General features: G+C 48.0%; 1 protein-coding gene across 1 annotated transcript; it reads left to right on the top strand.

Moving 5' to 3' along the window:
* Positions 1-80,937: 80,937 nt before the first annotated feature.
* On the top strand, positions 80,938-272,907 carry LOC138247091 (hyaluronan synthase 1-like). The gene is made up of 8 exons (XM_069201836.1): positions 80,938-81,070; positions 94,499-94,561; positions 106,697-106,841; positions 181,618-181,814; positions 237,580-238,298; positions 263,105-263,330; positions 264,136-264,268; positions 272,145-272,907. Exons 1-8 carry the CDS (start codon positions 80,938-80,940, stop codon positions 272,905-272,907), a joined length of 2,379 nt encoding a protein of 792 aa, XP_069057937.1.
* The last annotated feature ends 15,451 nt before the right edge of the window (positions 272,908-288,358 follow it).

Raw genomic sequence — 288,358 nt, 5'->3', positions numbered from 1 at the left:
GTCATGCACCTGGTTGCCACAAATCTTCCCTGCTCTTGGGCAGAGATGAGGCGCTGCTAGCTGGCTGGAAATGGATTAGGCCGACACATGGTGCGGGATTGGACTCAGTTCCCCACAATTCAGGTGATGCTGCCGCCAAAATCTAGCAGCCTGCTTGGTACAATAAGAGCCAACGCGACATAGCGCCACCAACGTTTGGCCAGGCACTAATTTTCAGAACCTCCTGAGTATCTTTGTCTCACTCCGTGCTAAAGGTGCCTCAATACTACATACGGAGATGTCCGTGGTATTGATGATTTCTTCCTCAGCTAGGTAGATAGTACCTATTTGATGTTGTAGGTTGTTCAAGCTTGAACCTTAAAAGGATCAATCCCCATTTGGTGTCCTTATCTCTGAACAGGTATATCTACCATGGCAAACCCACAACGGGTGGTAATTGCAGTACACATGTGACCTCCCCTCACTGCTCATTTGTTAGCTAATGGCCTTTCAGCCCAGGGGGGGTCCCATAACATATGTAGTTGAGGCTCACCCAGCCCATAGAACAGAAATATTTTATTCTTGGATCAATTTTTCAGCAGTCGATGGGAACACTAATACATTTCATCATTATACACCTGCTAACATACCTGCAAAATACAGAGCATGCGCATATTTAGAGATACTTCTATCTCTTCAAGATCACATCAGCTGGCTTGATGGTGCCCTATCTCACACAATACTTCAGGTTAGGTTAGGTCTTCTGAGTAATGATGGTCCTACCTGGCCTTTATTGGCCACAGATACACTGCATCCTGATGTAGGCACCTTGGCTTAGCTGAGGTTCGCCTCTTATATGTTGAACTTACAGCAATATGTAGACTGTAGTGTTTGTAATGTAAACATTCATTACTAACCAAGTTATGGCTGACCCAGCGTAACCACATTCAGTCACACCAGGCATTAACCCTGCAAATGTACATTAGATCATAGGTAAGGTAAACTCCAAATGGGAAGAAATTCCATTTTGGTTCGTTCAAAAAAATAAATGTGTTGAAAGCAGTATTTCCCCATATGGACCTCAAGATAAACACAGAATTCTCACTATGTGCTTGCCATTCGGGATAGTTCCCACAGTAGACAACTGCACTACCTGGGGCATGGTATTTGCCATGCTCTATATTACTCCACACGGTACAACAACACTTGACAATCTTCCGGACGTGTTAAAACAAATTCAAGATCAATATGGGGTTGCCCCGGCCCTAGATTTGGGGGTGGAATTAACAGGAAACTTTGTCACTGTATCCTCAACAATATTAAGTAATCTTAAAGGAGAAGCAGTAGTGCTAGCAGTGTGTATGCAGCTCTGGGACGTTCCAGTACAGGATCAAGAATGCGAGCTGCCAAAGATTATTCCAGAGACCTACTCTAGTATGGGTCAGGATAGTCTGGGAGCCAGACCTAGTAAACCACAATTACAGGGTAAATCTAATAAGGATTCTACCAAGGAAGCACCTGAGGGTTCTAAAAAATGCTGGGATAAAAAAAAAAAAAAGAAAAAAAAAGAAAGGGGAGAATCGCCACATTCGGAGACCCTACAAAACCGCTATAATCTTAGAAATAGAGATAATAGAAAACCACTGATAAATATCAATATACTGATACACACCAATCTTGTTCCTTTCAGAACTCACTAGATAAACACAGTGAGAGGTGGGTGGTCAGAGCAGCGAATTAAGTATGTGAAACCAAGAAAGGAATCACAATGCTTGTCAGAAGCTTCTGTTAAGAAAGAAGAGAAACTTCCCCAACAAAACCTCAATTCAGAAAGAAGAAGGTGGCAGCGATTTCTATACGAAATGTAACTCAGGATGAGAGCTTTCCTGAAGAACAGGAAGTGAGCCTGGCCCAGCTAGACAGAGCGGCAGAGGTCACAATAGTTTGCCGAAATCTTCAAGAGCATCTTGAGGTGAAAGCAACTAACAACTTTTCACAAGTCGAGACTGCGGGATTAGCGTCTGCACACCCAATAGGGTGTCGAAACTAAAAATACAACTAGAAGAAGACATAGAGCACACAATTGATGCTATCTTTTGGGATTGCATAAATAGTATTTATAATATATTATTGACTGGGAAAGATTGGCCACCAGGATTTTTCCGCAATCTCCTATTTGGGGAAGAGGCAATTGAACTCTCTTTCTCGCTCCTTATTCCAAGAGAGCTCAGGGAGGCTTATGTTATCAATTGGGCATTGAAACAGTCACCCACATTATATTGCAACCATGTAGGATGGGATAAAGATTCTCCCTACCATATAATACCAATTAGATCCCAACCACAACCATAACCACAACCCCAATACCCAAAAAAACATGAAGCTAGAGCCCCCATGGGGGAGATCTCACACAATTAGAGTACCAGGGCATAATTGAACCCTGTGTCTCACCAATGAACAACCCGTTGATCCCCCTAGCTAAACCAGACAATTCATATAGAATTGTCTTAGACTACATATATTTTTAATTAGTCATACACGCACATTTGCCATTCAAAATACGCACAGTACAGCACTTATTAATAATATAGTGCACACAAAAATACAAATCAATCTTGGATATTTCCAGTGTTTTTTTCCTGCCAAAATATAGCACCTGAAAGTAGGGATTTAACAAGTGTTAGCGCTTTAGGTTCACAGGAAATTTTTTGTGGACTCCCACAAGGGTATAAGAACAGTCCAGGATTGTTTTCAGCTTAAGTTACTTCAATATTACACAACATTGACCCTGAGACATTGTCCTATGTAGATGATATTTACCTTCACCGTAGAAGACTACAAGATTCAAGCAGCTTCAAACTGTTCAGCAGAAACCAGAGTCAAAAGGAAGGCCTTCTTGTTATGGCCCAAGCTCTAGAAATGGGACATTAAGTATGGCCTTCTAATGTAGAACCAGCAATAAAGGGGATAACAATGGATGGGAACTCCAGGGGCTATACAGACGCAGAAGATGTTGCCAAAGCTTAGAAGAACAACAAATAGTCATTGCCCCAACACAACCAAAAGACACTACACATCTACACTAGACTGGACAACATCCTCAAAGCCACGGCAGATTGCACGACCGTATCCTCAAGAAATTAGTCAAAGAGAGAAGGTGATCAAGACTATGGAGAAAATACACAGGACCCATCCAGAGACAAATCCAGGCCTTCTTCATACCAACCCCTCTGCTAGGACCAGAGACTGTCACTAAGCGAATTGGTGCTGACCCAGATGAGTATAACTGCTACCTACTTTGCTGTTTGCTGTATCCTCATTGTTGATCAGCATCTTTCTCAACTGTTTACTGTTTTCTGTTTTTCAAATGTTGATCGCCATCCAGCTGTAGATATTCACCCTCAAACTCTCCCCCCCTTTAAGCCGCTCACTTTGCTATACATGACATGCTTCCTGCCTTGACGTTCTGTGCCCCTGCAAGCTATAGTACTGTGCACCACAGGTACAGATCGGACCACTTGAGACTTCCTTCTGCACCCCACAGGGATGCCGGTCCTCCCTTACTATACATTCCTCCCTCCTGCCTGCAAGCCTTTGTCTATCACCTATATTAGCACCTTTGAGCTAGACTATCACCTGCAACACCTAGCTCAATATAGAGCACTATAAGATATGAAGCATATGATACAGATTACATATATTGCACACTGAAAGGCCATCCCACCCTTGGAGGACATGATGATGGGGTCAAAGGTAAAAACCTGCTGTGAAAAGACACTGTTGTTTGGTTCCTCAGTGTACCTTCCACACCTCTCAGTGCAGATAACTGGAAAAAGAGAGAACTTATCCCTCTTTTTCCTTCTTTTTTCCCACCCCCTCGTTTCACACCATAGCCCCCTTCCATATACCATGGCAGTTTATTTACACTACTAACAGATTAGCTCAGAGCCCTATCCCTCTTTCCCCCTACCGAATCTTGGGCAAGGAGACACCACCTTTTGACTTGACCCCTCATAAACAATACTCACACACACCGCACTACACACTTTTGCACTGCTCCCACCAACATGACCTCCAAACCAATGCAGTTTATTGCTTATAATGTGAATATTTGGACAAATCACACAAAACACAAAAATATACTCCCATAGCTGGTGACCAAACAGGCAGACATTTTGTCATACAAGAAACACACTTATTGCATTCTGAAACTGCAAAACTGAAAAGAGACTGGGTGGGAAAAGACCTCTATAACCATAAAAACCCCAAACACGACCCAGCTGAGATGCCCTAGGGAATGCAGGGTCACTATCGTAGTAGAAAAACCAGTGCCTACTTTGAAGTATACACAAGGTGATGGATGGAATGCTTGAATTAATCTCAGCCACTGGCAATGACTCGGGCCGCATCCCAGTCCATTGTTATTTTGTACACCATGCCACCTCAGTTCGGACCCAGCCATATGCAAGTCAGTCTCGACCCTGCAGCAATGGAAACCGTCCAGCCTGAAATACCAGGCCTGAACAGGATGCATGCAACTTAGGACCAGTCTCACCCTGATTAGGGCTTGTCAGCCAGGTTTGGTTTGTTTCCCATGACATAGTGTGCATGGAACCCACGTCTGGGCATAGCAGTCCCACTTAGGGCACCACACTGGCGTATACAAAAAGTGATGAGCTGTGCTTCAATGGGAACAGTCCAGCCCGAACTGCCAGGTTGGATCCTCCTTGAACCGGAACACAAGCAACCCAGGACCAGTTTGGCCCTTGTTATGGGCTCATGAGGTGGATACAGCTTGGTTCCAGCGTCACAGTGTTCATCGACCCACATCTGGGGATATCCTTCCCATTTAGGGTGACACACTGAAGTATACAAAAAGTGATGGATGGAATGCTTGAATTACTCTCACTCACTAGTAACTACTTGAGGCCACATCCCAGTCCAATGGTTGCACACCATTTGAATTCTTACGGTAGGCGGTTTGTTGTTGTTGCTGTTGTTTATGCTAACATATGTTTATGCACTTGCCTCAGTTCAGAAGCCAGGACTTCCTCTCCATTCCTGCAGCTTTTCTTTCTCACTTCCCTATATGATTGCAGCATTGGTCACTAACCTGCCCATGTTATTTTATAACTCACCAGCATGCATCGTGGACCATGTACCATGACCATTCTCCTTTTCACCCCATCTTCCTTTTTTCACTCTCCATATATTTCCTCCGTATATTTTTATATAACAATTAAAAATTATAGTTTACAGTAATTATAATGTAATTTAAATGACAAAAAAGGACAGAGAAGTAGGCTCTCTTCTTCACCTAATGGCGATCCCTTCATAGAGTCTCCATAATCTAAATGTGGGCTGAGCTTTATTTTTGTCCTTTTACAAGGTCACATCAGACAAAGGCCAAGAGCTCAGAAAGAGACTTCCTCGCTCCCTTCTGGGCTGACACTGAGAAGTCTCACTCTGGTGATGCTGTTTAACAGAGATATAAAGCTGCCAGCCCTCTACACCGCGCCATGATGCAGAACAGAATTATTTATAGAAGGGGATGGCACGAGCTGGTGAAAACTTTTCATTTCTTAGGATCAGAATGCTTTTGATGTGAAGCCATGGATACTGAGTGAGTAAAATGGGCATTTATGAGTCATGTTTTTCATTCGAGTGATGGGAGGATGTCCTGCCTTGCTCCCTCCACTGCCCTGTGGCCAGATGTTTTGGAGGCAGATTCAATTCAGCCTTGCTGGTGGAGTTGCACATCTGACTTCCTGCTCCTCCTGAGAGGCCAAAGGCAACAGGTAAATGTAGCCCAAATCCGAGGTATTCAGATCCTGCCTCCCCTGACCTCACAGGGACCTTGCACGTCCATGCAAGGACTGATGGATGGGGTGAAAATCCTGCAGTTCCCTGAGGGCCAAGGACAGAGAGTCACTAACCCAACAAACTGTCATACTTTATTTAGTTGACCTTATTTCAGTTATTTATGTAGTGTGACTCCACCCCGATAGGTGTCAGTGCGCTTTACAGTAAAGCAACAATGAAGCTCAAGAAATCTCACTCAGAACAAAAAAAAGTTGGAAACTAAAAATATATTAAGCTAAATAACCTTATTGTAGTGTAACACAGGTCCACAAGTTAATGATCCTGATTCACAAAGGTAAACTTAGACCAAAAGTTTAAGTTTAGACCTAAAGTCTAACTTTACTCGTAGTAAATTTAGACTTTTGGTCTAAGTTTAGCCCTTAAGTCTAAACTTAGAACAAAAGTCTAAACTTAGACCAAAAATCTAACTTTACTCTGAGCAAAGTTAGACTTCAGACATAAATTGAGACTTTTTGCCGTGGTCCCTATGGCGGTTGCTGACGTTAAGGATAGGGACCCTTTTGAGGACCAAAGCAGAAGAAGGGGAAGATATGTGGAAGGAAGGAAAGAAGGAAGGTCTTTATCAGTCCATAGGGCCACATTCCCAAGATTCTTAGCCAAACAATATCCTCTGTAAGTATTTGCCGATGAATTGCCAGCATCTATCAAGGTAGACTTCCTTATGGCTGGACTCGCTTCAAGTGGAACAATTATATCTGAAGATGCCTTCCCCCCTGATCAGGTGTACAATAAGATGGAGTCTGCAGTCAGGAAACCCTATTCAGCTGCTAATTTTGCCATCAGAGTGAGGGTTTATGAGATTTATACAGTGCAATCACTCGATCAGGGGAAGGACATTAACGCTAGTTTGGCAATTATGAAACAGCAAGTCAGATTCCTTTCCAATATTATGTTTGACTCCCTCAGAGGTTTTTGAGATTCTATGCTCTGGGCCAGCATTACGAATTTTGAGTATAGGCACTCGCTAACATGGAGGCCTGCTGACGTCAGCAGACCTCCATGTTCGTGACCTGCTTTTCAATAAAGCAGTTTTTTTTTTTTTTAAGTGTAGCCCGTTTTCCTTACAGGAAAACGAGCTGCACTTAAAAAAAACCGAAACCTTTTGTTTCGGTATTTTTTCAGGGCAGGGAGTGGTCCCTTGGACCACTCCCTGCCCTGAAAAAATATTTTTGGGTCCAGTCACAAACTGGAAGGGGTTCCATGGGGACCCCTTCCAATTTGCGAGTGGGTTACCATCCACTTGAAGTGGATGGTAACTGCGATGCCATTTGCGACCGCGTATGCGGTCGCAAATGGTATTGCATCCCACTGCGACTCGCAAATAGGAAGGGAACACCCCTTCCTATTTGCGAGTCGGAAATGCATATTGCGAGTCGGTAACGACTCGCAATATGCATTTCTGCGTGGCAAACCCACGTTTGCGACTCGCAAACGGCGATTTTCGCCGTTTGCGAGTCGCAAATGGTTTGCTACATCTGGCCCAGGTGTGGTATCTTTTTGTGTGGTGTTTTCCCTGTTTTACTGTTTAAATTGTCACAAAAATACTTAATAAATTGCCTTTTAAGTTAAGCCTGTCTGCTCTGTGCCAAGCTACCACATGGTGAGCAAAGGTTAATTTCTAACAGAGACCTCTTGTTCATGCTTCTGTCCCTTCTTGGGATGTTCCTGTAGTTCTAACTAAGTTACAGGAATCTCTCATTGAGTCTCTTTCTTTCATATCTTTAAGGCTGTTGTCCCTGAAAGTGTTTTTCTTTGTGGCTTTGACTTCATGGAGCAAGTTGGTAAGGTTGGGAAACTTCTTTGTTTCATTTGTTTTTTTTCCATATGAAGTGATCTTACATCCTCGTCTGTTTTTTGTTCCGAAGATCCCTTTTTCCTTTCTTTTTTGTCTCCAGACATTGTTCTCCCAACCTTCTTTCCTTCCTCATCCTTGGATCTCCACAGAACCCTAAACATTTGTGTGGAAAGAACATTATCCTTTATTAATGTTGACTTTCTATTTGTGACTTTTGGCCTTGCAAACAAGGGCCATTGACCCACAAGTCTTTGGGTTCAAACTCTAATTTCTTTTAGTCCAGAGATTTGCTTTGAGAACCCCCAAACAAAATGTTTTGACGTCACAACCCCTCTCCAAACGTTTATGGCCAGGATTGGGGGAGCGGGAGGGGCAGGGCTGAGAAAAGGGGGCTGGGTTTATGAGATCATTTCAAGGAGACTTTTTCTAGAGCTTATAATCCACAATAAATGTGAGACTTATAAAAGAGCAAATTCATCAAACAAAAATATACATTGACCAAAAAATCTCTGCTCCCCATAATTAAATTATCGCTCTCCTGGGCACCAATGCAACTGCTACTCTAATGATAGCTGCGACCCTGAGTAGAAGGCAATCTACTCTGCCTCTTTCACCCTCTCCCCCACCATGTCTGATCATCATTCCAATCTTGAAACAGGCTTGCTGTACCTCTTTTTGTAGGGAATTTTATAACACAAACTTGGCCTAAGAGCATTAGAGGACTTTATAGGAACACCAGTTAGATTACACACGGTCAGATTTTTTTTTATTTAAGGCACAGGGAGATTAAGTGATTTGTCAAGAATCACAGGAGGTTAGGCCAATGCTGGGCCATAAACATGGTTCTCCAGTTCCAACGTCACAGCACTTACTTTGGCCACATCTCCTCCCAGACTGGACCTCAGTGTCGCTGCACCTGCTTCACTGATGCTAGCTACTGCCTTAGCAAGTGGGCTGTATCCTGTTCCCTTTGTTAAAAAATTGGCTTCCATCTTTCCAATCCCACTCACTGCCATCTGTCTGATACCCAGTAAGTGTGCAGTTGGCCCTAATGCAAGCAAGGAAGAATATTAAAACAGACATGGGGTTTAGTTGGCCCTTCATACTACTGGGTCTGGTGCCACTGCACCTGCAACACCAATCGTGCCTATAGCTCTGCGAAGCAGGCTGTTTGCTCTGCCCACTCCTAGGCCTGAGACAGAAAGCAGGCTTTCTGCCCCAATGTTTAAAAATAATGAAAGAAACCCACATCTCGCCCCCTACCCCATTCATTGAACCCTGCTCCATGCACAGCAAGAATGACCTATGCCCTAATATCAGCAAATGGGCCCCCACTCCGCTTTTTCAAAGTATGACAATCAAAATTTGAGGGTGAAGTGGCCTCTCACCCCCAGCTTTAGTCCCACAGCATCTGCTGCACTAATGATAGTGATGACCCTAAAACAAACACCAAAACAAATTACCTCCATATAGCTCCCCCTTTACTCAGCGGCTATTTTTAAAGGAAGCTGCCTCTGTCCATTTGTTTACAAAAAATGATCCCCCATATCTCTTTAACACTATCGATGGATCTGGCTCCTTTCCTCTTTCTCCTCAGCCATTACTATCAGGTCTCAGGGGCTGGGAGCTCAGGGCTCTGCATCTGAATGCAACTCTGCTGACCTCCTCCCAGCCACCCCCGGGTTCATCCTTTTACAAAAACAAAAACTGCCATATCTTAAAGGTTTAGGCTGAACTTGAGATCCCTCTGCCTGGAAGTGAAAAGATAGGTGTGGAGAGGCTCCTGTGCTATGAAGCTCAGGAGGGACAGAAAAGTAAAGAAGAAATAAGCCTTCTCACCAGAGTACCTGCTACCTGAAAAGCAAATGGATGCAATTTGTTCATCACCAAATATAAAGACTGCTTGGGTGCCAGTATAGACTTACCAGTGGTGTCACTTGGGGCTCCACAGTGACAAAGATTTATTCTTCTGAAGAGGTAATGAGAGCATGTACCAGCTGAGCTCTGCAGTGTATCCTTTTAATGAGCACTTATAAAAAGGGATTGAGGTAAGTCTGTTTTAAAAATGGGGTCTCTGGTTGGCAGTCAGTTATGCACTCTGTCCAAGCAGGGACCCTCATTCTAGTCAGGGCAAGGGAGATACTCACTTAAGATAACCCCTGCTCATCCTCCTTGGTAGCTTGGCACAAGCAGTCAGGCTTATCTCAAAGGTAATGTGTAAAGTATTTGTACCAACACACACAGTATCACAGTGAAAACACTACAAAATGGACACCACACCAGTTTAGAAAAATAGCCAATATTTATCTAAATCAATCAAGACCAAAACAACAAAAATCCAACATACACAAGTCAAGATTTGAATTTTCAAAATAATAGAATCATACTCCATAGAAATAATGGAAACGTTTTTACACAAAGCACCTGGTTTGCGTAAAAAAATAAAGCTGCACGGGCGAGCGTGCATCAAAAAAGTCAGCGATGTGTTGATTCCTTACTCGCAAGTGAGGACGTGTGACGTTTCTTCTCCGGTCAAGTAGGTGATGTGTCATTTTTCTCTCCTGCAAGAGAGCGCTGCGTCGATTTCCAGACAGGGCACCTAGGATCCGCACAGGTTCACAATGATTTTGACGCCCAGCCATGATGCATGTGAAATCCGGCCACACGGTGATGGAAAACCACGCTGTGTGGGATTTGCGTCGATTTTAGCAGCCGCAAGACTGTGTTGCGTTGTTTCTCCAGCCATGATGCAGGTGATGCGCCAATTTCCCATCCAAGATGCAGGTGGTGCGTCGATTTCAGCCGCGAGGTGAGTGGCACATCATTTTTATGCCGTGTTGCAGGAGGTGCATCAAAATTTTCCCCGCACGGCTTCCTGTGCATGGATTTCAGTCCTTTTTGTACCAGCTTCACCTTTCAAGGGCCCAGGGACTGGATTGGACACCAATTGGCAGGGCAGGAGTCTCAGCATAGAGTCCAGGTGCTGGCAGAGGAAGTCTTTGATGACCCTGAGACTTCAAAACAGGAGGCAAGCTCAGTCCAAGCCCTTGGAGAAACTTCTCAAGCAGGAATATACCACAAAGTGTAGTCTTTGTCCACTATCTCAGGCAGAAGCAGCAACTGCAGGACAGCCGTGTGCCTTGACCAAACCGTGTCTCAAGCGCAGTCTTTGAGGTTGTCACAAGAGCGGACACAGGGACCCACGCTCCTGGTGCAAATTTTATTTATATATTTTCACAAACAGAATTCATGAGTGCCCCGTGAAACCTGCGATTCTTGTACAAGGCCAATGGTTCTTAACCTGTTGTTCGGGGACCCATGGGAGTCCACGAAGCCTACTCAGGGGGTCCATGACTGGTTAGAAAATGAAATAATATTAATAGATTAATAAGGAGAATAGAAATGAAAAAACTAAATATACAACTGAAAATTAGAAAACATTCTGTAAATGTGAAGGAATTTGAAATTGGAACCTAAAAATAAAGTTAGTATCCTCAAATTGATTTGTGGGAGCAGCGCAAGTGCATCAAACAGAATATAGCACGGACCGTGAGTGACCTCAATTGAATTTAGAAAAGCTCCAACCTTCCTATTAACCTTAAAATATTTGTTTCTAAAGCACTCATTTGTCTAAGCTCAATTCAGTCTGATCAGGGCCAGAGAAGGGGGGACAGACATTGCTACAGTAAGTCGTCTCTCTGCTTGTGGGCCTCTTGTTGGGACTGGTTGGAAGTTTTTACTGCTGATTTTCCTGATGTTAGCCCATAAACCGTAATTTATTGTGCCAAAAATCTCTGTCTACAGGCCCATTACATGTACCCATTGGGATGTTTCAGCATCCCTTCCATGCTTTAGTGCTTTAGTGATTGTGTGCAACTCCAATTGGAAGACAAATGTGTGATCAGATGGACACCCCCTCGGGCATGGCTTTTTTTTCGCAACTCTGAAGCCTTTAAAGGGGCTCATTTCCATCCCCTGCCACCGTGCTAGTCTAAGAGTAGCTTGTCGAGCAGACTTTCTGAAGATGGTTGAATCAAAAAGGTGGGAAGACCAGGGATTGTGCTGCTGCCTCTGGCAGGACGTTTCCTCATGGGCGACACTTCTGTGGAGCCAGTCTTTGCTGGTTAAGTGTTAGTAATAATGCTGGTCATTAAGTTTAAGTTGAGCTCACACTCTCTTAACTGATGGGAGAGGACGTGGTGTTACATCCAGAGTTACTGACTTTGGAAGCTGAAGCAGCCTGAGCTAAGACGATATGGTGGGGGGAGCTGAAGCTTTTTTCTCCCAATGGCCCAGTGGTATAACAAAACTTGAGGGGATCCCCCTGCAGTCTACATCGAGGGCTGCCAACCCAGTCAGGAGCTCTCAGGCAGGGGCCCACCACCCATACACAGTTTACTGTGCTGAGGGGCCCCAGGAACTTGGGGGCCCCACTGTACCATGGGGACTGCGGTGTCTATTGTTACGCCAGTGCAATGGCCATTGCCACCTTGTAGGAAAGTACCATCTTGCCTGGCATGTTACCCCCATATTTCACTGTATATATGTTGTTTTAGTTGTATGTGTCACTGGGACCCTGCCAGCCAGGGCCCCAGTGCTCATAAGTGTGCCCTGTATGTGTTACCTGTGTGATGACTAACTGTCTCACTGAGGCTCTGCTTACCAGAACCTCAGTGGTTATGCTCTCTCATTTCTTTCCAAATTGTCACTAACAGGCTAGTGACCAATTTCACCAATTTACATTGGCATACTGGAACACCCTTATAATTCCCTAGTATATGGTACTGAGGTACCCAGGGTATTGGGGTTCCAGGAGATCCCTATGGGCTGCAGCATTTCTTGTGCCACCCATAGGGAGCTCTGACAATTCTTACACAGGCCTGCCACTGCAGCCTGATTGAAATAACGTCCACGTTATTTCACAGCCATTTACCACTGCACTTAAGTAACTTATAAGTCACCTATATGTCTAACCTTTACCTGGTAAAGGTTGGGTGCTAAACTAGCCAAGGTGCCCCCACATTGTTCAGGGCAAATTCCCTGGACTTTGTGAGTGCGGGACACCATTACACGCGTGCACTATACATATGTCACAACATATGTATAGCGTCACAATGGTAACTCCGAACATGGCCATGTAACATGTCTAAGATCATGGAATTGTCATGGCATTGGGGAGACAATTCCATGATCCCCTGAGTCTCTAGCACAGACCCAGGTACTGCCAAACTACCTTTCCCGGGGTTTCACTGCAGTTGCTGCTGCTGCCAACCCCTCAGACAGGTTTCTGCCCTCCTGGGGTCCAGCCAGGCTTGGCCCAGGAAGGCAGAACAAAGGACTTCCTCAGAGAGAGGGTGTTACACCCTCTCCCTTTGGAATAAGGTGTCAGGGCTGGGGAGGAGTAGCCTCCCCCAGCCTCTGGAAATGCTTTGATGGGCACAGATGGTGCCCATCTCTGCATAAGCCAGTCTACACCGGTTCAGGGATCCCCCAGCACTGCTCTGGCGCCAAACTGGGCAAAGGAAAGGGGAGTGAACACTCCCCTGACCTGCACCTCCCCTGGGAGGTGCCCAGAGCTCCTCCAGTATGCTCCAGACCTCTGCCATCTTGGAAACAGAGGTGCTGCTGGCACACTGGACTGCTCTGAGTGGCCAGGGCCAGCAGGTGACGTCAGAGACTCCTTCTGATAGGCTCTTACCTGTATTGCTAGCCTATCCTCCTTCCTAAGTAGCCAAACCTCCTTTTCTGGCTATTTAGGGTCTCTGCTTTGGGGAATTCTTTAGATAACGAATGCAAGAGCTCATCAGAGTTCCTCTGCATCTCTCTCTTCACCTTCTGCCAAGGAATCGACCGCTGACTGCTCTGGACGCCTGCAAAACCGCAACAAAGTAGCAAAGACGACTACTGCAACCTTGTATCGCTGATCCTGCGGCCTTCTCAACTGTTTTCCTGGTGGTGCATGCTGTGGGGGTAGTCTGCCTCCTCTCTGCACTAGAAGCTCCGAAGAAATCTCCCGTGGGTCGTCGGAATCTTCCCCTGCAACCGCAGGCACCAAAAGACTGCATCACCGGTCCTCTGGGTCCCCTCTCAGCACGACAAGCGTCCCTGGAACTCAGCAACTCTGTCCAAGTGACTCCCACAGTCCAGTGACTCTTCAGTCCAAGTTTGGTGGAGGTAAGTCCTTGCCTCCCCACGCTCGACTGCATTGCTGGGAACCGCGTGATTTGCAGCTGCTCCGGCTCCTGTGCACTCTTCCAAGATTTCCTTTGTGCACAGCCAAGCCTGGGTCCCCGACACTCTAACCTGCAGTGCGTGACCTCCTGAGTTGTCCTCCGGCGTGACCTTCTTTTGTGACTTCGGGTGAGCTCCGGTTCACTCTTCTTCGTAGTGCCTGTTCCGGCAATTCTGCAGGTGCTGCTTGCTTCTGAGTGGGCTCTTTGTCTTGCTGGACACCCCCTCTGTCTCCTCACGCAATTGGCGACATCCTGGTCCCTCCTGGGCCACAACAGCATCCAAAAACTGTAACCGCGACCCTTGCAGCTAGCAAGGCTTGTTTGCGGTCTTTCGGGACGGAAATACCTCTGCAAGCTTCTTCACGACATGGGACATCCATCCTCCAAAGGGGAAGTTCATAGTCCTCTTCGTTCTTGCAGAATCCACAGCTTCTACTATCCGGTGGCAGCTTCTTTGCACCCTCAGCTGGCATTTCTTGGGCATCTGCCCACTCACGACTTGAGTGTGACTCTTGGACTTGGTCCCCTTGTTCCACAGGTACTCTCGTCTGGAAATCCATAGTTGTTGCATTGCTGGTGTTGGTCTTCCTTGCAGAATTTCCCTATCACGACTTCTGTGCTCTCTGGGGAACTTAGGTGCACTTTACACCTACTTTTCAGGGTCTTGGGGTGGGCTATTTTTCTAACCCTCACTGTTTTCTTACAGTCCCAGCGACCCTCTACAAGCTCACATAGGTTTGGGGTCCATACGTTATTCGCATTCCACTTTTGGACTATATGGTTTGTGTTGCCCCTATACCTATGTGCTCTCATTGCAATCTATTGTGACTGTGCATTGCTTGCATTGCTTTCTATTGCTATTACTGCATATTTTTGGTATTGTGTACATATATCTTGTGTATATTTGCTATCCTCATACTGAGGGTACTCACTGAGATACTTTTGGCATATTGTCATAAAAATAAAGTACCTTTATTTTTAGTATATCTGTGTATTGTGTTTTCTTATGATATTGTGCATATGACACCAGTGGTATAGTAGGAGCTTCACACGTCTCCTAGTTCAGCCTAAGCTGCTCTGCTAAGCTACCTTTTCTATCAGCCTAAGCTGCTAGACACCTCTTCTACACTAATAAGGGATAACTGGACCTGGTGCAGAGTGTAAGTACCCCTTGGTACCACTACAAACCAGGCCAGCCTCCTACAATGCTTGATCACAGATCTTGTCTGCAGTAAGCACAAATGTATGCAGTCTCCCATACCTTGAAAAACACCCACACAATGGGTCTTTGCAAGTTCAAAACTACCCCAGTTTGTAATTATGGTACACTTTTTTTGCTTTGTTATTCGGTATTGTGGCTACTTTTATTTTGGTACGTCAGCTTATTTTCTCTCTCAGGCTGACCCTGCTTTACTTAATCTTGGGTTTGACCTGAGCTTGCATTCCCTAAGAGTACATCCTTTTTCCAAATGTTGTGTTTCTGTAGTTTTTTAGGTTGAGCCTAGGCAGCACAAATGTGTTATCTGCAAGACCTGCTGTATTCTGTGAAAGGACTTTGATCTCGCCTGCTGCTTAACCATAGGTTGACTGCAAAGTTGCTCTTCTTTGCTGCCTTCTCCTAACTGGCTTGCGCAGCTGATACATCACTTCCATTATTGGATAGGGGGGGACAGACCAAGTACAGTTTCCTTGCTTTGATTGTTTATCTGTTGTTTGGGGGAACTCTTTTTTAAGTGTTTACTGCCTCCGCGCTTGTTCTTTTGGCATTTAGAGTTGTAGCGTTTGATTACAAAGTTTAACTATTTGTTATTTGAGCCCACACTGCTTTTTTTTAGCGGCGAGGCGTCCATGTGTCGCTTAAGGTTGCATATGCATACAAAGTTTAATGTAAACCCATTGTTTAGTTTTATTTGTTAGGATCGGCATGTTTTTTGTTCTGCTGGCACTGAGATTCGAACTGGTTCCCTAGTCCTAACTCAGCAGCTCTGTATGTTACGCCACATCCTAACTTGAATAGCAAACTTGTTTTGTTTTAGATGACCATGTCCATTATGGATGCCTTTCTTGTAATCACAGCACTTCTTAACAGGTGGTACGTCAGTGTCTCTCTCCTGGCACGAGGGCTCTCAAGCTGCTCATAAGGTCTCTCCAAGGGCTAAGGCCAGCGTACAGTGCCTCTCTCTGGGCTGGCCAATGTGGGTGCCAGTCTTCCTGAATTGCTCACAGCATTTATCATCCAGGTATGGTGCTTTCGAGCTGGTTCAGGCCCCCCCCAGTTTCTCTCCAGTCAGCCCAGGGTGCCTCCCCCCTGCCACTACCCAGACATATTATGAATGCGGCAGGGGAAAACAGCAGCTTTTTTAAGTTTTGGAAAAGGTCTTGAAAAAGGCTGGATCCCAGCCTCTGAGAGGGCAGACCTTCCTTTTCCCCTAGAGAAGGACAGGCCCATCCCATGGCTGGAATGTCACAGCAGCGGGCTGGGGAGATTCTCCCAGAGCAGAGCGGGTCCCGCCCCCAGGGGGCACTAGCATCACCCAGGTGTCCCTCCCGCACCTCCAAGGACATGACAGCAATCAACATGTGGGCTCCACCAGCAGCGTCACACCTCAGGCGAGACTGGCAGTGCCCGGATCCCTCAAATCTATGTCAGGTCCGCTTCCCGGCATCCGTCTCTATATGTTCACCACACACCCGCTCTGCCTGTTATCCAGGGTTTGTGATGCGTGAATATGCCACCTGCATGGCCGTTGTCACGGTATGCAATGCATGCACATGTACAAACACACACAGACACAATTGCACACACACACAAATACATGCATATAAACCTCAAATAACTTACGTGCACCCAAGAGCATGCACACAAACACACAGTGGATCTAAACGTTTATCTGGAACAATAAAGAGGTAAATAAATTATAACAGAATGCAAGATGTACTTTTACAACTTTAAAACTCCTATTTACAACTTAGAATTAAGGGGTAGCTAGTTCTTCGAGGGGGGGGGGGGCAGGGGGCTGGCCAGGCCACCACCCGAGGAGGCCAGTCACTGGACAGCAGCACAGCGCCTGCACCCCGGTGTCTACTAGTGCATGATTCATGAGGGAAATACTGGAAGAATTCTGTGCAATTAATATCAAGAGAATTTTGAGAATGTTTTTCAAAAGATGCTCAACAACAAGCTGCAGTCCTAGGACACTAACGCTTGCGTTCTGCAGGGAGTGAATGTGGCGTTAGGGCAGGAGCAGCCAACTTTGGAACTGGGGAACGAGGTTCAAGTCTCGGCATCGGCTCAACATCCTGTGATTCTGGGCAAATTGCTCAATCTAATTGTGCCTAAAACAATGAGTGTGACCTTGTGTAATGTGACTGGTGCTCATGTACAGTGCTCCAATACCTTTGGGTATTGCTCTGGGTCTGTTGTTACTGGGAGAGGGCAATGTTAGTCATTATGCAGTTTCCGGATTCTCTAAAACAATGTTTGTTCTGATTATTCGGGGTTATGGCCAAACAGATCTTTTAGAGTTTTTTGTCTCGAGATAATCATTTAAGTACTGGAGGCTCTGAGAATCGTTAAAGTAATGCAGTGAGTGCCCTTTTTGCTTGTATTGACTTTGACAGTGCTTTATTTGGGGTATCACAGGGAGAGCACGCCCAAACCTGAATCTGGTTCCCCAGTTCCAACACCCACCTCTGCCCGTCTGTCTGCGAAATTCATTGTCCTTTCAGCAAACACCTCTGTTTGTACATCCACACTCTCAGTGTCCTAACGCCAAACTCCCTCCATTGGTCCACCCACGCACTGTCCTTCCAACAACCATCTACATCCGTCCGTCCACCCACGCACTGTCCTTCCAACAACCACCTACATCCGTCCATTTACACACTCACTGTCCTTCCAACAACCATCCACATCCGTCCATTTACACACCCACTGTCCTTCCAACAACCATCTACATCCGTCCGTCCACCCACGCACTGTCCTTCCAACAACCATCTACATCCGTCCGTCCACCCACGCACTTTCCTTCCAACAACCACCTTCATCCGTCCGTCCACCCACGCACTGTCCTTCCAACAACCATCTACATCCGTCCGTCCACCCACGCACTGTCCTTCCAACAACCATCTACATCCGTCCGTCCACTTACCCACCCACTGTCCTTCCAACAACCATCTACATCCGTCCGTCCATTTACCCACCCACTGTCCTTCCAACAACCATCTACATCCGTCCGTCCACTAACCCACCCACTGTCCTTCCAACAACCATCTACATCCGTCCACCCACGCACTGTCCTTCCAACAACCATCTACATCCGTCCGTCCACCCACGCACTGTCCTTCCAACAACCATCTACATCCGTCCGTCCATTTACCCACCCACTGTCCTTCCAACAACCATCTACATCCGTCCGTCCATTTACCCACGCACTGTCCTTCCAACAACCATCTACATCCGTCCGTCCATTTACCCCCTCACTGTCCTTCCAACAACCATCTACATCCGTCCGTCCATTTACCCTCGCACTGTCCTTCCAACAACAATCTACATCCGTCCGTCCACCCACGCACTGTCCTTCCAACAACCATCTACATCCGTCCGTCCACCCACGCACTGTCCTTCCAACAACCATCTACATCCGTCCGTCCACCCACGCACTGTTCTTCCAACAACCATCTACATCCATCCATCCATTTACCCACCCACTGTCCTTCCAACAACCATCTACATGGGTCCGTCCACCCACACACTGTCCTTCCAACAACCATCTACATCCGTCCGTCCATTTACCCTCGCACAGTCCTTCCAACAACCATCTACATCCGTCCGTCCACTTACCCACCCACTGTCCTTATAACAACCATCTACATCCGTCCGTCCATTTACCCCCTCACTGTCCTTTCAACAAGCATCCACATCCGTCTGTCCATTTACCCTCGCACTGTCCTTCCAACAACCATCTACATCCGTCAGTCCATTTACCCACCCACTGTCCTTCCAACCACCATCTACATCCGTCCGTCCATTTACCCACCCACTGTCCTTCCCACAACCATCTACATCCGTCCGTCCATTTACCCACGCACTGTCCTTCCAACAACCACCTACATCCGTCCATTTACACACCCACTGTCCTTCCAACAACCATCCACATCCGTCCATTTACACACCCACTGTCCTTCCAACAAACATCTACATCCGTCCGTCCACCCACGCACTGTCCTTCCAACAACCACCTACATCCGTCCGTCCACCCACGCACTGTCCTTCCAACAACCATCTACATCCATCCGTCCACCCACGCACTGTCCTTCCAACAACCATCTACATCCGTCCGTCCACCCACGCACTTTCCTTCCAACAACCACCTTCATCCGTCCGTCCACCCACGCACTGTCCTTCCAACAACCATCTACATCCATCCGTCCACCCACGCACTGTCCTTCCAACAACCATCTACATCCGTCCGTCCACTTACCCACCCACGGTCCTTCCAACAACAATCTACATCCGTCCGTCCATTTACCCACCCACTGTCCTTCCAACAACCATCTACATCCGTCCGTCCACTAACCCACCCACTGTCCTTCCAACAACCATCTACATCCGTCCGTCCACCCACGCACTGTCCTTCCAACAACCATCTACATCCGTCCGTCCACCCACGCACTGTCCTTCCAACAACCATCTACATCCGTCCGTCCACCCACGCACTGTCCTTCCAACAACCATCTACATCCGTCCGTCCACACACGCACTTTCCTTCCAACAACCACCTTCATCCGTCCGTCCACCCACGCACTGTCCTTCCAACAACCATCTACATCCGTACGTCCACCCACGCACTGTCCTTCCAACAACCATCTACATCCGTCCGCCCACTAACCCACCCACTGTCCTTCCAACAACCATCTACATCCGTCCGTCCACCCACGCACTGTCCTTCCAACAACCATCTACATCCGTCCGTCCACCCACGCACAGTCCTTCCAACAGCCATCTACATCCGTCCGTCCACCCACGCACTGTCCTTCCAACAACCATCTACATCCGTCAGTCCACCCACGCACTTTCCTTCCAACAACCACCTTCATCCGTCCGTCCACCCACGCACTGTCCTTCCAACAACCATCTACATCCGTCCGTCCACCCACGCACTGTCCTTCCAACAACCATCTACATCCGTCCGTCCACTTACCCACCCACTGTCCTTCCAACAACCATCTACATCCGTCCGTCCATTTACCCACCCGATGTCCTTCCAACAACCATCTACATCCGTCCGTCCACTAACCCACCCACTGTCCTTCCAACAACCACCTACATCCGTCCGTCCACCCACGCACTGTCCATCCAACAACCATCTACATCCGTCCGTCCACCCACGCACTGTCCTTCCAACAACCATCTACATCCGTCCGTCCACCCACGCACTTTCCTTCCAACAACCACCTTCATCCGTCCGTCCACCCACGCACTGTCCTTCCAACAACCATCTACATCCGTCCGTCAACCCACAAACTGTCCTTCCAACAACCATCTACATCCGTCCGTCCACTTACCCACCCACTGTCCTTCCAACAACCATCTACATCCGTCCGTCCATTTACCCACCCACTGTCCTTCCAACAACCATCTCCATCCGTCCGTCCACTAACCCACCCACTGTCCTTCCAACAACCATCTACATCCGTCCGTCCACCCACGCACTGTCCTTCCAACAACCATCTACATCCGTCCGTCCATTTACCCACCCACTGTCCTTCCAACAACCATCTACATCCGTCCGTCCATTTACCCACGCACTGTCCTTCCAACAACCATCTACATCCGTCCGTCCATTTACCCCCTCACTGTCCTTCCAACAACCATCTACATCCGTCCGTCCACCCACGCACTTTCCTTCCAACAACCACCTTCATCCGTCCGTCCACCCACGCACTGTCCTTCCAACAACCATCTACATCCGTCCGTCCACCCACGCACTGTCCTTCCAACAACCATCTACATCCGTCCGTCCACTTACCCACCCACTGTCCTTCCAACAACCATCTACATCCGTCCGTCCATTTACCCACCCACTGTCCTTCCAACAACCATCTACATCCGTCCGTCCACTAACCCACCCACTGTCCTTCCAACAACCACCTACATCCATCCGTCCACCCACGCACTGTCCATCCAACAACCATCTCCATCCGTCCGTCCACCCACGCACTGTCCTTCCAACAACCATCTACATCCGTCCGTCCACCCACGCACTTTCCTTCCAACAACCACCTTCAACCGTCCGTCCACCCACGCACTGTCCTTCCAACAACCATCTACATCCGTCCGTCCACCCACCCACTGTCCTTCCAACAACCATCTACATCCGTCCGTCCATTTACCCACCCACTGTCCTTCCAACAACCATCTCCATCCGTCTGTCCACTAACCCACCCACTGTCCTTCCAACAACCATCTACATCCGTCCGTCCACCCACGCACTGTCCTTCCAACAACCATCTACATCCGTCCGTCCACCCACGCACTGTCTTTCCAACAACCATCTACATCCGTCCGTCCATTTATCCACCCACTGTCCTTCCAACAACCATCTACATCCGTCCGTCCATTTACCCACGCACTGTCCTTCCAACAACCATCTACATCCGTCCGTCCATTTACCCACGCACTGTCCTTCCAACAATCACCTACATCCGTCCATTTACACACCCACTGTCCTTCCAACAACCATCTACATCCGTCCGTCCACCCACGCACTGTCCTTCCAACAACCATCTACATCCGTCCGTCCACCCACGCACTGTCCTTCCAACAACCATCTACATCCGTCCGTCCACCCACGCACTGTCCTTCCAACAACCATCTACATCCATCCATCCATTTACCCACCCACTGTCCTTCCAACAACCATCTACATGGGTCCGTCCACCCACGCACTGTCCTTCCAACAACCATCTACATCCGTCCGTCCATTTACCCTCGCACTGTCCTTCCAACAACCATCTACATCCGTCCGTCCACTTACCCACCCACTGTCCTTATAACAACCATCTACATCCGTCCGTCCATTTACCCCCTCACTGTCCTTCCAACAAGCATCCACATCCGTCTGTCCATTTACCCTTGCACTGTCCTTCCAACAACCATCTACATCCGTCAGTCCATTTACCCACCCACTGTCCTTCCAACCACCATCTACATCCGTCCGTCCATTTACCCACCCACTGTCCTTCCCACAACCATCTACATCCGTCCGTCCATTTACCCACGCACTGTCCTTCCAACAACCACCTACATCCGTCCATTTACACACCCACTGTCCTTCCAACAACCATCCACTTCCGTCCATTTACACACCCACTGTCCTTCCAACAACCATCTACATCCGTCCGTCCACCCACGCACTGTCCTTCCAACAACCATCTACATCCGTCCGTCCACCCAGGCACTGTCCTTCCAACAACCACCTACATCCGTCCGTCCACCCACGCACTGTCCTTCCAACAACCATCTACATCCGTCCGTCCACCCACGCACTGTCCTTCCAACAACCATCTACATCCGTCCGTCCACCCACGCACTGTCCTTCCAACAACCATCTACATCCGTCCGTCCACCCACACACTGTCCTTCCAACAACCATCTACATCCGTCCGTCCACTTACCCACCCACTGTCCTTCCAACAACCATCTACATCCGTCCGTCCACCCACGCACTGTCCTTCCAACAACCATCTACATCCGTCCGTCCACCCACGCACTGTCCTTCCAACAACCATCTACATCCGTCCGTCTATCCACGCACTGTCCTTCCAACAAACATCTACATCCGTCCGTCCACTTACCCACCCACTGTCCTTCCAACAACCATCTACATCCGTCCGTCCTTTTACCCACCCACTGTCCTTCCAACAACCATCTACATCCGTCCGTCCATTTACCCACCCACTGTCCTTCCAACAACCATCTACATCCGTCCGTCCATTTACCCCCTCACTGTCCTTCCAACAAGCATCCACATCCGTCTGTCCATTTACCCTCGCACTGTCCTTCCAACAACCATCTACATCCGTCAGTCCATTTACCCACCCACTGTCCTTCCAACAACTATCTACACCCGTCCGTCCATTTACCCCCTCACTGTCCTTCCAACAACCATCTACATCCGTCCGTCCATTTGCCCACCCACTGTCTTTCCAACAACCATCCACATCCGTCTGTCCATTTACCCACCCACTGTCCTTCCAGCAACCATCTACATCCGTCCGTCCACTTACCCACCCACTGTCCTTCTAACAACCATCCTCATCCGTCCATTCATTTACCCACCCACTGTCCTTCCAACAACCATCTACTTCTGTCCGTCCATTTACCCCCTCACTGTCCTTCCAACAACCATCTACATCCGTCCGTCCATTTACCCACCCACTGTCCTTCCAACAACCATCTACATCCGTCCGTCCATTTACCCACGCACTGTCCTTCCAACAATCACCTACATCCGTCCATTTACACACCCACTGTCCTTCCAACAACCATTCACATCCGTCCATTTACACACCCACTGTCCTTCCAACAACCATCTACATCACTCCGTCCACCCACGCACTGTCCTTCCACCAACCATCTACATCCGTCCGTCCACCCACGCACTGTCCTTCCAACAACCACCTACATCCGTCCGTCCACCCACGCACTGTCCTTCCAACAACCATCCACATCCACCGTCCACCCACGCACTGTCCTTCCAACAACCATCTACATCCGTCCGTCCACTTACCCACCCACTGTCCTTCCAAAAACCATCTACATCCGTCCGTCCATTTACCCACCCACTGTCCTTCCAACAACCATCTACATCCGTCCGTCCATTTACCCACCCACTGTCTTTCCAACAACCATCTACATCTGTCCGTCCACCCACGCACTGTCCTTCGAACAACCATCTACATCCGTCCGTCCACCCACGCACTGTCCTTCCAACAACCATCTACATCCGTCCGTCCATTTACCCACCCAGTGTCCTTCCAACAACCATCTACATCCGTCCGTCCACCCACGCACTGTCCTTCCAACAACCATCTACATCCGTCCGTCCATTTACCCTCGCACTGTCCTTCCAACAACCATCTACATCCATCTGTCCACTTGCCCACCCACTGTCCTTCTAACAACCATCTACATCCGTCCGTCCATTTAACCCCTCACTGTCCTTCCAACAAGCATCCACATCCGTCTGTCCATTTACCCTTGCACTGTCCTTCCAACAACCATCTACATCCGTCAGTCCATTTACCCACTACTGTCCTTCAAACAACTATCTACATCCGTCCGTCCATTTGCCCACCCACTGTCCTTCCAACAACCATCTACATCCGTCCGTCCACTTACCCACCCACTGTCCTTCTAACAACCATCTACATCCGTCCGTCTATTTACCCACGCACTGTCCTTCCAACAACCATCTATATCCGTCCGTCCACCCATGCACTGTCCTTCCAACAACCATCTACATCCGTCCGTCCACCCACGCACTGTCCTTCCAACAACCATCTACATCCGTCCGTCCATTTACCCACCCACTGCCCTTCCAACAACCATCTACATCCGTCCGTCCATTTACCCACCCACTGTCCTTCCAACAACCATCTACATCCGTCCGTCCATTTACCCCCTCACTGTCCTTCCAACAAGCATCCACATCCGTCTGTCCATTTACCCTCGCACTGTCCTTCCAACAACCATCTACATCCGTCAGTCCATTTACCCACCCACTGTCCTTCCAACAACTATCTACATCCGTCCGTCCATTTGCCCACCCACTGTCCTCCCAACAACCATCTACATCTGTGCGTCCACTTACCCACCCACTGTCCTTCTAACAACCATCTACATCCGTCCGTCCATTTACCCAACCACTGTCCTTCCAACAACCATCTACATTCGTCCGTCCACCACGCACTGTCCTTCCAACAACCATCTACATCCGTCCGTACACCCACGCACTGTCCTTCCAACAACCATCTACATCCGTCCGTCCACCCACGCACTGTCCTTCCAACAACCAACTACATCCGTCCGTCCACTTACCCACCCACTGTCCTTCCAACAACCATCTACATCCGTCCGTCCATTTACCCACCCACTGTCTTTCCAACAACCATCTACATCTGTCCGTCCACCCACGCACCGTCCTTCCAACAACCATCTATATCCATCCGTCCACCCACGCACTGTCCTTCCAACAACCATCTACATCCGTCCGTCCATTTACCCACCCACTGTCCTTTCAACAACCATCTACATCCGTCCGTCCACCCACGCACTGTCCTTCCAACAACCATCTACATCCGTCCGTCCATTTACCCTCGCACTGTCCTTCCAACAACCATCTACATCCGTCCGTCCACTTACCCACCCACTGTCCTTCCAACAACCATCTACATCCGTCCGTCCATTTACCCACCCACTGTCCTTTCAACAACCATCTACATCCGTCCGTCCACCCACGCACTGTCCTTCCAACAACCATCTACATCCGTCCGTCCATTTACCCTCGCACTGTCCTTCCAACAACCATCTACATCCGTCCGTCCACTTACCCACCCACTGTCCTTCTAACAACCATCTACATCCGTCCGTACATTTACCCCCTCACTTTCCTTCCAACAAGCATCCACATCCGTCTGTCCATTTACCCTCGCACTGTCCTTCCAACAACCATCTACATCCGTCAGTCCATTTACCCACCCACTGTCCTTCAAACAACTATCTACATCCGTCCGTCCATTTGCCCACCCACTGTCCTTCCAACAACCATCTACATCCGTCCGTCCACTTACCCACCCACTGTCCTTCTAACAACCATCTACATCCGTCCGTCCATTTACCCACGCACTGTCCTTCCAACAACCATCTACATCCGTCCGTCCACTCACGCACTGTCCTTCCAACAACCATTCTACATCCGTCCGTCCACCCACGCACTGTCCTTCCAACAACCATCTACATCCGTCCGTCCATTTACCCACCCACTGCCCTTCCAACAACCATCTACATCTGTCCGTCCATTTACCCACCCACTGTCCTTCCAACAACCATCTACATCCGTCCGTCCATTTACCCCCTCACTGTCCTTCCAACAAGCATCCACATCCGTCTGTCCATTTACCCTCGCACTGTCCTTCCAACAACCATCTACATCCGTCAGTCCATTTACCCACCCACTGTCCTTCCAACAACTATCTACATCCGTCCGTCCATTTGCCCACCCACTGTCCTTCGAACAACCATCTACATCTGTGCGTCCACTTACCTACCCACTGTCCTTCTAACAACCATCTACATCCGTCCGTCCATTTACCCACCCACTGTCCTTCCAAAAACCATCTACATTCGTCCGTCCACCCACGCACTGTCCTTCCAACAACCATCTACATCCGTCCGTCCACTCATGCACTGTCCTTCCAACAACCATCTACATCCGTCCGTCCACCCACGCACTGTTCTTCCAACAACCAACTACATCCGTCCGTCCACTTACCCACCCACTGTCCTTTCAACAACCATCTACATCCGTCCGTCCATTTACCCACCCACTGTCCTCCCAACAACCATCTACATCCGTCCGTCCATTTACCCCCTCACTGTCCTTCCAACAAGCATCCACATCCGTCTGTCCATTTACCCTCGCACTGTCCTTCCAACAACCATCTACATCCGTCAGTCCATTTACCCACCCACTGTCCTTCCAACAACTATCTACATCCGTCTGTCTATTTACCCCCTCACTGTCCTTCCAACAACCATCTACATCCGTCCGTCCATTTGCCCACCCACTGTCCTTCCAACAACCATCCACATCCGTCTGTCCATTTACCCACCCACTGTCCTTCCAACAACCATCTACATCCGTCCGTCCACTTACCCACCCACTGTCCTTCTAACAACCATCTACATCCGTCCGTCCATTTACCCACCCACTGTCCTTCCAACAACCATCTACATCTGTCCGTCCATTTGCCCACCCACTGTCCTTCCAACAACCATCCACATCCGTCTGTCCATTTACCCTCGCACTGTCCTTCCAACAGCCATCTACATCCGTCCGTCCATTTACCCCCTCACTGTCCTTGCAACAACCATCTACATGCGTCCGTCCATTTACCCACCCACTGTCCTTCCAACAACCATCTACATCCGTCCGTCCATTTACCCACCCACTGTCCTTCCAACAACCATCTACATCCGTCCGTCCATTTACCCACGCACTGTCCTTCCAACAACCATCTACATCCGTCCGTCCATTTACCCCCTCACTGTCCTTCCAACAACCATCTACATCCGTCCGTCCACCCACGCACTGTCCTTCCAACAACCATCTACATCCGTCCGTCCACCCACGCACTGTCCTTCCAACAACCATCTACATCCGTCCGTCCACCCACGCACTGTCCTTCCAACAACCATCTACATCCATCCATCCATTTACCCACCCACTGTCCTTCCAACAACCATCTACATCGGTCCGTCCACCCACGCACTGTCCTTCCAACAACCACCTACATCCGTCCGTCCATTTACCCTCGCACTGTCCTTCCAACAACCATCTACATCCGTCCGTCCACTTACCCACCCACTGTCCTTATAACAACCATCTACATCCGTCCGTCCATTTACCCCCTCACTGTCCTTCCAACAAGCATCCACATCCGTCTGTCCATTTACCCTCGCACTGTCCTTCCAACAACCATCTACATCCGTCAGTCCATTTACCCACCCACTGTCCTTCCAACCACCATCTACATCCGTCCGTCCATTTACCCACCCACTGTCCTTCCCACAACCATCTACATCCGTCCGTCCATTTACCCACGCACTGTCCTTCCAACAACCACCTACATCCGTCCATTTACACACCCACTGTCCTTCCAACAACCATCCACATCCGTCCATTTACACACCCACTGTCCTTCCAACAACCATCTACATCCGTCCGTCCACCCACGCACTGTCCTTCCAACAACCATCTACATCCGTCCGTCCACCCACGCACTGTCCTTCCAACAACCACCTACATCCATCCGTCCACCCACGCACTGTCCTTCCAACAACCATCTACATCCGTCCGTCCACCCACGCACTGTCCATCCAACAACCATCTACATCCGTCCGTCCACTTACCCACCCACTGTCCGTCCAACAACCATCTACATCCGTCCGTCCATTTACCCACCCACTGTCCTTCCAACAACCGTCTACATCCGTCCGTCCACTTACCCACCCACTGTCCTTCCAACAACCATCTACATCCGTCCGTCGACCCACGCACTGTCCTTCCAACAACCATCTACATCCGTCCGTCCACCCACACACTGTCCTTCCAACAACCATCTACATCCGTCCGTCCATTTACCCACCCACTGTCCTTCCAACAACCATCTACATCCGTCCGTCCATTTACCCACGCACTGTCCTTCCAACAACCATCTACATCCGTCTGTCCATTTACCCCCTCACTGTCCTTCCAACAACCATCTACATCCGTCCGTCCACCCACGCACTGTCCTTCCAACAACCATCTACATCCGTCCGTCCACCCACGCACTGTCCTTCCAACAACCATCTACATCCGTCCGTCCACTCACGCACTGTCCTTCCAACAACCATCTACATCTGTCCGTCCATTTACCCACCCACTGTCCTTCCAACAACCATCTACATCCGTCCGTCCACCCACGCACTGTCCTTCCAACATCCATCTACATCCGTCCGTCCATTTACCCTCGCACTGTCCTTCCAACAACCATCTACATCCGTCCGTCCACTTACCCACCCACTGTCCTTCTAACAACCATCTACATCCGTCCGTCCATTTACCCCCTCACTGTCCTTCGAATAAGCATGCACATTCGTCTGTCAATTTACCCTCGCACTGTCCTTCCAACAACCATCTACATCCGTCAGTCCATTTACCCACCCACTGTCCTTCCAACAACTATCTACATCCGTCCGTCCATTTGCCCACCCACTGTCCTTCCAACAACCATCTACATCCGTCCGTCCACTTACCCACCCACTGTTCTTCTAACAACCATCTACATCCGTCGGTCCATTTACCCACCCACTGTTCTTCTAACAACGATCTACATCCGTCCGTCCACCCATGCACTGTCCTTCTAAAAAACAACCATCTACATCCGTCCGTCCACCCACGCACTGTCCTTCCAACAACCATCTACATCCGTCCGTCCACCCAAGCACTGTCCTTCCAACAACCATCTACATCCGTCCGTCCATCTACATCCGTCCGGCCATTTACCCACCCACTGTCCTTCCAACAACCATCTACATCCGTCCGTCCATTTACCCCCTCACTGTCCTTCCAACAAGCATCTACATCCGTCTGTCCATTTACCCTCGCACTGTCCTTCCAACAACCATCTACATCCGTCAGTCCATTTACCCACCCACTGTCCTTCCAAAAACTATCTACATCCGTCCGTCCATTTGCCCACCCACTGTCCTTCCAACAACCATCTACATCCGTCCGTCCACTTACCCACCCACTGTCCTTCCAACAACCATCTACATCCGTCCGTCCACCCACGCACTGTCCTTCCAACAACCATCTACATCCGTCCGTCCACCCACGCACTGTCCTTCCAACAACCATCTACATCCGTCCGTCTACCCACGCACTGTCCTTCCAACAACCATCTACATCCGTCCGTCCACTTACCCACCCACTGTCCTTCCAACAACCATCTACATCCGTCCGTCCTTTTACCCACCCACTGTCCTTCCAACAACTATCTACATCCGTCCGTCCATTTACCCACCCACTGTCCTTCCAACAACCATCTACATCCGTCCGTCCACTTACCCACCCACTGTCCTTCCAACAACCATCTACATCCGTCCGTCCACCCACGCACTGTCCTTCCAACAACCATCTACATCCGTCCGTCTACCCACGCACTGTCCTTCCAACAACCATCTACATCCGTCCGTCCACTTACCCACCCACTGTCCTTCCAACAACCATCTACATCCGTCCGTCCTTTTACCCACCCACTGTCCTTCCAACAACCATCCACATCCGTCTGTCCATTTACCCTTGCACTGTCCTTCCAACAACCATCTACATCCGTCAGTCCATTTACCCACCCACTGTCCTTCCAACAACTATCTACACCCGTCCGTCCATTTACCCCCTCACTGTCCTTCCAACAACCATCTACATCCGTCCGTCCATTTGCCCACCCACTGTCTTTCCAACAACCATCCACATCCGTCTGTCCACTTACCCACCCACTGTCCTTCCAACAACCATCTACATCCGTCCGTCCATTTGCCCACCCACTGTCCTTCCAACAACCATCTACATCCGTCCGTCCACTTACCCACCCACTGTCCTTCTAACAACCATCTACATCCGTCGGTCCATTTACCCACCCACTGTCCTTCTAACAACGATCTACATCCGTCCGTCCACCCACGCACTGTCCTTCTAAAAAACAACCATGTACATCCGTCCGTCCACCCACGCACTGTCCTTCCAACAACCATCTACATCCGTCCGTCCACCCAAGCACTGTCCTTCCAACAAGCATCTACATCCGTCTGTCCATTTACCCTCGCACTGTCCTTCCAACAACCATCTACATCCGTCAGTCCATTTACCCACCCACTGTCCTTCCAACAACTATCTACATCCGTCCGTCCATTTGCCCACCCACTGTCCTTCCAACAACCATCTACATCCGTCCGTCCACTTACCCACCCACTGTCCTTCCAACAACCATCTACATCCGTCCGTCCACCCACGCACTGTCCTTCCAACAACCATCTACATCCGTCCGTCCACCCACGCACTGTCCTTCCAACAACCATCTATATCCGTCCGTCTACCCACGCACTGTCCTTCCAACAACCATCTACATCCGTCCGTCCACTTACCCACCCACTGCCCTTCCAACAACCATCTACATCCGTCCGTCCTTTTACCCACCCACTGTCCTTCCAACAACCATCTACATCCGTCCGTCCATTTACCCACCCACTGTCCTTCCAACAACCATCTACATCCGTCCGTCCATTTACCCCCTCACTGTCCTTCCAACAAGCATCCACATCCGTCTGTCCATTTACCCTCGCACTGTCCTTCCAACAACCATCTACATCCGTCAGTCCATTTACCCACCCACTGTCCTTCCAACAACTATCTACACCCGTCCGTCCATTTACCCCCTCACTGTCCTTCCAACAACCATCTACATCCGTCCGTCCATTTGCCCACCCACTGTCTTTCCAACAACCATCCACATCCGTCTGTCCATTTACCCACCTACTGTCCTTCCAGCAACCATCTACATCCGTCCATCAACTTACCCACCCACTGTCCTTCTAACAACCATCTACATCCGTCCATCCGTTTACCCACCCAATGTCCTTCCAACAACCATCTACATCTGTCCGTCCATTTACCCCCTCACTGTCCTTCCAACAACCATCTACATCCGTCCGTCCATTTACCCACCCACTGTCCTTCCAACAACCATCTACATCCGTCCGTCCATTTACCCACGCACTGTCCTTCCAACAACCACCTACATCCGTCCATTTACACACCCACTGTCCTTCCAACAACCATTCACATCCGTCCATTTACACACCCACTGTCCTTCCAACAACCATCTACATCCCTCCGTCCACCCACGCACTGTCCTTCCAACAACCATCTACATCCGTCCGTCCACCCACGCACTGTCCTTCCAACAACCACCTACATCCGTCCGTCCACCCACGCACTGTCCTTCCAACAACCATCCACATCCACCGTCCACCCACGCACTGTCCTTCCAACAACCATCTACATCCGTCCGTCCACTTACCCACCCACTGTCCTTCCAAAAACCATCTACATCCGTCCGTCCATTTACCCACCCACTGTCCTTCCAACAACCATCTACATCCGTCCGTCCATTTACCCACGCACTGTCTTTCCAACAACTATCTACATCCGTCCGTCCATTTACCCCCTCACTGTCTTTCCAACAACCATCTACATCTGTCCGTCCACCCACGCACCATCCTTCCAACAACCATCTACATCCGTCCGTCCACCCACGCACTGTCCTTCCAACAACCATCTACATCCGTCCGTCCATTTACCCACCCACTGTCCTTCCAACAACCATCTACATCCGTCCGTCCACCCACGCACTGTCCTTCCAACAACCATCTACATCCGTCCGTCCATTTACCCTCGCACTGTCCTTCCAACAACCATCTACATCCGTCCGTCCACTTACCCACCCACTGTCCTTCTAACAACCATCTACATCCGTCCGTCCATTTACCCCCTCACTGTCCTTCCAACAAGCATCCACATCCGTCTGTCCATTTACCCTCGCACTGTCCTTCCAACAACCATCTACATCCGTCAGTCCATTTACCCACCCACTGTCCTTCAAACAACTATCTACATCCGTCCGTCCACTTACCCACCCACTGTCCTTCTAACAACCATCTACATCCGTCCGTCCATTTACCCACGCACTGTCCTTCCAACAACCATATACATCCGTCCGTCCACCCACGCACTGTCCTTCCAACAACCATCTACATCCGTCCGTCCACCCACGCACTGTCCTTCCAACAACCATCTACATCCGTCCGTCCATTTACCCACCCACTGTCCTTCCAACAACCATCTACATCCGTCCGTCCATTTACCCACCCACTGTCCTTCCAACAACCATCTACATCCGTCCGTCCATTTACCCCCTCACTGTCCTTCCAACAAGCATCCACATCCGTCTGTCCATTTACCCTCGCACTGTCCTTCCAACAACCATCTACATCCGTCAGTCCATTTACCCACCCACTGTCCTTCCAACAACTAACTACATCCGTCCGTCCATTTGCCCACCCACTGTCCTTCCAACAACCATCTACATCTGTGCGTCCACTTACCTACCCACTGTCCTTCTAACAACCATCTACATCCGTCCGTCCATTTACCCACCCACTGTCCTTCCAACAACCATCTACATCCGTCCGTCCACCCACGCACTGTCCTTCCAACAACCATCTACATCCGTCCGTCCACCCACGCACTGTCCTTCCAACAACCATCTACATCCGTCCGTCCATTTACCCACCCACTGTCCTTCCAACAACCATCTACATCCGTCCGTCCATTTACCCACCCACTGTCCTTCCAACAACCATCTACATCTGTCCGTCCATTTACCCCCTCACTGTCCTTCCAACAACCATCTACATCCGTCCGTCCATTTACACACCCACTGTCCTTCCAACAACCATCTACATCCGTCCGTCCATTTACCCACGCACTGTCCTTCCAACAACCACCTACATCCGTCCATTTACACACCCACTGTCCTTCCAACAACCATTCACATCCGTCCATTTACACACCCACTGTCCTTCCAACAACCATCTACATCCCTCCGTCCACCCACGCACTGTCCTTCCAACAACCATCTACATCAGTCCGTCCACCCACGCACTGTCCTTCCAACAACCACCTACATCCGTCCGTCCACCCACGCACTGTCCTTCCAACAACCATCCACATCCACCGTCCACCCACGCACTGTCCTTCCAACAACCATCTACATCCGTCCGTCCACTTACCCACCCACTGTCCTTCCAAAAACCATCTACATCCGTCCGTCCATTTACCCACCCACTGTCCTTCCAACAACCATCTACATCCGTCCGTCCATTTACCCACGCACTGTCTTTCCAACAACTATCTACATCCGTCCGTCCATTTACCCCCTCACTGTCTTTCCAACAACCATCTACATCTGTCCGTCCACCCACGCACCATCCTTCCAACAACCATCTACATCCGTCCGTCCACCCACGCACTGTCCTTCCAACAACCATCTACATCCGTCCGTCCATTTACCCACCCACTGTCCTTCCAACAACCATCTACATCCGTCCGTCCACCCACGCACTGTCCTTCCAACAACCATCTACATCCGTCCGTCCATTTACCCTCGCACTGTCCTTCCAACAACCATCTACATCCGTCCGTCCACTTACCCACCCACTGTCCTTCTAACAACCATCTACATCCGTCCGTCCATTTACCCCCTCACTGTCCTTCCAACAAGCATCCACATCCGTCTGTCCATTTACCCTCGCACTGTCCTTCCAACAACCATCTACATCCGTCAGTCCATTTACCCACCCACTATCCTTCAAACAACTATCTACATCCGTCCGTCCACTTACCCACCCACTGTCCTTCTAACAACCATCTACATCCGTCCGTCCATTTACCCACGCACTGTCCTTCCAACAACCATATACATCCGTCCGTCCACCCACGCACTGTCCTTCCAACAACCATCTACATCCGTCCGTCCACCCACGCACTGTCCTTCCAACAACCATCTACATCCGTCCGTCCATTTACCCACCCACTGTCCTTCCAACAACCATCTACATCCGTCCGTCCATTTACCCACCCACTGTCCTTCCAACAACCATCTACATCCGTCCGTCCATTTACCCCCTCACTGTCCTTCCAACAAGCATCCACATCCGTCTGTCCATTTACCCTCGCACTGTCCTTCCAACAACCATCTACATCCGTCAGTCCATTTACCCACCCACTGTCCTTCCAACAACTATCTACATCCGTCCGTCCATTTGCCCACCCACTGTCCTTCCAACAACCATCTACATCTGTGCGTCCACTTACCTACCCACTGTCCTTCTAACAACCATCTACATCCGTCCGTCCATTTACCCACCCACTGTCCTTCCAACAACCATCTACATCCGTCCGTCCACCCACGCACTGTCCTTCCAACAACCATCTACATCCGTCCGTCCACCCACGCACTGTCCTTCCAACAACCAACTACATCCGTCCGTCCACTTACCCACCCACTGTCCTTCCAACAACTATCTACATCCGTCCGTCCATTTACCCACCCACTGTCCTTCCAACAACCATCTACATCCGTCTGTCCATTTACCCACCCACTGTCCTTCCAACAACCATCTACATCCGTCCGTCCATTTACCCCCTCACTGTCCTTCCAACAAGCATCCACATCCGTCTGTCCATTTACCCTCGCACTGTCCTTCCAACAACCATCTACATCCGTCCATCCATTTAGCCCCTCACTGTCCTTCCAACAACCATCTACATCCGTCCGTCCATTTGCCCACCCACTATCCTTCCAACAACCATCCACATCCGTCTGTCCATTTACCCACCCACTGTCCTTCCAACAACCATCTACATCCGTCCGTCCACTTACCCACCCACTGTCCTTCTAACAACCATCTACATTCGTCCGTCCATTTACCCACCCACTGTCCTTCCAACAACCATCTACATCTGTCCGTCCATTTGCCCACCCACTGTCCTTCCAACAACCATCCACATCCGTCTGTCCATTTACCCTCGCACTGTCCTTCCAACAACCATCTACATCCGTCCGTCCATTTACCCCCTCACTGTCCTTCCAACAACCATCTACATGCGTCCGTCCATTTACCCACCCACTGTCCTTCCAACAACCATCTACATCCGTCCGTCCATTTACCCACCCACTGTCCTTCCAACAACCATCTACATCCGTCCGTCCATTTACCCCCTCACTGTCCTTCCAACAAGCATCCACATCCGTCTGTCCATTTACCCTCGCACTGTCCTTCCAACAACCATCTACATCCGTCAGTCCATTTACCCACCCACTGTCCTTCCAACAACCATCTACATCCGTCCGTCCTTTTACCCACCCACTGTCCTTCCAACAACCATCTACATCCGTCCGTCCTTTTACCCACCCACTGTCCTTCCAACAACCATCTACATCCGTCCGTCCATTTACCCCCTCACTGTCCTTCCAACAAGCATCCACATCCGTCTGTCCATTTACCCTCGCACTGTCCTTCCAACAACCATCTACATCCGTCAGTCCATTTACCCACCCACTGTCCTTCCAACAACTATCTACACCCGTCCGTCCATTTACCCCCTCACTGTCCTTCCAACAACCATCTACATCCGTCCGTCCATTTGCCCACCCACTGTCTTTCCAACAACCATCCACATCCGTCTGTCCATTTACCCACCTACTGTCCTTCCAGCAACCATCTACATCCGTCCGTCAACTTACCCACCCACTGTCCTTCTAACAACCATCTACATCCGTCCATCCGTTTACCCACCCACTGTCCTTCCAACAACCATCTACATCTGTCCGTCCATTTACCCCCTCACTGTCCTTCCAACAACCATCTACATCCGTCCGTCCATTTACCCACCCACTGTCCTTCCAACAACCATCTACATCCGTCCGTCCATTTACCCACGCACTGTCCTTCCAACAACCACCTACATCCGTCCATTTACACACCCACTGTCCTTCCAACAACCATTCACATCCGTCCATTTACACACCCACTGTCCTTCCAACAACCATCTACATCCCTCCGTCCACCCACGCACTGTCCTTCCAACAACCATCTACATCTGTCCGTCCACCCACGCACTGTCCTTCCAACAACCACCTACATCCGTCCGTCCACCCACGCACTGTCCTTCCAACAACCATCCACATCCACCGTCCACCCACGCACTGTCCTTCCAACAACCATCTACATCCGTCCGTCCACTTACCCACCCACTGTCCTTCCAAAAACCATCTACATCTGTCCGTCCATTTACCCACCCACTGTCCTTCCAACAACTATCTACATCCGTCCGTCCATTTACCCCCTCACTGTCTTTCCAACAACCATCTACATCTGTCCGTCCACCCACGCACTGTCCTTCCAACAACCATCTACATCCGTCCGTCCACCCACGCACTGTCCTTCCAACAACATCTACATCCGTCCGTCCATTTACACACCCACTGTCCTTCCAACAACCATCTACATCCCTCCGTCCACTTACGCACTGTCCTTCCAACAACCATCTACATCTGTCCGTCCACCCACGCACTGTCCTTCCAACAACCACCTACATCCGTCCGTCCACCCACGCACTGTCCTTCCAACAACCATCCACATCCACCGTCCACCCACGCACTGTCCTTCCAACAACCATCTACATCCGTCCGTCCACTTACCCACCCACTGTCCTTCCAAAAACCATCTACATCCGTCCGTCCATTTACCCACCCACTGTCCTTCCAACAACTATCTACATCCGTCCGTCCATTTACCCCCTCACTGTCTTTCCAACAACCATCTACATCTGTCCGTCAACCCACGCACTGTCCTTCCAACAACCATCTACATCCGTCCGTCCATTTACCCACCCACTGTCCTTCCAACAACCATCTACATCCGTCCGTCCACCCACGCACTGTCCTTCCAACAACCATCTACATCCGTCCGTCCATTTACCCTCGCACTGTCCTTCCAACAACCATCTACATCCGTCCGTCCACTTACCCACCCACTGTCCTTCTAACAACCATCTACATCCGTCCGTCCATTTACCCGCTCACTGTCCTTCCAACAAGCATCCACATCCGTCTGTCCATTTACCCTCACACTGTCCTTCCAACAACCATCTACATCCGTCAGTCCATTTACCCACCCACTGTCCTTCAAACAACTATCTACATCCGTCCGTCCATTTGCCCACCCACTGTCCTTCCAACAACCATCTACATCCGTCCGTCCACTTACCCACCCACTGTCCTTCTAACAACCATCTACATCCGTCCGTCCATTTACCCATGCACTGTCCTTCCAACAACCATATACATCCGTCCATCCACCCACGCACTGTCCTTCCAACAACCATCTACATCCGTCCGTCCACCCACGCACTGTCCTTCCAACAACCATCTACATCCGTCCGTCCATTTACCCACCCACTGTCCTTCCAACAACCATCTACATCCGTCCGTCCATTTACCCACCCACTGTCCTTCCAACAACCATCTACATCCGTCCGTCCATTTACCCCCTCACTGTCCTTCCAACAAGCATCCACATCCGTCTGTCCATTTACCCTCGCACTGTCCTTCCAACAACCATCTACATCCGTCAGTCCATTTACGCACCCACTGTCCTTCCAACAACTATCTACATCCGTCCGTCCATTTGCCCACCCACTGTCCTTCCAACAACCATCTACATCTGTGCGTCCACTTACCCACCCACTGTCCTTCTAACAACCATCTACATCCGTCCGTCCATTTACGCACCCACTGTCCTTCCAACAACCATCTACATTCGTCCGTCCACTCACGCACTGTCCTTCCAACAACCATCTACATCCGTCCGTCCACCCACGCACTGTCCTTCCAACAACCATCTACATCCGTCCGTCCACCCACGCACTGTCCTTCCAACAACCAACTACATCCGTCCGTCCACTTACCCTCCCACTGTCCTTCCAACAACTATCTACATCCGTCCGTCCATTTACCCACCCACTGTCCTTCCAACAACCATCTACATCCGTCCGTCCATTTACCCACCCACTGTCCTTCCAACAACCATCTACATCCGTCCGTCCATTTACCCCCTCACTGTCCTTCCAACAAGCATCCACATCCATCTGTCCATTTACCCTCGCACTGTCCTTCCAACAACCATCTACATCCGTCAGTCCATTTACCCACCCACTGTCCTTCCAACAACTATCTACATCCGTCCGTCCATTTATCCCCTCACTGTCCTTCCAACAACCATCTACATCCGTCCGTCCATTTGCCCACCCACTGTCCTTCCAACAACCATCCACATCCGTCTGTCCATTTACCCACCCACTGTCCTTCCAACAACCATCTACATCCGTCCGTCCACTTACCCACCCACTGTCCTTCTAACAACCATCTACATCCATCCGTCCATTTACCCACCCACTGTCCTTCCAACAACCATCTACATCTGTCCGTCCATTTGCCCACCCACTGTCCTTCCAACAACCATCCACATCCGTCTGTCCATTTACCCCCTCACTGTCCTTCCAACAACCATCTACATCCGTCCGTCCACCCACGCACTGTCCTTCCAACAACCATCTACATCCGTCCGTCCACCCATGCACTGTCCTTCCAACAACCATCTACATCCGTCCGTCCACCCACGCACTGTCCTTCCAACAACCATCTACATCTGTCCGTCCATTTACCCACCCACTGTCCTTCCAACAACCATCTACATCCGTCCGTCCACCCACGCACTGTCCTTCCAACAACCATCTACATCCGTCCGTCCATTTACCCTCGCACTGTCCTTCCAACAACCATCTACATCCGTCCGTCCACTTACCCACCCACTGTCCTTCTAACAACCATCTACATCCGTCCGTCCATTTACCCCCTCACTGTCCTTCGAATAAGCATCCACATTCGTCTGTCAATTTACCCTCGCACTGTCCTTCCAACAACCATCTACATCCGTCAGTCCATTTACCCACCCACTGTCCTTCCAACAACTATCTACATCCGTCCATCCATTTGCCCACCCACTGTCCTTCCAACAACCATCTACATCCGTCCGTCCACTTACCCACCCACTGTCCTTCTAACAACCATCTACATCCGTCGGTCCATTTACCCACCCACTGTCCTTCCAACAACGATCTACATCCGTCCGTCCACCCACGCACTGTCCTTCTAAAAAACAACCATCTACATCCGTCCGTCCACCCACGCACTGTCCTTCCAACAACCATCTACATCCGTCCGTCCACCCAAGCACTGTCCTCCCAACAACCATCTACATCCGTCCGTCCATCTACATCCGTCCGACCATTTACCCACCCACTGTCCTTCCAACAACCATCTACATCCGTCCGTCCATTTACCCCCTCACTGTCCTTCCAACAACCATCTACATCCGTCTGTCCATTTACCCTCGCACTGTCCTTCCAACAACCATCTACATCCGTCAGTCCATTTACCCACCCACTGTCCTTCCAACAACTATCTACATCCGTCCGTCCATTTGCCCACCTACTGTCCTTCCAACAACCATCTACATCCGTCCGTCCACTTACCCACCCACTGTCCTTCCAACAACCATCTACATCCGTCCGTCCACCCACGCACTGTCCTTCGAACAACCATCTACATCCGTCCGTCCACCCACGCACTGTCCTTCCAACAACCATCTACATCCGTCCGTCCACTTACTCACCCACTGTCCTTCCAACAACCATCTACATCCGTCCGTCCTTTTACCCACCCACTGTCCTTCCAACAACCATCTACATCCGTCCATCCATTTACCCACCCACTGTCCTTCCAACAACCATTTACATCCGTCCGTCCATTTACCCCCTCACTGTCCTTCCAACAAGCATCCACATCCGTCTGTCCATTTACCCTCGCACTGTCCTTCCAACAACCATCTACATCCGTCAGTCCATTTACCCACCCACTGTCCTTCCAACAACTATCTACACCCGTCCGTCCATTTACCCCCTCACTGTCCTTCCAACAACCATCTACATCCGTCCGTCCATTTGCCCACCCACTGTCTTTCCAACAACCATCCACATCCGTCTGTCCATTTACCCACCTACTGTCCTTCCAGCAACCATCTACATCCGTCCGTCAACTTACCCACCCACTGTCCTTCTAACAACCATCTACATCCGTCCATCCGTTTACCCACCCACTGTCCTTCCAACAACCATCTACATCTGTCCGTCCATTTACCCCTCACTGTCCTTCCAACAACCATCTACATCCGTCCGTCCATTTACCCACCCACTGTCCTTCCAACAACCATCTACATCCGTCCGTCCATTTACCCACGCACTGTCCTTCCAACAACCACCTACATCCGTCCATTTACACACCCACTGTCCTTCCAACAATCATCTACATCCCTCCGTCCACCCACGCACTGTCCTTCCAACAACCATCTACATCCGTCCGTCCACCCACGCACTGTTCTTCCAACAACCACCTACATCCGTCCGTCCACCCACACACTGTCCTTCCAACAACCATCCACATCCACCGTCCACCCACGCACTGTCCTTCCAACAACCATCTACATCCGTCCGTCCACTTACCCACCCACTGTCCTTCCAAAAACCATCTACATCCCTCCGTCCATTTACCCACCCACTGTCCTTCCAACAACCATCTACATCCGTCCGTCCATTTACCCACGCACTGTCTTTCCAACAACTATCTACATCCGTCCGTCCATTTACCCCCTCACTGTCTTTCCAACAACCATCTACATCTGTCCTTCCACCCACGCACCATCCTTCCAACAACCATCTACATCCGTCCGTCCACCCACGCACTGTCCTTCCAACAACCATCTACATCCGTCCGTCCATTTACCCACCCACTGTCCTTCCAACAACCATCTACATCCGTCCGTCCACCCACGCACTGTCCTTCCAACAACCATCTACATCCGTCCGTCCATTTACCCTCGCACTGTCCTTCCAACAACCATCTACATCCGTCCGTCCACTTACCCACCCACTGTCCTTCTAACAACCATCTACATCCGTCCGTCCATTTACCCCCTCACTGTCCTTCCAACAAGCATCCACATCCGTCTGTCCATTTTCCTCTTGCACTGTCCTTCCAACAAACATCTACATCCGTCAGTCCATTTACCCACCCACTGTCCTTCAAACAACTATCTACATCCGTCCGTCCATTTGCCCACCCACTGTCCTTCCAACAACCATCTACATCCGTCAGTCCATTTACCCACCCACTGTCCTTCCAACAACTATCTACACCAGTCCGTCCATTTACCCCCTCACTGTCCTTCCAACAACCATCTACATCCGTCCGTCCATTTGCCCACCCACTGTCTTTCCAACAACCATCCACATCCGTCTGTCCATTTACCCACCTACTGTCCTTCCAGCAACCATCTACATCCGTCCGTCAACTTACCCACCCACTGTCCTTCTAACAACCATCTACATCCGTCCATCCGTTTACCCACCCACTGTCCTTCCAACAACCATCTACATCTGTCCGTCCATTTACCCCCTCACTGTCCTTCCAACAACCATCTACATCCGTCCGTCCATTTACCCACCCACTGTCCTTCCAACAACCATCTACATCCGTCCGTCCATTTACCCACGCACTGTCCTTCCAACAACCACCTACATCCGTCCATTTACACACCCACTGTCCTTCCAACAACCATTCACATCCGTCCATTTACACACCCACTGTCCTTCCAACAATCATCTACATCCCTCCGTCCACCCACGCACTGTCCTTCCAACAACCATCTACATCCGTCCGTCCACCCACGCACTGTTCTTCCAACAACCACCTACATCCGTCCGTCCACCCACACACTGTCCTTCCAACAACCATCCACATCCACCGTCCACCCACGCACTGTCCTTCCAACAACCATCTACATCCGTCCGTCCACTTACCCACCCACTGTCCTTCCAAAAACCATCTACATCCCTCCGTCCATTTACCCACCCACTGTCCTTCCAACAACCATCTACATCCGTCCGTCCATTTACCCACGCACTGTCTTTCCAACAACTATCTACATCCGTCCGTCCATTTACCCCCTCACTGTCTTTCCAACAACCATCTACATCTGTCCGTCCACCCACGCACCATCCTTCCAACAACCATCTACATCCGTCCGTCCACCCACGCACTGTCCTTCCAACAACCATCTACATCCGTCCGTCCATTTACCCACCCACTGTCCTTCCAACAACCATCTACATCCGTCCGTCCACCCACGCACTGTCCTTCCAACAACCATCTACATCCGTCCGTCCATTTACCCTCGCACTGTCCTTCCAACAACCATCTACATCCGTCCGTCCACTTACCCACCCACTGTCCTTCTAACAACCATCTACATCCGTCCGTCCATTTACCCCCTCACTGTCCTTCCAACAAGCATCCACATCCGTCTGTCCATTTACCCTCGCACTGTCCTTCCAACAACCATCTACATCCGTCAGTCCATTTACCCACCCACTGTCCTTCAAACAACTATCTACATCCGTCCGTCCATTTGCCCACCCACTGTCCTTCCAACAACCATCTACATCCGTCCGTCCACTTACCCACCCACTGTCCTTCTAACAACCATCTACATCCGTCCGTCCATTTACCCACGCACTGTCCTTCCAACAACAATATACATCCGTCCGTCCACCCACGCACTGTCCTTCCAACAACCATCTACATCCGTCCGTCCACCCACGCACTGTCCTTCCAACAACCATCTACATCCGTCCGTCCATTTACCCACCCACTGTCCTTCCAACAACCATCTACATCCGTCCGTCCATTTACCCACCCACTGTCCTTCCAACAACCATCTACATCCGTCCGTCCATTTACCCCCTCACTGTCCTTCCAACAAGCATCCACATCCGTCCGTCCATTTACCCTCGCACTGTCCTTCCAACAACCATCTACATCCGTCAGTCCATTTACCCACCCACTGTCCTTCCAACAACTATCTACATCCGTCCGTCCATTTGCCCACCCACTGTCCTTCCAACAACCATCTACATCTGTGCGTCCACTTACCCACCCACTATCCTTCTAACAACCATCTACATCCGTCCGTCCATTTACCCACCCACTGTCCTTCCAACAACCATCTACATTCGTCCGTCCACCCACGCACTGTCCTTCCAACAACCATCTACATCCGTCCGTCCACCCACGCACTGTCCTTCCAACAACCATCTACATCCATCCGTCCACCCACGCACTGTCCTTCCAACAACCAACTACATCCGTCCGTCCACTTACCCCCCCACTGTCCTTCCAACAACTATCTACATCCGTCCGTCCATTTACCCACCCACTGTCCTTCCAACAACCATCTACATCCGTCCGTCCATTTACCCACCCACTGTCCTTCCAACAACCATCTACATCTGTCCGTCCATTTACCCCCTCACTGTCCTTCCAACAAGCATCCACATCCGTCTGTCCATTTACCCTCGCACTGTCCTTCCAACAACCATCTACATCCGTCCGTCCATTTACCCCCTCACTGTCCTTCCAACAACCATCTACATCCGTCCGTCCATTTGCCCACCCACTGTCCTTCCAACAACCATCCACATCCGTCTGTCCATTTACCCACCCACTGTCCTTCCAACAACCATCTACATCCGTCCGTCCACTTACCCACCCACCGTCCTTCTAACAACCATCTACATTCGTCCGTCCATTTACCCACCCACTGTCCTTCCAACAACCATCTACATCTGTCCGTCCATTTGCCCACCCACTGTCCTTCCAACAACCATCCACATCCGTCTGTCCATTTACCCTCGCACTGTCCTTCCAACAACCATCTACATCCGTCCGTCCATTTACCCCCTCACTGTCCTTCCAACAACCATCTACTTGCGTCCGTCCATTTACCCACCCACTGTCCTTCCAACAACCATCTACATCCGTCCGTCCATTTACCCACCCACTGTCCTTCCAACAACCATCTACATCCGTCCGTCCATTTACCCCCTCACTGTCCTTCCAACAAGCATCCACATCCGTCTGTCCATTTACCCAACCACTGTCCTTCCAACAACCATCTACATCCGTCAGTCCATTTACCCACCCACTGTCCTTCCAACAACCATCTACATCCGTCCGTCCTTTTACCCACCCACTGTCCTTCCAACCATCTACATCCGTCCGTCCATTTACCCACCCACTGTCCTTCCAACAACCATCTACATCCGTCCGTCCATTTACCCCCTCACTGTCCTTCCAACAAGCATCCACATCCGTCTGTCCATTTACCCTCGCACTGTCCTTCCAACAACCATCTACATCCGTCAGTCCATTTACCCACCTACTGTCCTTCCAGCAACCATCTACATCCGTCCGTCAACTTACCCACCCACTGTCCTTCTAACAACCATCTACATCCGTCCATCCGTTTACCCACCCACTGTCCTTCCAACAACCATCTACATCTGTCCGTCCATTTACCCCCTCACTGTCCTTCCAACAACCATCTACATCCGTACGTCCATTTACCCACCCACTGTCCTTCCAACAACCATCTACATCCGTCCGTCCATTTACCCACGCACTGTCCTTCCAACAACCACCTACATCCGTCCATTTACACACCCACTGTCCTTCCAAAAACCATTCACATCCGTCCATTTACACACCCACTGTCCTTCCAACAACCATCTACATCCCTCCGTCCACCCACGCACTGTCCTTCCAACAACCATCTACATCTGTCCGTCCACTTACCCACCCACTGTCCTTCTAACAACCATCTACATCCGTCCGTCCATTTACCCTCGCACTGTCCTTCCAACAACCATATACATCCGTCCGTCCACCCACGCACTGTCCTTCCAACAACCATCTACATCCGTCCGTCCACCCACGCACTGTCCTTCCAACAACCATCTACATCCGTCCGTCCATTTACCCACCCACTGTCCTTCCAACAACCATCTACATCCGCCCGTCCATTTACCCACCCACTGTCCTTCCAACAACCATCTACATCCGTCCGTCCATTTACCCCATCACTGTCCTTCCAACAAGCATCCACATCCGTCTGTCCATTTACCCTCGCACTGTCCTTCCAACAACCATCTACATCCGTCAGTCCATTTACCCACCCACTGTCCTTCCAACAACTATCTACATCCGTCCGTCCATTTGCCCACCCACTGTCCTTCCAACAACCATCTACATCTGTGCGTCCACTTACCCACCCACTGTCCTTCTAACAACCATCTACATCCGTCCGTCCATTTACCCACCCACTGTCCTTCGAACAACCATCTACATTCGTCCGTCCACCCACGCACTGTCCTTCCAACAACCATCTACATCCGTCCGTCCACCCACGCACTGTCCTTCCAACAACCATCTACATCCGTCTGTCCACCCACGCACTGTCCTTCCAACAACCAACTACATCCGTCCGTCCACTTACCCACCCACTGTCCTTCCAACAACTATCTACATCCGTCCGTCCATTTACCCACCCACTGTCCTTCCAACAACCATCTACATCCGTCCGTCCATTTACCCACCCACTGTCCTTCCAACAACCATTTACATCCGTCCGTCCATTTACCCCCTCACTGTCCTTCCAACAAGCATCCACATCCGTCTGTCCATTTACCCTCGCACTGTCCTTCCAACAACCATCTACATCCGTCAGTCCATTTACCCACCCACTGTCCTTCCAACAACTATCTACATCCGTCCGTCCATTTACCCCCTCACTGTCCTTCCAACAACCATCTACATCCGTCCGTCCATTTGCCCACCCACTGTCCTTCCAACAACCATCCACATCCGTCTGTCCATTTACCCACCCACTGTCCTTCCAACAACCATCTACATCCGTCCGTCCACTTACCCACCCACTGTCCTTCTAACAACCATCTACATCCGTCCGTCCATTTACCCACCCACTGTCCTTCCAACAACCATCTACATCTGTCGGTCCATTTGCCCACCCACTGTCCTTCCAACAACCATCCACATCCGTCTGTCCATTTACCCTCGCACTGTCCTTCCAACAACCATCTACATCCGTCCGTCCATTTACCCACCCACTGTCCTTCCAACAACCATCTACATCCGTCCGTCCATTTACCCCCTCACTGTCCTTACAACAAGCATCCACATCCGTCTGTCCATTTACCCTCGCACTGTCCTTCCAACAACCATCTACATCCGTCAGTCCATTTACCCACCCACTGTCCTTCCAACAACTATCTACATCCGTCCGTCCATTTACCCGCTCACTGTCCTTCCAACAACTATCTACATCCGTCCGTCCATTTGCCCACCCACTGTCCTTCCAACAACCATCCACATCCGTCTGTCCATTTACCCTCGCACTGTCCTTCCAACAAGCATCTACATCTGTCCGTCCATTTACCCACCCACTGTCCTTCCAACAACCATCTACATCCGTCCGTCCATTTACCCCCTCACTGTCCTTCCAACAAGCATCCACATCCGTCTGTCCATTTACCCAACCACTGTCCTTCCAACAACCATCTACATCCGTCCGTCAACTTACCCACCCACTGTCCTTCCAACAACCATCTACATCCGTCCGTCCATTTACCCACCCACTGTCCTTCCAACAACCATCTACATCCGTCCGTCCATTTACCCCCTCACTGTCCTTACAACAAGCATCCACATCCGTCTGTCCATTTACCCTCGCACTGTCCTTCCAACAACCATCTACATCCGTCAGTCCATTTACCCACCCACTGTCCTTCCAACAACTATCTACATCCGTCCGTCCATTTACCCGCTCACTGTCCTTCCAACAACTATCTACATCCGTCCGTCCATTTGCCCACCCACTGTCCTTCCAACAACCATCCACATCCGTCTGTCCATTTACCCTCGCACTGTCCTTCCAACAAGCATCTACATCTGTCCTTCCATTTACCCACCCACTGTCCTTCCAACAACCATCTACATCCGTCCGTCCATTTACCCCCTCACTGTCCTTCCAACAAGCATCCACATCCGTCTGTCCATTTACCCAACCACTGTCCTTCCAACAACCATCTACATCCGTCCGTCAACTTACCCACCCACTGTCCTTCCAACAACCATCTACATCCGTCCGTCCATTTACCCACCCACTGTCCTTCCAACAACCATCTACATCCGTCCGTCCATTTACCCCCTCACTGTCCTTACAACAAGCATCCACATCCGTCTGTCCATTTACCCTCGCACTGTCCTTCCAACAACCATCTACATCCGTCAGTCCATTTACCCACCCACTGTCCTTCCAACAACTATCTACATCCGTCCGTCCATTTACCCGCTCACTGTCCTTCCAACAACTATCTACATCCGTCCGTCCATTTGCCCACCCACTGTCCTTCCAACAACCATCCACATCCGTCTGTCCATTTACCCTCGCACTGTCCTTCCAACAAGCATCTACATCTGTCCTTCCATTTACCCACCCACTGTCCTTCCAACAACCATCTACATCCGTCCGTCCATTTACCCCCTCACTGTCCTTCCAACAAGCATCCACATCCGTCTGTCCATTTACCCAACCACTGTCCTTCCAACAACCATCTACATCCGTCCGTCAACTTACCCACCCACTGTCCTTCCAACAACCACCTACATCCGTCCGTCCATTTACCCACGCACTGTCCTTCCAACAACCATCTACATCCGTCCGTCCATTTACCCACGCTCTGTCCTTCCAACAACCATCTACATCCGTCCGTCCATTTACCCACCCACTGCCTTTCTAACACCCATCTCTGTCCATCCATCTATTTCCCAGGCAGGTGTATAATATACAAACATATACATGTACCTAATGGGTATTAAAGACAGGTGACATGAATGCACCCACTATATTTGCTAGATAGTATATTTTTAAATACACGTATCAACAATGTAACTAAACACACTCACACTCAAGCAGGTCCACACACATTCGCAGATGACCAGTTGTGTTTGGTGCATTCTGGAGCCAGCACTACAACCTTTTCAGGCTTTGACAGCAGCATATTCTCCACTCCAAACCAAAACACATAGGTAAAAGCCATTGTCATTTACAGCAGCTCTAACTCTCACAAATGTGAGACCTATTGCATTGCAAATGCTTGATTTTCATGCAACCTCTCACTCGTGTTTAGTGCATACAGTGAAGAGTTGCCTCAATGTATATGGGCAGATTCATTTTATGGGTAGGTGTGCAGGGGAGTGTATGATAGATTTACTCTGGAGTTCAAGCTGAAGTTTGTGAAAGTTTCTCAGAGTACCTGCTGGTAGGATGTAAAGCTGTTTCAACTACATTCTAATCCAATTCGTAGCCTCCATGAAGAGCGCACAGACTCTTGACAAATTACCGTTACTACTCATTGCTCCTTTAGTGGTAACAAGCATTAGCAAAGCCAATAGGTATGGACAGTTTTAGGCATATGTTCATTGGTGTGTGAAGTGTCTAGTTCAGCAACAGAAAACTCACATTTATTCAAATACTGCGTTTCCGTTTGATTTACTCACAAGAAGGCGTCACTCCAAGTGTCACACATTTGACTTTGGAATGTCATATGTACACTGAAACCACAGGAATTTCACACAGAAGCTCTTTGAAAACATGGCAGCTATGATCTTGTCTGGTGGAGAAAAGCATCACGCTACGTGGAAAAGGTTTGCTTACTCAAAGGTAAACCTGGACTCTTCACAACCTTGAGGAGAATGGAAATCGTAAACTTTGCAACACTTTGCAGGAAAATAAATCTGCACAAGCCTGCTTTAACCAAATACACAGTTGTGAGTACAATAAATTGCATAATAGTTACATCTGTTATTTATAACACGTATAAATGGCAGGGGTTCGGCAAGAAGCATTGCTCACTGACAGGTTTTTATCAAACGGAGTTTCTGAAGTGGAAGCAGTGCTTAATTTGTGCCTGCTGTTTCCGCACCGGAGCACCGGCATTTATTTTTGAGGGCCGGCGTTTATTTTTCTGCCTCCAGCATTTTCTGCGAGCAAAAGACACATATGGGAAAGAGGAGGAGAAAAACGAAAATGCGTCACAATGGAGAAAGCAGGAAGCTGCAAGAGTGAGCTGAAGGGGCGAGAAGTGGCTCAAATGGATTAAAGAGGCCCGAGATGGCTTCAGGATTAAGCAGTCTCAGTGTTCCCTGTTCGCTCAATTAATTGCAGCAGCCGCGTGTTTCAGAGGAGAGCTTTGGGCAGCTGCACGTTTTTGCTTACAAATTCAGCACTGAGTGGAAGAGGCTAGATTTTGTAGATATGGTTGTAATTCACAACAGGGCACGGTAAGGTCAGATGGGAGAGAAAGAAGATGGAGAGGGGCTCCACCAGAGTGACGTACACGGTGCAGGAAGAGGCTGAAGGTAACGGGAACCCGTTCTACAGAAATTCCCCTCCCCTTGCGCAATTCCAATATTTCTTCCATGCCCATGATGACAGATAAAGGGAAGGTAAATTCCAATTGATTCGTCATCCACCATTCTTGAGAGGTGTTTCTGCGAACCACCGCTCGGGCAGAGAGGAGTATTCACAGGTTTATGCCTCCTTTGATAATCTGGATGAAATAACTTGAGGGCGTGAGAATGGTGTTTGCTTCTCTAACCGCAGCATTACTTCGCCTGAAGTCTTTCCAATTAACGGAGCCTCTTTTAGCCTGAGCTGCCACTCCCAGAAGAGGTGCCACATAACGGTGGTGCCAGCTGGCAAGAGACAAATGTGAGGTTCCGACAGCGGCCTAATACGTCAGAGGCAGGGCACACTGAGTCATGAGTCCAGGTGGCAGGATTTGAATGTGTGCAACCATCAGCTGCCTGAGACACCTAGCATCGGACAGGGCACACCGAATCATGAGTCCACGTGGTAAGAGACACGTGTGAGGATCTATCAGCTGCCTAATGCACCTAGGATGGGACAGGGCACAGGGAATCATGAGTCCAGGTGGCAGTATTTGAATGTGTGCAACCATCAGCTGCCTAAGACACCTAGCATCGGAGAGGGCACACAGACTCATGAGTCCACGGGGTAAGAGACACGTGTGAGGATCTATCAGCTGCCTAATGCACCTAGGATGAGACAGGGCGCAGGGAATCATGAGTCCACGGGGTAAGAGACACGTGTGAGGATCTATCAGCTGCCTAATGCACCTAGGATGGGACAGGGCACAGGGAATCACGAGTCCAGGTGGCAGTATTTGAATGTGTGCAACCATCAGCTGCCTAAGACATCTAGCATCGGACAGGGCACACAGAATCATGAGTCCACGTGATAAGAGACAGGTGTGAGGATCTATCAGCTGCCTAATGCACCTAGGATGGGACAGGGCACAGGGAATCATGAGTCCACGGGGTAAGAGACACGTGTGAGGATCTATCAGCTGCCTAATACACCTAGAATGGGAGAGGGCACACAGAAGTAAGAGTCCAGGTGGTAAGAGACACATGTGAGGATCTATCAGCTGCCTAATACACCAAGGATGGGGCAGGGCGCAGGGAATCATGAGTCCAGGTGGCAGGATTTCAATGTGTGTATCCATCAGCTGCCTAAGACAACTAGCATCGGGCAGGGCACGCAGAATCATGAGTCCACGTGGTAAGAGACAAGTGTGAGGATCTATCAGCTGCCTAATACACCTAGGATGGGACAGGGCACAGGGAATCATGAGTCCAGGTGGCAGGATACGAATGTGTGGTCCATCAGCTGCCTAAGACACATAGGATGGGACAAGGCACACTGAATCATCAGTCCAGGTGGCAGTATTTGACTGTGAGGATCCATCAGCTGCCTAAGACATCAAGAACAGGGCACACAGAATCATGAGTCCAGGTAGCAGGATATGCATGTAAGCATCCATCAGCTCCCTAAGACATCAAGGACAGGGCAAACAAAATCATGAGCCCAGGTGGTAGGATATGAATGTGGAGATCTAGCAGCAGTTTAAAACACCTACCATCGGACAGGGCCACCTGGAATCATGAGTCCCGGTGGTAAGAGACAAGTGTGAGGACCTATCAGCTGCCGAGACTCCTAGGTTGGTAGAGGGCACAATGAACCATGAGTCCAGGTAGCAGGATATGAATGTGTGGATTCGTCAGCTGCCTAAGACACCTAGGATGGGGCAAGGCACACGGAATCATGAGTCCCGGTGGTAGGATATGAATGTGTGGATCCATCAGCTGCCTAAGACACCTAAGATGGGAGAGGGCACATTGAATCATGAGTCCAGGTGTCTGGATATAAATGTGAGGATGTATCAGTTGCCTAAGACATAAGGGACAGGGCACACAGAATCAAGAGTTCAGGTGGCAGGATTTGAATGTGTGGATCCATCTGCTGCCTATGACACCTAGGAAGGGACAACGCACACAGGATCATCCGTCCAGGTGGCAGGATATGAATGTGAGGATCCATCAGCTGCCTAAGACATCAAGATCAGGGCACACACAATCATGAGTCTAGGTAGTAGGGTAGGCATTTGATGAGCTGTCAGTTGCCTAATACAGCTAGAATAGAACAGAGCACACAGAATCATGAGTCCAGGTGGCAGGATTAGAATGTGTGGATCCATCAGCTGCCTAATACACCTAGGATGGGACATGGCGCATGGAATCATGAGTCCAGGTGGCAGGATATGAATGCGTGGCTCCATCAGCTGCCTAAGACACATAGGATGGGACAAGGCACACAGGATTGTGAGTCAAGGTGGCAGGATATGAATGTGTGGATCCATCAGCTGCCTAAGATACCTCGGCCCATATTTATACTTTTTTTGCTCTGCTTTTGCATCATTTTTAGATGTGAAAGCGGCGCAAAGTTATAAAACATAATTGTAATTTGTAAGTTTGTGCCGCTTTTACGTAAAAAAAATGACGCAAATCTGGTGCAAAGAAAAGTATAAATATGGGCCCTAGAATGGGACAGGGCACACAGAATCATGAGTTCAGGTGGCAAGATTTGAATGTGTGGATCCATCTGCTGGCTATGACACCTAGGATGGGACAAGGCACACAGAATCATGAGTCAAGGTGGTAGGATATGAATGTGATAATATATCAGATGTTTGATACACCTAGGATGGGACAAGGCACACAAAATCAGGAGTACAGTTGGCAGGATATGAATGTGTGGATCCATCAGTTGCCTAAGACATCAGGGACAGGGCACACGGAATCATGATTGGAGGTGGCAGGATATGAATGTGAGGATTCATCAGCTGCCTAATACACCTAGAAAGGGACAGGGCACCTAGAATAATGAGTCCAGATGGCAGGATATGAATGTGTGGATCAATCAGCTGCTAAATGCACCTAGGATGGGACAGGGCACATAGAATCATAAGTCCAGGTGGCAGGATATGAATGTGTGGATCCATCAGCTGCCTAAGACACCTAGGATGGAACAAGGCACACAGAATCATGAGTCCAGGTGGCAGGATATGAATGTGTGGATCGGATCCATCAGCTGCCTAAGACACCTAGAAAGGGACAAGGCACCTAGAATCATGAGTCCAGATGGCAGGATATGAATGTGTGTATCCATCAGCTGCCAAATGCACCTAGGATGGGACAGGGCACATAGAATCATAAGTCCAGGTGGCAGGATATGAATGTGTGGATCTATCAGCTGCCTAAGACACATAGGATGGGACAAGGCACACAGGATTGTGAGTCAAGGTGGCAGGATATGAATGTGTGGATCCATCAGCTGCCTAATTCACCTAGGATGAGACAAGGCACACAGAATCATGAGTCAAGGTGGCAGGATATGAATGTGAGGATCCATCAGCTGCCTAAGATATCAAAGACAGGGCACACAGAATCATACGTCCAGGTGGTGGGGCACGCATTGGATGAGCTATCAGCTGCCTAATACAGCTAGGATGGGAGAGAGCACACATAATCATTAGCCCAGGTGGCAGGATATGAATGTGTGGATCGGATCTATCAGCTGCCTAAGACACCTAGGATGGAAGAGAGCACACAGAATCATGAGTCCAGGTGGCAGGATATGAATGTGTGGATCCATGAGCTGCCTTATACACCTAGGATGGGACAGAGCACACAGAATCATGAGTCCAGGTGGCAGGATATGAATGTGAGGATGTATCAGCTACCTAAGATATAAGGGATGGAACACACAGAATCATGAGTCCTGGTGGAAGGATACAAATGTGTGGATCCATCAGCTGCCTAATACACCTAGGACGGGGCAGGGCGCATGGAATCATTAGTCCATGTGGCAGGATCTGAATGTGTGGCTCCATCAGATGCCTAAGACACCTAACGCTCTCGCTATAGTCCAGGTGCAGAACACTATAGTGGGAGCATTCAGGACAGCAGGTAGGTGCGTCTTGAGTAAGTTGAACAGTTTCTTATCGGGGAACTTGGATTTGACACTATGGGGATACCTCTGGGTTATATATTCTCAGGAGGGCTTGATGGAGCCACGGTGGGTGCTAAGGACAAGCAACACTTCAGCAAGACAATGAAACGGCTCATGAAGGGCTAAAGGGCACAGTCAACCCTTCACTCAATGCAAGCAAGTCTGTAAACTTCAGGAAATAGATGCTTTCACTGCTTCCAACTGCGACATTGGGTCCTTCACCCTGAAAACAGAGCTGCTGCCCTCAGACCACTGACTGCTTGAGAAAAACTCTTTGCTAAATACACTGGGCCTAAGGCCCTGATTTATGCTTTTTGGTGCAAAACTGTACCAACACAGTTTTGCACCAAAAAGTTTAGCACCTGCTTGCACCATTTCTGAGCACCACCCGGGCACCATATTTATGGAATGGTGCAAGCCAGTGCAAAGGGTAGGCTAGCGTAAAAAAAAAATGACATTAGCCGGGTGGGACTGGCGGTATGGAAGAAGGAGGTTTTGCACCAAAAATGACTTCAGGCAGGTTAGAGTAAAAAAAAAGAACTCTAACCAGCCTAGCGTCATTTTCTGATGCAAAACCATCCATACCACATGGCTCCTGTCTGAGAAAAGACAGGAGTCATGCCTACCACCCCAATGGACAGCACAGGGGACCAGGTTCCCCTGGGCATGGCCATTGCACTCAGTGCCATGTAGGGGGGGCCTAATTCAGGGCCCCCAATGGCACTTTAAAAAAAAATTACTTACCTATACTTACCTGGGATGGGGTCCCCCATCCTCCACTGTTCCTCTGGTGTAGGTGGAGGTGTTCCTAGAGCCTGGGGAGGGCACCTGTGGGCTTATTTCATGGTGCTCCACCATGGGAATAGGCCCATAGGTCCCATAACGCCTGCCCTGACCCAGCCGTTAAATAATGGTGCAAAGCAAGCTTTGTTCCATTATTTGACCCCTCCTCCCCCGTGCATGATTTTCTTATGGGGGATAAATATGGCACTAAGGTCATAGAGTCATTTTTTGCACGGGAATGCCTACTTTGCATCTCATTGACTCAAAGTAGGTTTCCATGTCCAAAAAATGACTTTAACTCCATAAATTTGGCGCTAGACGGGTTATGTAAATTAGACGGTAAATTATGCAAATCCGGCGCAAACATAGTATAAATATGCCCCTAAGTGTCTCATATCTCACATTTACACCATTTTGATAGATGTGGGGAAGATGTTGGAATGGTATCGTATGAAACTATGACAGAAAGCCCTGGGACAGTGGATTTAAATATCTCAATGGGACAAATTGTTGGCGGACATCCCTTCGCCATTCAAGCATGTACAGAACAGAGACATATTGTAGATTATAGCTGGACAGTATGTTACACCTGTAAAACTGAAACATATGTATGCTACCGCTGATGGGTTATGCTGGTGAGGATTTGGGCAGGTGGGGGATATGTTGTATGTAAGGTGGGCAGGATCCACAGGCTCATGGTTTTCTGGAAGGTAATCCTTTGCCACATTAAATCGGCGCTTGGCTTTCCATTGCAACACAACCCAGCAACTTTGGTGCTCAGTATATGGCCACCAGAGTTCAAATGTGTAACAAAACAGGTTTGAGGCAGATCACAAACATGACCTTGGCTGTGAAGTAATTATAGAGCTTAAATGGAAATCATACATTGCTCCAACAATGCAAGACTGGGCAGGGAGACTTTGGATGATGTTCGCAATAGAGAAACTGACTTGAGAATTATTTGAGATGGGGAACAAATATGAAGAAACGTGGGCCCCCTTGGTACATTATATGCAAGACAAATGGTCTGTTTTAGAACCTGGCAGACGGGTTCCTCTATCAAAACGGTGACGGATGTCCTGTCCACCGAAATCAAAATCCCATTATTTTCAATGGGATTTAGATTTTGGTGGATGGGATATCTGTTCCTGTGGTGATGGACTAACCCGTCCTCCAAGTTTTAAATCAGGCCCAACGACTTTGGGTATGTCTGTTCTTAAAAATAGAGAACCTATCCCTACCTTTGAGGGGAACACATAGCATGTAACTTGTGGCTGAAGGTCTGTTTACCCTCTTAGGGCCTCATTACGAGTTTGGCAGTTGGACCACGAGACCACCATGGTGGCAACCGCCAAAAGACTGCCATGTCTGGGGTCTCGCAGACCGCCGCATTACAAGTCACACAGCCAGGCCTGCCAAAAGACAGCCAAAAACCTAACACCACCTGGACTCGGGAGGGTGGGAAATAGGTGGTCCGATCACTGGAACCACCAGCCCGTCAACCTACCACAAGCCTATTATAAGTCGAAAATCGGAATGTCAGTCATGCCATGGCAGTCTTCCAATGGCTGTGCGAACCGCAGTGATCCCCACATTAATACACTACACCACATTGGTGAACTTTGAAAACCACACAGCTGATACACATTCACACACTCGACACACCTACAAATTACACTATAAAACGCACCAAAATCCTTTGCATCTACAACAGCCCACACAGAAGAGAGAGCGCCATTTAAAAACACAGAACCATACAATAGGCACCCTTCCATCTTTCACTGGCACACATCCCACACCTTCACAACACCTCCAGCACACAATAGAACCTCTACAGCAAATTTGCTCTCCGTCAAACTCTAATTACACAGCACCAAAATGTAATTACTTATATTCTTCCTTGTTTCCCACCACCATGGAACCAAAGAAACATCCCCATTTCACAGATGACGAGTTAAGGGTCATGGTGGATGAAATCATTAGAGTAGAGCCCCATTTATTTGGAGCCCATGTCCAGCAGACTACAATTGCGAGGAATATGGAAATGTGGAAAAGAATAGCCGACAGAGTGAATTCTTTACACAGCTACCCACACACAAGAGACGACATGAAGAAGAGGTGGAACAACCTCAGGGGGAAAGTATGTTCCATGGCATGCAAACACCAGTTGCAGCTCCAAAAGACTGGCGGTGGTTCCCCACCTTCTCCCCTACAGCTCAAATCATGGGAGGAGAAGATCTTGGCCATCCTTCATCCTGAGGCCCCTGTCTGGCATGTCACATGTGAAGGAGACTCACCTGGGGGAACTCCATCTGTGTATGATGTGTGTAGTACAGGGACTGACAGAACTACAACCCCCAGCAGGCATTGTTCTACCATTACAAAAACAAAAACAGTGTACCACACCCAAAATCAATTTGTTGTGCAAATCACTTGTGAACTGCACTTACCTGAGCGGGTCCCTTCTGTATAGTCAGTGGGTAGGACAGGCAATGACAGGAATGCTAAAGCCAGTAGGCCCTTGGAGTCACCCTCTACTCTGCACCAACACTGTCCTCTCCTACTATGACCCTTCTCTTACTAATCAGCTATTGAACTGTATACACCTGAGGGAATCACACCTGTATAGTGTGTGGGTGTAGGACAGACAATGACAGGAATGCTAAGACCAGCAGGCACTTGGAGTCACCCTCTACTCTGCACCAACACTGTCCTCTCCTACTATGACCCTTCTCCTACTAATCAGCTATTGAACAGTATACACCTGAGGGGATCTCACCTGTGTAGTGTGTGGGTATAGGACTGACAATTACAGGAATGCTAGGACCAGCAGGCACTTGGACTCGCACTATACTCAGCAACAACACTGTCCTCTGTTACTATGACCCTTTTCCCACTACTCCTCTATTGAACTGTACTCACCTGAGGGGATCTCAACTGTATAGTGTGTGGGTATAGGGCAGGAAATTACAGGAATGCTAAGGCCAGCAGGCACTGTCTACCCAATGCAAAACACCAGCCCACTGTGCATCTGCCCTAACATCCTTGTACTTTAACTCACAATGGATCTGTACTCACATGAGAGGATGACTTATGTATGCTGTGTGTAGTACTTGGACCAGTCCCTCTAACTCCAATGACCAGGACAGTGTCCACATGACATTGTGACATTGTGCAGTTGTCTGTGAACTCACAACTGAATTTTACGTACCTGAGAGGTACCCAGAAATAGATAATGCCACACCCTGTAATGTGCCTAATCAGCTAGATCCATCTTGAGTAGCTAAGCCAAGAGGAAAATAATGTGGACAAGAAGGACAGCCCAAGCGGTGTGCCAAATCAATGAAATACAAATCAAAGGTCACAAGTTGCATCATCTAAATGCTTCTGGCAGAATACATATCCACAATGCACTGACCACATGATAACAACTAACAGATACAACAACAAGGTCACTGGTCTGCCTGCATAACAGTCAACCAGGTCTTAAGATGACCTAAGCCACATCATGCCCAGTCACTGTTGGGTCTATGGGCATACCTCCAAGTGCCAAGATACTAGGGGTGTGCAGGAAGCTCTGCTCTGCTGGCAGAGCTAATGGAGTTTTTGGAACTCCGTGCTCTGCTTGGAGCGCAAAGTAAGTCCAAAAACTCATCTAGCCCAGCCAACGGAGCGGAGCTCACCCAGTGCGTGCTGCAGCCACTGAGACTCGTTGCCATTAGACAACGAGGAGAGGAGGACCCCCGGGAAGACCCAGGTAAATTCTGTAGGAGGCTAGCCTGGCTTGTAGTGGGTACCAGAGGTACTTACACCTTGTGCCAGGTCCAGTTTTCCCTTATTAGTGTAGAAGAGGTGTTTCTAGCAGCTAAGGCTGATAGAAGGTAGGTATGTCAAAGCAGCTTAGGCTGAACTAGGAGACATGTAAAGCTCCTACTATACCACTGGTGTCATATGCACAATATCATAAGAAAACACAATACACAGATATACTAAAAATAAAGGTACTTTATTTTTATGACAATATGCCAAAAGTATCTCAGTGAGTACCCTCAGTATGAGGATGAGAAATATACACAAGATATATGTACACAATACCAAAATTATGCAGTAATAGCAAAAGGAAGTAATGCAAGCAGTGTAAAGTTAAAATAGATTGCAATAGGAGCACATAGGTATAGGGGCAACACAAACCATATACTCCAAAAGTGGAATGCGAACCACGAATGGACCCCAAACCTACGTGAGTTTGTAGAGGGTCGCTGGGACTGTAAGAAAACAGTGAGGGTTAGAAAAATAGCCCACGCCCAAGACCCTGTAAGGTAGGTGTAAAGTGCACCTACAACCCCCAGAGAGCACAGAAGTCGTGATAGGGGGATTCTGCAAGGAAAACCAACACCAGCAATGCAACAACAGTGGATTTCCGGACCTGAGTACCTGTAAGACAAGGGGACCAAGTCCAAGAGTCGCGACAGTGTCGAGAGTGGGCAGGAGCCCAGGAAATGCCAGCTGAGGGTGCAATGAAGCTGCCACCGGATGGAAAAAGCTTGGTGTTTTGCAAGAACGAAGAGGACTAGGAACTTCCCCTTTGGAGGATGGATGTCCCATGTCGTGAAGAAGCTTGTAGAGGTGGTCCCACGCAGAAAGACCGCAAACAAGCCTTGCTAGCTGCAAGGGTCGCGGTTAGGGTTTTTGGATGCTGCTGTGGCCCAGGAGGGACCAGGATGTCGCCACTTGGATAAGGAGACAGAGGGGGCACCCAGCAAGTCAGGGAGCCCTCACAGAAGCAGGCAGCACCCGCAGAAGTACCGGATCAGGCACTTAGAAGAGGAGTGAACCTGAGTCCACCCGAAGTCAGAAAAGGGAGTCCCACGACACCGGAGGACAACTCAGAAGGTTGTGCACTGCAGGTTAGAGTGTCGGGGACCCAGGCTTGGCTGTGCATGAAGGAAATCCTGGAAGAGTTCACAGGAGCCGGAGCAGCTGCAAATCACGCGGTACCCAGCAATGCATTCTAGCGTGGGGAGGCAAGGACTTACCTCCACCAAACTTGGACTGAAGAGTCACTGGACTGTGGGAGTCACTTGGACAGAGTTGCTGAGTTCCAGGGACCATGCTCATTGTGCTGAGAGGGGACCCAGAGGACCGGTGATGCAGACTTTTGTTGCCTGCGGTTGCAGGGGGAAGATTCCGTCGACCCACGGGAGATTTCTTCAGAGCTCCTGGTGCAGAAAGGAGGCAGGCTACCCCTAGAGCATGCACCACCTGGAAACAGTCGAGAAAGCCGACAGGATGAAGCGATACAAGGTTGCTAGTAGTCGTCTGGCTACTTTGTTGCGGTTTTGGAGGCGTCCTGAGCAGTCAGCGGTCGATCCCTTGGCAGAAGGTGAAGAGGGAGATGCAGAGGAACTCTGGTGAGCTCTTGCATTCGGTTTCTGAAGAATTCCCCAAAGCAGAGACCCTAAATAACCAGAAAAGGAGGTTTGGCTACCTAGGAAGGAGGATTGGCTACTAAGAGAGGTAAGAGCCTATCAGAAGGAGTCTCTGACGTCACCTGCTGGCACTGGCCACTCAGAGCGGTCCAGTGTGCCAGCAACACCTCTGTTTCCAAGATGGCAGAGGTCTGGGGCACACTGGAGGAGCTCTGGGCACCTGCCCTGGGAGGTGCAGGTCAGGGGAGTGGTCACTCCTCTTTCTTCTGTCCAGGTTCGCGCCAGAGCAGGGCTGGGGTATCCCTAAACTGGTGTAGACTGGCTTATGCAGAGATGGGCAGCATCTGTGCCCATCAAAGCATTTCCAGAGGCTGGGGGAGGCTACTCCTCCCCAGCCATCACACCATTTTCCAAAGGGAGAGGGTGTCACACCCTCTCTCAGAGGAAATCCTTTGTTCTGCCTTCCTGGGCCAGGGCTGCCTGGACCCCAGGAGGGCATAAACCTGTCTGAGGGGTTGGCAGCAGCAGCAGCTGCCGTGGAGACCCCGGAAAGGCAGTTTGGCAGTACCCGGGTTCTGTGCTAGGGACCTGGGGGATCATGGAATTGTCTCCCCAATGCCAGAATGGCATTGGGGAGACAATTCCATGATCTTAGACATGTTACATGGCCATGTTCGGAGTTACCATTGTGACGCTATACATAGGTAGTGACCTATGTATAGTGCACGTGTGTAATGGTGTCCCCGCACTCACAAAGTCCGGGGAATTTGCCCTGGACAATGTGGGGGCACCTTGGCTAGTACCAGGGTTCCCACACACTAAGTAACTTTGCACCCAACCTTCACCAGGTGAAGGTTAGACATATAGGTGACTTATAAGTTACTTAAGTGCAGTGGTAAATGGCTGTGAAATAACATGGACGTTATTTCACTCAGGCTGCACTAGCAGGCCTGTGTAAGATTTGTCAGATCTCCCTATGGGTGGCAAAAGAAATGCTGCAGCACATAGGGATCTCCTGGAACCCCAATACCCTGGGTACCTCAGTACCATATACTAGGGAATTATAAGGGTGTACCAGTATGCCAATGTGAATTGGTGAAATTGGTCACTAGCCTGTTAGTGACAATTTGGAAAGCAGAGAGAGCATAACCACTGAGGTTCTGGTTAGCAGAGCCTCAGTGAGACAGTTAGTCATCACACAGGGAACACATACAGGGCACATACTTGTGAGCACTGGGGCCCTGCCTGGCAGGGTCCCAGTGACACATAGACTAAAACAACATATATACAGTGAAACATGGGGGTAACATGCCAGACAAGATGGTACTTTCCTACGAATTCTTGTCTCTTTTTATAATTCTTTGTGCACACTGGTGCACAAACAAGGACTGAAACAGCAGCTTTTGCTGCCTACACCCCTGGCCTGAATTTAGGCCTGCACCGTAGGCAGCAAAAGCTGCTGTTTCAGGCCTCTTGTGCACTGGCCTGCCCCCACACCCCGTGCAGTACACAGGGGGCAGGCCAGTGCACAAGAGGGCTGGCAGCTTTCCCTGTCTATGGCCCTGGCTTGAATTCAGGCCTGGGCCATAGGCAGCGAAAGAAAGCATCAGTTTCAGGCCTCTTGTGCACTGGCCTGCCCCGTGTGCACTGCACATGGGACAGGCCGGTGCACAAGAGGCCTGAAACTGCAGCTTTCACTGCCAAGGCCCTCTCCTGAATGTACCCGATCTCTGAAGCTCTAAGTAGGTTTGGGCCTGGCTGAACAGGCCCGACCCTGCTTAGCACTTCTGAGATCGGGCGCATTCAGGACTCCACGGGTCACGGAACTCCACCTCCGCAGAATCCCACAGAGTTTTTTTTAACTCCGTGGAATTCTTCAGAGTCAGACTCCATGAACTCCACCCGGGCCTACAAGATACACAGACATCCTGTAGTAAGTTAGCATTAAATGGGAATTGTCTGTTCACCAAATGTCAGCTCTAAACTTTTGATAGCAGGTGTGCCTGTCACATAAGGGAAAACTGCAAAGCCAATGTGTACATGGTCCTAAACAAATGCCACTGTAAACTGTTGGAGCTACATGTAACACTACAACCTGTCAGAGTCACCAGATCCTCGGGGTCCGTGCACGTTCCCAACACTTCCACCACAAGACAGCTCCAATACTCTGATTAGATTTATCACAGAGTCTAAGAGATTCCAAGTGGGGAAAAGGGGATTAGGACGGGAACAGCTGGGAAGGAGACCTGTAGGAAGCAAAAGGTTAAAACACAACATCAAAATTACATCTCATGAAATCAGTACCATGCTACAACTCTAAGCTTCGTCTTTTCCGAAAAAACATAAACAACCCTGGAATAATCCTAAAACTGACTAGGCTTTAGATGACCGAATACCTGAGGAGGAAACAGGAAAAGTTTAATAGGACTTTCAGATTCAAGTACTTTCTTTAGCATGAGAATCAGGAAACACTCTGAGCAATTTCTAAACAACCATATGAATCTCCTTTTATGAATACATATCAGGAACACACAGCATTACATCTAAAATTCTGGTATTGTTGTGTTCATCTCAGAAAAAACATTTGGAAGTAAATTGCGCACATTGCAGATGTTTATATGAGTATTAAACACCATAAAGGTTTGTGCACCATGAAATCACACAACGTAGATTCAAGGAATAAATCACGCGACGTGTCAACTTGAAATGCTACCAAGAAAATGTCTTAGAATGGTAGCGCACAGTAACTTACATTATTTATACACGAGGAATGAATTGCGCGTCTTGCCGATTCAAATGCCACCATACAAATGCCAAGAAATAGTAGCACACAATGAACAACATGAAAAGCACTCAGGGAAAGAATCGCGCGCCTTGTCGATTCAAATGCCACCATACAAATGCCAAGAAATAGTAGCACACAATGAACAACATGAAAAAACACTCAAGGAAAGAATCGCGCGTGTTGCCGATTCGAATGCCACCATGTAAATGCCAGAAAATGATAGCGCACAATGAACAGCATGAATTACACACGAGAAGTGAATCGCGCGTTTCGCCGATTCGAATGCCACCATGTAAATGTCAAGAAAAGATAGCGCGCAATGAACAACAAAGTTAAATGCTCATGGAACGAGTTGCACGTCTTGCCAACTCGTAAAACATCATGTAAATGTCAAGAAATATCAGCGCGCAATGAACAATAATGTAATAACGAAGTCAAATCTTTATGGAATAAATTGTGCGTCCTCCCTATTTGCAAACCACTATACAAATGTCAAAAAATGGCAGCGCACAAGTAATCTGTTATTCATTTAAGAATTAAAAGCAAGAATATGAAGATTCTCAATTACGGTGTTGGGAAATGTCCAAACACCGTCTTACCGCCTGGAAACAGTGATCACCAATGAGAGATGAGTGCAGAAGACTGGAAAATCCAAATAGGCCGCCGGGACAGGAGCTCAGGAAGAAGCTGCTGCTCTGCAACGGGACCTCTGAATAGTGAGCACTGGAAGTTGGGCTGACTCTCTTTTATAGAGTCTTGGCCCAGCCTAGAACCACGCCCAGGCATGTTGCAGGGAAAGTCTCCAGAAGGCCCTGGAAAAGGACCACACCCTAACACACTCTGAATGTCTGCAGCAATACATTGTAAATGTACAGTATTTATAAGCACCTTAAAAATGAATCTTTTGGATGGTATTCTGCAATGCAAAAGGTTAAACAATAACATATCATCACAATGCATAAATTACTTTATCTTGCAAGTATTGGGTTTTTGCATTCTAGATGCCCGTAGAGCGCGCACTGTCCTGGTGTTGACAGTACTCCCCTCTCCCAGGTGCGCTCTAGGGCCTGGTTTATCTGGATTGAGACGATGAAAGCGTCTCACAAGTACTGGAGCATGAACATCAGATGCGGAAACCCATGAATTACTTTCAGGGCCATAACCTTTCCATGAGATTAAGTAGCATAGGTTACGCCCTCTCAGTTTAGAGTCCAACACTTTCTTGACTTCATATTCTTCTTCCCCCTGTACTAGAACAGGAGCTGGATGAGGGCGGACCTTTTGGACTGCCTTTTTTAAGAGGGAAGTATGGAACACTGGATGAATCCGTAATGATTTTGGCAATTGTAGTTTATAGGTCACAGGATTGATTTGCTGAAGAACAGTGTAAGGACCTATAAATTTGGAGTTGAACATGTGCTTCGTCTTGAAGTCTATATGTTTTGTGGAAAGCCACACTTTGTCACCAGGTTGATACTGCGGTCCCTCACAATGTTTCTTGTCATAATGCTTTTTGTATTTTTGTTTGGCTTTTTCTAAATGTTGTTGAATCGATTTCTGAGTTTGATGCAAATGTTGAATGATTTCTGACACAGCTGGAGTGAGAGAGCTTTCTTGAGGAATTGTGATGGGCAAGGTGTCAGGATGATAGCCAAACAAACCAAAGAAGGGTGTAACGCCAGTAGAAGTGTGGAAGGAGTTGTTGTAGGCTAACTCAGCTAACCAGAGCATTGATGTCCATGAATTAAGTGCTTTTTCAGCGTAAGCACGTAGGTATTGCTTCAAAGTCTGATTTAGTCTCTCTGTTTGACCATCTGTTTGAGGATGGTGGCTAGTAGATAGGGTAGATGTCACTTGGAGTGTTTTACACCATGTCTTCCAGAAGTTGGAGGCAAATTGCGATCCCCGATCGGAGAGGATCACTTTTGGCAGTCCATTACAACGAACCACTCTATTCAGTAAGATAGTTGCCAGTTCACTAGAGGTGGGTAATTTCTTACAGGCAATGAAATGTCCATATTTCGTGAGACTATCTACTACCACCAGAATTACTGAATGCTGTTGAACCACTGGCAGACCTGTAATAAAGTCTAAAGAGATGTGTTCCCACGGACGACTTGGGGTTGGGAGTGGGTGTAACAACCCCTTCGGTTTTGAATGACTTGTTTTAGTGCGAGCACAGACTTCGCAGTTGTTTACCATTGTTTTTACATCCTTTGTTAAGGTAGGCCACCAAAAATAGTGTTGGATTAATTCAAGAGTTTTAGGAGTACCAGGGTGACCTGCTGTAGGTATAACATGCAACCAATGAAACACTATCTTGCGAAGTTTGGTAGTGGGCACGAACAAACGAGCATCGTAAAAGGGTAATCCTTGCTTGATTGATCTTTTCGGATCTGCTTGGGCCCACGCCTGCCATTTTTCAACAGTGAATGAATTGCGGATGTCTTCAAAGAAATCTTCTGTTTTTATGATACATAGGACCTTGTCAGGAGCAATGATAGCTCTGGAGGTTTGAACTGCAGGCAATGTGGTAGACTCTTGGCGGGACAAGGCATCAGCTTTGCGATTATCTTTACCAGGCCAGAAGGTTACCACAAAATCAAACTCGGCAAAAAACAGCATCCAGCGTAATTGCCGAGGAGTCAAAAGTCTGGCAGAACTCATGAATTGAAGATTGCGATGATCAGTATATATTGTGACAGTATATTTCGCTCCCAACAAATGATGTCTCCATTCTTTAAAGGCGTCACGAATCGCCAGAAGCTCTTTTTCAGCAATGACATAGTTCTGTTCGGCTTCGTTCAACTTCCGAGACATGTAAGCTACAGGATGAAGCTGACCAATGTCTTTGTTTCGTTGTGACAAGACTGCTCCTATCGCCACATCTGAAGCATCATCTTCCACTATGAAAGGTCGATCCGCATCTGGATGAGTCAAGACTGGGGCAGTGGAGAAAGCTTCTTTCAAAGTTGAAAAGGCTTGGTCTGCTTCTGGGGACCATACAAATTTTTCTTTCTTTCTTAATAACTTAGTAATTGGAGTTACTGTCTGGGAGAAATGATTGATGAACCTCCGGTAAAAATTTCCAAAGCCCAGGAAACATTGTACATCATGAACAGTCTTTGGGATGGGCCATTCAGATACGGCTTTTACTTTCCTTTCTGCCATCACCATACCTTGAGGGGTAAGGATAACCCCTAAAAACTCAACTGTGGTAACATGAAACTCACACTTGGTTAGCTTGCAATATAAATGGTGTTTACGAAGGGCTGTCAAAATTTTCTTGACATGTTGAACATGTTCATTCTCATTGTCTGAGTAGATCAAAATGTCATCAATGTAAACTATGGCAAAGATATCGAGGTACTCTCTAAGAACGTCATTTAAGAAAAATTGAAATGCTGCTGGAGCATTGCACAGACCAAAAGGCATGACGGTGTATTAAAAAAGGCCATATCTTGTTTTGAATGCTGTTTTCCATTCGTCACCCTCTCTCATTCTGACCAAATGGTAAGCACCTCGAAGATCAAGCTTCGTGTAGATTTTTGCTTTCTTTACTTGTTCCAGTAAGACTGGAATTAGAGGCAAAGGATATTTGTTCTTGATGGTGATTTTATTCAAGCCCCTATAGTCGATACAAGTTCGAAGCACTCCGTTTGCCTTTGGAACAAAAAACAAAGGAGAAGCTGTGGGAGACTTAGAGGGGCGGATGAAACCATTCTCTAAGACTTTATCCAAGTATTTTCGTAAATGTTGATTTTCAAATTCTGACAGGGCATACACACGACAGTTGGGAAGTATCCCCCCTGGGACTAGATCAATATGACAGTCATAAGATCTATGAGGAGGTAAGTTCTCTGCTTCCTTCTCATCAAATACATCTTCATAAGACGAATACTTTTTGGGCAACTGAACTTCTTTCTCTGCGGCGGTAGCTACGTAAGAATGGCGAACTTACGATTCTTGAGTCCTTTGGAGACAATCTTCTTTACATAGCACTGATGAGAACATGATTTTTCGTTCAGCCCAATTAATCTCTGGATTGTGATGAGTTAACCATGGCAAGCCAAGGATGATCCCATACTGGGGAGCATGGATCACGTCAAGGATGAGTTCCTCTTTATGTTTCTTTCTTTGATTTTTACCTTCACAAATTATTGTCAAGGGGACAGTCTGAAGAGTTATCGGACCTCCAGTCAAGAGTTTTCCATCAACTGCCTGGATGGTTTCTGGAGTCTTCTTTTCGATACATGAGATCCCCCATGCACGAACCAATTGGGCGTCAACAAAGTTTCCGGTAGCCCCAGAGTCAATTAGAGCCTTCTTGAAATAGGTATTTCTCTTGACCTGAACTCTTATTCCCAATTTTAGATGTTTGGATTGTGAAGGATCCACGGTGACACCCAAGAGCAACCCTTCTCTGCAACCTGGGTGCTTTAGATTTTCCAACTCGACTGATGCATTGGTTGCAACTTTCTGAACTGGGCCTCGCTTGCTCTTTGTTTTGATTGGACAATCTTTGGCGAAATGACCTTTCCGCCCACAATAGAGACATTGCCCATTTTTTCTGCGTAGGTCCTTTTCGTCTTTGGTTAAAGGTCTCCTGATGGTTCCAATTTCCATCGGTTCCGGCGTTCTTTCTCTCTGAGTTCTTGGGTCTTTGTTATCATGAGCATGCCAAGAATGTTTTTCAGTCTTATTACGCGTTCCTTCTTGTTCATTTAAACGATGATCAAGCCTCAAGACAAGGTTTATTAAATCTTGACAGTTTGCAGGTTGTGGGTCGATTTGTGCTAAGATGTCTTTTAGCTCCTCTTTGAGTCCCCTGTAAAACAAGACCGCTTGTTTTTCTTCAGGCCAGGATGTCTCAGCGGCCAGCCGATTAAAGTTGGCTAAATATGACACTAAGGGGGTGATTCTAACCCTGGCGGTCGGTGTTAAAGCGGCGGCCAACCCGCCAACAGGCTGGCGGTAAAAAATATGGAATTCTGACCCTGGCGGGAACCGCCAACACAGACAGCCACTTTAACACTCCGCCCGCCACGGCGGTACAAACAAACAGCGCGGCGGTCACCGCCAACAGCCAGGTGGCAGACAATGTACCGCCCACACTATCACAACTCACCAATCCGCCACCTTTTCCGGGGCGGGAGCACCGCCGATAAAAACACGGCGGAAACAGACTACGAACGGGAAAACGCTCACCACTACGCACTCCAGGATGTAGGAGGACAGCATGGAACCCGAATTAAACATCCTACCTGCTCTCGTCTACCTTCTCATCTACCACGAGTACGAAGTCCGGCGCAGACGACAACGGTGAGTACTGCACCTACGACACACGGGAGGGGGGAGGACGAAAGGTTACGGGCACACACATATGCGACCCCCCCCCCCCAACTATGTACACACCAATGCAGAGCAACAAGTCACAGTGACACCACCCAAACACCCCTGAAAAATGCTAGGACATAATCAAATTTGGAATAAATATTTATGTACCAAAAAGCTCCTGAAAATTATCGTACAACCATGAAAGATATTCACAAGAAAACAAATGACATACACATCAGTGTATAACTGAAGTAACAAGTCCTGCACATCCTACGAATTCATCATGTCCGTGGGCCAAAGTTTTGAGAAACAAGGGCAAAGCCCACACAGGAGACCTGAGTCCTTTAGAGAGAATACTGCAGGGGCATCAGATGTAAAAACTACAGGCACCTCAGGGGGAAGGGAAGGGGGGGACACCACAGCCACATGAGTCCACGACGCCAGATCCACGAGGAGCCACCATGCCCACTGTACCATCCTGGGGAGTGCAAAGCCACAGTCTCTCAATGTCTCTACAGTGGGTGGGCTGCCCACTGTACCATCCTGGGGAGTGCAAAGCCACAGTCTCTCAATGTCACTACAGTGGGTGGGCTGCCCACTGTACCATCCTGGGGAGTGCAAAGCCACAGTCTCTCAATGTCTCTACAGTGGGTGGGCTGCCCACTGTACCATCCTGGGGAGTGCAAAGCCACAGTCTCTCAATGTCACTACAGTGGGTGGGCTGCCCACTGTACCATCCTGGGGAGTGCAAAGCCACAGTCTCTCAATGTCTCTACAGTGGGTGGGCTGCCCACTGTACCATCCTGGGGAGTGCAAAGCCACAGTCTCTCAATGTCTCTACAGTGGGTGGGCTGCCCACTGTACCATCCTGGGGAGTGCAAAGCCACAGTCCATCAGGTGGATGACAGTCTCCACTGGTCAAGGAGGAGGCATGGTGGGCACAGTGAACCATAAACAGTGATTGAGACGGCGGTGCCCAGCGGAGCGGTGCTTGAGATGAAGGGCCCAGCGGAGCGGTGCTTGAGAAGAAGGGCCCAGCGGAGCGGTGCTTGAGAAGAAGGGCCCAGCGGAGCGGTGCTTGAGAAGAAGGGCCCAGCGGAGCGGTGCTTGAGACGGCGGGGCCCAGCGGAGCGGTGCTTGAGAAGAAGGGCCCAGCGGAGCGGTGCTTGAGATGAAGGGCCCAGCGGAGCGGTGCTTGAGATGAAGGGCCCAGCTGAGCGGTGCTTGAGAAGAAGGGCCCAGCGGAGCGGTGCTTGAGAAGAAGGGCCCAGCGGAGCGGTGCTTGAGAAGAAGGGCCCAGCGGAGCGGTGCTTGAGACGGCGGGGCCCAGTGGAGCGGTGCTTGAGAAGAAGGGCCCAGCGGAGCGGTGCTTGAGATGAAGGGCCCAGCGGAGCGGTGCTTGAGACGGCGGGGCCCAGCGGAGCGGTGCTTGAGAAGAAGGGCCCAGCGGAGCGGTGCTTGAGACGGCGGGGCCCAGCGGAGCGGTGCTTGAGAAGAAGGGCCCAGCGGAGCGGTGCTTGAGACGGCGGGGCCCAGCGGAGCGGTGCTTGAGAAGAAGGGCCCAGCGGAGCGGTGCTTGAGAAGAAGGGCCCAGCGGAGCGGTGCTTGAGATGAAGGGCCCAGCGGAGCGGTGCTTGAGATGAAGGGCCCAGCGGAGCGGTGCTTGAGATGAAGGGCCCAGCGGAGCGGTGCTTGATACGGCGGGGCCCAGCGGAGCGGTGCTTGAGAAGAAGGGCCCAGCGGAGCGGTGCTTGAGATGAAGGGCCCAGCGGAGCGGTGCTTGAGATGAAGGGCCCAGCGGAGCGGTGCTTGAGAAGAAGGGCCCAGCGGAGCGGTGCTTGAGACGGCGGGGCACAGCGGAGCAGTGCTTGAGAAGAAGGGCCCAGCGGAGCGGTGCTTGAGACGGCGGGGCCAAGCGGAGCGGTGCTTGAGAAGAAGGGCCCAGCAGAGCGGTGCTTGAGACGGCGGGGCCCAGCGGAGCGGTGCTTGTGAAGAAGGGCCCAGCGGAGCGGTGCTTGAGATGAAGGGCCCAGCGGAGCGGTGCTTGAGATGAAGGGCCCAGCGGAGCGGTGCTTGAGAAGAAGGGCCCAGCGGAGCGGTGCTTGAGAAGAAGGGCCCAGCGGAGCGGTGCTTGAGACGGCGGGGCCCAGCGGAGCGGTGCTTGAGACGGCGGGGCCCAGCGGAGCGGTGCTTGAGAAGAAGGGCCCAGCGGAGCGGTGCTTGAGATGAAGGGCCCAGCGGAGCGGTGCTTGAGATGAAGGGCCCAGCGGAGCGGTGCTTGAGAAGAAGGGCCCAGCGGAGCGGTGCTTGAGAAGAAGGGCCCAGCGGAGCGGTGCTTGAGAAGAAGGGCCCAGCGGAGCGGTGCTTGAGACGGCGGGGCCCAGCGGAGCGGTGCTTGAGAAGAAGGGCCCAGCGGAGCGGTGCTTGAGATGAAGGGCCCAGCGGATCGACGCTTGAGATGAAAGGCCCAGCGGAGCGGTGCTTGAGAAGAAGGGCCCAGCGGAGCGGTGCTTGAGACAGCGGGGCCCAGCGGAGCGGTGCTTGAGAAGAAGGGCCCAGCGGAGCGGTGCTTGAGACGGCGGGGCCCAGCGGAGCGGTGCTTGAGAAGAAGGGCCCAGCGGAGCGGTGCTTGAGACGGCGGGGCCCAGCGGAGCGGTGCTTGAGAAGAAGGGCCCAGCGGAGCGGTGCTTGAGATGAAGGGCCCAGCGGAGCGGTGTTTGAGATGAAGGGCCCAGCGGAGCGGTGCTTGAGACGGCGGGGCCCAACGGAGCGGTGCTTGAGAAGAAGGGCCCAGCGGAGCGGTGCTTGAGATGAAGGGCCCAGCGGAGCGGTGCTTGAGATGAAGGGCCCAGCGGAGCGGTGCTTGAGAAGAAGGGCCCAGCGGAGCGGTGCTTGAGACGGCGTGGCCCAGCGGAGCGGTGCTTGAGAAGAAGGGCCCAGCGGAGCGGTGCTTGAGATGGCGGGGCCCAGCGGAGCGGTGCTTGAGAAGAAGGGCCCAGCGGAGCGGTGCTTGAGACGGCGGGGCCCAGCGGAGCGGTGCTTGAGAAGAAGGGCCCAGCGGAGCGGTGCTTGAGATGAAGGGCCCAGCGGAGCAGTGCTTGAGATGAAGGGCCCAGCGGAGCGGTGCTTGAGATGAAGGGCCCAGCGGAGCGGTGCTTGAGAAGAAGGGCCCAGCGGAGCGGTGCTTGAGACGGCGGGGCCCTCTTCAGCGGTGCTCTTCTCCACGGTGGGCCCTGTTCAGCGGTGCTCTTCTGCACCGCGGGCCCTGTTCAGCGGTGCTCTTCTCCACGGCGGGCCCTGTTCAGCGGTGCTCTTCTCCACGGCGGGCCCTGTTCAGCGGTGCTCTTCTGCACCGCGGGCCCTGTTCAGCGGTGCTCTTCTGCACCGCGGGCCCTGTTTAGCGGTGCTCTTCTCCACGGCGGGCCCTGTTCAGCGGTGCTCTTCTGCACGGCGGGCCCTGTTCAGCGGTGCTCTTCTCCACGGCGGGCCCTGTTCAGCGGTGCTCTTCTCCACGGCGGGCCCTGTTCAGCGGTGCTCTTCTGCACGGCGGGCCCTGTTCAGCGGTGCTCTTCTCCACGGCGGGCCCTGTTCAGCGGTGCTCTTCTGCACGGCGGGCCCTGTTCAGCGGTGCTCTTCTCCACGGCGGGCCCTGTTCAGCGGTGCTCTTCTGCACCGCGGGCCCTGTTCAGCGGTGCTCTTCTCCACGGCGGGCCCTGTTCAGTGGTGCTCTTCTGCACCGCGGGCCCTGTTCAGCGGTGCTCTTCTGCCCCGCGGGCCCTGTTCAGCGGTGCTCATCCAGCAGGTTAAGGGAGCCAGACCTGGCCTGGACTCCCTGCTCAGTCGCCCTCGGACCGTGACGTTTCTGGACCCTTCGGGGACGGACTCCTGGCCTCCTTAGTGTCCTCCTTCCCAGCTGGGATGTGACATGTGGGGTCCACCTTCTCCGCGCTCCTGCTGCCCTTCCGCTCCTTTGATGGGGCTCTCGGGCCCTTGCCTCCCCTAGATGGTGTGGGTGGTGAAGTGGCCGCACATTGCTCCTTGGGGGCAGCCCTGTCGGTCCTCGCACGGCGGGCCTTGTTTTTGCGGGTCCTCTTGCCAGGGGGGGGGCTGGACGTGTCCTTGCTGCTGATCGATGTGTCACTGCTGGCAAAGGGTGGGCTCCAGAACCCATGCACAACAGTGACACCCGAAGCTGGGCTGGTGGTGGCTGCGGTGCTCTTGGGACTCTTTGAAGATGGAGGGGGGAGCTCATCGGAGGGAAAGAGGTCAAGGTTAGCCAGGAAAAGTTTTTTAGTGCCAAGGTAAAGGGTAGGAGAAGTGGAGATGGAAGTGGAGGAAGAGGAGGTGGTTGTAGGAGAGTCAGGTGTGCTGTCATTGGGTGAAGGTGCTGGTGCTGTAGGCTGTCGTGAGGTGGATGGCTGTTGGGTGGGTGTCTGCCTGCGTTTGTGTGTCTTGGAAGAGGGGGTGACAGACACAGTGGGAGAGGACACAGGGGACGTGTAAATGGCAGTGGGGGTGGTGACTGCACGAGTGTGGACTGTACTGGAGGGTGAGGTGGTGATGGAAGCACTGGCTGATGTTGGGGTGCATGCAGGTGTGAGTGTAGACGTCACAGGGAGGGAGGAGGGAGACGAGGAGGAGGGGGACACAGGGGTGGCAGTGGCTGTTGGCATGTCTGCATCTGGGTGTTGCTTGGGTGAGTGTTTGTGGGATCTGTGGTGCTTGTGTTTGGATGAGCTGCTCTTGGGTGTTGAGGTGTGTGCAGGCTGGTCTGATGGTGTGGATGGGATAGGCTGAGGAACAGGAGACAGAGAAAGGCTGGAGGCAGTAAGAAGAGGGAGGCTGGAAACAGGGACAATGGCTGCCGTCAGTGCTGAGGCCAGAGCAGTGAACGCTCGTTGATGGGCAGCCTGACCCGAATGAATGCCCTCCAGGTACGCATTGCTCTGTTGCACCTGCCTTTGCACACCCTGGATGGCATTCAAAAGGGTCGTCTGCCCAACAATGAGCGTCCTTACCAGGTCAATGAGCTCCGCACTGAGGGCAGCAGGGGCAACAGGGGCAGGGGCTGAGGTGCTTGGGGCGAAGGAGACGCGCGCCTTCCTGGGCGAACGGGCACGGAGCGAAGACTGAGGGGCTGCTGGGAGGGCGGGGCTGGTGCGCTGGGTGGCGGCTGTACCTGTAGAGGCGGGGGCATGGATGTTGCCGCCACCGCTAGGGAGCTCCCATTCGAGGACGTGTCGCTGTCGCTGCTCTCACCAGCGGTCCCCGTCGTGGTGCTCCCCTCGCCCTCCGGATCACTGGTGCCCTCGGTGTCTGTTCCTGGGCCCACCGGGGCCTTGTGTCCTGCAGCTCCCTCGTGCTCCGATGCCAAATCTCCTCCACCTGATGATGCTAATGCACACATGCACAAGAAGATGAAGAGAAAGGGTGGGGGGAGAAAAAAGAAGACCAGGTTGAGTGCATGCAATGTCAACACCGTTGGCGGAGAGGACAGACACAGGAGCCTAATGCACTAAGCCGCGCATTCGGGGTACACTACTCAGTACTACTGACTAGGACAACAGGCCAAGAGACGTCAAACGTGCACATGGGAGATGCTGGACCTTCAATGGCTGTACTTGTCACCCTACAGAGGTGGGGGCCGGGGGCACAGGGCCATGCCTAAGGGAGAGGACTACACTACAGAAAGCGCCCTGGCCTAATGTCACCCACAGCCCTCCTCCCCCACCCAGACACCTCCACTGCGCAGAAAGATAGGAGAATGTGCTGATACTCACCCCCTTGTGTCTGCTGTGATGTCTTAAAGCGCCCATCCAATTCAGGGTAGGCCACCGCCAGGATCCGGGACATCAGGGGGGTCATGGTGCGACTGGCACCCCTCCTAGGTTGGGAGGCCATCCCCAGCAGTGTTTCTGCGGTCTTCCTTGTTCCGCGGCGGATGTCCTCCCACCTCTTGCGGCAGTGGGTGCCCCGTCTGTTGTGGACCCCCAAGTTCCGGACTTCCTTGGCGATGGCACGCCAAATCTCGATCTTCTGATGGGCGCTGACCTATTTGACATGTACAGGGTGGAAAGGAGGAAATCATCAATGACCTGCATGTTAGATGTGATTGGCCCCCTCCACCAACTTTGCCATATGGCACATGCTCTCATCTGTCGGGCGTTGCACTCCTCATTCGCCCCCCACCCTACCAACTTACATCCACCCCAATCCACACAGGCATAGCCCATTCCATGTGCACCCGGTGTACTCACTTGTTGGTCTGGAGGACCGTAGAGTAGCGCATACTGGGGGAGGACCCCATCCACGAGCTTCTCCAACTCTTCAGACGTGAAGGCAGGGGCCCTTTCCCCAGTCGCAGCAGCCATTGTATCTTCCAGACCGAGGTCACAGCAGCACTTGCAGTATAGGTCCTCTCCTGTGGATGATCAGGTCTCGAGTGATTAATCAGATAGAAAATGGCGGTCACGCCCGCGGCGGTGCGTACCGCGGCGGTGCATACCGCGACCGCCGGCGCACATCGTCATTGGCTCCTGAAACCCATAGGCTTCAATGTTAACCAATGCGGCTTTGCGCCGCGGTCTTCAACCGCCTACCGCCACGGTGTGCCCCGCCAGCGCATTGACCTCACATCCCATTGTCCCACTTCACAGGTCAGGCAGCCGCCATTTCAAGGGCCTATATGGCTTAATTTTGACTGCGACACACAGGCCTAGGCCTTGCATTGCCACACATACACGTCTTTCAACCCATTGCCATTCTTTAACTGTGCAAGCTGTGTGTACGTACCTGTGGTTTGGCTGACTCTGTGCTCCATGTTGTCCTTCCTAGGCACCGTCCGCTGGGACTTGCGATGAGAAGGAGGAATCCTCGCGTGTACCGACCGCTGGTGGACCTGTCGACAATGGAAGAACGCCATATAATACTTCAATACAGACTTGACCGTGCCACTATCCATGAACTGTGTGCCCAGCTGGAGCCAGCCCTGATGTCCCCCATCCGCCAACCCACAGGGATTCCCCCTCTGGTGCAGGTTTTGTCAGTCCTCCATTTTTTGGCAACTGGGTCATTCCAGACCACAGTGGCCATGTCATCTGGAATGTCTCAGCCTATGTTTTCAAAGATTTTGAGCAGGGTGTTGTCTGCCCTGATGAAACTCATGCGGAGCTACATCATTTTCCCAGAGGAGGGTGACTTGCCTACAGTGAAGGGTGATTTCTATGCCCTTGGACATATCCCCAACATCATTGGTGCCATTGATGGGACCCATGTGGCTTTGGTACCCCCAAAAGACGATGAGCAGGTGTACCGAAACAGAAAAAGTTATCATTCGATGAATGTCCAGGTGGTCTGTTTGGCTGACCAGTACATCTCCCATGTAAATGCCAAGTTCCCAGGGTCAGTGCATGACGCGTATGTGATGCGAAATAGCAGCATCCCCTATGTGATGGAGCAGCTACAGAGACAACGTGTGTGGCTAATAGGTGACTCTGGTTACCCCAACCTGCCTTGGCTACTGACCCCAGTAAGGAATCCCCGGACCAGGGCAGAGGAACGGTACAATGAGGCCCATGGGCGAACTAGGAGGATCATCGAAAGGACCTTTGGCCTCCTGAAGGCCAGGTTTAGGTGCCTGCATATGACTGGGGGATCCCTGATGTACTCACCAAAGAAGGTGTGCCACATCATAGTGGCCTGCTGTATGCTTCACAATCTGGCATTGCGACGTCAGGTTCCTTTCCTGCAGGAGGATGGTGCAGATGGTGGTGTTGAAGCAGCTGTGGAGCCTGCGGAGAGTGAAGAGGAGGAAGACTCAGAGGACGACACAGACAACAGGGACAGAGTAATAGAACAGTATTTCCAGTAGCACACAGGTAATAATCACCCATGCCATTTTACATTTCCTGAAAGCCTCCTGCATCTCAACTTTGTCGATTTCCCCCCAGACCTATGAACATGATGTTTGATTTTCCCTTCCCTTTTCTGTGCTGTATGAGCCACTGCGTGACCTCGGCTTGGTTGGCCCATGGACTAATGCTAAGTTACCTCGGTATGTGTAATTCACAATGTTAATAATACGTAATTGATATGTAATGTGTCATACATTTGTAAATAAGACAGGCTGAGTCCTGATTGATTTCAGTGCAATGTGTGATTTATTATTAGTGCATAGATATTGGTACATGATAGTGAAACAGTGATGGGTGGGGGTGGAGTAATGTCCATGGCGGAGTCCAGTTCTCAGTCTCACAGGTGCATTGTCCATATGCCTGTGGCAGGATGGAGCAGGGGCAGTTCAAGGTTTGACAGGGTGGCAATGTGGAACAGTGGGAGGACTTCAGGGGGTATGTGATGCTGGCGGGGGACTTGACATCCTACTCTGTCGTTTTTTTTTATCTCAGGCTCCTTTTGCGGGGCGGTTGTTGTTCAGCAGGAGGTGGGGTTCTGGTGGGCTGTCGTTGTGGTGGGGCCTCCTGTCCACTAGCGCCGGCGGAGGTGGTAGGCTGTTCCTGTTCCTGGCTAGTGACAGGGGCCCTGTGTGATGCCACATGGTCCCGAAACGTGTCCTCTATACGGTTCAGGGCCTGGACTATGCTCCCCATAGCGGTTGAGATGTTGCTGAGTTGGTCGCTGAACCCCATGTAGCGTTGCTCCTGCTGTGCCTGGATCTCCTGGAACCTGGCCAGTACCGTCGCCATCGTCTCTTGTGAGTGGTGGTAGGCTGCCATGATGGTGGTGAGGGCCTCTTGGAGAGTGGGTTCCCTGGGCCTCTCCTCCCCCCCCTGTCGCACAGCAGCCCTCCGAGTTGCCCTGTTTCCCTGGGCCTCTGTCCCCTAGACGGTGTGCCCACTCCCACTGCCCCCAGGTCCCTGTTGTTGTTGGGTTGGTGGGTTACCCTGGGGGCCCTGTAGTGGTAGACACACCGCTGATTGACCTGTCCTAGAGACAGAGGCATGGGCCCGCTGGGTGGGAGCTGTGCTGTTGTTCCCAGAGGGGGTTGGGTCTGCAGTGGCCTGTGTCTGGGTGAGGGGAACCGACTGCCCAGAGGTCCCCGATGGTCCGGGCTGGTCGTCAGGTTCCAGGTCGACAGAGCTGCTGTCATCACTAGGGGCCTGTTCCGGGGGTGGGATGGACATTTCTGGTCCCTCCTGACCGGTGTGTTGTCGTTCAGGTCCTGCATGGGGTAAGAGGGTATGGTTATTGTTTCTGTGTGTGCATTAGCTTGCGTTTTATGGGTGCCCTTGTCCCCCAGTGCTGGCATTCCCTTGGGGGAGGTGTTGTGAGGGTGTTTTGTGGGGGGGGGTGATGGGTATGTGCAGTGGTCATGCTTAGGTGATGGGTGTCCATAGTTTGGGGGTGGCATGCAGGGGTTGGTGTTGGGTGGGTTGTGCTGGGGAGACATTCTCAGGGAGGATGTGTGCTGGGGGGTTGGGGGTGAGGGTGGGGGTTAGCATGCTGGGGGGGGTGAAGTGGTTGGCCTTGTACTTACCAGAGTCCATTCCTCCGTGTACTCCAGTGAGGCCATCAGGATGCAGGATGTTGAGTACCTCTTGCTCCCATGTTGTGAATTCGGGTGGAGTGGGTGGGGGTCCCCCGCCAGTCTTCTGCACTGCGATGTTGTGTCGCGAGACCATCGAGCGCACCTTCCCCCGTAGGTCGTTCCATCGTTTGCGGATGTCCTCTCGATTTCTGGGATGCTGTCCCACCGCGTTGACCCTGTCCACGATCCGCTGCCAGAGCTCCGCCTTCCTTGCTATGGTGGTGTGCTGGACCTGTGAGCCGAAGAGCTGGGGTTCCACTCTTATGATCTCCTCCACCATGACCCGGAGTTCTTGGTCCGAAAAGCGTGGGTGCCTTTGTGGTGCCATGGGGTGCTGTGTATGAGGTGTGGGGTGGTGTATGTGACAATGTGTGTGTTGGTGTGTGGTGCTTTGTGCTTCTATGTGGTGTGTGTGATGTTGCGGTGTGCCTCTGTGTGTCTGGCTCTCTATTCTCTGATGTGTCTCTCTCTCTCCTTCGTCTCTGGTTTTTGTTGGTAGGGGTTTGTGGGTGATGTGGGTTTGTGTTTTATATGGTATTGGATGTGTGGGAGTGGTGTGTGTATGTGTTTCAGGTGTGTGCCTTTCAAATTGTCCAATGTGGTAGGGGTTTGTAAAGGTGTGTGTATTTTGACCGCGGCCAATGGAATACCGCGGTTGAATGACCGCCGCGTGGATTTGCGGGTCATAATGGGATGGGCGTATTTCTGTTGGCGTGGCGGTGGAGGTTTGGTCTTCTCCAGTTTACCACTGGCCGCTGATGTGGCAGACTGCAGTGGAGGGCGGATTTTCGGAGGTTTTGCAGTTGTGGGTCAGAATGTCCGTGGTGGCTGACCGCGGCCGCGGCGGTATTGTGGCGGCCTTCTGACCGGCGGTAAGCGGCTTTTACCGCCGAGGTCAGAATGACCCCCTAAGTCCTGATTCCCTTGGCGTAAGTCTAATAATTCACCATCTGCTGACTGTGTTACAGTTCTACGATCTAAAACTCTCTCAAATTCACGAACAAAATGTTTCCAGTTGTACAACAGGGGACTATTTTTACGCACAAGAGGAATAGCCCAAGAAGCTGCATCTCCAGACAGATATGACAACAAGAAAGCTACTTTAGACTGGGCATAGGGGAAAGTATGTGGTCTGCAGGTTAAGTGAAGTTCCACTTGAACCAGAAACGATTGCGCTTTCAAGGGATCACCTGAGAAGCCTTCTGGGGGAGCTAAAGGAATGGCTGAAGGAACATTGAGGGAAATGTTAGTCGGACTACCTCCAGAAGTTTGAGAAGAAGTACCTGGCCAAGACACACCTGTGGGACTTTGTTCTTTCTTCTCAACCTTATTCTGTAACTGACTCACCCTCTCAGCTAGACTATTTGTCAAATCCTTTGATGATACCACTTCTGACTGGAGCTGGGTGATAGCCTTGACTAGCTCGTCCAGTGTGGCCATGCTGAGAACATACACAAACCAGGAGGATAATAATTTGTGGGCTCACTATTCTGTCAGAGTCACCAGATCCTCGGGGTCCGTGCACGTTCCCAACACTTCCACCACAAGACAGCTCCAATACTCTGATTAGATTTATCACAGAGTCTAAGAGAGACCAAGTGGGGAAAAGGGGATTAGTACGGGAACAGCTGGGAAGGAGACCTGTAGGAAGCAAAAGGTTAAAACACAACATCAAAATTACATCTCATGAAATCAGTATCATGCTACAACTCTAAGCTTCGTCTTTTCCGAAAAAACATAAACAACCCTGGAATAATCATAAATCTGACTAGGCTTTAGATGACCGAATACCTAAGGAGGAAACAGGAAAAGTTAAATAGGACTTTCAGATTCAAGTACTTTCTTTAGCATGAGAATCAGGAAACACTCTGAGCAATTTCTAAACAACCTTATGAATCTCCTTTTATGAATACATATCAGGAACACTCAGCATTACATCTACAATTCTGGTATTGTTGTGTTCATCTCAGAAAAAACATTTGGAAGTAAATTGCGCACATTACAGATTTTTATATGAGTATTAAACACCATAAAGGTTTGTGCACCATGAAATCACACAACGTAGATTCAAGGAATAAATCACGCGACGTGTCAACTTGAAATGCTACCAAGAAAATGTTTTAGAATGGTAGCGCACAGTAATTTACATTATTTATACATGAGGAAAGAATTGCGCGTCTTGCAGATTCAAATGCCACCATACAAATGTCAAGAAATAGTAGCACACAATGAACAACATGAAAAGCACTCAGGGAAAGAATCGCGCGCCTTGTCGATTCAAATGCCACCATACAAATGCCAAGAAATAGTAGCACACAATGAACAACATGAAAAAACACTCAAGGAAAGAATCGCGCGTGTTGCCGATTCGAATGCCGCCATGTAAATGCCAGAAAATGATAGCGCACAATGAACAGCATGAATTACACACGAGAAGTAAATCGCGCGTTTCGCCGATTCGAATGTCACCATGTAAATGTCAAGAAAAGATAGCGCGCAATGAACAACAAAGTTAAATGCTCATGACATGAGTTGCACGTCTTGCCAACTCGTAAAACATCATGTAAATGTCAAGAAATATCAGCGCGCAATGAACAATAATATAATAACGAAGTCAAATCTTTATGGAATAAATTGTGTGTCCTCCCTATTTGCAAACCACTATACAAATGTCAAAAAATGGCAGCGCACAAGTAATCTGTTATTCATTTAAGAATTAAAAGCAAGAATATGAAGATTCTCAATTACGGTGTTGGGAAATGTCCAAACACCGTCTTACCGCCTGGAAGCAGTGATCACCAATGAGAGATGAGTGCAGAAGACTGGAAAATCCAAATAGGCTGCCGGGACAGGAGCTCAGGAAGAAGCTGCTGCTCTGCACCGGGACCTCTGAATAGTGAGCACTGGAAGTTGGGCTGACTCTCTTTTATAGAGTCTTGGCCCAGCCTAGAACCACGCCCAGGCATGTTGCAGGGAAAGTCTCCAGAAGGCCCTGGAAAGGGACCACACCCTAGCACACTCTGAATGTCTGCAGCAATACATTGTAAATGTACAGTATTTATAAGCACCTTAAAAATGAATCTTTTGGATGGAATTCTGCAATGCAAAAGGTTAAACAATAACATATCATCACAATGCATAAATTACTTTATCTTGCAAGCATTGGGTTTTTGCATTCTAGATGCCCGTAGAGCGCGCACTGTCCTGGTGTTGACACAACCTGTAACATTCTGTTTCTCACTTCAACATGTCTACCTGCCACTGGGGCCATTTAGATTACTCCAGAGAGTGCCACTCCCACCTGGATGAAGCCCTCAGCGAGGATAGCATCTTTGGAAGTGTGGACGATGAGGACGGCTCTGGCCCATCTGGGGAACCTGGTCAGATGACACCTGTCAGCGTCACCCTGCCCACATTGACTCCTCCCATCCCTGTTGCATCAGCATCACAGGCAACCTGTCACACCCAAACCTGTGTCCCAAGGACAGTTACAACCATCTCCTGCCCCACAGTCCAGGTACCGGAGTCACAACAAGACACTACTGACAATGAAGGACCTGGATCCAGTGGTAGGGGGCAAGCTGTGCCAAGGGTGCAGGCACGTGGGGGTAGGGTGCGTGGGAGTAATGCTGTGGGCTAGCGAATTGAGGCTGCTGGGGATAGTTTTGCCCAGGACACCATCACCCAAGTCTTAGGAGCTTACCAACAACCCCAAGGCTTGATGGGCCAGGTACTTACTGTACTCGGGGATCCAGAAGCTGCAGAGGGACAACCACCAGGAAATTATGCAACAGTGGGAGGCCCACAATGCCCTCAATGCCCACATGGCCTCCCTAACAGGTGTGTTGAGAGACATCAACACTACCCTGAGCAGGGACCACCAGACCCCTTCCATTGGCCAACTAACACCAGTCCCTTTTACATCAGTGGCAGCCAGTGGATGGGAGGCCCTGCTAGGGGAAGGACCTGCCTCAGACACCACTGCCTCTGTAGCTGAAGAACCCCTCCCACAAGCGGGGACGTCCGCCCAAACTTCCATGAAATGCAGATGGCAAGACCACACCCATTGCCAGAAAGTGAGCTCTTACCGATGGAACCCCTTTGTGGGCCACAGATTCACTCTGCTGAGTGTTCCTCAACCACTTTCCATTTTCCATGATAGTAGGACACTGGACTTTTGACCTCAAATGTTGTGGTAGCAACTCTAATGATGACATCCACCACAACTGACCATTTCACTGTTTGACACTTCTTTTTCACATAAACACAAGTGCCATTCAATGTATTCTATTCATTTTGGATCATTGGGAGATGTTCAATGTGAAATTCATGTGATGCAAATGAGGTATTCATAAGGTGATAATGTAAGGAGGGATATGTCACAGGTAGTGTCTTGCTGAGGATCACTACCAATACAATGACACAAGTGACACTCACACAAACCATTTTATTTACGCTATGCAGCACAGAGGCTGCCAACGGGTCTGGACTGTCATAGGCAAAAATGACAAAACATTGTTGCTTCTGCTAGATATCTCAAAGTACCGTCCCCCTGACCACAAAAGAAAGGGCTATGTCAGACCCTGTCAGGTAGAACAGGCTAACAGATTGGTGGATTTTGTCACCAGCTTGACCCTTATTACATACCATAACCGTGTCTACCAACTTAACATACCCTCTGACACAGACAGAGGACAACACAACATTTCTTACTCAGCGGTCCAACCTCTTACAATGGTCAGCCATCTGTTGGCATGTTACAAACCTATGTCAGTGATGTGGTATAGGCACTGTGGCCTGCAGTGAGGTAACACATTGACAGCTACATAGAGGTCATACAGGATCCTTGTCAACACAACGTGAAGGTAGAGATAATGGTTTGCACAGGATGACCTGTGACAATGAAACATGATCATACACATGAGACCATTGGACCAACATACTAGAGCAAACAGGTCTATTGTGTAGCTCAGATATCGGCCCTCCCACTGTCCAGGCAGCCTGGGTATGGGACTCTCACACCCCAAATCTGCAAACAACAGTACCTGGATAAATCCATGTCCACTTCACGTCAACCCAGCAACAGCCACCTGCCAATGACACTACTCTGAAGTGCCCACATGAGGATGGCATGGTGAAGAGACCTGCGGGGAAAAAGTGAAAAACAAGGACTTTAGGTTGGTAACAGCAAACATGAGACAGGAAACTCTTCTAAAGATACTGTAGTTTCTCTGACAATGGAATATGACTGCCCCAAACAAAGGAGATCCTCAAGAGTCACATCTTCAAGTCTGATGTAGCCAGAAAACCTTGGCTGTGTGATGCGTGAGATGCCCTGTCTCATTGTGACAGAGATACCATTCTCCACAAATCCTGAATCCTACAGTACCCCATGCAGTCACATAAATCATTAAACATCACATACTTACACTCAAGTGAAGTACTGATTGATGAGACCAGCCCACATGTCTCCACCTTCATCCCCATCACTAACATCCTCACTTGGCATTTCCGGATTCTCACCCGGTGGCACCGCCAGCTCCCCCTCATCAATGATGTATGGGATGTTTCTCCTTGAGGCAATGTTGTGGAGCATGTAACAGGCCACAATGATCTTACACACTTTTGCGGGTAAGTAGAGGAGGGCTCCACCTGTCTTGCCTATATACAAAATTTTGCCTTCAGGAGCCCAGAAGGCTGCTCCACGACACACTGTGTGCTTTCATGTGCCTCGTTGAAGCGGACTTCCCCTGGCGTGGTTGGGTTCCTTATTTGTGTCAACAACCAGTGACGGTTTGGCTATGCAGAGTCCCTTGTAAGGGAATGCAACATATGTGCAACCATGAATCCAGAACATCATCTCACTGGTAACAGATATAACATACAAACACACATGACATATGTTACTTACCAACTAGCCAGGCCCTCTCTAGGTACAGTTGTGTCATCAGCTGGGGATAGCGCTGTTCCGCATGATAAAGGCATCATGGACTGAACCCGGCTACCGGGCACATACTTGGGAAAGGTAGAGGTCTGCCAAATAAACTACTTGGAGATTGATGGAATATAACTTCTTCCTGTTCCAATAGACCTGTTCATTGCCATGCGGTGGAACCAAGGCTGCATGGGTACCATCAATGGCTCCCACAACCTGTGGGATGTGTGCCAAAACATAGAACTTTCCCTTCACATGGGCAAAATCCTTATGTTGAGGAAAACAGATGTAGCTGTCCAGGTGTTTCAACACTGCTGAGAGAACCTCCTTCAGGATCAGATTTAACATAGGGTGGGACATCCCAGCAGTTAGGGCCACTGTATTTTGGAAGGACCCTGTGGCCAGGAACTGCAACACTCACATGACTTGTGCAATGGGTGGTATGCTATTTGGATGATGGATGGCTGGCATCAGATCTGGCTCCAACTGATGACAAAGATCCATTATTATCTGACAATCCAGGTGATAGATCTGAATCACATGTCTGTTCTCCATGGCCTGCAAGTCTGCTAGTGGATGGTACACAGGAGGTTGTATGATCCTTCTCCTCCCAGGGTAACTATGTGGGACAAAAGGGAGATATGGCTGTCACTCATTGTGCCCCTTGCAATTTACAAAATACATGTCATATACGAACTAAGACATGTCATGTGAGTCAGTGAAAACATGATTCACAGCACTCACCAAGGCTAACAATAGCCTTGACGTTACCCCTTTACCTTTCAAAACATGTGTACAAATCCTCTCCTATCTTGACTGCAACATGATGGGCAACTAACTTCCAACTCTGCTTGTGAGACAATGTCCAAGATCATGCATTGCCCGTGGGTGAGAGAGTGGTGGCTGTTCGCCCAAAAATGTTGTAATATGTGCTGGACAATATAACAATATGATCACTGACATGATTGACCTATATAATATGACAAGGCCAGCACCCAAGATTCATCTGAACAACATTTTCACAATTATCACACATCCAAAATTAGCGTCTAATAGCAATGTATGCCTCTAAAATGGCAGCTGCCTGATCTACTTCACTGGACATTAAGAACCGCCTGCGACCACTGGAGGAAGTCGTCATGGCAGAAGGCATATGCTACCGTGGCAGACACTCCCATTGGATAACATTGCTGCCTGTGGTGATTTTGGGCTAATGGCAGTGTTCGCTGGCTGTGACGGTCGCTTACATGGCAGACATGACCGCCATCTTCTGCTGAATCTCTCACTCGACTCCTGACACTGCAGCCAGCAAGACCTCCATGACCTGAGCTGCTGTGTACCACCTCTGGGAGCAATCATGTCACGTCCTATAGGTGATAGAGCCCCTGCCTTCTCAACAGAAGAGCTGGAGAAGCTTGTGGAGAAGGTCCTACCCCTGTATGAACAGCTCTATGGTGCACTAGAGAAGCAGGTAAGTGCACCATGTGCACACTTTTCTCTGTACCTCTACTTATCTTAGCTTTAGTTAGGCTAGGGTTAGGCCTGGTTTTTAAGATTGTGTCCTTTATGCCCTGTAGGTGCTGTCAGTGTGCATCAATGGTAGAGTCAATGGGCATGTACTTATGTCAAGTGACAGGTTTGGAGTCCTGAGGCAAAGTGGTGAGTGTGCATTGAGTGTTCCCTGACCCAACTTGCGTTTGATGCACAGTGAGGTGTCATGACAGCCATACCCAGGCAAATCTTGCCAGACGATGTAGAAAATGTGTGGTCACATGTGGTTGCATGACAGCAGGAAGGGTGAATGCATGTTGTATTGGTTGGTTGCTCACTATTTGAGGCCTTACTGTATTTTCATATTGATCTCTGGCCACATCTGGCCTTTTCAGACTGTTGTTCTGAAGCCAGGTATTGACTCACTACGCCCCTCAGCTCTGCACATAGACACCCATTGATAATTAGCTGTGGGCTAAATAATGTTCTGTGGTGCATGTGATTTATTGGACATGGTGCATTGTGTAGGTCTGCAGAGAACGGGCACTGTCAATTGTTACTCACTGCAAAAGTTGAAATCTGGGCTGATATAGATTCCCTTTTGTGCTGCAAGTGTGAAACTGTGCCCACACCCTGCATCACTGTACAGCATGCAATCCTGCCAAATCAAGCCAATATGCAGCTTCTTGAGCCTATGTCTACTGATTACTATGGAAATTGCATTTGCAGCATAGTTTTGATCTGTGACTGATGTGCTCATATCAACTCTGACAATGTGTGTCACATATCCTTGACAGGTCCCTTGATCCCACAGCCCTGTTGTCACTTTCACCCAGATCTTATGTGTCCTGTGCAGTTTCCATGCATTTTGGACATTGCAGAACTGCAAACTGTGTGTTGTTCACTGATGTGCCATGATTTTGAACTCTGTGGTTTGGCCGGAACATGTGCAGTGCATGGCCAGGTTTCTATTACAGTGCTATGGGTTTTGTGTACACATGTGTGGAAGTGTGTATATCAATGTTGATATGTCACACAGACCACCCCCCCCATGTAGCACATGCCTGCATCTGTATCTGCGCATATCCACACATGGACAGGCTTGCTTCTTTGTGTGCCACACATGTCGCTACCTTCAATGTGGTCCAAGCACAATGAGTCTGTCTGTAGGCTGGCTGTGACCTGTAGCTACTGTATGCAGTGGGTAACAATTAGAGGTAGTCAATGTTTCTGTGCATTGTAAGCTGGGTGGTGTACCTGTCACTTGGCACTTTCTGTGATGTGTTCCATCATGTTCCAGGTCAATGTCATGTGGTTAGCTCATGTCCCACAAAAGACACTGTTTTCCTACCAGGTCAGTGCAGGGCCTGATCTGCGGGGGTGTAGGCCACCCTATTTGGGAGTGTTTGCAGTCATGCCCCTGTGTCCAGAGACTACTATGTGCCAAAAGTAGACAGGATGATCAAGACAGGATGTTATTAGCTAGGTGCACTGACATGTATGTGACTCAGCCATTTTGAGTGGGATTTGTGGATATAAGATCTTGTCTTGTCATTTGCATCCATGCAGGTCAACGCCCATCAGAAGAAGGGGATCTGATGAGCCATCGCCAAGAAGGTGTGGATCCTGGGGGTCCACAGCCTGCAGAGTGTCCACTGTTGGAAGAGGTGGGAGGACCTGAGTCGCTGGGCCAGGAAGACCGGAGAGGTCCTACTAGGGCTGTCCTCCCATTGAGGATGGGGTGCCCGTCGGACCATGACCCCCTAATGGCCCACATTTTGGTGGTGGTCTACCCAGCCTTTGATGGGTGTGTGAGGGCAGCACAGCAGCCACAAAGGGGTGAGTACAATGCAATTACATTATTGGCCCTCTACCAGGTGATTGAGCGAGAGAAAGGGTGCTCCCCCTGACAATGTGGGACGTGCCATGTGTCACATGATCTGTGATAATGTTGATGTATACAGGCCATGTGTTCCCAACTGGTGTGCTCATCCTTTTGGGTCTGGGACCTGAGACTGAACTGTGGGGACCCCTCAGTTCAATTGCACAGGAAGGAGCACATATCACTCTGTTAAGTGTTCAATTATTGGGTTTTAACTACACCCGTGGGTGCTAGTTTCCACCAACAGATCACTCCTCCCAAATGTCACAGTACAAAGATGGGTAGGATGTGGCTCACTGTCCTCTGCCATGTACCTGGAGATATGTCTAGGTTGAATTCTTTAAGCCAGGGGCAGGTTTTCTCTATTGTATGTTGGGTGCTGATGTCTCACTGCGGTCTGTGATGCATGGGTGTCCATCATACATGTAACGTGACTTACACGGCAAAATCTTGACAGCTGTAGCAAGGTACTTTCCCTTGGTAAGTGAAGAAGGTGCTTTGTCATGGATGATGTCTCATAGGTATGGCCAACATACCTTTTACATACCTGTGTGCATGTGCTCCATTTCCACTAGGACACATATGTATGCATTAGATGTAAGCTTGTGCTAGCCATGCCAATGGCATGATGTCTGAAATTTCTCACATGTATGTCCATGGGGTCCTGTTGTTGGTATGATACTTTGGCAATGGTTGTCCATTCACTGTGATGCCCCAGACAGGACTGTGTCACCATCACACGTAGTCAGACAGATACATTCATGCCTCATGGTGTGTACTTTGTCATGTGTCACTGCATTAGCTATGATGGACATGACAGGTAGGGCCAGGGTGTTGATCCACTTCATGATCTATGGTAATCTTGATGGAGTATGTTGTAGGTGCAAAACACCTGTGTGTACTTTGGAAGTTGTGCCCTGACTGTTGTGATGCATCATGGAATGACTTGCAGTTATGATTGCATTAATTGTGTTTGAGGTCAGGGATTCTTCCACAGGCAGATGCCATGCTTGTCATGTCTGACATGTGGGTAGTGATGTTGCTTCTCATTGTACAACAATTTGGTGTCCTCTTGTTAGTGATTGTAAGGTATGTGTCCTCCTTCCAGCATGGTACAGTTGTCAACTACAAACACACTCAGAGGTTGAAGTAGAAATGGGTATGAAACATTGGTGGGGGCTATCCTGGGTCTTACAGGGTAATACTTATGAGTCTGGAGACATTTTTCCATGATGTTTTGGACCTGACTTCATTGTTGTCCCTGGCAACACCACATGTGGGGGACATCTGTGTGACGTTGCTACTACCTCCTTGACTCAATTAGTGCAAGTGTTACTTGTAGAGCTGTAATTAGTTGTGATGTGTCCATAGTGATATGGATGTTTCCAGGTCACTTAATGAAGGAATAGCATGTCAGTACCAGGGTTGTCTGCCTTTCCCTAGCATCATCTGTTTTTGTTGATACATAATATAAGTACAAGGTAGATGTGTGCATAGGACTGTGCCTGTTTATTTGCTAGGGTACCGTACAATGGTATTCAATTGTTGGCTATGGGCTCACAGTGTTGTGCTGCATGTGGCATAGGTTCGGGGTGGAGTGGTCATCTAGTTGTGGTATAGCTAGACTTCTTCCCTGCTATTCTAGTCATCTGTGACCAACATTTGCTCATGTGCTTCGTTTGTAATTCAAGGTGGCATGCATGGTTTTATGTTGGCACATGATGGTGCCACTTTGCTGTCAATTCATGTGGAGGGGCCACTTGACATGATGGTATGCTTTGTCTCTTAGAGTTGTGATTAATGTTATGATCCTATTCACTTCCTTTTGTCAGTATCAGCACCGGCAGGCTAAGGAGACGGGGCCACCCAGAGGGCAAGGGGAGTGCCACGGGTGAGACCAAACTTTCATCAACATCATCGGATTCCTACGCCAGTGGCCACTCCCTAGTGGTGCCTGACCCATCGGGGACCACTCCAGTACCATCTTTGTCTGCCACCCCCGTTCTATCGCTGCCCTCCCTGTTGCTCCCCACCTAGTTGGCCGTGCCAGCTCACTCAAGAGGGTGGGCGTCTCCTTTGCCGCAGGCACCTCTGCCCCTGCCCCATTTACCCCTGCTGCCTTCAGTGAAGTCGATCCCTATGGGATCAGTCTGCCATCATGAATGCCATCCAGGGACTGGCGACACAACTCCAGCAGAAAAACACATTCCTGGACAGCATTCACGGTGCAATGGCTGTCCTACATAGATCTTTTCAGGTTCTGGCCTCCACACTGATGGCAGCCAGTCACCCCTTGTCTACTGTCCCCGCTCCACCTTCCTCTTCCCAGTCAATCAATCATCAATCAGTGTTTGTTAAGCGCCACCACTCACCTGCAAGGGTCTCAAGGCACTGATGGGGGGTGAGGGGTGGGGCGTGTAGCGTCAACAGTGAGGTGGTTCTTCAAAAGCCATGTCGAAAAGCCATGTCTTCAGCTCCTTCATGAAGTTGAGGAGGGAGGTGGTCTGTCTGATGTGGAGCGGAAGGGCATTCTTGGTGTTGGCTGCGAGGTGGGAGAAAGAGCGTCCCCCTGTTCTTGTTTTCCTGATGCGGGGTACTTCGGCAAGAGAGAGCTGGGCTGAGAGTAGGGTCCCGTGGGATACGTGGAAGTTGAGTCACCTGTTCAAGTAGGCTGGTCCGGTGTCATGGAGGGCTTTGTGTGCGTGGGTGAGGATCTTGAAGGTGATTCTTTTCTCTATGTAAAGCCAGTGTAGTGTGCGTAGCTGTTGAGAGATGTGGCACTGTCGAGGCAGGTCGAGGACCAGTCTGGCGGTGGTGTTCTGGATGTTCTGTAGTTTGCGGGTGAGTTTCTTGTTGATCCCTGCGTAGAGAGCGTTGCTGTAGTCCAGTCTGCTGGTAATGAGGGTGTGTGTGACGGTCTTTCTGTGTGTTGATGGGGATCCATTTGAAGGTCTTGCGTAGGAGGCGGAGGGTGTGGAAGCAGGTGGAAGTGACTGAGTTGATTTGGCGGTCCATGTAGAGTTTGGAGTCCAGGATGATCCTGAGGTTGCAGGTTTGGCTCGTGGGGGTGGGGGTTCCGAGGGTGGGTGGCCACCAGGAGTCATTCTACGCATCGGGTTGAGGGCCCATGATGAGTACTTCTGTATTGTTAACGTTGAGTTGAAGGCAGCTGTTTTTCATCCAGTTGGTGACTGCTCCCATGCCTTCGCAGAAGTTTTGTCTGGCTGTGTTGGGTTCGTTGGATAGGGAGAGGATGAGTTGGGTGTCGTCAGCGTAGGAGATGATGTTCATTCCATAGCTTCTGACGCTGGTGGCCAACAGGGCCATATAGACGTTAAACAGTGTGGGGTTGATAGAGGAGCCCTGGGGAACTCAGCAGGTGGTAGGTGTGGAGTCTGAGAGGAAGGGGGCGAATCTCACTTGTTAAGTTCTGCCGGAGAGGAAGGATTGGATCCAGTCGAGTGCCTTGTCTCTGATGCCGGCTTCCTGAAGTCTGCATATCAGGGTTTGGTGGGAGACCGTGTCGAAGGCCGCCGAGAGGTCTAGCAGGATGAGTGCTGCCATCTCTCCCTTGTCTAGCAGGGAGCGGGTGTCATCTGTTGCAGCCAAGAGGGCTGTTTCAGTGCTATGGTTTTTTCTGAATCTGGATTGGGAGGCGTCGAGGATGCTGTCCAGGAATACAAATCCTCCCTTCCCTTCCCTGACCCAGCCAAAGCACACAGACAGACTTGCATGCATCTACATCAACAGACAAGGGAAGCACAGACAAACACAAGCACCACAAGACACACCACCTGCAGTCACAGCAACAGTCACGACTTGCCCTGACACTCCCCCACCACCAGCATTACACACCCAACATCTGGCATACCTACAGACACCACATCAACAGTCACTGATACAGCCACCACACCCATCTCACCCACAGACACCACCCCAGCAGACACTCAGATATCCACCCCAGTCACCACACCCGCAGACACCACAACCACAGGCACAACTACATGCAGCACATCCACCATACCTGCAGACACTACCCCAACAGACACCTACCCATCCACCACGGCAACCCCCAGCATCTCCCCCCCCTCAGCCCAAGACACATAAACGCCCTCACTCACCAACCAAATAGACATCCACCACACAGAAGCACACCTACCACAAGCATGCACCCAAGACATCCACACCTCCATGTCAGACAACCACTCCCTCAACCTTCTAATCCCCACAACCTACAGATTCCCCTCATTGTGTGCCTTTTCCTTTGTGACCTTGGCCTTACCCCTGTTCGCCCCACTTCCCGGTGATACCCCCAAAAGGACCGTTATCCTCCCAAAGGCCATCCCTTCCACCTCTATGGCCTCCCCTGCCCCACCCCACAAGCACCCATGCCCCTCCCCCCACCAAGAAGAAGCTACGCCTCCCAAGAAGGTTCCCCCTCTCCTAACCCAAAACCCAAACCCACCTCTCTCAAGCCCAAACCAAACTCCCCCCGGTAATCCCTAAGGTCCTGTCTCCTTGATTCCCCTATCTGTGGAGGTTACATGGCAGTCAGGAGTTGAGTTGGGGCCCAATATTGCACCTTTTGGGCTACAGACTTTAGAATGGCATTTGGCCTTGGACAAAAAAACTCTTATAATAGACTTATGCATTATTAAAGCCAACCAGTTGTTGGTTTTTTGGATACACCTGTGTCCTGCATTTCCTTCCCTAGGTTTCTGTTGTTCCAGGCTTACATTGGTTGTGTGCCTGTAATTGTGTGTGTTTTTGTGCTGCTTAATGCTCCATGTTGTTTTTTTGCAGTTTGGGAGTTTGTGTGCAGTGTTATTGTTCCCCAAGGTTAGGGTGTGTGTTGTGTGATGGGTATGTGAATGTAGCTGAAATGTTGGTGTCATGGCATTGCATTGTGTTTGTAGTGGTATGTATTTCTTTTTGTGGTGTGCAATGTGGGCATGTATGGAATATGACTTGTCCCCTGATATGGCTATTGTCTACATGTGGTGTGTGTGTTCTTGAGTTTTGTCAGTGCAGACATGGAGTGTGTTGAGTTGTGGTAGTCTGCTTTGCATTTGTGTGCACATGTGTCTATTTAGGTGTGTGTCCCCCTAAGATGGTTGGTGTAGGGGTATGTCCCATGGAGTGTAAGTTGTGTGTGCTTTGTTTCCTTGCCCTTCACCCATTGTGTGACTGTGCATGGCAATTGATGTTAGTATTGCTTGTCCCTAGGATCCAATTGCAGGCAATTCCCGTGTGGATGTTTTGTTCAGCATGATATGTGTCCCAGTGCAGCTTCCTTTCATTTATGGTCCTGCTGCTCCCATAACAGCTATGCAGGTCTTGTTGTGGTGGTGTGCTTTTTGTCATTTGTCCATGTGTCTCTGTGTGTATTGTGCCTGGCATTGTGCTTCCACTGTGCCGTGTGTGTTTGTGGTGTGTGTGTTGATTACAGGGTTGTTTAATGGTGGTGTTTTTTGTTCTATGGCACATCGATGTATATGTGTGTTGTATGTGTGGGCAGTCCCTGGCCAGTGTTAAGTGTGAGTGTGTGGAATGTATCTGTATGTGTGCAGTATTAGTGTTGTAGTTGCTTTGTGTGTGTGATGTGTGGCCTTCAGTGTCCCTTAGCCTGTGCTGTATAGCCCTCTGTATATGTGTAATATTGCCGTGCAGTGTGTGTGTGTGCTGGCTGATATATGCGTGTTGTGAATGTGTGGGTGTGCTTGTTGCAGTATGTGAGTGTGTGTGTGTCTAGAATGATAGGGGAACCTGCTGCCCGTCGGCACCACCAATAATGTGTTTGCCGGTGCATTGTGCTGCTTTTAAAGGGTTATTGTGAAAGGTAGCTGTGTGTACTTATGATTTGTGTCGTCCACGTCTGTGTTGATTTCATTGTCTTTCTGTGAGCAGGAGCTGCGGCATGACATTGAGGATTGGCTCCATGGAGGCTTCAGACATGTATGGTTGTCTGCAGGTGAGTGTCTCCATTTATGTTGTTCGTTTTTGCCTCCTGATACATGGTGGTTGGACCGCATCAGTCACATTGGCGGTGTGCAACCTCGTAATAGGTCCAGCAGAAACATGGTCTCTGCCAGCCTGTTTGTGGCTCAGACAGACTGCTGCGGTCTGTGCTGCCTGGTGGTGACGGCGGACCGCTGGCAGTCTTCTGTTGCCTTCACTACCAAACTCATAATATAGAGGTCCACTCACCCAGCCTGCTGGCAGTCGGACCGACAGCATGGCAGTCCTCAGAACGCCAAACTCGTAATCAGCCTTTAGGCACTAGTATTGTTGTTACTGAATTGTCCTTTGACACTGAGGTGCTACTGGGACCACACCTCTGGAGCTCATTGGGTGATAGTGGGGGGGAGGGTGGGTGGATGGGTGACCCTTTGGACTTGATGTTAGAGGTGTTATTGAGACTCAGTTGATCTGTCCGAACTGCTGATCCTTCTGGTTGAAAATCAATAAAAATTATTTGACCCAAAAAAATAATTGCTTTGTAGATTCAGTCAAGAGTAGGCTTGCCACTATTAGATGATATCTCGTAGGTTTAGTTGCCATCCGACAGCACCCCTAGGCATAGGAAATACAAATCTCATACACATTGGGGAATGGTCAGAGATTCCTAGTGCCAAATTGCATGTATTAATAAAATACCTCCCTGTGTCTGAGGGACCAAGATTTAATCTACTCTCTACATTGTCTTCAGGGCAGTACCCATATAAGAGCATTTCCTAGTAAATGGGTGTTCCCCTCTCCAGAGGCCCAACAGCCCCATTGCCTCCATGAAGTGCAACAGGTGCCCGTCTTCCCTGCCCCTCTGCTTACCCCTAGTGATCTCATCTATACTCCATTCATGATTAAACTTAAAATCTCCCCCATAATCAGAATGGACTCCTCGGCCTCAGCCATACAATTTCCCAGGCTAGGGGGAAGAGCTATGAGGCATTAGTCAACTTGAACTGGTTCTATTCTCCCAATATTGCAGCACATGAGATCCTGAGGAAAAGCTAGAGTGGCCCAGCACCTTATATTTTCCCCTGCTGAGGAAACTACAGTTGTTACCTAGTAAGAGGATTTCTTGTGGGAGTATAAGGTGAGAGTCTTAATGTCTCAGGAATTTAAACATTACCCCCCATCTCAGTCTGCTACACAGTCCATTCGTGTTCCAAGAAAGGAACGTGAGGACCAGTCATTGCTCATTGCACCGCCCTCCCATGCACTCTACTCCAAGCAGCTATGTTAAGGTGTGTGTGCCTCGTCTCTTTAAGGCTTGTAAGTTGTGCCTGGTTCTGTCGATTTTATTCAAACTCTCCCTCCCAACATGAACAACTCCCTGTCCTACTACCTCATGCTGTGAGGTTAAAACTACCCGCTTCCCAAACCCCTTAGACCTCTGTCACCCTGCCCCCCAAAGTAAACTTCATTTCTTTTGCCCACGCTATATTCTTCAGGTTGCTTTCAGTCAACACCATAATGTCTGACATTATTTTTCCGTAGCTTGTCCAATAGTTCAACTTCAGCAGTTTGTGTCTGGCCTCAGCCGGCCTGTTTTGCCAAGAGGTAAGTTTCCTCCTCCATTCTGTGGTCTGCCTCTCCTTTTGGTGTCATCTCATTTTGGTGCCTCTCTGGATGTGTTCCTTGGATTCCTCCAATGCTCCTGGACTCAGTGGGCTGCCAGCTGTCCAGCCAGTCCTATGCTTCATTGGGTGCTGTAAAGAACTACAACTTCCCCTCTGGCAGAACTTGCAACTTGGCCAGGAAGATCCTGGTGAATTGTACCTCACAGTTTCTCCCCGTTTACCTTGTCAAAGGTGTACTGTTGCATCTACACATCCTGAGCAACATCTGGGGATACGATGATGGTATGCTATTATTTTCAAACAAAAGCAGGCCATGTTGTTTCACTACTTTTAGGATGGCATCCCTGTCCCTGAAATTAAGGATCTGTGCTATGATCTGGCCTCAGGGGGGGGGGGGCAGGTATTCAAGGTACCCATTCCGCTACAAACTGAGTGGAGAAATTAATAGATTTCACATATTTGGGACAAACTTTTCAATGAAGTGTTCCACATTCCTGCCTTCTATCCCTTTCTGGGAATCCCACTAGGCCAATGTTGTTCCTGCATGATCTCCTCTCTGCTTTCTCTGCTCTGACATACCGGCATTGAGTTTTATCTTTGAGTTGGGGCACTTACGTTTATAGAGATTTGTTTGCCACCGTGTGGCCTCTCAGCACACCTTCCTCGGTCTGTCCTCGGGACACTATGACCCTCATTATGAGTCTGGCGTTCTTGAGACCGCCAGACTCACGGTAGCGGTTGGACCGCCGCAGTCGTGGTGGTCCGACCACGATATTACGACCGTGGCGGAGCCGCCAAGGTTGGACGGCTATTACTGCCCGATTGCCGCCAGCGGTCCCAGCGGTTGTAATCTGCCAGGGCAGTGCTGCAAGTGGCGCTGCCCTCCGAATTACAAGTCCCCATACCGCCAGCCTTTTCCTGGCGGTTCCACCGCTATGGAAAGTCTGGTGGAATGGGGGCATCGGGGGCCCCCTGGTGGCCCCTGCACTGTCCATGCACTTGGCATAGGCAGTGCAGGGGCACCCATGCACAGCCTGTGGTGCTTTCCACTGCCTGAATTACAGGCAGTGGAATGCGCGACGGGTGCTGCTGCACCTGCCACACCGCCACATTGCTGCCGGCTCAGTTATGAGCTGGCTGCAATGTTAAGGCCCTGTTCACCACAGGGCCGGTAGGTGGAAATGCTATTTCTGTCCGCCGGCCCTGCATTGAACTCCAAATACGTCTGGCAGTGTTTGGACCACACAGACGGTCTCTCAGAGGTTTGAGTTTGGCAGGCGGCGGAGTGTTCTGGACATCTGCCCTCAGGAGATTATTGTCTATGGACATGGTATCTATTTTCTTTTCTAGAGTCATTTATTGTGGCTGATAGATCATTCAGGGAGAGCACTTCATGGTCTGGAGAGGGACTTCCGTCTCCACAAGGCAACCTACTCTTTACCGTGGATTGAGTGGCCTTAGACACATTGTCCTGGCCCATAACTACCTCTACAATTGGCAGGGTTTTCACCCAGGTGTCCATGTCCTATAGTCTGTCCCCTCACTCTCCTCCAATCAGTGTCTGGCAGTTCAGGGCACCTAAGAACTGATGCTGCTTAGGGAGGGGCCACAGATCAACCCTTTGACTTCTCCTGGCACCATGGGGTGTATTCACCCTTTATTCAATATTTCCTTATTTCCTGATGACACACCCAGGTCTCACTGTGGTGCCCTTACCTATTCTTCTGTTTTACCCTGTCACATGAGGGATGCTGTAGAAGGGATTTGGAAGAGTATCCTTTGCACTTCCCCACAGGGTCTGTGATCTCATCAGCAGCCTCTACAGTCTGTAAATGATTAGAGTAACGCCTTCGTGTTTTCTATGTGTCCTTAGAGCCCAGTCAGGGTTTCAGCCCACTTTCTGCTCCTCTGGCCCCACTGGGCCTCAGTGTGGGTTGAGTGTATCTTGGAGGCAATCCCGATTTACGGTGCAGAGCTACCACATCCTTAGTTTTCAAGCTATTTCATAGGGGAGCCTCTGTAAATGGAACTGTGTACTATCTCTGTTAGAGCCCTCTCAACGGCTCCAGAATCTCATCCATGGCTGCACACATTCTGGCTGCGGCGGAAGTCAGGCAGCTGCCCACTCTGCTTTGGCTCAGGCACTCAAGCCAGGGGCAAACTTGTTTCCTGCCACTTGGGCAGGGCAAGACACAAAGCTGCAATCCCGCTACAGTATCAATTTTGGCCACTTACCGCCCCCAGCTGCTGCCTCCTATGTTAACCCCTCGATCAGCAGCCCAAGACAAGCCTAGTTATTGGGTATTCCCCTCTCCAAAGATCCCTCTGGTGGTGTCAGATATCATCCACTGTTAACCTTCATTGACAGGATCTCACAGTAGCCACATCAACTTGTTTTGGTGCAGTAGCCACGCCCCCAGAGAATTTAAACAGAGTATCCATTTGGAAGGTGTAAATTAGTGCACAAACATTTGTGCAGCCCCTTCTGTAATGCCCACTAAGAAGGCAAATATTTCACAACTATACAATGTAAAGGGGGCATTGTTCTCATTTGTTTTTGGCAGCATTCTTAGGCAAATGGGGGAACACCTTTGCTTGTGCACCATTGTCCATAATGCAGATGACGTTGCATGGGCAATGGGGTGTTTGAACTCAAACTATCAGTGTGCAACATAGGAAGTGGCACAGAATAGGGTCAAAGTCCTTATATCGCATGGGATATGAATCATTTTAGGGACAATCCAATTGAAAATGGTAAACTTTGCTTCAGTAAAGCTTCAAAGCTACCTTACACAAACAAGAGCAAAGCTCTGCCTAAGTGTAAGCCAACCAGCACACTGAATCCAAACTTTCTTGCCTAAAGAATCCTGGTGCCTGAATCAAATAGAGACATAGATCCTGATTTAGAGTTTGACAGACGGGTTACTCCATCGCAAATGTGACAGATATCCCGTCCACTGTATTACAATTTCCATAAGATATAATGGAATCATAATATGGTGGACGAGCTATCCGTTATGTTTGTGACAGAGTAACCCCATCTGACAAACTCTAAATCAGGCCCTTAATCCTCTTACCTTGGGCTCTTATGGTATTTTGTGTTGTGCCTCATGAAAGTCAAGGTATTGGGTGTTGCCCGCAGAGTCCTAATCTAAAATGGTCCCCCTGCTCCAGTGTTGAACTTGTGATGTAATGTTGCATGGCTGTAGATTTACTATTGTTAAGAATTAATTCAGTACATCCTGTGAGGTAGAAAAGAAAAGTCTCCATTGCAGCGTATACATTTTGTGCATAGACCTTCAGAGGCAGCAGGAGCTGAAGTTACCAGTGTAAAGTCTTCATTCCGATTGTCCTGATTCTGTCAATGCACCTACCAGGTGACTAAGTTTGAAATGGCATTCCTAGCTAACACCATTATGCGCAGAAGTGAGATTTATAGACCAGAGCCCAGTTAGATCAGGCTTGTACCTGGGTTTAAGGGGGCTCCCAAGACTGCTTTGTGTGGCAGGAAAAGAGACGCTGAGAGGAAGGATGATCTGAGTGCTGGTGAAACGTAAGGCCTAGATGGAACTTCGAGCCCTGGAATCCAAAGTTAGTGCCCTGATGGCACAATATATAACTAGCCCCATGCCAACACTGCAGAACAAGCTGGATCTGGCGAAAATATGCCTGAACTGCTTTTTCTCACATGTTGCCAAGGAAATCTTTGATCAAGCATCACAGGCATAATGATCATGAAAAGAAAGTTGGCAGGCTCCTGGCTGCCAAAACTATGACAGAGGGAACCCCAATACCTGCAAACCCTGTTGCTTTGGGACACTTCCTGGTTCACCCCAGGGACATAGTTGGCAGATGTCCAGCCTTCTAATACTCTTTGTATTCCTCAGAATTTGCTGCTACCCCTGAACAGATTGACAGATTCCTGGAACCCCTGCGTCTACCCACCCTTAATGAGGAGGGTTTTCGAAATGTTATATTGGAAGTTCATGGAGTAAGAGGAGGTTGAGGTTTTGATGGCACTCAAAACTTGTGAGTTTTCTAAAAAAGGGAAGGACCTAGTTACACACTTCCAGTCTTGGACTTTGTGTGAGGCACTGGAGAATAATTCCTTGGGGCTATAACCAACAAGGTGGTTGTCACATTTATACCAAGGACAACAAAGATCCACTGAATTGTGGCAGTAATCGCCCAATCTCCCTCCTCAATGTCAGATCTCAAGATTGTGGTTATAATCTTAGCGAACTGCCTGCAGAGGCTGATCCCCAACTCATTCATGAGTCCCGGGTGGGCTTTGTCCCAGGTTGCAGCTTCGTAACCACCTTAGAACCAATGCCCACTTCCTATGTGAGAGATGACCAGTCCAAGATGCTGGCACTCTCCCTGGACGCAGAGAAAGTGTTTGGGTGGAGTGGCCATATCTCTTCCAGGTCTTGTCCCATATGGTCCTGGGAGAGGACTTCATCAGTAAGTTCCACCTTTTATATGCCTTCCCTACAGCTGAGGTGTCCTACGGAGGCTTCCTTTTGGATCCCGTTCTGATTGGCAGTGGAATCCACTAGGAATCCATGTTGTCCCACTGCTCTTCCTCCTTGAGATAGAGCCTTTGGTAGCTGCTGTCAGTAAGGCACATGAGGTAGAAGGAATATCCATTGAAGTAGGCGAGATTAAAGCCATGCTATCTGCGGACAACAATCTGCTTTTCTTATCTTGCCCATGGTCTTCAATAGCTGCAGTTATGTCCATCATAAAGGACTTCCCTGCCCTCTCGTATATAAAGTTAATTGGTAAAAAAGCGAGGCTCTCCATGACTAGATTTACCACTCATGCATGCATCCATAGCAATAATGTAAAATGGGTACTACCCCTCAGGATCCCCAAACAGCTTTTGCTTCACATTCAAGCCAATATCAGTTCCTACATATGGAGCAGGAGCAAATCTGTTATACGCACCCCTTGCCTAAGGTCCAACACAATGGCTTCTGGTCTGAAGCTCCTCTGCAATGCTGCCTATAGCCTGACCTTGCAACTCTACCAGCTCAATCATCACCTGAAACCTGGCCATGAGACCCCATTCTGTGTGAGCCTGGAGTGTAATCGTCTCAACTCCCCAAGCTGCGTGTTACCCTCCTACTGTTCCACTGCCAACCCACCAATAGCCTCAAAGCTGACTCTAGCTGCTCTGGCTGCAGCATAGAGAGATGTCTCACCTTTTCTATATCATAAGGCCCGATTAAGGCCTAATATAGCCCTTTGTATAGAGGGGCAGCCCTTTCACTGTGCGCCTTGGCATAACGGAGGTCTGCAGCGGCATGTAAATCTGTTACAAAGGGATAATTAAATCATTTCTTACTGCAGGATGGAATTTTGGCTTAGAGCTACTGATTTCTACCTTTCTCACCAACTTACCCACTGCCTCCATTCTGCCTGTGGTGCTCCTGCAGTGGAACTGCCCTTGCCTCCTCTCCTTTAGTATTCACAGACTCTCGGTCAATATAGTGGAGTCATATTGGGCCGCTATGGGGTCATTATTAAAATCATCCTCTCCCTCCTGACTAACAGCTAGTGGGCTTTAATGATGGATGCCTGTGCATCTATGCTCCTTGCCCGTGATAGAGTTCCCCGGGATCCCTGCCTGAAATTCCCATATTTCATGATCCTGAATGATTGGTACTGCCCCCCTGGAAACTCAAACAGATTAAACTCATGCCCTATGACTTTTGCTGGGCGAGTAGTGCTGCTTACTATGACCTAATCCATATCCTGCCCGGGTCCCTCATCCTTCTTGGAACATGTGTGGAAAAGACCCTGACAAAGTGCCCTTACGTAAACCTTGCCCCCCCCCCGGCTCACCCTTCTCCATAACAACTCAGATCTTCCTAAAACATGAACATCGATGGTTGATTACCTCACTAGACACAACTAAGCTGTGTATTGTCCACCACTGGCATGAACCCTCCCCACCTTATTGCACCAAATGGCGACTTGAACTCCGAGTAGCCTGCTACAGATAAATCACATACAAACTCAAAATCAACCTCCACACATTCGAGGTGGTGTGGGGTCCCTTTTTTGCCAGCGACAGTGATGCAGCAGTCATGGTTTGAGGTCTCCCGATGACATTCTCTTCCACTCCCACCTCTGAGGCGTCAGCGTTCTCCTGGCTGCTGATCACTCCTTGGGCTGAAGCACAATGTTCTGGTTTGCTCACCTACTGAGGCATTGCCATCTCCCCTGTCTGCCCATCCTCAACCCTAACCCTCATTTGGTCCTCTTTCTATGGTGCTTTTTTCCTATACTTACTCCATAAAGATGAGGCAGATTTGCTTCATTGCTTTGCACTTCTCAGGGCCCAGATGCTTACTTGTTGTATTACCTAATGGAAAGTCGACACTGTCTTGGAATTCTGTATAATGATGATACGCATGTGTCCTCTCTTGCACTGTTTACTGTTAAATACATCAATGCTAAAAAAAAGAATGAAGGAGTGAGGTTTATCGTGGAACATAATATTGAAGTTAAGACTATCACAGGTAAATGCCATTATGTATAATATCTTTTTATTGTTTTTGCTATTTTGTACTGTAAATGTTAGACATTTATTGAAATGAAAAGTTTTTATTATTTATATTGCTCATTATTTTTTACTAATAATGTATTTATTTGATTTTATTATCAAGTTAGCATTTTTATTAGTTAAGAAATTTTGATATTATATTTAACAGTGTGTTATTTTTCACTTAATTTTTTTATAGGAAGTTGTTGGATTTGTAGGTAATATGGTAAGAAGTGTTTTAAAATTCAAAGTTTGTAGCTCAATATTTTCTCACTGAATATTTGAGGAATTATTTTTTTAACTGTTATTGTTTAGCAATTGTAATAAAATATGAATTTAAGGGGCATAATATTTTATGTTTTAATAATATTTTGTTATTTAATGTATGTTTACAGTAGCTTTATAATGATTGTTACAATGGGAATTAAGGTGTAGTGATTTTTTTAATTTAATTTTCACTACTATTTTTTCTAGTAATTTCTAGACCTGGGTGGAATGATTTGTGGAATTTGCAGAATTTGGTGGAATTTAGTGACTCTATCTTACTCTTGTAATGCGAAGTTCTGACCAAATTCTGCCAATCGCTGCATAGCAGAATTTTTTCCCTGTGAGGCTCCAGAAATGTAAGCGAGATTTGATGTCTTTAGCTTCATTTTCTAACATGGGTTGTCCCAGTCAGAGGGCTGCTTCTCAAGTAGATTTGCTACTGCTTTAGATTTTCTAATCGAGTGACATCTAAATCAAATCGAATAGCTGCTTTCTCTTGCGCACAGCATAGCGCTCTTTGCACAGATTTTTCAGTACTGCTTACGCTACTGTGGTTAAATTGCAGCACGAGCAGTGCTACATGCACATAGGTTTTATGTAACACAGCAGAATTCCATGGAGTGAACCTGCACGAGTTCCACCCACCCCTAGTAATTTAATTTTGTAGTCTTTTCTCCTCTTTAGTTTGAAACTATGGTCTATGTTGATAGTGGGTCAGAGGATGCAGCTTTACATTTCGGGTTAGGCCCTTAATCAATCTTTTTTACTAGTAACTGTGGGTCTAGAGGATTGTTACGTGGGTTATTTAAGGTTAGTATAGTTATTGTATATGGATTGTTGGGGTTAATTACATGTTTTTGTTCTTGTAGTTGTGATGATAGGGCCTAACTAATGATAGGGTGTTGTGTTTAAGTGAATAAGAACATTGTTAGTTAGTTTACTTTAGTTATTAAGTGGATTATGTTCTTGTATTTTGTGTTTATTGATTTAGGGTTGTTAGTTTTGTGGTTTGGATTGTATGTATTTTACAAGAATAAAGCTGTTGTTTATCATTGACCAAATCAACAGGGGGTTAGTGGATGGAAAGCTGACAGTCCACCCATCTCAAAAGGAAGCAGGTAGAACAGTCAGTTAGGCAGACAGAGTATACCGTTGTGTTCGCAATAGAGTATGCTGTCTGTCAAACTCTGTACCAACTGATTGATCTCTGAAATGGAAGTCAAAATCCTCCAGTGGGGCAAGGCTGAAGGCTGTATCTGAAGAGATCTATCTGAAATTAGATACCTCTTGGCCACGGTCCCACTAAAGCCATTAGTTTTGTCAGGAAAAGCTCAAAGTATGAAAGTTTGGATTTTGCACCTGTTAATGTTCTCTCATCAGTCAGAAATGTTTTGTGCAGGTCTGTGCAAAAGGTGCTGGACATGATGTAAATGTGCCATCCATTAACCACACTGTGAAATGTGTATATGGTAATATATTGTTAGCAGTGCTAAATGCTATTATTCTTTTTCCATAATTTTCATTGTCATGCAGAATAAAGTTAAAAATAAAAATTATTTTAAGGTCTGGGCCGTTTATGTCACTTAGCGGGTAATTTAATTCTTGGTGGACGGCCCTCCATTCGCTATGGGGAAGGAGTAAATTACTGCATTCCTATAGTGGGGAGATTGCCCGGCTAATTTATAAATGACCGTCAATCAGGCAGTCATTTATAAAATATTTGCAGGGACTGCAGTCACGACGGGTGGCCAGACCTTCACCTTTATGTTGGTGGCATGTATACTCCGTCCCACTTCAACAGAGTATACATAACAGCAACACATAAATCGCCTGAAAAATGTTTTAGGAGCAGTTGGGGATCTTCTTTACGTGCTTTGGGTTTGTGTTATTATTCTTTTTATAATCAAAATTACCTCTTACTGAACACTTGGAAAGTTGTCTTTTAGAATTATTCCTTTAGGTCCTTAAGAACCAGTATTTAGATTCTTTAAGTTCTTAAACTATATTTCTAACTCTAATTTGTAATTAGAATTTCCACTATGTTTAGATGTTTTTTTACATTTTCCAAGGCATCATTTATCATTAATGGTGGTAGATGACCACAGTAGGTGTTTAAGTAACTTTTTGTGCACTTACAATGTGTTTTTCATCGGGGATGTTCTCTTTGCTGCAAGTGTACCCCATATATATTGGGATGGGTTTTCCTTTTGTGAGGTGGTGTAACTAGGGCCCCATTACGAGTCTGGCAGTTACCGCCGGCTTGAAGACCGCCAAATTACGAGTTTGGCGGTTTGGCCTAAGCCAAACCACTGATACTCTGCCCGTCCCGACGATTTTCCATGGTCTGCTGGGCTGGAGGTGAGCACTTCGCTAGCGGTATTACGACTTGGAAGACCACCAGCATTTTCCAGGAATCTGCATTGCTGTTGACAGGATACTCCCGCACACATGTCCACATACCCACACACATGCACCTACATACTCCCACACACAAACACACTCCCACTCATCCACGCAGTCACTTCAAACACCCCCAATCACACTAATATACATACACAAACACCATGGTCACCGTATTCACTCCCCCCAGCGCATACATACATTCACATCTTCTTCCCCCATGCACCTCATATATGCACTCACCCGCTCTCCCCGTCCACTTACACACAGGCACCCTCCACCCCAATCCACAAGCACTCACACCCCCCCAACCCATCCACAGACAATCACTAACACACGCAGAAGACACACACAAACAAACACCCACCTCCCCCAAATTCACGACATTCACACACTCATGGATGCACACACACACACACACCCCTTCCCTGTCAGACGATCCACTTACCTTGTCCGTCGAGGAGGTCGTCCGGGAGGGGATGAGTCATAGCGCTTCCACACCCGGCAGCACCCCGCCATCAGGACACTGCCCCACCATATTACGGGCCATAATACGGCGTGCCGCGTCCATTTGGTGTGCCGGTGCCGGCGGTGGAACTGCCTCTTCCCCACGACTGCCAGCACGACTGGTGCCGGAATTCCGACTGATTTCAGACAGAATTCCAAAAACAGTGATAATAGGGTGATCTTAAGACTGCCAGCACTGGCGGTCTTTAGGCGCCCGCGGCTTCGTTGGTCCTACGAAAAGACCAGTGAAGTTGTAATGAGGGCCTAGGTGTGTTGGTTATTTTGCAATGTGTGAAATATATAATTTAATTAGGAGTTTATAATAATAAAAAACATATTTTAACATTGTGACATTTCCCTACCATGCCCACCACAGTGACCCCAGCCACATCCATTGCTATGCAATATTACCGGAAATAGATGGACAGACCAGCCCCCGGAGAACGAAACAGGAAACACCCAATATTGATATTTCGGGTTATTGTGGAGAGAGAGAGAGGACAGGGGACCTCAAGAAAAGATAGTTCTCCTCTTAATGGACCTCTTTTTGACCAAAACTGATCCTCCTACCCCCACAATGAATCTTCCTACTGTCATGGTACCCCTCACCCTCGCTTGTAAGGAAGAATACAGGCGAAAGTTGAGCCCAACCCCAGATAGCTGAACTACAGGCCGCATGGCCGACAACACTTAGTGCCAACATTGACCATTGTTCTGGTTTCCTGCCGTTTTGGTATGCACTGTAGTTCATCATGAGTTAATGATGTGTCTAATTAATGGTGGCTATTCCCTTTGTGTACAGTGCATTTAAAACCTAAAGAAGAATGATAATAACAACATCTCATACTTAGCTTTTATGCCTTGTTTGTTTGTGTACTTATTTTAAGCCATTGTGGTCAGTTTTTCATTTGTATTGTTGTTGCTTTACTTTTTTGCTTTGTATTAAATATAAGTTTAAAAAGGCAGAGCCAGCTGCGACCAAGATGGCCATTACTCTTTAGAGCTCCCAATGCAGCTAGGGGTGTTTTCCTACAGTCGAAAGTGCGGATGGAGCACTGAGAGGCATGGCAGCAACAGGGCAGATGGCAGAAGGCTCCCTGCACTGCTCAAGTTGGATGGACTGGAGCCCACCCTTGTAGATACCAAAATATGCCTGTCAACAACCTGAGGCCTTCTGAGGCCTACATCCTGCCAAGAGACCTCACCCTATCCTTGCACTGCAACCCTGACAGTGAATCAGAATTCAAGGACTTTACTGTGGAGGGAGAAGAATTGCCAAACATGTCATGAACGGAGACAAGCAGCGCTGCCCCAAACCTTAAGCAGGCTGAACGGGCACCACAGTAAGGCAATCAACCTTGCAGGAGGCAGTGGGGGAGTGAAGCAGTGGTTGGTCAGTGTGGACCCGGCCTTCAGTGGCCTGCACGTGAACTTCAAAAAAAGGCAATTAATACTACAGGAAGCAGTAGGGGAGACTCCGATCAACGGTCCACCAACCACCATGACACCTAATGAGGATGCCAGTGAAGGTCACTCAAAAACTCCTGGGAATGAGCAGATGAAACCCATGCTCCACAAGTGAAAGGGCACCACCCAGCCCTGGCAATCCAGAGATAATTGATAGGAGCATAAAGGAAGTGCCATGGAGAGTCACAATAAGACCAGAGGGAAGAGCCAGGGCTAATAATATACTCACAGAGATGCTAAAAATACCCCCAGAGGGCCTCCTCATTCCACCCTAAGGGAAGCAAGGAAGGATAATCTTATAGGAGACAAAGCAAACAAGGACCAGAGGGTGCTGAACACATTGATTACAATGGAACTTTATGTCAATCAATCAGTCAATCAATCAGCAATTTGTAAATCACTGGTTATCACCCATGGGGTCTCAAGACCCGTGTGTCTACCCCCGGCTACAACCTACTTTAGTAAGAGAATAACAGAAGACATGGACACATCCTCTCTCTGCAGGCCTTCTAAGGACCCCAGTCAGCTGAGTTACAGGGTGAACTGGAAGTTGCAGAGCCTATCGGGATGAGAGGAACTGGGTCTGTCAGGTACCCTGACCTCCTGTGCCTAGACAGACTCACCTATCAGGATTACACACAGAGAACATTTGCTCAGGGAGTCTTGATCATTGGATATAAACAACTTATCTGACCACAAAGACAGTTAGTAAAGTCAGAGCCAGCATTTATTTTTTAACTGGGAGCTCACTGCAAATCCATTCTCCCCAACAACATCTGCTGGTAGAACTGCTATACAGTCCTTCACTGGGCAGGACCTAGATCCGCACTCTTCCACAAAGATGCATTGCAGGGACAGACATGCACAGGGCGGCCCATACGTCCCTCCCTAAACCATCAACTTGATAACTTCTTTTCATAGAGGCCCCTCCACCAGAACTGAGTATAGACACTCCATTAACTCCAGATATGGACACATTGCTAAAAGAAATCACAGCCATTGTAACCAAACTCTCTGTGATGGACACAAACATAATAGATTTTACGATGGAGGTCAAGTTTATGAGGTAAGACCTATTCAAAATCCAAGCAAGACTGCACAATGCAGTTCAACTACTGGGTAGAGTGGAAAAACAATATGAGGCTATTCAGGAATGGGGGCGAGATATTGATTTCTATTTCGGGCCGGAGACAATTCTATGCCTGTTTCCCGCTAGGCTGGTGGGTGGAAACCGAGGTTTCTGCCTGCCAGCCTAGCGGGAAACTCTTAATGGGTCAGGCGGGGAGGTAGCCTTTGTGGAGGCAACCTCCCCATCAGAAGTTCGGGGTACGGTGAAAACCATCTGCCGAACTCCTAATGAGGCCCTTAGTGTCTTTCAAATGTTCTCCTTTTATAATGTTTTGTAATTCATCATGTTTTACTAAGGGCCACCACATTACAACCCTGGTGGACAGACCCACCAGGGGAACGCTGTCCCCGCTGGGAACGTGGTAGACGGCAAACGGAGTTGTACTGAGCGACGGCGGCGCTGATCTCAGCGCCGCCATGCTGATTTCAACTAAGCTTTCTGCCAGTCTTTCCATGGTGGGGAGCCCGCCATGGAAAGGCTGGTGGAAAGCCAGTTCCGGGGGCCACAGGGAGGCCCTGCACTGCTTATGCCCTACCCAGCACCATCGGAATGCGCACTGTCTTTGCAGACGCTGCGCATTACTGTGCTGCTGGAGGACTACGATGTTGAGCCTAGGCCAATAAAGTAGCAAGGTTCCCACCCGGCAGCCCAGCAGGAACCTTGTAATATGTCCTTTCCAAGAGTTTGGCGGTCGGCTTGTCCAGCTGACAAACTCATAAAAAGGTCCGACGTGTTAAACATTCTGTGCTTTGAATTTATTGATTAAGGGCCTCATTACGAGGCTGGCAGTCTTAAGACTGCCAGCCTTGCAGAGGCGGTCAGAACTGCTGCGTCTGTGGCGTTCCGACCGCCATATTAAGACCCTGGCGGTCAGACTGCCAGGGTTCTGCTGTCTCCACGGGGATGGTGGGTGGGGATCGTAATTCCCCAGGGCATCGCTGCTTGCAGCGCTGCCGTGCAGCACTGCCCTGCAGATTATGACCTTGTTCTCTGCCATACTTTTCATGGTGGTTTCACTGCCAAGAAAAAGCTGACGGAGAACAGGTGCAGGGGACAACATGGGGGCCCATGCACTACCCATGCACTTTGCATGGGCAATGCAGGGGCCACCCTGCTCAGCAACCTCACAATGTTCACTGTCTGCTGTGCAGAGAGTGCACATTGCAAGGGCGCTAGTGCACCCTAGAGGCTGCCACCTGTTTCCAGCAAGGCTGATGGGCGGAAACCAAGGTTTCCACCCGTCAGCCTAGCAGGAATCACCTAATAGGTCCAGCAGGGTGGTTGCGGCGGCCACCCTGTTGGGAGTTTGGCAGACGGGCTTTCCCGTCCACAGACACAAAATGAGGACAAAAATGTTCAAATTATATTTTTGTAATTAATTTTTGGTTTAAATGATTTTTACCTAATACAGAGAGTGTTATTCAATGCATATTATTTTTGAGGTGATTTTCTTTTTACATACAGTTGATACAATTTAATGTTTATTTATGTTTTAAATGGTGTTTGTATTGTTTCTGTTAATTGTAAAGATTTTTGAGTACTCAATATTTTGTTTCAATTAATATTATTACATTTTACATTCGTTTTCATGTGTTCTCAATATTTTTAAATTTTATGGAGGAATTCAATATTTTGGCGATATTATGGCTATTTCAGTATCACAATTTGTGGTTGACATTGTGGTTAGATATTATGTCATACAACCAAATGGAACAACCTATTCGTTGTAGATCAGTGACACAATATAATTGTAAGGAATATCATTGCCAAAAATATCGGAAAACAATTTTGTTTACCATAATATCATGATCTTATACTTATAAAAGTAAGTACAATAATCTCAGAAAAAATATTGTTGCCACTAATGTCATCAAAAATAGACAAAAGTATTTTTTTAGAGTTTAGAGTTTAAAGTAGTAAATGTTAAATCTCCTATTACATAAATTTAACATAATGCGCTAAGTCGATGCTCTTCCTCATCATTAGCAGCCACACCGTAACACCACTTGATCACACCATGACATTGCGCGCATTAAAACCAGGACACTTCAGGCTAAACCTATGATTTATTGAGCGAAAGTGATTTTTTGTGTTTTTCCAACATCCTAGGGTTTCTAGAGGTACCCAGAGTTTGTGAGTTCCCCTGAAGGAGACCAATAAATTAGCCAAAATAAAGCTTTTTTTTTGTAAATAAATGGGAAAAAAAGGCTGCAGAAGAAACCATGTGTTTTTTCCCCCTGAAAATGGCATCAATAAAAGGTTTGCAGTCCATCTTCCCAGCTTTCAGGAACAGGCAGACTTGAATCAGAAAACCAAATTTTTCAACACAATTTTGGCATTTTACTGGGACATACCCCATTTTTACTATTTTTTGTGCTTTTAGCCTCCTTCCAGTTAGTGACAGAAATAGGTGTGAAACCAATGCTGGATCCCGGACAGCTAAACATTTCTGAAAAGTATACAAAATTCTGAATTCAGCAAGGGGTCACTTTGTAGATCTTTCAAGGTTTTCCTACAGAAAGTAACAGCTAAAATAAAACAAATTCGAAACTAAGGTGAAAAAAAGAGCCATTTCTGTCCACGTTTTCCTCTATAACTTTTTCCAGCTATGGCAGACTTTTTAAAGCAATATGCCATTACATCTGCTGGACTCTTCTGGTTGCAGGGATATATACAGCTTGTAGGTTCATCAAGAACCCTAGGTACCCAGAGCCAATTAATGAGCTGCACCTTGCATAGGGTTTTCATTGTATACCGGGTATACAGCAATTCATTTGGTGAAATATAAAGAGTGAAAAATAGGTATCAAGGAAGCCTTAGCATTTCCGAAATGTGCACAAGATAAGGTGTTGATAAGCAGTGGTTATTTGCACATCTCTCAATTCCCGGGTCCCCATACTAGCATGTGAATTACAGGGCATTTCTCAAATAGACTTCTTTTTTACACACTGTCTTACATTTGGAAGGACAAAATGTAGAGAAAGACAAGGGGCAATAACACTTGTTCTGCTATTTTGTGTTCCCCCAAGTCTCCTTATAAAAATGGTACCTCACTTGTGTGGGTAGGCCTAGTGCCTGCGACAGGAAACGCAACATGGACATGTCACATTTTTACATTGAAATCTGACATGTTTTTTGCAAAGTGCTTTGCTGTGGATTTTGGCCCCTAGCTCAGCCAGCACCTAGGGAAACCTACCAAACCTGTGCATTTTTTTAAACGAGATACCTAGGGGAATCCAGGATGGGGTGACTTGTGGGGCTCTCACCAGGTTCTGTTACCCAGAATCCTTTGCAAACCTAAAAATTTGGCAGAAAACACTTTTCCGTCATATTTCGGTGCTGCAAAGTTCTGGAATCTGAGAGGGGCCAAAAACTTCCTTCTACCCAGCATTCCCCCAAGTCTCTCGATAAAAATAGTACCTTACTTGCGTGGGTAGGCCTAGTGCCCGCGTCAGGAAATGCCCCAAAGCACAACATGGACACATCACATTTTCCAAAAGAAAACGGACCTGTTTTTTGCAAAGTGCCTAGCTGTGGATTTTGGCTTCTACCTCAGCCGGCACATAGGGAAACATTGCAAACCTATACATTTTTAAAAACTATACACCTAGGGGAATTCAAATTAGGGTGACTTGTGGGGCTCTCGATAGATTCTGTTACCCAGAATCCTTTGCAAACCTCAAAATTTGGCAAAAAAATACATTTTCCTCACATTTCGGTGATGGAAAGTTCTGAAATCTGAGAGGAGCCACAAATGTCCTTCCACCTCGCATTCCCCCAAGTCTCCCAATAAAAATGGTACCTCACTTGTGTTGGTAGGCCTAGTGCCTGCGACAAGAAACGCCCCAAAACACAACATGGATGCATCAAATTTTTACATTGAAAACTGATGTATTTTTTGGAAAGTGCCTAGCTGTGGATTTGGGCTCTAGCTCACCCGGCACCTAGGAAAACCTACCAAACCTGTGCATTTTTGAAAACTAGACACCAAGGGGAACCTAGGATGGGTTAACTTTTGGCGCTCTCACCAAGTTCTGTTACCCAGAATCATGTGCAAACCTCAAAATTTGGCCAAAAAAAAACACTTTTTCCGCACATTTCAGTGATAGAAAATTCTGGAATCTGAGACGAGCCACAAATTTCCTTCCACCCAGCATTCCCCCAAGTCTCCTGATAAAAATGGTACCTCACTTGTGTGGGTAGGCCTAGTGCCTGCAACAGAAAATGCCCCAAAACAGAACATGGACACATCAAAATTTTCTTAAGAAAACTGATGTGTTTTTTCAAAGCGCCTAGCTGTGGATTTTGGACTGTAGCTCATCCGGCACCTAGGAAAACCCAGCAAACCTGGACATTTCTGAAAACTAGACACCTAGGGGAACCCAGGATGGGGTAACTGTGGCGCTCTCACCAGGTTCTGTTACCCAGAATCGTTTGCAAACCTCAAAATTTGGACAAAAAAAAACTTTTTCCTCACATTTTGGTGCTGCAAAGTTCTGGAATCTGAGGAGAGCCTCCTTCTACTCAGCATTACCCCACATCTCCCGATAAAAATGGTACCTCACTTGTGTGGGTAGTCCTAGTGCCTGCAACAGGAAATGCCCTAAACACTACGTGGACACATCAAAATAATCAATTACAAAACTACCTGTTTTTGCAGGGGGGGGGTACCTGCGTTTTTGGTCCTGGGTCAGCAGCCATCTAGGGAAAAATACCAAACCCAGACATTTATGAAAACTAGAATCCTCAGCAAACCTCAAATGTAGCTAAAAAATCACATTTTCCCCACAATTCTGTGTGGGATCACCACACCGCACAAATTTCCTACCACCCAACGTTCCCCTCAGTCTCCTGATAAAAATGATACCTCACTTGTGTAAGTGGGCCAAGTGCCTTTGACCTGGAAGAGCCAAAAACATGTCGAAATTGAGGATGAACCAAAGTGGGTCCAAAAGGGCAGTTTGAAAAAAAAAATGTTTTTAGGCTAACAAGTGGGGCAGAATTTTTAACGGTATAGATGTGACAATGAAGGGTGGTAGGAATTCTGTGGATTCCTGCAGATTCCAGAAGGTTCCATCACAATACTGGGGGGAAAATGTGTGATTTCAAGCAAAGTTGGAGGTTTGCAGGGCATTGTGGGTAAGAAAATGGTGTGGGTGCATGTGAAGCACACCACCCTGGACTCACCCAGATGTTTAGTTTTCAGATGTGTATAGGTCTCGTAGATTTTTCTAAATGACAGCGTCCCAAAGTCCAAAAAGTGCAGCCCTCACCATTCCAAGTGGGACAATTTTGAGAGTTAGCCAAGCTCTCATGGCGTTTATGTAAAATCAAAACCCAAAATAATCAAATATCCTCTTGCTTGCCGTTGGATAAGACCATTTAGTGTGTCGGAGGAGAGCTGAAAGACTGTGTCACCCTTCAGTTGGGGTGGGGGCATAATCATGCCCATACTGGTTGGTAGCCACCACCCCACTATTTTTTTTGTAATTCCCTGGCATCTAGTAGGCTTTCTGCCCCCCCCAGGGGGTAATTGCCCCATCTGCCCACCGGTGGGCAGAACAACTTTGTCCCTATTCATTTGGGGTGGGGGTGAGGCCATACCCCCACCCTCCATTTAAAAAAAGAAATTCTTCCCTGGTGTCTAGTCAGCTTTCTGCCCCCTTGAGGGCAGATGGACATTACAAAAATAGGCTGATGAAATGGCCAACGGTAATGTGCCCCCATGGGGGGCGACCCTTGCCCAAGGGGCTGCCCCACAAACAAAACACACACGCACACACCAATCCCTGGTGCCTAAGTGGTTTCTGCCCCCCCTGGTGGCAGATGGGCCTAATAGAAATAGGCTGATCTGCCCCCTAAAATAAAATAAAATTTCCCCCCAGGGGAGCGACCCTTGCCTAAGGGGTCGCTCCCCATCTGTAAAAATCCCTGGTGTCTAGTGGTTCCTGCCCCCCTGGGGGAAGATTGGCCTAATAAAAGTAGGCCGATCTGCCTTCAAGGGGGGCAGAAATGTCCTAAAATAAAATTGCCTCCCAAGGGAGCGACCCTTGCCTAAAGTGTTGCTTCCCTTGCATGAAATTGGTGCAAAAAAAAGAATCCCTGGTGTCTAGTGGTTTCTGCCCCCCCTTGGGGGCAAATTGGCCTAATAAAAATAGGCTGATCTGCCCCCTAGGGGGCAGAAAAGGCCTAAAATAAAATTGCCCCGGGGGGAGCGATCCTTGCCTAAGGGGTCACTCCCCTTGCATGAAATTGATGCAAAAAATGAAATAAAAATCCCAGGTGTCCAGTGGTTTCTGCCCAAGTGGGACAGACATGGCCTAAACTAAATTTGCCTCCCAGGGGAGTGACCCTTGCCTAAGGGGTCACTCCCCACCCGTAACAACATTTTTTTTTTTTTTATCCCTGGTGCCTAGTGGCTCCCCTGTGGGCGGGCGTAGATCAGTCTAATTGAAATAGGCCGATCTGCCCCCAAGTGGGGCAGAAAGGGCTTAAAAGAAAATGCCCCCCCAGGGGAGCGACCCTTGCCCAAGGGGTCGCTCCCCTTCATTGTTTAAATAAAAACAAAAACTCCCTGGTGTCTAGTGGGCATTTCTGCAGCACGATCGCTATACAATTGTGCTGCAGAAATGCTCAGAGAGACATGAAATGAAAAGAAAAACCTTTCCTTTTCTTTCATTCCTTTCCGATCTTCCTCACCCCCGATTGGAAGAGAAATGCAAACATTTCTCTTCTGATTGCGCTGGAAGGGGTGACCTCTGATGAGGTCAGCACGCGATTGCATGCTGACGCCATCAGACTTCACTGGGGCAAAAGGGGGTGGAAGGGGAAGCGATTCCCCTTCCATCCCTGCCCAGGTGAGGGGGTGGGAGGCCCACGGGTGCAGGACGAGCTGGTTATGTCCTCGGCACATAAGCGACATGGCCGAGGACGTAACCAGCTCGTCCACGGCACCCAGGGGTTAATGGGACAGACATAGGATAATCATCTGAATATCATCCGATGCTAACAGTTCAAAAGATTATAAAGTGCCCTGTGTATCACAAATTAAATAGCACATTTTATTAATTGCAACCTTGCGATCAGAAATCCATTCATATTGCACTGTGCGGGCAGTACATCACCATGTGTTTTCAATCCTACCCCCATCTCCATATACAGATTATGGCCCTCACTACGAGTCTGGCAGTCACTAGACCGCTGGACTCGTGAATGGCAGTCGAACCGCTCCCAGTGCGGTGGTCCAAGTGCCATACTCCAACCCTGGTGGATGGGCTGCCACCTACCGCCAGACCGCCTGGATCAGTAATCCCAATGGTCTGGTGGTAGGTGGCGGTCCTAATCCACCAGGGCAGCGCTACAAACAGAGCTGCCCTGGGGATTAGGACCTCGTTCTCTGCCAGCCATTTTATGGCGGTAGCACTGCCATGAAAAGGCTGGTGGAGAACAGGTGCATGGGGCCCCAGGGGGGGCCTCTGCACTGCCCATGCAATTGGCATGGACAGTGCAGGTCCCCCTGGCCAGCACTGCCTGCTTGACTACAAACTGGAGACAATGCTGTAGACTATTTCCCACTAGGCCTGCGGGCAGAAACTCAGGTTACCGCCTGCTGACCTAGAGGGAAATTCTTAAAGGGCCCAGTGGGGAGGTAGCAACGATGGCTACCGAACTCACAATCAGGCCCTACATGCAATAGATGGAGTGGCACTTGCACTAAACCTAATCAATCAAACATAATATCAGAGTGCATCGATATCACTATGAGCAACATACCCCACAGTAGATATTATTATCTTGTCATATACAGTGTAACATAATTAAAAAAATACTTATTTTGTATTATATTATTTTTTTGAATTATAAAGTTATTAATGTGGGAAAATATAACTATTTGCATATATTCATGGTTATAAATATAAAAAACTAACAAAATGAATCTACCGAAAATCACTATTTTTCTTAATTGTGTTAGACTATATATACAAATAAAACATGCAAACAGTATAACATCATATAAACATAAAATATAAAATATATAAATTAAATGTCACAATATATAAAATATTAAAAATTGAAAAAACGAAAAACGCATTTAATAATGCTATAAATATTTAAATACATTCTAAAATAAAACCAAATACAATTAAATGTGAAAAAACAATTAATGCTACAAACACCACTTAGCTAACATTATTAAAACTATTGGAGTCTAAGAATGTTAAATATGCTATTCCCACTCTAGTTTATGCAATGGTAGGGAAAGTGTTGGACTTTAGAGGGGTAAAATGTACTGTTTCCACTCCAGTCTGTGCAACAATATTGTATTTGGGAGGGGTGAAATTGACTATTCCCACTCCAAACAACACAACAGTAGGGAAAGTTTTAGACGTTGGAGGAGTAAAATTTCCTATTTCCACTCCAATCTGTGTCACAGTAGGGAGAGTGTCAAATTGCAAAGAGTTTAATTGTACTATTCCTACAACAGTCGAAATAAGAGTAGGGAAAGTAACATTACATTACATAATACCATGAATGTCGAAAAAATATTAAAAGCTTAATATAAAAATGATTAATTAATATATCTATATATATATGTATATATATACTGTATATATATGTATATATATATATATAAACAAACGCGTCGCATACTCCCAAAACATATCAACAACACATAGACAACGTACTGTGGCTCCAATCAACACAGCGTTTATTTAAATGATTTACATGATAAATAAACATCTGACTTGCAATATGGAATTCAGTGTTTATGCATTAGGCTGCCCATGTGCGAAATATTACATTGGCAGCACAATCCATAAAGCTAAAAAACGAGTACTTGAACACATGAGAGCTGTTACAAATGAGGATAAACAATATCCAGTTGCTAGAAATTTTGCTTTATACCATCAGAAAAATACCAATTTGTTAACATTTTGTGTTTTTGACAGTATCCCTATTCATATGAGGGGCGGCAACAGGGAGCAGGAATTAAGGAGACTGGAATCTAAACTAATGATCAAATATAGAACTCTCCATCTAGGAGGATTGAATTTGGACGAAGAATTAGCAGTGCACTTATGTTGAATTGAACTGCAATTATGTTTTCAGGTGCTAAGAAATAGTTGTAAGAAACAAATAATGTGACTTGTTTGACTCTATTTTCTTTTCTTTATTCTGAGTTGAAATATGATATTCATGTTGATTATTGTTTTTATTCACAACAGGGTGAAGATTTAGCTAGGATTGAAATATTGAATACAGGAGAGCTATTATATCTGAACCCCAATTTTGGACCGTGTAAGTTGCAATATATTGGATTCAATGAGTAATTTTGAAGTAGGAAGCTGAGTTTTTCTTCCAGTATTTTGGGAACGGGAATTACAATGTTGGAATTTAGCCATGAAATTACATTGGGATGATGAATTCGTATCTGTATTAAAAAATACTGTAGGCCGTCCAGCCACAATGGATTTATTGATATTAATGAAACAAGTTCAAATGAAGTAGATTAATTATCGGTTTTCTTTGCCGATACGAATAATTATTATTTTCATTTTAATCAATATTTTTTTTTAACATTCAATAATTTAGAGCCATTCCATATTGAATTGTACTGAGTTATTCTATTAAGTGAGTTCAAGAGCAAACAGTGAACCCTCTAGCATATTTATATTGGTTAAGTTGAATCAACATAAGAAGTTGCAATGTTCCAATATGGCTGACACGTTCTTCAATGTTTTGAGAAAATGTGCTTGTCTGTTATTTATGTCAGACATTTTATTCGAGTTCATTTTATAAATGTCACTAAGTAAAGAATGATTTGGATTTACTTGCACCCGTGAGGAAGGAGCGAACGCTCCGAAACGCGTTGGGTATTGTGCTGTCACTTGCATTTAAATAAACGCTGTGTTGATTGGAGCCACAGTACATTGTATATGTGGTGCCGATAGGTTTCGGGAGTAGGCGACGCGTTTGCTTTTTGATTTATTAGGGTTCACCACCCTACTGCAGTCTCGCCGCAAGGAAGTGGCTGTAATTTGGTGACTTATTGGGATTAATATATATATATATATATATATATATATTAAAATTATGAATTATCCATTATTAAATGCTTGTTATTCATTTATTCATTAATAGCCTGCCCACCATATACCCCTACAAATCTAGGAGTCCACACCATAAATACAACTTTAAAAATAAGTATTCCATAATTTACATAATTTTAAAATCTATTAAGTAATTTTTTTAGCAATAAATAATTAATTGTTTATGAATTATTACTTAATTACCTTTCTAGCTTAGACCCCCTACAAACATAGAGACCCCCAACTAAATATTAAATAGTCCATAATTTAAATATATAAAATTAAAAAAATGTTTAAACTATAACTATTAATTAATAATAAATTAATTATTAGTTAAATACTCTATACTCCTACAAACCAGCGTCCCACAACTAAAATATTACTGCAAAAATTTAGTATTCCATATTTTACATAAACAATTAATTAAATCATTTATTTAAAAATATTATTAAATGATTAATTTGTTACTACTTTACTGCCCTAGAAATCTAGCAGCCCACCAATAAAATATAAGTAAAATATATACGTAGTCCATGAACTATATAATTGAAATCAAATATATGATTAATTAGCAAATAATAATACATTTTTTATTAATTATTACTTAAGTTATTTCCCACCCTATCCCATTACGTTGATAACAACCACCCACTACAATATTCTAAATTGCTATAAACAAATTTAAAAAAATCAAAATCATTTAAAATTACTATATTTAAATTTTTTTACTTTTACATAAACATTAGAAACATTTAAAATTAATTAATAAAACACATTGAAATAATTGTAAAAACAATATTTTTACCACTATATTACTGATCTTAAAAACATCAATATTATCAAAAATATTACTTACCTAAAAAATGTGTTCATGTCAGCGATAATTGTGCATTATGATATTTATGTATCATGATATTGATTCTCAATATTTCTGCCTCCCAATATTTTTAATCCGATATTTTGTCCGAATGCCTTTGTTGTCAGGTGCTACCGCTACTACTGTCTTATTGTAGGTGTGCCCAGAGCAGGGGGTGACATGTTGTTGGGCACATCAGGCTTGGAGCAATAAGAAAATCAGCCCTGTCTGCTCAGAATATATTTTCATCCATACAAATGGCTTTGTTCTGAGTGTTCCACTGCAATTGGTAAAAACAACAAAGTGATGGAAACAATTATTGAATTAATTAATATCACCTGCTGATCATGACTTGGACTAAATTTTTAACCCACTATGCCACTCTAAAGCGAGGTCAGCCACGTGCAAATTACTTTTGGTCCTACTCCACTGGGAACAGTCCAGCTGGAACTGCCAAATCCATTTGTTTCCATACAGAAACTGGACTGCATTCAGCCAATTTAGCTCACATAAGTGAAATATCATGTTAGAAATAGTCAGCCTTCAAGTGGTCTCCCCCCCAAACTTTTTGCCTACATCTCCTTATTTTTACAGATCTCGATTTTGCTGGCCTTAGGGCCGCATGCACGTTACCACGGCTAACCAGTACTAAAGTGCATGTACTCAATGCTTAAAACATGGTAACACAGGCTTATCCCCAATTGGCATATTTAATTTACTTGTACTTCCCTATTACAGTGGTGGTCCATGTACCCAGGGCCTGAAAATTAAATGCTACTTGTGGGCCTGCAGCATCGATTGTGCTACCCACTTCAGTAGCCCTTTAAACATGCCTCAAGCTTGCCATTGCAGCCAGTGCACAGTTTTAAACTGCCATTTAAACCTGCAAAAATAAACTTTTTGCCAGGCCCAAACCTTCCTTTTTTAAACAGATAAAACACCCTGAAGGTAGGCCCTGAACAGTCCAGAGGGCAGAGAGCAGCATGTTTAAAAAGTAGGATAGGTACTTTTAAGTTTTACATGTCCTATAGTGAAAATTCTTACATTTGTTTTAAACTGCTGCAAGGCCTACCTCTCCTAGAGGTTAACATTGGAGCTAAATTGATAGCCATTAATTTCCAAATAGGAGCAGGTTATCAGTTCATGTTTGGTGTCTTTGGAGTTATAATAAACACTTTTCTCCTACAGTAAAGTCGGATTTTAAATTACAATTTTGAAAGTGCCACATTTAGAAAGTTGGCATTTTGCTGCTCAGCCATGCAGTGCCTGTAACCCAACTGAGTCACATGACTGGGTGTAGTTGACAGTTGGGCGTTTGTGTATTCCTTCTAGACAGCCGCACAGAATAGAGACCTTAGGAGTATGGCAAAGTGGCAGTATTATGTGGTGTGACTGGGGAGCCTTATCATGTATTACTAACATGAAACCCAAAAGTAGACCTCGGATTCATACTAGTAAACCTTAGCTCAGTGTTGGTAGATTGGCAAAGAGCAGTCAGGCTACTTAAGGGAACATGTGTTAAGCATTTAACAGCACCAACATGGTTGATAAGTAATTGACATGACTTGAGAGAAATCCAACCCCCAATTTATAAGGATTTTTAGATAATTTTAGACATCAAAATGAAGTTAATATACAAAGGATAACCAGGGTTATCAATTTTAGAACATTTAAAAAAGTCAGTACATTTCAGAGCTGTCAAACTCTATCATTGCAGTCAAAGGGAGAAAACACAGTATGCAATTGGTCACTTGTGGGGTGAGTTCAGTGGAACACACCTGTGGTTAAGGTCTTGCGGACTCACAGATCAAGCTTCAACAGTCACTACACTTTTACCCGGCTTGAGGGGTGGGAATGCAGAGGGATGCTGGCTCTCCTCAGTGCTGAGCAGGACTCGTGGTCTTAGAGGGGGCACCTTAGCAAAAAGTGACTTACAGGTCGAGTTCAGTAAAGCCCTTGGGTACGTAAGCTTGGAGTTGGCCTTAGACCAGATATCACCAGGCAGAACAGCTCAACAACACTCGGGCATTCTGGGTGCAGAGGTGCTTCTGGCTATCCATGGTGCTGAATGGGATCCACGGGTGCTGACTTTACCAGGCGTGCCAATGCAGATTGAAACGGGATGCAAAGAAAGGGCAACAGAACAACAGAAGTGTCAGTCAGTCAGTCAAGAATCTTTATTGGGCAGTTGCCATAAAAGTACAGACAAAATCACATATCTTAAAAGCAGGCAACAGGATAAGAAAACAATTTAAAAACACAGCTCAAATACCATAGCATAAATAAATTACCTAAACCACCCAAATTCAACTAATCCAAATCCCCCTTTCACAAGTAGGAGAGAGATATACTAAGTAGAATTTTGATGCCACTTAGAGATGTGCAAATTTACAATAATTCTTGTCAAGACGTTTACTAATATCATAAAACAGTAAAATGTAATACCAACATTTTAAATAGCCTAGAGTATAATAAAAATTCTCACTCCATATAAAATCGCAAAAACTGTCATAAACGACATATAAAATTTTAACAAAAATATGAGGAATGACGTAAAATAATTTACAAAATATTAATACCGGTTCCTAATAGCAATAGAAGATCTAATAAAATTTAATACAGGATAACAGATTTGAGTTTCTGGCAGTTTCTGAAAATATATCAGAGCTTCCTTATAGTGGATGGGTCTTAATTTACGTAAGATAAGTAAAATAAGAACATTTTTAGGGATTGCATAAAGAGAACAAAAAAGAAAAAAAAATTAAGTACTCTGCGTTGATCTAGCATCACAAGAGCAAGGAGGTAACATTTTTTGCCAAATACACTGATTGGGAAAGGCCACCTTAAAATGAATCAAATTCAATCTGAATAAAGTTAAAAGAGAATATATTTTTCGACATGAAAACCAAGTCAAATAGGGTTCCATGTATAAGGCCGTTACAATCTGAGTATAGGAATCAAAAGATTTTCAGAGAACTATCGAGTATTAGGTCTAAAATATGCTCAAAGTAACGTAATTTCAACAGAGACCTTGCGTTTGTGGTTAACGATTGAGGGTCTTCAAACGTATACCTAAGCCCCAGCTTTTGAAAAGAAGTTCGCAAATACGAAAGCCAGGGAATCCTATTTGAATTGGCCAACTGTAAACATTCAGTGATAACAACAGAAGTGGATTGTTGAATAGTGTTGATGGATCCTTGGGCCTGGAGCGTCGCGAAAAGCAGGTAGAAGTCGGACTGACCACAAACAAGCCTTGGTGCTGGCAAGCACAGTGGTTTGAGAAATCTTCTTCCAGAGGAAAAGGGGAATGATGTAGAAAGCTGAGCCTGGCTGAGGATGGGGCTTGCAGTTCTCTGAAGTCTCCTGAGCAGTTACTTTTGGGCAGCCACACTTCGGAGCCTGTGGACAGGTCTACAGTGGTCGTGGAAGTGATGCCTGGTCCTGCCATTATCTGGGGACGAGTACCTCTAGTCTTAGGGAGTCCTGGTGACGAGGTTTGGTTGCAGAGGGGTTCATCTTCCTTTTGGAACCAATTTCTGTTCCAGGGTGAGTCGAAGTCCAGTGGTGTGTAGAGTAGCTACCACAGGTGCAGACGTTGAGTCTCTCTTCGTGGAATCCTGCCTTGTCGTGGAGTTGGGTCTCTTCTTTTTTCACACCAGATCTCAGGTTCTGGTGTCAGAAGTGGGAGGACTAGTGGCCAATGGGCATCTAGTCCTGCTGCTAATCTGTCCTGAGGTGACTACATTCAGCACATCGTCAAAGTACCCGGAACCCATTTTTCCTAAGTCTTTTCAAGATGTCATGGGCCATCCTCCACAGTGGACTCCAGCTGACCCACCCTAGAGGAGTGGTCAGCCTTAGGGGACTCCTGACTAGCTAATTTTCCCACCTACCCACCTTGGGAAGGTGCCTGGGGCAGGGGGAGGCCTTGTCCTTGAGTGGGGGACAAATTCCTTTGTCCAGAAGCTATGGTGCAGCTGTTGAAGTTCACCCTTGTAAAGGGTCCATTCACTAGCCATCCTGGAAGGGCAGCGGTGTTAGTTCCATCCTGCACAGGTTTCTCTTCTGACCTCAGGGAGCAGCACCCAGCATGAGGTCAGATCTCAGTCTTGGCAGCAAATGCACGAGAAAGCCCACCAAGACATGGGAGAGCTGGTATTCCGGTGGACATCCTCTAAGGACGCCACCTGGGTAAATGCGAGGTAAACTTGGGCATGAGAATCATGTCTGGGGTTAAAAAGCATGGTGTTTGATACCAAACACGATAGAATTCGGGCGAACCATTATGAAGCTGGACATCTGAGGTTTGCCTGAATGCCAGCCCAAGTTATCCTATAGACCGCCGGTCATGGTAGTATTAAGTTTTAAATGCTATGATAGGGCCCTATATGCCCTCTTATATATGTCCCCACTCATAACACAGTGCACCTTACCACCTGGGCTATTGGAGGCCTACCTTAGGGGTGACTGACTTATGTTATGGGCAGTGAGGGGACTCTGCCTGCACATGGTATGGACAGAGTCGAGCTCAAGCAGGTGACATGGTAGCCCAGTGGCCCTAGCTTTTAGCTCTGGTAGCCCCATTACCATCTCTGCCATTGTTAAACTGGTACCATTTACTTTCAGATCAAAAACAACAGCATCAAGCAGCAACAAGCATTTGCAATGCAGGAGGTCTCGCGTTTGCTCGAGTTAGAGGTATTAGCGTTGTAAATTCCTAACTGGACTTTTCTTGCCACATAAATTGAAAATGAAAAGTAAAACAGTTGACATAAGCAAGCCAATTCAAAGCGGCATGAGCACGAAGGAGAGACACAAAAGGAAGCAGAATTTTGATTGCAGTTAAACGTATTGGTAAATGTGCAATTATCCATGTAACAGGGTGGGTGGCCAAGGCAGTAACAAAACTGCTCCAAGGAGAGACAAACTTAGAGCATTTACCAATGTCATCAAAGGATTTTTTAAAAGGCAAGCCCACGAATGAGTGAAAGTGATGGGTGTGAGGTGGGCGTGGTTAAAAGCCACATAGATACCAACACGTCAGAAAAGCAGTGCTTGCGTGCTGCTATGCTCGACCTAAAAAGTGGGGGGTGACCATCCAACAAGGTGCACATGGATGGGCCATCACTGGCAGGATGGGAAGGAGCAGCTGGGCAGAGTCCCACTTACACTTGAATGGACTGTGCCCTGCCTCCACACAAAAGGCTGCATGCCCACTGCTGTTAGTCTGGAGCCAAGGAAGGGAAGGCAGGAAGCCTGCGCACTTTAAAGAGAATTTACAGAAGCTTCTCCCACCTTCCAGAGGAAGGGCACCAGGTATAAATATTAGACCTCAGGCACCACCTCTTCATCACACTTCAGGAGCTGTGGATACTCTGGCAGGAAGAAGGACTGCTGTGCTGCTGAAAGGACTGGCACTCTACTGGACTGCTGCTCTGAAGGACTGCTGCCCTGCTGCACTGGTCTGCTGTGTTGCCCTGCTGCCCTCTTGCCTGGGGGGGGGGAGGACTGGACCTGCATCTGGGGAACCTAGAGTGACTCCGAGGGTATTTGTCTGCCTCCTGATCAGAAGCCTCAGGAATATAACAGGCTTCAAACAATCTTGACCCTGGCACCTGAACTCTGCTATCTGTGAGACATACCCTCCCAAGTGGTGCCACCACTGTCCTGGACCCTTGGAAGTGGGCCTGAAAGTGCTTCTGCCAGCCCAGATGTGGTCCCTTTCAGAACCAATGCAAAGCAACACAAAACCCCGCAACGCCTTGCCGCACAGCTGCCAGCCACATTGGAATCAATGCAGAGTAATGCAAAGCCCCGTAAAGCCTCACTGTATAGTGCACTGTGACCAGATAACCACAATTGGAGCTTTGTGCTTTTTGGTTCTTTTTTAAATTAAATCTTTACAATTGCACATCTCTGGTTCCACTAATTGCATTTTTACTTGTTTCAGTCTTGATATATTTATTAGATTTTACTCTCTTTTCCTAATGTTTTGTGAGATGTTTCTTGTGTTGTGTTCTCACTTTATTAATGTTCGAAATGTTGCACAAATACTTTACACATTGCTGTTGTGTTGGCTCTCATAATACTAATGAGACTGCTGGATTTGGGTGGCAGCACCACTGGGCTGTGCAGAACTGAGTCTAGTTCCACACCATGTGACAACTGTCGGCCTTACCTTTCCACCCAGCTAGCAGTACCGCACCAGCACCTGGAAGTGATAGTGATATGTGGCAGCTGTGCCCATGACATTCTGATTTCTCAGAGAAATCGTGGTGTAAGAGCTCTCAGCCTTTTCTCTCAGTTACATTTTTCTCACTCATGCAAAGACAAACAGAAACACAAATGGGTTCAATGTACTTTATTGAGTCAACTGCATTTTATATAAAATGGCATGTACTGCAAAGATTAGGATGATAAAACATAATAATATCAATGCTGTGACAAGGAAGGTGAAACATAAGAAAACTCCCACTACAGTGTCAGAATGCTATGGGTTGGAATTCCTACCTACAACACTAAAATACTACTAGAGCACAGCAGTGTTGGCCCTAATCCACCCTTGAGGATCCCTAGAAAGACACCATCCCCAGACCTGAAAATGGTAGTAGCAAAGAGGGCTGTTGGTCTACTGAGAGCCCTCTCCAATGTCGGCGGAAAAGACGTTAAGTCTCAACAGATAGCTGTAGTGAAAACAGCATGCAGTGGCGATTTTCTGGCTAGAACTCTCTCTCTTACTTATAGGGGATTAAGGGATGTTTTATATTAAAGCAGCTGGTGTTCTGCGAACAATTTCCTAACGTAAGAATGCGTATGTTTCTTGTGAAGTGGCAAAGACTGTGGTGTTCCACTTTGTACTGACAACAATATCGGGTACAGTCTTGAGTAGAGCACAGAACAAGTATGTCCTACTAAGAAGAATGGAAGCAGTTCCCAGGCTAAAAGTGTATGAGATAAAAGAAATAAAACATCACCAGAGAATGAAGCGTCTGCTCAGAAATTAGAATGAATACATAAAATTGTGGTTCCTGCTTGAGTAGGGTTTCACCCCCCCCTCAACCAGTAACCCAATTTCTCACACACTCTGTCACTCATCTTTGCACTCATGCATCCATTCATGCATCCCTTGGCTCATTCTTGCATGCACCCTCCGACACACCGCAATAAAACATACACACTCAAGAACATCTGCAAGATAAACTAAAAAAATACAGTTGGAAAAAGAAATTGTGCTGCTGTCTAAATATGCTTGAAGGCAATCTTGTAGCTGTATTGTACAAGGTCTATCTTTGTTTTAAAGTTCCAGCAAGGCCACCACGTTTAGAACCAGCAGTTTGTCTATCTTGGAATGGTAAACAAATGATACTCAATGGACAACAGATTTCCATAATGGCCACCTAGTTTAGAGGAATCAGCCATGTGAGATATTGTACACTGCAGATGAAATGAGTGGCAAGCAACACATCATCTAGCCAGCTGTAGTATCTTTTTTTAAAAATAATTTAAAAAGATGAGAGGGGAAGCAAATTAATGTAGGTGTAACTATAGAAGGAGAAAATTGAAAATTAAAAGGCTGGCCAACCAGCACTGACCGTGTAGCGCATTCAGTATTAGGTGGATATGCATGTGTGATCAGATGCTGTTGTCATTCACACGACAAATCAGCCAACTGCTAAGGTGGACTGAACCATTACCCCAGGAAGTATGCTGTCAAGGATGAAAGTAGCCTGTAAATGACAGAACAATGGCAGAAGAAGGCTGACCAAAAGGCCTTTTATTTCCTTATGGATATATAATTATTATATATATGAATGTATGTATTACGTCATGATTTTTTTAATAAGATCCTAGCAGGCAGCTGAGTCTGTAAGGGCTTTGAAGAGAATCTCAAATTATTACAATGGAAATCACTGCCCACTGGGGTTTGGCACACAAGGTAACGATCACCAAAATCCTTCCTGTTGGAAATGGCCCTTTTTGCAGGGTTATCCCTAAACTCTTTGCCTTCTTCCTCCTATTTTTTTAGGTCTGTTTTTGCTGGTTTATTGTCTCTGCGCACTTTATCACTGCTAATCAGTGCTAAAGTGCAAGTGATCCCTATAGAAATTGTACTGTTGATTGGTTTATCCATGATTGGCATATTTGATTTACTAGTAAAGTGCACTAGAGGTGCCCAGGGCCTGTAGGTCAAATGCTACTAGTGGGCCTGCAGCACTGGTTGTGCCTCCCACATTAGTAGCCCTGTAAACATGACTCAAACCTGCCATTGCAGTGTCTGTGTGTGCAGTTTTAAACTGCCAGTTCAACTTGGCAAGTGTACCCACTTGCCAGGCCTCAAACTTCCCTTTTCTAACATGTAAGGCACCCCTATGTTAGGCCCTAGGTAGCCCTATGGGCAGGGTGCAGTGTATGTTTAAGGTAGGACATATACTAGTGTGTTTTATATGTCCTAACAGTGAAATACTGCCAAATTTGGTTTTCACTGTGCAAGGCCTATCTCTCTCATAGGTTAACATGGGGGCTGCCTTTAAATATCCTTAAAGCAGAGATTCCCTTTGAGAGTAGATACAAATATGGAGTTTAGGGTCTCTGAACACACAATTTAAAAATACATCTTTTAATGAAGTTGGTTTTTAAATTGTCTGTTTGAAAATACCACTTTTATAAAGTAAGCATTTTCTTGCTTATACCATTCTGTGACTCTGCCTGTTTGTGGATTGTCTGTCTGGGTCAGTTTGACAGTTGGGCTGTTAACACCTCTCCTCTAGACAGTGACACAAAATGGGGCTGGGGTGTGGCCTGCATATCTTGATTAGCCATCTGTCCTGGAGAGGAGGGGAGGAGTGGTCGCTCACACCTGAAAGGACTGTGCCTGCCCTCACACAATGCCGTCTCCGACCCCCTGGTGAATGTTTGGGGCCTGGCCTGGACAAGGAAGGATCTTGCAAACACTTGAGACTTTGCTTTGAAGTTTGCCAACTTCAAAGGCAGAACTGGGTATAAGAAGAAGACCCAAAACCCCAGACTTTTAGAATCTTTCTGGAATCAAGAGGAACCTCTGCCCAGGAGAAGAGCTGAAGAGCTGAAGGAGGAGTACTGTCCCTTTGCTGTGTTGCTTTGCTGGACTGGGCTGCAGTTGCTGCTTCTGCCTGAAAAGAGTGCAAAGGGTGAACTTTGCTGTGTGTCCTGCTTGAACAAAATTCTCCAAGGGCTTGGAGTAGAGCTTGCCTCCTGCTGGAAGACTCAGGGACACCAAAGACTTCAGTTTCCTCGACCTGCAGCACTGGGAACTGTGTGTTTTGTGCTGTTCAAGAGGAGAGACCACTGCGACACCGCCAACGACGCCACTGGCCTGCACCGTGACCTGCCGACGCCACACGGAGTCGCATTGCCCCACTTCGCACCGCAACCCTGGTCTCACCGATGCCGTCCTCGGACGACTTCACTGAGCCGCTGCTCAAACCGCGTCCTGTGGGCCACGCAGTCCGGCATCACCTGCTCACACCGCAGCCTGGGCATCCACGACGATGAAGCTCCTGCTGACACGGGCGCCGCTGCCTGTACCGTGGCCTGTGGACACTGCTTGTGAGGTACACAAAGTACCGTCCCATCCCGCACCGCAGCCCCGGTGCACCGACGCCAGCACCATCGACTCCTGTGTCGTCCCCCAGGCATCCTGCCTGCACTGTGGCCTGTGGACACCACTCGTGAGGGTCATGAAGCACTGTCCCGTCCTGCACCGCTGGCTTGGGCCTACTGACGACAGCGCTTCAGCAACGACACCGCCGCTGCCTGCACTGTGACCTGTGGACACCGCACGTCGCACCGCCCTGCTTCACACTGCAGCCCTGGTCTCACCTATGCCGCTGGACACCATCACCGAGCCGCTGCCCGCACGGTGACCTGTGAGCACCGCACATCGCATCGTCCCACTTCGCACCGCAGCCCCGACGCCATCCACGCCGGCACACCTGACTTCATCAGCCTGGAGTTCGATCTGCAAAGCGTGTGACCTCAAGGGCCCGACGACTCCTGCACCGACTCTGGACCCGACACCGCAACGTCAGTGACGCCGCCTCCGGAGCTCACCGCGAGGATCACGACGCCCTGCAAATCCAAGGTACTGTTTGAGGGTCTGCTTGACACCGTAGCTGGCCCGCAATGCTGCGGCCGGCCTGAACTGTTGGTTTTGTTGATCACGACGCTGTGATAGCCCCAGGTGAAGCTATCGACTTCAAGGAACTGTAGTTTTGAGTAAATCTTGCAGAATTCATATTTTTCTTACTGTATGTTGGATTTTTATCGTATTTGGTCTTGTTTTATATAGATAAATATTGCCTATTTTTCTAAAACTTGTGTGGTGTCCTTATTTAGTGTTTTCACTTATTACTGTGTGTTATGTGCAAATGCTTTACACATTGCTTCTGAGATAAGCCTGACTGCTCGTGCCAAGCTACCAAGGGGGTGAGCAGGGGTTATCTGAGTGGGTATCTCCCTTATCCTGACTGGAGTGAGGGTCCATACTTGGACAGGGTGCAAACCGACTGCCAACTAGAGACCCCATTTCTAACACTTCCCAACAAAGGTAGCCTGTGAGGTTTCATGCAACAACATTCCTATCTATTGTCTTTATTAAAGAGTAATAACAAACCAACCTTAAATGCCTACTAACTTTAACTTATGCTTTAGAATCAACAAGCCAGGCCTACTTCCTTTATTGTGACTTTTCATTATATACAATCACCCCTATAATATTTCTCATTGCCTTGTCACCATAACCAACTCAAACCAACACTGTTGGCCATAAATGTTCCCACAAGGCATTCACCAAATGTTCAGTGATAAATTATAAATATGTGCAAAATTACAGTTGTCAAAGCAATACAAAATCCCTACTAATAGCACCTAAAAAGGATTACCATTTTGCAAAACTTCTAGCCCCATGGCTTGTCATGGTGGGTCACAAAACAATTGCCCACTATGGTAATCTGCAAGATTCTGTGGGTCAAAATACTAGGCCAGGGTGATTGGGCTGATTCACAGAATCAGCCTGTTTGCGACTGGAAAAATGCAATTTGGGATGTACGAAGCCCAAATTACAATTCAGTAACTTGTAACTGAATTGCAATTTGGCTTTGCGATTTGGTATTTGGAATTGACCCCTTCCCCTTTGACAATGGTTGCTGACCCCCAGCAGTCCACCGTCCCTGTGATTGTTGGGATTCCCAATGGGTTGAAAATTGTGATCTACCTCATTACTATTCATGAGGTATGTCTATTTGTGACTCACCAGGAATCTCATAAGAAACTCCATGGTGTTTTCAACTTGCGATTCACATGGAATCACAATTAGGAAATCACTATTTCTAATGAACGTACATGTGGCCCAAAGTGCCTAGCCCTGACCGAAAGAATCCAAAATAGCTCCAACACCTCAGAATAAAACTTCAGCACTGTTAGGAATTCACTGCCCCACAAGTCAGTGCCCCAAACATCACCCCATCACAAGAACTCTGTACGCAACTATCTCACAACTTCACAAACACAATCAGCACCATTTACAACAATTGTGACCTGTAATTGAACCTCTCCATCCTTGAAGTCCTCCACTCCGCTGACAGAAACTGCTCTGACCCACTGGCCAGCCATCACCACTAAGGAAACCACCAACACAATGAGCACCATCTACTCAGGACCTTCTTCTGATTCATGTCCAAACTACATATTCTCCAAAGGGCTAAATTCCATCTGCTCAGACATTGCACCCATTCACAAATCTTCCACCTCTATTACTACATTTCCCGACTCCTGGACACATCACATACCTCCATCATAACGCTCCTCAAGAAACCATCACCAGATCCACTGACCTTGGTCAAGTACAGTTCCATCTCCCTCGTCCAGGCCAAAGTCATGAAGACACTAATCAATGCCTAACTAATTCAATGTGAACCCCCTCCTGGACCCCTCCCAATCTGGATTCAGACTTAATCACAGCATAAAGACAGCCCTCATAGCTGCCACTGATAACATTTGCCTTATCTACGACAAAAGGAACACAGTAGCACTCATCCTTCTAGACCTCTGTGAAGCATTCAACACCATCTCACACACCATCCTCATCGAATGCCTCCACGAGTCTTGAATTCGAGGCCTGGCACTACGAAGTATCAGCTCCTTCCTTTCGGGAGGCAAGCACAATGATCAGTGTAGCCCCCTACTCGCCCAGTGCTTCCAACTTGATCTGTGGTGATCTGCAAGGCTCCTACATGAGCTCTACACTTTTCAGTATCTACATGTCTTCCCTTGCCCTGGCGATGCCACACGGAGCCGCACTGCCCCGCTTCACACCACAGCTCTGGTCTCACCAACACCGCTGGACGCCATCACCGAGCCGCTGCCTGCATGTGACCTGTGGGCACCGCATGTCGCATCGTCCCTCTTCACACCGACACCATCCACGCCAGTGCTCCTGACTTCATCAGTCCAGAGTTCGATCTGCACCGCATGTGAGTCCAAGGGCCTGCCGACTCCCGCACTGACTCACAACACCCTGCAATTCCAAAGGTACTGTTTGTGGGTCTTTCCGACATCGTAGCTGGCCCCCGATGCTGCTTCTGGCCTGAACTGTTGGTTTTGTTGATCACGCCACCGTGATAGCCCCAAGTGAAGCTATCGACTTCAAGGAACTGTATTTTTGAGAAAATCTTGCAGAATTAATATTTTTATTACTGCAAGTTCGATTTTTATCGTATTTGGTCTTGTTTTATGTAGTTAAATATTGACTATTTTTCTAAAACTGGTAGGTGTCCTTTTACAGTGTTTTATTTTATTACTGTGTTATGCGCAAATGCTTTACACATTGCTTCTGAGATAAGCCTGACTGTTCGTGCCAAGCTACCAACGGGGTGAGCAGGGGTTATCTGAGGAGGTATCTTCCTTATCCTGAATAGGGTGAGGGTCCCTACTTGGACAGGGTGCAAACCGACTGCCAACTAGAGACCTCATTTCTAACAGTTAATTAGCTAGTTAGTTAGTTATTTACTAACTTTACAACATAAGAACTGGGTAATATATTATTTTTTGCCAATTGCAATTCATGATTTTATGACAATATGCCCCAGGGTTCCCTGCACTGAAAGCTCATGCTGAATAAGGTTGGCCTGGATTGGTTAGGGAAAGAAGGCAATAATAAAACCTATAGGCCAGATAAATTCATTATAAACAATTATGTCAGATGTCATAGACCTGATCGATCAATCAATCAATCAAGGTTTGAAGAGCACGACTACTCACTGACTAGGGTCGAGGTGCTGAGGGGGTGGGGTGCATCCATGGTTCAGTCGAAGAGCCAGGTCTTAAGGTCCTTCCTGAATTGAGGCAGGGATGGAGCTTGCCTTGGTGTTCCGAGCGCTGTGGGCCACCAGGAGTCGTCCCAGGCAGAGGCGGTGGGGCCCACAATGAGGACTCCGGTCTTGTCAGAGTTGAGCTTGAGGCAGTTGTCCTTCATCCAGATGGCAACAGCCTTCATTCTGTTGTGGAAGTTGTCCTTGGAGGCCTTGTTTTTATTGGTGAGGGAGAGGATCAGCTGTGTGTCGTAGGTACAAGAGACAATGTTTAGTCCGTGTTCTCTGACGATGGTTGCGAGCGGGCCATGTAAATGTTGAAGAGGGTGGGGCTCACGGAGGACCCTGTGGCACCCCACAGCTGATTTCGGTGGGTTCTGACAGAAATGGTGGGAGCCTGACCCTTTGAATTCGGCCGGTGAGAAAGGAGTGGATCCAGGCTAGTGCTTTGTCGCAAATGCAGGCGTTGTGGAGTTTTGCGCAGAGTGTGGTGTGGGAGTTGGTGTCAAAAGCAGCTGAGAGGTCCAGAAGTATGAGTACATTGGTTTCTCCTCAGTCGTGCAGGGTGCAGATGTCATCTGAGGCAGCTAGGAGAGCGGTCTCAGTGCTATAGTTGTTCCTGAATCCTGATTGGGAAGGGTCCAGGATGTGGTTTGTCTCTATGAATTCAGAGAGTTGCAAGTTCGTGATCTATTATTATTAAAAGTTACAACATAGGCATATTTATTGTGAAAAGCATATGTTTATAGGTGACTTTGTATTACACTGTGTTAAAGCATGTATACAGATATTTTTATAAATAAAAGATCACAGAGTATTTAGAGGGTTTAATAAGCAAAACATTTGGTATTGGTTACCCACTCTGACACACCCTGGCAGGTTTGCACTTTCATGGACCTTGCTGACCCCTAACTATTGCAATTCTAAACTCAAACCAAATTTCAGCAGAGAACTTTCTGCTATAATCTTCATATATTTTCTATTCTAGGCATTCCCCTTTAGGATTATATGTGTTTGTTTATTTAGATGTATGTATCAAATATAAATACATCATTATCAATGCTATTATTAATTACAAAGTGATAATTCAGCCTGCTTGAATATATATTATTTATATTTCTGTAGGTTTTATTTTAATTACATTTTAGTTATTGATTTTAAATAATTGACAAGGCTACATAGAATTAGATAGCGTGAGTTCTCAGTTGTTGTTCTTCAACAATGAACAAGATTTTACAGAATATAAGTAACTGAAAGGTTAGAAGGGAATTACTACTTGTTGGTTATTTTTAAAATATTCAACAATGCCACTTCAGGCACAATATATAAAGTGGAAGAAAATGTTATTTGATGGAGAAAAACTTCATACCAGGGTCTTGAGTCTGAGGATCATACAGATCATTCCTTGATGAAGGCTACAGAAAAGACACATTGAGTTCCCCATTCAGCTTATCTGCCTGCTCAAGAGCATAACCACCAAGAAGCATACAGGAGCAGAGGCTGTTGTTTCTCTACTGAGCATGTGTTCCTTTGTTCAGAAAAGGTATGCAAGTGTGACCCATCTATGAAACTTGAGTAAGCCTCATTTTGGTGCTCAGTTTAGGTTAGTTAGTAGAGGGAAATGAGAGTTTGGGGACACTGATGTAAATAAGCCTTATAATACTGTCATAATGTTACAGTACTTTCAATTTTTCTGCCTCCTGATAACAATCATTGCCACTATCTTGCTTAGTTACTTTAATAATAGTTGCTATTCATATTGTGTGCGCTCGGATAGGATTTAATAAATCTTGAAAGTAGATTTCTACTTGTTGAGTGTGCCTATTCAATATGAAAGTGGGTTTAGTTCACTAACTATCCTGGGACATCTCACAACAGTGCTCTTTCCCTAAACACTACTCACTCAAATAATGTTTACTGGGTTCTAAGGTAGCTGCAGTCCACTGGGTTCTCTGTCTCCGGCTGGCATAATGGTTATGTCCTTAGTACAAGAGGGTCTATGTCCAAATGTGGTTTAAAACTTGAATATAAAGTTTTAAATATTGTGCCATCAAAATACAATAGCCACAATAGTTACTACCAAAATATTATAAAGGTAAAAATGTAAATGGATAGCTATAGGTACATAACTTAACAGCTATAAACCATAGCAATACATAGATGAGGAGTTCAGAATAGTAGATCTGTACTTGCCTATGTATACTTATCTACACAATAATTTGGTAGTCCATATTCAGGCTAAGATATTTTGGTAGTATAATATTTTTGTTCTCGATGTTCCAAAATAATGTATGTTGCATTACCGTTTATAGGTCCATTGAACTGTTATTCTCATACCTAAAATAGATAAATCCTTATGTGTGCTCTTTAATTCGAGTTTTGAAATTGAGTCTCAGATGAGTTAAGTAAAAAAAAAAAACTATTTCTTATCTTAGAATGTTGGCTCAGACTCAGTGATTCCAGAGTAAGGGTCCTCCCTGCCTGAGAAGGCTGGGTCATAAGATGCCCCAAATTGGAATAGTGTAATGCACTGTAAGTAGGGGTAGGTGTTATTTCCTTCACCATCTGTAAGTTTATTATTATTTTTTCCAAAATGTTGAGTGCAGCCAACCATGAAAGGAATCGCTGCTCCTTCTATATTCTTGTATGTTCCTGGTATTTTCAATTGTAGACTGGTATTAATGGAAGGAAGGTTTTAAGGCATGCACCCTGTTCAAGGGAACACATTCACAGCCAAATGCAGACTAGCCCTTCCAAAACACTATTTAGGAGCGGAAGAGAGGTGAGTTCTCAAACATTTACCCATTCCAGCTGCTAAACACATTGAAAATCAGGAATATGACTTAGATGAATCTGCAGAGGCCATGTGAAAATTAGATGCAAACAACGGATAGAGGGTCTATGGAACAGACATCAAGCACAATTTTCTTGAACATGGACACTTGCCAGCACAATCCATTGATAACTAGATGACCAACCTGCATGTATTAGTATTTAAATGCAATGATTGTGCTTTTTTGAAAAATTGCTGTTAACTAAGAAACTCATGTAAGACAAGGCCATCAAGATAGCCAGGCAATTTGAGGACACTGATGAGGGTATGAAAGTCAGTCAAATGAATAGGGGTGGTGTAAATATGAATAGTCAAAAATGTAAAACTACATGCTATTCGAAAAGTGATAGTAAGACAGAAAACAAGGAGTACACTTGTAGTTACTGATACATACTGTTGAGCCTTAGGGGAATTTTACATGAAATGGAGGGGAAGGGGACACTGGAGAGTTTGAAAGACTTCAGTATGGAAAAACAAGACTAGGGGTGGTGTAGTCAAAGAGGGCAGGTTGGATAATGACCCAAAAGAAGGGTTTATTGTACAAGTCTAAAAGATAGGCCGAACTGAAAATGGCTGTTGTGTGATTTGAAAATAGATGGTGGTTGTAGTTAACAGCAATTTTTCCTGAATTATCAAACTGTTTGTTGAATGTGCAGTTTGATCTCTCTCTAGTTCATCTTGAAAAGCACAATCATTGCATTTAAATACTAATACATGCAGGTTGGTCATCTAGTTATCAATGGATTGTGCTGGCAAGTGTCCATGTTCAAGAAAATTGTGCTTGAATTGTGCATGTTGTGTGATTTGAAAATAGATGGTGGTTGTAGCGTTGACCTCCGCTCTGGAATCGTGACACAGTGGAGTTCCAGAGCGGTGAGAGAGAAGGAGCAGGGGCAGTTGTACGGGGCTGTACTGTGTGTCTTCCTCGTTGTTACAATTTAATAACACAATAAAAGCATTTTGAATGAAACCCTGGCTGAGATGACTTTACATTGGTGCAGTGCCTTTCATGTCAGATTCATGTGGAAGGGATACACTTGTAGGAGACCATTCATGGTGAAATTTAAAGACAAAGAATTTCTCCATGCGGATTTTAAATATGAATCTTATAGGAATAAACCCGTTGACATTTTGGGGTATTTAAATGCCATGCTGGAGCGTCACAGACAGATCATTAATTCCAAGCTATAGGTGGTTACGGAAATGTACGTGTCTACTAGGTTGGCTCCAGCAAGGGTGTCTGATGACCATCCTTCCTCCCAATCATCCTAAACCGCTGTTGGGAGTATGACAATAACATTAGGACAGTCACAAAGAGTACAGAAATGAGACATTGAGAAAAGAAGTTTCTGTGCATGTTCAAGAACCAGTTAGACCTTTGAAAAAGCATCTTACACATTTGAATGTCAGATTACTCTCCCCAAAACAATGGGAAAGTTGAACGGTAGAACAGAGTGCAGAAGGCTGATACTTAATAGATGTCATGTAATGGTAAAGACATGAAGGATGCAGTGGTGGAGATGGTAATAAGGTACAGAGGAAACCCTAGCAAGGATGGTGATGTGTCTTCATTGGAAAAGATGGAAGGACAGAAACCTTTCAGGTTGCTGTGTCACCCTTGGATGGTGGAAATGCAGGCTGTTGTGGTAGACAACCAGTTGTTGGGAAACATTTCTGAGGAAAATGAAAAAAGGTGTGGAATGTTTGCAGGATACCAGGAAGGAAACAACATATGGTGTTGTTTGAAGATCTGAGAGTGGGATTAGGTAGATTGGGTAGGAAAGGAATGTCTAAATTGTTTGATGCTGAAATGAGTCAGAAGATTTGTGGTTAAATAAGTGACGGTAATGTGTAGAATGAAAGCAAAGTTGTGAAGGTTGCTCGTAATGTGGTCAGTACAAAAATGTAATGGCTCCATTCCTTTTTTTTCTGGGTTCTGTGTCATCTTGAGTGCAATCCAATTTTTTTCTTTAATGTTCTTATTCGATTTATTTGTTTCATTTCACTGTTGCTTTTGTGTTATTTCTCGTGTTCTGTTATCTTTTAAAATGAAGAGAAGTGTTATATCTTGGCATAACTTTTTATGAAATGTTCCCTCTCCTTACTATCTGTGTGTTTATTCAACTTGTAGGGGATTCTAGCGAGTTGGTTTCTATGGTCCCTGCCTCTCCTGTGTTACTTGTAACATGTGTGCTCTTGTTTTAAATTTAAATATACTATTTCACTTACCTTGAACACAGCCTCCATGTTTCTTTATTGCAGCATCAAGGACGCCCTATGGCAAACGGCTTTAATCTGTCGGCTTCACCCCCCTGGGTACACTGTGGCTTCTCACAAAAGGGATGGGGGGGTGCAAACTGCCTCATCAAAGAGTTGTCAGTTGAGAGGCATGAAAGCACATTCTTGTTGCGATGTGAATCTAGGCAAGTTGGTAGACAGTGAAGAAGCCCATTGGCTCTTATTCAAGCAGAGAGTATTCTGTGGGTGGACCCCTGGGGACTCTGGGAAACCCCAAAGGGGAGAGTGGAGGGGGGCAAGAGCCACAGAAAAGGAGAGGTAGGTTTGTGCCAGCAAGAGATGAGAAGTATCTTTCCTTGGAAAGGGACAGAGACAGCTTTGGGCCTTGGAGAGATGGACCACGGGAGCGGGTGATAGGTGAGGCCTCTTTTTCCTTAGGAAGTGGTAGAAGAAATACCGAAGTGCCATTGTTGGGCAGGTGCAGTGGAACCAGGATATAATGGGTCCACTTAACCTCCATTATGGTTGCGGTATTACCCAAACCAGGAGCGGGGGCTCATTTCCCTTGCTAGCATCAGTTCCCAGGTCACACTTGACTTGTTGCACCCTGTTGCTTCAGGCCTCACATCACTGTGCCTGGGTGTGGGGTAAAAAGAGGCAAATATTACGGCATAGTCTTGGCCCTGGGCAGATGCCCCAACAGAAGGGGTGACACGTGGGAGCCTTTTGACTATTTCTTTCACAAAGGGCAAAAAAGACAGCCTCTTGATCTGGAGTGCCACTGGTACCATTACTGCAGCAGGTACATTGGCATCAGTGTCCAGAGACCTCTGGATCCCAATTATACATGTTTTACTGCCCAAAATGTGAATGGGTGCCCAGTTTCCTTGCTACCACAATGACCTAGGGCATTCAGGCTGCACCAGTGTTCATTTGGGCTTGGAACGAAATGCCAGGGCCATGGGGAGAGAAATGTGGAAGCTGATTTGTTATGTATTATCACACAGTGACACAGTTCCAGTTAATATCACACAGTAACATAGTTACACAGTCTGCTTTGGGCGTTAACTCTTTGGGTGATGGCACGGTTCGGGTGTTAGAGAGAGACAGAGGAGATAGACTGCTTTGCAGAGCTTTATGGATTATGGACAGTGGTCGAAGTGGTGGGTGGATGGGGGAGGAGATCTAAGGAGCATGACGTGCCAATACATTTTTTTTAAGCTTGAAAATATACGTTTATTACAATAGAATAAAATACAGTCAGACTATGTTCTATAATCTAAAGGAAAAATACACTAAGATGATAAAATTGTTACAATTGTTTTAAGAGGGAAGAAAAAAAGGAGGGGTATGTACATGGTTCATTGCAATTATAGTCCGATGATATACATAGAAAAAAATAACAATACATATGGTGTAGTGTTTACCATTAGAAATAATATGGTCATAGTTAGAAATTTGAGAAGGTTGAAGAAATTCTTGTGCATTGAGTGTGAGGCTAAATGATGATTGTGCATACTTGCCAAGAAAATCTGTAACTGGGGTCTACAGTTCCCTTCATTTTAAAACTAAGGATATGGGGTGCATTTAAGCAGTATCTAATCTGTGATTGTGACATACTGTATACCACCACATTTTAAATGACAGCTGAGTAAAATCTTTCCAATTTCTTGTTATTTGCTGAAAAGCAACTGCTAATAATAAATCTAATATTCTCATGTTTGATGTAATATTTATCCAATCATTGGATATAATTCCTAAGAAAGCATTAGAGATGGAGTAGGGTATATTTGAGTGAATGATGGAATTAATCTGTTTCCAAATTTGCGACCAAAAATTAGAAATGGAGGGCATGTGAAAGCAAATGCTTTAAATCAGTATGTTGTGTTGAGCATGTCCAACAACTATCAGGAAGGTCTGGGTTCATTTTTTATGTAAAGATACAGGGGATGGTAAGAGTCTATTGTAAATGTAAAAAAGTGTTTGCTTTTTGTTTGCTGCGCGGAAAGATTTTCTGATTTTTGTGTTTCCAAGTTGAGTCAGGGAAAGCTTTGTCTAAATCGCATTCCCTGGATAATTCTGTGTCTGGTTTAATTCTATCACAAGGAACACATTGTAAATGTGAAAAGATAATGAAGGCCTTTGGATTTGTACGGAGGAGGTCACCGAGCTCTGATTTGAGTAGTGGAATGTGTGGCATGCTACATTTGAAGTGCGTATATGCACTTAGAATGGTATCATGTAAAAGGCAAACTTTATTGTGAAATGAGGGTAGAACACCAGAGACTGTTTGGGTTTGTGCATATGAGATAAAGGAATCTTGAGAGAATAATTGATTAACCCATATCAATCCCCTTTTTGATCAGGTGTTCCCGTAAATATTGGGCCAAATAGTGGTGTTAAGAAATGTATGGAGGTCCTTGGGGAGTTATGATATTATGGGTTCCAATAATTTGTAGCAGTATTTACAAAATTGGAGTGGAGAGCTGTTGAGGTTTTTGTGTGAATGTCAAGCATTCTCGGGATAAAAAGAGAAGGTTGGGCTCTAAATCAACCCACAGCGGATAATAATCTAAAGATTGTGAGGTCCGATGTGCACATTGTTTCAGTAGAAAAGCTTTGTGGTATTTTGAAAAATCAAGAAAATTCAGTTTGGGATGCTTGAGTTTTAGCAAGGGCATATGAGGTTGTTTATTATCTCAAAGAAAACAGGAAAATGTGGAATAGATATTTAATGGTATGTTGATGATGATATAAAGAATAATGCACACTAACATCACCTTATTAGTATCAAGATAGACTCACCAAGAGAGGGGCAAATGATGCCATCAACTTGCTAGTGAAGTTATCTTTTGTATGGAATTTTCTATATTTATGGAAATTGAAGTTTTAATGGATTGGATGAATTGGAGACCAAGATATTTGATTTGTTTTGATTTCATTGTAAAGTTAGAGGACACAAAAGTGTGTTTTAAAGGAAATTTGTTTAGGGGCATTATTTGTACTTCCCATTGTTTAATTTATAACCAGACATGACGGCATGAGAGACTACATCATATGTGAAAGTGGGGATCGATGATTGGGGCTGTGATAGAAATAATAAAACATCATAAACACATGCAGCTAATTTAACCTTTGAGCATTATAGGTAAAACCAAGTATATCTGGGTTATATCTGAGTTTTGACATAAATGTTTCTAAAGCTAGTTTGGAAAGAAAAGGGGAAAGGGGACAGCCTTCGCGGACTCCTCTACCCAATGTAAAATAGGGAGAGGCTAGCCCATGTGCGAAAAAAGCTGCTCGCGAGAGGTGGAGAGAAAGGAAATTAAAGTAATAAGTTTGGGACTAACTCCAAACCAGGTGAGGGTATGAACCAAGAACCACCAATGTACGCAGTCAAAAGCCTTTTCAGCATCTAAAGCGATTGCTGTTAAGGGTTCGACCATGCCTGACGATTTTGACAAAATGTCAAAAAACAAGCAAGTATTATCCCATATGTACCTTCCTTTCACAAAGCCTGATTGTTCTTTTCCCAAAAGATCAGGAAGCAAGCATTCTAGTCACAAAGCCAACATTTTTGTCTTCGATTTTGACAAAAGAGATAGGCCTATAGTTTTTACAATACTGCAGATCCTTTCCCCTCTTTTGGAATAAGCAAATGAGTGCATCTAGGAAGGATCCAGATGATTTACCACAGCTAGTGAAGGAATGAATTAGGGTATAAAGTTTAGGGAGAAGTAATTTAAAAGTGTGCATAGAATTAATCCGTGGACCTGGCACTTTATCTTTCTTCACTGAGAGTAATAAGGTGTGAAGTTCAGTATGTGTGATATCTGATTCTAAGGAGGAAAATTCAATCTGTGTGTTGAAAGATTTTTGGGCAGTGGAAAGATAATGTAAAAGTTCATGATCAGATGGGGATTTTTCTGGTGTGTATACAGTTTTATAAAAATGTATACATTCATTTAAAATTTCTGAACCCTTACCATGAGAAGCATTAGTGATATCTGTGATTGATTTAATTAGTACTTTGATTTGTTTGATTTTAAGGTAGTTCATTAATAATGTCCCAGATTTATTTTGACCACCATAAAATTTGGCACTGGATTTGAAAAGATATGACTGAGTTTTCAGTGGCTACTCTTTTAACGTTTGGCACTAATAAGTTGTTGTAAACATTGCTGTGATCTGGAGGTATAATAGGAATGTTCTGTTTAATTTCTGCAAAAATATGTTTGGATTGAGTTTGAGATGATTTCTCTCTTTTGGATACAAAATTAATCATATAATATCGAGCTGAGGCCTTGAATGCATCCCATACATTATGAAAGGCAGTGGCTTCCATAGAATTAAAATGGAAATATTAATGCAAGGATGAGGTAAAATAGGAAATAAACAAGGTATCTAATAATAATGAGTTATTGACTTGCCACCTTTTTGGCAAAGTGGATTTTGGTAACATGTCATGTTGTATGGCAGCAGGGGCATGGTTAGAAATCAAGATGGTGACTATATCTGAGTGTAGGGTTTAGGTTAAATTGTTTGAGATAAATATATAGTCAATCCTTGATTGTGTGTAATGTACCAGAGAGAAATATGAGTACTCTCATAAGGTGGGGTTGCATAAACTCCAGTTATAAGTTAGATTGTGATGTCTAAGGACAGGAACCAATTATGTTTGAGGTTTGTTTAGAATAAAGTGTGCTGTGGAGTTTATGTCAATAAAAGAATCAACAAATTGATTACAGTCCAAGCTAGGATAACGTTTTCATCTGGATTTTGCAAGAGTTTCTGAGCAATATTTGAACAAAACTAACAATCTGAACCAGTAGGACCACAAAAATTATAAAGACCAATTGGAACTTTGTCTATCAACAATTTACGTAATTACCATGTTCCAGCTGGATCGTTTTCCAGGGGTAGCAAATGAATATGAAGGGATTTATGACAAAGAATTATACCTACATTCTTTTTTCCATTTCCTGGAAAAAAGACTATTTTGCCCACCCTCACATCAATTTTTAAAGATTAATTCTCTGTAAGTTGTGATTCTTGCAAAAAAGCAATAAGTGCACCAGGTTTTGATAAGTAAGTCAAAACACTGTCATTTAATTGAGGAATTTAAACCTCTGACATTCCATGAAATAATTGTCAAAACCATAGGAAAGAGATTATGGGGTCATTCTGACCCTGGCGGTCTATGACCACCAGAGTCGCGGATGATGGAAGCACCGCCAACAGGCTGGCGGTGCTTCATAGCCCATTCTGACCGCGGCGGTAAAGCCGCGGTCAGAAAACCGGGGACGGCGGTTTCCCGACGTTTTTGCCCCGGCTGGGCGAATCCGCCATGGCAGCGCTGCAAGCAGCGCTGCCGTGGGGATTCTGACCCCCTTACCGCCAGCCTGTTTCTGGCAGTTGACACCGCCAGGAAGAGGCTGGCGGTAACGGGTGTCTTGGGGCCCCTGGGGGCCCCTGCACCGCCCATGCCACTGGCATGGGCAATGTAGGGGCCCCCGAACAGGGCTCCGGCCGGCTTTTCACTGTCTGCCTAGCAGACAGTGAAAGCGCAACGGGTGCAACTGCACCCGTCGCACGGCCGCAACACCGCCGGCTCCATTCAGAGCCGGCTTCTGTGTTGCAGGCCTCCTTCCCGCTGGGCCGGCGGGCGCTAACATGGTTAGCGCCCTCCGACCCAGCGGGAAGGTTGGAATGCCGGCAGCAGTCTTTTGGCCGCATAGCGGCCAAATGGCGGTTCCCGCCTGGCGGGCGGCTACCGCCGCCCACCAGACTTGGAATGACCGCCTATATGAAGGAATACATCAGACAAATATTATGGCAGTTGTTAGAAATGATGTCTCTAGTTGGCAGTCAGATTGCACCCTGACCAAGAGAGGACCCTCACTCTAGTCAGCGTAAGGGAGATACACAGTTCAGACAACCCTTGTTCACCCCCTTGGTAGCTTGGCACAAGCAGCCAGGCTTATCTCAGAGGCAATGTGTAAAGTATTTGTACCAACCCACACAGTAACACAGTGAAAGCACCACAAAAGTACTCCACACCAGTTAGATAAATAGTCAATATTGATCTAAACCAAACAAGAGCACAGCAACAAAAATCCAACATACATAAGCAAAGTTATGCATTTTTTAAAGAAAAAAAATCTTAATCCATAGAAATCAATGGGTATGTTGTTTTACCACAACATACCTGGTATGCATAAAGAATAAAGCCGCATCAGAAAAGCAAGCAATGCATTAATTTATTACTTGCAAGTGAGGCATTGTGTCGATTCTTTCTCCACCTGGTAAGCAATGCGTCAATTCTTTCCACGCAGGGAAGCGATGCGTCGATTTGTGGACAAGCAGCCTCAGGTCTGTGCAGTGATTTTGAAGATTTTGATGCCCAGGGATGATGCGTGGAAAATCTGGACGCACGGCAGCGATGAATCCACACTGAGCTGGCGATGTGTCGTTTTCATCGGAGCTGTGTCCATTTTTTAGCTATGGTGCAGGTGCTGCGTCGATTTTTCTGTAGCTCGGCCCCGGTGTTTGGATTTTCTCTGTGGTTCTGCCAGCTTCTCCTTCCAGGGGCCCAGGTACTGGATGTGGCACCACTTGGCAAGTCGGGGGGTCTCAGCAAGAGAGTCCAGGTGCTGGCAGATGAAGTCTTTGATGTCCCTGAGACTTCTTAACGGGAGGCAAGTTCACTCCAATTCCTTGGAGAATCTTCACAAGCAGGATACACAGCAACGTCCAGTCTTTGTCTTCCTTAAGGCAGAAGCAGCAACGGCAGGCCAGCCCAGCAAAGCACGCACAGCAAAGGGGCAGTACTCCTCCTCCAGCTCTTCAGCTCTTCTCCTTGGCTGAGGCTCCTATTGATCCAGAAGTGTTCTGAAGTTGTGGGGTCAGCAGTCCAATACTTATACTCATTTCTGTCTTTGAAGTAGGCAAACTTCAAAGGGAGTCTTCGTAGTGCACAAAACCCTGCCTATTCCTTGCTCTCCCCCAGACGCACACCAGGGGGTTGGAGACTGTATTGTGAGAGGACAGACACAGCCCTTTAAAGTGTAGCTGTCAGCTCCCCCCCCATCCCAGGAAGACTCATCAGGATATGCAGGACACACGTCAGTTCCGTTTGTGTCACTGTCTATAGTGAATTCACAAACAGCCCAACTGTCAGTCTAACCCAGACATGTATTCAGCAGCCAGGTAGAGGCATAGAATGGTCAAGCAAGAAAATGCCTACTGTGTAAAAGTGACATTTTCAAACAGACAATCTAAAAACCAATTGTGAGTTCAGAGACCCCAAACTCCATATCTTCATCTGCTCCCAACGGGAAACTGCACTTAAAAGAAATTTAAAGGCAATCCCCATGTTAACCTAGGGGAGAGAATGGTCTTGCAATAGTGAAAACCGAATTTGGCAGTATTTCACTATAAGAACATATAAAACACAAAAGTTAATGTCCTACCTTTTAAATACACTGCACCCTGGTCATTGTGCTACCTAGGGCCTACCTTAGGGGTGACTCACATATAGTAAAAGGGAAGGATTGGACCTGGCAAGTGGGCACACTTGCATTAATATATTAAAGAGGTTAAGGAGAATCAGGGAGAACAGATATGGATAAAAAAAGATAGCAAAACATAAAGGTAAAAGGAGAAGATCAAGAGCATGGAGAAAGAAGGAAATGAAAATAAACATAAGCAGAAAGGGGAACATACCTAAAAACAGGGATGAGGTGACCACATGGAAAAGATGACATGTCCGATCCTCAGGGGGAGACAAGGTGCAAGGAGGGTTGTAGGATGTGATGCAGGAAAAGAGCACAGGCACAAACAGGAAAACAAAACCTGTAGGAGGAAAAGTGATAAGGTAAGTCAATGACAAGAATAAAGTCACTTCAACAATGCTATGAATCTACAACAGGAAATTCAGGGAACAACATTTGAGTAGTAATATAATATACAATACTAGTAACATCAATGCTTAGATATGTGAAAAGCATAAAATACTAATTTTAGGATTGACAGCCTCATCAACAGCCTCATCCTTAAAAAAAGCCTTCAGTTGACTGGGATCCACACATGTAGTTGTTTTATTCTTGTAGGTGACTTTGAAGAGGCAAGGTGGAATAGCCCAAAGCGAGCACCACGAAAGTGAAGCGTCGGTCTCATGCTTCAGATGTCTTGTGCTTGTGTGCATTACTTTTGGCATAATCCTGGGAGAAATAAAGATTATGACCAGACCACAAGATTTGTTTCATCTGTTTGGCTGCAGAAATGTCATGAATTAGTTCTGTATATTCAAAACAATCGTGAATGACACCTCTGTGTTTTTGAGAAGTAGAAGCTGTTGCAGATGGATGTTCGAACCTAAGGGATCATTAAATATTCAATGGAGGTCCATCTGGCAAACCTAGTAGCTTGGGAAGAAAGTATCTGAAGAATTGAATAGAGGATGTGCCCTCTGTATCTTCAGGAAGATCATAAATCCATAGATTATTTCCTCTGTTGCAATTTTTAAGATCTTTAACATGTTTATGTAGTGAGAGGAACTATGGCGGTCGGCGGTCGCCGCCCGCCAAGCGGTTCCTGACGAAAGACCGCTCCGCGGTCAAAAGACCGCAGCGGCCATTCCGGCTTTCCCGCTGGGCCGGCGGGCGACCACCAGAAGACCGCCGGCCGGCCCAGCGGGAAAGCCCCTTCAACAATGAAGCCGGCTCCGAATGGAGCCGGCGGAGTTGCAGGGGTGCGACGGGTGCAGTGGCAAAGCAGACAGTGAAAATCTTTGTGGTGCCCTGTTAGAGGCCCCTGCACTGCCCATGCCAGTGGCATGGGCAGTGCAGGGGCCCCCAGGGGCCCCACGGCACCCGTTCCCGCCATCCTGGTTCTGGCGGTGGACACCACCAGAAACAGGCTGGCGGGAAGGGGGTCGGAATCCACATGGCGGTGCTGCAAGCAGCGCCGCCATGGCGGATTCCCTGGGCCAGCGGGAAACCGGCGGGAAACCGCCGGCTCCCCTTTTCTGACCGCGGCTTTACCGCCGCGGTCAGAATCGCCCAGGAAGCACCGCCAGCCTGTTGCCGGTGCTTCCGCTGCCCTCCGCCCTGGCGGTCATGGACCGCCAGGGTCGGAATGACCCCCTATGTTTGGAGAGCGTTTACTTTGAGTGATGCTTCATTGAAACTTGTTATTTGTTGTTCTGTTATGGAAAGTCTTTCTTCCATATGAGACCATCTGTCACTGATAATGTGTAGTTTGGTATTTACTTCCTCCATTCAGAAGAGCAAGGGCCTGATCTCTTCCAACAGTAGATCCATTGACACAAAGGGAATAGACTTTGTAGGGAATGGTGGGTCTCTTCTAAGTCTCTCAGTTGACACCTTCCCTATGTTAAGTGTAAGAGGAACTGTGACAGAGGAAGAAGAGGACAAATAAGTATTACCTCTGTGTAAAGGGGAACACGAGTCTTCCATTGTGAAAGTCTGAGAGGTTGCAGAGAGGCTCTTTACAGATGAATTCTTGAGGAGTGGTTTAATTTTTTTTAATCTTCATACAGACAGGTGTAATTACTGAAGATTTATGGACAGTTTGTTTTCAGATAAGGTTGCACACTATTGGTTTCACTGGAAAGTACATGTGGGGTCAGAAAATAGTGGAGTGTGCTACTTCTGAGGAGAATGACGAGAAATAATAAAAGCTAGTAAGAGGTTTGAGGATATATAAGAAAAATATGGACTGAGGAGTGCAGTATGTGACTAATAGTGATTAGTCAGGAAATCTCCCATACACAGCAGGCAAGCAGTTTAAAAAAAAGGTATCTGCTGGAAGCTGGTGTTTTTGGAACAGCAACAAATATAAACGATGTAGACAAAGCCTATATGTGATTAGAAGCCAAAGATGTGGTCAGGAGAGTAATCAGAGCACTCCTGCATCTACCCGCATTGTGTCACTCCATTCAAAATGGTGGGCGCTTCTAAGGTAATGAAGTGCACTGTTGGAAACAAGAGACCGCGTGTCTCCCCCAAACGCCAGAGAGCTGCTAATGAGTGCTATGCCACATAGCGAGCACTAAGATGTGAAAAAATCCCAATGCTGCCAGGTAAGACCACTGCCACATCGCTGCCTACAGTTCGGCCACATGGAGTGTCACTCAGGCGCGGCCACCTTCCTTAGGAGACAAACCATTCCCCCTGTGCCCAAACTTTTTTAGTTTTTGAAAACAGGTTCCCCTACTTTTTTGAGAAAAGATTAGTGTTCTGGGCCAAACTTCAGCTGAAGTGTAAGGCAGAGAGTCCCTTGTGCTGGGAAACCGAGGGTGGGGCAGACAGCTAAACAAGCCTTCTTGCCAGGGTGCCTGCTTGCCTGAAAGAAATGTAAATGTGCGCAACTGGTCGATCTGCAAACGTGAAGGGTGCTTGGAAGCCAGTATTGATGTAATAAGCTTCCTGATGACACGCATTTATTCTTTTCCAGTGTTATTAAAAGGAAATTACCAGCTGAGCTGTGAAGTGTGTGCTTTTAAAAGATAGTTATAAAAAACACTTTTTACCTTAAACCTTTTTTGCGCAGTTTGTAGCAGCCTATCATACTTTGTGCAATGCAAGTTTAAAATAATGACTTACGTGTTCACAGCGCCTTCTGCCACAGACTTGGACCCTGTAGCACTAAACATACACAAGCCACTATTCTCTACTGCATGAACCAGGATTCAGTTCTGTGGCTCTCTGGTTACAGACACAGATCTCTGCAGTGCATTAGCTTATAAAGATTCATAATGTAGTAAATGCCGGAGGCGCGCCAGAGGCAAGCCCGTCTGCGCCCGTCCGCGCCTGGACCGCGCCCAGCGCCACCCCCCCGGTCCTCACGCCCCCCGCACCTCCTGCTTCCGATACTCGGCCCGCGAACTCCTCGCCCTCAACCCTGGCCCCTCCACAGAGTGCTTCCTGGCCACCCGAAGCACACCAAAGGACCTTTTCCTGCCGCTCCTGCAACTTCTCCTGCAACAGCACAACGAAGCCAGCAACAACCAACACAAACCACCTGCACTGCATCCTCCTCAACACACGCTCCGCACGAAAACACGCCATCGAGCTCTGGGACTTGCTCGTCACCACCGCCCCAGACGTGGCCTTCCTGACCGAAACCTGGTGGAACGACTCTTCGGCCCCTGACATCGCCATCGCCATACCTGACGGATACAAGATCACCAGAAGAGATCGCACCAACGGAATTGGCGGAGGGATAGCCATCGCCCACAAATCCACCCTCAAGATCCACACCCACACGGACGACACCCTCAAGACAGCCGAACACCTCCACTTCCAGATTCACACGGACCCCAACACTACCCTCAGAGGAACCCTCATTTACCGCCCTCCAGGACCAAGAGCCCCCTTCAGCGACACCGTCTCCGACCTCGCAAGCACCCACGCCCTCGCCTCTCCAGACTACATCCTCCTGGGAGACCTAAACTTCCACCTGGAAAACAACAACGACGCCAACACCGCATCACTGACCACCAACCTCCTCAACCTCGGACTCCGTCAACTGGTCAACACTCCCACCCACATCGCCGGACACACGCTTGACCCACTCTTCACCCCAAGCAACCACATCTCTTTCAGCCACACCTCCGAACTCCACTGGACCGACCATCACTGCGTCCACTTCACCTTCAAGAAAAACACCGAACACCACCGCATCCCCCTACCGCCTCACCGCCGCTGGGGAAAAGTCACCGAAGACCAACTAACCAGCACACTCACCAAATACCCACCACCCGAACCCACCGACCCGAGCACCGCCGCCATCAACCTCCATCAATGGATCCTCAACTGCGCCAACACCTTAGCCCCACTCAAGAAACCCACCGCCAACCAAGAAAAGAAAAAACCAGCCTGGTTCACAGACGAACTGACCACCTCCAAATGCACCTGCCAGAAACTCAAGAAGTAATGGATCCTCGAGCGCACACCCGACAACCTTGCTACCCTCAAGGACGCCAACCGTGAACACCACCAACGGATCCGACTCGCCAAGCGCGCCCACTTCACAGAACGCCTCAACAACAACGCCCACGACTGCAAAGAACTCTTCTGTATTGTGAAGGAACTCTCCAACCCTAACGCCAACGTCAACGATGTCCCTCCCTCCCAGAAACTCTGCGACGATCACTCCACCTTCTTCCAACAGAAAATCGCAGCCATCCACGACAGTTACCAACACCGCACCTCTGCCAGACCCCACCCCCGACGACTCCTCCCACGCCTGCCGCCTCACCACCTGGACCCAAGTAGACGACACCGAAACCCTAACAACCATGAATTCCATCCACTCCGGCTCTCCCACGGACCCGTGCCCACATCACGTATTCAACAAAGCTGACGCCACCATCGCCCCCAAACTCTGCAAGATCATCAACCTCTCCTTCAACACCGCCACCTTCCCGGACAGCTGGAAGCACGCAGAAATCCAACCCCTCCTCAAGAAACCCAAGGCTGACCCCAACGATCTCAAAAACTTCCGACCGATCTCTCTCCTCCCTTTTCCAGCGAAAGTCATTGAGAAGATCGTCAACGCACAGCTCGCCAACTTCCTAGAAGACAACTTCATCCTAGACCCCTCACAATCTGGATTCAGACGAAACCACAGCACTGAGACCGCACTCCTCGCCGCCACAGATGACATCAGACAACAAATGGACAACGGCGAAACCTCAGCCCTCATCCTCCTCGACCTATCAGCCGCTTTCGACACAGTCTGCCACCGCACCCTGCTAACCCGTCTCCACGAAGCCGGCATCTAAGACAAAGCCCTCAACTGGATCTCATCCTTCCTCTCCGACAGAACCCAGAGAGTCCGACTCTCACCCTTCCGCTCCAAAGCCACCAACCTCACCTGCGGCGTCCCCCAAGGCTCCTCTCTTAGCCCAACGTTGTTCAACGTCTACATGGCCCCCCTCGCACAACTGGCCCGTCAACACAACCTTAGCATCATCTCCTACGCCGACGACACCCAGCTCGTCCTCTCCCTGACCAAAGATCCGCTCGCCGCCAAAACCAACCTCCACGAGGGACTAAAATCCATCGCCGAGTGGATGAGCAACAGCCGCCTGAAGCTCAACTCCGACAAGACGGAAGTCCTCATCCTCGGACGCTCCCCCTCGGCCTGGAACGACTCCTGGTGGCCCACCGACCTCGGCCCCCACCCACCCCAGCCAGCCACGTACGAAACCTCGGCTTTGTCCTCGACTCTGCTCTCACCATGTCCAAACAGATCAACGCCGTCTCCTGCTCTTGTTTCAACACCCTCCGCATGCTCCGCAGGATCTTCAAGTGGATTCTAACAGGAACCAGGAAGACGGTGACTCAAGCCCTCGTCAGTAGCAGACTTGACTACGGCAACGCACTCTACACAGGCATCCCAACGAAAGACATCAAACGACTCCAACGCATCCAGAACGCATCCGCCCGCCTGATCCTCGACATACCCCGCCGATGTCACATCTCCCCCCACCTGAAGGACCTCCACTGGCTCCCTGTGGAAAAAAGGATCACCTTCAAACTCCTCACCCACGCACACAAGGCACTACACAACACCGGACCCACCTACCTGAACACCAGACTCAACTTCTACGTCCCCACACGCCAACTCCTCTCTGCCAACCTCGCCCTCGCCTTCGTCCCCCGAATCCAGCGCAAGACCTCTGGCAGCAGATCCTTCTCCTTCCTCGCCGCCAAGACCTGGAACTCTCTCCCCACCTCTCTACGCCAGACCCAGGACCTCCTCACCTTCAGGAGACTCCTCAAGACATGGCTCTTTGAAAGCTAGCAGCACCCCCCCCCTCCTCAGCGCCTCGAAACCCTGTCGGGTACATAGCGCGCTTTATAAATTCACTGATTGATTGATTGATTGACTGTAGAAGTTCGGAGGGGATACGAACTTCATATAAATGTGCTCAGAGGGGGCTTGGGTCAAAACCTCTGCCCTAGGATAACAGTATGTTGGCGATATTTGATATTCATTCATTCATCCTCCTCGCTGAACATGCACGGTCCCGTGCAGGGCGACCGATTTACTACACAATCTGCCAAGGAGTACGGAAAAACTTATAGTACGGTGTATGCATTCGCTGCACACCTTATGAATTACTCTATTCGTTACACAATATGCTGCTCTGTGTGGCGAGACCCCAGGTTATTAGAATAGTTGAATCGAATTACATCTCCCAGCATCACCACATCTGTGGATGAGCCAGCTGGTACCTAGCTTTCAGCGCAGAAGGGTAACAAGCAAGAACCAGCCTCTGTCCTCTTCTGTCAGGCAGGTGTGAGATGGAAGCAGTGCCCAAAACAGCCAAACCCCTATTAATGGCCCTCGTTTTAGGAAGAAAGGCAAAACACTGCTATTCTAAGTCCTGAGTTTTCTCGCTTCAGTGCTTGGATTAGGAATTTCAGCGCTTTAGACATTTCATACAGGATCAGGTATCAGTGCATTCACCTGTTCCATGACACTCACTAGTTTAGAACCCCTGAATTTCTAAACCCCAGCCTCATGGCCTTTAGCGCCCTCGCGTAGTTTCTGCAAGAAGAGGCTGAACAATATTTCAAATTTAGGGGCATATTAGAGAAAAATGGCGTTGCACACGGTGCAGCGCCACTTTTTTTGCACCCTTTATCACCCCCTACTGCCACCATGTGTGCGCCGTATATAAAATACACGCACCATGACGCAGGGTAGGGGGCAATAGCGTAATTTCTTATGACGTTAATTGATGTACTCTGCAGGAGTAGCGCCAACATTTTGGGTCTACTTCTGCAGAGTACACAGGGGCTACTGTAAACAATGGTGTGCCGCCTTTTAACGCCTACTCTGAGCAGGCGTTAAAAGTGCTGAAAAAATGACGCAAGGAAATCTCTTAGATTTCCTTTTGCCATTTTTTCAGGCCCTCCTAACGGTGGAATGCCTCCTTTGCATACAATATGCCTGGCGCAGGCATAATGTAGAGAAAAGGGTCAGAAAGTAGAGAATGCAAGCATTGCGTCACTTTGTAACTATAGCATGGGGATTTTGGCATCGTTGGGCCACATTAGCATAAAAAGTAATGACGCTAATGTGGCGCAAGGAGGCACTAGAGGCTCTTAAATATACCCGCAAGTGAAAATAAATCTCACAGAAACAAATGTATCTAAAATTGGTTGAAGCATACGATGTAGCTTACAATCAAGCAGCACCTGGGTGAGTTTGTGCCGCACACGCCTTCTGCTGATTTTGCTACCCCTGACGTCACAGAAGGATGCCCTATTATGAAATAATAGGCAGAACTTTCCTGGCCTGTGGAGGCCCTGCCCCGGTGGTGCCAGGAAACCCTGGACCTGACACTGGGAGGCAGCCACTTCTTGCCTAGGGGTTGCAGGATGTGACACCCAATCCCTCTTCCCCTCTGGAGGCGCCAGGAGAGATGGTACTCCCAGAATATTGTGATACAAGAATATCAAAGACAGAATATCAAGGGTCTACATTTTTGAAAGGTAAATACACATAGGGGAGTATAGATTTACTAATCCTAACTCCACATCTGTGTCCATTATATATATATATATATATATATATATATATATATATATATAAATATATATATATATATATTTATAAACATATATATGTATACCACGAAGTTACATATATGTAGAGTTAGGTATAGAAAAATCCAGCCTTACTTACTTGTTGAAGATTTTTCTTTATATTTTGTTCTGAACGTTGTGTCCCACCAGTATTTTGGGGCCGATATTCAGGGTGCAAACCGGCAGCAGATGGTTTGAGTGATCACTCTGCTCCCTTTAAATCACCTGTATTCACAGAGATGAAGGGTGCAAAATATCTAGGTGAATGCTGTAAGAAAAGGAATCATTGGGGTGGATGATAGTCCTCACAAGTAATAAAGCCACTTACCTGTCCATTCTAAGGATTTAGGCCCAGATTTATACTTTTTGTCTCAAAACTGCGCAAACGCAGTTTTGCAGCAAAAACTATAGCGCCGGCTTGCATCATTCCAAAGCGCCAGCTGGTCACCAAATTTATGGAATGCCTCAAGCCGGTGCTAAGCTTGGGCCAGCGTCTGAAAAAAATGACGGTAGCCGGGTGGGGGTGGCGGTACGGGTGAAGGGGGTTTTGCCTCAAAAAATGATGCTAGGCTGGTTAGAGCCAGAAAAAATGCCGTTAATCAGCCTAGCGTCATTCCATGATGCAAAACCATCCATAACACATGACTCCTGTCTTATTAAAGAAAGGATACTAATAATGTGATACACTGTTCCTAAAGAGCAAGAAAAAGACAGGAAAAGTCATAGGGGATCCTATTGAGTAGGAGCAAGAGTCCTCACACACCCAGTTGGGTGTCATGCTTCATCATTGGACCAGCTCCTCGCCAGACTGGCGCTGCAATGTCTGGTGGGCACCACCCTTTCGGGGGGCTCTTTGCCGGAGATCTTTTTGATGATGCCACCCTTTCCCACAGGTAAGTGAGGGGGAGAGGGAGAAAAGAGAGAGCAAAAATGAGATAGAAGGATAAAATTGACTCAAGGACCCTTACTCAGAGCTATCTTTTATTAATATGGGGTCTTGGTCAAGATTAAAACTGTATACAGGAGGGTAGAGTCGAAGTAATGCTCGACTACTCTCAAACTGTATTGCACATAACAAGGTGGTCAAGGTACTACCAGACCCACCTCAACAATGGGTCGACATGTTTCGCGTCTATGAGGTCCCACAGGATCCAGCGACGCTTCTTCAGGACCTAGTAACAAAACAACGTGCTTCTCTGAAAATAAACTATATTGGCTCTTGCCTCTATCAACTAACAGTCAAAAGGAAAGGAGTATTATTATCACCAGTCACTTACATGAGTCCTTTATGACCCAGTCTGTCATGCCTACTCGTCGCCCTATAAAAGTGTAAAGATTATTGCAATCATTGACTGGTACCCAGATCAACATATCAAGAGTTGCACTTGAATGAGTAAAAATTCAATGTGTGTGGCACACGGTGATCGTGATAAACATTCATACACCCGTGTCAGTGTAACGAACAAAATGTGCTTACCCTCCTACACTGAGACAGGGCTTCATGGGATAACGCGGACCATCGACCTGGTCCACACTGCTCTAATTAGCATATAAAAAAAGACAAAAAGCAGAATTAGGAGTCATTGGAAAATGCAGTCCCACCCTGGAGTTGGTGTACATAATTATTATACCGACAGGTATACGTCAACAAGCAAGTAGGGAGAGAAACCCCACACTTATGAGTATTTATTCGTCAATCTAAAAAAAGTGTGTATCATATGGAACAAATGAAAACAAGCTGGAAGGCGATTGCCAACAACAACATCTATGATAAGGAACTTCATGGTAATCAGATTTAAAAGTCATCTCCTTAGTAGAGAACCACGTGTGGAGGAGACAAAATGTGGTTAAGTCATGAGCAAACGGTCTCATGTGATCACAAAGAGTGACCAGAGTTGCCTCGTTATTCGTATTATGCCATAATTAAAAGTAACTAGTCCAGAAGTTAGAGGCAGCCTCGCCGGTGAAACGCTACTCGCGAGTCTAACAACCCCACGGTTACTCGACACAAACGGCATTACCAAAAAACTTACTTGGGTGGAATCGGTAGACGGTATTCCCACCTACCCCTACTTATTAAAGAAAGGAGTCATGCGAACCGCCCCAATGGCCAGCACAGGAGACCAGTATCCCCTGGGCATGGCCATTGCACTCAGTGCCATGCAGGGGGGCCCATGTCATGGCCCCAATGGCACTTATTTTCTTTTCTTTTTAAATACTTACCTATACTTACCCTACTTATGTAGGATGGGGTCCCCCATCCTCCGGTGTCCCTCTGGTGTGAGTGGGGGTGTTCCTGGGTCTTGGGGTGGGCATCCGTGGGCCCATTCCATGGTGTTTGACCATGGAAATGGGTCCACAGGTCCCCAACGCCTGTTTTGACCCAGGCATTAAATAATGGTGCCAAGCAGGTTTAGCCCCATTATTTTGGCCTGCCTCCCACCCATGCACCATATTTACACAGGAGGATAAATAAGGCGCTATGGCCTTAGAGTAATATTTTTAACTGGAACGCCTACCTTGCATCTCATTGACGCAAGGTGGGTTCACGCAACCAAAAAATAACGTTAACTTCTATATTTTGAAGCTAGACGGGTCTAGGGTCAAAATATAAATATTGAGTTAAGTTTGCGCCAAATTTGCGTAAAAAAACATGACGCAAATTCAGCGCAAACCGAGTATAAATATGCCCCTTAGTAACTTAAACCTGAGATCAATCTCTGGTAGCTATGGCACCGAGCAGACAAACTTAAACTAAAGAAAATGTGAAAGCCATGTAGAAATACTAAAAGATGTAAGAAGTCAAAGAAACAACACAATATAAATCCCACTCCACTTTATAAAAAACAAATAGAAACATTTTAATAAGCAAAGTGACACCAAAAGGACAACAATCTAATAAGTAGAAAGGAGATATGAATTTTTGAATATTTTAGGCTGACCACAATGGAGCCCAGGTCATGTACATCAAGTCAGCTGGTCCCAGTAAAAGTTTAGAAGTCAAAAAGTCAAAAAAGTCTCTAAGTCCCACTTCACAAAGGGTCTTTGCCACTATTTTTAAGAAAAACATTGAAATGTCGGTGAAGTCCCACACAGAATGGGACTTTGTCATTTTTTGAAAAAAAAAATCCACTGCTGAAACTTTAGCCACCACAGAGGAAATGAAGACCAATACCTGAGGTAGGTTAGTCCCACTGGTTTGGAGATTCTTTGCTAAAAATTGTCAAAGTCCTATTGAAGAACGTTTTTTTGGAGGGTTGGGGTTATGTGGGCTGTGGGAATCTCTGAGTTGATAGAAACTGAAATCTAATCCAATGATGTAGAACTGTCAAGTGGATACTTTTTGATAGGGGAACTCTTCTCCCCTTGGGCAGACCCTGTGTGTCCACACAGAGGTGTGTTCAGGATAATGAGCAGTCCCTCTTCTGTGGTCACTGAACTCCAGTTCTGGGGTAGCTTTCTTTCCACTGAGTTTAGTGGTAGCCTCACTATGGGAGCTAGACCTTTGCAGATGGCACTTGACATTTACTTGTGACAAGGCAGGTCCCATTTAATTTAATTAAGTTCCTGGTCCCCCAGCTAGTTTTCCTGCCAGGGAAGGAAAATACCTCCAGCTTTCTAGGCCATTGTTCTTGCTCTGGGAGCACTGGTCACACCTCATTAAGGTCAAGTACTTGCTAGGGAGTTCCTGGGGGGCTAATATAAAGTAGCCTAGGAGCTTGAGGTAGGGAAAAAGTGTTTTATTAAATAACAAAGCGAGAGGTAGAATTATTTTTAGAGCTTATCCCAAACTCAAGATATAGGATTCATACTTTAATCAATACCTAGTTTTCTTTTTAGGACATCCATGGCCTGCCACATTGAAAGTAGGTTTTGGGGTATTGGCACTGTAGGGACAAGGTAAATTTACAGTTTTACATGTCTTTGATTTAATTACCACACAACCTGCCTTGTGGTCTACACGGCCTACAAAGAGATGACTTATGAATATTTAAAAGGGATGTTTTACTCTGTCAAAAGGGTTATTTTGACAGGTCAGACTGTAGGTTTAAACAGCAGAAGTCATGCCTCGATGGTAGGTCTGAAACTGTGTTTTCATTGTGACACTAGTGGATGACAAAATAAGTGCTCCAGTCCTCAGATGACAGTTTAACTTTCTATGTCATAGGTACATATTCTGCATTATATGCTAAGGTCCTATAAGAGGTTAAATAAGCCAATCAAGGCATAGCCAATTTCTACATGTTTAGAGGTCAGAGCACATACACTGGGCACAGGACAGTAGTGCCCCAGAGAAAGAAGTCTAAAGACCATCAACCAAATTCAGCAAAATAAATGGGTGATCACACAAAAAAGGGCATTCTCTCACAGACGCATTCTGTGTCTCCTCAGGGGGGTGGTTTAGCCTGAGACATTGTTCTAAATGGGAACAGGTGATGGGCAATAGGTATTTTTAATTAGCTTGTAGAACGCCTCTGTGTAAAGAAAGGAACTAGAGAGAATGCTGCATTCCAGCCCAGCATTTGTGGTATGGTTCAGGGGAGCACTGCGTGCGGTGTTCTGTGATAGCAGTGAAGTGCCTGAATCTGGGGAGAAATTGCATTTGTGCAGGAGGCAAGCATTAGTTTTTTTTTTTAAGTGAGGTGTGCTCTGGGCATTGTGCATGAAGTAGGCAGCTGTGCATTGGACACCAGAGGCCCACTGAATGATGCAGTGTTCAGGAACAGAGGACTGAGTGCAATATGGGAGCAGACGATGATGAAGACCAGATGGGAAAGCGACTTATACAATGTGACACATGGGGCCATACGTACAAAGGCATTTTGCATTACTTAATGGTGAGAAATTAGAAAATGAAAAATGCCATTTCGGTATGTAGGAAAGGCATTTGTGGTGGTGCAAAATGCGTTTATCATCTAGTAGAAATCACATTTTGGAAATCGAAAAATAGGAATTAACAAATAGGGATATCCTGATTGCAACTCGGTAACTACATGTACAAAGGATTTCCTAATTGAAACTAGTTGCAAAATGGGCATTTAGGAATTGCAATTGCCATTGATTCAGATCTGGTGGTAACCAGGTGCAAACTATAAAAAGGCACCCAAAATGCATCAGGCTCTTTGACAATGGTGGCATTGTACATTCTGGCGAGGACGATTAGGATTTTTGCAGTGAGGCAGAAAAGGAGAAGGACACCAGAGAGGATATTTAGAGTGAGGGTCACTATGTTTGGAAAGACAGAGCTACAGATTCAGTAGTCAGGTGATACTTGATTTAATTGCTGAGTCACAACATCAGCTATAGGCCCCAACACTCAGAACCTAAGTAATCCCACCTCCTGTGCAGGTATTGTGTTGCCTACACCACTACCAGGAGTCATAGCAGTCACTGGGGAGGCATGTGGGGGTCATCAAGTTCCCTGTCCAGGTTCCTCTGCACGTTTCCAAACATTATGGTGAGCAAAGTCAACCAATATGTATCATCCCGCAATACCCCCAATCATTGCAACAAATCAAACTTATGTTTTACAGGGTAGCGCAATTCCCAAATGTCATTGGCTGTGTTGATGGCACACAAATATTGCTATAGGTCCTCTCTTCGCAAATAAATACATATAAAGGAACAGAAAAGGCTCACACTCACTCAATGTGCAGGTAGTATGTGATGCCTCCTGAATCATAACAGACCTTGTGGACAGATTCCTAGGCAGCACCCACGACTCATTCATGCTCTGACACAGTGGACTACATACCCGACTGACAAAGGGGGGGATTTGGCGATGGTTTCTGTTGAATTTTTTAGTTTATGCAGGGTCATCCCCAATCTTTTTGCCTCCTGTCTCCTATTTTTTCTGACCTGTTTCTGTTGGCTTTTGAACACTGAGCACTTTACCACTGCTAACCAATGCTAAAGTGCATATGCTCTCTGTGTAAATTGTATGGTAAATTGGTTTACCCATGATTGGCATATTCGATTTACTAGTAAGTCCCTAGTACAGGGCACTAGAGGTGCCGAGGGCCTGTGAATCAAATGCTACTAGTGGGCCTGCAGCACTAGTTCTGCCACCCACATGAGTAGCCCTGTAATCATGTCCCAGACCTGCCACTGCAGTGTCTGTGTGTGTATTTTTACACTGTAAATTCGACTTGGCAAGTGTACCCACTTGCCAGGCCTAAACCTTCCCTTTTCTTACATGTAAGGCACCCCTAAGGTAGGCCCTAGGTAGCCCCAACGGCAGGGTGCAGTGTATGGTTAAGGTAGGACATATAGGGCCTCATTCCGACCCTGGTGGTACAAGACCGCCAGGGCCGGGGGCAACGGAAGCACCGCCAACAGGCTGGCGGTGCTTCATTGCCCATTCTGACCGCGGCGTTAAAGCCGCGGTCAGAAAAGGGAATCCGGCGGTTTCCCGCCGGATTTCCCCTGCTTGGGCAGAACCTCCATGGTGGCGCTGCAAGCAGCGCCGCCATGGAGATTCCAACCCCCTTCCCGCCATCCTGTTCCTGGCGGTTTTTACCGCCAGGAACAGGATGGCGGGAACGGGTGTCGTGGGGCCCTTGGGGGCCCCTGCACTGCCCATGCCACTGGCATGGGCAGTGCAGGGGCCCCCTAACAGGGCCCCAGAGAGATTTTCACTGTCTGCATTGCAGACAGTGAAAATCGCGACGGGTGCAACTGCACCCGTCGCACCCCTGCAACACCGCCGGCTCCATTCGGAGCCGGCCTCTGTGTTGCAGGGCCTTTCCCGCTGGGCCGGCGGGCTCTCCCGTGGCGGGCGCCCGCCGGCCCAGCGGGAAAGTCAGAATGGCCTCCGCGGTCTTCTGACCGCGGAGCGGCCATTTGGCGGTTCCCGCCAGGCGGGCGGCGGGTCAGAATGACCCTCATAGTAATGTGTTTTATATGTCCTAACAGTGAAATATTGCTAAATTTGTTTTTCACTGTTGCAAGGCCTGTCCCTCTCACTCTGAGCTCACAATTTAAAAATACATCGTTCAATAAAGTTGATTTTAAGATTGTGGGGGTTATTACAACTTTGGAGGAGGTGTTAATCCGTCCCAAAAGTGACGGTAAAGTGACGGATATACCACCAGCCGTATTACGAGTCCATTATATCCTATGGAACTCATAATACGGCTGGTGGTATATCTGTCACTTTACCATCACTTTTGGGACGGATTAACACCTCCTCCAAAGTTGTAATAACCCCCTATGTGTTTAAAAATGCCACTTTTAGAAAGTGAGCATTTTCTTGCTTAAACCATTTCTGTGACTCTGCCTGTTTGTGGATTCCCTGTCTGGGTCAGTTTGACAGTTGGGCTGGTTGCACCTCTCACTAGACCGTGACACAAAGGGAGCTGGGGTGTAGTCTGCATTTCCCGATGAGCCATCTGTGCTAGGAGGGAGGGGAGGAGTGCTCATTTACACCTGAAAGGGTTGTGCCTGCCATCACACAATGCAGTCTCCAACCCCTTGGTGAGTGTCTGGGGCCTGGCCTGGGCAAGACAGGATTTCACATTCAAGAGAGACTTTCCTTTGAAGTAAGCCTACTTCAAAGGGCAAAATGTGTATAAGAAGGGCACCCAAAACCACAGACTTTAGAACACTTCTGGAAACCAAGAGGAACCTCTGCCTGGAGAAGAGCTGAAGAGCTGAGGAAGAAGAGATGCCCTGCCTGTGACTGTGCTTTGTGAAGCTATCCTGCAGTAGCTGCTTCTGCCTGTGCTAGAGGTCAAAGACTGGACTTTGTGTTGCCTTACTTCTTGTGAAGATCTCCAAGGGCTTGATTTAGGGCTTGCCTCCTGTTATTTGAAGTCTCAAGGACAGCAAAGACTTCTCTCTGCCAGCACCTGGAGTCTCTGGAGAGACTCCTACTCTGCCAAGTGGTGCCCATCCAGTTCCTGGGACACTGAAAGGAGAAGCTGGCAGACTAAGAGGGAGAAATCTACGCACCGACCGCCGTGCGGGGAAACGATCGATGTGACTCTGATCTGCGGCTGAAAAATCGATGTGCCGCCAACTTTGTGGCTGAAAATCGATGCTCGCCTGCAACGCGACCGGAAGCTCGACGCTCGGGGCTGGAGAAACGACACATAGCATCGCTGACGGAGGCTGGTGAGATCGCAACCCACATTGGGTGGTTTTCAGATCATCGTGCGGCTGAATTTCCGACGGAAACACCGCTGGACGTGTAAAAACAACGCAAGGCCTGCCCAGACCCAAGAGTGCTGACCAGACCGACGCATCGCTCTCCTGCGGAGAGAAGAAATGATGTACACTGACCCGACGAAAGGAGTAACAATGCAAGGTCTCGCTCGTGAGTGAAATCCACGCTTCGCAAGCCCTTTCTGACGCACACTCACCCATGCGGGGTTATTTTTGACGCGCCCAAGGTACATTTTCACACTAATATCGTTAGTGTGTGTTTAAAATTACATGAAGACTTTTTGTATTTTTAATGATAACTTGATTTGTGTATTGTGGGTTTTTGTCATTTTGGTCTTGTTTTGTTTAGATAAATATTTTCTATTTTTCTAAATCCGTGTTGTGTCATTTTGTAGTGTTTTCATTAAGTTACTGTGTGTGTTGGTACAAATACTTTACACCTAGCACTCTGAAGTTAAGCCTACTGCTCGTGCCAAGCTACCAAGGGGGTAAGCAGGGGTTAGCTGAGGGTGCTTCTCTTTTACCCTGACTAGAGTGAGGGTCCTTGCTTGGACAGGGGGTAACCTGACTGCCAACCAAAGGCCCAATTTCTAACAGTTTCCTACTAGGTAAGTGAATCTCAGACACAATGTGTACAGTGACCAGGATGGTGTGTGTAATGTGACCTATTGGTGTACCTTCTTATGCTTTTAAGGTGACAGTACATATGCCCTATGTCCCTCGATCTTCACACCATACCTGACCCCAAGGACAACATGTAAAAGGCAGTATAACAGGGCACACAGGGCAATGCGCTCCATCATAGATAGGACCTTTGGGATACTGCAGTCCAGGTTCTGCTGCCTCCACAAGAACGGCAGGGTTCTACTGTACAGACCGGATACATGCTGCAAGATCATCACCAAATGTGCCATACTTCACAATATTGCAATGAGGAAAGGTCTGCACAACATCCCCACAGAGCCTGATTCCCAACTCTGATTATGGCTTACCACCACTATAGGTGTAGCAGGAGGGTACACATGCAGCAGAGGAACATGCATGATGTATTGAGATAACCAGCAACTATTTCTGAGGTAAGAGATCTTAAAACATCCTAAAAATGAGACATGACACATTATGGTAATGACTGGTGCACACTTGAGTGATCACCTTTTATTGAGGTGGCTAGAACATTGTTGCAAGCAAGGATCAACTGCATTCTTGTGGATGATAAACTGTTAAAATATTAGCAACAAAGTAAATAATGGAAAACAAAACATTCCACTGACTGTATAGAGAGTCACTTTTTATGGCCTCTGGGGTTCAGTGCTTTGTCAACAGCACTGGGTGGTGTGACTGCCAGCATGTCATTGCCAGATGTGTGGCAGCCTGAACGCCTGGTACTGCATGCCTGTGAGAAAAGGCCTCTTTTAGACATGGTTTGCCCCCCACTTTTTGCATGATGTATGATGTAGCATAGAAATTGAAATGCCTAGGGCCCCTCCTAACCAGTTTCCCTTGGTCACAGCTCTTCCCCTAAAACTGTTCTGATGCATTGGCACAATTGGATACAACTTTAGCTGCCACTATAAGTCCGTAGTAAAAGATATTTAGGTACCCAGAGCATGGGGTACTAAGAGAAGGCCCCTGAGTGCAGCAGCACTGATTGTGCCACCGTCTTAGGCCATGCATCCAGATACACCCAGCACTGCCATTGCAGGCTGAGTATACTGGTGCAAGCCTATAACACAAACTCAACATGGCACATTGCCTGTGTGCCCTGTCCACCTTACACTACATACTTTATGGCTAAGACACCCCTCTGGCAGGCCTTTCAGCCTTAAGGCAGGGTGCACCATAGTATATGTGAGGGCATAGCTGCATGAGCAATATGCCCCCACCGTGTCCTTGCCAAACCTGGGACATAGTGAGTGAACAGAGCAGCCATTTTGATGTCATGTGCTGGACACTAGTCAACACAAGTTTCCCAGCTACATGATGGCCACTCTGAACCCTGGGTTGTTTGGTATCAAACAACCCAGAATGATAAATCCACACTGGTGTCAGTGTTTGATTTATTATAAAAAGTACCCAGGGGTCACCTTAGAGGTGTCCCCTGCGAAAGCTAACTACCCTGGCATGGTTGCTGACTGGTTCTATCCAGCCTGCCACCTCTAGACACCCAATCTACAAACCTTTTGGGGGAGAGACCCGACTCTCTGGTTTGTAAAACAAAGCCCTTCCTAGGTGGAGGAGCTAACACCCACTCCCTCAGGAATGAGTTTCAAAGGGCTAACGATCTTTGAAACTCGAACCCAAGGCCTGCTGCTAGCAGCAGAAGGTCACTCTCTTTGCAAACCCCCACTCTTAGTGGGAGCAAAGGTGGTAAACTACACTAAGGGTAAGAGGAGTGGCCCCACCTGGAATGCACCACCCCTAAGGTGTTGCCTGCAAAGTGGACACTCCATTTTATTTTCCTCCATCTTAGATGGAAGGAAAATAGCCAATCAGGGATAGGGAATTAACCCTTCCCACAGGAAATGGTCACTGTAGTGGGTAGAGCCACCCAAAGGTAGGTGTCCCATTGGACACTGCCAGGTTCCTCCTAAAACGCCCACTAAATTCAGTATTCAGCAGGCATCCCTAAACCAGGTAATCAGATTCAATGGACAAAAGAAGACCAGCTTCAAGAAGATCCAAAGGGTGAGAACTGTCAACCTCAATATGTGCTACTCCCGCCACACTCTCAGGTTCCAGAGTCCCCTCTATGAGTGTCTCCATTTGAGTCACAGGGGGGTGTTGTCAACGTTGTCTACCAGTTCCACATCAATCTGCCATCCTGCTAACCACCTGTAGGTGGCTGGTCTGGTTTGTAGTGGGTACCAAAGGTACTTGGACCTTATACCAGGCCCAGTTATCCCTTATTAGTGAATTGTAGTCAGTGTCTAGAAGCCAGGCTGTCTAGTAGTAGATGTAGTTGAGCAGCCAAGGCTTATCTAGGAAACATTCAATGCTCATGCAATACCACTGTAGTCACATAGTACTCACACACATAAAAGAAAACACTCAGTGTTACAAAAATAAAGGTACTTTATTTTGATGGTTTAAATGCCAAAAATACCTTAGAGACTATATTCCCTTAGGAAGTAGGTAATATACACAGTATATACACTAGAATGCAGTAATAGCTGTAAAAACAGTTAGAAAACAGTGCAAATAGTGAAAATCACAATAGATAGCAATGGGCTTAGGGGGAACACAAACCATATACTGAAATAGTGGAATGCGAAAGCCGGTTTCCCACCTAGGCAAGTGTAGCGTGTAGAGGGGCACTGGGAGTGTAAGAAAACACCAAAGGTAAGTAATAGAACCCAACCCAGAGCCCAGGTAAGCAGGAGTAAATCACAGTAAGTTTCCTAGAACACAAAAGAACATGTGATAGAATATAATGCGAGAACCAGAACAGACTGCAAGACACCAATGATGGATTCCTGGACCTGATGACCTATGGAAGAAGGGAACCAAGTCCAAGAAACACTGAAGAGTCCAGGGAGAACAGGAGCCCCTGCTAACCCGGATGAAGGTGCAAAAAAAGAACCACCAGTGAAGAACAGTCAGTACTGCACCAAAGAAGATGGATGCGGGTTCCTGGTTGGTGCAGATGATGTCCCACGCTGGATGGATGATTGCAGTCTGGTTTGCATCACTGGATTCCGCCAACAAGCCTTGGCACACACAAAGCTCGCGGTTAGAGGAAAATGGCACTGCCCAGGACCAGGTGGGACCTGGTGGCCTCTACCCAGGAGGGGGAGACAGAGGGGGCTCTCAGCAGCTCACAGAGCCCTCAGAAGACCAGGCAGCGTGTACAGGAGTCCCACAGTACGGAGACAAAGAAGGTGCAAACGGAGGCCCACGCAGCATGACACAAAGGGATCCTGCGCCGCCGGAGAACCACTCAGGAAGCTGTGTGTGGCAGGAAGGAGTGCTGGAGGCCCGAGCTGTGCTGTGCATGAAGAACTTCTTGGAAGGTCGCACACAAGCCTTGGCAACTGCAAATCACGCAGTGCACGAGGGTACTGTCTTGAGTGGGGAGGCAGGCTCTTACCTCCACCAAAGTTGGACACTGGACCTGGAACTGTCGGGTTCACTTCGGTCCACCACCTGTGTTGCTGGATCCATGCTCATCGTCAGGAGAGGGGAACCACGCCATCAGTCGTCGCTGCAGAGGGGTGCCTGCTGAAGCAGGAAAGGGACTCCTTCACTTCAAGGGAGATTCCTTTGCTTCTTCTGGTGCAGGCTGAAGACAGGCAGTCCTCGGAGGATGCACGACCTCGAAACAGTTGCAGTTCCTGGCAGGAGCTGAAGATACAATGTTGCAGAAGTCGTCTTTGCTTCTTTGTTGAAGTTTGTAGAGTTCCTGGAGGGTCCAGATGCAGTTTCGTCTTTAGAAGATGAAGTAAAGGATGCAGAGGATTCCTGCTGGAGTCTTGCAATCCGAATCTGAGGAAACACCCAGGAGAGAGACCCTAAATAGCCCTGAAAGAGGGATTGGTCATCTACACAGGTAAGCACCTATCAGGGGTGGACTCTGATGTCAGCTGCTGGCACTGGCCACTCAGATGCTCCCAGAGTGCGCCACCACCTTGGAGTCCAAGATGGCAAAGCCCAGGGACACTCTGGAGGAGCTCTGGGCACCACCCCTGGGTTGGTGATGGACAGGAGAGCGGTCACTCCACTTTCCTTTGTCCAGTTTCAAGCCAGAGCAGGGACTGGGGGTCCCTGAACCGGTGTAGACTGGATTATGCAAGGAGGACACCATCTGTGCCCTTCAAAGCATTTCCAGAGGCTCTGGGAGGCTACCCCTCCCATGCCTGTAACATCTTTTTCCAAAGAGAGAGGGTGTAACATCCCTCTCCCAAAGGAAATGCTTTGTTCTGCCTTCCTGAGCTCGAGCTGCTTGAGCAACAGGAGGGCAGAAACCGGTCTGTGAGACAGCAGCATCTGGGGCTGCCTGGAAAACCTCAGAAGGCTGGTATGGCAGTACTGGGGGTCCACTGTGGAGCCCCCAGAGTGCATGGGATTGCAAAAACCAATACTAGAATCAGTATTGTGGTACAATTCCCAGGTGTTAGACACCTTACATGGCCATATTCGGAGTTACCATTGTGAAGCTGGACATAGGTATTAACCTATGTCCAGTACGGGCATAAAATGGAGCCCCGCACTCAGGAAGTCTGGAAAAATGGTCCTGGGCGACGTGGGGGCACCTCTGCTAGTGCAAGGGGTGGCCTCACACACAGGTACTTTGCACCCAGCCTTCAGGCAGGGTGAAAATGCCTGTGAAAGGATATGCGAAGATGAACAAAAGTAGGTATAGAAAAAATGAGTTCCGTGTAAGGCGTGCCCGGTTTTCAGTCTCCAACCTTCATGTTGCTTACCGACACCTGTGGCACGGCATTATCTTCCGGTTTCTGGCTTATCAGGGCCAGTCATTACTTCCATTTTCTGGATATCATTGACCAACCACACGCCTCACACGGAACTCCTTTTTTCTGCCTACTTTTGTTCATCTTCGCATATCCTAAGCCTTGACAAAGTCTAGGAGACAAAACACGTGTCGGCTGCTGGCTGTATTTTGGATTGTTTGTGACACATGTGGTCTTTGACCTGAAAATTGACCACACCTTTCCATTCGTCCATAAATGTCCAGTTTCATTTGTTCTTTGGACTTTGACTCTGATTGAATGACCACTTGGATCAACCACACAGAACTTTCTTCGGTGTGCGCTGGCCTTTTGTTTATATAGTCTACGTAACCACTGACCGTTCTCCAGTCAGCGGTTTTTGGACACCTTGGGTGGTAGGTGCCTGGCCGGGTTGGCACCCATCGCATTACCATTGCTGGATATACCTAAAGACTGTTGTGTATGGACATTGTGCAAAAGAATTTGTGTTGATGTGCGAGCGTTGTGGCATCGTCCACCTTTTTCCTCTTGTGCTTTGCATATATAAGCATGGCTGATCAATTTGGATCTGATCAAAAGGAAATCTGGAAAATGAATCTAATCAAACACGGACATAGGTGCAAGTGAATGAAGATGATTTAATTGGAAATTGATCAAAATAAATCTAACAAAAGGAAAAATGTTGCATCGAGCCTGTTGTTTTTTAAGTAAATGAATGTATTATAATATATTGAAAAATAGTGATGCCTCCAAACATTAGTTGTAACTTGTTTAACACAGCAGCATCAGCAGGGGAGTGGTTTAATCAGAAGATCACCAGTGCTGGGCTCATTTGAGGATTACCCTACAATTCCTAGTCCAAAGGGGTGGGGCACCCATTAATGAGCTGGCATAGGGTGGTGTCATGGAAGGCTCCTGTTGTCCTATGTCAGGCATAAGCAGTTCTTCCAGCCTGGGTTACTTACTCAACATTTTCAGTTGCGCAGTGTTGGTTTCCTTTCTGAATACTTGATTATGAACTCCATCAGGCAAGGACACAAACAAGGGGGGACAGGGAAGCAATAACAGGCTTACATTTTGGATGACCAAGAAGAGCACTTCAGCTTTCCTTTCTAATGAATTGAAGTAATTTGTTTAGTTAGGCAGGATCCTGCTTGTGTTTTGATTCTATGTTTAAAATAGTCCATCGTGCATCAAAGAATCCAAGTGCACAAATATCACACAGGCATAAGTGGAGATGACCAACTCATATGTAGGTACAAAAGGACACCTACGGAGCCACGAGAGACCCATGTTGTGTGTGTCACTTTCAGTTCATCATGGGTTTTTCCCCAGCAACATTTGGAATCAATGTTTTTTAGCCTGTACTCCCAATGCTCAAAAGCAAAATTACAAGAAATGGAACACAGCCTTCTCTGGCTAAAAATATCCCTTCATTCGCCCTGCTACTCGAAAGCATTCTCACACTGTTTTTACCTACCAATGAAGGCACAGAGACCCCTGGAATCCATTGTGGTGATGGGACTGTTCGATGGAAAGGACACTTGCGAACCATGGTAGGCAAGGCACTCCCTGATTTTAAAGCTTTATTTGAAGACTGGACCGTGTGCAAAACTTGGGATGCAATTACAAATCTCCAGGTCAACTATCAATTCTCTTCACAAACAGGTGCCTATCATGTTTACAGTTTCAAATGGACAGAACAAATAAACCCAAAGTAAGACTGAGAGGAAGTCTTGTAGAGACAGCCAGGCCCTGCTGTGGAAATAATTTCTGAAAAGTTTGTAAAATGTATTATGTGCACTGCTATTTATATAGAACTTGCCAAACACCCTAAGAGGCCTAGAGCACTTTCTGCATGGTCCAATTGAGTAAATTATATGGCCCTTCGTATCCTTGGTGAGCTGATTGGGAGTTCGGATGATTGAAAGGGTGGGTGTTTGTAGTTTGGCGTCTATGGGACATGTTGAGCAAGGAGTGTGAGATGTGAACTATGAGGTGTAAGCAGGTGCACCTAGTGCTACTGCCCAAAGCCTGGTGCTTAGCAGAGAGTCGATATTTACCACCTTTACCACCTTTATGTGGACCCAACCGTTCAAATGCATCAGTTCGGTCCTGTAAAACCAACTAATGGATTTGAAGGGCAGTTCATATGAAGACAGCTCTAAAGCACCAACAGAAACAACCCATTTAAGGTGCTCTTCCAATACAGAGCCTGCCTGGAAGAGGCAAAGGGCCCACCCACTGGAAGTGCTGTTAACCCACAACAGGAGTACAATACAGAGTCTACCTGGGAGCAGCAAGGGACCCACCCATTGTAAGAGATGGTAACCCACAGAGGGCCCACCCATTGGAGGTGCCGTTAACCAGTGGCGGCTCGCTGCGCGGAGAAAGGACAGCATGCGGGGGAGGGATCAAAATAACAATTACATTTTTTTTTTTTTACGTACCTGCCTCAATGCTGCCGCACTGTCGCTCCTTCTTCCTGGTCACAGGAGGCACAGGCTCCCAGCCTGCCCTGCGGCCAATCCTAACGCTGCATGAAAGCAGCATTAGGATTGGCTGGAGAGCCCTGGCTGGGCGCTCCCAGGCAAACTAGGAGCCTGTCCCTACTCTCCCCAGCCCAGCAACACAGTGCTGGGCTGGAGAGAGCACAGTGCGCATGTGTGTTTGGCCGGCCCGAGACGGCCAGCTAAACGTACATGCGCACTGAGGGGGAGTAGTGTGCACTTCCCTATGTCTTCCCACATGGCCCCACCCCTTTGACAATGAAATGATAGTAAACATTGATTATTATCTTTTCATTGTTAAAAGTTTGCCATTAACCCACAATTGGAGTACGATACAGAGTCTGCTTCTGAGCAGCAGAAGAACCACCCAAAGGAGGTGCTGTTAACCCACAAAGGGATTACAATTCTGATTCCATCTGGGAGCAGCAAAGGGCCCACCCATTGTATGTGCTGTTAGCCCACAATGGGAGCACAATACAGAGTCTGCCTGGGAGCAGCAGAGGGCTCGCACTTTGGAAGTGCTGTTAACCGGCAGAGGGCCCACCCACTGACGGTGCTGTTAACCCACAATGGGAGTACAATACAGAATCCATAAGGGAGCAGCAGAGGGCCCACTCATTGTAGGTGCTGGTAACCCCTCAGACAGCTCATCCATTGAAGGTGCTGTTAATGCACAATCAGAGTGCACTACAGAGCCCATTAGGGAGCAGCAGAGGGCCCACCCATTGTAGGTGCTGGTAACCTGCAGAGGGCCCACCCATTGGAGGTGAAGTTAATCCATAACGGGAGTACAATACACAGTCCACCTCTGAGCAGCAGAGGGCCCACCCAGTGGAGGGGCTGTCAACCCATAACTTAGTACAGAACAGAGTCGATCTGGGAGCAGCAATGGAGGTGTTCTTAACCCACAACAGGAGTACAATACTGAGTCCATCTGGGAGCAGCAAAGGACCCACCCATTGTAGGTGCTGTTGATCCGCAGAGGGCCTACCCATTGAAGGTGCTGTAACCCAGGGGAGGTGCCATTAACCCACAATGGGAGTACGATACACAGTCTGCTTGGGAGCAGCAGAGGTTCCACCCTATGGAGGTGCTGTTAACCCACAATAGGAGTACAATACTGAGTCCATCTGGGAGCAGCAGAGGGCCCACACATTGGAGGTGATGTTAATCTCCAGAGGGCCCACCCACTGAAGGTGCTAGTGACCTGCAGAGAGCCCATCCATTGTAGGTGCTGGTAACCCGCAGAGGGCCCACCCATTGGAGGTGCCGTTAACCCACAACGGGAGTATGATGCAGAGTCTGTTTGGGAGCAGGAGAGGACCCACACATGGAGGTGCGGTTAACCCACAACGGGAGTATAATAGATAGTCCACCTGGGAGCAGCAAAGGACCCACGCATTGCAGGTGCTGTTAATTAACAGAGGGTCCACCTACTGAAGGTGCTGGTAACCCGCAGGGGCCCACCCATTGGAGGTACCGTTAACTCACAAGGGGAGTACGATACAGAGTCCACTTGGGAGCAGCAGAGGATCCACCTAATGGAGGTGCGGTTAACCCACAACAAGAGTACAACACTGAGTCAATCTGGGAGCAGCAAATGGCCCACCCATTGTAGGTGGTGGTAACCCACAGACGGCCCACCCATTGGAGGTGCTGTTAACCCCTAACAGGAGTACAATAGTACAATACACAGTCCGCTTGGGAGCAGCAGAGGGCCTACCCTGTGGAGGGGCTGTTAACCCACAACTTAGTACAGAACAGAGTCCACCTGGAAGCAGCAGAGGACCCATCCAATGGAGAGGTGCTGTTAACCCACAACAGGAGTACAATACTGAGTCCGTCTGGGAGCAGCAAAGGCCATCCATTGGAGGTGCTGTTAACTTGCAGAGGGAACACCCAATGAAGGTGCTGATAACTGCAGAGGGCCAACCCATTGTAGGTGCTGGTAACCCGCAGAGGGCCCACTCCTTGGAGGTGCTGTTAGCCCACAACGGGAGCACAATACAGAGTCCATAAGAGAGCAGCAGCGGGCCCACCAATTGTAGGTGCTGGTAACCTGCAGAGGGCCCACCCATTGGAGGTGCTGTTAATCCATAACGGGAGTACAATACACAGTCCACCTCTGAGCAGCAAAGGGACCATCCATTGAAGGTGCTGTTAACCTACAGAGGGTCCACCCATTGGACATGCTGCTAACCTGCAGAGGGCCCAACCTTTGGAAGTGCTGTTAACCCACAACGGGTGTCCAATATAGAGTCCACATGGGAGCAGCCACGGGCCCATCAACAAGGATATACTGTATGGGGAAGAGGGTGATCGCCATTTGCAAGGAAGAGGGTGATCATCTGCCACAGTGAAGGTGGGGGTGATGACCTATTACAGGGAAGATGATTAGCTCTCTACAGGGAAGATGCAGGTGCCTTCCTATTACAGGAAGGCACAGTCATTTCTTGTTACAGTGAAGATGGTGTGATTATGTGTTGCAGAGAAGGCAGAGTGATCATGGAAGATTAGAGTGGTTGCCTGCTATAAGGTAGAAGAGGGCCGCCATCTGTTACAGGTAGGTGGGGATGATGTGCTTCAGAAATGATGAGGGTGATCACCTGTGACAAGGAACATGAGGTGATGATCTGTTACAGTGAAGGCAGAGTGATCACTTTTTATAGGAAAGATAATGGTGATCCTCTATTAAAGGGAAGAAGAGCCTCACCGCCTGTTAGAGAAAAGGCAGGAGGATCACCTCTTACAGGGAAGGTGTGGGATATACAGGGAAGCGGAGGTGCTCAACTGTTAAAAGGAAAAGGAGGCCATCCCTTGATAAAGGAAAGTTAAGTGTGATCAACTATTAAAAGGAAGATGAAAGTGATCACCTGTTACATGGAAGAGGGTTGATCACATGTTACTGTGAAGATGGGGTGATCACCTATTATTGGGAAGGGTTGATCACTTGTTACAGTGAAGATGGGGGTGATCACTTTTACAGCAAAGATCACCGGTTACAGGACAGAGTGACACCTGTTATGGGAAAGATGAGATTGATCACATTACAGAAATTATGAGGTTGATCACCTGTTAGAGAAAAGATGAGACTGATCACATGTGACAGAAAAGATGAGGGTGCCCATCTGTTACAGCATACACTGATGACCTATACAGGGATGGGGCTAATCACTTGTTTCAGAGAAGATGGGTTTGATCACCTATTACAAGATAGAGTGACACCTATTATGGGAAAGGTGAGGTTGATCACATGTTACAGAAAATATGAGGGTGATCCCGTGATACAGAAAAGGTAAAGGTGACCATCTTTTATAGGATACAGTGATGACCTGTTATGGGGAAGACAAGGATGATCACAGCTTACAGGGAAAAGTCTGGCCACCTGTTACAGGAAAGATGAGGATGATTACCTGCTACAGGTAAGATGTGGGCCCCCACTTGTTACAATGAATGTAGGGTGGTCACTTGCTGCATGGAAGAATATGGGGATCATCTGTTGCAGGTAAAGTATGTGTGATTAGCTGTTATAGGGGAGAGAGTCAATGGTCCGGGAGTTAGAGGGAGTGCCCATGAGTTAAAGTCTATGCGAGGAACAGCAGAGACTAGGGTTTACCATCTACACTTAACAGCCCCGGGTGACAGACGGTGCCCACCCAAGACATGGCCTCTAGCCAACAGCCAGCACAAAGTTAACCTTGGCTCTCTATAAACCTAGGCATCTTTGGGTGAGTTGCAAAGTTCCTGAGGCACAATATAAGGTAAGGCTGGAGAATGTGAAAATGGGGTCTCATTAGACGGAGGGGAGGGTAGCAGGAGCCATGGGTGCCAGTGACCCAAACAGAGCACAGCCAGATTCAGTCACCGTCACAGAATATACACAGGTGAGATGTAGAGCTTCCTAGGTGTAGGGATGTCAGTGTGAAGGCTCCTTCCCCTTACAAGGTGAAGTTCCCAGTGTAGAATGGAGGGACCACGTCTGTCAGGAACTGAAACCGTCAGTTTGTCCTCGAATACCCTGCTTTAGATGCAGACCAATGAGAATAGCCTGGTAGTGTCCTTGATAGAAAGAGCACACAGGGCTCCCAATGAGGGTCACAGGGTCACTCTATAGAAACTTCAATCCTCCAAATAGTTTATGATTCCCTTAGTGTCCTCGACTGTGGCAACTCCTGCCTTCTGGTCCTCCTGTATTTATCCACCGCATTCCACACTGTCAACCATCATGACCTCTTTCGTATTCTTGAACTACGCATGGGATGTGGAGGAATGGTTCTCAACTGGTTTTCCTCTTACCTATCCAACCAATCCCAAACTGTGAAAATGGGCAATTCATTCTCGAGACCAGTCAGCGTTCACCTAGGTGTCCCCCAAGGTTCAATCCTCTCCCCAACCCTCTTCATCCTCTACCTAGAATCACTATGTGTGATTCTCAGAAACTCTGGGATTCTCTTCCACCTCTACGCCGATGATACCCAAATATACCTGAAAATCTCATCCCCAGAGGATGTTGCCCTGCTTTCAAATATACTTTCAGAGATTCAGAACTGGATGTCCAATCAACATTTAAAACTCAACCCAACTAAAATAGAATTTCTATTCATCTCACCCCCAAAAGCAAAAACGCATGTACAAGAATGGATGGCCAACGTTCCCACCTTCATAGGCTGCCCTGCCTTTGTCACGAGTGCCAGATCATTTGTACTCATCCTGGACAATCATCTTAATCTCCACAGCCACATAGCAGCCATGGCCAACTGCGCACTACACCAACTTAGGCAACTTTGGTGCATCAGACAAATGATTCTGCAAGTAGACCGCAAAACAGTGGTTCAGTCTCTCATTCTCTCTAGACTAGACTATGGAATTGCCCTTCTCTCACCCATTCCCAAAGTTCACCTAGGCCCACTGAGAGCCACACTACATGCTGCAGCAAGCTTTGTCTTAGGTCTCAAGAAAGTTGACCACATTTTCCCTGCCCTGCCAACTCTCCAATGGCTCCCCATTGAAGCTTGCGCCCAATCCAAAAATGCTTGTTTCACCCACAGATCGCTCCACTCATCCTCACCCCCCTACATAAACCAGAAACGGAAAATCTCCAGAGCAAATAAGGGTTCCAGAAATTCCAATCCCTGCTCCTGAAACCCTCCACCTTCAGCTGAGAATGGTACATGAAGCAGTCTTTCTCTGGCAGCGCCACTAGAATCTGAAACTCTCTGCCTCCCTCACTCTGTTTAACCACCTGCCTAGCAACCTTCAAGAAGGACCTCAAGCTCCTTCTATTTGACAGACATCTTGGTTATTTCACTCTTGGCCAGACTTATTTACTTTCTCCAAGGCCTACACTTAACTGTTCATGTTCTCTGCGGTATTGTAACTGCGTCTTATGGTAATTCATGTATACATACATTAACGTAAACATCTAAGTTGAATTACTATTAATGTAGCTCAATGAAACTCTGTATTCTGTGTGTTATAAAGTGCTCTGATGCCTTTGGGCCATGGGTCCGCTATACAGAATTACAAAAATAAAAATAAATAAATGCGTGCTCCATTTACAGAGAGGCTTAGGCCGCCTAGGAGAGTGAGAACCAGGGGCATAGCGTTGTCAGTAAGATTAGGGGGGTGAGCTTCAGACTTTCCAACAATCAGGCTGGCAAATGCAATCAGGCTGGCATATAGGGGGTCATTCTGACTCCCGCCGGCCGCGGTAACCGCAGGGCCGGCGGGAGCCGCCAGAATACCGCTGCACGGTCAGAAGACCGCCACGGTTATTCTGAGTTTCCCGCTGGGCGGGCGGGCGACAGCCAGAAGGCCACCCGCCCGCCCAGTGGGAAACCCCCTTCCACGAGGATGCCGGCTCCGAATGGAGCCGGCGGAGTGGAAAGGGTGCTTCGGGTGCAGTTGCACCCGTCGCGATTTTCAGTGTCTGCTATGCAGACACTGAAAATCTCTGTGGGGCCCTGTTAGGGGGCCCCTGCAGTGCCCATGCCATTGGCATGGGCACTGCAGGGGCCCCCAGGGGCCCCATGACACCGTTACCGCCATCCTGTTCCTGGCGGTGAAAACCGCCAGGAACAGGATGGCGGTAAGGGGGTCGGAATCCCCATGGCGGCGCTGCAAGCAGCGCCGCCATGGAGGATTCCTTAGGGCAGCAGGAAACCGGCGGCACACCGCCGGTTTCCCGTTTCTGACAGTGGCTGTACCGCCGCGGTCAGAATGCCCATGGGAGCACCGCCAGCCTGTTGGCGGTGCTCCCGTCATTTTAGCCCTGGCGGTCAGAGACCGCCAGGGTTAGAATGACCCCCATAGTGTTTAAATAAATTATACAATAAGTACGGTGCATGAGATGGGCTTGAGAGGCAATGGAAAATTAGAAGAATGCGGTTTGGTAGGAGTACTAAGAGAGAAAACATTACTTTGTAAAATAAGCAATATTTTTAAGGACTTTCAAAACAGAGAGTGTGTGTGTGTGTGTTTTTGTCTGTGTGTGTGTGAAAACTCCTGGTAAAATACAACAGACATCGCATCATACCCGACTGAAAGCACCTGTGCCCACCTACTAAGCAAAAAATACATTTATTAGGGGAGTGTAATCTCCCGGCCCCCAACCTTCAAGCTAGGCCACTGGGGAGAGCATGGCTGTCCCGTGAGGGTCCTCTCTTTACAGAGAGGGTGTGGGGGGCTGCTCTCCGAGGGGCTTCCCTTTACAGAGAGGTTCATTATCAGAGCCCGCCTTTGCGCCTTTACAGAGAGGGAGCTCAGGGGGCTTCTGTTTACAGGGAGGGGGCACAGGTCCGCCATGTGAGGGTTCTCCCTTCACAGAGAAGCTCGGTGAGAGCGCTCTCTTTACGCCTTTAGAGACGGGGGCACGGGCAGCCCCGGGGGCCTCCTGCCTCCCTGCGCCCTCGGCTGCTCCGAACCTGGAACTGACCGACTTTCAAACGCAAACCCAGCAGAACCGCCACCGCCCGCGCGCCTCCCTCACCTCCCTCACACAGCGGCCTGGCTTCACGGGTGAGACCCCTGGTATCCCTCACACAGCGACCTAACTTCACCGGTGAGACCCCTCGCCTCCCTCACTCAGCACTCTAACTGCACGGGCGAGACTCTTCCCTCACACAGCGACCTAACTTCACCGGTGAGAACCTGGCCTCCCTCACACAGCCTTCTAACTTCATGGGTGAGACCCCTCGCCTCTCTCACACAGCACTCTCACTTCCTGAGTGAGACTCTGGAGTCTTTCACTTCCAGTGGCTCCTGGCCTGTCTGTGCCACCCTCACTCTCTGACTCAGACTGCTCACTTCCCTCACACAGCCGCCTAACTTCATGGGTGAGACCCCTGGCCTCCCTCACACAGAGACCTACCTTCACGGGTGAGACCCCTGGCCTCCCTCATTCAGCCGTCTAACTTCACGGGTAAGACCCTCCCCTCACACAGCGGCCTAACTTCACGGGTGAGACCCTTGGCCTCCCTCCCTCACACAGCGCTCTAGCTTCCTGCGTGTGACTGCGGGGTCTTTCTCTTCCTGTGACTCCTGGCCTCCCTCACACAGCCGTCTAACTTCATGGGTGAGACCCCTGGCCTCCCTCACACAGCACTCTCAAGAGACTCCCGGCCTCCCTCACGCGACGCTCTCACTTTCTGAATGAGACTTCCCACCTCCCTCACACTGCACTCTCACTTTCTGGGTGTGATTCATGTCAACCCTCACAGGCCTCTCTCACTTCCTGTGACTCCTGGCTTCCGTCACACGCAGCACTCTCCTTCCCTCACTGCTACACCTGCCCTCCACACATCCCTCACCCCCACTCCCCGAGTGTCCCCCAAGGCTTCTTCCGGCCTGCGGCCACTGGTCTGCCATCTCCCGCCGACCACCAGTAGGCCCCGGACTGCCCCAGTAGCTGATCTCAGCACCCCTTCACACCCCTGACACCCCAGCCCGGCGCCTACCGGTGATGAGGTCCGGAGGGGGGATTCGGTGACCGGGCAGCGTGATGCTTCAGCCACTCGGACAGGTGAGAGGCTTGGTCACTCTGCGTTACTAAAAAAAAAAACCTCTGCATTAGCTGGGGTGATGGTTGGGGGGGACATGACTATGGACAGCCGTAATACAAACACGTGTTCGAAGGCCCTGCCAGGTTTGTTAGGGTGAGAATCCATCTGTTGTATCTGTGCAGTGCAAACGGCATCTCTGTACAAAGACCACCAGCTGCTCCTTTAAAAGCACCCATCCATGGGGGTGTACAGCTAATGAGGCTTAAGCCGTTCCCAACAGAGTGAGTGAGGGCTCTGTTTGTTTCTATCACAAGGCATACGTTCTCTGAACAGATAAAATCCACGTGACACCAGCAGAGGGCAATCCAGGACTGTGGATGTGGAAATGTAGGCCAGCTGCAGGGCCCCGAGTACACACGGGGACGCCGCATTTTCATGTTTGTCTGAAACGGATACAGCCTCAGTACTCTCTGGAATAATATTCATCTGAAAGAGAGAGACCACAGTAACCCGGAGACCCGTGCTCATTTAAAGACATCCACCTTAACGTGTGGACATTTTCTATTTAAACAGCGGCGCTCCCAGTAGCCCGTGGAAGATGTTAATGTGATGCTGAGACATCCACGATAACCAGTCGACCAATAGACTTCTAAACTGGGGCATCACTTAGGGCATGGGGACTAGGAAACATTTTCTCAGGGGCCAAACATAAGGGTCTGGGGTGTGACTGAGGGCCGCATTGATGGCAACAGGGTGTGGGTGGAACTTTTATGCAGAATGAAAACTGGGCGCAGGGGAATTGAAACGTGAACGTGGCCTGCACAGCGAGTCACAAGTTTGAAGGTTTCATACAATTCTGCTCTCTAAATTAGGCCCTAGTCTCAGGAAGAGCCATAGATTTGCCAATACTGTGTTATACTGTATCTGAATCTCCATCCCTTTAAAGCGCCTTGGGATAAGACTTCGCTACTTGCTTTGGCTGCCTTGGGAGAGTCAAGTGTGAAAAGGAAGCATCTTGATTATTGAACTGAATGAAACAGAATTGCAGAACCAGAAAACCTGGGATCAATCCCGGCTTCCCCAGTTAACCAAACTGTATGATCCTAGGCAATTGTTTTATTTCGCTTTACCTCCTCTAACTTCATTATCACATATAAGAGCACTTTGAAGCACAGTAGGATGAGCCCGGTACAAAAGCTTCTCTTGTAATTGGTTTAATAAATTATAATGTTGTCCATGTGTGTTTACATCCCTGGCCACCCAGAGGGGTCCACATGGCAACTGATTTGGTTCTTAGGGCCAGATGTAGGAAAGCATTTGCGAGTCGCAAACGGCAAAAATTGCTGTTTGCGACTCGCAAATCGCATTTTCCTATTCAGAAATGCATATTGCGAGTCGGGAACGACTTGCAAAATGCATTTCAGAATCGCAAATAGGAAGGGGTGTTCCCTTCCTATTTGCGATTCGGAGTGGCATGCAATTCCATTTGCGACCATATATGCGGTCGCAAATGGTGTCGCAGTTACCATCCACTTCAAGTGGATGGTAACCCACTCGCAAATTGGAAGGGGTCCCCATGGGACCCCTTCCTCTTTGTGAATGGACCCAAAACATTTTTTTCAGGGCAGGGAGTGGTCCAAGGGACCACTACCTGCCCTGAAAAAATACCGAAACTAAAGGTTTCGTTTTTTTTTTAAGTGCAGCTCGTTTTCTTTTAAGTTAAACGGGCTACACTTAAAAAAAAAAAAACTGCTTTATTTAAAAGCAGTCACGAACATGGAGGTCTGCTGACGACAGCAGGCCTCCATGTTTGCGAGTGCCCATAGTCGCTATGGGGCCGCAATTTGCGACCCACCTCATTAATATTAATGAGGTGGGTCTTTGCGACCCCATAGCGAGTCGCAGACGGTGTCTGAGACACCGTTCTGCATTGCAAATTGCGACTTGCAATTTGCGAGTCGGAAGGACTCGCAAATTGCAAGTCGCAATTTGCAATTTTGCTACATCTGGCCCTTAGTTCACTATTAGCATTGAAAACTATCACTTTTAAAAATACTTCTCAATACACTCACATCATCTGGTGTACTAAGGTGAAATGTTCCTGCATGTTAATAAAATATGCCCTTTTGGATTTTTGTAGACACTTTATAATATTTTTACACGTTTGTTTGCAAGGTGTCTTTAAAAATGAATGTGTTCCCAAAGTGCTGCAGGGCACCTTGTTTGCTTCTTGTCTTTCAGTCAGGTGTAAATACATGCTTGTGTGTTTAACATCCTTCTGAATGTCAGTGCTCTCTCAAGAAAACCGCAACCCTTTTTGCTTGTTAACTTACCTTGGACCTAACTAGGTTGGCAATAAATATTTCACTACAAAATCTGGTTTGGCTGCAGGACGTGGCACCATGATTTTGGTGAAAAGGCACTAACAGCAGCCTTCTCCTAAAGGAGAACAGAGCGATGCCAGTTGGGGTGAGTCGCTTTTGAGATAATCTGATTGCTATAGAAAATAACATTTATCAACAAGTGTTTTCCTTTTTCCTGTTTTTCTCATAGACTAGTGTTAGAGGAGCTGTAGCCTACAGGAGCAACCCCATCCCTACAGGAGAAGCAACAATCCGTAGCAGCAGCGCTAGTCTTATGGAAGCATTCTCAGTCTACAGGTGCAGCTTCGGCCCTATAGAAGCCGCCTCCATCTACAAGAGCATTATTCTATTCCACTGAACATTGCTACTTTACAGGAGTAAAATAAATCAGCCTTACAGGAGAAGGGTAAGTATCCAGGAGCAGTAACAGTTTTTCAGAGGCAGCGCTAGTCTGCAGGTTCAGTGTTAGTATTACAGAAGCAGCTCCAGTCTACAGTCAGTGTTAATATTACGAAAGCAGCTCCAATCTACAGGTTCAGTGTGTTAATAGTACAGAAGCAGTTACAGTCTACAGGTTCAGTGTTAGTATAACAGAAGCAGGCCCAGTCTACAGGTTGAGTGTTAGTATTACAGAAGCAGCTCCAGTCTACAGGTTCAGTGTTAGTATTGCAGAAGCAGCTCCAGACTACAGGTTCAGTGTTAACATTACAGAAGCAGCTCAAGTCTACAGGTTCAGTGTTAGCATTGAAGAAGCAGCTCAAGTCTACAGGTTCAGTGTTAGTATTACAGAAGCAGCTCCAGACTACAGGTTCAGTGTGTTAGTAGTGCAGAAGCAGGTCCAGTCTACAGGTTCAGTGTGTTAATAGTGCAGAAGGAGCTCCAGTCTACAGTTTCAGTGTTAGCATTACAGAAGCAGTTACAGTCTACAGGTTCAGTGTTAGTATTACAGAAGCAGGCCCAGTCTACAGGTTGAGTGTTAGCATTACAGAAGCAGCTCCAGTCTACAGGTTCAGTGTTAGTATTGCAGAAGCAGCTCCAGTCTACAGGTTCAGTGTTAGCATTACAGAAGCAGCTCAAGTCTACAGGTTCAGTGTTAGCATTACAGAAGCACCCCCAGTCTACAGCTTTAGTGTTAGTATTGCAGAATCAGCTCCAGTCAACAGGTTCAGGATCAGTGTTGCGGAAGCAGTTCCAGTCTACAGGTTTAGTGTGTTAGTAGTGCAGACGCAGCTCCAGTCTACAGGTTCAGTGTTAGTATTTCAGGAGCAGTTCCAGTCTACAGGTTGAGTGTTAGTATTGCAGAAGCAGTTCCAGTCTACAGGTTCAGGGTTAGTATTGCAGAAGCTGTTCCAGTCTACAGGTTGAGTGTTAGTATTACAGAAGCAACTCCAGTCTACGGTTTCAGTGTTAGCATTACAGAAGCAGCTCCAGTCTACAGGTTGGGTATTAACTCTGGAGAAGCAGCTCAAGTTTACAGGTTCATTGTTAGTATTACAGAAGCAGTTCCAGTCTACATGTTCAGTGTGTTAGTAGTGCAAAAGCTGCTCCAGTCTACAGGTTCAGTGTTAGCATTGAAGAAGCAGCTCAAGTCTACATGTTCAGTGTTAGTATTACAGAAGCAGCTCTGGTCTACAGGTTCAGTGTTAGCATTGAAGAAGCAGTTCAAGTCTACAGGTTCAGTGTTAGTATTACAGAAGCAGCTCCAGTCTACAGGTTCAGTGTGTTATTTCGTGCAGAAGCAGTGGTCTACAGGTTCAGTGTGTTAGTAGTGCAGAAGGAGCCCCAATCTACAGTTTCAGTGTCAGCATTACAGAAGAAGTTCCATTCTACAGGTTCAGTGTTAGTATTACAGAAGCAGGCCCAGTCTTCAGATTCAGTGTTAGTATTACAGAAGAAGCTCCAGTCTACAGGTTCAGTGTTAGCATTGAAGAAGCAGCTCAAGTCCACATGTTCAGTGTTAGTATTACAGAAGCAGCTCTAGTCTACAGGTTCAGTGTTAGCATTGAAGAAGCAGCTCAAGTCTACAGGTTCAGTGTTAGTATTACAGAAGCAGCTCCAGTCTACAGGTTCAGTGTGTTAGTAGTGCAGAAGCAGTTCCAGTCTACAGGTTCAGTGTGTTAGTAGTGCAGAAGGAGCCCCAGTCTACAGTTTCAGTGTTAGCATTACAGAAGTTGTTCCAGTCTACAGGTTCAGTGTTAGTATTACAGAAGCAGGCCCAGTCTACAGGTTGAGTGTTAGTATTACAGAAGCAGCTCCAGTCTACAGGTTCAGTGTTAGTATTGCAGAAGCAGCTCCAGCCTACAGGTTCAGTGTTAGCATTACCGAAGCAGCTCAAGTCTACAGGTTCAGTGTTAACATTACAGAAGCAACCCCAGTCTACAGGTTTAGTATTAGTATTGCAGAATCAGCTCCAGTCAACAGTTTCAGGGTCAGTGTTGCGGAAGCTGTTCCAGTCTACAGGTTTAGTGTGTTAGCAGTGCAGACGCAGCTCCAGTCTATGGGTTCAGTGTGTTAGTAGTGTAGAAGCAGCTCCAGTCTACAGTTTCAGTGTAAGTATTACAGAAGCAGTTCCAGTCTACAGGTTCGGTGATATTATTACAGAAGCAACTCCTGTCTACAGTTTCAGTGTTAGTATTACAGAAGTAGCTCCAGTCTTCAGTTCTAGTGTTCGTATTACAGAAGCAGCTCCAGTCTACAGTTTCAGTGTTAGTATTACAGAAGTAACCTCAGTCTACAGGTTCAGTGTTAGAACTACAGAAGCAGGTCCAGAGTACCTGATGCTTTTCCATCTGCAGACACAAGACCAGACTGTAGGAGCAACATCAGTCTTTCAGGAGCAACCTCAGCCATGCAGTAGCAGCATCAGGCTCCAAGAGAAGCATTGCCCTTCCAGAATCAGCTACGTTCTACAGCTGAAGTAGTATCCTTATAGGAACAGCATCAACCATACCAGAGTACCAGAAGCCTTACAGGGACATTGAAATTTGACAGGAGCATTGTCTCTTTCTGACATCATTACACTTACATGATTAATGTTGGAGTTACAGGAACACTGTCAGTCTTACAAGAGTGGTTAACTCTTACAGGAACGGTGTGAATCTATATAAACAGTGTCACTCTTCAGGAACAACCTTAGCCTTACAGTAGTGGTGCCATTCTACAGAAGAAGCATCAACTTACAGCGCCAGTATACATGTTCCCTGTCGGTCTTATAGACATAACTTCCGTCTACAGGAGCAGTGCCAGACTACAGAGGCAGTGCCAGAGTTCAGTAGCAGAGCCGCCTACAGGAAAAGTGTCTGTCTACAGGAGCAGCTTAAGTCTACAGGAGCAGATTCCCATGGTGGTTGTCAAGGTGAAGGATGAAGGTCCGAAGGAGAGTGAACCACCAATCACTGGACCTCCACCAGCAGCCGAGGAAGAAGTCGAAGGTACAATCAGACATGTCTAAGATGCTCTTCTAGTGTTTCCTTAAGTTTAGGTCTTATAATCTTTTAGAATCTGAAAGGCAGATGCGAATGAATTCCAAGGATAGTTGCATGAAAAGTCAAACCCCAACTGTAAAGGCAGAGTGGAACACTTGTTAGAGGCACATGTTTTATTATGTGCACAATACCCAATCTTTGTGCAACTGGGGACTTGTCGAAATGAGGTGAGGCATCATGGATGAAGGAGCAGAGGTAAGGTGGTGAAAACACTACACTAACTCACCTGGAGCACTACTAGGGAAACCTCACCAGAGGTAGTGTGTCCACCATTAATGAGATCTTGCCTGAAGTACTGTGTGCACTTTTAGTGTAACCTCACCAGAGCATTGTGGTCACCACTGGTGAGACCTCACACAGATTATTGTGTACATTACTGATGAGACCTCACCTGGAGCATTGTGCTCACCACTGGTGAGACCTCACACGGATTATTGTGCACATCACTGATGAGACCTCACCTGGAGCATTGTGCTCACCACTGGTGAGACCTCACACGGATTATTGTGCACATCACTGATGAGACCTCACCTGGAGCATTGTGCTCACCACTGGTGAGACCTCACACGGATTATTGTGCACATCACTGATGAGACCTCACCTGGAGCATTGTGCTCATCACTGATGAGCCCTCACCAGAGCATTGTGCTCACCAGTGTCAGACCTCACCAGAACATTTGTGTGCACCTTTAGTGAAACCTTACCAGGAAGATTCAGTATACTACTGGTATAAACTCAGTCCAGTGGCGTAACACACCCGTAGGAGTCTCCTTGCAAAATACCCTACCACTTACTGTTTTGAAGCACCTCGCCTTCATAACCTACCTCAAAACTCTCAACAGGGTTTACAGTGAAACAAGTAGCTTCAAGGAGACCAACAATTTCTGCACGCAGGGAGACAATAGGGCACATAAAACGTTATTTTGGGGGTTATTGATTTACAAAGTGGAGCTATAGTGAAAATGCTTGGTGACATGAAGGGATCCCTGGGCACAGTCATAGGGCAACAAGCATATTTACAGATAGTCATGAGCTAAAGTGGTGCCTTTGTGCTACTGAAGATTCCATTTGCAGTGCACCAGTGGATCATGTTGCTGGTCATTTTTAGCTCTCACATTTCTCAGTCAGTGTTTCCCAGTCAGCCTCTCTTCTCAGCTCTCATTCTTTCATCACCTTTTCTGCTTTGAACAGTTCACCCAGCCTCTTATTCTTCCAGCACTGCTCCCCTTCTCCACAATAGTTAGGCCTCCCTCCTACTAGCTTTGCTGTCATTTACCTTTGTCATTCTTACTTCTATAGTTCCCCGTTTCCTCGCTCCCCCTTCATGCTCTCTTCTCTCTCCCAGTTCCCCTAATTCACTTCTGTCCACCAGGTTCATTGGTTTATTTTCAAACACAAGCTTATGTCCCTCATTCGCATGCTGCTGTCATGTCCTCTCACACTTCCCTACTTGTTCTGACAATTTCTTCCTCTCCTCTATTTCTCCTAGGCTTCTTAGCACCTCGATCTCTCATTAGTTCTCTCTACCTCTTCCAATTTTCTGCTTACCTCCAACTCTGAAACTTTCATCCTCTCAACTATATCTCTAACCTTTCTCACTCAAGCCAATCTCCTGATTTCATGCCACCCTACCACTCGTTCTCCCCTCTCTCCTCATATTTACCTTCAACTTGCATGCACCACATTCTTTAATATCTATATCATCCCTCTCTCTCACATTAAATGTTGTGTTTGACCACTAAATATGTCTCCAGTTTGTCCCTTAGTTTCCGTGTTATTCTTCTCATTCTTTCACTATCATCTCTCAATGCTGCTTTCAGCACTGTCTCTGCATCTGGTCTTCTTGCATCTGCATTCCCAGGTTCCAAACTACCTCCATCTTTACCCCTCAAGCTCATTTCCAAGCTCCTATCACACATGTTTAATTCACAGATACCTCTCTCATTCCCATGCACCTTATTACTTCTTGTTTCATCTTACTTGTATTACTCTGAATTCTCTTTACAGCTCACTCAACGTCCTGGTGCATTCATTACTCCTCGTCCTTTCTAATTCCACATTTTGCACTGGTGTCATCTCTCCTTCGCATTCAATAACTTCACTCATTCTGTAACATCCATGCCCATCCAGTCTAAACTCTTTACCACTTTGCAATGTATATCTCTCTCCCTTTCATGTTTACCACCCACTCGTGCACAGTCTCTTACTCACGGGCTCCTGCTCCTGCTCTTTGCAGTTTTTCAGTCTTTGGTCTTACTCTCTCTGTTCTTTCTGCCCCTTACTTCCTTTTTCCAACTCATTTGTTCCTTTCCATTCAGTCACTTTCTATATGTGCGTTTTTCTGTCCCTTTAATTCCCATTGCTTATTTCTTCCTCATCTTGTATTTCTTAGTTATTACCCCCTTCTTATAATTTACCTTTATCTACATATGATTTCTTTTTCATATGTTATCCACATTCCTTTCATTATCTTCCATAGAGATGATTTACAACCTTTTCCTTTCTTCTACCCTTCATGTTTCCTTTCCTTGTTCATTGTCTCTCCCCTTTCTTCCACTTCATTGTTCCCTTTTCTTCACTATTCCTTTGCTTCTCTCTTCCTTCTGTGTAACTCTTATTTTCTCAGCATTTCTATGTCACCATGCTTGAGTCCCAACTCCTAAACGCCCAATTCTGTCGGGTACGTCTCTTCACTGGGGTATTTATGAACCCCTGCCTAAGTGCATAGGATTATTTTCAAAATTTGCAATCAAATGCAATAGCCAAAGCAGCAATACAGTAAAAGTCTCACTCAAACAACAGGTACAGCACCAACAGGGGAGCTTCACGTTTCTCACATTCACAAGAAGCTGTTCATAGGTTGAAGCAGTGCAACCTTCATCCACACACCCACAGCAGGTACTATGCAGGTAGCAGTACTGCAAAGGAAAGTAAAATGTCCTCCTGCAGGTTTATGCACAAGCAGCACCCGTGTAAGACGAGGCAGAGGAGAAATAGCATACAAATCTGCACTTAAAGCTTCCCTGATGCAAATCAGGCATACCAGGTAGAACACCACAGCAGCAGAGCAAGCCTATGTGACAAAACACATGATGAAGTATGAAGGGATAGGTGGCAACATGTAACACCTTCAGTCATTCCTAACATTTTGTCCAAAGGCACTGTGCAAACAGGGATTTCTGATCCCATGTCTGGAAGCTAAACTTGCAATGACAAGTTCCAGACTGCACAGTGATCTTGCATAAAAAGCTGGAGCCAGCTGGAGGATTCTTATATGATGGCAGGAGAGTGTGGGTGTGAGTGAAAATGTACACACCGCTTTGTCAAATTTGCAAGTCGTGAATCATAAAATGTAATAAAACATACAACCTCAGTGTGCCATCAGGTGCATTTGGGGTATGCATTTTTTTTTATTTTTTTTTACTTGTAGCTTTCAAAGTTATAATATGTAGCTTTCAGAGATACCTGCAGGATCAAATATACATATGCTTTTTAAAGATCATTTTGTAAAATTTTACTAATGGTTCTGATTCACATTATGGGGAGTCCCTGAGTTCCATTTCACTTTGATTTGTTTGTGTCTCTATACTATTTCTCGTCCATTTAGGCAAGATAAATGAATAATAAAAAACGTAGTTTGATGAATTCATAGTGATCTGAGTAAAGAGGTAGTCAGGGGTCTCTGCATCATGGAAAATGAAATATGGAGGGGTCATTGGCACTGCGCTGCCCTATCTGAGTTCGGGGCAGATCACACAAACACCCAGGGCTGGGTTTTGCATTAGTGGTGCCCAGTATGGCAGTCTTTGTTGGTGCCCTGCCCCACTGCCCATGGGCTCTTCCTCCAGTTATTCCCTCACTACCTCCCTCCATTGGTGCACCTCATCTCTTCATAACCCCAAAGGATGGTGCCGGAGCATGCTTTATGTCAAACACACATAGTGCACAGAGACAATGAATCATGCAAATGTGTAAATCAATGTGAGCTGCAATGTGTAGGAATCGTGTCTTCCATACGGATAGGCATTATATATGTTAAATGTTCTCTAGACAAACACAAACTCAGAAAATGTAACATGGTTTGGGTTGTCTATATCAATAAGACTTTTTTTTACTACTGAAATGAACCCTTTTTAGCAACCTTAAAATAATAAAAGTTTGAGACAAAAACAAGGTTCTAAGCTTATGCCTTGCAGTTTGGATGCAGCTGTTTGTTCATAGGCCACTGTGATATTATACAAGGATTGTAGCTCACAAACTGCAAGTACCAAAATATTCTCTGTGACAAAAGCAGTAGCCTACTGAGCTATCACCATAAAATATAAATCTATGATTACCTTGTTACAAATTTTCACACTAATCCTCTGTACTATTCTGGACTGGCTCACCTCCTTCCTCTCCGAAAGAACCCAAAGAGTTTGCCTCCCTCCATTTTGGTCTAAAGCCACCAAGACCATATGTGGAGTCCCCCCTCACTCAGCTCCACCCTCTTCAATATCTACATGGCTCTGCTCACCAGCATCATCCGCCCCCACCGCCTCAACATCATTTCATACGCCGACAACACCCAGCTCATCCTCTCTCTCACGAGGAACCCATCTACCACCAAGAACAACCTACACGCCGGACTCCTCGCCATCGCTAGCTGGATGACAGCAAGCCACCTCAAACTGAACTGAAAAAAACAAGATCATCATCTTCGGACCCAACAAGACAGCATGGAACGACTCATGATGGCCTGCCACCCTAGGACCACCCCTCAGACCCACCACCCACGCACGCAATCTCGGCATCATACCAGACTTGTCTCTCTCCATGACTCAGCACATCAACGCCATATCATCCTCCTGCTTCAACACCCTCCACATACTACGCAAGACCTTCAAGTGGATTCCAATAGAAACCAGAAGAAAGGTCACCCATGCCCTCATCAGCAGCAGACTGGACTACAGCAACGCCCTCTATGCAGGGACCACAGCCAAGCTTCAGCGAAGACTCCAGCGCATCCAGAATGCCACTGCACGTCTCATCCTCAACCTCCCTTGCCACAAGCACAACTCCGCCCACCTCAGATCCCTACACTGGCTGCCCATCACAAAAGGATCGTCTTCAAAATCTTAATCCACGCTCACAAAGCCCTCCACGACACCGGACCGGCCTACCTCAACAAACGAATCAACTTCCACATCCCGACCCGCCAGCTCCGCTCCGCCGGCCTCTCCCTCGCAACAGTCCCCCGCATCCAACGCAGCACCTCCGGTGGCAGATCCTTCTCCCACCTCACCGCCAAAACCTGGAACTCCCTCCCCACCAAACTACGCAAGACCCAGGACCTCCTAACTTTCAGAAAGCGCCTCAAAACATGGCTCTTCGAGCAGTTACCTCCCCCCTCCACCCCAAGAGCCTTGAGACCCTTGAGACCCTACCGGGTGAGTAGCGCACTTAAGAAATTTGATTGATTGATTGATTGTAGTGGATTAGATTTGTTTGGAGTGGGTGGATTGGATTGGGGTGATAGGACTGGAGTGGGGAGGCTTAGAGTAAGGTGGTTTGGAGTGGGGTGAATTGGAGTGGAGTGGGGTGGATTAGACTGGACTGTATCAGAGGGGGTAGATTGGACTGGAATGGGGTGGGTTGGGTTGGAGTGGGGTGGATTGGAGTGTGGTGGGCTGGATGCATTGTATTGAAAGGGGTGGACTCAACCAGAGTGGGGTGGATTAGATTAGAGTAGAGTAGAGTGGGGAGGGTTGGAGTAGAGGGGAGTGGGTTGGATTGTAATGGAGTGGGGTGGGTTGGATGGGGTGGATTGGAGTGGGGTGGATTCCATTGGAGTGGAGTGAATTGAAATGGAGTGAGAAGGGATGAGATGATTTTGACTGAGTGGGGTGGATTGGACTGCAGTTGGGATGGAGTGGATTGGAGTGGGATGGATTGCATTGAGGTGGGGTGGATTGGAGTGGGGTGAAAAGGATTCAGTGGGGTGGATTGGACTGGAGTGGGATGGAATGAAGTGAGGTGGAATGGAGTGGGGTGGATTGGAGTGGGGTAGAATGGATTGGGGTGAATTGGAGTGGGATGAATTGGAGTGGAGTGAATTGGATTGGCAATGGGGGGGATTGGAGTGGACTGAATTGGAGTGAGGGGGACTGGAATGAGTGAGGTGGGTTGAATTGTGGTGGATTGGTTTGTGGTAGAGTGAACTGAATTAGGTTGGGATGGATTGGGTTAAAGGGGCGTTGATTGGAGTGGTATGGGGTGGGGTGGATTACAGTATGGTAGATTGGATTTGCCTGAATTGGTGTGGGGTGGACTGGAGTGGGGTAGGCTGGACTGGGTAAGGTGGATTGGAGTGGGGTGGATTGTGTTGAAGTGGAGTGCGGCAAAATGGAGCGGGACAGATTGTTTTGGACTGGAGCAGGGCAGATTGGACTGGGGCAGGTTGTTTTGCATTGAGTGGGGCAGATTGTTTTGGATTTGAGTGGGTCAGATTGTTTTGGATTGGTGTGGGGCAGATTTTTTTGGATTGGAGTGGGGTGGATTGTGGTGGATTGGAGTGGGGTGGATTGGATTGGGTGAGCTTTTATTGGTTTGGAGCAGGGTAGATTGGATTGGTGTGGGTGGATTGGAGTGGGGTAGATTGTGGTGGATTGTTATTGGAGTAGGGTGGATTGGAGTGGGGCAGATTGTTTTGTATTGGAATTGGGCAGATTGTTTTGGATTGGAGTGGGGCAGACATGAGTGGGCCAGATTGTTTTGGACTGGAGTGGGGCAGACTGGAGTGGGGCAGATTGTCTTAGATTGGAGTGGGGTGAATTGGAATGGTGCAGATTGGTCTGGAGTGGGGAAGCTTGTTTAGGATTGGAGTGGAGCAGATTGGAGTGGGGTGGATTGGAGTGGGCAGATTGTTCTGGATTGGAGTGTTGAAAATTGTTTTGGGTTTGGGTGAGGCAGTCTGGAGTGTGATGGATTGGACTTGGGCAGATTGTTTTGGATTGGAGTGTGGCAAACTGGAGTGTGGCAGAATAGAGTGTGGTTGAATGGAGGGGGCAGAATGGAGAGGAATGCAATGGGGGGGCATATTGTTTTGGATTCAAGTGGGGCTGATTGTTTCGGATTGAAGTGGGGCAGATTGTTTTGGATTGGAGTGGGGCAGATTGTTTTGGATTTGTGTGGGGCAGATTGTTTTGGAGTGGGGCAGATTTGTTTGGACTGGAGTGGGGCAGAGTTTTTTGGATTGGAGTGGGGCAGATTGTCTTGTATTGGAGTGGGGCAGATTCTTTTGAATTGGAGTGGGGCAGAGTGGAGTGGGGTTGGTTGGGAGCATTGGAGTGTGGTAAATTGAGGTGAGTGGTTTGGATTGGATTGTGGCAGATTGTTTTTAATTGGAGTGGGGCAGATTGGTCTGTGGCAGATTTTTTTAGATTGAAGTGGGTAGATTGTTTTAGGACTCAAGTGAGGCAGATTGGAGGGGAGTAGGTTGGGAGGATTAGAGTGTGGTGGATTTGGGTGGATTGAATTAGGGTTAGTGGTTTGGATTGTATTGGGGTGAGTCATTTGGATTGGAGTGGGGTGGACTTGGGTGTACTGCACGATTATGTTTTAAAACATAATTTCAGAAATTACACATGAGGAAGGAACAATGTTGCTTTGCAAAATTTAGAACAAAATAATACTGTTTTGAGAACAGCGTCAACAAGCAAAAATAAAATGAACAAACGAGTGCAAGGTGAGAAAAGAAGACTTGACAAAATAAAAGAAAGTTAACTATAGAAGAAAAATCTTTGCAATTATGTTTGTCCTTCTGGGCACATTTTTGCCAGTCATATTTTCTGTTTGCAGGGCACTAACAGTTAAAAAGTACAAAATAGTACCTCAATCAAGTAAAGAGCAATGGACTGCCACTGATTAAGTTGAATCACTCAGTATTTGGTCCCTGCTAGTGGATGCTCTCACAGGCCCAACCCTAAAAAGGGGCAATTGTGTGCAAGATCCGCACTGGACTAAGGCTTAAATCCCAGTGTGCAAGCCAAATGATTTTGACCATGCAAGTAGATTTTCCTTAATGCTTGGGTCTGTGCAGAAAGCCTTTGGGCCTGCAGGGCTATGAAGACAGGGGTCTGCCTGTCTCATCCATAGGCCCACGCGGGCATCTCCAGCCCTGCGTGAGACCCTAGCAGGGTAATTTGTTTATGTGGGGCCCCATATCTCACCTTGGTTCTGAGAAATCAAAGAATGCAACAGTCGAGTAGAGTTATACATTTTTATTATAAATGAACATAGAGTTTGAAGAAGAATTAGAATTATCATGATAATTAACACATTCGCTAAGGTAAATATTAGGAAACTAAATCCAAATAGATCACTAAGATGATATAAAAGAGCTAACAGAATCCTGCATGGCATTGTCTGGCCGTTTGTAAAAATGCGCACAGTTTCCTGCACACTTTTCAGATGGCTTGTCAGGAACCAGCACAGCTTTTTTTTTCTGTCCGCCATCCAAATCCAGGGTTGCGTGGCTTGTATCTTAGAGAGCCTTGTAGCATAGAATAGACCTACACTCCAAGGGCAATCCTGACGTTTAAGATAGGACCAACAATATATAAATAGCACGTTGAATATAATGAAAAAACTCTGCGGTAAAAAGTTGAGTTTACAGAACTTTTTTGCTAAAGAATAAAAAGCTGGGTTAAAACCGCAGCTGTGCAGGAAGTAAGTTGAAGGAGGAAGCTGCTATACCACTAAAAGAGCAGTTTTAGACTTGGGAGGTTTTAAATTGTGGAGTGGGTTCTTATAGTGTCAGGCATCCCTCCTGCCAATGGTACACATATTAAACAAGCCCCCTTACAAAACTCCAATGTAACGCTAAATTATTTCTCAAAAGTGCCAGAAGATGGCAGAGTTGAGCAAAGAAATGCGGCAGATAACGTATTAAAATGTTATATGGCTCAGTAAATGAGCGCTCACCACTGACATCTGAGGTCATCTGCAGGTCAAGAGTTTAATTCCCGACAACTCAGCCCTCCATCCTGTAGGGATGGTTGACAGACAAAACATGCATTTAGGTAATACTGAGAGCGACTGGAAAGCGAAAAATTTAGATATGAGATCATCTGAAATTAACAAGATATTGTAAAAAAACTCAAAGAAGGTGCATAAGCTGCTAGTTTCTACAGTGCCCTCAGTCTTAGGTAATGAATTAACATTGGGGGTCTGTTCAGACTGTAGTTTTTCATTAGCGTCATTTATGCATCAGATAAACATAAGATTTCGCGTTTTTGTTAGGAGGCAGAGCATCTAGGGGCAGATAGTGCACAACAGAAAGAGGACTACAGTGCACCTGACAGAAGAAGGAACTCACTCAAAACTATAGTGTTTTTTTCCTAACAAATCCGCGGTCTAGGGATCAAAAACAAGGAAATGAAATCGCTATGGAGTAAGCAGCGGGAGTGGGGGTGGAAAGGGAGAAATAGTCTTTCAATCAATGTCGGGAGCTGCGAAGAGCACTGATTAAGTTTATTCAATCTCTGCTTGGTCCCTGCTCCACTGCAAGCACCGGAAGTGATGTTTCGGCCGGATGAGCCACCTGGGGGCACAGGAATGAATAATGACGCTAAATCACACAAATGTCACGCACTAGGAAAGCTCCAAGCCACTTTTTGTATTCAACAGAGTCTTGCAAGCAAGATGCATGCGCTAGTACGTGCCCTCCCAGGCTCGACCCTAAAAACAGCTCTCCCCAGCAAGTACATGATTCACCAGAATAATCTTACTGGTATTGGCGTGCCTTGAAAAATTCGGAGCACACAAAGATCTCTGCAGGCTGCTTTCGTCTCCCCTGTCATCTGATGTGTCCAAAAGATGGCACTGCACACTGCTTTCCAGTTTCCTCTTGGTCTCCGAGGCCCTTGATGTACAAATTGGAAGCGCAGCAGGAAAAGAGGGAAACATTTTTTAACCCTTCCAGAGGCCCTCACCTTCAAATGAGAAGCACTTTTTGTGATTTTTTTTTTTTCTTTCGTTCACCTCTGCTACTAATGATAGGCCTCTGACTGGACTCTGTTCATACAGCTTTTTTTTTATAGTTGCATTGGCTTACATTATATAGATTCTCAGCAGCGGGGTTGCTGGATCTGTGGGTCCCCCCTCTGAGGTGCAGCCTCCCGAACCCCCACACCACGGGGGCTGCAAGGGGTACCTGTTCCGCCCCTGACTCAATGAGATCTCACTTGCACTTCTGTACTCATTACTGTACCCACTGATAAGCAAGTTATCACTTGGAGTACTCTGCCCACTCCATACTGAGTTCAGAAGATAACTGCTCATTGCCACCAGATCAGATTTCAGGCCAGAGGGAAACAGGACTGCACCCAGTCACTAACGGCAGGTGTCAGCATCCCAAGCCAACTCCCATTTTTTACATATCTTTATGCTGTTTGTATGTTATTCGGTAAAAAACATTTTATCACAGTTTAGTTTGGCAACATAGTACACTACACTGTACTAAGTAGCCTCTTAACCTCGTCTCAGGCCTGCCATTGCAAGGCCTGTGTGTGCAGTTTCACTGCCAATTCGACTTGGCATTTAAGAGTACTTGCCAAGCCTAAAAAAGCTCCCCTTTTTCAACATATAAGACACCTCTAAGGTATGCCCTAGGTAACCCATAGGGCAGGGTGCTGTGTAGGCAAAAGGCAGAACATGTACCTGTGTCGTTTACATGTTCTGGTAGTGTAGAACTCCTAAATTCATTTTTACACTGCTGTGAGGACTGCTCCCTTCATAGGCTAACACTGGGGCTGCCTTCATGCATTGTTTAAGTGGTAGCTACTGATCTGAAAGGAGCAGGGAGGTCATATTTAGAATGGCCAGAATAGTGATACAAAATCCTGCTGGCTGGTGAAGTTGGATTTAATATTACTATTTTAGAAATGCCACTTTTAGAAAGTGAGCATTTCTCTGCGCTTAAATCTTTATGTGCCTTACAATCCACGTCTGCCTAGGTTTAGTTGACAGCTCCTTGTGCTTTCACTCAGACACACCCCAAACACAGGATACTCAGCCTCACTTGCATACATCTGCATTTTGAATGGGTCTTCCTGGGCTCTGAGGGTGGAGGGCCTGACACTTGCATGTCATAGCCTACCCTCACACAAAGGACTGCCACAACCCCTACTGGGACCCTGGCAGACAGGATTGAACTGAAAGGGGACCTTGTGCACTTCTAAACCACTCTTTGAAGTCCCCCCCACTTCAAAGGCACATTTAGATATATAAACAGGGCCTCTGCCCCTACCAACTCAGACACTTCCTGGAGAAGAAACTGGAACCAGAACCTGCATCCTGCCAAGAAGAACTGCCTGGCTGCCCAAAGGACTCACCTGTCTGCTTTCTGTGAAGGACTGCTGCCTTGCTGTTGCCCTGCTGCCTTGCTGCTCTCTGGCTGTGGTGTAGAAATGCTCCCCAAGGGCTTCGATAGAGCTTGTCTCCTGTTCCCTGCAGTCTCAAAAAGACTTAGATGGTCATTCTGACCGCGGCGGGCGGCGGTCGCCGCCCGCCATGCGGTTACCGCCGAATGACCGCCCCGCGGTCAAAAGACCGCGGCGGCCATTCCAACTTTCCCGCTGGGCCGGCGGGCGACCGCCAAAAGGCCGCCCACCGGCCCCCGCCGGCCCAGCGGGAAAGCCCCTGCAACGAGGAAGCCGGCTCCGAATGGACCCGGCGGAGTTGCAGGGGTGCGACGGGTGCAGTGGCACCTGTTGCGATTTTCACTGTCTGCTAAGCAGACAGTGAAAATCTGTATGGGGCCCTGTGAGGGGGCCCCATGACACCCGTTCCCGCCATCCTGGTTCTGGCGGTGAAGACCGCCAGAAACAGGCTGGTGGGAAGGGGGTCGGAATCCCCGTGGCGGTGCTGCAAGCAGCGCCGCCATGGAGGATTCCCTGGGCCAGGGGAAAACCGGCGGGAAACCACCGGTTCCCCTTTTCTGACTGCGGCTTTACCGCCGCGGTCAGAATAGCCCAGGAAGCACCGCCAGCCTGTTGGTGGTGCTTCCGCTGCCCTCCGCCATGGCGGTCATGGACCGCCAGGGTCGGAATGACCGCCTTAATCTCTACAAGAAGGACTCCTTGTGTGGCTAAATTTGACGCACAGCCTGCCAGAAACAACGCACAGCCTGCACTGCGGGGAAAATTTCACCGCACGCCAAACCGGAACGGCACAGCCCGACTTTGCAACGAGAAGATCGATGCAGCACCAGCGTAGTGACTGGGAATTCGACGCAGGGCCCACTGAATCGATGCACAGCCGAGCTGAAACGACGCAGCCCGACATCCTGAGAGGAATCGACGCAGCACCTGCCATGCATTAGAAAATTAGATGCAACACCCACCAGATCGACACAGCTCCTGTGACTTTGTCCTGCCAGTGCAGGAAATCCAAGTATCGTCCTCGGGCGTCTGAAAACCCCGCAACCCGAAGAGGATCTACGACCGAGCACCGGAAATTGATGCACAGCCATCCTCGCATGAAAACTAAACTACGCATCGCCATGTGCGACCTGAGAAATCGACGCACACCCCTTTTGTTTCCACGCATCTCCTCCTCTGTGGTTCTTTGTGGGGATTTTTCACGCCAACCAGGTAGTTTGTGCTTGAAAGAGACATTGTTTGCTTTTAGAAGACTTAAGACACGTTATATCCCTTTTCAGTGATATCTCAACATTTACTTATTGCATTTTAATCGTTTTGACCTGCATCCTATCAGATAAATATTACATATTTTCCTAAACACTGTGTAGTGTATGTTTGTGGTGCTATATGGTGTTATTGTATGATTTATTGCACAAATACTTTACACATTGCCTTCTAAGTTAGGCCTGACTGCTCAGTGCCAAGCTACCAGAGGGTAGGCACAGGATAATTTGGATTGTGTGTGACTTACCCTGACTAGAGTGAGGGTCCTTGCTTGGACAGGGGGTAACCTGACTGCCAACCAAATACCCTATTTCTAACAAAAAGTATATACATATATACAAATGTAGGGACACTGCCCAGTCCTCAATGTCCGTGGGCCACAGGGCCACATCACATAGTCCAAGTCCCCAACTTACTCCTGCAACAACACGGAGAGAACACTGCAGGGGCATCAGGTCGAAAATAGACAGGCACCTCAGGGGGACAGGGAATGGGGGGGCACCTCAGCTGGAAGATGGTACAACGTCACTGGTCCTGGAGGGGGCAACATGCCCTGTGTGCTGTCATGGGGAGTGCAAGCCCACAGTCTCTCAAGTGGGTGATTTGCCCACTGCCTGGTCCAGGGGAGTGCAAGGCCACCGTCTCTCAAGTGGGTGATTTGCCCACTGCCTGGTCCTGGGCAGTGCAAGGGCACAGTCTCTCAAGTGAGTGACTTCTTCCACTGGTTCTGGAGAGGGCATTGTGTCAAGTGAGCTTCTTCCTGTGGAGGATGGGGTGAGTGAATGGGTTTTCCACTGGTTCTGGAGGGGCGCATTGTGCCCAGTGAGCTTCATCCTGTGGAGGATGGGGTGAGTGGATGGCTTCTCCACTGGTTCTGGAGGGGGGATTGTGCCTTGTGATGCAGATCTTGGGGAGTGCAAGATCACAGTCTCACACCTGGGTGTGAGACCCACATGATTTACTGGGGCCAGGGCGCACAATAGCCCATGGAGGCAGGACTACACACTGTCCACTGACGGTGAAGGCTGCTCAGTGGTGGTAGTGGTGGTGCTGCTGGTGGAGCTGGCAGTGGTGGGGGGAGGCTCCAGACCATCTCCTGCAGCCTCAGACGTCTGCCCACTGGGGCTGCTGCTGCTGGCAGTGGTGCTGGTGGCAGTGCAGGTGGCTGTGCTGGCAGTGGTGGGGGAAGGCTCCAGACCATCTCCTGCAGCCTCAGACGTCTGCCCACTGGGGCTGCTGCTGCTGCCAGTGGTGCTGGTGGCGGTGCAGGTGGTGATGCTGGCAGTGGTGGGGGGAGGCTCCAGTCCATCCCCTGCAGCCTCGGATGGCTGCTCACTGGGGCTGCTGCTGCTGGCAGTGGCACTGGTGGCGGTGCAGGTGGTGATGCTGACAGTGGTGGGGGGAGGCTCCAGCCCATCCCCTGCAGCCTCGGAGGGCTGCCCGCTGGGGCAGATGCTGCTGGCAGTGGTGCTTGTGGCGGTGCTTGTGGAGGTGCTGGCAGTGGTGGGGGGGAAGCTCCAGCCCTTCCCTTGCAGCCTCGGATGGCTTAACCACCATGGTTGGTAGTGGGGGCTTCGACTGAATCCCAGCACCAGGCCTCTTCTCCTTTCTGCCTGCTGGTGCAGGCCCCTTGACCTTCCTTTCAGCAGCCGGGGATTGCTCCTTCCCCTTTCGTTTAACAGCTGGGGGTGCCTCCTTGCCCTTCCTTTTAGCAGCTGGGGGTGCCTCCTTGCCCTTCCTTACAGCACTTGATGCAGTCACCCTTTCAGTGTGGCTGCCTGGTGCCCGGGATCCTCTCCCACCTGCTGGAGCTGTGGACACTACTGTGTCCGTGGACTGGGTGTCTGAGGTGCTTCCCTGGGTTTTGACCGCCCTGGCTTGACATGAGGGACAGGATGTGGGAGGGGTAGGTAAGAGGTCAATGTAGGCGAGGAAAAGCTTCTTAGGGACATTGGGGCAGGAAGAGGTAGATGGTTTGGGAGTGGAGGAAGAGGGAGTGGTGGTAGGAGGTGTCAGTCTGCTGTGTTTTGGTGCAGGTGCACAGGCTGGATGCTGTTGTGAGCTGGATGGCTGTTGGGTGTCTGAGTGCTTGTGTTTGTGTACTTGGGGAGGAGGGGGCACAGACACAGTGGGAGAGGACACAGGGGACGTGTGCATGGAAGTGGGGGTGGTGACTGCCAGTGAGGGGCGTGTGCTGGTAGGTGTGCTGGTGATGGGGTAGTGGATGAGGATGTAGTACATGCAGGTTTGAGTGGAGATGCAACTGGGAGGGAGGTGGACGAGGAGGAGGAGGGGGCCATAGTGGAGGCAGTGGATGTTGTTATGTCTGATTCTAGATGTTGTTTGTGTGAGTGCCTGTGGGATGAAGTGTGGTGCTTGTGTTTGCCATGTCCACTCTTGTATGTTGTCCTGGGTGCATGCTTGTCTGACTGTGTGCTTGGGATAGGTTGGGGTTGAGGGGAATGGGTTTGGGCAGAGGAAGTTGGAGGGGGGAGGCTAGAAACAGGGACAATGGCTGCCATCAGAAAGGAGGCCAGAACCTAGATTTATCTCTGTTTGGCCACCATGCCAGTGTGAACGCCCTCCAGAAATGCATTAGTTTGTTGCAGTTGGTCTCCATCACCTGGATGGCATACACAATGGATGACTGCCCAACAGAGATGGATCGCAGGAGGTCAATAGCCTCCTCACTCAGGGCAGCAGGGGCTAACTGGTGGAGGGCCTGAGGTGCCTGGGGCGAAGGAGATGCCCACCCCCATGGGTGAGCGGGCAAGGGAAACTCGCTGAGGGGCTGCTGGGAGGACGGTGCTGGTACAGGGGTGGCAGCTGTAGCTAGGGTGGGGACAGAGGTGTCCACCACCACCAGGGTGCTTCCATTGGAGAAGGAATCTGTGTCAGAAATGTCCCTTCCTGTCTCCGCCGTGGTGCTCCCCTCGCCCTCTGTCCCACTCGTGCCCTCACCGTCGGTGGACTCGGCCTCCTGGGTCCTGTGGGACGCAGCTCCCTCCGTCACCGGTGCCTCTGCTTCTCCGCCAGATGATGCTAATGCACATAAGGACAGGGAGACAAAACAAAAAGGGGGGGAGGCACAAAGGATACACTTCGTCAATGGCGGCAACAATACCACCGTTGGCGTACACCACACACTCACACACAAGGAACAGCCCTACGCACTAGGCACTGCACTACCAGTCACAATGCTGGTCATTAGGCCATGTATAGGGACCTAATGCCAGTTGCAGCATACCTGAGACCAACAGACCCCCTGCCCAGTAGTGGATGTCTACTAGCTTGGTTGGAGTACTTTCACATCAGAACCCTGCCCATCATGGAACCAACCCTGCTATACCAGGCCCGGTCTAGGGACACCCACAGGGCCCCCACCCGGATCCTACCCCACAAAGCACAAGTTGTATATTGGGGCATTACACTCGCCCCCTTGGGGCTGCTGTGATGCCCCCAAGCGCCCATACAGCTCCGGATAGGCCACTGCCACTATGCGGGCCATCAGGGGGGTCAGGGTTTGACGGGCACCCCTTCCTCGTTGGGAGGCCATCCCCAGCTGGGCTTTTGTGGTCTTTTGTGCCCAGTGTCTCAGGTCCGTTCCTGCAGTGGGTTCTCCGCCTGCCGTAGACACCCAGGGTCTGCACGTCCTTGGCGATGGAATGCCATATACCCTTCTTTTTATGGGCGCTGACCTGAAGGGAAATGGACACAGGGAAAGGTATTAGTCTGACCATCCTGCCTGTTACACCCATGGCTCACCATGCCCCTTCCCATCCCCAGTAACACAGACGTGGCCCACCATACATGCTGCATGCTGCCCAGGGCCCATCCACCACACCCCCCCTACATGAGGCCCATGCATTCACCCCCCATGCATCGTACTCATGGTGTACTCACCTGTTGGTCTGGAGGCCCAGACAGCATTTGGTACTGGGGTAGGACCCCATCCACCAGTCTCTCGAACTCCGCCGAGGTGAAGGCAGGGGCCCTTTCCCCAGTCACACGAGCCATGGTCAGTTCCAGACACAGGTCACAGCAGCACATGCAGTGTAGGTCCTCTCCTGTTGAAGGTCACGTAGCAAGTGAGTGAACAGATAGAAAATGGCTGTGTGTCTGCAGCGGTGCATACCGTCACCGCCGGCGTACATCACCATTGGCCACTGTAACCCATAAGGCCCAATGATAACCAATGAGGAGTTGCACTTTGGTGTTCGACCGCCTCCTGCAACGGCGCACAACGTCAGTGGAATTACCTCATATCCACCTGTCCCTCCGTACAGGACAGGCGGACGCCATATCGGGGGGGGGCAGGCCATGGATCCTAACTGCATCCTAGAACACATGCACCATTTGGACATCTTCAACAAAATAACGTTACAATCACAACATGCATTGAACTGTAGTGGTTGAAATTAAGAGATAATGATCAGCTGCTTGCCATTTTGCCCCCTAGATTCCAACCGCTGTGGATAAATAGGAGATGGAGACATCCCTTCATGTACAGACCACTGTAGACTTGGCAACAATGGAGGACAGGCACATTATCCTCACTACAGACTGGACAGGGCCACAATCACAGAGCTGTGTGCCCAATGGGAGCCTGACCTAATCTCTGCTATCCTTCACCCCACCGGGATCTCCCCTCTTGTGCAAGTCCTATCAGTGCCCAATTTCCTGGCAACTGGCTCCTTCCAAGTGACAGTGGGCTTGGCAGCAGGAATGTCTCAGGCAATGTTCTCAAACGTGCTGACCAGAGTGTTGTTTGCCCTGATTAAACGCATGTGCAGCTACATCGTTTTCCCCCAGGTGGAGGATTTGGCCACAGTGAAAGCTAATTTCTATGCAATGGAACATATCCCCAACATTATAAGGGCAGTAGATGGAACACATATTACATTTGTCCCCCCCCCCGGCGAAATGAACAGGTGTTCAGAAATAGAAAGAGCTTTCACTCCATGAATGTGCAGATTGTGTGCCTGGCGGACCAGTACATCTCCCACGTCAATGTCAATGCTAAGTATCCTGGGTCGGTGCATGATGCTTTTATACTGAGGAATAGCAGCATCCCAAATGTGATGGGCCAACTCCAGAGGCACAGGGTGTGGCTAATAGGTGAGCCCTGGTTCCCACCGAGTGGATGTTGGTGTATGGGTATGGTGTGGGCCCTAATGGTTAGTGTGTGGCTAACAGTTGTCCCTCGATATTTGCAGATGACTCTGGTTACCCCAACCTCTCATGGCTACTGACCCCTGTGAGGAATCCCAGGACAAGGGCAGAGGAACGTTACAATGAGGCACATGGGCTAACAAGAAGAATTATAGAGCAGACTTTGGCCTCCTGAAGGCCAGGTTTCGTTGCCTCATTCTAACAGGTGGATCCCTGTGCTACTCACCAAAGAAGGTCTGCCAGATCATCGTGCCATGCTGTATGTTGCACAACCTTGCGTTGCGTCGCCAGGTGCTTTTTCTGCAGGATGAGGAGGCTGGAGATGGCCGTGTGGCAGCAGTGGACGCTGTGGACAGTGAAGATGAGGAGGATGAGGATGAGGACAACAGAAGTGCAATAATTCATCAATACTTCCAATGACACACAGGTAAGACAGTGTACATTCACATTTAATTGATAGTTTTGTGTTTGACATTGTCACTGGCATTCTGTTTTTCCCACTTCTATGGCCACTCACTGTATCCTTTGGCATCTCTATTTGCAGATATTTGTGCCCCACTATCACTCCTGGTGTGTTGACTGCAACCAACTACAGGTCATTCCTATGTATACATTCCTGTACAGTTGGATTGCAATGTTTCAACCTTGTTAAACAAATACATACTTAAATCATTTGACATACTCCATACTTGTGTTTTTTCAAAGGGTGTTTATTTAAGTGCTATGAAGTAGAGGGGGTAGTGGAATGGGCTGGGTTGATGATGGAGGAAAAAGTCCAGGTTAGAGTCTAGTCTATTTGTATCACAGGTGCATTGTCCAAGGGGAGCAATGGCAGTTCAAGGTGGACAGGGTGACAGGGTGGAACACAAGGGTGACAATCAGGAAAGTCTTATTTCCTGGCGGGGGTCTTCACAATAGTCTCTGGCTTCTCCCTGGATCGCAGGAAATGTTTGCAGGGTGGTTCTCCTTCTGCAGGGGGAGGGGTGCTGGTGGCCTGTTGGTCCTGTGACAGAGCCTCCTGTCCACTAGCGTCAGTAGAGGTGGAGGGTTGTTCATCGGTTTGGCTAGTGTCAGGGGCCCAGTGGTGTGCCACTGCCTCCCTCATAGTGTTGGCCATGTCTGCCAGCACCCCTGCCATGGAGACCAGGGTAGTGTTGATGTCCTTCAAGTCCTCCCTGATCCCCAGGTACTGCCCCACCTGCTGCCGCATGTTCTCATGCAGCTTGTCCAGTATCTGGCCCAGCGTATCCTGGAAATGTTCGTATGCTCCCAGGATCGCGGTGGGTGCCTCCTGGAGAGTTGGTTCCCTAGGCCTGTCCTCCCCCTGTCGCACAGCAGTCCTCCCAGCTTCCCTGTTGTCCTGTGCCTCTGTCCTCTGAACCGTGTGCCCACTGCCACTGACCCCATGTCCCTGATCATCCTGTGTTTGTGGGGTGGCCTGGGGTCCCTGTAGAGGTGGACACACTACTGATTGACATGTCCTGGGGACAGAGGTATGGGCTCGCTAGGTGGGTGCTGCAGTTGTGTTTCTTGAGGGGGAAGGCTCTGTGGTGGTGTGTTACTGTGCCTGAGTAACCAACTGTCCGGAGATCCCTGATAGGCCAGGTTGGTCATCAAGATCCAGGTGACCAGAGCTGCTGTCATCACTGTGGGCCTCTTCTGGGGGTGGGGACTGGATGTTGCTGGCACTTCTTCTCCAGTGACATTGGCTGGGGTACCTGTGGGGATGTGAATGCAGTGTTACAGTGGTAATGTTTCTGCGTGTGACATATTGTGCTTGGGTGTGTTGCCTTCTATGGTTGTTGTTACCCTGGCAAATTTGCCTTTGTGTGAGTTGCTATTTGGTGGGCTAGGTGGTTCTCTCCAGTGTGCATGCAGTGGTGATAAGTGTCCATGCAGGTCTGTGAGGGCTGTCCATGCATTGGTGTTGCTTGCAGGGCTTGCTATTGGGATGAGTGGGTTGTGATGGTGGGGTGTGTGGGAGGTGGTGAAGTGATGGAGTGAGGGTGAGGGTGGGGGTTTGTGATGGCATGCAGTTAGGGGGGGTGGTAGTAATAGAGATTTGACATACCAGAGTCCAGTCCTCCTACTCCTGCCAGGTCCTCAGGATGCATGATTGCCAAGACTTGCTCCTCCCATGTTGTTAGTTGTGGGGGAGGAGTTAGGGGTCCACCGCCAGTCCTCTGTACAGCTAGTTGGTGCCCTGCTGCCACGGAACGCACCTTCCCCCGTAGGTCGTTCCACCTCTTCCTGATGTCATCCTTAGTTCTGGGGTGCTGTCCCACGGCGTTGACCCTGTCCATGATTCTCCGCCATAGCTCCATCTTCCTAGCGATGGATATCTGCTGCACCTGTGATCCAAATATCTGTGGCTCTACCCAGATGATTTCCTCTACCATGACCTTTAGCTCCTCCTCTGAGAACCTGGGGTGTTGTTGTGGTGCCCTGGGTGTAGTGTGAGTGGTGTGGGTGAAGGTGTGTGTGTGGTGATGTGTTGAGGTGTGTGATGTAAGGTGCGTGGATGGTGTATAGGTGGTTATGTTATGTGTCTCTGGTTGTGTGGGTGCTCTTGCTGAAGGTCAATCAGATGGCAATTATTGGTAGTCGTAAAGGGTTGTGAGTAATGTGGGTGTGTGTTTTAGAGTGGTGTGGGTGTGGTGTGTCTATGTGTGTCAGGTGTGTGTAGTTTGAATTATCCAATATAGTGGTGTTTTGTTTGAGTGTGTGTATTTTCAGCACAGTGGTATGTACCAGCAATGGTTTACCATCATTGAATGTCCACCGCAGTGATTCGTGGGTCATAATGTTGTGGGCGTAGTTCTGTTGGCGTAACGGTGTGGGTTTTGCTACTGCCAGTTTATCACTAACCTTTGGGCTGGCGGACTTGTATGTGTGGCTGTATAGTGATGGATTGGTAGGTGTGTGTCATAATATGGTTGGCGGTTATCTGCCACAGCGGCGTTATGTTGGCGGCAGTGGGCTTTGCGGTAAGTGGGATTTACCTCCAATGTCATAATGAGGGCCATTGTATGGTAATGTGAAGCGTTATAAGTAAATAGCATGGGCATAGATATGTATTCATGTGTAAGAAAAGAACTGTAGACTAATATGTGTGGCTTAAAAGGTCAAGTTGTAGATGCACTGTCAAGACAGACCTAAAAATCCATGCAAGTTAATGACTGCCCTTCTCCCACCTCTGCTGCCGCCAGAGAAAAAGAACATTAATTATCTAGTTGTCTAATAAACTTTAATAGCATCCCAATGTTATGTGTGTATCCCTAAAACATCTGGCTTAGGCAGGTGGATGAATAAACAAAATTATCACAGCTGCGTGGAGGGCAAGCATTTTTTGGTGGAAGTGCACAACTTCTGACTCATCAAAACATGTACTCCTGGCTTCCAACACGTAGGCAGAGTCAAAGTCCCTCGCTAGTGATGCTCACATAATTGTTTGCAACAGCTGCACTGTCAAGCTACACCATAGAAAAGGGAGGGTCGTAGTTTTTCAAGCTAAAGATAGAGTTTGGTACAACAATTGCAATACTGGCATTGTTACAGGACTTTGCTGTGGTGACAATATGAACAGTTGAACATTTGAGGGGAAAATGCATTAACTGGGGGACAGAGGGGAAGTGCTACTACCCCATTCTAAAGCCATTTGATGGAAGGAAAGACTAACCTTTTGTTTTGTTTTGTTTTTCATGTACAGGTCCACACATAGGAGAGACCCTTTTAGGTCACTTCCTGTAAGTGCCAAACCATGCTAACAAGGGACACTCCATACTGGAACTCACCAAGTCACCAGCCTTCAGCTAAGGGGCCTCAGATGAGGAGATTGACACACAGGCCAAGTTCTCATTAATGCCACTTACCAGCTGAGGATATACCTCTGCCTTTGTGCCTTACCTCTATGCTAGGGGTGCCTAATGTAGGCCCAGAAGGGTAGAATTCGTGCCAGATTGTTAGGATATCCACACAGGATAATTTCACACTGAAATAATAGAAAACAATTACGTTGTTAGTGGCCATCCTCAAAATCTGGGGTGCTTTGGGACCATCTTGATCTACGCTGGACACTCCTCTTGTTATAGTTACCGCGGACATCGCAGTGGCTGTACCCCGATGTAACAGACTTGTGTCATGATAGTCACTACTAGAGCACACTCATCCTTTCAGCCAAGAGCCCTGGGTAGGGTTAGGCTAGCCAGGACCAGGAGTGATCACCTATTACACAGAGGATAAGGGACTGGGTTGGCCAGTTTGACCCTTCTGGGTGTCCTCTGCAGTGGGGCAAGCACCTCTGAGGTTTTCTTCTGTATCTTTGGAGCTATAGGCACCTCCATGGCTCTGTCAGCATCCAAATCAGTTGTTATTAGCCTCCTGCCCATGAAATCTTTCCCCTCAAGCCGTCTCGTATAGTGCAAAGATCTCACATTGACTCTTGACCTCTGCCTTCCTGCACACAGTTTCAAGGACTGGGCTCATACTGTGTGTGCCCAGATGGATCTCTCTCTCCTAATCTAGACTGTAGCAAGGATTATGACAAGGAAAGAAGTACAGGCTTCCATTTCTTCCTCTTGTTAAAGGTCTGCAACGCTTCTGCTCTATTTGTGTCTAGCCCTCAATCTAGAGAACCACAGACCTTGGCCATCCCATAGCGTAAACTGGTATGTGTAACCTTGCCTGCATGCCACCAGTGTGAGGTTTATGTGTCTGCTGGAGAGACTCAGACCCCATGTTCAAACAAGAAGGTTGACATGACTGCATCGGTTAAGCAATGTCCTTCATTGATTTGCCTGTAGAGTTCGGTAAGTGTTCTGATCCAAAAAGATCTGAAATCCTGCTCACTAATTCCACCGCCCCCTTTGTGTGGTTCAACTAACATCCCACTGTAGGAAGATGCCTTCTACTACCTCTGACATCAGGGGTCTTGGCATCTTGGTAGCCACCTGCATGAGACTTGGTGATCAGGTCAAAGCCACCTCCAGCAGCTACTTTTATCAAATTAACTTTCCACTTCGCATCTGCCACCCATTTTGTTTCTCCTAAAAAGCTGATGCCATGTAAATAGGATCACCACGGATACAGATATATGTGCACAATGCCGCTAAATGGTGGCTGCCCATCTATCGTGAAAACTTGACAAATTTAACTAACTCTAACCAGGTCTTTTAGGACTGAGGTCACTGCATTTGCTCACTCAGGACGAAAAAACATTAAAACATTTGAGAACACAATGCATCAAATAGAAACAGTATACCACGTTATCATACATAGCAAAGAAGTGAAACATTCTAGCAATATACAGAAATTCAGGGAACAAAGAAAATATCAGTCTTGAACTTCTGAAATGCGGGAAACAAACAACTCTCAAACAATCCGGGGTCTACATCGAATATGTGGAACAGTACACCAAAAAATAACCTCTTACACTGCGTGCAAGGAAAGACTGAGAGTTTTACTTTATATCACTTCAGAAGCCTGACGACACCCAAACCAAGATAGACGACCCGAAGAGCTTATACCCAAAGATGTGTAAGAGTACTCCTGTTGTAAAAATTCCCATACTCATAAATGCTTTTGTGGATCAGCCCTCATGTCTTTAGAACAGTAAGCAGTCATTCTGATGGATACAACTACCTGTGGATTCCTCACCTAATGAATACTCCCATGGCGTCAGCATTCGACGGAAATCTTCTTCCTAGTCTCTGCATGTCGACGAGGACGTCACCCTAGCCCACACAACGCCGTCTGACGTCATACAGGCAATAAGAGGTCCTCGCCGACGTGCCGACGTCAGTTCCCTTTTTTCCGTGCATTCGAAACGGTTATCTTTGAGGGAGCTACTGTTGCTTTCGAAGTTACAGTGTGTTTTTCTGCTGCGTGATTTTTATCTGAGAGTTACTATGTCTCAGAGGAAGTCTGGTTTCAAGCCCTGTCGGGAGTGTGGGGGCAAGATGTCTGTTACGGACCCGCACTCAGACTGTTTATGGTGCTTAAGCTCCGACCACCACGTCGCAACATGTGATTCATGCCAACACATGAATCCCAAGGCCCTAAAAGAGCGAGAGGCTAAACTCTTCATGGCGAAGTCAAAGAGGAAGGAGAAAAAGCATCATAGGAAGTCCTCCTCGCCGAAGACTCATCGGCACCATCGAGATTCCCGGCGCCGTAGGGATTCATGGCGCCATTCCAGCCAGAGGTCTCGATCGAGGTCGCCTTCGGCTCGGCGTCGTAAGACTTGGGAGGTCAGTCCCACAGTCACTCCACATCCATCGACGCCGTTGCCTTCTCCGGCTTCGCCGACTTCGCCTGGGCAGACATCTTCAGTGATTGAAGTGCCGCAGCCTCAGGTGTTCTCTCCGGCATCACAGACGTCGAGGCTGGCGTCGGGGTCGCCTTCGATCCAGGCACCCCAGTATCCGGCTTTTCCTGCCCCTGGAGCCGATAATACAGCATTTTTGAATGCGATGTATACCATCTTTCAGCAGATGGCTCCAGGGGGTGCTCCAACTGGTCCTTCGGGGCCGTTGGCTTTCACCTTGGGTGCTCCGGCGCCGCTAAGGCCAGCACCCTTCATGCCCTTTCTCCCCTTAGGGAATGTGGGTTCGGCGCCAGTGTCGACTCCGGTGTAAGCTCCGATGGCCCCAGAGGTTTCGGCTCCGGAGGTTTCCATCCAGTCGACTTCGGAGTTTCGACCAGTGACTCCGGCAGGACCATCGGAGGCTCCGAGACGCGCCTCTCTGCATCCGGCTCCTACCTTGGCGTCGAAGCTGCCTGTGGCGCCTGACATGGTGTCGGATGGATCCGGTGATCGGCGCCGTTCTTCGACTTCGGCAGACGCCATGTCGACGCCGCATATTGAGGAGAGGTTACATTCTAGGAGACGTGCTCTCTGTCTCTTGGAGGAACAGGAATATCAACGGGTCCTGGAAGAAGGAGAGATAGAGGATTCTGGCGAAGGTCTTCATGGACTGGATACAGCTAGTGGGCTGGATACTTCCCCTGAGTGGGACTTGTCATCTCCAGGGGAGTATACTGAGGAGGCAGCCACTTTTCACGCTGTGGTGAGAAAGGCAGCTAACTTTCTTGAATTGCCTTTGCCGGTAGCGGAGGCGAAGCAGAATTTGTTGACTGAGATCCTGCATCCGGCCTCTACTGCAGCGGAGCCTCTTTTACCATTCAATGAGGCTTTGCTTGACCCGGTGTTGGAGGTGTGGAAGAAGCCGGTATCTTCCCCGGCTGTTCATAGGGCTGTGGCCAGGAGGTATCGGGCTGCTCCATCTGACCCTGGCTTTCTGTCCAGACACCCTACGCCGGAGAGCTTGGTGGTCCAGGCCTCCTATTCTTCTAGATCTGCCCCTGGATCTTTTCCGACGGTGCCAGGGGATAGAGACTCCAAGAAGTTGGACTCTCAGTCCAAGAAAATATTCTCATCCTGCAGCATGGCGTTGAAGTCCACCAACGCGTCATGTATCTTGGGGAGGTACATCTATGCTCTTATGGACGAAATAACATCTTCCCATACGGAGCTTCCCCAAGGGCTTTTGAATATCGTCTCCGATGCCCAGGCTGCTGCAACCCAGGTTATCCAATCTGGGTTGGATACGACTGACTCAGTGGCTAGGGCGATGGGCACGGCTGTGGTTGCGAGGAGACAGGCTTGGCTTCGCAACTCAGGGTTCTCTGCGGACGTGCAGTCGACCCTGTTGGACCTCCCGTTTGATGGGGACAAACTGTTTGGGGCCAAGGCGGATTCGGCCCTGGAGAGGTTCAAAGAAAGCAGGGCCACAGCCAAATCATTAGGACTACAAGCCCCTTCTTCTACCTCCTCCAGATTTTTTAGGAGGTTTCGTGGATTTGGACGTGGCTCTTCCTCCTCTTCCTTTCGGGGAAAATTCCAGCAACCCGCCTCTTCTGATGGATACAACTACCTGTGGATTCCTCACCTAATTAATACTCCCATGGCGCCAGCATTCGACGGAAATCTTCTTCCTAGTCTCTGCACGTCGACGAGGACGTCACTCTAGCCCACGCGACGCCGTCTGACGTCATACAGGCAATAAGAGGTCCTCGACGACGTGCCGACGTCAGTTCCCTTTTTTCCGTGCATTCGAAACGGTTTTCTTCGAGGGAGCAACTGTTACTTTCGTGGTTACAGTGTATTTTTTGCTGCGTAGTCCTTCGCTGCAGTAATAATGTCGCAGAGAAAGTCGGGTTTTAAGCCTTGTCGTGAGTGTGGGGGCAAGATGTCAGTTACGGATCCTCACTCCGACTGTCTTTGGTGTTTAAGCTCCGACCACGACGTCTCGACTTGCGATTCATGCCAGCACATGAATCCAAAGGCCCTCAAGGAACGTGAGGCGAAGTTGTTTATGGTGAAGGCGAAGAAAGAAAATCATCATAAGAAGTCTTCTTCGCCAAGGCATCGGCGTCATCGAGACTCCCGGCGCCGTAGAGAATCACGGCGCCATTCGAGCAAGGAGACTCGTTCCAGGTCTTCGGATCGGCGCCGGAGGACTTGGGAGGTCAGTCCCACGGTCACGCCGCATCCATCGACGCCGTTGCCCTCTCCGGCGTCACCGACTTCACCTGGACAGGCGTCGGTGATTGAAGTGGTGCAGCCTCTGGTGTTGTCCCCGGCGTCGCAGACGTCGAGGCCGGCGTCGGGGTCGCCTTCGATACAGGCACCCCAGTATCCGGCTTTTCCCACCCCTGGAGCCGATAGTACCGCATTCCTAAATGCGATGTATACCATCTTCCAACAGATGGCTCCAGGGGGTGCTCCGGCTGGCCCTTTGGCCTTTTCATTGGGTGATCCTGCGCCTCTACGGCTGGCACCCTTTATGCCCTTTCTCCCTTTTGGGAACGTGGGCTCGGCGCCGGTGTCGGCGCCGGTGGCCGCTCCGGTGGCTTCGGAGGGATTGGCCCCGGAGATTTCCATCCCGTCGACGTCGGGATTTCGTCCTGTGACTCCGGTGGGTCCATCCGCTCCGAGTGCTCTTTCATCGGCGCCGAAGTTACCTGTGGCACCGGACGCGGCGTCGGTGGCTTCTGAAGATCGGCGCCGATCTTCGGCTTCGGCGGAGGCATTGTCGACTCCGCGTATCGAGCAGAGGCTTCATTCGAGGAGACGTGCTCTCCGTTTATTAGAGGAGCAGGAGTACCAACGAGTCCTGGAAGAAGGAGAACTAGAGGACTCGGTTGATAGACTGCATGGTCTAGATACAGCCAGTGGGCTGGACACTTCCCCTGAGTGGGATCTTTCGTCTCCAGGGGAATACACGGAGGAGGCTGCTTCCTTTCACGCAGTGGTACGGAAGGCAGCTAGTTTTCTGGACCTGCCTTTGCCGGTGGCAGAGACAAAACAGAACCTTCTGACAGAGGTGCTTCATCCGGCCTCAGCTGCGGCAGATCCTCTATTGCCCTTTAATGACGCTTTGCTGGATCCGGTGCTAGAGGTGTGGAAGAGACCAGTATCTTCCCCAGCGGTTCATAGAGCCATAGCCAGGAGGTATCGAGCTGCACCAACTGACCCTGGCTTTCTTTCTAGGCACCCTACACCGGAGAGCTTGGTGGTGCAGGCCTCCTGTTCATCCAAATCAGCGCCTGGTTCTTTCCCGACGGTGCCTGGGGACAGAGACTCGAAGAAACTGGATGCGCAGTCCAAGAAAATCTTTTCGTCCTGCAGTCTGGCGTTGAAGGCCACCAACGCAACTTGTATCCTGGGGAGATATGTTCATGCTCTTATGGATGACATTTCCTCATCATTTACGGAGCTTCCCCAGGGTCTTTTGGATGTTGTTTCAGATGCCCAGGCTGCTGCGACCCAGATTATTCAGGCTGGGCTGGATACGACCGACTCGGTGGCCAGAGCAATGGGCACGACTGTGGTGGCAAGGAGACAGACCTGGCTCCGTAATTCGGGGTTTTCTGCAGATGTGCAGTCAACCCTATTGGATCTCCCTTTTGATGGGGACAAGCTGTTTGGCGCCAAGGCAGATTCGGCCTTGGAACGTTTTAAGGAGAGCAGGGCCACAGCCAAATCGCTAGGACTCCAAGCTCCTTCTTCCTCTGCCTCTTCCAGGATTTTCAGGAGGTTTCGGTGATTTGGGTTGGCTCTTCCTCCTCTTCCTTTCGGGGGAGATTCCAGCAACCTGCCTCTTCCCATCCCTATAGATCTTTTAGAGGGAGAGGGAGGGCCCGCACCAGAGGAGCCTCTCAGCAGCACTCTGCCTCTTCCTCGTCCTCTGGAGGGGTGCAGCAGGGAAAGCAGCCTTAGGCTTCCACCATTTCCCACTCACTCCTCTCCTGTAGGGGGAAGATTACAGCATTTTCTCCGCAAGTGGAAGACTATTACAACAGACACTTGGGTTCTCAGTATTGTGGGAAAAGGCTACACCCTTCCCTTTCGGGAGTTCCCGCCCCTCATCCCACCCCGCCCATCTTATTGTTCAGAAGAACACCTCCTGTTGCTAGAACAGGAGGTACAAGTCCTCCTTTCAAAGGGCGCGGTAGAGTTGGTCCCAGAGCAGGAAAGGGGTCGAGGTTTTTACTCAAGGTATTTCCTGATTCCCAAGAAGGATGGTCGGTTGAGACCAATCCTGGACCTGAGGATCTTGAATTGGTTCCTCAAACAGGAAAAGTTCAAGATGCTGACCCTAGCTCAGGTGCTTTGGGCGTTGAACAAGGAAGATTGGATGGTGTCTGTCGACTTGCAGGATGCTTACTTTCATATCCCGATACTCAAGTCACACAGGAAGTATCTCCGGTTTATGGTGGGATCGCAGCACTATCAGTTTGCGGTCCTTCCGTTTGGTCTTACTTCAGCACCTCGAGTCTTCACGAAGGTGATGTCGGTGGTTGCGGCAGAGCTCAGAAGGAAGGGGATAGCAGTATTCCCTTACTTGGACGACTGGTTGATCAAAGCCAAGTCGCCGGAGCTTGTGTCGCATCATCTGCAGTCAACGACTCAGTTGTTGTTCGACCTGGGTTTTTCGGTGAACGAGCCCAAATCTCACCTGGAGCCCTCTCAGCGCCTCCTGTTCATAGTGGCAGTACTGGATACAACATTGAGTCGAACCTTTCCTCCGCCTCAGCGGATTCAAGATATTCAGGAATTGGTTCCAATGTTTCGAAATGGAGCGGTAGTTCCAGTCCTCAAGGTCCTTCGTCTGCTCGGTCTGTTTGCCTCCTGCATTCTGTTGGTCACGCATGCTCGCTGGCACATGAGGGCTCTTCAGTGGTGCCTCCGAAGGCAGTGGTCTCAACACAAAGGAGATCTAGAAGGTGCTGTCAAGATCTCCAGAGATGCTGCTGTGGACTTGAAGTGGTGGATTGCGAGCAACAATCTTTCACAAGGAAAGCCGTTCGCGCAGTCGCCACCAGTGGCCACGGTCATAACGGATGCTTCCACTCTAGGGTGGGGAGCTCATCTGGGGGATCTGGCGATCAAAGGCCTTTGGTCTCCAGAGGAGCAGATGTTTCATATCAATCTGTTAGAGTTACGGGCTGTACGTCTGGCTCTCAAGGCCTTCCTCCCTTCCCTTCGTGGTCAGTCGGTACAGGTCCTGACGGACAATACTACCACGATGTGGTACATAAACAAACAGGGAGGAGTAAGGTCGTACCTTCTCTGCAGAGAAGCTCTTCGACTATGGTCCTGGGCAAAGAACCATCAGATTTGCTTGGTAGCAAATCATCTGGCCGGGGTCTTGAATGTACGTGCGGACGGTCTCAGTCGCCAATTCTCGGCGGACCACGAGTGGCGTCTCCATCCAGATCAAGCCTGTTTGATCTTCCAAAGGTGGGGGTTTCCTCGGGTAGATCTGTTTGCCACTCTGGAGAACGCGCAATGTCCGTTATTCTGCAGCCTCCAGTAGCAGGTGCAGGGAGCATTGGGGGACGCGTTTCTGATAACCTGGTGCGACCAGTTGCTTTACGCGTTTCCCCCCATACCCTTGATTCCTCGAGTGTTGAGGAAGATTCGCCAAGACCGGGCCCAAGTAATCTTAATAGCTCCGGATTGGCCAAGGAGGGTGTGGTATTCCGACCTTCTCCAACTCTCGCTGTGCCCTCCGCTCCGTCTCCCTCTCAGGGCAGACCTCCTCTCGCAGTCGCAGGGGCAGGTTTTACACCCCATCCTCCAGAGTCTACACCTACATGCCTGGAGATTGAACGGGGCAACCTGAGTTCCTTCTCTCTCCCGCCTGATGTAGTGGATGTTATATTAGCGGCCAGGCGACACTCCACTAAATCTATCTACGCTAATAGGTGGTCTAAATTTGTTATGTGGTGTGGAGAGAGACAGATTGATCCCTTACATGCTCATCTATCAGATGTTTTGTCGTTTGCTTTGTCTCTAGCGCAGAAAGGTTGTGCAGTGGCTACTATTAAAGGTTATTTGTCTGCCCTGTCAGCCTTCATTTGTCTTCCAGATCAACCATCGTTATTTAAATCCCCTATTGTTCTCAGATTCTTGAAAGGTCTTTTAAATAAATATCCTCCAAAACCATTTGTTATGCCCCAATGGGATTTGTCCTTGGTCCTTACTTTCCTTATGGGGTCCCCTTTTGAGCCTATGCATTCTTGCCCCTTAAGGTATTTGGTTATTAAAACAGTCTTCCTGGTGGCTATAACATCTGCAAGGAGAGTGAGTGAGTTGCAAGCCTTATCGGTAAAACCCCCTTATACAACTTTTTATGGGGATAAGGTGGTGTTGAGGACCAAGGCTGCTTTCCTCCCGAAGGTTGTTTCACCCTTCCATTTGGCCCAGACAATTACTTTGTTTACGTTCTATCCTCCGCCTCATCCTTCAAAGGAGGAAGAGAGACTACATCGATTGGACCCAAAGAGGGCGTTAAGCTTCTACATGGATAGAACGAAGGACTTCAGGCTGGAGGATCAGCTGTTCATCGGATATGTGGGCAAGAGGAGAGGAAAGGCAGTCCACAAGAGAACACTCTCCAGGTGGGTTGTTCTTTGTATTAAAATCTGTTACTCTTTGGCAAAGAAGGATCCTCCTGATGGCATTAGAGCTCATTCCACCAGAGCTAAGTCGGCCACTACGGCCTTGGCCAGGGGTGTTCCTGTGGTCGACATCTGCAAGGCCGCAACTTGGTCGTCCCTTCACACTTTTGCGAAACATTATTGTTTGGACTCTGAGGTCAGAAGGGACTGCCATTTTGCACGGTCAGTGCTGCAGGATTTCTTGGTTTGACCATTTCGGTACCCACCACCGGGAGTGGTACTGCTTTGGGACTCTATTCATTAGGTGAGGAATCCACAGGTAGTTGTATCCATCAGAAGAACGAGTTACTTACCTTCGGTAACGACTTTTCTGGTGGATACATTAGCTACCTGTGGATTCCTCACGGTCCCACCCGTCTCCCCGTTGCCTTTCTGGTCTTACCAAATAATCCTTGAGTGCGCTCCTCTTGGTCTTCAAGGTTGCAATAGATGTTGTATATATGGATACTTGTATATAATTATATGTATATATATATATATATATGTATATATCTTTGTGTATATACATGATTTGCATATATTGTTTGTTTTAAAAAAAAAAAAAAAAAAAAAAAAAAAAGAGAGTTGTATTAAATCTACAGCCATTTTATTGCAATGTTGTGTATTTTACAATGTTATGGGATATTGCCTTGCTTTTTCATTGCATTGGGTCATTCATTGCATTGGGTTATTGTTCTCATGCACGTAAAAAATGTTGGTACTGACGTCGGCACGTCGGCGAGGACCTCTTATTGCCTGTATGACGTCAGACGGCGTCGCGTGGGCTAGGGTGACGTCCTCGTCGACGTGCAGAGACTAGGAAGAAGATTTCCGTTGAATGCTGACGCCATGGGAGTATTCATTAGGTAAGGAATCCACAGGTAGCTAATGTATCCACCAGAAAAGTCGTTACCGAAGGTAAGTAACTCGTTCCTCTGGCCCACTGGTCCAGGGTAACATTGGAGACATCTAAATAAAGGGTCTGCAAAATGACAAAACATTTTCCTCTGAGGCTTTGTTACTTAGCAAAACTCCAGAGTTCTTCACAAGTTTGCAAAGTTAAGAAATCATACATCCATTCACAGACCCACTGACACCCTCATACATCCACTTACATACCAGCTCAGATCATCATGTACTCAATGACAGACCCACTGAGACCCTCACTTACGCACTCACAGTCTCACTCAGACACTCATGCACCCATGCACAGATCCACTCAGACACTGACGCACCCACTCACAGACCCACTCAGAAAAAGCAGGTAAACATTTCCACTAAATTAGCTTTGCAGGACAAAATCTCATTGTCAGTGAGAATTTTTTTTTCACAATTTTGAAAATTCTCTGCAAAAACGTAATTTTTTAAGCAAACCTCGTGTGTAACAAAGTTGAGAAACAGTTTAGAAACAGTTCCATGTTTCTCAACTTGATCCTACTTCACTGGCGAAGTTTGCCCCTTTTCCCACCCCTCATCTGTAGTATACTTTAGCCTCTCTCCTAGTCTAGATGGGTGTTACAGAGCCTCAGCATCATTCATGCCACAAGTGCAATGGCGCTGATGCTATCTCATCAGAGCGACCTGTTTTCTTAGATTGGGGCCTCTGGAGACTTTTTACTCCACTATTGGTCTCTTCATTAGTGTTATAATGTCCTTGTAAATTGGTACTTGAGAGATTAAGATCAAAGCCAGTAGCCTTTCAGCTAGATGGATGCAATGACAAACCACCTAAACTGTTCCAGCAGACTGATGAATTCTCAATCAGTTGATCAAATTAGTCTACTTGTAGAGCGCGACTTATAACCCTTGAGGGTATTTAGGTGCTGACAAGTGTCCATGGTTTCAATCGAAGAGGCAGATTTTCAGCATCCTATTGAACTCCTGTAGAGTAGGGGAGGTCCTGAGGTGTAGGGGAAGGCAATTCCAAGCTTTGACTGCAAGTTAGGAAAGGAGAATCCTCTTGCTGTGCTGTGTGGTATGGAGGAGGTATGGGCCAGTGAGAGGGGAGCGAAGGTGTCTTGAGGGTTTGTGGAATCTCACGTGGTGGTTGATGTAGATGGGTCCTGTTAGAAATGGGGTCTTTGGTTGGCAGTCAGGTTACCCCCTGTCCAAGCAAGGACCCTCACTCTAGTCAGGGTAAAAGAGAATCACCCTGCTAACCCCTGCTTACCCCCTTGGCAGCTTGGCACGAGCAGTAGGCTTAACTTCAGAGTGCTAGGTACAAAGTATTTGTACCAACACACACAGTAGCTTAATGAAAACACTACAAAATGACACGACACAGGTTTAGAAAAATAGAAATGATTTATCTCAGCAAAACTAAAATGACAAAAATCCACCATACACAAGTAAAGTTATTAATTAAAAATCAAAAAGAGTCTTTAAATCCTTCAAAAGCAATGCTAACACTGTTAGAGTTGAAATTTACCCGGGTAGCGTCAAAATAACACGCACGGGCGATGTTAACCATGTTTGCGCCCGCCGGCCCAGCGGGAATGAGGCCGCAACACAGGAGCCGGCTCCTAATGGAGCCGGCGGTGTTGCAGCCGTGCGACGGGTGCAGTTGCACCCGTCGCGCTTTTCACTGTCTGCCATGCAGACAGTGAAAAGCAGGCCGGGGCCCTGTTAGGGGGCCCCTGCACTGCCCATGCCAGTGGCATGGGCAGTGCAGGGGCCCCCAGGGGCCCCAGGACACCCATTACCGCCATCCTCTTCCTGGCGGTGTAAACCGCCAGAAACAGGCTGGCGGTAAGGGGGTCATAATCCCCAGGGCAGCGCTGCTTGCAGCGCTGCTTGCAGCGCTGCCCTGGCGGATTATCACGCCGGGGGAAAATCGGCGGGAAACCGCTGGCCCCGGCGGTGCGACCGCGGCTTTACCGCCGCGGTCAGAATAGGGAATGAAGCACCGCCAGCCTGTTGGCGGTGCTTCCATCATTCTTGCCCTGGCGGTCCAAGACCGCCATGGTCAGAATGACCCCCTAAAACTGCACACACAGACACTGCAGTGGCAGGTCTGAGATATGATTACAGGGCTACTCAGGTGGGTGGCACAACCAGTGCTGCAGGCCCACTAGTAGCATTTGACTTACAGGCCCTGGGCACCCCTAGTGCACTGTACTAGGGACTTACTAGTAAATCAAATATGTCAATCATGGATTAACCAATTACATACACATTTTGTATAGGAGCACTTGCACTTTAGCACTGGTTAGCAGTAGTAAAGTGCCCAGAGTAACAAAAACAGCAAAAACAGAGTTCAGCACACATCAACAACCTGGGAAACAGAGGCAAAAAGTTAAGGGAGATAACGCCAAGGATGAAAAGTCTAACACGTGTTCCCCCAGCTGAAAGTGGGGAGTGTCTACCCAACCTCATGGGAGTTCTCATCACTAAGGCAGAAGAACCTGGACAGACCATCAGCATTAGTGTGTTCTGTACCAGGACAGTGTTCCACCATAAATTCCATCCCCTGTAGGGAAATGGACCACTTCAACAGTTTTGGATTCTCACCCCTCATCTGCATTAACCATCTGAGGGGCCTGTGGTCAGTCTGAACCCAGAAGTGACTCCCAAACAATTAGGGTCTTAACTTCTTCAGCGCCCAGACCACAGCAAACGATTCACATTCTATGGCACTCCACCTACATTCCCTGGGAAGTAACCTCCTGCTAATGAAGGATACGGGTTGATCTAGGCCCTTTTCATTAAGCTGTGAGAGTACTACTCCAATACCATGCTGTGAGGCGTCTGTTTGCATAACAAACTCCTTGGAGTAGTCAGGTGTCTTCAGCACAGGTGCTGTGCACATGGCAGCCGTCAGGGCATCAAAAGCGTTCTAGCAAGCCTCTTTCCTGGGTTGCTTATTAGAAGTCAACTCAGTCAAGGGGGTAACAATGATACCATATTCCTTGACAAACCTCCTGTAGTATCCTGTGAGACCTAAGAAGGCTCTCACTTCAGTCTGGGTTTTGGGGGGTTCCCAAGCCAGATTGGTGTCAATTTTTGGCTGTAGGGGCGCCACCTGGCCATTTCCTACCTGGTGTCCCAAGTACACCACAGAACCCTGCCCTATTTAGCCCTTGCTTACCTTAATAATGAGACCTGCCTTCTGCAGGCCCTCTAACACTCTCCAGAGGTGTTGCAGATGTTCCTCTCATTTGGAACTAAACACAGCAATGTCATCCAGGTAGGCGAGACTGAAATCATCCAGCCAGCCAATACCTGGTTGACCAACCTCTGAAAGGTGGCAGGGGCATTCTTCATCCCAAATGGTATCACTTTAAATTGAAAGTGTCCATCTGGGGTAGAAAATGCTGACCTCTCCTTGGCCCCCTCAGTTAAGGCAATCTGCCAGTACCCAGACATTAAGTCAAATGTACTGAGGTACTTAGCAGCTCCCAGCCGGTCAATGAGCTCATCAGCTCAGGGGATGGGGTGTGCCTCAGTCTTGCTGACCGCATTGAGTCCCCAGTAGTCCACAAAGAACCGGAGTTCTGGAGTGGCACCAGGTGCAGCTGCCTTTGACACCAATACCACTGGGCTGGCCCAATGACTGCTGGATTGCTCAATAACCCGTAGGGTTAACATTTTGGATACTTCATCCTTAATGCAAGCCTTAACCCTGTCAATCACCCTGTAAATCTTTTGTTTAATGGGTGTACTGTCCCCAGTGTCCACATCATGTGTGCACAAGTGTGTGACTCCTGGGATCAGGGAAAACAGTGAGGCGAACTGTCCCAACACGTGGCGACAGTCACTCTCCTGCTCTTCAGTCAGGGAGAAGGAGAGGATCACTCCGTCCACAGACCCAGCTTGTTCTCCTGCAGACAGGAGGTCAGGAAGAGGCTCACACTCCTCCTCCAGCCCATCGTTTGTTGCAAGGAGCATGGACAGTTCAGTCTGCTCAAAGTGTGGTTTGAGGCGGTTGACATGCAGGACCCTTAAAGGGTTCCTTGGAGAGTGCAAGTCCACCAGGTAGGTGACTTCACTCTTGTGCTCCACCACCTCAAGTGGCCCAGTCCACTTATGCTGGAGCACCCTAGCCTCCACTGGCGCCTCCACTGGCGCCATCACCCACACCTTTTGACCAGGTTGAAACTCGACCAGAGTGGCATTCCGGTCATACCACCGTTTCATATCCTCCTGGCTTGCTTCTGGGTTCTCCTGTGCGAGACTCCTGAAGTGGGCAGTCTGGTTTCTCAAAGCCAGCATGTAGCTAAATACATCCTGTGGGGGAGTTTACTAGGAGCTTTATCCAAAGCTTCCTTCACCAGACTCAAAGGTCCCCTCACAGGGTGGCCATAGATAAGCTCAAAGGGACTAAACCCAAGTCCCTTTTGAGGCACCTCCCTGTAAGCGAACAGAAGGCATGGCAAGAGGACGTCCCACTTCTGCCTCAAGGTCTCTGACAGGCCTTGAATCATGCCTTTCAAGGGGCTGTTGAATCTCGCAACCAGACCATTACTTTGGGGGTGGTAAAGTGTGGTGAACTTGTAGGTCACCCCATACACCTTCCACAGAGACTTCTTATACGTGGATATGAAGTTGGTACCCCTATCAGATACCACTTCCTTGGGGAACCCCATGCGGTCAAAGACCCCCATCAGTGCGTGACCCGCCACAAGCAAAGTGACTGATCTCAGAGGAATGGCTTCTGTGTACCAGGTGGCATGATCCACCAAGACCAGGATGAACCTGTTGCCCATGGCTGTCTTGGGATCCAGAGGCCCCACAATGTCAATACCTACCCTCTCAAAGGGAGTACTTACAACAGGTAAAGGTTGGAGGGGAGCCTTACATTTCCCCCCACTCTTGCCACTTGCCTGACAAGTTGGGCAAGTCCTACAGTGTGTAACAGAATGCTTTTGTATCTGGGGCCAATGGAAGTGGGAGACAAGCCTCTTATAGGTCTTGTCCTGCCCCAGATGTCCTGTCAAAGGCACATCATGAGCCAACCCCAGTAGGAAGGTCCTGAAACACTGGGATACCACCATCATACAAGCTGACCCAGGCTCAGGAACCTTAGGCTCACTATACAGGAGGCCATCCTCCCAATAGATCAGGTGAGTAACTGGCTCCTTGCCAGCCGCCTGGGCTGCAGCCTGTTTCCGCAGTCCCTCTAGAGTAGGGCAAGTTTCCTGTGCCTCACAGAATGCCTCCCTGGTGGGTTGCCCTTCCTGCTGCCACTGCAACAGCTCAGGGACCTCCCCCAGTTCAGCCACCTGTTCCCCTGTAGGTTCCAGGGCGTCACACTCAGCCTCTGCCACATCCTGGACCATGGGAACTTCTGAGGCCAGTTTCCCGAGCTCCCTGCCCTTCCTCTTCTTGGCGGTACCCAGGGCCACTGTTTCAGGCTCCAGGGGCTCTTGACCACCCTGAGGGCTTCCATTGACCGGGTGGATACGCATACCCACCCAAGCAGACCCAACATCTCCAAGTGAGACCTGTGTTCCACCTCCTTCCAAGGGAAATCCTCCAGGTTATTGCCTAGCAAACCATCTACAGACATGGTTGGACTCACAGCTACCTTCAAGGAACGTGAGACTCCCCCCCCATTCAAAGGGAACCTGTGCCACTCTGCACAGGCGCTCTGAGTTGTCCACTGCAACTACTTGGTGAAGTACCCAGGGATCAATCTGCTCTTCAGACACCAGCTGACTCCTCACTGTAGTCACACTGGCTCCTTTGTCTCTCAGAGCCTCCACCCTCTGTCCATTGATGGTCACCCACTGCCTGTACTTTTTAGTGTTCTCAGGCACAAGGTTCTCTGGACCATCTCACTGTCCCCTAGTGAGACAAGGGTCATCTCAGCTGGCTCCCACCCACCTGGAACCAACTCCTCCCCAAGCGCTACACTAGCCAGACCCTGGGACTGCGCACCCGTGGGTGCCGGTGTACTCTTGGGGCATTTGGGGACCCCCTTCACATGACCCAACTGGCCACATTCATAACACTTACGTGGGGGACCCCCTGCCACTGGTTTCCCTTTGGAGAACCATGGCTTCTTTTCACTCGTGGGCTGGGAATCTTTACCCTCGGAAACAGGGTAAATTCCCCCTGTTTACCCTTACCCCCCCCTTTCTTCTGAGAGTGACCCTGCCCACCCTTGGCATGGTCCCCCCATACCTCTTTGGACCCTGGTGCTCTCCCAGCGGTCCACTTCCTGAGCAAACTTCCTGGGATCCGTCAGCTTGCTGTCAATCAGGTGCTGGCGCAGCTCTGGAAAACATAAACTGTAGGTGTGCTCCCAAGCAATCAGATTGTAAAGCCCCTCATACATTGTTACTTTACTGCCCTTCACCCAACCATCCAGTGACCTACAAAAAGAATCAACACATTCCAACCATGTTTGGGATTCCTTCTTCTTATAGGACCTAAACTTGTCCTTGTACTGCTAGGGGGTGAGACCATACCTTGAGAGTAGGGCATCCTTCATGATATTGTATTTGAGATTCTGAGCATCCCCTAGGCTGTCAGTGTATCTCTCCCCTCTACCTCAAAGTGCTTCCACAGACCCGCCCCCCTATGAGCTTCAGGGACCAGATTCATGTGGAGAGCAGACTCATACCCCTTAAACCACAAGTATATGTCGTCCTCCCTTTTGTAATATTTCACAAGATCTTTAGGAATGTGCACCCTCCTCTCAGGCTGCACTGTGATGTGGCTGCCACCACCCCTACTAGACTGGCTCCTCTGATCAAGCTCCATTAAGCTGAGCTCATGAACCAACAACAACTTTTTCTCCTCTATGGCCATCCTCATTTTCTCCAACTCCCTCTGCCTGTCTGTCCTGCAATTCTTCAGGGGTCAGACCATTAGATGAGACACTGCTACCTGCCCTGGAGACCCCCTCCCTGGACATAACAGGCCCACCCACAATACCATTGTGTATGGAATGCTCTTCCTCCTCCTCATCCTCCTCATCCCTTGTGTGCCCTTCAGTGCTCTTGGCTGTCACCTAGGCCTTCAGTGCCCTTTGCAGCTCCTCCTTCTTGGATGAGCTCTTAACGGGACAGTCAAAACATTTGCAGAACTGCTTCAACTGAGCCCTTTGTAGAGCTCTATAATTTCTCCAAGTCAAAAGCAGCTCCAACTGATGCATCGCCAGATTGGGACATGATGAAAAGTCATCAAAAGTGCAAAGTTCCAAAAGGCAGAAAACAAGTTCCCAGTGAAGTTCAGAAGTCAATCAAAGATTACCACAAAAAATGGATGTAGGGAAAAATCCAAGCAAAAGAGAAAAAGCAAGAATCACAAGACAAGTAGTATGTGGTCATGTAGTGGTCTGCACTCAAAACAGTATTGTACATTTAATCACTGTATGTCAAGTACAAATACAAGTCCAATCCCAACTGCTGATCACCAATGTTAGATATGGGGTCTTTGGTTGGCAGTCAGGTTACACCCTGTCTGAACAAGGACCCTCACTCTAGTCAGGGTAGGAGAGAATCACCATCAGCTAACCCCTGATTACCCCCTTGGCAGCTTGGCACAAGCAGTAGGCTTAACTTCAGAGTGCTAGGTGTAAAGTATTTGTACCAACACACACAGTAACTTAATGAAAACACCACAAAATGACACAACACAGGTTTAGAAAAATAGAAAATATTTATCTAACCAAAACAAGACCAAAACGACAAAAATCCACCATACACAAGTGAAGTTATTAATTAAAAATCAAAAAGACTCTTTAAATCCTTCAAAAGCAATGCTAACACTGTTAGCGTTGAAAAGTACCTGGGTAGCGCCAAAATAACATGCACGGATGAGTGTGCATCGAAAAAGGTAAGCGATTCGTTGCTTTCTCACCCATGAGCGAGGTTGTGCGTCGTTTCTCTTTCTTCGGTCCGATCGCCGTGCTTCATTTCTTCTCTCCGCAGGAGAGCGATGCGTCGATCTGCACAAAGTACCTCAGGTCCGGGCAGGCTTGCGTCATTTTTCCGCGCCCAACGATGTTGCATCGTTTGCAGCCTCCGTCAGCGATGCCGCATGTCATTTCTCCAGCCGCTTGCGTCGATTTTCCAGCCGTGATGCAGGCAGAGCGTCGATTTCAGCCGCGAAGCCAGCGGCGCTTCGTTTCTCCAGCGGTTGTGTCGAAAATTTCCCTGTGTGCCGGTCTGTGAGTGGAATTCTCAACCTAGGTCTGCTAGCTTCACCTTTCAAGGTCCCAGGAACTGGATGGGCACCACTTGACAGGGCAGGAGTCTCACAGAGAGTCCAGGTGCTGGCAGGAGAAGTCTTTGCTGTCCCTGAGACTTCAAGCAACAGAAGGCATGCTCTAAATCAAGCCCTTGGAGAGTTCTTCTCAAGCAGGAATATACCACAAAATCCAGTCTTTGTCCCCTTGCACAGGCAGAAGCAGCAACTGCAGGATAGCTCCACAATGCACAGTCACAGGCAGGGCAGCTCTTCTTCCTCAGCTCTTCAGCTCTTCTCCAGGCAGGTTCCTCTTGATTTCCAGAAGTGATCTAAAGTCTGTGGTTTTGGGTGCCCTTCTTATACCCATTTTGTCCTTTGAAGTAGGCTTACTTCAAAGAAAAGTCTCTCTTGTTTGTGAAATCCTGCCTTGCCCAGGCAAGGCCCCAGACACACACGAGGGGGTTGGAGAATACACTGTGTGAGGGCAGGCACAGCCCTTTCAGGTGTGAGTGACCACTCCTCCCACCCCCTAGAACAGATGGCTCATCAGGATATTCAGGCTATACCCCAGCTCCCTTTGTGTCACTGTCTAGTGAGAGGTGCAAACAGCACAACTGTCAAACTAACCCAGACAGGGAATCCACAAACAGGCAGAGTCACAGAAATGGTATAAGCAAGAAAATGCTCACTTTCTAAAAGTGGCATTTTCAAACACACAATCTTAAAATCAACTTTACTAAAAGGTGTATTTTGAAATCGTGAGCTCAGAGACTCCAAACTCCACATGTCTATCCGCTCCCAGAGGGAATCTACACTTTAGTCATATTTAAAGGTAGCACCCATGTTAACCTATGAGAGGGACAGGCCTTGCAACAGTGAAAAACTAATTTAGCAGTATTTCACTGTTAGGACATATAAAACACATTACTATATGTCCTACCTTAACCATACACTGCACCCTGCCTCTGGGGCTACCTAGGGCCTACCTTAGGGATGTCTTACATGTAAGAAAAAGGAAGGTTTAGGCGGGACATGTGGGTACACTTGCCAAGTCGAATTTACAGTTTAAAACTGCACACACAGACACTGCAGTGGCAGGTCTGAGATATGATTACAGGGCTACTCAGGTGTGTGGCACAACCAGTGCTGCTGGCCCACTAGAAGCATTTGATTTACAGGCCCTGGGCACCTCTAGTGCACTGTACTAGGGACGTATTCGTAAATCAAATATGCCATTCATGGATACACCGATTACATACACATTTTGTATAGGAGCACTTGCACTTTAGCATTAAGTGCCCAGAGTAACAAAAACAGCAAAAACAGAGTCCATCACATATCAACAACCTGGGAAACAGAGGCAAAAAGTTAAGGGAGACCACACCAAGGATGAAAAGTCTAGCAGGTCCGGAACAAGTGGGTGAGGAGTTTTAATTAGCATCTCTTCTGAACCGCTAGCCAGTGGAGTTTTTTGAGGTGGGTGTGACAAGGGAGAACCAGGATGAGTCTTGCTGTGGTTTTCTTGCTGGTCTGAAATCTTTGAACGAGGTGGTCCTTGATTCCGAATTAGAGGGTGTTCAGTAGTCTTATTGACTGGTGACGAGGGCTTGGGCAATGGTGCCTCTTGCATTTTGGGGAAGCCTCTTGAAATCTTGTGTAACATGCAGGATGAAGAAGCAGGAGGATGACACTGAGCTGGCTTGTAATCTCATGGTGAGTTTTCTGTCCAGGATAATACCAAGATTCTTGGCGTGCTCAGCTGGGATTGGGGTGGGCCCCACTTCTCTGGGCCCCCAGGAGGCATCCTGGGGAGAGTTATCGCTGCCTAAGAGCAAGACTTCTGTCTTGTCTGTGCTGAACTTGAGGCAGTTACGCCTCATCCAGTTGGTAATGCTGGTCGTGCATTTGTAGAAGTTGGTTTGTGGGGGGGTGGAGTTTTCAGAGAGGATGAGTTGAGTGTCACCACCATTGAATGTAATGTTGAGAACGTGGCATCTGAGTATGTTTGCAAGGAGGGACATGTAGATGCTAAAGAGGATGGGGCTGATTGATGAGCTTTGAGAGACTCCGCAGATGACTGGGTTGGGTTTGGAGGTTAAAGGTGGAAGGTGAACTCTTTGTGTTCTGTCAGTGAGGGCAGAGGCATTCCATCTGAGGGTGATTACTTGGATGCCTATGTCGTGAAGTCTGGCAATGAGCGTTTGGTGGGAGATGGTGTCAAAGGCTGCTGAGAGATCGAGAAGGAAACGGGTGGTGTCTCTTCTATGTCGAAGAGGGTCTGAATGCTGTCTGTGGCCACAATCAGGGCTGTCTCTGTGCTGTGCTTGCTGTGGAATCCAGATTGGGAGCTGCCCAAGAGATGATTGTGTTCTAGGTACATGATGAGTTGTTGGTTGATACCTTTTGCGATGACTTTGGCTGGGAAAAGGAACAATCAATCAGGATTTATAGAGCACATCTAACCTCCCAGGGGTGTATCCAAGCATTGGGATCATGCTGTTATCACTTGAAAAGCCAGGTCTTTAGTCCTGAATTTCATGAGCGAGGGTGCTGTAAGGAGGCGGAGGCTGTTCCATGACTTAGTGGCGAGGTAGCAGAAGGAGCGGCCTCCACTGAGGTGTCAACGGATGTAGGGAGTGTCAGCGAAGGTGAGCAAGGTGGAGCGCAGGTATCTGGTTAGTGGAAGTTAAGACGGTGGATGCAAGCTGGTCCTAGGTCATGGAGAGCCTTATAGGTATGTGTCATCATTTTGAACAGGCATCTTTTCTGAACGGGGAGCCAGTGGAGGATCCTGCAGTGGGGGGTGATGTGGTCCATTTAGGGTTGTTGATGATAAGCCTGGCAGCTGAGTTCTGTATTGTCTAGAGTCTCTTCAGGAGTTGGGTGGTGGTTCCTGCATAGAGCGTGTTTCCATAGTCGATCCGGCTGGTGACTAGGGCTTGGTTGATGTTTTTCCTGGTGTGGACTGGGAGTCATCTGAAGACCTTTCGGAGCATGCAGAGGGTGTGGAGACAGGCACCAATTACTGTGTTGATCTGGTGATTCATGGTGAGTTTGCTGTCAAGGATGAATCCAAGGTTATGGGCGTGGTCTGACAGTGTGGGCGAGGGGTCGAGTTCGGGGGGCCACCTGCTGTCATTTCACAGGGAAGTGTTATTTTAGAAGATCAGCACTTCTGTCTTCTCAATAATGAGTTTCAGGCAATTGGTCTTCTTCGATTCAGTAATTTTGGCCATGCAGTTGTGGAAGCTGGTTCGAGTGGTAGAGGGGATCTTCAGAGAGGTCTGTTATCTGCATAGGATATGATGTTGAGTGGGGTATGACAATGTCAACCAGGGGTGTCACACAGATGTTGAACAGGGTGGGGCTGAGGGAAGAACCTTGAGATGGCCTTGGGTTCTGATGTGAAGGATATAGGCGGATTCACTGGGTTTGTCTTGTGAGGAAGGAAGAGATCCATTTAAGGGTGTCTCCCTGGATCCCTTTGTGGCAGAGTCTCTTGATAAGGATGTGGTGGGAAACAGTGTCCAGCAGGTTGTTGTTCTCCAGGTGTTCACTAAGTTGTCGATTGATGGCCTTCTCGAGGACTGTGGCAGGGAAAGGGAGCAGCGAGATTGAGTAGTAGTTTTTGAGGTCACTGAGGTCGGCAGAGCGTTTGTTGAGGAGAGGTCTGACGTTTTCGTGCTTCTACTGATCTGGGAAGGTAGCCGAGATAATGGACACATTGAGAATGTAGTGAGTTTGCTGCTAATTCTCTTTCTTCAGAGGTCAAAGAAGTGGTGATGGCAGGGGTCCGTGGGTGCTCCAGAGTGGATAGAGTTCATGATGGTTGTGGTGTACTGGGTGGAGATCTGTACCCAAGCTGTGGGCGGAGGGTTCTGGTTGGTGTTGTTTCGTATGAGGAGGCAATGGAGAGCTGAATATTGATGTTCAAAGTTTCTGAAGATGGTGGGTATATTGTTATATAGGTAGTCCGCTAGGGTGTTGCAGAGTTGTAGGGATGGGGGGATTGTGTTCTCAGTGGCTGCTGGACAGGCAAATTCTCTGACAATATTGAAGAGTTCTTTGCTGTGGTTGGAGCTGGCTTCGATGCACTCTGCCAAGGTGCATTTTTTGTGTCTTTAATGCGTTGATGGTAGTTGTGGAGGGCTGATTTGAAGGCTACTTGGTCTGTGGGATCTTTGCTGGCCCGCCGTCATCACTCTGGCCATTTGCAGATGCTTTTCGTTCTTCTCAGCTCTGGTGTGTACCAGATGGTCTCTTGGGTGGATCTGCCATTCTTGGAGCGTTTGATGGGTGCAACCTTGTCGGCGCATAAAGTGGTCCAGGTGAAGATGTTCTCAACAGCCTCATTGAGGTTGGTGGTGGGGAAGGGATGGTTGCTATTGGGGGGATCTGTCCACTGGGCGTTTTTCACTTTGTTCTGGTGGGGGTCTTGGTAGAGGTGAGTAGTGCTGCTGTGATGGTGAAGTGGACAATGGAGTTGTCACTCCAGTGAATTTGGAGCATGGCTGTACTTGATTGTGTTGCTGATGGTGAAGATAGGGTCAAGTGAACATCCTGCCCTGTGTGTGGGGTTGGTGACCAATTGAGTGAGGCTGATATTGTTCTTGCTTTAAATTAAGATGGCAGCATTAGCGCCTTCGGGGTCATTGAGGTGGAAGTTGAGGTTGCCCAAGAGGATGTAGTGTTCAGAGTCTGTGGCAAGTGAGATGATGAAGACTTGAATGGCGTTACAGAAGCCGGAGTGTGGGCCAGGTGGTCTGCATGTGAGGGTGCCTCTGATGGTTGTTCTGCCATCGGTTTGGAGTTGGAAGTTGAGGAGTTACATGATAGGTGTGGTGTCGTCTTCCGTGGTGGAGTCCCTGTGGATAGAAGCAATGCCACCTCTGAGTTTGTTGGTGTATCATCTTGTATCCTTTAGGCATCGTGGTGGTGATGTCAGGGGCGGCGGAGGGTCGAGCCAGGTCTTGGTTATGAAGACAACATCGGGGGTGAGAGTAGTGATGGTGTCCCAGATTTTGCTGGTGTCTTTGCAGAGTGATTGGTCATTGGAGGGAGTGGAGAGGTATCCTCCTGGTGGTGGTTGGGGAGGTGGGTGTGTTGGAGGGTTACTTGAGGGCATGAGGTGCTGGGTTGCAGGAGAAGAGGCAGAGGCAGCAGATGAAAAGTCCTAATGTTGCGCGAGGAGATGTGAGGCAGCAGTTGTTGTTGCGGCATCTGGGTCACAGGGTTCAGAGGTCTGTGGCAGTTTATCTGTAGGTGGCCAGAGGGACAAGGTTCCTGGCACTGGGCATGGTCAAGCAGTGGATGGGCACAGCTTGCCATTGGAATGCCCTTGGTGCACCAGCGGCATGCCCGCTGTAAGCATCCACTGTGCAGCTGCACTGAGGCCTCCATTAAGCAGGTCCTGGGAGGGGTGCTGGGAGCGATGGAAACGCTGGAAAGTGGGAGGGAGGGAAAGCAAGCAGAGGGTGCTACTGTATACAAGCAACCAAAAAACAAACTATCAGGCACAAGAGAAAATAAAAGCAAACTTTATTTCGCACAGGCAGAGTCAAAAGCAGACAAGGCAGATAAGGCAGACAAAGGCAAAATGGTGAAAAAAGCAGGCAAAGATCCAAAAAAGCTGAAACAACAGGTGAAACAGAGGCAAGACAAAGGGCAAGAGCAACAGAGGAAAGGAACAGAACAACCAGCATGAGCTAGAGCAAAGGGAAAAGAGCAAAATAAACTAAACGAGCGACGCAGCAGGGAAAGCAGAGGGCAAGAGGGCTACAGCAGTAGGACGACGCTGACAGCGAAGAGGGAGCTGGCACAGGGACTTGCTCAGTGGAGTTGCACTGCAGCCTCCATAAAGTAGGTCCTGGGAAGGGCACTGAGAGGCGGGAGGATTGGAAATATGGGAAACAGGCAGGGGGAAGCAAGCAGGGAAATGGGTCTGGAGTAGCTGAGTTTGTTGGAGTCGGCTGAAGGTTTCTTCAGCAGGGGTATCATTTCTGTATCCTTCCAGTCTTCTGGGAAAGTGTCAGAATCCAGTGAGCTGTTGAATAGGCTGGAACCCAACGGTTGATGCCACGAAGAGATGATGGAATAAACCAGGGTTGTTCAATGTTGGCCCATGCGGGTTGGATCCTTGCCAGATTTTGTGGATGTACACATGGATGCATACAATGAACTGACATGAAGACACACTACCACATGCAATTGATGTAAGCCATTAAATGGTTATACTGAAAATGCCACTTGAAACCATACTTGTGGGTTAGTGTGGACACTTCGGTATAAAGAAAAATTGGAGACTCTATCACAATTTCCACCTCATTTATTTGCAAGGTAGTTTAGATGTTTTGGCTGACATGTCATATCGTAGGGAAAAGAAATGTGTGGTATTTGGAGGCTAGACAATAGTAACACACTGCTGATTATCTGAAGTGCAAAGTTCATAGCTCAATGTGGGTACCAGCGCAATCCGTAGTAAATCTGGGCCTTAGTTTCAGGTCACAGAAAGTGGTATAGGACTAGGTATATGAGATCCACAGGTAACTCTCCACCTGGAGCTTAGGTGCCTCCAGAACTCAGCCCTCTGTCCAATCACTTCACTTCCTGATGCTCACATATGGTACACTGGGGTCTGTATTACACATAGTGCTCTGGGAGTATAATGTGCATGTGTGCCTGCTTTCTGTACCCCTGAGGCACTTTGTTAATGTAAAAGGGGCTGCATGCACTTGTGAAGCCGCTTATGCAATACAGACCACGCTGATGCATGATTGCGAGAAGGCTTTCCCTCATTGCCTGCACTTTACTTTAGCGCTCATGCCATTTTATAGGCGCAAGCCCAGATTCAAAGCTGGTGGGGCACATTGATCCTGCTTCACAAAGAGGTAGCACACTTTAAGGCACTCCCCTAGACCCCTCTAAATAGCACTTGAATTGGGGTAAAGTTGGGAGAATAGACCCACCTCAAACATCCTTGTGCAGGCAGGTGTAGTCACTCATTACTCCCACCTATAGGGAATCTCTGTTATCCTTTGAAAATAAGGCTGCATTACTGCCTTTACTGTGAAATGTGGACAGGCTGCTTTAGACAACCAGGCTGTCTTTCACTAATGTGCAGTGCCCAGGGAAGGCACTGGTGCACATCTTGCCTGGGGGTATTTTATCTGTAATAGTTTGCAGTGATCAGGGAACAGCCTTTACCACGGAAGTTTTAGCATGAAATGGAATTACAACACATTTTTAAAAGCACAATTACTTTTACCACGCAAGTCTTTACAACGCATATATGTTTGTATTGGTGAGTATGTGGTAAGTAGTTTATATATTTGTAAGAGTAATTTAAAAAGGGTGTTTGGGGGGGTCTCCCCCCAAAAATATAAAATGTAAAAATAGTAGCAAACCTGTAATCTACACAAATGTAATGTAATGTTATATATGTATGTATTTACATATTTTTCACAGTAAAAACCAAAGGTTACAGTGACATTATAGTAGATTCACATTTCTCATGCACAAAACCAGTGAAATTCAACAGTTATAGTTACCTCAGCTAACTATAATTTGCACCTTCCTAATGCACTGATTATGACCACTCATATTACATCACTCATGACATGGTCAGTGACATCACTCATGACATCTCAAATGTCATCACTGATGACATCATCCAGTGCGTGTAAGTGATTGTATAGATGTGTGAGTTTGAGTGGCTGTACAGGTGACTGGGTGCATGTTTGCTTGTATGGGCGAGTGACGGAGTGTGTTTGTGTAGGAAAGTCCTCCTTTTTGCCCTGGTCACCCTCAAATGTTTTGGACAGATACTTGTGGTTACTGACTCTTAGCTGTGCCCTGGGTACTGCTTGTCAGTCCCAGGGCCAGTGCTCTGTGTAAAGTGGATATGCAAATTAGGCTAATTATAATTGGCAACATTAACCTACCTAAATGCCCCTAGTATATGGTAGGGCATGTAGGTTTAGGGACCCCAGCATAGGTAGTGCACCCATAGGTGCACTGCTGAGGTGCCCAGTGTCTTTTTAAAGGCAGGCCGGCCTTTCTGGCTGCTTCTAACTTATAGTTACATGCAAATTCAACTTTGGAATTAAAAGTACTTCCAAAGTCTTAACCTACCTTATTTTCACATATATGTCATCCCTAAGGTGCGCCCTATATACCCCTACATGTAACTATAAGTAGGGACCTTATAAAAATAGTTTTATAAGCCCTGGGAAGGTAAAACAACCAAATTTGTTTTTTCCCTCATTGTAGTGAATGGCCTCCATAGGTTAGAATTGGGAGAGTTTATTTAAGTGACAGATACCTCAGGTTTGGTATCAAATTAATTGTTACAATTGTTGGATTTAATATAACTTGTTCAAGTAAAGAGTTTTAAACTTTACCTAAAAAGTTGCCAACTTCAGCCCTGTAGTGCTTTGCTGATTTGCTCTGATTGGCCACCCTCTGGCAGCTTGGCCAGACTGCTTGATGAGGTGTGAAATGGCCTGGGCTCAACACAAGGAGATGTGCCTGGGGTAGGAGATCTTCCCTCAGCAGATGGGGAAGCAGGAAAGGGGAGGGCTGTCAAACTTCAGGTAAATAATTGCTAACCAGAGTCCCCTGCACCAATACCTGAAGAAACTGACCAGCTGACCACTGTCCAGTGGCCAATTTGGAGTTTACACTAGGTGCATTCTGGGAGTTGTAGTCCGCATCCTCAAGGAGCATCTCAGAGCTTCTGGAACCTTAGGGTGAGCTGTGGACCTCAAAGGAACCTTAAAGGAACATCTGGGAGAAGATCCAGAAGTTTGGAGAACTTTTTGAAAAAAGCTCAATTAAGGGACCGATCCGCCACAACAACTCTAGCCGGTTTGCTTTAACCACGACCCGGCCTGACTTGCAGGTTTGCCCCGGTGAAAAAAATCTTGGAAAAAATGACTAAGTCCGAACGTAGAAAGTTGACCGGGACCTCCCAAGCAGTGTATCTGAACAGGGCTCTAAGGACGTCGGATCAAGATTCGGGTTTGCCCCGGTCAAGGGATTTTCATCTCGAAAAATCGTCTAAGTCCGAAGCTAAAAATCTCCACCGAGGGCTCTTCAAGAAAACTACTAAGTCCGAAGGTAAACTTTTGACCGAGGCCTCCCGCGGGCTGTAGCTGAGCAGGGTTTTATCGTGGTCGGCTTTAAACTTTGACTTTGCCCCGGTCGAGGTGCAACTAGATGATCAGATTGGCGCTATTAGTTTCTAAGCGCTAAAAAGCATTAACTCTTTAAAAATTCATATCTCCGGTTCCCTTTATCCGATTCTATTCGTTTTGGAGTCATTTTAAAGCTCAACATATTTCCTATTGTTATAAGTTGGTTTTGGATTTTTAAACAGTTTCCTGTGTTTTAGTTAATTACTGTGTTGTGATATTTGAAGGCTTTACGCTTTGTCTCCTAAGTCAAGCCTTGTCAACCACTGCCAAGCTACCAAGGGTTGATCTGTGTTTAATTTATTGAGACCTAACTGAACCTAAGTGGAGGTTAGTGACCTATTGCTAAGTGTAGGTACTTACCTGTCCTTACCAACAACCCATTTTCAAACAGCTTGTGACTGTATCAGTGACTGAGTGTGTGAGTCACTGCATGTATGGGTGAGTGAGTGGATGTATTACTAGGTTTTTGCATAAGTGTGAGGATGTGTCAGTTCCGTTATGGGAGAGTGGATGTGTGAGTTGCAACATTGGTTAGTCAGTGGGTGTGTCAGTGTGTGCATTTGTAAGTGAGTGGGTGTATAAGCTGCTGCATGGGTGAGAGAGTGGGTGTGTGAGTGGTTGTATGGATGAGTTAGTGGATGTGTTGGTGTTAGCAATGGGGTCTTTGGTTGACAGTAAGGTTACCCCCTGTTCAAGCAAGGACCCTCACTCTAGTCAGGGTAAAAGAGAATCACCTTCAGCTAACCCCTGCTTACCCCCTTGGTAGCTTGGCATAGCAGTAGACTTAACTTCAGAGCGCTAGGTGTAATGTATTTGTACCAACACACACAGTAACTTAATGAAAACACTACAAAATGACACAACACAGGTTTAGAAAAATAGGAAATATTTATCTAAACAAAACAAGACCAAAACAACAAAAATCCACAATACACAAGCCAAGTAATCAATTAAAAAGCAAAAAGAGTCTTTATGTAGTTTAAAACACACACTAATACTGTTAGCGTGAAAAATGTACCTTGGGTGCGTCAAAAATAACCCTGCATGGGCGAGTGTGCGTCAAAAAGGGCTTGTGATGCGTCGATTTCACTCACGAGCGAGACCGTGCGTTGTTTCTCCTTTCGTCAGGGTCGGGCGCATTGTTTCTTCTCTCCGCAGGAGAGCAATGCGTCGATCCGGTCAGCACTCTCGGGTCCGGGCAGGCCTTGTGTTGTTTTTACATGCCCAGCCGTGTTTGCGTTGGAAATCTAGCCGCACGATGATCCGAAAACCAAGCAGCATGGGTTGTGATCTCCCAGCCTCCGTCAGCGATGCTGCGCGTTGTTTCTCCTGCTCTGTGCGGCGATTCTTCAGTTGCGTTTCCGGTACGTGGCGATTTTCAGCCACGGAGCTGGCGGTGTGTCATTTTTTCAGCCGCAGATTAGAGATGCGTCGATCTTTTCCCCGAACGGCGCTCTGTGTGTGGATTTCCTCCTCTTAGGCTGCCAACTTCTCCTTTGAGGGTCCCAGGAACTGGATGGCCACCATGGGGCAGAGTAGGAGTCTCTCCAGAGACTCCAGGTGCTGGCAGAGAGAAGTCTTTGCTGTCTCTGAGACTTCAAACAACAGGAGGCAAGCACTTAATCAAGCCCTTGGAGATTTCTTCTCAAGATGGAAGGCACACAAAGTCCAGTCTTTGCCCTCTTACTCTGGCAGAAGCAGCAAGTGCAGGATAGCTCCACAAAGCACAGTCACAGGCAGGGCAGCTCTTCTTCCTCAGCTCTTCAACTCTTCTCTAGGCAGAGGTTCCTCTTGTTTCTAGAAGTGTTCTAAAGTCTGTGGTTTTGAGTGCCCTTCTTATACCCAAATTCTCCTTTGAAGTAGGCCTACTTCAAAGTAAAGTCTCTTTTGAATGTGAAATCCTGCCTTGCCCAGGCCAGGCCCTAGACATTCACCAGGGGGTTGGAGACTGCATTGTGTGAGGGCAGGCACAGCCCTTTCAGGTGTGAGTGACCACTCCTCTCCTCTCTCCTAGCACAGATGGCTCATCAGGATACACCCCAGCTCCCTTTGTGTCACGGTCTAGTGTGAGGTGCAACCAGCCCAACTGTCAAACTGACCCAGACAGGGAATCCACAACCAGGCAGAGTCACAGAAATGGTATAAGCAAGAAGATGCTCACTTTCTAAAAGTGGCATTTTGAAACACACAATCTCAAAATCAACTTTACTAAAAGATGTATTTTTAAATTGTGAGCTCAGAGACCCCAAACTCCACATGTCCATGCACTCCCAAAGATAATCTACACTTTAATCAGATTTAAGGGTAGCACCCATGTTAACCTATGAGAGGGACAGACCTTGCAAAAGTGAAAAATGAATTTAGCAATATTTCACTGTCAGGACATATAAAACACATTACTATATGTCCTACCTTAACCACACACTGCACCCTGCCCTTGGGGCTACCTAGGGCCTAACTTAGGGGTGTCTGACACGTAGGAAAAGGGAAGGTTTGGGCCTGGCAAGTGGGTACACTTACCAAGTCGAATTTACAGTTAAAACTGCACACGCAGACACTGCAGTGGCAGGTCTGCAACATGATTACAGAGCTACTTATGTGGGTGGCACAACCAGTGCTGCAGGCCCACTAGTAGCATTTGATTTACAGGCCCTGGCACCTCTAGTGCACTTTACTAGGGACTTACTAGTGAATCAAATATGCCAATCATGGATAAGCCAATTACATACACATTTTGTAAAGGAGCACTTGCACTTTAGCACTGGTAAGCAGTGGTAAAGTGCCCAGAGTAACAAAAACACTAAAATCAGAGTCCAGCACACATCAACAACCTGGGGAACAGAGGCAAAAAGTTAAGGGAGACCACGCCAAGGATGAAAAGTCTAACTGTTAGTGACTGTGTTGGAGAGTGAGTGGGTGAGTCAGTGACTGTATGGGTGACTAAGCAGGTGTATAAGTGAATGGATACATAAGTGAAAGGCTGTATTAGTGACTGTATGGGAGAGTAAGTGCATGTGTGAGTAGTTCTCAGTTTGTGAGTTGGTGTGTTAGTGTCTGCATGGGTGACTGACTGGGTGTGTCAGTGATTGTATGGGTGAGTGATTGGTTGTGGTAGTTGTTGTACAGGTGAGTTACTCTGTGTGTAAGTGTCTGTATTGAAGAGTGAGTGACTGTGTCTGTCACTAGATAGCTGAGTGTGTGGGTGTATGACTGCTTGTATGGGTGAGTGAGTGGGTATATTAGTGGCTGTGTGGGTATGTTTTTTGTTTTTGTAAGTGTTCTACAGGGACCCCATCACCCCAAGCCCGGCCTAATTATTTTAAATATTTTTCAGTGAATTTCTATTTTATTATTAATTCTATTTCCTAACTATAACGTCCGTGTAACCCTTGTTTTTTTCAGTGAATTTCTACTTTTTTAAATGTAAATTCATTTTCATTATTATACGTTAATTCAATCACAACTGTGTATAGCCTTTGACTGTGCACGGCGATGGTTGGCCACAGGGCCTGGCCTGCGCCCAAGCCCTGTTGCAAACCCTTATAACCACCTGACCCCATGCTGCACACGGCCACCGGCCGTGGCAGCATGGATTGACCACAGAGCCTGGCTTGAGTCCAGGCTCTGCAACCAACCCCTGTAACCACCCAACCATGCGTTACACATGGTCTTCGGATGTGTGCAGTGGGCATCCCCTGCAACGCCTGGCCTGTGGTCAGGCCCAGCAGCAAACCCCTATAGCCAACCAAACCCGTGCTGCACACAGACTTTGGCCATGTGAAGCAGTGGTTGGCTGCAAGGCCTGACTTGTGGCCAGGCCCTGCGGTCAACCCCTATAACCACCCAACCCGGGGGCCTTTGGTATCCCCCTGTGGCCCCCAACATTGTGACTGGGTGCCCTGGTGGGCACCCAGGTGACATGGCTGGTCCCTGGGGTCCCTGAGACCAAGATTGGCCTGGGTAGGGGAGCTGTGCAGCTGCCCTCCCTAAAAATAAAATTACATGTTTAGGCCTTGCCCTGGGGAATGGGGTGTCTGGGGCTCAGATCGGCCCAGGGAGGGAGACTGCGCAGACCCCCTGCCAAAAAAACCCTAAATGTTTAGGCCAGCCCCCAGGGGATCGAGTCCTCAGGGCTGAGATCGGCCCAGGGAGGAGGGACACACAGCCCCCCTCCCCAGAAAAAAATATATAAACTAACGCCGGGCCACAGGAGATAGGTTTCCTGGAGCCAAAATCGTCCGGGGGAGGAGGGCCATGCAGACCTGCGACCAACTCCTGCTGCACATGGCCAAAAGCCATGCGCAGTGTGGGGTTAGGTGCTTAGAGGTGTTGGCCGCAAGGATTGGATGCACGCCAGGCCTTGCGGCCATCCCCTGCCACGCACGGCTGAAGGCTTTGCACAGTGTATTGTTGGGTGGTTATAGGGGTGGGCTCCAGACCCTGTTGCCAACCGCTTTCGGCTGTGCGCGGCCTTGGTTGTATTAAAGTATAGTAATGAAAAATTAGTTTACGTAAAAAAAAACATAGAAATTCACTGAAAAAAAACAAAGACTACAGGGATGTTATAATTAGGAAATAGAATTAAAAAAAAGGCATAGAAATTCACTTAAAAAAACAAAGATTACAGGGACATTATAGTTAGGTTTACATTTTAAACGTACAAACCACACAAATTCACCTGTTATAGTTAGAGTTACCTCAAGTAACTATAGCTTGTGCCCTAAGCTAACTATAACTTGCACCCTCACCATGCTCTGCTAATTACCACACAAATTACGGCACTCATTACATCTTTGATAACATCATTCATAATATCAATGTAATATTTGCAGTAAAATCTTTGAAGAAAAACAATGCATGGCAGGGGTGCTTTGGGAGGTCGCATAAGATCCATCAACGCTTAGTAAAACTGATAAGGAATGTCATTGCTATAGTAGTTCTGGGTGGAATTATTCTTGTTTTGGTGTGTCTTAGTAGATCAGTCAGTGCATTGGGAGATCAGAGAACCTTCTCAAAAGGACTGTCAATGCTTTAGTAACAACTACTAGGACTGTCAGTCCTTGAGTAGGTCGGCACAGAACTAGAAGTGTTTTTGGTAGGTCTTAGAAACTCTATCACTGCTGAGATAGATAAGAGAAGGTATAGCAGTGCTTTTGTAAGCCTGTAAACTACTGACCATACTGTGGTAGGTCTGTGAAGGTCTATCAATGCATTTGCAATCTTCTATGTTTTTTTGGTGCTTGGTAAGCATGAAAATATCTGTCAGTGCTTTTGTAGGTCTGAGCAGGACTATCAGTGCCTTGGTGGGTTGCAGAAAGCGTAGAGATATTTTTGACAAACATAGAATCCCTTACTATTGCTTTGGTATGGAGGCCATTAATGCTTTGGTGGGTCTGAGAAGGTGGCTAAGTGAACTATGATGCTTTCATGGGTCTGTTTTTTTTTTCAGAGCTTTGGAAGGTGTGGCAAGGTCTGGCATTGATTCTGTAGTTCAGGAAAGACAGCATGTGCTCTACTAGGTCCAGTGAGATCTGCGAGTGCTACATACTGTGGGCGATTTAGTAGTTTTCAACAGTACTGTGAGTGCATTATTAGATTTGAAAAGACCCATCAATGCTTTGATCTGTGTGAGTATGCCATCACTGCACGAAAAGGCATCAGAAGGTCCATCAAAACTTTAATTTGTATTAGAAGATCTATCAGTGCTTCATAAAGTTTGAGGAGGGCTATCAGAACTTGGTGGCTATGAGAAGAACTACAGCTACCTTCGTATGCTAGAGAGGTCTATTAATGCAAGAAGGAACACCCTGCACATAAACAATAATTATTGGAATTTTGCTCTTTCTATGTGTGCTGCAGAATGCAGAACACATAGAAAAAGCAAAAACGAGAAGAAATAAAAGTATTTTTTCTCATTGCGCCATGCTAACGCCACCCCGAGGGTGCTGCCACAGATTTCTGAATTCTTGTAAATCTCGGGCATCCAAAGTAATACGTGTTGCAGTGGAACGCCCACAGCAACATCCAGTGCACGTCCCTCTGCCGCAGAAAACTATATTGGAGGGGGCCATATTTACATAGCAATGTTAAGCCACAAAAGTGGCTTAGCACCTGCCTTGTAAATATGGGGCAGTGCACATCGCCATCGGAGCCTCACAAAAATGATGCTCCGGTGGTGCTAGGGGCTTGTTAATATGCCCCTCGGTGTTTTTCTTCAATACTTGGCTTGCCTCATCACTTATTTGATTGACCATAGTATATAGTATCATGTGTATCTTGAATTTCATTCACAAACCTTTTGGCACACATTGTGCCATGTAAAGCATCTCAAATGTTAACAAAACTGAAATGAGTGTTCTGAGAAGCCTAAAATTACATTTGTTACAAGTCTCCGCCGTCAAAAACTCCCTTATGTATGCTTTTCACACCTTGAAATGTGTGTTGCTCTCTACTCATTATTTTTTATTATTTCCTCTCCTTACTTTTCCATCCTCTCACCACTTATTCCAGCTGTAGGTTCGGTCACACCAAAGACAGTCCCTGCCTCATTGATCCGGCGCATCCTGACCGTAGCTTTGGCTGTGGCAGTTTTCACTGGTGTGCTGGCAGCCTATGTTGTAGAATTTCAGATCACCCATGACCGTCTGCGTCTCACATCTTTTGGTGTCTATGGAGCAATACAGGTGCTACACTTGGTGGTCCAGAGCTTCTTCGCCTACCTGGAGCATCGTCGCATGGAGAGTGACAGTCTGACCTGCAGTGGTAAGAGGAAAGTGGCCCTCACCATCTCTGCCTATCAGGAAGATCCCAAGTACCTCAAGCAGTGCCTGGTCTCAGCCCGCTCCATAGTTTACTCTCAGGCATGTCTGAAGATCATCATGGTCATTGATGGGAACAGTGAGGAAGACCGCTACATGCTAGACATGTTCAAGGAGGTATTCAAGGAGGAGAAAGAGATTGGAACATATATCTGGGCAGGGAACTACCACTCCAGTGGCAATGGTGCCACAGGAGAGTGGACCGAGACCACAAACATGGTGGAAAAACACAGACACGGTAGAGGGGAAGTTCATCACTGTGAGATTCCCCGGGAAGACCCTGGGCGGATGATAGTGGAGGATTTGATCCAGAACAAGCGTTGTGTGTGCATCATGCAAAAATGGGGTGGAAAGCGAGAGGTGATGTACACTGCTTTCAAGGCTCTGGGAACCACAGTGGATTATATCCAGGTAAGATAGATTTTAGCCTTCTAAAGACATATGTTTAGATATGTATGCAGTTGGTATGGTCTCATGCAACTGTTATTAATTTGTGGGAAAATGTTCAAACCATTACATGGTTTACATCATAGACCAGTATAAATTGGCCTGTGATTCTGTCATTGGTGTGATGTTCTGGTACATGCTTCGTTTTCATAACTATTCTTTAATTGATGGAGCTGTAGATGTGTGGCCCCATAGAGTTGAGACTGTAGAGTTTTACAATTTGCAAACACGTCTTCTAACCAGGTAGACAAGTTCACTGTACAGCCGATGGAAATATTCTGGGTGTTATTGAAGAGTATGGGGCATGCCTGTGCTAAGCTAGGATTGTGTGCGGTGTTCTAGCTAATGTGAAGTTTGCATTTGGGATGTGTGTGAGACGTTAAGTTTAAGTTATTCTGTTGCATGTTTGTTTGAGATGTTTTTTAGAGGGGGTGGAATTGACACTGTGATATCCTCCTATTTGGCATATCCGAGATGGGGTGGCTGCATACCATGAGTCCTTTGGCATTGTTTTCTATGGGGAGTTTGTGTGTGAGATGTATTGGTGAAAGTGCCATTGGAAGCCACATGGCAGCCAGCTGTGCGTTCCATCAGTGCTCTGTTTGCTGGATCAGAATTGGTCTATCTGGTCTGTTCCTTGTTTGCAATGTATAACGGTGAGAAGTGCCACTGAATACCATGTGGTGGCTGGCTGCGTGGTACTTCAGGCTCTGCTGTGTATATAGAAGTGTTCAATCTAATATGTTCTAATATATATAATTATAATATGGTGGTCACCACTAGGTACATATAGTTAGGACCTAGAGCCAGTTCGTTGGACAGGATGAGATCTGATTGGTTGACACTTCAACAACAGAAGCCGTTGAAGTGTTGTCAGCCATCTTGGGACTTGGCTGAAACCGAGTCGTAAAAAATAAAGAAAAGGGGCCAGGGTATGAACACCATGACCCCTTAGCTCTGGTGTTGGGGTCCCAAAGGGACCCCCCAAGGGCTAAAAAACATGTTTTATTTATTTTACAGATGAAGTTGCAGTGGATCCGCCATAATTTTTTTTTAAATGAAGCGAGGGCTCCCACACTTTGGTATTATAAAGCACCCTAGTGGGCCAAGTCCTGGGGGCATTTGTTTAAAAAAAGCAGGGGGGCCGACATCCTGGCCCCCTCCCGGTGCCCTGGGGACCACCACCTCCCTAGGGCTTTGATTAGATATGCGGGGGCGCATGCCTCCCCCCGCTGCCTTGGGGATCACCACCTCCCCAGGGCAAATATTTTAAAAAATATATTGAATAAAAGAAAGAGGGTCCCTCTGAGACCCTCAAGCTCTGGGGACCACCACATCCTTGGGGCTATGCATACACTGGAGGGTAGGCCACGTGGCCGCCTCTTGGAGCCACAGATGGCCCTGGGGACCACCACCCCCAGGGCTGGCTCCTGCTATGTCCTGGGGTACCCACCCCTGGGACATAGCTGTTTGCAGTGGCTGGGCTGCAGCTCTGCAGCCAAGCCACAGAAAACACTCCGCTGTTTGACAACGGGACCTGTAAACCAGATCCCGCTGTCAAACAGCGGAGCTTTCATGAATGAAGGGGTTAGAGATGAAATGCTTCAGCAAGCACATAGATGCTGTTAAAGCAGCTCCGTGCTTGCTAAAGCAATAACACCAAGAGGGAATCCTTAAGGCTTCACAGATCCAGGGCATTTTGTAAAATATAAAAAAAAAAAAAAAATAAGGAGCGACGGTCCCAGATAGCCCATAAAGGGCTAAAACAAAAAACTAAAAAAAACAATAGCTCAGTGTGAAGTTCACAGACCTTCATACTGAGCACTAATGGCTCGAGCCCAGCCAGACTAACTTCTCTTTTTTTTTATTTTATTTTATTACAAATTATTTTAATTTGTAAAAATGACAGATATATTTTTATTTTAAATTGTACAGAAGTACCTCATTCTAAGTAGATCATACAACAAAACCTAAAAAAAATTCTATCTCTCTCCCTCTCTCTCTCTTTTTCTCTCTCTCTCTTTCAATCTTTTCCTCCCACTCACACACACACTCAGACCCTTACGTACCCACTCACAGACTCTCTCAGACACTCACACACCCAATCACCGACCCACTCAGTCCCTTCGGCACACACACAGCCCCAGTCAGACCCTCACGCAATCACTCACAGACCCCTCAGACAGTTACGCACCCATTCACAGAACCACTCAGACTCACACACCCACTCACAGACCCACTGACAGCCTCATGATCCCACTCACAGACCTGAGCACACACTGATACACCCGCAAAAACACTGATGTACACACTCTCACACCCAGACAGACACTCTAACAGACACTCTCACCCCCAGATACACCCTGTCACACCTATTCTGACCCCCAGTGGCCAGGTTCTGCTGTGCACAGCCAAAGGGCTGTGCACAGCATGGGGTTGGGTGGTTAGGGGGTGTTAGACACAGGCTGTGTCTGCAGGCCAGATTTTGCAGGCAACCTCTGCCGTTCATGGCCAAAGGCCGTGCACAGCGGTGGTTGGATAAACGTATAGTAATAAAAATTACTATATGTTACAAAAAAACATAGAAATGCACTTTAAAAACCAGACTGCAGCTGTGGAGAAAAGAATGTGCCACCCAGACATATTTGTTCCCAACTCAATTTAATAAAAAGCAAGGTTAGTCGTAAGGGAGCAACGCCAACTCGACATCCTCCAGCAACTGCCCTGCAACAACTGCCACCCACAACATTCTCCTTGTCTGACCATTCCATCCCCTCATTCTACTCCCATTGTAGCTATCCAACATTCCAATCACCACAGCAGCATACATAGCAAAAGCAAAACACGAGTAGGAATAAAAGTATTCCTCCTTGTTGCGCCTTGCTAATGCCACTGCTGGGGTGGCGTTAGATTTTGGCGCTGCCTCAGGTTTACGAAAACTCATAAATCTGAGGCAGCGTCAAAATGCAATGGGTGTTGCTGTGGCACGCCCACAGCAACACCCTTTGCACACCCCTTCCACACAAAGGGTTGCGTGTGAAGGGGACGTATTTACAAGGTGCTGTTAAGTCACAAAAAGTGGCTTAACGCCAACTTGTACACATGGTGCAGGGCTTTGCGCCACCCGAGCGTCACAAAAATTGATGTTCCGGTGGTGCTAGGGGCTCAACAATATGCCCCCAGGTTGGTCTAGAAGCTAGCTTGCTGTAACCATAACCATGTTCTCTAGGTTTCTGATGGGTTCAAACTCCTACTCCTAGAAATCTGTGCAACACTGGCCCCTTCCAGTTTTCCATCACCCCCCTTTGTTTCCTGCAGTGAACTGTGTGATTCATTTTTTGGCAGGCCATGTTTTTGTGACATTCACCAGCAGGGCACTGCTGGCTGGGTGTGCTTCCAAAAGGCACTGTTATCTCTCTTTGATGGCGGCTACTGATCCCTCATATTAAGCTCTGGAAGGTTAGTGGTGCCTAACTCATGTTCAGTAGATCAGGCAATTTTTTTCATGGATGGACAAAGTTTTAAAATTCTCTGTCAAAACTGGGTAAAGCTGCCAAACATCACACTTCGCTCAGTTTCACGAGTTTCCCAACTTTTCCCATGTTAAGTTTGTGGGGAAAAAGGATATATATTTTTTTATTAATGCCATAGACAAAATTAGGTTCTTGCAGACTTTCTCTGTCACTACCCTACTATTTGTTCAATTGTTCTCCTGAAGTTTGTTTAAAGACTTTGTAAGCTCAGTGAATTTCACAAAGATTGTGATGCTTAAAAATGCTTTCCAAAGATGTGGAGAAAAATCCTTCCCCACTTTCCTCACCAATTTGTGTATCCATACAGCTGGAGGGGAGAGCGCTACTGACATCTCCGCTGTAAATCTTCATTTTCCCATCCTTGGTTCCAACACAGTGAGTGATGTGCTGTCTGTAGCATGCTATGCATCTCTCATGTACCTGAGGGTTCATATGAAGAGTAAGTGATGTCACTAGGAGGAAAAACCTAGTGATACCTACGCAAAATGGTAGTCCCGCTATAGGTTGTCCTTTTCTCACTGGCAAATCATCCTTAAGGATAGGGGGGCCGGGGCCCCTGCTTTTTCCAAATATGAAGAGTGTCTGTCAAGCAGAGCAAATGTCAGCCTGACAGTCTTCATGTTCAGGTCAGGCAGTCAGGCGATGTACTTGTGTTAAATCCTCAGGCACCTGGCTGTCTGAGCTGAACTTTGCCAGGCTGAAGATGTTACAGCCCGGTGGCCGTGACCTCCTCGTCCAGCAAAGTGTGTGGTGGTCCTTCCCCTCATGATGAGGGGGAGCATCACTGATAGCCTTGAATCTGGGTGCTTCATTTTTAAGCCCTGATGTGTCCAAGGCCAAGTGTCAATCAGTGAGGCTCATCAGAGTCAGTGTGGTCAGCAGTCTCACTGATTCTATCCCACCAGGTGACAACCAAAAGACCGAAAACAAGGGCAGTCAATGAGAGGAGCTGGCAGTCCTAATCGGCAGGAACCACTTCCCAGGATCATTGCTGCAGCACAGTTAAGTATTTGTTTTAATGTTTGGTGCATGCCTGTGTGTATGTTTGAATGTATGTGTACTCGTGAGTGTGCACTGTGAATGGGTGTGTGCATGTGTATGTGAATTGAGGGGGGAATGGGTCCATGTGCGTGAATGCATGGGTATGAGTGACTGTGCCTGTGTGACCCACCCGACCATCCACGCTGCTTCAATTACCAGCTGCCACTGCTTTTCCTATTTGCACTGATGTGAAAAAGTCTGTGTTACTGTCCGTGGGACTCTGACACCAACGAGGCTTTTGGTATCTGGTGGGCTGGGGGAATATACCTCTGCTTCCCTTAAAGGCCTTGCCTCCCAACCAATGAATAAGCTGAACTCTCCCGTCGGACTTAATTTGCCTGCTGGTTATCTCCTAGCAACCAGCTAGGGTTTGGTTACTATTCAGCTTTACTTCTCCACTTGTTGCTAGTCCTTCCTCCTTGCTCTGCCTATTTCTGAGACGATGAAGTCTGTCTTTTATGTGCATGAGTTGTAAAACTTGGACTTTGGCTGGCCCTGGCTTCCCACTACTGCCCCCACAGCAGCTACATACTGGTCCCATCCAGCCAGTTATACTTGATAAAACTCTGGGCAGAGACCTTGTACATCATCCAGAAATGCTTTTACAGGTGGAAAAATCTGTGTTTTTTCTTTTCATGGTAAGGAACAGGCTTAGGACTCTAGACAGACCCTGCTCTTGACAACTGCAGAGGGAGCTGTAATGCGCAATGTGAAGAGAGGATGCTGAAAGGAAGGGCAAAGAGCAAGGATCAGCTGACTAAAGCCCATGATAGGGTTATCTCAACAAGTGAGCAATCCATGAGCCTTGAAGTCTTGCAGCTCAGCCATTGACCTGCTTAGACAGAAGACCAGGGACCAGCAGAGAAGCATTCTAGTTCAGCAAGTGCCGTGAGTTCGAACCAGCTCTGTCCACGGCCTTGAAAGGCCCTTTGCCTCCCCCTTGACAGCCTCAGTTGGACACAGCGGTTCATCTTCTCCCATTGTGCAGCGTCCCATTGGCTGAAGCCCCTTCTTGTGATGTCAGAATTCTCTCTCTTGCACTTACATTTCTATTGAAATGATTATTTTGAACTTGTGGTTGGACTTGTGGCTGGACCTGCCCCGCTTTAAATAGTGAAGATATGGTTATATGTATCTCCCGGCCCACGGGCGCTCCTGCCTAATGAAAACCTTGACAGCTACTGGGCAGTTTCCAAAGATAGGCTCTTGAGAGTTTTTGTGTCCCCCAAGAGGATTTAGTTATGATGCTATCCGCGGTGTAGCACCCGTAGTCCCACGTTGTTGAACTGCGCCTTCAGCACAGCATCGATCTCAGCCGATGTCCCCCTGAACTGAGTCACTTGTGGACACTGATTTCTGACCCTGGTAGCCCTGTTAGCTGGACTACAGACTTGCATAACTTGGTTATCAAAGTCGTAACTTTATAGTGGCTGAGGATGTCTGTTTGTTTTGGGTTGATGGTTTTGAATTCATTTCGGGTTTTTGAGAAAAAAGTACTGGATCTGAATCCATCAAGAGTGACTGAGAACCTAGAGCGCAGAGGAATGCTAGTCAGCTGGGGTCACTGGAACATTCTGTCTTGCATCCCCACTGCTTGACAACACACAGAGATCCTGAAAGTTCACAGGCTTTCTTGAGGACGCCCTAACGTTAGTTCATTGAGTGTCATTGGCCATATAACCTCATGTTAATTGATATGTAGTCCAAGCTCTGTAGTTGTGATGGTCATATCTTGCCGGGAGAAGGTAATATGTCTATGGTCTAATTGTTCTGTTACTTATTATATATAGTGCACTGTTTTCTCGCTAATAAATAAAGGAACCTTCTTTTTCCAAGGCATTGCTTTATTTTGATTTTGAGTTTATTGGTTCTCAATATCAACTTGTCTCATACTGTCTCTGAGAACCTTCATTTCTTGCATCCCGATTTCCATCCATGTTGGGTAGGCCATGGATCAGAAGAAGACAGTGATCTGGGAGGTGAAACAGTGGCACCGATCTGCATGGAGTAAGGACCGGGGGAGTGAAAGTCTGCCTCAGCCAAAGTCGGGGAACTTTGCACTTGTTTGCGAAGTGCAAAGTTTCCTGCGTTTGCAGGCGTAGGGAGTCAATTTGTCTACCCTTTATGCCCATGTTTTGTTTCCTGTTCCCCTTCTCACCCACCACTGTTCATACATCACCATCTGTTTTAAACCTTCACCTTTAATAGCATCGAGACACTTGTGATAGCTCGTCCTGGGTTTTTGTTCAGCTGCTCTTGAAGCACTCGGATTATGTGTAGATCCTTATCCCCTCCCTTTGTCCGGTCCCACATCCATCCTTTAATGTACCAGAATCCCTCTGCCTAAGGATGCTGAGGCTCTCATCTCGTGCATCCATCAGCATCAATGCCACAATGTAGGTCCCTGTGTTGGTGCAGAGTGTGTACATGGCTAGGAGTGCAGCCTCGTACTGCTACCCAGTTACCATCTTCCTTTTCGCTTCCAGCTAACAAAATATTCCTGAGCTGAGTATTATTATCACAGCAGGTACATCTGTGGGCTGCATCTCTCTTGGAGCTACTGACCAATAGCAGATGTTTTACTTTTTACCTAACTGGACGGTACTTATTTCGCCGACATGAGAACATGAGAAGGATGAAAGTCGGAGTGTGACTGCAGGGAAGAACTGTGGGGGCATATACAGATCACTTCGGTTGATGCATTAATCCACTGACCCACCAGAAACGCCATATGATCACGTTGATCCACTTACACCTTCTATCCTTGTCTGGTGGTTTAATCAGCCCCCTTCAGTCTCAGATCATCGTGTTGCACTTACCTTTGCTGAGGTCACAACCACCACAGCCCTCACAATGTCCAGTTGAGCGCTCTGCTTCAGTGGAATGTATTTATACATTTTTAATGGAAACACGCCTGCCGTGTGGGTTAATGAAGATAACTTACCTGGCTGTATCACTAGGCACAGAAACAGGTGCTTCTGGCAGCCGGACAAAAGGGAGACGTGTTCCGAGGGCTCCTCTGAGCTTTTTTGCTCAGGCTCCACAATAACTTCTGTCAAGTCTAGTTCACATGTACATACCCTCTGCTGTCACACTGCAAGTGTACTTAAAATTCAGAGTATCTCCCCGCTTCTAAATGTAAGGGATGTTATGCTCCATAGATCCCTTCCGGAAGCCCCCTTAACAGAAACCGCGCTCTCTTTCTCTCCTCTTCACCTAAAGTTGCTTTATTTTTTTCATCTTCTCAACAGATACGAAAGTCCACAAGACTCCAAGCGGAGTTCAGTTTGTGCATGCAGTACCCACAGGTACCCAGGAGATGTCACTGTCATCATGCCTGGGAATCGAGCATTCTTTTGCTTGGCGTGCTGCTCAAGGAGACTTAAAGCTGTAGATCTGTGGTTACCAACCTGTTGACTTCTGTGGATCCCCCACTTTATCATGACTGGATCCCAGGGACCCCCAATAAATCATTATTGAGATCCAGGAACACCTCACTGAGTCAGTACTCAAAGCTGGGGATTTACTCTGTTAATATTATTTAATTTTGTAAGTAGTCATGGACCCCATGAGGATGCTCTGCGGACCCCCAAGGGTCCCCGGACACAGGTTGGGAACCACAGCTGTAGATCGCCACAAGTGGCCCAATACAGCATATGAAGTATGGTTGGGTAGATAACAATGACTGACGAAATTGCTAGGTCTGTACGAGTGGCTGTGACATTGAGCTCTTTAGGTCTGTCTGTTGTGAGACGTGTTGTTAGTTTACAGTGGGCGTAGAGCCTGCCCATTGTTTTTCCTTGATTAGCCTCGTTTTCACTCTCATATGTCTGCATCATATTCGTCTGTGGTTGTGCTTCCTTCCTCTTCTTGCGTTTGTCTCTCCCCTGGAGCAAGGATGCATTACTGTGTCCTTACACTGCTTGCTATTTCAGGCACTATTTTTTTCTTTTTAAGGACTCCGCGAAAGTGCATATGATTCCCTGCTGTCTCCTCTCACCAGTATGCTTTCTTTGTCCATGTTGTTCTCCCCGGCCCCTTCCATAGTGCGCCTACCATTGTGTGCTTCTCCCCACTTGTGTTGTTTTCTTGCCCGTGTACTCTCCGTCATGTTCTCTTGCTTGTTTTTCTGTTCTCCCCCACCCTCTGCAATCTACACTGTTTTCCCTCTCCCCGGAATGCTCCCCTCGCATCCTCCCTGTTACTTGTACCCCACCCACACCCTCTGGGTTGCTGCTAGCCTCCCCGTGTTGCTTCCCCCACCCGCTTTTTTTTTATTTATTTTTTATTTGCTGAACCAAGCTGGATTGGCAAATACAACAAATGTGGCTCTGCGTTGTGTCCTGTGTTTCTTAGTGATGTATTTTGTATAGTTGGGCCTTCTTTAGGCTGTATAATGTATACTCAAGGTTAGTGATGTTGTGCCTTCTTAGATTATTAAGCGCTTTGTAAAGTTCTTCTTTATGGATTGTTCATTCCTGCCTCGTGACTACTTGTGCATTGTCTTCTGTGCGTTGGAGTGTTGTTTTGCTTTGTAACGTGGGCGGTTGGAAGCAGCGGACAGGCCTGGATAAAGGAGCTGGTAAGGAACTTCAGTATTACGAATATACATGGAATATGTAACAAGCTTTCGAAAGTCTATTCCTTTCCCCCTAAGCGGCTCCTTCACTTTCGTGATGTACAGTTTGTCGGAAGTGAATTTGCTAAGTGAGTCGTGCTCTTTAGGAAGACATGCTGGTCTGCAGCCTCAGGTTGGCCCTTTAATAAAATAAAAAAAAGTATGGCGCATTGGGGCACTCTTTCGTATCATTGTACAAACTGTACACAGCGCTTGTTGACGTGCAAGTGGCTTTCACTGCACGTGCGCGTAGTCTCAGAGTTTCCGCTGTTTACTCGCAGGCAGGACACGAGACGGGGCCAGCCGGAGTGTCCGAGGATGAGGCACCTGGGCCGGGGCCTTCTGCCACGTTTTGTCGTGTCCTGGTCTTCCGGGTCCAGGGGATGTCAGCGGCGCGCGGATGCTTGCAGTGAGAGCGGCGCGGGGATGCTTGCAGTGAGAGCGGCGCGCAGTGCACACAGGGCGCGCGGATGCTTGCAGTGAGAGCGGCGCGCAGTGCACACAGGGCGCGCGGATGCTTGCAGTGAGAGCGGCGCGCGGATGCTTGCAGTGAGAGCCGGCGCGCGGTGCACACAGGGCGCGCGGATGCTTGCAGTGAGAGCTGCGCGCGGATGCTTGCAGTGAGAGCGGCGCGCGGTGCACACAGGGCGCGCGGATGCTTGCAGTGAGAGCGGCGCGCGGATGCTTGCAGTGAGAGCGGCGCGCGGTGCACACAGGGCGCGCGGATGCTTGCAGTGAGAGCGGCGCGTGGTGCACACAGGACGCGCGGATGCTTGCAGTGAGAGCGGCGCGCGGATGCTTGCAGTGAGAGCGGCGCGCGGTGCACACAGGGCGCGCGGATGCTTGCAGTGAGAGCGGCGCGCGGTGCACACAGGGCGCGCGGATGCTTGCAGTGAGAGCGGCGCGCGGTGCACCCAGGGCGCGCGGATGCTTGCAGTGAGAGCGGCGCGCGGTGCACACAGGGCGCGCGGATGCTTGCAGTGAGAGCGGCGCGCGGATGCTTGCAGTGAGAGCGGCGCGCGGTGCACACAGGGCGCGCGGATGCTTGCAGTGAGAGCGCCGCGCGGTGCACACAGGGCGCGCGGATGCTTGCAGTGAGAGCGGTGCACACAGGGCGCGCGGATGCTTGCAGTGAGAGCGGCGCGCGGATGCTTGCTGTGAGAGCGGCGCGCGGTGCACACAGGGCGCGCGGATGCTTGCAGTGAGAGCGGCGCGCGGATGCTTGCAGTGCGAGCGGCGCGCGGTGCACACAGGGCGCGCGGATGCTTGCAGTGAGAGCGGCGCGCGGTGCACACAGGGCGCGCGGATGCTTGCAGTGAGAGCGGCGCGCGGATGCTTGCAGTGAGAGCGGCGCGCGGTGCACACAGGGCGCGCGGATGCTTGCAGTGAGAGCGGCGCGCGGTGCACGCAGGGCGCGCGGATTCTTGCAGTGAGAGCGGCGCGCGGTGCACACAGGGCGCGCGGATTCTTGCAGTGAGAGCTGCGCGCGGTGCACACAGGGCGCGCGGATGCTTGCAGTGAGAGCGGCGCGCGGTGCACACAGGGCGCGCGGATGCTTGCAGTGAGAGCGGCGCGCGGATGCTTGCAGTGAGAGCGGCGCGCGGTGCACACAGGGCGCGCGGATGCTTGCAGTGAGAGCGGCGCGCGGAGGCTTGCAGTGAGAGCGGCGCGCGGATGCTTGCAGTGAGAGCGGCGCGCGGTGCACACAGGGCGCGCGGATGCTTGCAGTAAGAGCGGCGCGCAGATGATTGCAGTGAGAGCGGCGCGCGGTGCACACAGGGCGCGCGGATGCTTGCAGTGAGAGCGGCGCGCGGTGCACACAGGGCGCGCGGATGCTTGCAGTGAGAGCGGCGCGCGGATGCTTGCAGTGAGAGCGGCGCGCGGTGCACACAGGGCGCGCGGATGCTTGCAGTGAGAGCGGCGCGCGGATGCTTGCAGTGCGAGCGGCGCGCGGTGCACACAGGGCGCGCGGATGCTTGCAGTGAGAGCGGCGCGCGGTGCACACAGGGCGCGCGGATGCTTGCAGTGAGAGCGGCGCGCGGATGCTTGCAGTGAGAGCGGCGCGCGGTGCACACAGGGCGCGCGGATGCTTGCAGTGAGAGCGGCGCGCGGTGCACGCAGGGCGCGTGGATTCTTGCAGTGAGAGCGGCGCGCGGTGCACACAGGGCGCGCGGATTCTTGCAGTGAGAGCGGCGCGCGGTGCACACAGGGCGCGCGGATTCTTGCAGTGAGAGCTGCGCGCGGTGCACACAGGGCGCGCGGATGCTTGCAGTGAGAGCGGCGCGCGGTGCACACAGGGCGCGCGGATGCTTGCAGTGAGAGCGGCGCGCGGATGCTTGCAGTGAGAGCGGCGCGCGGTGCACACAGGGCGCGCGGATGCTTGCAGTGAGAGCGGCGCGCGGATGCTTGCAGTGCGAGCGGCGCGCGGTGCACACAGGGCGCGCGGATGCTTGCAGTGAGAGCGGCGCGCGGTGCACGCAGGGCGCGCGGATGCTTGCAGTGAGAGCGGCGCGCGGTGCACGCAGGGCGCGCGGATGCTTGCAGTGAGAGCGGCGCGCGGTGCACACAGGGCGCGCGGATGCTTGCAGTGAGAGCGGCGCGCGGATGCTTGCAGTGAGAGCGGCGCGCGGTGCACACAGGGCGCGCGGATGCTTGCAGTGAGAGCGGCGCGCGGAGGCTTGCAGTGAGAGCGGCGCGCGGATGCTTGCAGTGAGAGCGGCGCGCGGTGCACACAGGGCGCGCGGATGCTTGCAGTAAGAGCGGCGCGCAGATGATTGCAGTGAGAGCGGCGCGCGGTGCACACAGGGCGCGCGGATGCTTGCAGTGAGAGCGGCGCGCGGTGCACACAGGGCGCGCGGATGCTTGCAGTGAGAGCGGCGCGCGGATGCTTGCAGTGAGAGCGGCGCGCGGTGCACGGAGGGCGCGCGGATGCTTGCAGTGAGAGCGGCGCGCGGATGCTTGCAGTGAGAGCGGCGCGCAAGGCCAGGGGTTAACAGGTGGCCGTAGGGAGACTCTCATCAGACACGGCCAAGGGGCTGACCAGAGGCCTCACGGCCAGACCTCCTGCCCCTCGGGCCTTTCTCCAGCCCACCCTGAGCTGCAGCTGGAGCGCACTTCTGTAGTCCAAAAAACGGCCCCTTGGCTGCGTTTTTGTTGCTCTCATCCTGTGCAGACCAACAGCGTAAAGAGAGAAAACAGAGGAAGGAGTTGGCGAGATAGAGGAGAGAGTGAGAGTGGAATGTCGGAGAAAGAAAGGAAGGGAAAGAAAAAGATTGTGAGACGGGCCATTAATTCGGAGGAGGAGAAAGTGGTGACGGACGATCTCATTTCACGGAATCAGTGGCAAAGAGGAGTAACAAGGGTGCAGGGAGGAAGGGAGAGAGGAGAATTCGTTTGCTAATTCGGTGGGATGTCGGGCTTATTTGATCATTTTCCCAGGGCTACTGTCGGTTCCCACTCTGGCCCTGACGGCCTGCCTCGTGGTTCAGTCTGTCTTTGGGTGCCTCAGTCTTTGACAGCCCCCTGGGGCCTGCGCCTAGCAATCTGGCACCTTTCCGGCTTTGGGGATACCGTGTTCAGGATCTAGTGCCTGGAGTAAAGTGTCTTGAAATGCTTGTTTAGCGCTGACTTAGTTCCACTCAACAGTAAACTGCCCGCACCTGGTGAGTCTGGCCTTAGGCCTCCTAATCCACAGGTGACTGATCATTTGCCACGTCCTTTCCTCCCACGTAGGCAGCCGGGAAAATGTCCACCAAGGCCAAACTAGATGGCTGGGGAGATCAATATGGCACATCTTGTGACTTGGCGCGGGGTCCTGGCTACTGCCCCATTATTCCACGCGTTTTGGCAGTACTGTCTCATCAGCTGGGATCAGCATGCATGCCGGGAACAGAGCACTCTCACTGTGATGGGTGGGATGGTTGAATTCATCTCAGCCACTGGTAATTACGCAGGGCCGCACCCTAGCCCATTTGTTTTGCACACCACTCCACCTTAGATTAGACCCATCCATTCGCAAATCAGCCTTGATCTGTTCCAATATGAACAGTTCAGCTCAATTTGCCAAGCCAGGTCCTCTCTGAGCCAGAAGACAAGCAATCCAAGACCAGCTTTGCCCTGATTGAGTCTGGTGCAGCTTGGTTTCAATGGCACAGTGAGCTCATGCCACATGTGGGCATACCTGTTGCTCTTAGGGCATCATACAGAAGAAAACAAAAAAGTGATGGATTGCTTGAGTTAATCTCAGCCATTGGTAATTAATCAGTCGATCTTTTTTGCCCTCCATGCCACCCCAGATTAGACTCAGCCATCTAGGGAATGTCCCATTTCCTCTGGGAACCTGGCTGACAGGTAGACACCAACTGCTTAATTTTCAAACATTAACTCAATGCATGGCAGCAAGCAATGTTGATGCACTATGTTGTGTGAACAGGAGAGAGCTGGAGAGTGCCATATATTTGAAAATATAGCACTCTTCAGGTCTTCTCCTGTGCTAGCACATTGTAGCCGCATAGCACCAACACAGTCCCCCATGCACCATAGTGCAAGGGTGCCTGTGTTGCAGGCAGGATTGTTTTTGTGCAGGAAAGGACACCTTTTAGCACAAAAACAATCCAAAGAGGCATATTCCTCTTTTTGTGTAATTCATAAAGCATCAGGCATAGAAAGAGAAAGTAACAAGAAGAAATAAACATATCTTTCCTGTTATGCCCCTTTGTGGTAGGCATGCCACAGTTCTTCCTTTAGAACATGTTCCACAGGGAAAATCTTCAAATCTGATAGTAAATGGTCCACAAGGTTAAAATGATTGGCTACAGGCTGGTCAAGTTTCTTGTTAATTATTGCTGATTTGTGGTTCCTGAATAGTGTACCGGAGCATTTACTATCAGATTTGAAGATTTTCCCGCCGCACCCCTGGGACCACCTCCCACGGGGCAAATGTTTCAAAACATAAAGGGGGTCCCTATGGGAACCCCGGGGACCACCACCCAGGGGGGAAGGAGCGTCTGATGGCCCTGTGGACTGCCACCCCCCAGGCTGGCTCCTGCTATGTCCCGGGGTGCCCACTCCGGGACATATCTGTTTGCTGTGGGTTGGCTGCAGCCCTGCAGCTGTAGCCAAGCCACAGCAAACACTTCGGGTATTGACAGCAGGACCATTAAAGCAGGTCCCGCTGTCAAAATCCGAAGTTTCATCTTTGTCCCCTGCTGCCCTGGGGATGCCACCTCCCCAGGGCTTTATTTAAAATGTGTGAGGGGGCCTCCTGGCCCCTACCGTTGCTCCTGGGACCACCACCTCCCCAGGGAGATCTTGTAATTAATGCAGGGGTCCTGTGGCCCCCCACTGCCCGGGACCACTACCTCCCCGGGGCAATCTTGTAATTAATGCGGGGGGCCCTGTGGCCTCCCACCGCTGTTCCCGGAGTCCACCACCGCCCGGGACAAGACTGTATTTGGAGCAGCGGGGGCCACATAGCCTGCCATGCCCCAGGGACTACCTACCCAGGGGGGAGGGAGCATCTGATGGCCCTGTGGACCGCCACCACCCATGGCTCGCTCTTGCTATGTCCCTGGGTGCTCACCCCCGGGACATATCTGTTTGCTGTGGGTTGGCTGCAGCTCTGCAGCTGTAGCCAAGCTACAGCAAACACTTCGGGTATTGACAGCGGGACCTTTAAAGCAGGTCTTGCTGTCAAAATCCGAAGTTTCACCTCTCTCTCCTGCACGTGTGCAGAGGACAGAGATGAAATGCTTCAGCAAGCAGGGAGCTCCTGTCACAGGGATCCCCCCCACCCCCGGGCAAAAAAAAATGTTTAATTTTTTTTTACTAGCGGAGACGCTGTGGATCTGAAATCTGCTTGTAAAATAAATATAAAAATGAAGTGCGGGGTCTCGTGCTTCATTAGTCTAATTCCCCTGGGTCCGCCAAGTCCTTTGGGCTTTTAAAAAAATAATAATAATTTGGGGGGGAGGTCCTGGCCTCCTCCAGATGCCCCGGGGACCAGGTACCTGGGGTACCACCTCCCCAGGGCAAATTTTTTTGGGATGCGGGGGGGGGCTGTGAGCCCCCCTCCCCTGGGGATTGCCACCTCCCCAGGGCTTTACATGATGTGATGTCATTGACCATTTCATGAGTGATGTAATATGTGAGGTCATAAGCAGTGCATTACAAGAGCGCAACTTGTAGTTAGCTCAGGTAACTATAACTGCTGGATTTCTACGGTTTTGTACGAGTAAATTTGGAACGTAACTATAAAGTCCATGTAACCTTTGTTTTTTCAGTTATATATATATATATATATACACACACACACACACATATATATTTATGTATATTTTATTGGTTACTACATGGCCATTTGTTTACTATACACCTATGTTAGTAGGTATTGATATTGAGAATGTCTTGAAATGTTTTTATCATCTCTAGCTACTTTGCCTGGGAAAAACTAGATTTATATGCCAAATGGTTACTATTGTTGTCTTCAACTTTCTTTTTAACCCCTTTCCCGCCACTGACGTAATGGTTGTTTAGGAACTGGAGCCTCTGTGGTGAGGGTTCTAGAGGGTGCTGTCGCCTGATTGGTCAATGCATACCTTTGGTTCTTTTCTTAACAAAGAATATGGATAGGCTGTAAAATTCAAACCTACATTCCTTTTAAGCCTGTTAATATATTGTGCACTACTTATTATGGTGCCGAGGACTCCCATCTCGACGACGGGAAATTATTCAAGCATGTGAATCTATGAAAAATTACAAAACTGGAGAACTACATACAGGTAAGAATTGGCTGCAATACATTTCCACTCTCTGGGAAAACAACCTCACCTCCATCTTGTGCGCATGAACAAGCCAGGGGCTTTCAAAATGATACCCACAGGCCTCCATTATTCTGGTTCACTCACACACACTCAGCACATTTACTACGCAGATGCATAACAAACAACAGGGATGTTAGCGCTCCTCGAGTGCCTCTCCACCACCCCCCCAGGCCAGGCTGGAATCACTTCCCCTTCCACCCCATCCCCCCCCAAGTGACATCTGATGACACCAGCGCACGATCGGACGCTGACCTCATCCGAGGTCGCCTCCCTGGAAGCATGGCTACCAGCGCACCTGAGGAGAAACAGATTAGTTTCTCCTTGGTATAGGGGCGGGGGGGTCAGGGAGGCATGAAAAGGAAAGGCTTTTCCTTTCCTTTTCATGTCTCTCTGAGAATTCCTGCAGCACGATCGCATAGCCCCAGGGGGGCAGAAACCACTAGACACCACGATTTTTTATTTATTTATTTATATTGATAATGGGAGCAACCTCTTAGGCAAGGGTCATTCCCCAGGGGACAACTTTTTTTATTAGGCCTTTTTTGCTCCCCCTGGGGGCAGATCAGCCTATATTAAATAGGCAGATCCGCCCCCGGGGGGGGGCAGAAGCCACTAGACACCAGGGATTTTTTTTGTTTACATTGATAAGGGGAGCGACCCCTTAGGCAAGGGTCGCTCCCCAGGGGGCATTTTTTTAATTAGGCCTTTTCTGCTCCCCCGGGGGCAGATCGGCCTATATTAATTAGGCCGATCTGCCCCCGGGGGGCAGAAGCCCCTAGACACCGGGGATTTTTTTTTTCTTTTTTTTGTCTTCTTAACATTGATAAGGGGAGCGACCCCAAGGGGGGCAGAAACCACTAGACAACAGGGATTGTTTTTGCAGCAATTTAAAAAATGAGGAGCGACCCCTTAGGCTAAGGTCGCTTTACTGGGGGGGGGCGGGGTAATTAATTTTAGGCCATTTCTGCCCACCTTGGGGGCAGATTGACCTATTTTTGTAAGGCTCTTCTGCCCCCCAGGGGGACAGAGAGCCCACCAGACACAAGGGAAGATTTTTGCTCAAAAAAGAGGGTGGAGGTATGGCCATACCCCCACCCGAAATAAATGGGAACAAAGTTGTTCTGCCCACCAGTGGGCAGATGGGGCAATTACCCCCGATCCACTCTCCGTGGGGGGCAGAAAGCCTAGTAGATGCCAGGTAATTAAAAAAAATAAAAAAATTGTGGGGTGGTGGCTTCCAAGCAGTGTGGGCATGGTTATGCCCCCAGCCCAACTAAAGGGAGTAACAGTCTTTCAGCTCCCCACGCACACTAGAAGATCTTATCCCAATGGCAAGCAAGAGGACATTTGATTATTTTGGGTTTTGGTTTTACATCTGGGCCATGCAAGCTTGACTTACTCTCAAAATAATCCCACTTGGAATGGTGAGGGCTGAACTTTTTGGATTTTGGGACGCTGTAATGTAGACAAATCTACGAGACGTAGACACATCTGAAAACTAAACATCTGGGTGAGTCCAGGGTGGTGTGATTCACATGCACCCCCCACCATTTTCCTACCTACAATGCCCTGCAAACCTCTAACTTTGCTTAAAATCACACATTTTCCCCACATTTTTGTGATGGAACCTTCCGGAATCTGCAGGAATCCACACAATTCCTACCACCCAGCGTTGTCACATTTATACCAATAAAAATTCTGCCCCACTTGTCGGCCTAAAATCATGTTTTCTCAAACTGTCCTTTTGGCCCTGCTTTGGTTCCCCCTCATTTTCGACATGTTTTTGGCTCTTCCCTGTCACAGGCACTTGGCCTACCTACACAAGTGAGATTAGCTTTTTAATCGGGAGACTGAGGGGCACGTTGGGTGGTAGGAAATGTGTGCCGGTGCGGTAATCCCACACAGAAATGTGGGAAAAAATTCATTTTTTAGCTAAATGCGAGGTTTACTGAGGATTCTGGGTAAGAAAACACTGGGGGATCCACGCAAATCACACCTCCCTGGACTCCTTCGGGTGTCTAATTTTCAGAAATGTCTGGGTTTGGTAGGTTTCCCTAGATGGCTGCTGAGCCCAGGGCCAAAAAACGCAAGTCCCCCCCCACAAAAAAGGTAGTTTTGTATTTGATAATTTTAAAGTGTCAACGTAGTGTTTTGGGGGCATTTCCGGCCACGGGCACTAGGCCTACCCACACAAGTGAGGTACCATTTTCATCAGGAGACTTGGGGGAATGCTGGGTGGAAGGAAATTTGTGGCTCCTATCAGATTCCAGAACTTTCTGCCACCAAAATGTGAGGAAAAAGTGGTTTTTTTTGGCCAAATTTTTAGGTTTGCAAAGGATTCTGGGTAACAGAACCTGGTGATAGCCCCACAAATCACCCCGTCTTGGATTCCTCTAGGTGTCTAGTTTCCAAAAACTGCACATATTTGGTAGGTTTCCTTAGGTGCCGGCTGAGCAAGAGGCCAAAATCCACAGCTAGGCACTTTGCAAAAAACAGGTCTGTTTTCTTTGGGAAAATGTGATGTGTCCATGTTGTGTTTTGGGGCATTTCCTGTCGCGAGCACTAGGCCTATCCACACAAGTGAGGTACCATTTTCATTGGGAGACTTGGGGAAATGCTGGGTGGAAGGAAATTTGTGGCTCCTCACAGATTCCAGAACTTTCTGCCACCGAAATGTGAGGAAAAAGTGTGTTTTTTTGTTGCCAATTTTAAGGTTTGTAAAGGATTCTGGGTAACAGAACCTGGTGAGAGCCCAACAAGTCACCCCATCCTGGATTTCCCTAGTTGTCTAGTTTTGAAAACTGCACAGGTTTGGTAGGTTTCCCTAGGTGCCGGCTCAGCTAGAGGCCAAAATTCACAGCTAGGCACTTTCCAAAACACACTTCAGATTTCAATGTAAAAATGTGATGTGCCCATGTTGTGTTTCCTGTCACAGCCATTAGACCTACCCACACAAGTGAGGTACCACTTTTATCAGGAGACTTGGGGGAACACAGAATAGCAGAACAAGTGTAATTGCCCCTTGTCTTTCTCTACATTTTTTCCTTCCCAATGTAAGACAGTGTGTAAAAAAGACGTCACTTTGAGAAATGCCCTGTAATTCACATGCTAGTATGGGGACCCCGAAATTCAGAGATCTGCAAATAACCACTGCTTCTCAACACCTTATCTTATGCCCATTTTGGAAATACAAAAGTTTCCTTGATACCTATTTTTAACTCTTTATATTTCACCAAATGAATTGCTGTATACCCAGTATACAATGAAAACCCATTGCAAGGTGACGCTCCTTTATTGGCTCTGGGTACCTAGAGTTCTTGATGAACCTACAAGCCCTATAAATCCCCGCAACCAAAAGAGTCCAGCAGACGTAACTATATATTCCTTTTGAAAATCTGACATTGCAGGAAAAAGTTACAGAGTAAAACATGGAGAAAAATGGCTGATTTTCAATATTTCAATATTTCAATTTCAATATATTGTTTTATTTCAGCTGTTATTTTCTGTAGGAAAACCTTATAGGATCTACACAAATGACTCCTTGCTGAATTCAGAATTTTGTCTACTTTTTAGAAATGTTTAGCTGTCCGGGATCCAGCATTGGTTTCACACCCATTTGTGTCACTAACTGGAAGGAGGGTGAAAGCACAAAAAATAGTAAAAATGGGGTATGTCCCAGTAAAATGCCAAAATTGTATTGAAAAATTTGGTTTTCTGATTCAAGTCTGCCTGTTCCTGAAAGCTGGGAAGATGGTGATTCTAGCACTGCAAACCCTTTGTTGATGCCAATGTCAGGGGAAAAAACACAAGCCTTCTTCTGCAGCCATTTTCTCCCATTTATTTTTAAAAATAAAATGTTTGCTGTATTTTGGCTAATTTCTTGGTCTCCTCCAGGCAAACCCACAAACTCTGGGTACCTCTAGAATCCCTAGGATGTTGGGAGAAAAGGACACAAATTTGGCGAGGGTAGCTTATGTGGACAAAAAGTTATGAGGGCCTAAGTGCAAAGTGTCCCAAAAAGCCAAAAAAAGGCTTGGCACCTGAGGGAGAAAAGGCCTGGCAGCGAAGGGGTTAATAGGGCAATTGTAATTTTTCTTTGCAAGAGATAAACATTCTATGTGTGTCTTAGCGTGTAGGTTTGGTTAGGATATACCTTTCATGGTAATAAGTAGTGCTCATTAGTATGCTATGCTGCTCTGCATACAGGGTAGAACATGCAGTATCGATATACATATAAGAGCAGATAGAATTATATCAACTACCTCATTTGGCAATACTGTCCTACCGTCATGGGTTCCACAGTATTGATGGGGTCTTTGTATATGGGTTTGCTTCCCATTAGGAGTTCGAGTAGTTTAACATTCATTCTGTTACTTCGCCTCTAACACCGATTGGTCGTATTAATATGGACTTCTTTATTCCATGTTTTTGAAAGTTTGTGACTCTTTATACATGGTTCCTCCCTCGAGGGAGTGTTGTGTAATATGTTACGGTTCACCTACCTGCATTATTATGAGTGCCCTGTCTTTTTTAATTGTTCTAGACCGGTTTTGTTCTACGTACAGATTTTTATGGTATCATTCATGGGTGATGCTGTCTTCGTGCTCCTAATGTTTTATGATTTTTTTCTTACTGTGGTCCTTTACAGAGTTCTTTTAGTGAAGTGTATATGATTACTCATAGGTATTCTTATGAATCTTAATCTATTTCTCATATACTAGACTGGTTTTCTCCTGGTTATCAACTCTCAATGTTGTTGGGTCGCTTCTCACACACATTTGACATACTAACATGGCTGAGTTAATTCTCATTTTTTTATTGGCTTATGGTTTTGTTTACCTGTGGTTCCTTCCATGGGTTTTTGTGTGGTAGAGCATGTTATTAGTCACCAAAATTATCATGATTGTACGAATGTTTTATCTTGTTCTAGACCAGTTTTGTTATACTTGGAGACTTTTTTAAAGCTCTCATATCGCAATCCCTCCTCCATAGAGGATATGAGTCTGGTATCTGATTCTAAAGTAAGGAGTCTGTGGCTAGATGTCTCTATCAGACGAACAAGTTACTTACCTTTGGTAATGCATTACCTGGTAGAGACGGGATCGAGCCTCAGATTCCTTAGCGATCCTCCCATCCTCCCTGCTCAGCGAACTGAGTCCTCTTTGGTCTCCAAAATTTCACATGGAAATCTACACCTTGAATTTGAAATTCGGTGACTATTTGACACAGGGGAGTCTTTTGTTCTAGCACACTTTTTCAATAGGCAGTTTCTATATGTGGCTCTATGTTTTGAGCGCAGAAAAAAGTCACAGAAGCTGATGTCGGCGAGGGGGCTATATGGACTTCGCTGACATCACATCCTGTGGACGGCCTGGATGTGGAGTTGTGTGATGCCCTTTACCTATGCACTGATGTGCTATGGGAAAAGTTTACGGATCCAGGCTCACACCTGGGGAAGATTCTAAAGTAAAGGAGTCTGCAGCTAGATCCTGTCTCTAGCAGATAGTGCATTACCAAAGGTAAGTAATTTGTTCTTCAGGATGGCATCTGGCTACTGCATCAGGGACCTGGCCTTACTATGTCATACTGGGCATTTTGTCTTGTGACTAGACACAGACTCTACTAGTCTTAGGAGGCTTTCATCAGCACTAGCCCATAAAATGTGTTCCTATATCATGACATATCAGTCAGGCTGTTGCACCAGGCTTTAACCCCTGTATTTACTAAACTGATAAATATTTTAGAAGCCAAAGATCCATTTCTTTTACAGTAATTCTTTGCCTGTATGCTAACTTTCAACAACAGCGGAAGTATGACAGATTGCAAGGCATCACACCCAAGCTACAATCTGCAGCTAATTCTCTATGTCTTACTATTGACACCAGACCTAAATCTTCAACCTCGTGGCAAAAAATCACAAAAAAACGGTCCCATCGCCATCCATTCTGAAAAATAAGGCCCATATTTATACTTTTTGACGCAAACCTGCGCTAGCGCAGGTTTGCATCAAAAAGATTAACGCCGGCTACAGCCATTCCCACGTGCAAGCCGGTCGCTATATTTAAGGAATTATGTTAGCCGGTACTGCGGGCCGGTTAGCATAATAATAAATTATGCTAACCAGGTAGCGGAAGCGTGGGGAAGAATGGGGTTTGTGCGTCAAAGAATGGTGCAAGTCAGGTTAGCGTAAAAAATATTGACGCTAACCTAACTAGCGTCATTTTTTGACGCACAACCCCCATGGAAATGACTCCTGTCATAGCAAAGAAAGGGGTCATGCCCCCCTGCCCAATGGCCATGCCCAGGGGACTTCTGTCCCCTGGGCATGGTCATTGGGCACAGTGGCATGTAGGGGGGCCCAAGTTCGGCCCCCCTATGCCACTTGAAAAAAGAAGGAGGAAATACTTACCTGGACTTCCCAGGGATGTGTCCCTCCATCCACTGGTGTCCTCCAGCCGTGGGCGAGGGTGGCAGAGGGTGTCCCTGGGGGCAAGGAAGGGCATCTGTGGACTGCTTCCATGGTCTCCCACCATGGAAATGAGCCCACAGGTCCCCTAATGCCTGCCCTGACCCAGGTGTTAAAAAATGGCACTAATAAGGCTTAGTGCCATTTTTTAAGGCCTGCCTCCTCCTGTGTGTCATTTTGGCGCCGGAGGATAAATAAAGCGCAAATGCCTTAGACTCATTTTTTGCACGAGAACGCCTACCTTGCATCTCATTTGCGCAAGGTAGGTTTCCACATTCAAAAAATGACGCACACTCCATAACTTTGACGCAAGATGGGTCTAGCGCCATAGTATAAATATGGAGTTAAGTTTGCGCTGGATTTGGGTAAAAAAAACAAAATGACACAAATCCGGCGCAAACAGAGCATAAATATGCCCCTAAATGTGCTATCCTTCAAAAATGCTTGTCATGTGGTTGAAACACTAGTAAAGGCCATACTATCAAGCATACTCACAGTAACGTCGGGCCCTCTTAAGAGGACACTATGGGGGTGATTCTGACTTTGGCGGGGGGCGGAGGCCGCCCGCCAAAGTCCCGCCGTCAGAATACCGCTGCGCGGTCAAAAGACCACCGCGGTAATTCTGAGTTTCCCGCTGGGCGGGCGGGCGACCGCCAGAAGGCCGCCCGCCCGCCCAGCGGGAAACCCCCTTCCACGAGGATGCCGGCTCCGAATGGAGCCGGCGGAGTGGAAAGGGTGCGACGGGTGCAGTTGCACCCGTCGCGATTTTCATTGTCTGCTATGCAGACACTGAAAATCTTGGTGGGGCCCTGTTAGGGGGCCCCACGACACCCGTTACCGCCAGCCAGGTTCTGGCGGTCAAAACCGCCAGAACCAGGCTGGCGGTAAGGGGGTCGGAATCCCCATGGCGGCGCTGCCTGCAGCGCCGCCATGGAGGATTCCTCAGGCCAAGGGAAAACCGGCGGGAAACCACCGGTTTCCCTTTTCTGACCGCGGCTTTACCGCCGCGGTCAGAATTGGCCTGGATGCACCGCCGTCCATGACCGCCAGGGTCGGAATGACCCCCTATGTGTGACGAATTGACTGATAAAGAGAAAGAAGAAGAATTATTTCTTGCCTTTTACAGGGGACACTGAGAGCTACAAAAAAAGCCATAATCATCAGTGAGGCATTTTGGGGTGTGATCTCGACATTGTGGAAGCCCTTGCAGAAGACATCTGACTTTTCACCGCTCTCATAGCTTTTAGAAAAGTCTTGAAAAAGCATTAGTTCAAAACGCACTGGTTGACATGATCACACTAGGGGCCAGATGTAGCAAACTTCCAAATTGCGACTTGCAATTTGCGAGTCCCAGTGACTCGCAAATAGCAACTCGCAATTTGGAATGCAGAAAGGTGTCTCAGACACCTTCTGCGAGTCGCTATGGGGTCGCAAAGACCCACCTCATTAATATTAATGAGGTGGGTCGCAATTTGCGACCCCATAGCGAGTCAGGGCACTCACGGGGATGGTGGCCTGCTGGGAACAGCAGACCACCATGTCCGTGACTGCTTTTAAATAAAGCAGTTTTTTTTTTCAAAGTGCAACCCGTTTTCCTTAAAGGAAAACGAGCTGCACTTTGAAAAATAAACTGAAACCTTTTGTTTCGGTATTTTTCAGGGCAGGTAGTGGTCCATTGGACCACTGCCTGCTCTGAAAAATTATTTTTTGTGCCAGACACAAAGGGGAAGGGGTCCCATGGGGACCCCTTTCCGTTTGCGCCTGGGTTACCATCCACTTCAAGTGGATGGTAACTGCGCTTTAATTTGCAACCGCAATCGCGGTCGCAAATGAAAATGCATACCATTGCGACTCACAAATAGGAAGGGAACACCCCTTCCTATTTGCGACACAGAAATGCATTTTGCGAGTCGGTTCCGACTCGCAAAATGCATTTCAACATAGCAAAGTGGCTTTAGCGACTCACAAACGGCGTTTTTTCGCCGTTTGCGAGTCGCTAAACCTTTGCTACATCTGGCCCTAGATCCCTTTTCACTTCCACCATCCCTTCCCTCTCTGTCAAATTCCCTTTCTTCCTCTTACCTATATCAGGATAGTCAGCCGGTTGTTATTTATTTACCCTTTTTCTCTTTTGTGTATGATTGCTCGCTTTGGAGCACTTTCACACCTCAAATGTAGGCTTCAGTTTATAAATAAATGCATGTTTATGCATTACATAAGGTCTCCACCATATTTCCAAGGGCACTACATAGAAGACAGCTGACTTGTGGTATGCTCTGCTCATTCCACAGGTCTGTGATTCTGACACCAAGCTTGATCGTTTTGCAACCAGGGAGCTTGTGAAGGTTCTGGAGTCCAACAAGCGGTATGGAGCTGTGGCAGGCGATGTGAGGATCCTGAACCTCTCTGACTCAGCCCTCAGTTTCATGAGCAGCCTGAGATACTGGATGGCCTTCAACGTGGAGCGTGCATGCCAGTCCTACTTCAACTGTGTCTCCTGCATCAGTGGCCCAATTGGTGAGCTGGTGGGTCCCCTGGGCATGGTCGGTGATGGGCGTGTAAGTCACTTCCAAGATATGAGGTGAAGGGGTGGACCTGAAAAATTGTATGCAGAAAGAAGTTGGCCTAAGTGACTCCATCATTCATGTTATGGCTCCTTTAGGACAAAAGCACTGATGTGCTGCACAATTATGTAATTTAGTTCATTTTTGCCCTCTTGGTTGCCATGTTGATTATTTATATGTGGTGCTAGTGGACAGATAAGGGTGTGGGCCATTGTCTAAGAGATGTACTTAACAATGAACCTGAGTTAAGTAAAAGCACCAGGAAATCAACTGATCAGTACTGTTGCCCTCTCAATAGGACTTCCCAATATCTATTAGGAAGTATGAGACAGTCATTTTAACCAAAGTGCCTGGACAGAGAGAAAGAGAGCTCACAGTAATGGGGTCAGAAGATATACCTAGTAAAGATGGTAAGGAGCTTATGTAGCAAAGAGAGAGCCATCCAATATGGAAATGGAAGGGAGGCAGTAGCCAGAGAGTGAGAGAGATGAAAGAGAAAAAGAAAGGTTCAGAGCAATTTGAGGGTGTAATCTCCTCCAAGAAATAAGTGCCAGGAACTCAATTCAGTGAGGGCATGATATCCACTCAGTCAGATAAGAGAACCTAATAGTAAGTCAGGAGACACATATTGTAATAGACTCAGAGAGTGAAGGTAGTCACCTCAATGTGGCTACCACAGAGAAGCTCAGAGGGTTGAGCGATGAGACCCTCCTTTCTGCCCTCATATTAACAATTCTCCTTTCCATCCTCCATCACAGGTTTGTACCGCAACAACCTTCTTCAGCTCTTCTTAGAGTCCTGGTACCACCAGGTGTTCCTTGGCACCCGCTGCACCTTTGGAGATGACAGGCACCTGACCAACCGGATGCTGAGCTTGGGCTATGGCACTAAGTACGGCACTGCAGGCAGGGCACTTCATATTTACACTCATGTGAGAGAGAGAGATTGGCCAGGCTGACTGTGGATGAGCCAGAATGTTGCCTGGTAAAAAGGAAGTTCAGATTGGGAGGTTGGAGTGATAGGATGCAACTAGTGGGGTGGACGCTCTACGCAGCACATGGTTCATTCCTGGAGAGGGTCCTGGCTTTGAAAAGAAGCACAGTGTGGCACAAGTGCCATAAAGTATAGTGTCAGGCATGATCCCCAGGGATTAATTTATTCCCTTCATCATGCCATTAGATGAAATGATCCCGGAACCATTTTTGGCTCAGCTCAGAGGACACAGATATGAGAACAATCCTCTATTGGTCATCGTGAGTGCCACAGACTCCGTTGGTGGGCCTGACAGCAGGCCAGGCACCAGACTGGATGTGCTCAAGACAGTTCTCACAGGAAGCCCATTAAATGAATGTAGAGGGCAGAGAGTTTTGCTCCACCATGGCCCACAGACTTGCACTCTCTGACTAAAGGTAGACCTCCACACTACCCTGGTTTGTGGGCCTGGGTGAGAGTAAAAACCCAGGAGATGTGTGGCTTGAACCCACAATCTATAACGTTCCAGGGCAGGAGTGTTGGAACACGATTGGTGAGTCTGTGGTCCTTTGCGGGGAATTGTGATTCAAAGCTCAGCAGTCCCTGACTTGTTTAAACACCGGGTGAAGGTGCTTTGATCAGCTGAGTTATGTGGGGTGAGCACAATATATGGGAAACACTGTTCAGTATAGACCCAATCGTGTTACCTGAATCCTGGTGGCCACTGCATGCTGCTCTTCTGGAGGTCTCTTCCTAGTAGAGACATTAAGCTACACCCTAGCCCATCACCCTCATTCCACAAGGGGGCCTGGAGGCACCATGGACTTCACTGGGCAAGAGTCAGTCTCGACAAGTGGTCATGATATGTGACAAGCTGCCCTCATTTCCTCACTATCATTTAAAGCTACAAGCCTGCCTAGAAGCCTCACATTGTCCTCTAATGGCAGCCTGCACCCATCACTCTTCCATGTATCATTACTATCACATGCCTAGTGATAGAAATCCTGCCAGTGTCTCTTACTAAGGGCCAGATGTACAATGTGATTTTGCGGTCCCAAAAGGAGAAAATCGCTGTTTGCGATCGCAAAAAGGCCTTGTAAAATGTACCATCCCTATTGTGAGAGTCGGTATGCAGTTATCGATTAGCAAAATAGGGATTGCGACTTGCAATTAGGAATGGGCATCCCAAGGGCAGCCCTTCCTAATTGCGACTCGCAGGGGGATATATGATTGTTTTGTGACTGTGAATGAGGTTGCAAAACAATCACAGTTAACACCAATTTCAAATTGGTGTTAACCGATTCGCAAACAGGAGAGGTCCCCAGGGGACCCCTTCCCCTTTGTGAATGGTAGCAAAAATGTTTTTTCTGAGCTGGCAGTGGTCTCACGGACAACTGCCTACTCTCAAAGAATGAAAAGAAAACTTTTTATTTTCATTTTTGAAATGCATCCCATTTTCCTTTTAGGAAAACGGGCTGCATTTAAAAAATGTAGAAAGCAGTCACAGACATGGTGGTCTGCTGACCCCAGCTGGTCACCATCCCTGTGAGTGCGACTATTCCCAAATGGGTTGCAAATTGTGACCTACCTCATAAATATTAACGAAGCAGGTCCCTTGCGACCCATTTGGGAATCGCAAACAGTGTGGGTAACACTGTTGTAGATTTTGGTTTGCGATTCGCAAACAGATGACAAATTGCAAGTTGCAAAACAAAAGGTCCTACATCTGGCCCTAAGTCCCTTTAAATCGAAATACTACCACCAGTAGCTGCAATGAACCATTTGCAAGGATAGTGCTGAATTATGAGGCTGACTCCCTCAAAAAGGTTGTCACTATTTGCAAATTTAGAATTGGGAATATTTTACATTCAACATTTGTCAGAAATATATGTCCATTTCACAGCTACTATATGGTCTTCAGAACTCTCATGATAACCCTTCTTCTTTCAAAGTACAGTCTGACTCATCTGCGTGGCTGAGTGCTACTTTATGAAGCTTGATGCTCCTGAGCTTTACCCCTGTCCCCAGCTTGTCTCTTCCAGCTACCTGATGAAGCCTTGCAAAGCAGCAAAGACATCACTCTAGGTTCAAGGTCAGACAATATGGCGTCTGTGGACGTTCTATCAAAGCAATAAGTAGTAAGATGCTGCCAACTAAGCACCACAGAAAAGTGAGAACATGGGTCAGAGGACACTTTATAGTAGTTTTGACCACTCATATTCCAAGCCCCATATCCCACCTTTGAGAATCATAGGGCCTGATTTAGGTATTGGCGGATGGGTTACTCTGTCACAACGGTGACGGATATCCCGTCCACCAAAACCTAAATCCCATTATTTCCTATGGAATTTAGATTTCGGTGGACGGGATATCCGTCTTCGTTGTGATGGAGTAACCCATTTGCCAGTACCTAAATCAGGACCTAAGTTCTTTAAAAATGCACAGTTTGAAGAGTTCATATTGCTAGCCCCATGCAAACCATTGAATTCCAATTCATTTTAACTTGATCTACCCAAATGATCACTTATATCCATTTTCTCAGATGTGCTTCATATGCACTTAGTCTCCCTACACTTCTATGCCCATGATCTCCTGGCTGAATGTAAGAAAATGCCTCTCTTTGCATGATCATCTCCAAAGTTTTGGAATGATGCTGCTGGTTTTTTGAGACTGTGAGCATGCTGAGACCTGCTAACCAGACCTCAGTGCCAGTGTTCTGAGCCTTCAAAGTGTATGTCTGATTGGCCCATACCCAATTACTATAACTTTATTTACTTCTAAGTCCCTGGTATATGGTATCAGTGGTTCCCAGGGCGTTTAAGGTAAAGTGTTCCACCAAGGCTGCAGCACCTATTGTGCCATCCTGAATGCAACAACGTAAAAACATGTCTCCCAACCTGTCACCGCAGAGTGACAGGGAAGTTAAACTACTAACTCGACTTTGCCATTTAAACTAATGGCAAAGCCCAAACCTCCCTCTGTGACAAATTGAAGTCACCTCTACAACAGGCTTATTGAGTCCTAAGGCAAGGTGCAATATATTAAAGACTAGGACATGTATTTTTATATGCCCTAGCAATAAAAGCTATAATTTGATGTTTTTACTGCAGAAATGTTAATGACAACTCGGCTGTGCTAACTTCTGAATGGGACTACTAAAGTTCATACTTAGAGGTATCAAAATGATTGTTGCACTGGAGAACGCATCTAGCCCAATTTCTAGTTTTTCTTGGTCCGATGATTCTTTTTAGAAGTTCCAAGGGGTAAGGAGAAACACAACAATACATTCCGTCAACATACAGTGCAACCAGTCGCTGATGTTGGCCTCAAGACAACCTTGTCCTCTCCTGGGCAGGGGCAGCTCCTCCATGAGGGTGGAGGAGCGTAGCCCCCTCCCAGCAGCGTTAGCTGCAAAACCTTTATAAGGAAACAATAATAAACACTGTTTATTATTGTTTCCTTGTAAAGGGGTGGGGCCACCGGGTGATGAATATGAGCGGGAGTGCTTAGCACTCCCCCTCAGAGCACATGTGTGTTTGGCCAGCCGTCTCGGGACAACCAAACACACCTGCGCACAGGGCTCTCTCACCGCCCAGCAACACATTTGCTGGGCTGGAGTGAGCCTGTACAGGCTCCCAGTCTGCTTGGGAGTGCCCTGGCTGGGCGCTCCCAGCCAATCCTAATGCTGCTCTGAGCAGCGTCAGGATTGACCACAGGGCAGGCTGGGAGCCTGCGCCTGCCTGCAGCCAGCAGAGGAGTGGGGCGTGGCTTTCAGGTAAAATTTTTTTTTTTTTTACATTTTATTAATATTTCCCCCCGATCCCCTGTTCCCCCGTGTGCGCCCCCCCGCCCCCTTTAATACTGCAAGCTGCGATTGCTCCTGGGGAGAAATATGAACGACTTCCAAGAGTACCAACAATAGAGGGCTGCTGTTGGAAGAGGTGTCACCTCTCCCTGACAGGAAGCCACACTGGGTGTGACCCCCAAAGGGTGAGGGCAAAGGGTAAACACACATGAAAGGGACTGCTTTGTTGAGGTAGATGAACGGATGTTTGGGACAGATATGGGTGACCAGTTGCCAAACCGATTTTCCCATGGGCTGTTAGCCCTCAGGTAGCCACACCTCTAGAGTGAGCTAACAAGCTCACACACTGAGAGAGAGGTCCTGCCATTTTGGGTGGGGGTAGAATAGTGCACTCTGGGATAGCTAAATGCAACACATTGCAGAAAGTCGTCACCAGGCGAGGAAGGTTCTAGTAGCCCATTGACTTGTAACACTGCCTCCCCTGGGGGCACATTTTGTTAAAACAATATGGCATCTCTGGCACCCAGGTCTCATATCACATATGGACTGGAGAGAAGACTGAAAAAGGACTGCCTCACTGTTCCCTGGACCTAGCCAGGAGAGACAGCACTGAAGATTGAACTGCACCTGCAGATCTTTCAACTAGCAAAGAGAGGACTGTACCTGTGGTGCATGGTATGTGGAAAAGTCACTCCTGAGTCCCAGACACAAGAGATGAACTCCAAGACTCAGTTGGCTGACTTTCTGTTACAGCACCTGGGCCACAAATGCTGAGGAAACCCATTTTGGTCAGTCAGTAGCCATAATTGCCTGATCGCCAATGACTGCTAACATGCAGCCCGGACAACCAATTCCTGCACTGAGTCTGCCAGACTGGGGAGAACCATTGATGTGCAGTCTGTTTGCCCCAGATGGGTAATAGCTTTCACAAAGGAGAACCACTGGTTTCTCTGTGACCAGAGACCAGTTGTCCAGCGTCATCTGGACATCTGCTGGACCTAAGAGGACTTTGACAGACATCGACTCCTGTGGCCAAAGTCACACCACCTGGGCCATGGACCAGTTCCAGGAAGACCTCCATCAACCCGCATAGCATTCTCAACATCCACAGCATCTTCAGCATCCTGTATCCCTTTCATCAGGACTACTCCATGGGAGTCTATGGCGGTTCACCCATAGGGCTAGTAACTGGACTTGAGACTGCTTTTGTGCCAAGATACTCTCTTACTGCTCCTCATTAGTCCACCAGACCTTCCCCCTGTGAGATTTTGTCCCTCAACATGGAACAGAGCTGTCAAACACAACTCTTAAAAAGTTTTACAAAGTTTCCATAATTTGTGGTCACCAATGCTTGTTTGCGTTTTTGAGTGAAAAGTTGAGATCTACATTTTACTTAAAAATCTATATCTCTGGAACCCTCTGGTGGATATTGTTTGTTCTGCCATCTAAATATTAATTAAAATATCTATTTTTATAAGTTGGTGTCAAATTTATTTCATTTTGTGTGACTTTCTTATTCTGTTGTTTTGATGCGTCTTAGGCCCATATTTATACTTTTTGTGCACCGCATTTGAGTAAAACAATTACGCAAATGCTGCGCTAAAAACGTATAAATATGGGCCTTAATGCTTTACACTTGTTTCTTTGTTTAAGCCTGACTGCTCAAAGCCACAGCTACCCAGGGTTGAGCTAAAGTTGAACGAAAAGACCTGACTGAACCCAAGTCGGTAAGATGAGTGTATTCCACGGTGAGGTCGCATAGGCACACCAGATAATACACTGCATTTCCCCACAGGGAAAAATTGCGCTTTTGAAAGTTGCAGCAAGTCTACTTTCGAATTTACAGCCTCCTACCACTCCACATCAGCTGAGTATTGATGTTCCTTCTCCTCCAGAGCTAAAGACAATAGGGAGGATGTAATCTGTAGAATTATACAGAAAAATCTCATCCCGCTTTCATCTCCACATAATGTTCTTATATAGTTTCGCCTACGGGCTTCCCTTCACACTGCATGTTTTTGGTCCTTGTCCACATGACACACATAGATGTCAATGCGGCTGTGAATCAACCATGCTAGAATTTACTGCAGAGACTCAGTAGAGTTAATGCATGGTACTGGCTCAGTGATATACTTCTGTTCTAACTCACTGTCCTTCTGTGAATCGCAAGTGCACCTGAGTTGACATTTAACAATATAGAAAATGATAATGGACACACCTTTGGTCCTATTTGTCCATCACTGGCTCTGAGCCTCAAGAGGGAAATAAGAAGTTGTTTGAGGTCAAGCGAGTGAGACCTGACTTGACTTCCTTGCTTGTCAAGCTATTGTAAGCAAGTGTCCACCTCTACAAGGTCAACAGTACCACCATATCACCAAAGCCTACATCACCACCACCATGGTGACGATGCAGAAGCATTCAAAGTGCTATAATGTGGTATGCACACTGCACAGTAACAAGTTTCCAAACAGAGCTTTTTCGAAGGTTTCTAGGGTTGGCATCATGGGTATAGTCAGATGATGTTGGAATACACCCATTTGTTTGGAAACATTTACTTCCCATTTAGGAGACCTATGAATGTAAATGGCAAGTTTTGAGCACCCCTAGCCCCTATATAACATACACTCAAGGCAACCATCTTGTCTCTGTTTGTACCAGCATTACACGAGGATCATTAATGTGTTCAAAATTTTACTGATGAATGTTTGCTTCTTGAAAAAACTTTCTGATGCATCCGACCTTGAGAAAATCGTGTTTTACATTACCAAGTCTGATTTGTCAGATTATAGTCAACTTTTTGAATGGGAACTAATTTCAAGTTTCTATGTGTGTCTTTTGGTCTATTATATGGATGTGGTTCCCATACCCACCTCTGATCTTCTCCAACCCAGCTATCCAGTAGACTTCCCACAGCCACATAAGTTTATTTTTGTTACTTTCATGTCTCATTAGGATATACTTTCCATCACCCTCCTCATCCATTTTATTCTTTCTTGTTGCACAGTTTATTTTACCAACTACTGTTTCTCCTCCTATAACCCCATTACCGTTCCTCATCACGATGCTTGCTTTTCATGGGGATTCTTTGCTTATTTCCATCTTTGACTCCACTTCTTTTCCACACAGGTAAAAACAAAATAAAGATAACCACATCCCATATTTTAAAACGTATCCCATCGAATCTTAAATTCATTATTTTAAAACGAGATATTTATTCAACATTTTATTTATTAAATGCAATCCTTTTGTGTTTTTTAATAACTTCCAATCCTGTGATTTGATAAGGCCTCTGCTCTATATTTCCATAAATTTGCCATTTGATGAATCATTCCTTGACCACGCATTAATTATGTCATTTATCTTACAACTAATTTAGCCATTTGTTTCACCAAAGTGATATTTGTCAAATTATTGTTAAAATAACAAAGGGGTTCATTCCACCGCCATGCGGCCGCACTCACGCGGCCCCCATTCTGACATTCCCGCTGGGCCGGCGGGCGCAAACCAAGTTTGCGCCCACAGGCCCAGCGGGAATGAGGCCGCAACACAGGAGCCGGCTCCGAATGGAGCCGGCGGTGTTGCGGCCCTGCGACGGGTGCAGTTGCACCCATTGCGCTTTAGCAGACAGTGAAAAGCTGGCCGGGGCCCCCAGGGGCCCCAGGACACCCCTTACCGCCAGCCTCTTCCTGGCAGTGAAAACCGCCAGAAACAGGCTGGCGGTAAGGGGGTCATAATCCCCAGGGCAGCGCTGCCCTGGCGGATTATCACCGCCGGGGCAGAAATTGCGGAAAAACGCCGGCCCCGGCGGTGCGACCGCAGCTCTACCGCCGCGGTCGGAATGGGGATGAAAACACCGCCAGCCTGTTGCCGGTGCTTTCAGTCATTATAGGTCAGAATGACCCCCAAAGTGTTCTAGGGACAACGGGGTATGGTGGGAACTGTTAAAGAGAAAAAAAATGAGCATTAAATTGGATTCTTCTTCTCTTCTAGGTACACCGCCAAATCCATATGCTACTCAGAGACCCCGACCCAGTACTTGCGGTGGATGAACCAGCAGACACGCTGGACCAAGTCTTTCTTCAGGGAATGGTTGTATAATGCCCTCTGGTGGAGCAAACACCACCCATGGATGACCTACGAGGCCATTGTGTCGGGGGTATTTCCTTTCCTCGTGACCGTGACCGTGGTGAAGATCTTCTACACCGGGGGCTTGTGGCACATCCTTTGGGTTCTCCTGTGCATTCAGCTCATGGGCTTGGTCAAAGCCCTCTATGCTTCCTTCCTCCGTGGCAACATTATCATGGTTTTCATGTCCCTTTACTCCTTCCTCTACATGACCAGTCTTCTCCCAATCAAGTTTTTTGCTATCCTTACCATAAACAAGACCAACTGGGGGACCTCTGGGAGGAAGAAGATGGTTGGAAACTACATTGCCTTGCTCCCCTTGTCCATGTGGTGGGTTACCCTTTTAATTGGTCTAATCTACAGCTTTGTGAAGGACATTGGCCGAGGCTGGGATGATCCTCAGCAGAAGGAGGAGAAGGTGTATCTACTCTTCGGCTCATTGGCCTACATTCTGTACTGGCTCTTCATGGTCCTGTTGTACCATGTCTGGATCAGGAGGTGTTGTCGTAAACGGTCAGAGACCTATTACCTCTCCCACGACATGTCCGATAAGCCTCAGGGAATTTTGATAAAGGCACAGACAAGAAACGTTTGTGGCCTTGGGAACCTGGACTTGACAAATGTGTAACCCTGTTTGTAGGTCAAAATGTTTACTAGTTCTAGACACTGCACCCTGGGTATTCACGTTGCTTGCACCACAAGAACCCAAAGAGTATTCCTCTCTTGTAGGACATGAGAAATGCAAGTGCATGTATTATGATCAAGTAACACCACCTGATTTCAGAGTATAGAAACATTCTGAAAGTCAACATAAGCTCAAGAATGCGAACGTGTAGCCCTTCAGTGATCTAAAGACATGAGGAATGACTCTACCTGAAAACAGGGCAGTTCTTCCAACACAATCTCCTTGCTACCTGAGCATCTCTTTCTCCTAGAGCAACTCATTGTCATGCAGTTCACACACCTGGGGACCAAACAAGTGCCATATCCGAGAAGGTGTGATAACTCCACTTGCAGTAGCACCAGGCAGCATTTCAGAGATTGACAAGTAGATGGTTGGCACTTTTCATACAGGAGTGTGCCTTCTGCCTCTGTTTTGGGGAGGGGCTTAGGGAATGCAGATAAAGTCCTCTTCTGGTTATGCTTACACTGGTCAATGAGACAAATAGGTTGCTGTAGAGCGTTCAGAATCACTTGTTTCGAAATTTAGCAATGGTATATTTCAGAATTTGACCTGTATTTCTCCCTTAGGTCTGTCCTGCAAGTTAATCCAGAATATCCAAGGATTCTAGTCTCATCCTACTGTGAATTGTATATGGAAAGCTGTAAACTATCAATGGACGATTGATCCCATAGCTTGCTGTACTTCGTCAAAATGCCTTGTGTGTATAGGATAGCGCTAGCCTGTCTATAGAGACAGCACTGAATTGTAAAGAGCTACATTTTAAAGAAAGCATACAGAATTCTACTTTGTTCTATAGAGGAAGTGTAAACATAACAGTAAATGACTAAAGTGTATATTTATTTTGTGCTTTAACCCAGTAAAGAATCCAACGTGATACACTCAATCATAGAGATAACCTAGAGAACCATCCCAAACTCTGCTCGCCATGCGCACTTCCTCTTCTTCCCCTTTCACAGTTGCCTCTTTTCAGCTAGATTCTGGTTTTGCTTTTCCTCTGCTTGTAAGGCTCTATGTCAGACTGTACTTTGCCAATGTAGAATTGGTCTGATTAGGTAAAACTGGAGTTGACTTTTGACATAGAGCATAAGATCACATTAAGTTCCTGTAGTAAGAGACAAACTGGGGTTTGATATAGAGGGTCATGAAAATCCATCTTTTCCCCTGTTCCCTAGAAAGCATTTGGAACAAAGTAGGCAGGCTAGAGCATGTTTAAGAGGGACAATTTAATACAAAAATCGTAATGGTTTTCCGTGGAAGAGTTTCCCAAAGGCAACCCACGTGGTCTCACCCCTTCCTTTCTCTTAAGATCCTTACTTCCTCTCCAGGCTGTAGGAGGTGCAGGTATGGGGACCCACCCAATTAAGAGGGATCCCAGGCTTTGCTCACTCACCGTGGCTTCGCCCTTCTCTTCAGGCTTCTCATCATAAAGCCTGTCTTCCAAAAAGGAGCAATCTAATGGACACATTGTAAATCCTTCACTTTTATTTGCCTGATCTCTGTGAATGAATGTACTTTACAGCGATCAAGCGATCAGCCTATATAGATATCACTAATAAAAGAACATAAACTTATGCCTATTACCTATTAGGTGCATGGTGGTCTAATTTGTAACTTATACAAATCCTAGGATCAATCCTAGGGATCGTCAGTAAGAACATTATAAAGGATTCCATCGCAAATACTGGATTTCACAGGTGCTGGATATATCTGAACTCGCTGTGGATTTAATCCCTATACATACAGAAATCCTGCGGCGCTCTCTGCAGGCAGCTCAGACCAAGCTCTCTTTTTGGCCCATTACAGATGCCTTGGACCATGAGGGTCCTCTTCTGCCAGTGTAGAAGGCAGAAGGTCGGTGGAATGTAGAACCAGAAGTGATCTGTGAATATTGCCTGTGGATAATCATAGTCAATCTTATGTACCAGCAAGGCACTTCAGAATAAGCACAGCTTGTATCATGAAAAACAAGGAGCTACTGGAACACACATGGCTCATGAGCTACATCTGGGACTTGGGAAATACCCCTGGAGCACTGGGCACAGCGTTTTTCTGCTCCTAACGAGTGACTGCCATACAAGGAAACAGGGCATAGGAGAGCAGCCAATCATAGAGGAGAATACAGAAAATGCTTCCAAGGCATATGCTATTGGCTATAAAACCATTGTCTTGAATGGTGGAATCCTGGGTGCACTACTGACAAATTACACTTGATAGCTAAGGCCTTGCAACTCCTTGCAGTTGCTTTCAGTTTTTCCTCCACATACTGTATTTTTTGCATCAAAGTTACATTCTGTAATTCATAGTGTGATGGTTTTTTACCATGGTTCTGTTGTACGGTATGAACAAATATATGTTGTTTAAATTAATATTTCAGTGTTTGCTGTTCTGACCCCAGAACCCACCCCTTGAGAAATAAATACATATTGACTTTGTCCTTATCATCTAGATGAGAACGTGAACGTACTTCTAAAGCTGTCATGCTGCTGTAACCGTGGACAGACGTATGTATGGATATGGTATTTCTGTATCACGAATCTAACCACAAGGCAGCAGCGCACTGTAAAAGGTCAAATACAAACAAGTCAGCTAATGACAGGAAAGGAAGCTGGCTGTGGACGGATAGTAGGTGCCACTGAATATTATTACGACTTGAAGCACAGCTGCAAGTTTCCCAGGTCCATGCATGATGTGCTGCTCCAGTCCAGGTTTTTCCTTTCAATCTCGGGACTTGTAATAAACAAAACTGCTAGACCCAAAATTCAAAGAAAAAACCTAGACTGGACCAGTGCATCACACATTGACCTGGGAAACTTGGCAGGGCTGATGAAGTCTGTCACTGGGAGGTTCCTCACAGGTGTTTCTTGTGGGGAAAATGTCAATTGCGCCAACAACTGTAGCATTGGCAGGGACAGCTTAAGGATTTTGGGGGCCATGGGCAAAAACATTTTGGGGGGGCCCTTTTTGGGACAGCTTTGAATTTATGATTCAATTTCAGTTCTTTCTCGCCCTCTTTGTACAGGACACTGACAGTGCACAGGCACACTCCTCCAAATTCTAAGGCCCATATTTATACTTTTTTACGCAAATCAGCGCTTGGGCACCAGCCACACACAACGCACTTATTTATGGAATGACGTTAGCCGGCGCTGCGGCCTGGTTAGCATCAAAATAAATGACATTAACTGGGCAGCAGAGGCGAAGGGAAGACTGGGGGTTGTGCGCCAAAGAATGGTGCCAGTCAGGTTAGAGTCAAAAATATTGACTCTAACCTGACTTGTGCCATTGTTTGACGCACAACCCCCATGAAAGACAGGAGTCATGCCCCCCTGCCCAATGGCCATGTTCAGGGGACTTTTGTCCCCTGGGCATGGCCATTGGGCACAGTGGCATGTAAGGGGGCCCAAGTTCGGCCCCCCTATGTCACATAAAAAATATATATATATATACTTACCTGCACTCACCATGGATGGGTCCCCCCATCCATGGGTATCCTCCAGGGGTGGGCTAGGGTGGCAGGGGGGGCCCCGGGATGCAGGGAAGGGCACCTGTGGACTGCTTCCATGGTCACCCACCATGGAAATGAGCCCACAGGTCCCTTAACGTCTGCCCTGACCAAGGCGTTAAAAAACAGCATAAATCCGGCTGGGCGCCATGTTTTAAGGCCCACCTCCTCCTGTGCGTCATTTTAACACCGGAGGATAAATAAGGCGCACATACCTTAGAGTCTTTTTTGCATGGGAACGCCTACCTTGCATGTCATTAGCGCAAGGTAGGTTTTCACGTACAAAAAATGACTCAAACTCCATAACTTTGGCGCTAGACGGGTCTAGCATCAAAGTATAAACGTGTAGTTAAATTTGCGCCAAATTTGCGTAAAAACAAATTACGCAAATCCCACGCAAACAGAGTATAAATATGGGCCTAAACGTGTTCACATCTAATATTCAGAGATAGTGATGTGAGTTGTGAATATTGTAACACAGCAACAGCTCACTAATATTACTGCAAATAATCTCTGTGACACCCTCCCATTTCTCATATGTGAGGTTCTATTTTGATTTAAAAGAAACTTTTTTATGGATGTTGTGTGAAAGATTTCTCTGCAAGATGTTTGTTATAGACTCTCACACATCACCTACATTAGAAATAAATTGAAGGAATCGGTGTTTAAAACGATCTATTTTAGAATAATTTAAGGTCATCAGGCCAAGACTCTGCGGAACAGAACTGACTTCATGAGGGGGTGAAAGGCCGGGGCCTTGGGGCATAGCCTAGTCCGCCCATGTCTTAAAACGTCTCTGAGCATTGGCCTGGCTGCCAGCACCTGCTAGTGTACATGGTGGTAGCAAAGGGCACTGAGCTCACAGAACTGGTCTGGCCACTGGCCGTGAGGCTTCGCAGGAGGCCAGGAAGTCAGTCAAAGGTGCAGCTAGTTTCTTATCTTGGTACCAGCCAATCGTACCCTAGTTTGGCACTACCTGTGTTTCACTGCCTGCATGTTTGACGACACGTGTGTAGAGACACAATGAGACTACTACTGCACCTGTGAAGGGAGGAAGGATGAGATCACAGCTACACATCAGAGAAATTAGCCACACAACCCCTCCAGTTTTTCCCATCTGATGATTTACTTTTTCTCTAGAAGAGACCCGAATAGCTCGGCTACGCGGCCCTCAGTGTGTGGCCGAACTTTAAGCCTGGCACCGTCCTACAAAGTGACATGATGTCATTTCCTGTGATATCATTTCCGGTAATGTAATTGTTATGCTAGTCATTTTGAAACCTGAAAAGAACTATCACATTTTGGTTACTGAATGTTGGCAAGTATGTTACATGTCAATCTGCTGGATATGACTCAGCAGTTCACTAAACAGTTTTGTTTTTATATTTGAAGATGATGAAAGATTTTGCAAATGATTTTCCACACAGCTAATGCAATGAATGTTGGCATAGATGAACTGAAAGTTAAATGTCCATCTCGTAATTTGCTTTCCCACAAGTGGAAAACATATAGGTTTAGGGAAGCGCATTTATTTCTTGATCTATTGCAGTGTTTTGTATAGCACTGTGCTCGGGATGGCTATAAAACATATTAGTACACACAAGAAAAACATGGTTTCCTTTATTTAATGCCTGCTGACAAGTGATTGGTTGGTGAGCGCTCCCTTCAACTGTGTGACCAGTCAGCTACCGGCTAGCTGCGAGGAAAGTTGTCAACCACTGGTGTGAGGGAGCAACGCAGGTGTAGGCGCAAAAACGTATCCTAAAATCCAACTCCATGCACGCCAATGGCGAGAGGCTGGAGCGGTGTAGATCCGTTATGGACTTTGGAGTTCCTTGACTAGAGCTGCCACTTTTATTGAATTGATTAAGCTCAGTAACAGACGATAAACATTCTTGTAAGAATACCAAACGCTTGTCGTTTCGAAGCTTTATATAAAGGATTAATAGGCAGTTTACGTAGCATATGCTATAAGTGATTTAGTATCAAAGTATACAGATCATAAGTACAGAGAACTCCCTACAGTTCTAAGTAAAATTCAGCTTATATTTTCCTTCTAAAGGTGGGTATAAGAAATCCTAAACATACAAATATGCACCTCTTTTTATAGGACTTCTAACAAGGACGCTCATGCATTGTACATGAGTACATGGTTTTCTGGATATGAACCAATAGAATTAGCAAGAAGAAACATTTTACTTCAGAATATATTCAAAGTTTCTCTCATGGAACTAATACATTGAGTTTGAAGGCATTGTCATAGTTTATCCAAGTATTTAAATTGATACATTTTATAACAATAGTCTGGGACAGGTGAAATGTACTTGGTTAGTTACAGTGGGGGAAAGTATCTGGGAAAATTCTCCGTTGTTTAGTGTGAATCTTACAATTCTTTATTTAGAACAAGAAGAACAGCAGTAGTAATGACGCGAAATATTGTGACATTGCTGCAAGATGGAGGACAGAGTAAACACAACCTAGGTTAGCGTGAGTGTTTAATATGCAAAAATACTCTCACACAGGCTACTGACTTCCGTGTCACAGCATAAGCAGCTTTACCACCCCAGTCAGTGCCAGTGGTGCCCCCTTCTCCTCCACTGCTGCCCCTTGAGAAGCATGGTCAGTGGCAACTTCTTCCCAGGCTCTGCTCATACTGCATTGTGACTGACAGCATGAGCCTGAAGCACATTGTCCAATCACAGTGCGGATCATTGGAAGCTGACCAATGAGTTCCTAATGTACTGCATGGCTCTATGAACTACACTGAAATGTGAATGAACAAGCAAACGTCTGCCTACTCTGGTTATATTTGCAAGAGCACTGATGGGCTGATTCACTACTCATGCTTATTGCACCTGCAAATAGGTACATGGCAAGTGCCGAATGTCTTTTGGATCAGCAACAGTGCAATCCAGTTTTCTTGGCTGCTGCTATCGTTGGCAGCTTAGCAGCAGCTAACCATGCTCATCAAGTGCCAACCACACACTGGCCTGTCAATCCCAAGCCATCCCCGTAGACACTGTCCAACAATATAGCGCTCCCTACAAGATCGCGCTAGGCAATTGCCATGCACTGCCCATAATGCAGCATCATAGCTGAGGTTAAATATAATCGAGTCATTTAAAAACTGTTGACTCAAAATGTTCACTTCTATAGTGTGCTTCCACAACCCATTCGTTAAAAATCCCATTCATTTCCAGAGCTTCAAGTTTTTTTTTTAAATGTCTTAGGCATAAGAACTAATTGGAATATAAACATTGATTACAACACTAACAGTGATTGTCAGTGAAGTCAAAAAAAGAAAACTGAATGTAAAAATAATTAAATAACACTGAAGTAATCCAGAGGCTTATAAATGTAAGTAATGCTGCAGCTTGTTGCGGTGTCCAAAGCTGGTCCTCCAGTCAACTGTGTGGAACCATACAAGTGCTCTCACTGCAGTAGGATGGCTTCCTGGTGCTTCCATGGGTCCCAAAAGGTGGAGAAGTGTGGCACAATGGTTAGAGCGGCAGACCCTGATGCAGAGATCTGGCCTGGACCAGGGTTCATTTCCTGCCTTGGTGGGTCTTGGGCTCAATTCCCTTGGACCAGATAATTTTTGCCTTGGTGCCTCATATAATTAATGGGTCCCACTCTGTGCTTGCTTAATCTCCACAACGGCCCTGACAGCGCTTGGATGCCTGTGGGTGCCTCACAGGGAAAAGCCAGGAGGGGTTCCACAGCAGTATGTGTACAGTGCCTTGAGACCCTAACGGCTGAGTAGTGTACTATACAAGTGCAAAGTTTTTAAAAGCTGCTCTTCACGCAGCTATATATGGAGTAGCATTTAAGGTTCCGGTTTTAGCCGCCTGTGAGTGACATCTCAACCCGACCTCCAAATGTTTGAATACTACTTGCACTGATTGAGACTTGAGGTCTCTTCAATTCCAGATTTTAACCTCTGACTGCAGGTGTTTAATGTATCTGATAGAGACTTCTAGCTGCAGATTCCTTATCTTTCAATTTTCCCAGGCTTCAGACTGGATTCGGAAACTTTTGCTTGAGCAATACCCCTGCGTGCACTGTCGGGTGGCTACATTCAGTTTCACGTGTCATTGATGTCGAATGTAACGTCGTGGTTACCTATATAGGTGCCATCCAGGTGCACGAACATCAGTTCTTTTCTTTCCATGCCAGTTAGTGCAGATCCGGAGAGAGCTACCCTACTGTCATTTTTTGACAGGTTTTTTGACATTTTGTGCAGTATTTTTCAAAGTGTATCAATGATATCATCCAGAAAGGTAGGATTTCAACCGTGTGGCACCTGTCACTATGCCATGTCGGCTATGGACCCTCACCTTGTCTGCCTATGGTGTCTCGATTGTGACCATGACTTAAAGTCTTGCTTGGACTGCCAAGCCATGGCACCAAAGGCTTTGAGGGAGCAGTCCCCAAAGCTGCTTGCGGCCTGGCCATCCGGCGCAACTCCTCGAAGGACACAGTCCCAGCCAAGAAGAAGGTCGTGGGAATGCTCCAGGAACCCAAAGTCCTCTTCTTCCCACTTGAGGACCTCCGGGCACTCAAGGAAGAGGCACAAGAAGATGAAGAAGTCTAAACAGACTTCATCTTTGCCTCACTCATCAGCCGACGTGACGAATTCAAAACATCAGCGTTCCAGACAAGGTTCCACGGAATCGATCCCAGGTTCGACTTTGCACCTACCTCCATTTCGGGGAGCCTGAGCTACCCCAGCTCAAGTAAAAGATTTCTAAGAGGCCTTGCATCGCATATTCACGTGGGCCAACCCCTCTGGAGCGCCATCAGGCCCTTCTTGGTCAGAGGAAGCCCCATAAGGTTCCGCGCCAGTAACTTCGGCCTCAGCTCCAATGGGGTCTCATGGATCTGAATCCGGATTGGCACCAGTCATACCCACGTGACCTCTCCAGCACTGGTTACAACAACAATACTCATGGTGCTGCTGGTGCCCACCGGCCACACCAGACCATTTCCGATCCCAGATTCCAGTGATGATGTGGAACCATAGGTGCAAGATCAGTGCCTGAGCATTATTTTCAACAGCCAGGCATGGGAGAAGATTGGGAGGGGACACAGGACCCTTTAGAGCACCAGTCAGAGAGATCTATGGACTAGTATGAAGAACTAGGAGGGGCCAGTGGACTGGACACCTCTCCAGATTCTGGCTTGCTGTCTTCCCCCACTGTGGCTACGGAAGAGGGAGCTTCCTATGCAATGGTGGTGTGTAGGGCAGACGAGGTTCTCTACCTCGAACTGCCCTTGAGACTAACCTCTTGACTAAAGTGCTTCAGATTGGGGCTTTCACTTCTGAACTCCTCCTGCCCTTGAATGAAGCACTGATGTTGTGCTGGGAACGTGGTTCAAACCCAGAAAAGGGGCTCTTTTAAATAGAATGGTTACCCACCGCCATCACGCTGCACTGGGTGACCCTGTTTCCTCAGCCAAAATTCAACCCCTGAGAACTTTGGTAGTCCAAGCCTCCGCTTCCCAAAGCGCATTCCCTTCCGCTCCCATGGACAGGGAATCCAAGAGGTTGGACCAGCTTGGAAAAAATATGTTTTCTTCCACCAGCCTGGCATTGAGGTCGGTGAGCATCTCATGCTTACTGGGCCATTTCTCACACACCTTATGAGATACAGTTGCGTAAGTGCTGCCACAGGTCCCGGAGGAGGCCAGGGCCATCCTCTCCCAAGCAGTGAAAGACAGGAGAGATGCAGCAAAGTTCACCAATAGGTATGGCCTGGATATGACTGACTCGCTGGGCAGAGCATGATCGACGATGGTGGCCTTACGCACCACACCTGGCTGAGAACAACTAGCTTTTCAGGGAATGTCCAGGTGAACCTTATGGACATGCCTTTTGACAGGACTCGCTTGTTTGATGAGATGGCAGTCTTGGTGCTGGAGCTCTTTAAAGACTCTCGGGCTATGGCCAAGTCCTTCAGCCTCTCGGGGACCCCTCATCAACCATCTGCGTTTCGCCCATTTAATGGCCATGGAAGCGGCGTACCACCGTGTCAGCCCTATGCCAGCCACTCTCTTGCACAAGCTCTCCAAGCTATGCAAGGACGTGGGTGTGGTGCTTTCAGACCTAGAGAGTCTGGAAGGCAGAAGTCGTCCTCCACCCACCTCCCAACAGCTGCACCCTCCAAGTCCTCCTAGTTTGACTGTGCAGGACCATGCTTGTCCACTCAAGAGAGAATTCAACATCATCTCCTCCACTGGTAGTCCGTTACATCAGACTCTTGAGTTTTGCACATCATTCAGAAGGGCTATGCCCTGCTATTTCAATCCTTTCCTCCCTCAACGCTGCCAACATACAAACGGTTTGCAGAGGATCATTTGTCTGTGTCCTGAGAGGAAGTTACAGCTCTCTTGGCCAAGGGACCTATAGAAATGGACTCAATATCAGAAGTAGACAGTGGTTGTTATTCCCACTACTTTCTGATACCCAAAAAGAACAAGGGTCTTCGCCCTATTCTAGACCTATGTACATTCAATCTCTTCCTTGAGAAGAAGTTCAAGATGCTTACGTTGACTCTGGTCTTGTCTGCCCTAAACCAAGAAGACTGGTTGGTAGCTTTCAACTTAGAGGATGCATATTTTCACATTGCCATCCTGCCTGCATACAGGCATTACTTCTGGTTCAAGGTAGGCAACAAGCACTTTCAGTTCACAGTGCTCCCATTTGGCCTTACCAGTGCCCCTCCGGAGTTCACCAAGGTGACGGCGGTGGTCGCAGCTCATCTGCGCAGGCTAGGAGTTTCAGTCTTCCCCTACCTTGACGACTGGCTGTTGAATGCGGCCTTGCCCCAGACTGTCGCCTTCTACCACCAGACTACGGCGGACCTCCTGCATTCGCTGGAGTTTACTCTAAATGTGTCAAAGTCACACCTAAGTCCCTCTCAAACACTCTCTTTCATCGGAGCTGTTCTTGACAGTGCAGTTTTAGGCTTATCCTCCCGAGCACCGAGTCCAGGATAGTCAGATTATGATACAGATATTTCGTCCTCTATCCTGGGTTTCGGTGAGACTGACTCTGAGGATCTGGGGTTCATGGCCTCCTGCATCCTGCTGGGCTCTGCCGTGGGACCTGAAGTTCCAATAGCCACAGCATCTGGAAAATGTCTCCAACATGGTCCAGATCTCAGAGGGAACTGCAAAAGAACTACAGTGGTGGATTATGAACAGACTCCTCTCCCTACCCCAACCAGTAGTGACCGATGCATCATTGCTGGGATTTGGCGGGCATCTGGGAGAGGTGGAGATCAGAGGACTCTGGTCTCCAGTGGAATCTGAAATCCAAATCAATCTGCTTGAGCTCTGAGCAGTCTGGCTGGCATTGAAAGCATGTGTTCCCTCTGTCAAGGGGACGTTAGTGCAGGTATTCACGGATAACACCACTGCCATGTTGTACTGCCGCAGGCGGGGTGGGTGGGGTCGTGGTCCCTTTGTCAAGAGGCCCTGCATCTCTGGACAAGGCTGGAACAGCAGGGCATACCCATGATGGTTTGACACCTGGCAGGTTCTCAGAACGCCAGCCGTCGATGCCTAGCGGATCATGAGTGGCGTCTCCATTTGGAAGTGGTCCAAGGTCTCTTTCAGCAGTGGGGAGAGCCTTGGGTTAATAAATCTGTTTATTTACGAAGAGAACATGCAATGTCCGCAGTATTGGGCATTAGAGTTTTCAAGGCGGCAATCATTCGGTGGCGCTTTTCATCAAGAGTGGAGCTCAGGCCTTCTGTACGCCTTTCTACCCATACTACTCCTTCCCAGAGTTCTCAAGAAGATCAAGAACGACCGGGTCCAAGTAGCCTTTGTGGCTCCGGACTGGGCAAGGAGAGTCTAGAATCCCAACCTTCTGAAAATGAGAATCATTCCTCTGATCATGCTGCCCCTTCGAGAGGATCTTCTGTCACAGCAGCGCGGAGGGCTGTCTACCCGAACTTGCCAACTCTGCGTCTTCATGCGTTGAGATTGAGCAGCGACAATTGACAGCCTTCGAGCTTCCTCCCGAAGTCTGTAATGCTATTTTAACAGCCAGGCATTCCTCCACAAAAACAGTATATGCCTACCGTTGGCAAAGATTTGTAAACTATTGCACAAAGAAGTCCATAGATCCTCTTTCTGCCTCTCTCTCTGATGTTCTTCTTTTCATTCTGTCCCTTGCCCAGCAGGGCTCTGCACTGGGCACTCTTAAGGGCTATCTGTCCGCTTTATCTGCTTTTCCGCAGCTGCCTGACCAACCCTCTTTATTTAAGTCCCCTTTTGAAAATTGGTTTCTAAAAGGGCTACATATGTTTCCTCCTTCTCCCTTCATGATGCCTCAGTGGGACCTGAACTTGGGGCCAGATGTATCAAGGGTTTTTACCCATTGTGTGTATATGAGAAAAAGTGTTTGTACATATGGCCCTTGGATGTGTGCTCCATTTGAGCCACTTCATAACTGTCCCCTCAGGCTGCCCACCATCAAAACAACTTTTCTTGTGGCCATTACATCTGCCCAGAGGGTGAGTGAGCTGCAGGCCTTGTCATCCAAGCCTCCATATCTCACAGTGTTTCCTGATGAAGTGGTGCTTCGCACCCATGCCTCTTTTTTCCCGAAATGGTGACTATTTCATTTGGGACAGACTGTCACCCTGCCCACCTTCTTTGCTCCCTCGCATCCCTCTGAGGAAGAGGCACTGGCTGGACCCAAAAAGAGCATTGTTGTTCTACCTTGATCACACAAAAGAGTTCGGGGTGGACAACCAACTCTTTGTGGGATATGTGGAAGCAAAGAAAGGTCAGACAGTACAGAAACTAACCATTTTGCACAGGATCTTCCTCTAAATAAAAATCTGCTGCGCACTGTGCAAGAAGCAGCCTCCCAGGGGCTAAGGGGCTCATTCCACCAGGGTAAAGCTGCGACCATTGCGTTAGCATGCAGTGTTCCGGTCCTGGATATTTGTCAGGCATCAATGTGGGCATCATTGCACACATTCGGGAAACACTACTGCCTAGACAGACAGTCGGGTCCGCAGACAGGCATGTTGTCTGTAGGGTCCTGCAGGAAATCCTAGTGTTGAAAATGTATCTGCAGCCCACCGCCAGGATTGTATGGATTGGGTATCTATTCAAAAGTAAGGAATCTACAGCTAGAAGTCTCTATCAGATAAACAAGCTACTTACCTTCTGTAACACGTTATCCGGTAAAGTTTGTTTAGCTGCAGATTCCTTACATTCACCCATGCTTCTCGCTCTGCGGACTCATTTGCTAGGGCCAGGGTTATCCCTTGTTAGGGCCCTAGATTGGACACACAATCTTCAGTTCATTTCATGGCTCTGCACTCCTGGCGTGGAAAGTCGTGAAAAAAGTAACTGACGTGGTGCCTATATAGATGACTACATCCACAGACAATAATGCTGATAATGCCATGAAGAACCAAATTAAGCCACCCGACGGCACGCACAGAGGTATTGATCAAGCATACGTTTCCGAATCCAGTCCGACGCCTGGCGAAATTCAAAGGCAAGGAATCTGCAGCTAGATATAGGGGGTCATTCTGACCCTGGCGGTAAAAACCGCCAGGGCCAACGACCGCGGGAGCACCGCCAACAGGCTGGCGGTGCTCCCATGGGCATTCTGACCGCGGCGGTACAGCCGCGGTCAGAAACGGAAAACCGGCGGTGTACCGCCGGTTTCCCGCTGCCCTGGGGAATCCTCCATGGCGGCGCAGCTTGCTGCGCCGCCATGGGGATTCCGACCCCCTTACCGCCATCCTGTTCCTGGCGGTTTTGGCCGCCAGGAACAGGATGGCGGTAAGTGGTGTCGTGGGGCCCCTGGGGGCCCCTGCAGTGCCCATGCCAATGGCATGGGCACTGCAGGGGCACCCGTAACAGGGCCCCACTAAGAATTTCAGTGTCTGCATAGCAGACACTGAAATTCGCGACGGGTGCAACTGCACCCGTCGCACCCTTTCCACTCCGCCGGCTCCATTCGGAGCCGGCATCCTCTTGGAAAGGGGTTTCCCGCTGGGCGGGCGGGCGGCCTTCTGGTGGTCGCCCGCCCGCCCAGCGGGAAACTCAGAATAACCGCAGCGGTCTTCTGACCGCGCAGCGGTATTCTGGCGGCTCCCGCCGGCACCGCGGTTACCGCGGCCAGCGGGAGTCAGAATTACACCCATAGTATCTACCAGATAATGCATTATCGAAGCTAAGTAACTTGTTTGTTTACCTAGCTTGCCAGCTGAGGACCCGACACCCACGCATAAGGGTGATACAGCTCATCACTGGCAATGTGGGCCCTTGGGAGAGCATCCACACATGTCTGCCCTGTAAGGCATTTCCTCATGCGGAGGTGACAACCACCTTACCCCTTTCTGAAAGGAATCACTTCACAGTTGTGGGAGTTGTTTTTTCTTTTCGCATATCAAATGCATTATAAATTGAGCTTACCTTAACATGAAACTGTGCTGACATAGTTTTCTATCTTATATCAATGCCATAATACATCATGTGACCACTCCTACTGCTGTTTCTTGATCTAAATAAAGAATTGAGAGTTTTACAGTAATAATCAAAGAGTGTTTCCAGAGACTTTCCTACTATGTACCTAAACAAGGACATCCCAACTGTCTTGGGCTATTGACGTTTAGTGTATCAAATAGCATGTTCAAATAACTTGTGAAAATGACTGAAATCCAATGTAATACTACTGTGAGAGAATCTCCTAATGTATCCTGTAGTAAAAGGTTTCTTCTTACTTTTTTCCTTATTGGTGCATATTCTGAGAACCATGTACTTGTGTAGGATGTATGAAATTCTTTGTCTAAAGTTCTGTAAAAGGACATGTAATTTTCTGCACCTTGGAACTCAAATTCCCCACCTTCAGAAGGCAACTTCATGCCAGATTTCATATAAAACTGTACTGAGTTCTTAGCACTTATGGTTTGTATGCTTTGGTGCTAAACTTTCTGATGGCGTATTTCATGTGTATTACCGATTAAGGGGGTCATTCTAACTCTGACGGGCGGCGGAGGCCGCCCGCCAGAGTTCCCCCCTCCAGAACACCGCTCCGCGGTCATAAGACCGCTGCAGTGATTCTGGGTTTCCCACTGGGCTGGCGGGCGACCGCCAAAAGGCCACCCGCCAGCCCATTGGGAAACACCCCTCCATGAGGATGCCGGCTCCGAATGGAGCCGGCGGAGTGGAGGATGTGCGACGGGTGCAGTTGCACCTGTCGCGAATTTCAGTGTCTGCTCAGCAGACACTGAAATTCTTTGTGGGGCCCTCTTACGGGGGCCCCTGCAGTGCCCATGCCATTGGCATGGGCACTGCAGGGGCCCCTAGGGGCCCCACGACACCCCATACCGCCATCCTGTTCCTGGCGGGCGACCCGCCAGGAACAGGATGGCGGTATGGGGTGTCACAATCCCCATGGCGGCGCAGCAAGCTGCGCCGCCATGGAGGATTCTGCAGGACAGCGGAAAACCGGCGGGAGACCGCCGGTTTTCCTGTTCTGACCGCGGCTGAACCGCCGCGGTCAGAATGTCCTGAGGAGCACCGCCAGCCTGTTGGCGGTGCTCCCGCCGACCCTGGCCCCGGCGGTCCGTGACCGCCGGGGTCAGAATCAGGCCCTAAATCTTTATATAAAATTTCAAACAACAACTATTGTCTGCCATTCTTATAAGAATGTTTCAGCATTAATTACTGAACTTGATCAATTTAGTATTAATGACGGATCTAATTGGGGAGCACCAAAGTCCGCATCAGGAATTCAGTACTCCTGGTCCTGGCCGTTTTCGCACCCCTATGGGTATGATCATTTAGGATAAGTTTGCGTGCTAACACATTGATGGCAATGTGAACATAAACTAGTGCTTGACAGAGAGAAGA

The sequence above is a fragment of the Pleurodeles waltl genome, chromosome 7 (assembly GCF_031143425.1).
Source record: "Pleurodeles waltl isolate 20211129_DDA chromosome 7, aPleWal1.hap1.20221129, whole genome shotgun sequence".
NCBI classification, from domain to species: domain Eukaryota; kingdom Metazoa; phylum Chordata; class Amphibia; order Caudata; family Salamandridae; genus Pleurodeles; species Pleurodeles waltl.
The sequence above is the reverse complement of the archived record's forward strand: the minus strand, read 5'-3'. Positions and strand labels throughout refer to the sequence as shown.

Coding starts and splice junctions, on each gene's coding strand:
- LOC138247091 (XM_069201836.1), top strand. CDS start 80,938: ATGTCTACCTGCCACTGGGGCCATTTAGATTACTCCAGAGAGTGCCAC. Junction 263,331..264,135: donor CTGCATCAGTGGCCCAATTG/GTGAGCTGGTGG, acceptor CCTCCATCACAG/GTTTGTACCGCAACAACCTT. Junction 264,269..272,144: donor AGCTTGGGCTATGGCACTAA/GTACGGCACTGC, acceptor CTTCTCTTCTAG/GTACACCGCCAAATCCATAT.